The sequence below is a fragment of the Dunckerocampus dactyliophorus genome, chromosome 8, assembly GCF_027744805.1.
Source record: "Dunckerocampus dactyliophorus isolate RoL2022-P2 chromosome 8, RoL_Ddac_1.1, whole genome shotgun sequence".
Lineage (NCBI taxonomy): Eukaryota > Metazoa > Chordata > Actinopteri > Syngnathiformes > Syngnathidae > Dunckerocampus > Dunckerocampus dactyliophorus.
Window position 1 is genome coordinate 7,433,482 of NC_072826.1, and position 225,694 is coordinate 7,659,175.

Sequence of the window (225,694 nt, forward strand, 5' to 3'; positions counted from 1 at the left end):
ACTGACTTTGAGCTTATTGCTGCATGGGAGCTTATTGAGTGAATTCTGACTTGTTTTTTTTTTACCTATCATGACTGACCTTGCAAGTACGGTGTGAGGAGGGTTGCTTCACCCTGCAATCCGCAAGACAATCCTCTGAAAATAACAACACAAACCAAACATTATTGTGTAAACAGCTGGCAACCCAAGTGAATACACCTCATAGTGAACATATCATACATAGTGAACATGTCTAAAGTGTGCCCAATATTTAGTGTGAACACTAGGGGTGTCACAAGATCTCGCGAGACGAGAGGCGGGGTACACCCTGGACTGGTCGCCAGCCAATCGCAGGGCACATATAGACAAACGACCATTCACACTCACATTCATACCTATGGACAATTCAGAGTCACCAATGAACCTAACATGCATGTTTTTGGAATGTGGGAGAAAACCCACGCACATTCATTCATCTGTGGAATTGTCCTTTGAGTATATATTGTTTTAAACATGGTTGCTAAAATGTGAGGGAAGTACTCATATGCCATCTGTCTCATATGCCTGATTGTGCTTCTTGACTTCTGTCAGGTTTTCAAAGAAGTGCCATAGGCCATCTCAATATTGTATTTTTAGTATTTCTCTGTTTACATCTACTGTCAAGTGACCTGTATCGACATCATTGCTTCCATTTACTAAACACCCGAAACAAATGTGTGCATGTAACCCGTCTGGTTCAGCCAGCACAGCGTTCCGCCCTGGGCTTGAACCAAGGTCCGCTGAAAGAGAGTGGAGAGCGGTGGCCATCAAGCTAAAAGCCCGGACTGTCAGCACGACTCTTAAGGTTCGGGGAGTGAGCTTTACCAACGTACATTTGGCTGGCATCCAATACATACACACCCAAAGCAAAGTCAAACAAGCCGGGGCAGAAACAGCAATGACCACACTGATCAGAGGCTACACAGAAGTAAACAAACATTATATTCAACATTACATGATTTCGTTATGCCTGGATCGCCAGTGTTGGCAGTTCAAATCCCGCTTCCTCCATCCAAGCGCTGTCACTCTGTCACTGCTGTTGTGTCCTTGAGCAACACACTTCACCCACTTTGCCCCCTCTGATAAGAGGCAAAGCTTATTTTTGCAATTTGTTTTGCAATCTTATTGGATAAGGTGGGGCACATCTATAAATGCCAGTGATTTACATATAAAATAATTGGTATTTATCAATATAACAGCTACTGCATATGAACTTCTATCCCTGGTGGTGTCGTAGTACACGCTTTTGCTTTTCATGGCAGAGGGCATGGGTTCAATTCCCAGCCAGGGTTGCGTCAAGAAGGGCATCCAGCATAAAAGCGAAAACCAAAACAATTCATGCGACTGACTTGCTGTGGCGACCCCTGACAGGGAAAAGGTGAAAGTGAAAAATATGAACTTCTTTCCTGTGGGATGTGAACGCTTTTCCTGCCACATGCGTCACGATGATGTTCTTGTGGAATATGTTGTGATAATAGGCCAGGGAGGACAATGAATCGTTATCATTAGCTATTATTCACTGCAGACTGTGTGAATCACATCAGCCCTTTGTCTCATTTCACAAATAATGTGAACTAATTCTTTCTTGTCTCTCTAAGTCTTGTCTGTGCAATTACACCGAATGATGTTTTAACAATGGCAGTTAGATAGAAAAGGTAAAATTGAGCTTCAAGTTGTTGATGTATTTTTTTTTAGAAACGTGAACCTGTGCAGATAATGCAGCAGAAGTCTCTCAAATTTGTGCTTTCTCTGTACGCTCTGTGCAACTAAAATACAAAAAATTGGGCTTTTCGAAGGCAAATGCATGCGCGAGCTTCTCAATGCCAGACGGGTAAAACTGTAATCACATTTGGGCCCCAATTAAGCTGACCTCTGCATCTGGCAAATTTATTAAAATAATGTCAACGTTTGTCCACTATCCTGTTGATCGTGCTTTTGGTGGCGTTGTTAAAAAAACATACACCGTCATATTAGTTAGTTTTTATTTTTTACCTTTATGAAATTTCTATAATGACACGTTAATTTCCTTACTGCAGGGGTGTCTAAACTTTTGCCATCAAGGGGCCCATACTGAAAAACTAAAGGATGGATGGGCTGCTTTGATATTTTATATTTCGTAAAGCCACGTAGATGCTGTATGCTAAGAAGTTAGCCTGCATCTCAGCTTTTTATTAGTATAAACTCTGTCTCCTTAATTACACTTTTTTTTGCATGTTTTTCCATTTCAGTTGTTGTTTTTTAATTTTTTTATTAATTTTTATTTTCCAAATATTTCAGCATTTCATTTTTTTTAAATCCTGATAATTTAATGACTTTATTCTCATCATATTTTCAATTTATTCTCGTAATATTATAACTTTTTGGCAACCTAGTTTTCCAAAAATTGAAACTTTATTTATTTATTTATTTTAATTTTGTGGTGTTTTGTTTCTCATAATATGATGACAGTAGAAAATAGCGTCTTTTTAAAAAAAAAGATTTTAACTATTATTATAATTCATTTTATTTTTAGTTTATTTAGTTTATTTAGTTTATTTTTTATTTTAATGGCATGTTTTTTCCTCATGATATTACAACTTTATTCTTGTAAAATTACAACTTTATTCTTGTAAAATTACACCTTTTTTGTGGTAATATTATGACTTTATTGTCCTACCATTTCAACGTTATTCTCGTGAAATTACTGCTGCTTTTTCCCATTTTTGCTGGGGTTTTTTGGGGTCATTTTCTTGTTTGTATTTTTACAACGTGCCGTGGGCCATTAAAAAACAGCCACGGTGCACAAATGGCACCCCTGCCTTACTTGTGTGCACAGTGATGGAGACATACTTTATTCACCGAAATGATTCTCTTGTGTGTATTACACACTGTTGGGGCTACTGCATGTCTTGTGGGGCTTAGCAGGCGTTCCCCTAATACACCTCCACTGAGTGCAAGTCTTTCAACCCTGCTTTTGTCAAGCTGGAGGCTGCAGAAACGGAATAATCTCTCCCTGTTTTATGTTGGGCTGTGAAATGAGGTAAACAGATGCTGTTTTTCATGTTGTCTTGATTGTCTGCGAAGCCTCACAGACAAGTCAGCAATGCCAAGCGTTTTTCCTGGTGGACCTCCGTTGTGACGCCGCGGGCCAACAATAACAGACGATGGGGATAGCAAAAGAACTTAATTCTCATGTTGGGACGTGGCCAGAAGATCCAACATCACAACTGTTGTGCTCCATTTGGGCACTGATTGTTCTTATTGATGCTCTAATCAGAAAGCTGATTAGACTGAAGCTGATGCTGCCTGCATGTGGGCAATTATAACGGAGAATATATCAATGCTTCTTGCTAATGGCAGCTGGGGAGATATTACTGTTACATCAGCTCTAAGCACAAGAGTCAAGCAGCATGTGCATATAAGAGGAATCTGGTGAATCCAATCAGGAAACAGTACACTGAAATAGATTTTTTGTTGTTGTTTTTCTTTTAGAATCTAAGGGTTTCTAAGGGTAGAAATTGTTCTCAAATGTATACCGACTTCAGCCATGTATCAGTTGCAGGTAGAAGGGACGCCGCTCCACTGCCTTCTAGCCCGAGGAGTCAGGTTGCAAGCAGTGTCAGCGGACATTCATGCATGTGTGGGTGTGACCCTGCCGAATAATGGCACGTGTGTATGTGTGTGTGTGTGTGTGTGTGTGTGTGTGTGTGTGTGCAGGGCTACCCCTGGCCAAACCAGCCATAATTTTATTTTGAGCCCACCCCCCCATTACAAAATGACTGTATCACTACTACTGTATCACATCTCTTCGACCTAACCGACCCATTAAAAGCTCAACACCAGCAAGACAAAGGAGATGATCATTAACTTCCAGAGGAAAACATCTCACTTCACACCGGTGAACATCCAGGGAGCGGACATAGAGTTGGTAGACAGCTACAAATTCCTGGGTGTTCACCTTAACAACAAGCTGGACTGGTCCGTCAACACCCACGCCCTCTACAAGAAGGGCCAGAGTCGCCTCCACCTGCTGAGGAGACTGAGGTCCTTTGGTGTGTGCAGGACTCTTTTACGGACCTTTTATGACTCTGTGGTGGCCTCAGCCATCTTCTATGCTGTGGGCTGCTGGAGAGGGGGCAGCACGGACAGGGACAGGAGCAGGATCAATAGGCTGATCAGGAGAGCGAGCTCTGTCCTGGACGGTCCTCTGGACTCCGTGGAGGAAGTGGGGGAGAGAAGGATGTTGGCTAAGCTGACATCCATCATGGACAACACCTCTCACCCGCTACATGACACTGTGGGTTCCCTTAGCAGCTCCTTCAGCAGCAGACTGTTACACCCACGGTGTAAGAAGGAGAGGTTCCGCAGGTCCTTCATACCGACCGCTATCAGGCTCTACAACACCTGCACCACCTGAACCATGTTGTAGTGCTTTACTTTACTTTACTTTACTGTTCTCTTTACTTGTCTTGCTTGCTTGCTGCTGTAACAAGTAAATTTCCCCGCTGTGGGATCAATAAAGTACATACAATACAATACAATATTTTTATACTGATATTTCTTTTGGAGTAATACCAATACATGGGAAACAGTTTTCTTGTGCAAAACAACAAGTCAACAGAATAAAAAAAAAATGTGTGGAGCAGGGGGAGAACCCAAAAGGGAACAGCCATACCATCACAGCAGCAGGGTCTCACAAGTAAGCGCTGTAGGTGCTTTTTATTATCTTTTTCTCCCCCCGCCTCGGGCTGACTCAGTCCTCTATGCTCCATGGCAGCGATGCACGTCCGTTTCACATTTGCACAGAATGCGCTCCCTTGTGCAAAATGCAGCATGTGCTCTGCTGTAATATTTTTGGACATTTCTGTCTCTAACTTTGAACTCTTTTAACCCAGCATGCTATGGGAACTAGCTTCAAGTGTCTGCTGATATACTGTATGGCCGAAAAATGGCCGTGCAACACAAACAAAAGTACAAATTGTTGGTCGACATGTATTTCATGTTATTTTTTTCTTGTTTGCGTCTCACATTAAACTTATAATAAGAAGATTCATGTGAAAATGATCCCTGATGCAGTTGCTTTTTTGGTTTTTGTGCAGCACAGTGGTTTGGCGGTTTGCACGTCTGCCTCACCGTCCGTATGTTCTCCCTGTGCGTGCGGGAGTTGTCTCCGGGCACTCCGACTTCCTCCCACATCCCCAAAAAGATGCATGTTAGGCTAAATAGAGTCATGGGTGTCCAAAAAAGTTTGGATCTGCTCCAAATTGTCCATAAGTGTGATTGTGAGTGTGAATGGTCGTCCGTCTGTATGTGCCCGGTAATTGGCTGGTGACCACCTGATGTCAGCTGGGATAGACTCCAGCTCACCTGTGGCTCTAAAGTGGCGGAATAGAACACGAATGGAGGTTTGGAAGTTTTGCTTTCCTCGTGTAACTTCCTGAGTTAGTGAGTGGACAAATTCACAAAAAGCTATGCATCATGTGACTGAGGTGAGGAACCAAGACAAAACTCCAACTCAATTTCTTAATAAAAAAAAAATTGAATTTGAAATTAATATAAGACTGAACTGCTGATGACAATGGCATGGGGTGCACCTGTCAGAGGCAATGCAACAGTTTGTTGTGTTTGAGCGATACTCAGTGCCAAATCTGATAGCCGAAAATGACAATGATTGGCCAAAATGTGAGAGGAAGTTGTAGGCATTGGGCCAAATTACTTTGCAGAGATTGGTTGAATTGGTTGAATGTGTGAATTTGTGTGATTGAAATATTGCAAAATCCTGAGGTGTCTGGTCTTTTTGTGCCCTGAGGTTGGCTGGCGGCAAGTCCAGGCTGTACCCCGACTCTCGCCCAAAATCTGGTATAGGCTCCAGCTCACCCGTAACCCTAATGAGGACAAGCGGTATAGAGAATGCATGGACAGGTTACAGAGCTCCAGAGAGGACTGAAGTCATGTGTTTGGTTTTTCTTCGAGATGACCAAGTGGCCCACAAACTAATTTGGAAAATACTTGCCAAGAGCCGGCCTCATCATATCTCACAGTCCCTCTGCTCCCCATATGCAGAAAGTGATCTTCTCGGGAAGCAATAATAGCCTTAGTGCATCTATCGATCTTTAAGTTGTTTTGATCAGATATGTTTCCTCTCCGGATTATTCAGTTTCAATTTCTTCAAACACTTCTCACATTTAAATCTGGACTGCCATCACGTTGTAATTACTTTTACTTTGTATTTCATTTGTCAGTTTTTTTCCCCACCTTCTCACGTGTTTGCATTTGGTGTTTTTTTGCACTAAAGCAACATTGGAGCCACGAGTCGCAGAGCGGTTTTCACATCTCATCAATCAGGGCAAATGTCTAAAGTGGATGGGTCACCTCCTGGTCATTTCTGGCACCGGGACCAAATGATCTACTCAATCGAAATGCAATTTCCAGTCGTTACCTGAGTTTGGAATCCTCACTGATAGGCCCCACCCGCCACCTTTCCTCTGGGAATCTTTTGCTATCCTTTTTTCAAGGGCAATTTTCTGCTGGCGCAGCTGCAGGGGTTAGCGCTCTGTTACTCCGTCATATAAAAGTACACGGGTTCTTCTTCCTCTTCTTCATGTGTCGTGCCTGTTCCAGGCTTGAGCTGCCATGAAGTACCAGTCATTCCAGGTCTCTCTGCCTTTGCCCCCTTGCTCTACCTGTATTGTGTTTTTCCCAATGTTGGGAATGCCCAATGTCCCAACTTGTTCAAATTTCTCCTTTCTCATGACACGTCCTGCTGCACCAGTACACATACATATAGGACTTTGGGAGGGTCCATGGTCGGGCGTGGTGGGGGCATAGGGCTGCCTTGCATTGGCTCCTCTGCCCCTGGTAGGCCTCAGACTCAGTTGCCCCTCAATTTTAACCGCACGGTAGACACTTAGGGTTTGTGGAAGCTAGGCAATGTTCAAGTACTTTTTGCACAGCTTGCTGCTCTCTAACAATGAGCTGAATGACAAAATTCATTTCCACAGATGGGCATAGCACAGTGGGTGGGTTAAATATGGGTCACAGGTGAGCTGGAGCCTATCCCAACTGGCTGGGTGAGAGGCGGTCACCAGTCAAGCACAGAGCACATACAGAACAGATAAACAATCATTTACACTCACATTGACAACAGTCTAACATCAAACTAGCATGCGTGTTTTTGGACTGTGGGAGGAAACTGGAGTCAAGTGATCTGATTGATCTTTTATTCAAGTGGTTTTGTTCTTTTGATGCCTTGGCTGTCTCTTTACCAGTGAGACCTCTTGAGGATCGTGTTCACCGAAAAGCTGCTTTGTGACTTTGTGTTTTTCTCGCTTGACACGATCCCGTTTGTCTCCTTTTCATGTCAACATTTGCAGTTTCAACATTGATCCTCTTCTCTTGTTTCTTCATGTCTTTGTTGTTGTTTTGTTTTGTTTTTTTATCTCTGTACCTAAAATTCTATTTTTTCTGGACTCCTGCACAATTTCTGAAGGTTTAGCGGAGAGCCAATGGGAAGGTCTCTTTGGGGTCTGGTGTGTAACAGTGTGTCAGTGAGCCCATTTCGACAGGCCTACTATATAAAGAGTAATTAAAGAAACTAACACCCTCCAGAGGAAACCCCCGGAGGCACAATCACCTATCATGATACCGCCCTCTTGTGACTTGTGTGTGTGCTTTGTGTGTAGGTTTTAAAGGGACTGCCAGCCGCCTAGAGGGCGCCAACATGAATAGCATTATTCATGTTGCCTTGAGTACGGAAGACGTATCACACGCATGTGCATTAGTTATGTTTGCTAATAATAGCGAAGTGATCATAACCAGACAGTGACTTCGAATTATTGGTCGCTTCTTTGAGACTGCTCTTTTTTACGTGCAAGCGCCACGGACATGTACGCGAGTACCAACAGCTGCGAGTGCATGGCACCCATAAACACCAATCTCTTTATTCGGGACAAACAAAAGTTTGCCAAAATTTTTTGTTTAATTTGTAGGGATGTCCCGATCCACATTTTTGGGCTTCCGATCTGATTTGTGGAAATAAACATGGTTATGATAGCAAAGCATTAAATAATGCAACCAAAGTATTGATGAATTTCCTTTTTTTGTTAAACAGCATAACCAACATTATTATTTGTTTTTTGTAAATAAGGGAGTCAGGTGCACGGCCACCCCTGGCCACCCCGTAGATCTGCCACTGGCTGCGCTCACAATGCCTCAGGCCACGAACAAAAAAGGTAACGCTACATGTTGGAGCTGCTGCTACTGCGGCTGTTTTTGTTTTTGAGTTTGGAAAAGTTAACGCTAAGTGTCGGCATTCGTTTCTATGTTGTTATGTGAAATCAATGCGCCCAGTAAGGAAGTTCCGGTAATGCTTAAAAGGACCAAAATATGGCAAAATACTGTAAGTATTACATGTTATCATGAATGTGCCTGTTACTGCATGGTTACAGCATGTATATGATGTGCATTTAGGCCTTCCATCTTCCCAAACTAGAAGATGGTGATGTTGGGATGATGAAGCAAATGTTGGAGGATTTGGGAGGTGTTTTAATAGCGGTTGTACGATAATATTGTTTTATTAACTTGTTAGCTGATAGAATAGATTTCAGAATATCTGTTTGCATTGGTGTTTATGGATTGAATTTTTAAATGAGTGCCTTGAAATAAGTACAATATAGCTATGACTGTTTAATCAATTAATCTAAAAACTCGGTGAATGATTACAAGTAGTTTATAGAAGTGATGCTTTAGGAAATAATTAGATGAGTAGATGAACAGCTGTTTAAGTGTGTCAAAGATTAAACAGAAATAACATAGCGAAGGCCAGCCGGGACCAGCAGCCAGATATGGAAACATAAGCAAGTCAGTAAGCCTTGAGATAGACGGGGAAGAATGTGATGTTATACTACACAAGTGTCAACAACTCAGCGACTATCACATGCTGGCGTCACACATGGTCTGAGGATAACAATTATAAAAAGGTGGAATAGGGGAGAGTTGGGGACCCTCTCTCATGCAGCTGCCGTGGAGGACCAGGGGACCGGTGGATGAGACAGGGCACGGATTTTCTGTCTGATTTATTCTCAATACAATTCTTAAACTTAATTTGGTGTGTGAGTCTTCTTTCCTTCGCATAACTGGAGATTAATGAACATGTGAGGGGGCGCTGCCTCTTTTTACCTGTTTTTAAATTGGTAGAACGCACAGAAAAGAGAAAGACGTGTGTTCATGTCTCACATAAGGATTGTGGATGATGGGTAAAATTCCCCAAAAAGTGCAGTTTTCCTTTAACAGGTCCTGCAGCCGGTAATGAGAGGAAGAAGCCTGAGCCAGGTGGTGCTTACAACAACACAAATGCGTGAGGCTGACAAGAGGAGCGTACGTCTCTGAAGAAATATGTGGTCAAAACCAAAAACATGTTTGTTATTTTGTTCCTTGTGCAGTTAAGTGACAAACCAACACAACCAACGTGTGTCAAATTTCTTGTTCTCCCCGTGCGTGCGTGGGTTGTCTCCGGGTACTCGGGTTTCCTCCCACATTCCAAAAAGATGCAAGTTAGGTTCATTGGCAACTCTAAATTGTCCGTAGGTATGAATGTGAGTTTGAATGGCTGTTTTGGTTGTTTGCGATTGGCTGGCAACTGGTCCAGGGTGTAGCCCGCCTCTCACCCAAAGTCAGCTGGGATAGGCTCCGGCATACCCACGACTCGAGTGAGGATAAGTGGCATAGAAGATGGTTGGAAGGATGGAAATTCCTTGTACACTTCGCAAGCCCTTGCCAGCTGGCACACCTCAAGTCGCCGATTCCTCATTAAAAAAAATGAAAAACGAGGACGTTAAGAGACGTTGGCGTTTGAATGTTTGGCAGAGTCACTCCTTGTTCAATTTGAAAATCACAATTTCCCATAGTTGCATAATAACTGGATTTTTCTGTCCTTGTCTTCAGATTGAATGGAGCACCAAAGTCAAAGCACTAAAATACCTTCAGTTACGGTTAAGTGCCGCTACTGCTGTTGGAAAGGGGGTATTACAAGATTTGTTGTACTGTAGAAGGACTTAGAGGTGGGTAGATGGGCACTAAAAGTTATTAATGGTTTCCCTTCCACTGTGTTTCATGGAAACAGGTTGAGTAGTTTATTAAAAATGATTACTATTGGTTTCCTTGAGAGCTCAAAAAGGCACCTATGAATATAATGTATAGCAGATGGAGTTGTAGAGGAAAAAACAGTTGGTGTGTTTGGAAGGTGTCCACTAACTGGAGGGTTCCTGGTTCAAATCCCGCTTCCTCCATTGCCCCCAGGGTTGCCTTCACATATATGCAGACAAATTTTGCATTACGTTGTACACGTGCCAAAACAAAGATCTTTCTTCTGTAATGTACCTTATTACTACCTACGGGACTGGAATGGAACGGTATTGCATTGTGCAATATGACTCATTCATCAAACGAGTCACATACAGTTTAGGATGGTATTATAGTTGCAAATTGCATCCTGTGATACCTGCAGAAGTGTAAACTCAGCATTCAGTTTGCTCAGCTTTGTCAGCATTCAAATGTGCTGCTTTATGCGCATTAAGAGAAGCTGACAGATGATTCCACAGAAGAATACTAGCTCATTGGTAACGCCTTTAAAAAATACTAATGCTTAGATTAGTAGTGGAAAGCCTTATAAAACTACATTGATTTTTGTGGCGATTAAGGAGACTACATTATTGACACAATTTCCATAAACAGTACACCATTCTTATCAGAATGGAGAGGTTTTATCAAGCTTTGCACTAATCTGCAGTAAGGCCTTCCTGCTCTTGGAGTCAATAGCGTCCTTTACTCTGGACATCTAAGGCCGTCGTCCTCCTTTTGTCCGGCTTGTGTGTGGAAGTGGAATTTCTTCTGTGAGTCACTTTGGAGTATAAGACGAAAAAACACGAGTCTTACCAGTTGAAATATTGAGATACTATTTAGGCTTTTCGGCAAGCAGTGCACAACCGTTTGCTTCTGGTTATGTGACGGTGATGGGGCGGTGGCGTCATCATTTTCAGAAAGTAACGGCTTACTTGTCCGTACGACAACAACAAGATAGCCTTTTCAGATTTTCCGACCCTTTTTCCCAGCCGTTTCCAAAAAATACCACATCAGAGCACTCAGATGATAGGCTGAAATGATAAAATACTTTACTGTGTCGACCTGACGGTGTGTGGACAGCCTTTAGTCAGCCCTCATTGTAAAGACGTGCTTATTTGTGTGTCTTTTAGGGGGTCTTACTGCCTTCAGTTTTGTCCTCTCTATCGGCTCGAAATCAGACCGCTGACTTGACAATTGACGATTATTCAATTTCTTCACCTTCAAAAAGTCATGGGTTGCTTCCACACTATTTAGGATCAGTATTTGTCTGCACTTTGCACGCATTTGTCTGACTGTAAACAGAAAGGATGCCAAAACTCCTACAGGATCAGGATTCGGGTGGAGTGTTCATATTGGGTTCTGAAAGTGCTTATTTTCTGTGACCTGAGTCCAGACGTGAGTGGGTATGTTTGGTTAAATACTTGCTGTGCTTTGTGTCACAGTTTCGGATTGCCACTTTTCTTGAGTGCCAGAGTCTCTGAGAATTTATCTGGTTTTGTGTTTCCAGAGGGAAGAGTGAACAAAGATGACTCTGTCCATTCTGGATTGAAAGCACTGTCCACTTTTCTCTTTGTACAGTAAAGCAGCATGTGTATTTATTTTTCTGTTGTCTCCCGTCTCCCCGTCTCAATTGTCTCCCCAATTGTCTCACTGCCCTCTCACTCCTCCAGTCCACTCAGTCGCAAGCTGGCAGGGGTGGGCATGTCTCTCTTCTTCCCACCGTAATTTTCACTCATCTTCCTGTCCTCTTTATCCATAGCTATCACTGGTTTCTGTCTCCTTTCCGTGTATGTCTCACTCGCTCTTCTGTGTCACTTGCATGGCTTCTCTCCTGTTTTATCTGTCGCTGTTGTATTTCGAGTTGCAATGTTTAGCGCCAATGTACAGATTTGATTGGCTGAGTAGCATCACGTAGGATGGTTTGATCAACACACATGCGGTTGGTCAGTGGATTTACAGAGTGGATCAACGACTACCGTAAATTCTAAAAAATGTCAAAATAGAGGTGCCCGGTCAAAACTTTATATAAATTATTGGCTCTAGGTCCAGGTTCGTATTGGACGGTGACCGGGCCCGGACTCGTACAGCCGTCCACCAGTTAGTGATCCCTGTTTTAGATCATGAGCTGTTTGTCTCTTTCTGGAAACTAATGCACAAATTTCTCTTAGAGATGAACAAAGTATCTATCTAGCTGATGCAAGTGGACCTTGGGTTCATTTGTCCAGAGAATCTGATTCCAAAACATGGAGGCTTTTTACATGTCTTTTGACAGTAATGTCACTAGTGGTTTGCACCTTGTTGTAAACCCTCCGTTTTGAAATTCATGAGCGTCTCTTGATTGTAGACGTTGGCAATGATACGCCAACCTTTGCCAAAGTATTGCTGACTTCTCTTGACGTTGTGAAGAGGCACAAATTCTGCCATTATCCACGTTTCTGTCGTCTTTAAAGCTTTCTTTTTATATGGCCTCACCAAAAGTTTTTGCTATCGCTAATATAGATTCATGTTGTTTTTTGGCCGAATGACGGTCTCTTTATGTTGCATTGACTTGGACTTGGACTCCTTGGACTTTATATTGGTCGCTGCAGCCAAACATTTGCCAAATGCCTATTCACTTTCCTCGCCTGCACCTGACATCAGACATCTTGGTACTTTTTTCACAAATCCATTGTGGTTCTGTACAATCAAGGAGTAAAACTCACTGTATAAATACCCTTATTTCCGATGTATAAGCCGCTACTTTAATTGTGGCTAATTTATGGTTGCGTTCTGGTCTCCCGACATCTCGTGTGCTTCGGAGCAGCCATTTTGTGCTTTGTGTGCGTGCCCTCATCATTTGCGATGTGCAATACCACAGATTTTTTCCCCCCGATTCGATACTTAGTAAAATTCAGGCTGTATCAGAGATACCGATCCGATACTTTGAACAAATACACCTAGCATATCAGGTAAATTTAAAAAAGAAGTGTACTTCAAATCATAGCATAGCTCATAAAATAAAGGATATAAGACATCAGAGTAAATTAGTTATTTATTGTAAATAACTGCATATCAATTAGACAAGGTCTCAATCATTTTTTTTTACTTTTCTTTTGTTACTGTTCCTGTTAATGATATATATTACCTCAAATGACTGAAGTATCAAAGTATCAATATTTTGATTTGAGAATCAATTTTAAAGCCTAAAGATCCGGTATCAGAGGTATCGATAGTTCAGTATCAAGCTGCACATCAATGCTCATCATGTGAGAGGTCCAGCTTTCAGGTTGAAGACGAAGACGGTGTTGGGAGGTCCACTGTCACCAGCGGCTTTCAGGGGGCTGTACTTCTGCGTGCTGGGGAGGACAGAGTTCGTGCTGTCCTCCCCAGGAGCGAGACCTACCTGTGTGCTGAGGGGATTGTGGAGCTGTTCAGTTCCAACACTTGAAGAGGACAACTTTAATGGTTTTAGTTCCCAAGAGGAGGAGGAGGATGGCGTTGAATGACTTCTGGTAGGCTGCTGTTTAACTAGCCGTATTACACGCACTGTTCGGCACTGTTCGGAAAAAAAATATCCCACTTTATGTGGACACCTGCAGCTTATAGACCGGTACTACAGCATGTACAAATCTTTTTTTCTCTTTAAATTTAGCAGCTTACAGTATATACTGGTGCGCTCTGTCGTTGGGAAATTACTGTACCTCTGAAACTGCTTATTACATGTCAAGGTAGCTATTTTCCACATCATGAAAAACAGAGCCTTTTGTTTTTGCTCTGTGTCTTCATTTGTGATGTAAATGATTTAACACCCTGTTTGCCATCTTTGAAAGCTTGTCTCTTGAAGAATTTGGGTACGCATGCCAGCATAGGAGTCGCGTTATTGTTCTATCGCACTGAAAGTAGGGCAAAGTTTAAAAGACACCCGCAAGACCCCGAGGACCGTCTACGGTCTACATTTCATCTTGGAATCCTGCAGTCTTACAGGGTTACCTTTAAACGGGCGGCACGGGGCTCTCAGCACAATGCAATTAATTTCCCAAATGTAAGCTGTGGCCTCCAATCTTGAGTAAGTAAGTTTGACCCATTTAGCAGAGCTGAAATGATAAGTGAACAATAGGTCTTATGGTGTGGTCTGCTGTTTGAGACGGTGAAGTAGACCGAAGGAGAACTCCCCCTGGCTCATAGCGGGGATCGATTCACTCACTTTGAAACAATCATCAGGAAGAGACAGGATTGATACTTTTACTCCAAAGGCCAGCCTGGACTTAAATCATCAGAGTGCTCATTGCTCTGCCACGGTAGGGAGAGCGTGACAGGAATGATTTATGACCGAAAGGCATTGAGTGTGTTGAAGATCTACACTCTATGGACTAACCCGTTGGGACACAAGTGTTACAACATAATCCTGTTGGACTTGACCCCTGAAAGCGGGGCTGTTCAAACTTTTTCCATCGAGAGCTGCATAGTGAAAAATCAAAGAATGCATGGGCCACTTTGATAACTGACATCTTGTAAAGCCATGTAGAGATGCTAAGACGTTAAATCTATTTAAAGAAAAAACAGCCTGCATCTCAACTTTGTGATGTAAGTGAAAAAGTGTATTATTAGTATAAACTTTTTCTCTTTAATTACCGGTGCACTTTTTGTCCCTTGTTTATTTTATGTTTATTTTCCAAATATTTCAACATTTACATTTTCCTTTTATTGTAATGTTATGACTTTATTCCTGTATATTGTTATTTATTCCTACAGTATATTATTATTATATTTAAACTTTATTTCATATTATTATATATTTTATTTTCTAATAGTTTTTGCAACCAACATTTTATTTTGTGTTTTTTCAGTTTTTCATAACGTAAAAATATAATGAATGTTTTCTTTAATATTTTAACTTAAATTTGAATTAATTTTATTTTTGATTTAATTTATGTTTGATTTATTTTAATAATTATATGGATTCTCCTCATAATATTACGACTTTATTGGCATAAAATTACAACTTTTTTCTTGTAATATTATGAAATTATTCTCCTAATATTTCAATTACTGCTCCAATACTCAAATTACTGCTGTTTTTTTTCAGTTTTTGCTGATTTTTTTTCATTTGCTTGTTTAATTAGATTTTTAGAATGTACCGTGGGCCAATAATTTAAAAAAAAGAGCCACAAATGGCATTTCTGGTTCTATGGAGATCATCACATTTTTCCTCCTTTCCTTCACTGCTACCCTTCCTCGTGATGATTAAATAACCAACTATAGTGTGCGAATTTAGAAATATCTTGGGTGAATGAACAGGGCAGGCCGGCAGTCGGCTGGTTGACACAGAAGCTAGTACAGGGCAGGCCGACAAGAAAGAAAATTGCCAATTTATACCAATCGGACCATGCAGGAAGTGGCCAAACACACATACATGGAAATGTCTTGTTGAAAACCAGCTGTTAAAAAAACAGACTCAAGCAGGTCTGGAGAAATATGACCTCCTCTACAGTACTTCTTGTCAAATGAAAAATTATTGCAGTAGATATTTGTCATAATCCAACCTGGATGTCCCACATGGGCTATGTTTTTGTTTTTATGCAAAATGATCATGTTTCATCAAGCTTGATTTATAATTAAACAGGGATGTAATCTGCAGACCAATGTCAATTTATGTTTGCTAATGTTACCTGAATTCAGTTCTGACGTCAAGGTACATGTGCTGTCAAATGTAGTAAACTTGACAATGTGTGTCTGTGTGTGTGTGTGTGTGTGTGTATGTGTGTGCAATGACACGCTGGCTTTTTACAACCACTTCAAGCAGCTCTTCATTGAGGGGGTGAGATCAAGTGAGGCACCTGAAGAGTGTGATAGCATATCAGTCGGGGGATGTCATTTGGCATGTCCACCACAATCCTGAGTTGCTTCTACAGATGCACTATGGAAAGTGTCCTTACGGCCTCCATCACTGTTTGGTACGGTAACTGTACAACACGTGATAGGAAGGCACTCCAGCGGGTGATCAAGACCTCACAGAACATTGTTGGGGCAGCCCTCCCCTCACTGCAAGACATTTATAAATCTAGAGTCCTACGCAGAACACACAACCTCATCAAGGACAGCACACATCTACAACACTCATTATTCACACTCCTACCGTCAGGCAGACGCTACAGGAGTTTGAAGTCCAGGACCACAAGGCTGGCAAACAGCTTTTACCCACAGGCCATCAGGCTTCTCAACGAAGCACTCGCACACGCCGCACGCAACACACGCACACACTCATAGCACTTTATTTATTTATTTATTTGTATTATTTACTTGTATTAATGTCTCTTCTGTTGTTGTTGCTTACTTTATTGGTATATATGTTTATGTGTTTATGTTTCTTATGTTCTTATTCTTTCATTTGTTTTCTTTCTTTTCTTGGGAGAATGAACAGAATAAGATTTTCATTGCATGGTATAACTGCTGTTTTACTATGCACATGACAATAAAACTCTCTTGATCTCTTGATCTTGATCTTGAACATTATACACAAATCAACCACAACCACCGCACTAACACACTGGATCAGACTGACATTTAAAAAACACGTGTACTAACTACTCCAGTGGGGGACTCAAGTAAGTCTCAAATCGTTGTCAAAAACAAGAAATAATTATTGTTTAATTTGGTCTTGTATGTAGACTTTACTTTGTCATGTCAATCTTGATGATTTTTTTTCCTAATTGTGACTGCAATATACTGTGGAACCTTGGTTATTGTACAGGTGGGCCCCTTTACAGGGCATTGCCCCCCAGATTCTGTTGTTCTAACGGGGGTCGGAATAAGGCTATAAGTCAGAAGTCAAGCTTAACTGTTTAATGTTAAAAAAGAGTAGACACAAGCGATTGTAATGCCAGCACTGGAGAGAATGGTCAGCCCACCAACCGAGATATTGGGAGGTCCAAACGGTCTCTGAAGTGAAACTCACTTCCTTTTCCTCATAAGCCTGCTTTGGAGGTGGTTCCAATACTCAGGAAACTTCCTGTCTACTGTTTGTTGGTGTATTGATCTGATTTCTGCCAATTCGTAGATAGAGGGCTGATTGTTCACATTGAGGTAAAATTTTGCCCATAAATTTTTGACATTAACAAAAAAACATTCTAACCAGGGCGTACACTAAACAAGGTTCCACTGTATTTGCACCTTGCGAAGGGATACAGATAGATAGTACTTGTGTGAAAAAAATGTTTTCTTATTCCAACTACACCCAAATTAAAAAGTCAAATGTACATAAATAATGCAAAAAGTACAAGTCAGCCCTTAGCAATGTAAAAAACACATGCCGAACAATGAAAATATGCCTCAGAGAGCACACATTTTAACAGTGTGAATTAATATTAGATGAGAGATTAGAGCGACAAATCTGAAATCAAACAAACAGGAGTATAGATCCCTGAGGAACATCACATTAGATTGAGGGATTAGAGTGGGAGAGAGGGATTTACCACAGTGAGTAAAGCTGAACCAAAATGTTTGAGCAGTTCAGCTGACAAGGTGATTCAAAAGGAGGTCATATCAAGCCCAGCAAATGTCGCTTCAGAAATAACAACAAATCAAACATAGTGAATTCTATTTAGCCAACAAAAGCAAGCAATTCACTAGGGCTTTTCCGATCGATCGGCCACAGATTAGTATCGGCCGATTTCCATGAAAAATCACGTGATCGGCATATGCCGATAAATGCCTTTCAACGCTGATCACAAAAGTCGATCACCTGTGGCTAGCACTATTGCAGCACATAGCGATCCCTGAGTGCAGTGTGGTGTCTCGCCCTAACTAAAGTCTTGGGCCGCGTCCTCCTGCCATTTTCCTTCACTTTGTGCAGGCGTGCCACAACAAAAACAATCATGTCTGCCGTGTGGAACTCAACTACCAACGCATGCCACGAAAACTGTCTTGTGGGGGTAGCGCGTTAAAAAGCTTTAATTTGACACGGCATTTGAAGAAGACTTGACGGAGTGTGGTGAGTTTTCGAGGCTCACGGTGTGATCATCAGTCGTACGGCAGCTAACGCAAACATGTGGACAACACTCGCCCGTATGTGCGTGAGAGTCAGAAGGCTAAGCAAATATACCGAAAAATAGATGAATTCATCGGACAAAAAAAACAGCGTTTCTCAGTGGTGGAAGACAATTGATTCGCGGAGTGTTCTCTAATATTCCTCAAAGTCATGCTCGAGCTCCACCAATGTACTCTCACATCCTGAAAGTCTCCTGAAAGAAGTCATCCCATCCTCTGTAGGTTTCACAAGTGATGTACTGTATGTTCTCTTGAAAAAGTATTTTTACTGTAAAAAGTATTTTACTGAAGCATTTTCTTATAGAGTTTTTATTTTGTGTTTACTTTGTGTTTATGTTCTGTTTTTATGCTGTGTTCTTATTGTAAAGCACTTTGGGAGCCTGTGGGCTATTGTAAAGCGCTATATAAATAAACTTTGATTGATTGATTGAAGTAAGTAAAATATGTTTTTGTGTAAATTCAGGTGATTTTATGGTTCTTTTTTTCATATCATATCGCCAGTAACAGGGGCGCAGCCAGGAATTCTGGGTCCCACGTTACCCCCTCACCTTTATTAGTTAATTACTAATTTTATTACTAATTACCTATTTTTTGGGCCCCCTGGTAATCAAGGCACCTCACTTTCCCCTCACTTTCCCCCTTTATACGGCACCCCTGGCCAATAGCACTCATCATAGACAAATTGAAAAATGTATAATGAATCCATGTGATTGGTATCGTTATTTCAGTCCTGGATGATCGGTATCGGAATCTTCAGCATAAAACCCTGATCGGAGCATCCCTACAATTCACCATTCACAGGCACTTACTGTTTTTCTTGCTGAAAATGAAAACCATCGGCAAAACAAAATGAACCATGAACTCCAAACTTCAGGGGCAAAATGGAACTAAATGACTAAATGATGATGACAGTGTGAAGTTATATTTTCAGGGATTGCACAATAAATTCAAATTATGTGAATCCATATTTTATGTTATCATCCACAATAGAAACAAATTGTTTTTGTTTAACTGAACAAAAATGAAATATAAAACTCTCAATGGTTTTAAGATGTCATATTCACTATGTTGTACACACACACACACACACACACACACACGCACACACACACACACACACACACAGAGACAGATGAGAAGGGTACTCTGCAATCAGTCATGCTGTGGTGATAAATCCAACCAGCAGTTCCAAACAGCGAGCTGCATGAGTCAGTACCTGAAAAATGAACGCACACCTCACCTGAGACAATAACCCCGCAACAAACTAAATTGTGAGAGTATAGAAAAGCAGCATTTGAGGGGAGTTTGTGCAACCCCTGTGTATTGTCAGCCCGGCACAATGACAATCAAAGCACTTCACAAACACTTGTGATGTTGTTCACTGAATTCCAGGTTGAAAGTGAGCTGGAAATCAGGTCAGCTTCTCTTGGATATACCTTTCAAATTGTTGCACCTGTGAAGGTGAAGTGCCCAGTGCCTACCTTGACAGTTATCTTTTGCAGCAGCACATTCTAACAATGAAACTGTGGGAGTCCTGATTTGCTCTGACACTCTGGATGGGGGTTTGTTGCACTGTATGTGTGACAATCCATGGTGACGCTCAGCGTGGTGGAATTCCCATTAATTATTAAAATGGGATTTTTAGCACTGCAGCTGATTTAATGGACATCTGGCTATTACAGTGAGTGGCAGAGGTGACAGGAACAATTGGCAGATGTCTTCTGTGAAGCCAAACAATGGCAAAACAAATGGGAGAAGCATGCAGACCATTTTCATAACTTCATGTAAATTGGTCTGTGTGTCTTTCCCGGTGCTGTAAACGGATGCTGAGTGGAAAGTTGCATTGCAAATGAGAGTGTCAAGTGTTGGGTCTTCACTTTGGAAGTGTATTATGTGCAGGGTCAAGACAGCTCACCAGCGCTCGGCTACAGGAATGTAACGGATAGCTGTGCACGAGAATGTTATGTAAAACCTCAGTCCCCGAAACCTCAAAAGCCACGCTGGTCAGTGGGTTGGGAGTCTGGGTTTTTGCCTGCTGGCTAGCGAGCTCACCTCTCAGTCAGAGAGACTGTGAGATCATGGGTTTGGACCGTGCGGGATGACCACAGTTGCAGGAACACCAGTTAAAAAACAAAAACAGTCCAAGAACAACAGATCTACAGCAAGAGACTCTGGAAGTACCTCACCAGAAAACTTACTGGACAGTTGCTTAAAGACTACAAAAGGCTTCTTTCTGCATTGTTACTTTGCACAGAGAGAATTGTTCCAGTGTGTGGCGCATTTGCTGTGAAAGTTATGCGTAGGTGTGTTTGTATATGTGAAGAAACATAAGCTGCTGTCTCCTGTTAGAGCACATTATTTACTTGCCAGAATTAACACAACACGTGGCCTAAAAATATCATGTGAAATGCGATAAAACAGGCAGGAAAAGAACTGTGCCTTTTAAACACCCGACTGCTCGTTAATTCCCTTTTAGATCACAGTGCAGCGGGACCTCTTGAGTTGAAAGCCCAAGGTTTGTGCACAATTCGGAATATGCCTCTAAAATCGAAACCACCGAAATGCATGACGTCACACAAGCTATAATATAAACGTTGTGTGGGACCTGAATTTGCAGCATCAAATGATTAAATCAGGCTATTTTTTGCCTTTTCTTTACATTCTTGTGTTTTACAGCAGTTATTTCAAAAAGGGGCAGCCTCAACAAGGGGTGTAAATCCAGGACGAAGGCGATGAGAAGAATATACAGTGGTACATTGGTTTTTGTTACTGATATGTTCCAAAGGGTTCGTCTAAAACCGAATGATAGGGGAAAAAAAAAACGAAAACAGAGACAATTTTTCCCATAGGAAACAATGTAAATCCAATTAATCCTTTGCAGACACCTAAAAATATTACGAAAAAAATACTTTTTTTCCTGTTTTTATAAAGGTGCCCTGCGATTGGCTGGCGACCAGTCCAGGGTGTACCCCGCCTGTCGCCCGAAGTCAGCTGGGATAGGCTCCAGCATGCCCCCGTGACCCTAATGAGGATGAAGCGGTATAGAAAATGGATGGATGGATGGATGTTTTTATAAAGAATAATTCTAGTTTTACATTAAAAAAAAACGAGGGACCGTCGTGAGGAGGCGATCCACACCAACAACAACTTCTCTAAATTATTATATTTAAGAATGCACAACGATTGTGCGCCCAAACAACTTTATTTACATCAACTGATGCAATCGCATACATACATTAGACCAGGAGTCGGCAACCCGGGGCTCTGGAGCCGCATGAGGCTCTCCGGCCTCCTTGTTGTGGCTCCCACGCCGAGCTCTGTGATTGCATCTGTGCGTTTTTGAAAAGAGTTTGGAATATCCGACTCACCGCAAGTTCATGAATGCAGCTACACTGCGTTCTGGCTGCTGACTGGATGAACAAGAGAAGGAGAAGAGTGGCCAGCAAATGTACGCAAATCAAGGCAAAATTGTGGTGTAAATTTCCAACATTAACCAAAAAACATGCTATTCAGGGCGGACACTAACCAAGGTTCCACTCCATTGCTAAAACAACATATGGAACTTTGCACAGGACTGTATATATTTTGTTTCCCCCTCTCACATTGAAATGACTTGTTTAAATGTCCTTGCAGGCCTGGGTGTATCTTCAGGCTGTTCTATTCTTCTCACCAAAAAAGAGCCCAGCAACCATTAATCCTGAACATCTGAATAACACAGAGAGGGACTTACTCCAAAAAAGAGTTTGCAACATTCTTTATATCTGAAAGGGGTTTAAAGTTTATTATATTTTGGGTTCTGTTACTTTTGGGGTTAATGCAAACAAACCAGTCACCCAAGCATTCATTTTTTGTTAATATTTTAAATTGCCAGTCTGCATTAGACAGACAGGTGGCTTTTAGGTATAACCCAGAAAACCATGGCCTAAATCCTTGCTTTATAATCTGTCAGAGCACACACACACACATCAAAAGTGCTCTATTTCGTACTTCTAGGGCAGTTTCCACCCCGTTTTTAACTGAAATCCGTCCTGTGAGTGTGAAAAAAAGGAAGTGATCTCTTTGTAGCATTTTGTGGAAACTGCAGTGCCCAGAATATTATGCACTGTGATCTTTTTTCTCTTACTTGTGCATCAACGTGACAGCTTGGACTGCTGCGGGCTAGTTTGTCTCTCTCCATTCGATGTGATACTTTGGCCTGGTGTGGTGGAAGAGAGCCTTTTTCATTATCTTCCACTGACGACTTGTTCTAAACACCTCACTTGATGCACGGGCAGCCAGAACACTCACCAGACGCAGACGTATCCAGTTATTGATCCAACAATACATTTAATATTGTGCTTGCAGTGGTGTAGAATTGCACTGAATCATGCTGAGATCTGTTTCCTAGCCATAATGTTCGATTATTACCCCTCAAAATGTTATTTATAATCATTTGGATTATTTTTATACAGCACACATTAGTGCAGGTGTATCCAATCATGCTATGCCTCTCACAGCAAATTAAATCATCCTCCAGAGATGCCACTCCGCTTCACTGTACACTCTTGTTGCATGTGTGAACTCCAGATTGGTCTTCCAAGGATTTATCACCCTCAAGCACTTCATTCTACACTCGTGCGTTGACACATTCTCATATGGGTTGTCATTTGGCACTGATCACCGTAAAAAAAAAAAAAATCTATTTAAAGCAGTTGTATCACATTTGAATATAGCAACACGAAGTAACGTTGAGGGTAATGGAAATACCAGACTCATAACACCAGGTTGGCCTGAATAGTTTTGTTCCAGCCAGCTCCCAAACAACAGAAGTACAATTTAAGTATCCCAAAAGAGTTATAACATAAAAGTGAAAAGCCTTGGATACCTGACTATGCTCAAGCCCGTTAACTGCACACTGCTTCCTGGAGTCTAATCTACACTCTGTTATTGCTGGAACACAATGGACGTCATTTGCAAGCTGACGTCCTGCTTTTCCTTTCAGTTGACAGCCAGCATCATAGCCCAAGAATACCTTAGATGAGAATGGTTGTCAAATTAGCATAGGTTTCATAAACAATGAAAACTCAATGGTTTGAAATGGGCAGGATGGTGAAGCATGTGGTTACTACTGCTACAGCAGCTCACAGCCAGGTGGGTCTAGTTTGCATGTTTTCCCAGTGTCTGTGTGGCTTCCGTCTGGGGGCTCACTGAGGGTGAGGCTGGACCGCATCAAGTATTCACTCCATTTCCACTCGTTTCAACCAGATGACTAACTTGTCAACAAGCATGACGGGAAGCTGACATTAGCACGTCGTCGTCCATCGCTACCTCGCGGTTCAAATTTCATAGCGTCACTCTATCACTGTTTCCAAATAAATGAATAAAATAATCTCTGTTTTGAGGTTGATATCGGCTTATTTAAGCAAATTTTACAGACTCTTGCCCTAAATTAATAATTTTCAAGCATAAAAATGATTAAATAAATGAAAATACAAATATAAGGCATAAGACGCATTTAAAAACATCATGTAGTATTCTACACTGGGCACTAGGTGTCAGTAATGTTAGTGTAGTGATGGGTGTATTGTGTTCTGAGCGATTGGCTGGTGACCAGTCCAGGTTGTACCCCACCTCTTGTCAGCTGGGATAGGCTCCAGCTCACCCTGAACATAATAAGTGGTCCAAAATAACAGACGTGCTGGTCTCAGACTGTTGAAACGGTTACATTTGCATTTAGGTTTAACGTTTGACATTCACACATTAAAACTCTTTATTCTTCTATTATGACCACGTCCTTCTCGAACAAAATGCAAGATAATGATAAATATATTAAATGTGGTGTTTTAATACCTTTTTAAGAAAACATTTTTACTTGTCTGTTACATGGCGAAAAAAAAAACATATTTTTGTGGGACGACAAAAATGAAAAATCAAGCAGCAAAGGCATTGAAGCACAAAATGTACAGTACTGTAGTTTTGGCCATGACTTTTATTACATTTTTCTCTGTTTTTCTTTTCAGCGTGTCCCTAAATGCTTCAATTCAATGAATACATCTCTGACAGTTCAATCATAACTGAGCATTATAAACTTTACAAAGGGAGATATTTTTTATGCCAGTGGTTCTCAAACCTTTTACAGTCGCGTACCCCGTCAGACATTGGACCGGAAGCCTACAAACAAACTTTTTGTCTTAATTAACAAGCAATATTGAACATAATTAATTGGTTAATTGATTTGATCATAATTCCGTGTCAAAAATGTGCATTTTGCATCATGTTTTGATGAAGTTTCACATGAGCACTGATAAATACATAATTAATCATCCTACATATCTTTTATTCCAGTCTGATTTTGGCATCCTTTCTGTATGAATGGCTTGAATTTGAGCTTCACTTGTTTTGTCCACTCACGATAGCTAAGGTTGATGTCTGCATATTCGTTTAATACCAGTGTCCGTATCCGAAAGCCTCATTTTCAGGGGGAATCCCCACTCAACGTAATCCCGTGCGGGGACTGGAACGCCAATATAAATTAAATCTTCAAGACGAAATGCTCTTAACGCACAAAATAGTAATGGAACTTGATTTGAGCAATGAAAAGCTTCACGCTCTGTCTCCTTTCTGCTCCTGTCTCAGTACGCCGTCAGGTGTTCAGGCGCACTCATAATTGTGATTATTAGGCGCTAATTGTTTTTCATTTTTATTTACGTACCTCCATGACAATTACTGTACACCTGGGGGTTCGCGTACACCACTTTGGGAACCTAAGATGGCACTCTTAGGTGCAGGTGTTTCGTCATGGCCAGTGTATTTACTGCCGTTATTATTATATTTGGTATTCTGTGCGTTTACTTTGGCAAGCAGGTCCTGTCGTTTGTTTCCACGGTTAGTAATTATTTTGTCACATGCTGCCAAAGCCTTCAGCTGCGCAATCACATCATGATCATCACCTGGTCGCCCCCCACCCCCAGCTCTCTCCCCCCAACCACCCCCCCCGCCCCGGTCCAACTCCTCACCTTCACATGCTCGTGTGTACCTCTGCCAAAAACCTCACTACTCTGTCCGTGTGACATTGCTCACACTTAATCTCCTCTTCCATCTTGACCTTCGCTTTTCGATTGCTGCCGTTGTTTGACCTGTTTTTTTTCATATCCTTGTACTTCTGCTGAGTACAGACCCATCTTTTCTTCATGCTTTTAGATAGTTGAGCAGACATGCCCCTTCGAATAGTTAAACAAGATGCATTTTCATTGTTGTTTAGACTAAAATGACAAGTAGTACTTTCTTTATTATACCACAGGCAAGCTACATAACCTTAATGTTGCATTTACTGCAGGGGCAGCATCAACAGATTGCCTCATTCTCGGCAGGAGAGTAAACATGAATAATTAAAGTGATTTGTTTTTTTTTCTGAAAATCTGTTTACCTCCCTCATTCCATCTCCCAACTTATCTATTCCTAGCGCCTGTTTGCCAACTGCCTCCAAGCACCCCAACAACAACATCCTCATATCGGAAAATTCTCTGTACCGGGGAAGCTACACAAAGAATGCTCTCTGCAGACTGAAACCTGAGTAAAAGTACAGCTCTCAAGTTGAACAGACATGCCTTGACGTACAGTAGATGGTTGAAGTCCTGCATATTTATGTTTACCCTGTTGGTCAAGTTGATGTACACCTGTTTCAAGGAAAGTATATAAGAGCTGTTTGCAAGTCAGAATCTTCATCATGCATTTTGTGCCCCATGTCTGTAGCAATGTGATGACCCGAGCTTGATATAAAGTTGTCCGGTACAGTTCTTATCTGGTAGTCTGTCCATTCATTGTGCCCCAGGTCCATTGCCATACTATCACCGACTTGAACATTTATCTCCTCCTGGACCTAGAGGATGTAATCAACCTCAAGTCACACTTGTTTAGATGGAAAAGTTTAAACACCTCCAAGCTCCGGTTTCCCTCAACTCCGTATACGGTGGTGTGAAAAAGTGTTTGCGCCCTTCGTGATTTCTTTTTTTGCATGTTCGTCACACTTAAATGTTTCAGATTATCAAACCAATTTAAATATACCAATACCAGTACCAACCCAAGGTGGTTTCAGCTTGGGATCACGAACAGATGGCCGGACATTCTCCTTCAGGTTGTTTTGGTAGACAGCAGAATTCATGGTTCCATTTATCATAGCAAATATTGAAGCAGCAAGACAGCCCCACACTACCACCACCATATTTTACTGTTGGTATGATGTTCTTTTTCCGAAATGCGGTGTTACTTTTACGCCAGATGTAAGGGGACACACACACCTTCCAAAAGGTTCGACTTTTGTCTCATCAGACAGTATTTTCAGTATTTTCACAAGGGTCTTTGGGATCATCAAGATGTTTTCTGGCTAAATTGAGACAAGCCTTAATGTTCTTTTTGTTCAGCAGTGGTTTTTGTCTTGGAATTCTGCCATGCAGGCCGTTTTTGCCCAGTGTCTTTCTTACGGTGGAGTCATGAACACTGATTTGAACGGAGACAAGTGAGGTTTGCAGTTCTTTGGATGTTGTTGTTGGGACTTTTGTGACCTAGTGGATGATTTTGGTTGGCCGGCCACTCCTGGGAAGGTTCACCACTGTTCCATGTTTTTGCCATGTATGGATAATGGCTCTCACTGTGGTTCGCTGGAGTCCCAAAGCTTTGGAAATGGCTTTATAACATTTTCCAGACTGATAGAGCTTGATTAATCTCAGTTAAATTATGCTTTAACAGGGGGGCAATCACTTTTTCACACAGGGCCATGTAGGTTTGGATTTTTTTCTCCCTTAATAATAAAAAAAAAATCATTTTAAAACTGCATTTTGTGTTTAGTTGTGTTGTCATTGACTAATATTAAATTTTTTGATGATCTGAAACCTTTAAGTGTGACAAACATGCAAAAAACAAAAGAAATCAGGAAGGGGCCAACACTTTCTCACACCACTGTAAGCTCAAGTGAAAAGCAGGGGGGCGAGCGTCAGAATGTGACAACCATTCTGCACCCACAACATCCACTTCTTCCTTGTGCAAGCGACTTCCAGTCTGCCTTAAATACTTTATTTATTGTCAAGTGCGGAAGACAATAGGGAACATCTGTTGCTTAAAGACTCCTCAAAAAGGCAATTGTCCGCTGCAAGGCAGCAATTAGGTGAAATGATTCAGTTAATTGACATGGCCATTATGCCTTGTCAACATACATATGAAATGTCGGAATTCGAATTAAATACACTTTTGTATTTTGAGTTATGATGAAATTAACCACCCCTGAAAGCAACAGTATTGAATTATTATTATTATTGAATAATTATTGAATTATCTTTGGTTTAGTGTTTTAGTGTTTTCAGGCAAATGATGACTTTGTCAATTCAGAAGTCCTGTTTACTCAAAAGTCGGCACATACTGTATCATATGACTGTCCGATTGTATATCATACGGATCATCACTTTTAAGCAGTTTCATATCTTCCATATCTTCCTAAGAATCTTCTTAGATTTTCTCTTAAGCTGTTCTTCAGAGGATTCTGAAGAAGACTCCACGTCAGATTCATCAACGTGTTATTAAACCGCGGAATTGTTTGCAGCTGCGTTCTTAAATGAATGAATCCCATCGCCTCGTAAACTCGTACACAACGCGTGCAGGTGAGCCAAATTAGCATGTGATTAGCATAGATAACAACACATCATTGCCCATAAAAGGGCAGGAGACCGCAGGGTCGTGAGCGGACGCAGATTTCAAAATGCTGAAAGCAAACCGTAAATTAATTGGAGCGCAGCAGGTGAAGAGAGAAAAAAACTTTGGTAGTACAGAGGTGGAGGCACTGCTGCAGGAAATCTGCCCCAGGAAAAAGATTCAATGCAGTAGCCTTAGCGCAGGTTACACACCAACAAAAAGCAAGCATGGGAGGATGTCACACTTGCAATAAACGCCGTATCACGAGGAGGACGCACAACAGAAGACGTGAAAAAGAAATGGTTTGACCTTAAATCCAATGCCGAAAAAAACGCAAAATTCCGATGGGAGATGCAACAGACAGGAGGGGAACGCAAACACTTAAAACCTGTCTGAGTTAGACCAGCGCATCAGGCCATCATCGAGGAGACGGCACTCTTAAATAGTCCGTATACACACCTGAGCCCCGAGGCAGCACTTCCATCACCTCCCTGTGCGGCTGCTACACCACAGGAATCAGAAGGTTTTTTTGGAACGCCTTTTTATTTAAAACGTGTGTCCTAAAGGCAGGAATTTCCCTGTGTGTGAGAGATTAAAATAAGTCCTTATATTGGACGGAGGGTCGCAAAAATGGCTTGATTTTTTGACAGATGAAGCCCCGCAGAGAACAGCCTGCGGCAGAAACCGAACCCTCCCGCAGCAGTGCCTCCAAGCATACTCAGCCCCGTGTCTCTCCACGCCTGATCTCCGAAGCAGTGTTGGACAATCAGGAGAGGACAGCTGACAAGCTCAACAACATTGCCTCAACACTCATAACCACATCCAATATGCTTCAAGAAATGAATGCTTCATTTGTGTAGGGATACACTTAGTTTAAGAAATCAGACTGTTGGATTCAAATTTCCATGCATCCATCCTTATGCTGGAGTATGCTGGAGCCTATTCCGGCTGACTACACCCTGGACTGGTCGCCAGCCAATCACAGGGCACATATAGACAAACAATCATTCACACTCACATTCATACCAATGGACAATTTAGAGTCGTCAGTTAACCTAAATTAACATGCATGTTTTTGGAATGTCGGACGTAACCGGAGAACCTGGCGAAAACCCACGCATGCACGGGGAGAACATGCAAAACAGAGATACCCAAGTGGAGATTTGAACCCACGTCTTCCCAATCTCCTGACTGTGTGGCCAACATGCTAACCACTCATCCACCATGCAGCCCTGGATTGAAATGTGTTAATTAGAATTTATTTTCAAATGAAAGATGCTCTGTAAATCACCAACTAAAATGAAAAAGAACCCAACAAATATGTCACATTACTGTAAAATCGTATTTTAATGAGCTGCACAAAAGCGGACTACACAACCAGAGTGCCAACATGTCGGTGCTGAAATGTGCATAAGAGTGTTTGCAGATAAGAAAATATTCATTTATTAATTAATTAATTTATTTATTACAATTTAGAAGAAGAATAAGTGGAAGTGGATAAATATTGCGATCGTCATTTCCGGTAAGTGTGCAACGACAGTCATCGTTTTGGGACAACACTACATTGTTGAAATTTGTGCCCCCTGGAACAAAGTAAGCAGTGGACATAGTGTACATATTTAACTGGAAGTGTGCCTGAGTGACAATATTGTATCGCTCTGCAAGCACCTTTCGGTTCCCTCTCCATTAATTCGCATATACAAATGCAGAAAGAGTACAGTACAATACAGACCAATTGAAAAGATAGAAGCACACAAGTGGAGGTGAAGCTCTGCATGTAGATATAAGGAGTATGAAAGAGACAAAATATTCATTCTCACAATTTCTTTAAAGATGTTATTGTGTTCATGATCATAACTTAATTCCATGGGGTAATTGCGCAAGAAAGTGCAGTAATGCTACCGTAATTATCTTTATTGTACAGAGAACATGAATTCCATTTCCTGCAGTTAAATTACACTTAATTGCAGGGACAATATAAGCAAAGATACATATCCTCCTGACAACCAAGTCCTCTTCAGTGGACATTTGCATGTTCTATTTCTTTTGTAAGAAAAAATAGCCTTGTTATGCAAAACACAGATGTCCACTGCAGAGGATGCCGGCTTTCAGGAGATTAAGATATATAGTAATCCCTTGTTTATCGGTGTTCATTGATTCCAGACTCGATCGTGATAAATGAATCTCCATGATATAGGAATCATTGTTAATAAATGGAATATTTTTGTATTTTGAGAATAGAAAACCTGTTTCAAAAATTGTAAATAAGTTTTTTAACATGATCTCTTTCACTGCCAAAGAAGTCTATTGACGTCTTTTCAAAAAATAACGGTGACTGCCAAAGACGTCTATTGACGTATTTTGCTTTTTTTTGCGGGAGCTACAGAACAAATTCTTATTCAATGCAATGTATTCCTGTCCCAGTAGGGGGCAAAAGTTTCTCTTTTCCTCCAACCGGCAGCGACAGATTGTCTATGGAGAAGACGGATTGTGGGTTGAGAGAGGAAAATGGCGAAACACATGCAGAAATCGAGCGGAGACAAAAAATACAGGCAGCTAACACTGTCACAGAGCTCGTCTGGCGGTGGATCTGCCTTTAGTAGTGACGCGATCGCGAAAGATAGAGGTGACATGGGTGATGTAGGTGACCTAGACACAGATGCAGTTGACAATGGCAGCCGAAACAACAAGCTAGTGGTTGGCGTTGCTGAGCCATGTGGCGCGACACCGGAGCCTGACACCGGAAGCAGTTCAGAGTCGGGTGACTCACAACCCGAATCTGATTCTCCTGACGAGTGGCTGCCGCCTGGATCGGTCAGCAGCAGGGATTCATCCCCACATCCAGCAGATGCCGTCACTCTGCTTGAATTTGCTTCTCTGCAGAAAAAGCTTGTTTTCCATGTTTTTTGGTCAAAATCAGGTGTTTTTACTGAAACTACCCTACGTTCTACCGCCAATATCTGAAAACCCAAAAAGGCTAGAAACAAACATTTTTTTCTACTGAAAGAAGAAAGTCTAAAGTTTCTTTAGATAGTTCCAATGTTTATGTCGTACTAAAACTCAATATTCTGTGGACCTTGAAAGTTCAGCAAAAATGCCCAAAAACTCAAAATTTGGCCCGTTTTATCCATTTATGTCTGGAACCAATTAACCACGATAAACAAGGGACAGAGGCCTGGGTCAAATTTGACATAATCTGAATTGCACTATTCACACTGACATGAAAAAATCAGACACAGTTCAAATATGAGCAAAAAAATCGGAAATTGACCTGCAGTGTGAACGTAGCCTACGTGTCTCCATTAAAACACTCCCTCTGCAAACTGTGTTAAACGTTCTTACCTTTACATTACAATCCTATTGTATCCTACCTTGCTACCTTCATACGTGGCCTACGAATTATTTCTTCAATTCAATAGTGTTTCTCACCACACTGAGAGTATATGTCAGTGTATTTGGTCTCTTAAAAATGTATCACGGTCACTCCCAGTGAAGAGGAGAGGTACAGTACTTCTCATTAAAGCTGCGCAGAGATCAGGAGCACAGAATTAACTTGGAGAATGTCCCCAAATAGGCAATTTATCCTGCAGTGCCGCATATAACGCTTTCCATCACCTTGCCATGCGCAAGGCGATGGACAACATTTAATACCGCTATGTTCCTGTGGCCATGATCTACAAAGGTGCTGGTAAGGTTAATGAGGGCTTTAGCAGCTGTAATAAATCTTTGCACCTCCACAACGCACATGGTGAAGCTGCAAATGAATTTGGACATGAAGCAATTGCGAAACACAGCAGTGCAGTGCGAGAACATGCGGCTGTTCAGAAAATGACAACTCCTCAGACAACTGAATCTGTCAATCAGTCTGTCAATCAGTCTGTCTGTCAATCTACCACTGGGACTATTTTAATTGCATTTGTCTCATGTCATTTCAGTTGAAACCTTGTAACATTGTCGAATCTGAACAGTATTTCTCACATTTAAAGGAGTTTCAAAAGGATCCAAGCTACAATGAGCAAAAGGTCTCCACCAAAAGTCAGCATCATCAGCATCAAGTATGATTAATGAGCTAGAAGTTGACTACAAATGTAACCTCCACTAGTAGTTCAGTGTTCATCTCCATGGTAGCCCCACAACGTCTTCTTTTCTCCTCACATGTCCCTCTCACATGTCAAGTTTAAACTTTCCAGGTTGGAGTGTATGAAAACCTAATGAAAGCACATGAATACTTGATAATGAAATTGCAGAAACATAAGAATTGAATCCGTCCTGCCATCAGTGTTGCCAACTTGGCGATTCCAAAACCTCTTGGCGACATATTTTCTCAAAAGCGACTGGCGACAAATCTAGCGACTTTTTCTGGCTTTGTTGGAGAGTTTTCTGGTATTTGGCGACTTGAAAGTGAAAGTATGTAACTGCACGATAAAAGGTGGCAGGCACTGGCCAAGATTAAATATTAAAATAATTTTACTTTGATGAAGTGATAGCCAATTTTAAATAAAGTTTAAATCAAGTTTATTTGTAGTTCATAATTAACATAATTAAGGGTTTTTACTCACTTTTTTGTCTCTCCTATAAGGTTATGCTTTTTTCCTACAGCATCTGTTACAATGTCATATGCAAATAATATGTAAATTAGATGATGATGTCATCTAGCAACTACTAGGACAGCCAATAGCTATTTTTTTGACTGAGGAGTTGGCAACAGCGCCTGCCAGCTTGTTTTCTTCCCTGTACCGCTGGTTGACAGATGTCAAGCTGTCAAACTCGGCTACTTTATAACAATTTGACACATTTTGGGATGAATATTGAGCTTGGAAGAAAATAGACACGGAGGGATGTTGGTGCCTGGTTCTGCATATACAGTCGTCCCTCACTACATTGCGGTTCGAATTTCACTCTATCACGGTTTCATTTAAAGTTTCATTTAAAAACTGCATTTTGTTTTCCCTTACTTCTTCTGAGTAGCGTACTTCAGGGTTTAAAATAAACCAATAAATGACTATGATGTCTTGTATGCTATAACTTTAAATACCGTACACTGCTTTTTAACATTTACCGGGCACATTAGGGGTATTTGCACAAAGTATTGGTGTCGTCAATACCAGCCTGAATTTTACCCAGTGTCAGATCGTGGAGGGAGAAAAGGTGGCAGAGACAGAGGAGGAGAGAGTAAGGTTTTACTGTGATCTTACTCCTTCATGGTCACCACAACTATCTTCTCCATGAACAAAAAAAAATTGGGGGAACGCCACAAGTTGCACGGCCAAAAGAACGCACATCCGGTTGTGACCTAGGCTTTAGGGGCTCTGTGGCAAATAAGGCTACTAGTAATGACAGTGATGGAACCGTAAGGTTTGCAAATATTTGTAAAAATCGGGCAAATAATTATGTTCAACATCATAGGCCAAGAACGGAGTGCGACGCATGTTGAGATAGAGTGAAAAGTGGCTGACATTTTGATAAGTTGCTGGCCAGTATATGATGTAAAGGTAGTATAAGTTGTGTACATTGTGTTCTTACTTCCCACCCTGAGCATGGTGTGAAAAAAAATCAGCCTCTTTTGTTAATGTGGTTCTAAAATGTACGATTATACCTACAACATCTGCTCAGTCCGAGGGAGACAAGTGCATGTAGGTCACAGCATGGGTCTGTTCTGCGCTCATCTCTTGAAAAAGTTTCAAATGACAGTGTGCCCAGTGCACCATCTGTATAGCGGCTGATTATGTCAAGCTACGAAACAGAAGGTTAATGTGGAAGTGGGCCACATTATTCCTGGCCGCTCCACAAATAGACTCGTGGGAAGTCCTTGCTCACTGACAATGCTCTTGTGTGCAAGCCCACTTTTGTCCAAAAGACAATATTTTTTTGAATAACCAATCAACAGCTGTAGCTTGAAAATGAACGACTAAAGGTAAAACTTCTTTTATAATTAAGAGCGCTCTATTTGTATGTGATGAACAGTACTGGCCTGCTTTAGCACCATCTGACTGGGGGGGTTCTCGCAGTAATTACACTGGATCAGCCCCTGTTTACACACTAAATCCCTGCAACATGTGACACTGCAATGTAATTATAGTATAAATTGTTTGTGAGGAGCACACCTTCTAGTATTTTAAAACTGATAGTTTTGGTGATGTATTATTTATTCCATTGCTTTCAAGAGTTGATTTTTCCCTGTGTCGGGGGTCGGGCGGGGGTTGGCCCGGGGCGGGCCGGGCTCCGCTCCCTGGGGGTGGGGGTGGCGGTGGGGGAGAATTGGCGCTTCCGGCGCGGGCGGGCTTCTTTCCAGCTGTGGAGGCGTCTCTGGGCCTGCCGGTTTGTGGCCCCCGGTACCCGTCTGCCTTTGTGGGGTGTGATCTCTCGCTGGTCTCGGGGGTTGGCAGTCCTCCGGCCCGCTGGCGCCCTGTCCTTGGCTGGGATTACCTCTCTTCGGCCCCTTACTGGTCTTCCCGGGGGGGGGGGGCTCTCTGGGCTGGCTCTTGGGGCACTGTTCTTTGTGCTGCCTGCCCCTATGGGCCTGGTGGCCTTCTGGCGGCCGGGGCCCGGCCTTGCTATTTGGGGCGGGGCTCTCTGGGAGGTGGAAGGCGGCCCCTTTCCTTTCATGCACTCTCAGTGACAATCACACGCCCACACATTCCTGCACCTTTATATATATATGAAGTCTTCCTTACATACAGAGATACCTGTACATATGCACACTCACAGTACATACGTACTTCCCCACATTACTCACTGAGTTATCCAGGGTGTTATTATGTTGTTGGTTTTATTACAGCGACGGTGATTTCAGCAGTATGACTATATATATATATGTGTGTATGTGCGGTATATATGTGTATATATATATATATATATATATATATATATGTATATATGTATTTATGTATGTGTATGTATGTATATATGTGTGTATATGTATTTTTTTTTTTTTTACAATGATGTGCATTACAGTAACTTTGATTCTATTCACTATCATGGATAATCATTTCATTACTACAGTTATGTGTGACTGTTTCAATGCGGTATTATCATGGTGATCACTATCATAATTCATCATTTCATGACTGCTATTGTGTGCGACTGTTTCAATGCAGTATTGTCATTGTGATCACTGTCATAGGTCATCATTTCATGACTGCTATTATGTCTGATTGTCATTGACAGCTTTGTCATTGTGGTTGTTGATATTGATTTGTCCTTTATCCTTGTTCGTCTTTATAGTTGTCACGGACATTTATTTGCTGATGTCGTTCGGTATGTTTCTGTTGTTCTGTCACAATTGTTGTTGTTGCTGCTGTTGTCCTTGTCTCTTGTCTCTCTTTTTTTTGTTTTTGTCCCCTCTCGCCCCCCCCCCCCCCCCCCCCCCCCCCCCCCCCCCCCCCCCCCCCCTTTCCTTTTCTCTTCTTCTCTGTCCCCTCCTGCTCCGGTCCGGGCGCTCCAAATTTGCTTTATAACAAGCATCAAGGTCGAATAAATTTTGTATGACAGGGGAAGTGTATATCACACTTCTCTCTGGCAGAGTAAATCTGTTGAGCACTTGACGGCATTTAGGTATACAATTCTATCTGCTTTAAAGGCTGGACAGGACAGGGGGGAAAAAAAAAAAAAAAAAAAAAAAAAAGAGTTGATTTTTCATTAACGTCTATCCTACACCTATTACTGCTTTGAAAAGGCTAGTTGGTGCAATATTACGGCCAAGGTCAAGCGTTAATACCTCACACACATCTGGCAGCGTGAAACCAGCCATCTCTGCTCTGAGGCCGTAGGTGTGCAAATGTGGCTTTGATGAGGGGAATAAACATGGATATTTGCCATGTGATGAGAGAATCATGGGGGGAACGAACAGTATGGTAATGTCTTAGCACCTTTAGTGGAACGCATGATGGACTCATTCACTTTAATTTTGATTGAGAGAATTTGGCAGCAATGTGAGCAGCAGATTTACTTAAATGTGTGTGTTAGCCCCCAGACCTCACAGTGGGTACCAATAAAAAAAAAATATCACATTTTTATAAAGCTAGAGAAAGATTCTGTAGAGAGAAAAACCTAAAGCAATAATCATTAAAAAATGATTACATTTTTATATGCTTTTTATTGTGGTTCACATGTCTGCCTCACAGCCAGATGGCTCCGGGTTCACATCTAGGTCTAATTGGGTTTCCTGAAAAACATCCATCCATCTATTCATTTTCTATGCTGCTTATCCTCATTAGGGTCACGGGGGCATGCTGGAGCCTATCCCAGCTGACTTCGGGCAAGAGGCAGGGTACACCCTGGACTGGTCGCCAGCTAATCGCAGGGCACATATAGACAAACAACAACTGTGTGGCCAACATGGTAACCGCTCATCCACCCTCCTGAAAAACAATGGAGCTCATATTGTATAATTATTCCTCATCAACATTACTTTTACAAGGTAGTAAATTGAATCATCTTGTCAAGCGACCAATGGGCCTCAGTGTAAATGGACATGTTTCATCCACCATTATCATGATTATGCAGCATTTCCTGTGTTTACACACAGTGTCGGTGTGCTAATTTATTTTAAATGTTAAATGCTACCAACACAAATGAAGCCTTTCAGTAATATTATGAAATTAGATACCTGTATGAGAGAGAGAGAATGGCCTTTAGTGCAAGTAGCCGCATTCCAATAGACTTGTGTAACCCATGCCGCGGTAGGCGTTAACCAGGATGTCACATGATCCGGTCAGCTGACGTGAAGTCCCCTCTTGGTTTGTTGTCGCCGCAGTGCGGCAACAATGAAATGCCAGCAGGTGTGAGCAATCACTGGCTTCTGCTGTGGCTGGCGGCTGACGACCACGACTCGAGCGGCACATTTACCACCTTTTTGATTCGGGTTATCTTTCACATCTTTCACACTCGCCACATATATCAACATATATCATATTTAAAGCCGCTGTGTGTGTAGGGTACGTGAAACAGTTATTTGTTGGCTAGCGCCGATCGCGCCATGAACTCCAACACGGAAATGTGTTTTTTTATTTACTTGTTTGTTAATTTATTACTGCATGACTAATCGAAAAAGTGTTGTCATTGGCTTATGTTGTTGTTGTGTTACCTTGATTTTATAACCGTCAGCATGTCACAGAACATGCAGTGTGCACAATGAATGCTACGTAATATGATCAAAATGCTCTTGAGTCTACTCTGTTTGTCCATTCGGGTCTTTCGATAGATCCATCCCAAAGTTTCTCCAAGATGTTTTCCTTGTTGTGATTCAAGTGTTGTGATTGCTTAACCCACCATATCAATCATGACGGGCAGCTGCTGGGCACGTTGGACAGTTGTCTTCCGAATTCTGCGGCACACCAGGGCGTTGCCTACTCCAATCAGCAACAAACCTATTATCATAGTTCTAAACAGGAAGATGTCTTCGATGTCCTCAACGGAAAGATGACCAGGCACATGACCCTCCACTTCTCCCAACTGGCCATAACGTAACCAGCAGTGAACGTTCCGTCGGGGCAGACAGGTTCCCCCGAGCACCAGTTTCTCGTCAAGAAGATTTTGTCAATTGCTTGGAGAGACGAATCAATTTCATGATTTCAATTTGGAGAGCCATGCGGAGAGAGAGGCTCTTAAAATTATGAGACGGGACTAAACGAGACGTGAGAAGCAAAGCAGGGAAGATAAGGGAGATGGAAAAGAGGCGACTACTTTCGTTGAGAAACCAGCAGAAGAAGACAAATGTTTATACTCTACATGGATACATGGAAATCTGCCCAATAACTGTTGGCGAGGCAAACAAATGTAATGATTTATGACGTGGAACCACTATGACATTATTTTGTCAAAGTAAGCCTGCATGATTTCCTCTCAAAGGAAAAAGAGAGATTCATTTTATGTAAAAATGAAATAGTAGTTTATAAGTGACTAAAATAAGATTCCTCTGCAGGACAGCTGGGCCTAAGAGATACGACACAAGCTCCTGTCTGACTATTATGACTCACTATTTACTGTTGACGATGTGTAAGCAACAGTATGCTCATCTTAAAAACGTTTGGAATACTGATTAAAAACTTCAAAATGAATTAGTCATAACCTAATTACTTAATAATATAACACATAGAGTCCACCATTGTAAATTATTCATCTACAGGTTGGCAGGGGGTGTAACCTGTGGGAAAGGTCAAAGCTGACATCTTGATCTATTCACATGGGCTGATGACAAGATGGGGATGACTTATACACTTCATACAAAGGCATTGTCTCGGGTGAACAAGTGCTATCTTATTCACACTGCATTAAGCTACAAAGTGAGCATCAGTGGTCAGATTGCAATGCATTTCTTATTATTAAGGAGTAAGGAGGTTATGTTTTTGTGTTTATCCATTTGTTTTGATGCAATTTTCTCGACGGTTTTTCCACCCAATCTAGATTGACATTACAGTCTTTGAAGGATGTCCCCATTCAAACAACGATAACGTCAAAAAGACTATCAAATGTACTGTTTAATGACAAAATGTAATGTAATGTCTCATGAGTTCAGGTTCTAATTTGTTGAGCTTTGGTAAAATCTGATTATATTTTTATATTCTCTTGGAAATGATAGATGTGGATGATTATTATTTGTTTTTCTAACAATGTCTTTTTTAAACGTCGAGTTTAGAAATGATGGGTCGCTCTTACAGCCCAAAAAACAAAACGATAGCTCTTGATTAGGCATGGGCTGGTTACTAGTTTCAAGGTATACAACAGTATGAAAAAAGTGGAGGTCCAGCGTAGCCACTAAGTGGAAATACTTTGTCATGTCCTGTGTCGGAACTGGGCTTCGATGTGCTGAAACCACGGGCATGGGCTGTGTTGCTGTGTGCAATAGCAATTCATTTAAGAACTTAAGTGATTTTGGTTGCTTGATATCAGCTCTTAAATGAAACTCTTCTGAGCTATATTTGTTGTCATCATTATATTTGTCCAAACAAACGTACCTTTACTTGTACCAGGCATTAAAATGGATCAATAAACTGAAGAAACAAGGGTGGTCTCATCATTTTTTCCATGACTGTAGATAGCACCGAACCAAATCACCAAGTCACCAGATGTGGAAATGTGATTGAGAACGAGACAGGCGTCGAGGATAAGTGGTATAAACCGTTTACTCTCCACTGAACAACAAGCAACAACAACCACTAAAGAGGATGTAGTGCAAAGCGCTCTTATTTTGACGGCCGGAAGGGTGTTGTGTGGGTTGGGAAGGTCTCTTGACGGTTTCTTCTTCGTTGGTGTTTGTGGTTATTTCTTTCTGTCGGCGGACTGGGCATCAAAACTAGGAATCGAAAATGAAACAATTAGAACGATCCCGGCAGAATCTGAATGTTAGTCCCGGTTCGCATCGATGGTCGTAACTCGATGCCCAGCCTTACTCTTGAACAAGACTCTGAGGTCCTTAAACTCCTCCACTTGGAGCAGGATCTCATCCCCGACCCGGAGATGGCACGCCACCCTTTTCCAGGCGAGAACCATGGACTTGGAGGTGCTGATTCTCATCCCAGCGAGACTTGTTGTCAAAAAATTCTTATATGTCCCAGTACTCTTGGGAGACTTGAGTTTAAGTTAATGTTCCAGTTAGCTTTCCTGCCTGTAACTTGTTAGCGCTGGCTGGTGAAGGTGCTGCTGGAACATTGAGCAGTTAAAATTATTTCCCGCAGGAGTGGCTGGACCAGCGCCGATCGTAATGGACGGTGAAATTGAACTAGATCCCTGAGTTGCACAAGAATGTGGCTCCAAATGAATCAAATGATAGTCTTGAAATCAAATCAATGCCTGCAGAGGTTGTAGACAAGCTGCAGAATAACCTCTAGCTGTATTCATGGGATCTCCAGCCTGAGTGACACAAGCAGGAAACACTATCCTGAAATCAGACAACATCAAAGTACAAAAACTGCACTTCCGTACATATCCCATGATAGCAATCATTTGTAACCAAATTTTTGTTGTTATAAATGTGATTGATTCCTCTCTGCCAATTAACTCCTCTCTCCGGTCTTGGACTAAACTCAATTTATCAGAGACTAACCTCACCTATGGTCATGATCTTTGGGTAGTGACTGAAAGGACAAGATGACGGGTAGCGTCGGCTGAAATGAGTTTTCTCCGTAGGGTGGCTAGGCTCTCCCTTAGAGATAAGGTAAGAAGCACCGTCAACCGGGAGAAACTCGGAATAGAACTTCTGCTCCTCCGCAGAGAATCCAGATGAGGTGGCTCGGGCATCTGGTCGGGATGCTTCCCGGACGCCTCCCTCGGGAGGTGTTCAGAGCATGTCCGACCGGTAGGAGGCCTCGGGGAAGACCCAGGACACGTTGGAGAGATTGTGTCTCTCAGCTGGCCTGGGAACGCCTCGGGATCTGCTGAGAAGAGGCGGACAAAGTGGCCGGGGAGAGCGAAGTCAGGGCTTCCCTGCTTAAGCTGATGCCCCCGTGACCAGACCTCAGATAAGTGGAAGAAGATGAATGTGTGTATGGATACCTCCAGAATTTGGAAGTAGAAAGAATGAAGGAAAATAAGTTCTCCTCCCATAGAGCATGGAAGTTGTACGTTTTTGGCTTCTTACTTTGTCCTTCGTCCCCTCTACACTTGAAACCCTTTCTTAAGTTTAGAACAAATAAATTGGAGCTTGCTATGTGCTATGAGCAGCAGTAGCAGTATTAATATCGAATCCTGCTTTGTGGAAATTCACTTATCGTGGTCCGAAACCAATTAACTGCGATAAATGAGGGGCGACTGCAGTTGGTTTCAAACCTGACTGTGATAAGTGAATGAATGAAGTAGGATTCCGTCTTTGTAAATTGAATATTTTCATAGTTAAGGGCATAGAAAACCTGTAGTATAGTAGATAATCAGAGAAAATAGGACATTTAAGACATAAATAAAACTTGTGCTCATGTGTGTTGAAATAAACGTGTTAGGGATTTGTGGAGGAAAGTAAGCGATATCAATGGTACAAAGATGAGTTTTCTGCTTGGCTTGGGTTACGGCCGCAACAGTAGCCCATGTTATTATTGTGATTTGGATTATTATGTTATTATTAATTCAAACCTGCAATAAAAGCCTGTTGTTCCGGGTTAGGGTTAGCGCTTGTATGTTTCACCGAACATTAAAGTAACATTACTTACTTTACCTAAATTTGCATATATATATATATATTTTTTTTTACAAATAGGCCGTATTCAACCATGAAACAGCATGATTTATTAATTAATATGTTTTTTAAAAAACGTGATAGAGTGAAGCCACGGAATTCGAACAGCAATGTGGAGAGGGATGGCTGTATTTTGCTATTATATTTCCTCCATATTTATGTTTTTTTTTTAATAAATTGATGACATTTTCCACAAGAACCTTTAACAAATAGACCAGATGATAAATGGGTAAAACAGGGCAGTCATTATTTCGTGCTAACAGTGTCGAACAACTAACTGCAAAGATGACACATGGATAACTGCAATTCTGCAATTCCAGCATCTGGCAGGTTAGGGGATGACACAGTGCAATATTATATTGTAGTGCACATAGTCACACCTGTGTCATACTGGGCTGTCACTCTATTGTGTGAAGATGTTAAGTACAGCTACTGTCCACCTGCTTCCCTCTGCTGCATACACACATAAAGCATTTGTCACTTTCTCTATTCGGCTCTGGCATTTTTATTTCATCCAGGAGAAAACGCTTTGATCCATTTGAAGCTTTAATTTAATAACATGTATGTGCATAAGTACATATGTACACAAAATCTAATTCATCCAGTCAATAACAACGGTCGCTGCCATCCATCACCTATGCTGGAAATGCAATAGTTTTATGTGGTGATGGATGGACCAGTTCATGAAATACGTAACATGAGATGAAGGCACTTAACTGAATTTGCCACAGCGCTACAATATGCTTGGGGAATGCATACTGCTCCCAACTCTCTGCAATGTATGTTGACCTAATGTTACTATGTTTCCCTGTACTTGTGCATCAATTGAAGAAATCTCACTATGACATCTCACAAAATGCAACTATTTATGGGGGCTACATACCTGTGATTATCTAATGACAGTGCCTGCACATTAGAGCTGCATAACAACAGTTCTTTTGAAAGACACTGATGCATTGTTGAAAGTGACTGTAGGGGCAGAGTGACTATAGTCACTCTGTGTGTGAATACTATAGTATTCATAGTGTGAATACTATACAAGCCCGCACACAAAGCCATGCACACAAAGCCTCAGGCAGCCCAATGTTGAACTGCGACTTTTTTGTCTTGCGACTTTACCCAGTTTCCCTGAGTCCTTAGTGGGCATCAAGCCACCCACTGCCTCACCTCAGTGTGTATCATGAATGTCATTAGGTCTATTTTAGGAAAGGGACTAGAGCCCCACTAAGAAGTTCTTAAAGTTCTTAACTGCACTGTATTTCGCGTATTTTGTTAATTACCGGAACTTTCTTTCTCACCGCATTGATTTCACATAGCAGCATACAGTAGAAACGAACACCTACAGCTAGCGTTAACTTAACAAACTCAAAAATAAAAACACAACAGCACCGTAGCCTTACCTTTTGGTAGTGATCTGAGGCGTTGCGAGCGCGGTGCTGACGCTGTGGAGAATCTGTGGAGAAGCTCTTCGCTAGTCGGCTAGTAGCTACTCGGTATGGTATGGCTAAGCGTCAATGCGCCAGTAACGTACAGTAGTTCTGTTGGATTAGCAATGTTAATAATAATAATAACAATGTCGCTGTAGCTTAGTTAATATGCACGTCACATTATATGTAAATACAAGCCGCACGGTGGCCCTAGTGGTGGCCACACAGTCAGGAGATCGAGAAGATCTGGGTTCGAATCTCCGTTGTATGGAGTTTGCATGGAGTTTGCATGTTCGCCCCGTGCGTGCGTTGAGTACTCCGGTTTCCTCCCACATTCCAAAAACATGCATGTTAGGTTAATTGGCGACTCCAAATTGTCCATAGGTATGAGAGTGAGTGGTTGGTTGTCTATATGTGCCCTGCGATTGGCTGGCAACCAGTCCAGGGTATACTCTGCCTCTTGCCCGCAGTCAGATGGGATAGGCTCCAGCATACCTGTGACCCTGGTGAGGATAAGTGGCATAGAAGATGGATGGATTATATGTAAATTGAGCGTTGCTGGCGCTTTTTGGAGACTTTTTCAGATGACTTTGTTGGCGGAATAAGTTAGTTTCAAACGTGATGAGCTGTCTCTTTTTATCTGTTTTTATGTCTTTCAAACGCACAGAAAAGAGAAAGACATATGTGTTCATGTCTCACATAAGGATTGTGGTTGATGGGCAAAATTCCAAAAAAGTGCCGTTTTCCTTTAAGCCCCATTGATTTGTGACCGAGGAGATGATAGTGGGCTTAAAGAAGGAGAGGACAATTCACTGGCCACTGTTTATCAGTGAGGCTTTCAGCTGGTAAAGAGGGCTCAACAGTGGTTGTACTTTCTGAGAAGGCTTAGGAAGTTTGGCATGTCACCTAAGATCATCAGCAACTTCTACAGCTGCACTGTGGTGAGCATCTTGAGCAGCTGCATCACCGTGTGGCACGGCAGCTCCACTGCGATGGAACACAACCGCCTGCAGGGAGTGGTGAAGACTGCTGAGAAGACCTGCACTTCATTGCTCTTTCTTCAAGCCGTCTGCCAGCACAGTCCACAGAAGACCTGCCTCCATCCACCCGCCCCCTACACGGACTGCTCTTTTTTTTACCCTCAGGCCGAAGGTACAGAAGTGTGAAATGCAGGACTGGGGAATAGGACTGAGATAAACCTGCACACAGAATTACTTGCTACCTCAGCTCTAACTGCCATATTTATTTAAGACTGTCATTTGCTTTAAGGCGTTTGCTTACTTTACAAGTACTGCCTCTCTTACTGTATATATATTTATCTTCTTTTTTACCTTTTTATATTACTTCCTGTGTTACTGGAATTCATTGTGGAAGCAAAGGAAGAATTTCATTGTACGGGGAAACATCTTTCCTTACCGTCCCTGTGACAATAAACGAGATCTTATGTTATTTTAACTTGTCACTCAGACATTACGGCTGAATCCCTTCCCGAAATGGGACACCACTTGATTCTCATTGCATCATCACCCTTCACCGCTTGTTGGCTGTGACACAGGCAGATGAGATCATTAAACTGTTCATAATAAGTGTTTCTTACCATAAAGTACGGTAAGGTGCATGCATGTAGCCATTATTTCAATGTTATATAGCCTAGCTCAGAACACGTTTAAATAAAAGAAACACATTTTTACAAACTGTGACATTTACTGCAAAACAACAAGCAACTTGAATAAATAGCAGCTTACAACCAGCACTGTAACAACATTTATACAAATAGAAAATGTGTCAAGTATACAAATGAAATAGAAAAAACAATATTTGAACATGAACAAATGGATACACCTTATCAACCATTATTTCTGGGTTTAAAAATCCCCAAAATGACACATCCACCACCGCTGCCGAGCCTGCTGCTGGCCAGCGTCCGCTCTCTCGAAGACAGGATGGACGAGCTGAGAGCAAGGATTGCAGCTACGGGAGATCGGAGAGTGCTGTGTGTTCGTGGAGGATTTACCGGACTCGGCGGTCTGGTTTGGGACATTTGCCGCTTGCCGGGGAGATCGGACTTCGGTGTCTTGTGGACACAGAGCCTCGGGACTGTTCTCCCCGAATGTTACCAGCATGTAGGCTTTCCCACGAGGGCAAATAGCATCCTGTACCAAGTCTACAGCAACATGAAAGGTGCTTTGAAGGCTCTTCCAAGTCCCCATTTTGAAAAAGCTAATGTCTCTTCTGTTGTTGTTGCTGAATTTATTGGTATTAATGTTTCTTCTGTTCTTATTCTTTTTCTTGTGTTTTTCTTTCTTTCTTTCTGCTGGGAGAATGAACAGAACAAGAATCTCATTGCATAGCAGAACCACCTGTTCTACTGTGCATATGACAATAAAACTCTTGAATCTTGAATCTTGAATCTTGAACATATGCATGATTGATGGGCTACAACTATTAACTCATGTTAAATACAATAATAATAGTAATAGTAGATAGTAATAGTGTGCTGAAAACAAATATAGACTAATGATTACAAAAAAAAGATTCCAAAAGCTGAAAAAAAGTTTGATAATGTGGTGTGCGGTCCACACATGGCCATGTTGTTTACATCTTTGATTTAGCTCGCTTCCTGACCATCCGTACTGCATGCTGAATACAATAAGCATATCTCACCATGAGAATTGTTGGTGGGCCAGGGTGGACTATGATTGACAGCAGACATGCTTCTCTACGATGCGCTGTGTTACATGAGTGATTAGATAGCGAATAAAAAAACGCCAACGTCACTGTACAGTTCGGTAATGTAGAGTCCCCTCGCTAGCGAGAGATTTTACAATACAACTTACAATTAGCAGGCTAATACAGTCGCTATCTAATCATTGTCTAATCATTTATGAAATGTCGTAGATTGCAGCGAAGTTAGATGTCGGTGTTAGCCGGCTACTTCTAACCAGCGACAACCAACAATTCAAAACATGGCGAATATTTACGTGGAGTATTAAATGATTGAATATCTAATAATACGTGAGTGACGTTACGTGAAAATCAATAATTTTGCTTAATTACTTACGTTTACCTTATATGCTCTGCCGCTGGAGTGTTGTATCAGAGTCGACTCCGCTTCCCCTTCATTTAACGTCTGGTCACGACCACACTTGGTTTCTAGGGCTGTGCACCCCTTAGCATGTACGCCTTGATTTCAGGAGAATTGGGACACCGCTTGATTCTCCTGAACGTGCAAAACCTGTGGGTAAGAGGTAAGGTAAGGGGTAAGGGGTAGAACTGGGATTCAGCCCAAATTACACTCTAGCTCTTCTTAATGCGCAGCTATCTGACTGCACAGCCTGATTGCGAGCGAACACAAATGGAAATCAGATGTTGCAATGTATTGCAATTGGCCGATAGGATGGAGAGATCTTCCCTCAAAAAATGTTCTCTTTAAAAGACAAATTACATGTTTAGTTATTTGAAAGCGGTGCTTTCGCGTGGAAAGGATTAATTGATGTGTTTTTTTTTTTACATAGAGTAAACTTTAACATGATTAAAAATATGAGATGTGTGGTTTATCACCATGAGTCTGCACGAATGTAGTGTTTGAGATGTTCTCCCTGTGTACGCGTGGGCTCTTTCCAGTATTCCTTCCACAGTCCAAAAACATGTATGGTTTGGTATTGTAGGTTCACTCTACTCACACTAGGCCACAACTGTCATCTAAAGTCCAGCACTTTTGGCTGGAGTGTGTGCTCTGAGCCGTGCTTAAGTGTAGCACACTTCCCCTCTTGCACAATTGGAATAGGTCGGCAGGGCACGGCACAATTCCATGCACACGTGCAGCGTATAGCAGAGCCATAGAATGACTGCAATGCAATCTCTCATTGCAGGTTCTTAATGATAACTGACACATTTTACGAAAGAAATACATGCACAATAATCCAGAAGTCAAACCATGCTCACCCCAGCTACGTTCACATGCATAATAAAGTCATTTAATGTCATTTAACTAACGCAGTCGCTCCTCTGGCAAGTAAATAATGACAGGGGCCACCTCGCACAAAATAATCATAACTCAATGTAAGATGGAAATAATCCACAAAATCAGGGAAACTGCCCACACTAAATCAACTGGAATAGAGCCCAGCCCCCCATGTATGAAGACGGGTAATTAACACAATCACGGTTTCATTCTTCTTCTGTGCACACTATTTGCTACATATTACTGTATATTAGGTCATTGCCTATCGGAACGTCCAAGCACATTCCATACGTAGCTTCCAGGCTAATGATGCAAATTTGCTCCCACTTTTTTCTAACTATGTTTTTTTTTCTCACATAGAATACCGCATTACACCTTGGTCTCTTGCTGCTGGCACAACAATCACACCGATAGCATCTCTTTTTAAAAAGGCTGTTAAAATGTTTGATTAAAAAAAAAAAAAGATCTCATCACTGCACTATTTTGGATAACCTTTGGATCGCATAACTCGTGGAGACTGTGAAGTACCACACACACATATCACTTTTGGACAAACAGTGCTGTCAGTAAAAGCAACAACATATTGGAATAGCCTACCACCAACAATAAGAGATTGTCAGACATGAACAATCTTCAAAACCAATCTCACAGTGAGAGGAACCAGCTGAGGTGGCTCGGGTATTTAGTCCGGATGCCTCCCGGACGCCTACCTGGTGAGGAATTCCGGGCATGGCCAGCCGGGGGAAGGCCCCGGAGCAGCCCTACGACACGCCGGAGGGATGACTTGGGAACGACTTGGTGTCCTCCCTGTGGAACTGGAAGTCTGGACTTCCCTACTGAGACTGCTGCCTCGGTGACCCAGAAAAGCGGAAGAAAATGGATGGATGGTTGCAGATGTCCATTAATATGCATCGTCATATGCGTTTCACGCTAGGATGGTGTAGCTTTCATCACAGGCCTTGTTGACTCCTCTCCATATCTTTAATATCCACACTCCTGATCAAAATCTTAAAACCAGTTGCTAGAATTAGCATTTTGCACAATTGGGTCTTAATGAGGTTTTAAGTAGAGCTACAATATGCAAAAACAAGAAGGGAGAGTGAGACAAAAAAAAATTGGAGGTTGTAATTTAAACAAAACCAAACAAAAAAAAAGACCATCACTCCAAAAATAACAAAAAACTCTCCAAACCAGAACAAAAAATGTTCTCAGTAGGACTCAGTAATGAGTAGCTCCACCGTTCTTGTTAATCACTTCAAAAATGGCTTTGCTTGATACTTCAGTCATTTGAGGTGATGTTTGTCTGAAACGTTTGTGACGGATGACGGATTGCAAACGGAGCCATGTGTGAATTGTCAATAAGGTTTTCATTTATAGTTCTTAATATAAACAATAAATAATGATAAATTATTTTACTTATTTTCTTTGTTTGTCGTTTAAAACACCAGTTTCACATATTTTACATGTTGTTGTCCTGTTTTTTTTTCTGTTCTTGTATATTAGCTTGGCTATATTGTCAATCACCCAACTACCTCAATATAATTAATAAATTACATAAATTAATGATAAAATGATTGATGCATTACAATTCAGTATTTCTTAAACAAATCAATATGTTATGATTTGAAATACACTACTTTTCTAAATTTCCCAGAAGCATTAGGTGAATTTGCACGAAGTATTGGTACCAGATCGGTATTGCAATACCTGCCTGAATTTTACTCAGTATCGGATCAGACACAAAATCAGTGGTATCGCACATCACGTTTGGCATATTGTAAGCTTGCTGCTTTGCGGCATTGCCGTAGTACTGCCGTTCTTCTGGGGACTCGACCATGCGGCCCATTTGTCTTCAAGTGCCTCCTTGTTTTGTGTCTTGAAAAAGCCACACCGCTTTCTTTTAGAGTCCTGCCATCTACCATCTTAACTTATATGTGCACTTTTCTTTGCATGAGCAATTTTCCTGGCAGTCGTGGCTGCGTTTTGTGTTGGTCTATCTAACTGTGGCTTCGTTTCAGCAGAATCCCTCATTTTCCACTTCTTAATTAGAGAGTTTGAACACTGCTGATCGGCAATCTCGGGTCTTTGGATATCTTTTAATATCATTTTCCTGTTTTACAGCTCAACTTCCTTCTCCTGCAGATCATTGGGCTCTTTCCAGCTCCATGTCTTGTTGGTGACTATATTTCTTTGTCTTGGCCCAGCTTGCTTGCAACAAGATATTTAGACACCAATACAAGTTTAGAGTCGTGTTTGTTTTGTCAGCTGAAGTATAAATAAGACTTATCACTTATGATACACTTTCAATTCAGATCCAAGACAAGATCTCTGTTAAAAATGACCTTAATCTGTAAAAAGACAAAGATGCAACTATTCATTTTTAAATAAATGTCTATCCCCCGCAAAATGGATGGATGGATGGATGGATGGATGGATGGATGGATGGATGGATGGATGGATGGAGGTTAATGCTTAAAATGATCAAGTTACTTTTGTTGTTGCTTGTTTGTCTGTTTATGTATGAAGATGTTTACATTCAAATGTACACTGCTGAACCAATTTCCATGAAACCTTGTGGAGGAGTCATGGCGTGGACCAAAAAAGAACCAATTAAATTGGTGCACATTTGATCTTTTCACTTTTTCTCAGTGAGTGATGGATGAATTTTAATGACAAAATTCAGGCGTAAGGACGAGGTGGCCAGTTGTGCTCATGTGTTTACATACCCTGGCACAATTCTTGAGTTCTTGGGCATTTTTTAGAGGATATAAATGATATTACGGAAATTGTTCTGTAGTGGTTAGTGGTTGGGTCGAGCCATTTATCATAAAACAATTACGTTTGTTGTTTTTAAAAATCATACCATAAACTGCTCAAATGACCTCGATCACAAGTTTACATACACTTGAGGGTTTCGCTTGATAACATGCAAGTTGACACACACTGGTTTAAACGGACACTAAAAGTAACCATCCTCATGTTTGCTTGTAATCAATGTGTGTGTGTAAAATAGTCTTCGTGGGTTCTTGACAGACCCGTACATGTTTAATCCGCTGATGGCACTGATGTTGCTGGATTTCGAGTCGTGAGGAAAGCAAAGGTGTGTGGTGAGTTTTCGTGGCTCACGATGTGATTTTTGGTCGGGCGGCGGCTAATTAGTCAAAACGCGGGACACGCGCCCGTGATAGCCCGAACAGTGGTTGGATTCGTCGGTGGGCGACGGTGGAGGAAACTGGGTTTCCGACTGCCTGGGGTCCTCCTTAAAGAAGGCACCTGTTCCTCTAAGTTTCACCAGTGATTTTCAAAAAGTACGTCAAAGATGGTTTTGTCTACATTTTGTGGTTGCCTTTTCATATCATATAGTCCAGCGGTCGCCAACATGGTGCCCTCGGAGCCCTCCACGATCACGAGGCGCCTGCAAGCTTACTTTTCATTCAGGTTTTCAGTTAATAATGTGAGAACACTAGAAAGAAATGCATTCTGAAATACACAATGTGAGTTGTAAAACAACTTGTAAAACAAGCGTATTCGCTTTGTTTGGGTTGAAATAAGCTATGAAAAGAGGTTTTTTTAAATGTTTTTTTATTAAAAAATTTACACTTCATCTATGTGCTTGGTATCGGCCGATTTCACTCGAGGATGATCGGTATCGGCAGCATAAAACCCTGATGAGAGCATCCCTACCTTCAAGTCTTCTGAGTTTTTGAATCGCTTCAGCTGTTAGTTATTGCAGCAATGCAGTCAACCCGCAGCAACATGCCCTCCAGCTTTGAGTGACTCATTAGCGTCAGATTGCAGTGGTGAGAGGTGGCACATGAATGACCTCTCTCAAACCCTCAGAGGTCAGTCTGGTTTCTGAAGCTGCAAATTTCGCCTCAAGTTGAAGAAGTGTTGCTTTGGTTACTCTGAGCTGCACTGAGCTGGCGCAGATTCACTCACATCATTGACGTCTACATTCAGTCATGTAATATGTGTTTGCTGCTATGAACGCCTTTATTGTTCACTAAAGGACTGCCCTGGTAGAGGCAGAGTCAGGCATTCCGTATCCTGCCTCCATCTATCTGCAGACTTGTGATGTTGAAAGGTTCTGTCATTGAATGTAAATGTAACAAATGAATCAGAGGGGAAAAGTCATGGAAGCAAGTCTGCTCTCTTCCTCGTCCCGCCGTCTCTTACACTCTGTTATTTAGCTGTGTACAAACACACATAGCAGCAGAAGTCCCAGACACATTTTCTGACTCAAACTGTACCTGAGGGTGTCTAAAGTACTCACTTGTGGTGAACTAGCACTGCAGACAGAACAAGAGTGCAACTACTTCGGGGGCCAAGCTGCCTTTTAAGTAGAAAAGTCCTTCAGCCAAACCACTTGACTCTTTATTAAGTATAGTAAAGTAAGTAAAAATCCAACTTACCACAAAATAATTCCAATATTAAATAGAGCCAGTAAAACGTATTTAAAATGTACATTTTTAACCGTATCAAAGTCTAAAAATGTAATGGACTATGTCCCGCATAAAACTTAACTGTTTTGGACTTGTTCGTTTAAACACTAGGTGGCGCAACTGTCCTGAACAAGGCAGTGTCTCCACATAGAAAGCGATCACAGAAGAAAAATGGTTCCAGGTAACCAGAAATGGCGACACCAAAGAGACGCACGATTGCAAGCGAGTATGCGTAGGCCCTACGACTTTCTGCATTAACGGAATCACGGAATTGGACAATAAAAACGGTATCAACCCGGAAATTGACGTGAATGAAATGCTGTCATCGTAAAGAGAAGGCACATTTGTGTGGGGAACCAGCGGACTGCTTATTCATGGCGTATTTCCTCACAAACCCCTCCCTGAAGCGGCCACCTGAAACACTGGCAAAATAACACGGGAAGTCATCTCGTCCGCGAGCTCGTCGGCTATTGTGAGTAGAACTTGCCCGGTTTTGCAAAGCATGCTAGTGCAACTCGGGCTGTATGAGTGTGTTTACAACATGCTGTGTTTGCCGCTTGTTAATAAAGCGATTGGAATTGCATCGTGACTACGTCTTCCTTAAAGGGATAGTTCGGATTTTTTGACATGAAGTTTGCATCTACTTCCACATACCACAGAGCATTTTCCCAAGGGTCTTTGGGGTCATCAAGATGTGTTCTTTGGATGTTGTTGTGGGGTCTTTTGTGACCTCTTGGATGAGTCGTCGCTGCGCTCTTGGGGTAATTTTGATTGGTTGACCACTCCTGGGAAGGTTCACCACTGTTCCATTTTTTCGCAATTTGTGGATAATGGCTCCCACAGTGGTTTGCTGGAGTCCTAAAGCTTTAGAAATGGCTTTATAACCTTTTCCAGACTGATATCAATTACTTTCATTCTGGAGGGCCAATCACTTTTTCACACAGGGCCATTATCCCTTAATAATAAAAAAAAGTTTAATTTAAAAGCTGCATTTTGTGTTCAGTTGTGTTTTCATTGAACAATATTTTAATTTGTTTTTCACACCACTGTATCAAAAAGTCAATTTTGCATCATATTGGTATCAGGGATTTGAAAGACGTGTTTTTTGTCATCATGATTGGCATACATGGTATAAAATACATTTAACAGTTAAATGGAAAAATAATATTCATTTTATTAGTTTTTTAGATCTGTTTTAATGAGGCTCTTCCTCACTGGCCTCCCCTGACCACACGTCACGGTTTCAAACATACTTTAACAAGATTACCTTAAAGAACCTCACTTTTACACTTGCACAATTCAACATGTCTGAAAAGCAGTAGGAAGGAGCAGCACTTATTTTGTGACGATATGTGCAGTTTGGACCCCAGAAGCAGAGGGAGAGGGCAAAGAAGTATTTTATTCCAAGGGTGATGCTGAAAGACAGGATAACAGAAAACACAGTGGATAAAGTTCTTTAATCGCAAATAACAAAAATGAACAGCAAGCCAGATAAGGCCGCTGAGAGAGGACAACGAGGCGAGGCAGGAAGACTCACCAAAAGATTCTAACAAAAAATGATGACAATACCGTGGAAGGTAGTGGCAAAAGGTTAGCAAAAGGTGAAATGGCCAAGATCATGAAAAATTGCACCTTTCCGACTTGTCACTTTCATGCTCGCACATATTCATCTGTGTTAAATGATCAGGAAATAAACTCACAAGTCAAGACAGGTACTGAAAATCAATTTATTTTGGTAAAAGAATAAAAATATTAGTTATGGCGGGGAAAACAAAATAATCCAAAACAAATCATGATCACATTTGAAGCAAACAAGAAACACAACAAAGATACAAAATCTACAGTTCAAATTGATGAGCTAAGTACACCACCTGGGTGGAAGACATTGGCTGATGAGTAGGGAGCAGCGCACGCTCACAGACAGGGTAAAACCAATGACATGGAGAAAATAAACAACAAATGAGATATACAGTAATCCCTCATTTATCGCTGTTAATTGGTTCCAGACCCGGCCGTGATGAGTGAATTTTCACCAAGTAGGATTCCTTATTTAGAAAAGGAAAATTTTCATAGTCAAGAGCATAGAAAACTTGTTTACTGCCTTCTAAATACGGTTTTTAACATTATTAGAGCTCTCTCGACATGAACTAACACCCCTATAGTCACCTTTACACTTGTATTATCCAGTATAGCAGACATAAGAGTAAATTATTAGTCATTTAAGACATAAATATGACTCATGCTCGTGTGTGTTGCTATAAATGTGATCCCTAGGGAGGCAGAGTGAGTGTCAGACAGGAAGTGGCGTCGGGGGCTCAGAGTTGAGTTTTAACTTGCCGTGGGTTACAGGCTGCAAGAGGGCCTGTGTTTTTACAAGGCATTTTTATTCGGGATTATTGTGCCTTTTGGAGATAATTCAAACCTGCGATAAAAGCCTGTTGTTCCTTGTGTGTCTTACCGTGACATTACTGACCAGTGCAGAATATTACATATAAATGTCTTTGAATGCGTCTTTTGAATGCCCTTATATTTGTATTTTAGTTCATCTCGCCATTTTTATGCTTAAAAATGCATCATTTAGACAAAAAATGCATAACATTTACTTAAATATGCATATGTTTTAACTAATAATAGACGGTATTAAAACAAGCAACAGCATGATTTACTTTTTAATACATTTTTGAAAAACCCCGTGACAGAGTAAAGCGCAAAGTGGCGAGGGATGACTGTCCTGTAAACGTATTTCTCTTCGGAAGACCCTCTTAAAACATTTGTTAATGCAGTGAGACACAAGGCTTTGTTTTGTGTGTTGTAAGCCTCGAGTCAGTCAGTTTAGAACTGAGGAAGACACCCTAATGTGGAGCAAACTGTATTGTCCGCCCAATTCCACGCTCGTCTGCCTCTGTCCACATCACTTCCTCCATCGGCTTCGCACCATCTGGTGGGAAGTAGCCACATCTCCTTTTAGATTTGGAGAGGCACCACAACTGTCCCTGTCAGATTTACTGTTTTTTTTTTTTTTTACTATCGCCACTCCACACTTTTTCAGCTGCATCCAGCAGCTTTGCTCTGTGAAAAATCCCATAAAATCCCCAGAACTGTAGTTACCTCAGCATCACACGCCAGATGGATATTTCCCTCAAGGGTTGTTGCAACAAAACAAGGAGAAAACACAAAACTGTGTGATTTACATGCAAATCAGAAATCACGCTCTCAAGTTATCGTGTTGCCCTGACACGGCTTCAATGTGCAAAGAGCAAAAAATATTGCTAAAAAAAGCTTGATGAAAAATTAAGTATTTACAAAATACACATTTAATATTAGTATGAAACACTTTGCTGCAGTGGCGAGACGTTCGTAAAACAATAAAAAAAACAACATTATTTTATTTCTCAACACTGCTTCTTCACCAAAGTTAAAAAGAACTTTCCCTCTTAAAGTGATTTTGATCTTTTACGTTCTTATCCGACGCTACACGCAGGACCAGCTTCATTTCATGGCTCGGGGGGGAGACAGGGACTTTGTTGATCTTGGCAAAACTGTGGCTTATGTCCATGAATGTTTTATTTTTGGTTTCAGGGAGGATGACACAGAGGTAGATTGATGCTATGACACAGACCCCCACGAACACCAGAAAGGAAAATGTCCCCAGGGTCTCCTACACAAAAAAAAACAACAACAAAGTATTAGACGACAAATCCAGTCAGTGTGTCACAATCTCTGATGTTAAATCTGTTATTCACGAGTAAGGAATACATTCAACCAAAGGTGTCCAAAATGCGACCCGGAGGCCATTTATGGTTCATGGCTGTTTTTTATTGAAACTTGCCACATTCTTAAAAGTACAATTAAACAAGAAAACTAAAAAAACAACAGCAAAAATGAAAAAAATGAGTTATTTAATGAGAATACAGACAAAATATTAGGGAAATAAGTCATAATATCAACAGAAAAAAAAGCAGGAAACTGAAATATTACAGATGAAGATATGTATTTTTTAAAAATGTCGTAGTGTTATGAGAAACAAACAAAGCTAAGAATAAAATTGCAATTTTAGGAAAATTCGGATGCGTAAGTTACAATATTAGAAGAATACCATAAAAATATTATGAGAATAAAGACATATTACAAGAAAAAAGGTACGAGAAGAAAATATGGCTGGGGTTGACGCAGGCCCTCCTCGGGCCTTCGTCCCCTCAAATACAGACAGCTGCTGGAAAGGTACGCAAAGAAAGTTTAAGTATTTGTAAAAATAAAAATAAGGAAATAAGGAATACTAGGAGTACGCTGTTTTTCGCTATGCTTGTTTGCAAGGATGTTTTTTCTTTAAATATAAAAAAACACCTTTGCAAATCTGCATGGGTTGGTTTAGAAAATGCAAAAGTGTTTGATCATTTGATTTTTCCGTATGCAGCCGTAGGTGGCAAAGTTTGGACTCCCCTGCATTAAACACTGGTTGTAAATGCATACAGAACACTGCATCGTGTGTGAGAAAGGCGGTACAAAACACTGCATTCAATTCTGATAAGTAACAATAGCACTGACTGGTCGCACAACATTAAGTGGTGTCTGGGCTGGTCTGCCGATGTCATAGAACACTAAGACAACGTGATCTGAGTTCATACATGTCACTTACTGAACGAAATCCTGCTTCTCTCCCCATTTATCTAAACTATTTGCCCTACGGAAAGATGTCTAAAAAGCTATGGTGAGGACACTTGCACACTGAAACATCCTGCAGGCTTGTGACAAACATACTTTCAAGCATGAAAGCGAACCTTGTCCAATGAGTGATGCCAATAATGGAGATTAGACAGATATAGAACTGTGCAGTGATTACCCACAGGGAGAATTTGCGATGAAAAGGCAGTTTGTGTGTGTCAGACAAATACACTTGACTGACCCTCAGCTGTGTGTATTTCCTTGCGGACAAAGGAAATGGGCAGGATAATTGTGGCCACTCTGCACGCACCTGCTAGTGGGAATGTGGAGTCCAAATAACTACAACCTCGTTGAAGAACTACTTAGTGTTTGCGCTGTTATATCACACATGCCGTTAGCCTCTGACACAGTTTTCCTATGTTGAGTGTATTTCATAATAGCACTAAAAAAACCCCCAACAACATCGTGCAAAGGGCTTGACCCACTTTTCATGTGGTCTCTCAGTGATGTAACGCTCATCTGCAAAGTTAAGTCTAAAAAAGGCTGCCTTTCTCTCTCCGTTGTTCAACGCAACGCATCCTCAAACAGGACAGCGTCACGAGCCTTGAGGATTGGAGCAAATTTGACAGCGAGGTCTCTGATAAAGCGATTGACTGAGGTGTTGACCCAGCTGGGTTTGCTTAGACATGCACACAAACAAGTAGACAAACACACAAACCCATCTGTGGGTGAAAGGAAGGAGACACTCGAGGGGGCACAGCGGACACAGGTAGCAGAAGATGACAGGCTGTAGCTGGGGTGTCAAACTCAATCGCACATTGGGCCAAAAATCAAAGCCTACTTTAGGTTTTGGGCCGAACTGGACATTACCCCCAACCTCACACCCCCAACTTTGTATCTTTCTTACTATTTATCCGGAAATTTTCAACATTTGTATATTTCTGCATGTTGAAAGTATTAAAAACCTTAAAACCTTCTTGTTTTGTTTAACCAACATAATTGGTGAATGTAGAATATGCATCATCCGTGCACACACACAGATGCTTGTTTGAAGTTGCGAACATGACAGGACATGCCCCAATAATCCAGGCTGAGAAAATAGCAGCTAGTATGGTCGGATTTTGAGAAAATGTCTCATTAGCACTGTAAGCAACCTATCGTATACACCTTTTTTCCCGGTTTATCCCGGTGCAGTGCCGGGATTGGATCATACCAATATGATGCACCCCTGTGGTTGCGTTTTCTGGTTGGGGACAAAATGCGCATGACAGCTAGTCCATTTGTCTTATGTGGGGACATACATTTTTTTTTAAACTTCACCCGTGTGGATGGACTTTTTTTTGTTTTTTTGGGGGTTTTTTTCCCCCCCAGAGTGGGGGAAATGTGCATTTTCCGTGTCTGTTCATTCCATCTTGAAATTTCTACCCTCCGAAAGTCTATGGATATACAGTACGACTAAGGTTGTGTTGGCGTGGTTGTTTCAATAAATTGATTGTTGATCGACCACCTCTTCGTCATTCTCTCAATGTCCGGGCCAAGAGCTACAGAATTTTATATCGTCACAGAAACATCACAATCCGGGAGATGTGTAACCCCAAAGACTTTGCAGCTGTGGAAGGGGCAAATAACGCATTTCCCAGCATGCTTTGCTGGAGTTAAAATGATCACTTTTTTGGTCTTATGCCTCTATAAGGTTATTTTGTACAGTACAGACAGGGTGTGATAGTTAAAGTGCTGTGTACTGTTAAATTATTTTTGACTTTTGGTCTGAATCTGGCACCCTTATAAAGAACGGTTGTGAATTTTGTGCTATGTACAATATTTTTTTTCACTTTTAAAATTAATATTCCACAGTAGTAGTTTATACTAGAGGAATCGTTTAATTACACAGATGGCTGTAAGCACTTTGTTTGATAAGGTCTGTGAGGCGGACGGTTCCGCAGGCAGGATGAAATTGCAGCAATGGCCAGATTCGGCCCCCGGGTCTGAATTTGACACATATGGGCTATAGGATTGGAACCTGGCTGTCTAGGATGGGATGTACAATGTGGGACAGCACAAGAAGAAACCTGACAGAGATGGGTCAGAGGGGGTGGGGTGTTCGTTTTAATACCTGTGGGACAATTAGGGAAATATATTCTCCTCCCATTGTGGGCACAGTTAAACAATCCAGTTTCTGGGACAGCACTTAGTCCTAATCTGTGGTGGAGGTGTGCGTAGTCACTGCAGGGGATTATTTGCATGTGTGAGGGCTTTTATAGATTTGCCGAATCCCAATGGAAGCCAACTGAAGGACAGTGCCTGTGGTGCATGAATGACTAAACTGCACACAAGATTACAGGAGCATCGCTGCAAATATCCACACTGTGCTCCTTTAGAGGTTTCATGGAATACTGCATTTCTTTCACATCCGTAGAGCCTGACAACGGGGAGACACTGAGAAGCACAGTTAGCTCATATAATCCTACCATAGGGGCACGTACACAAATAAATACCTATACTGTCAGACTTAATAAGGATGACGGCTTATTATGCTTTATTCTTGTCATACCAAATACTAATCATACATTTAACTGTGCCAGTAATGAGATGGTGAAACCATTTCCTAATTTAACCGACTTAAGCGCATGATCTGCAATTAATTGCAAACTGCGCTTGCACATATCATCTATTTAACATATGCCATGTGGAAAATGCTCTAAGATGTCGTTACACATGTTGACACATTAATGACAAAAAATAGGAATGCGTGCTTATAAACAACCACAATGGATGTTAAATTGAGAAAGCCAAATCTGATTTCAATAATAAAATCATTCATTTACATTTATACAAACAAAAAAAAAACCTTGCTGCTGTTAACCTTGCTGCTGAGTGACTTTAAATATTAACATTGCATTATCATGAGAAAGGAGTTGTTGACATCAATTTGACACACAGTGATGTTAATTACCTCTCAGTTTGAATAGTGTTAAGATACCCTGTCACTTTTTATATTATTGATTGATGATGATGATTATGATAAACCATATTGGTACCTAAGTTGAGTCTGTTGTGTCAAACGTGTGTTTACTTCTTAAATAAAAAGACCAATTAATCAGACAGCCTCTGGATTCTCTCATGTATTCCTGTGCACAGTGGATGAAAGCACAGTTTGTGTGTACAGTAGTTGCTTCACCTAGTGGGGAAGTTGGAGAACTACACTTTAGTAAACCCATTCTTTGGCAGAAAATGTCACAATTGTTTAAACTGTTGAAAAAAGAAACAGTTGGTCCATGTGAGGTCAAATGGCATTTGGTACTGTTACAAGCATGTTAAGTGTGAATATGGTCCAAATAAAACTGTGACCTGTGTCCTGCACATATAAATCTCTGCAATCAATGAGCGGCGACAACTATAAATTCAACCTATCCTGGTGGGATTCAATCACATTAGCGTATTTCCAAGACAATTAATTGTCTGGCAAAAACAAATCATATCGCACACTGCAAGCTGCCGACACTCACAGCTGGCACCTTTTTCTATGATAGTAATGTTTCTGGCTAGTCCCATGTGGGACATGTTGTTTTTGTAGCAGTAGGACATGAGCATTGGGAAATTATGTTATTATTTATCCGCTGTAGCAGTGGAATACTGAGTGCAGAAAAGAGGAAATGTTCTCTCTGAAGAGACTGCACATTGTTTATTTTTCAACAGAAATAAAAATGACTCGTGTTAAATTGACAGCCATTGTCAGTAAATCATTGGTGTACCACCTGCAATTTCCAGAATTTATGGAGTAATTATTGCAACACTACGCTTAATAATATACTGTAAATATGTTTTACTTATAGTATAGTTGGATAACTACAGGGATCTACCTGGTCCATCTACCTTATTTGAATCGTTAAGGTCTGCATTGTCATTGTCAAGACTGTTCCAGGTTTTGGCAGCATGAAACTGAAACACATCCTCACCGTGTTTAGTCCTGACTGTGGGCACCCGCAGGAGACCACTACATGAGCTTCTCAGAGCCCAGAGCACACAAGCAGAGCGGTTTTAAAGTATTTTATCTGAGCAACAGGAGGCCAATGCAGAGACCTGAGGACTAGACTAATATGGTCATATTTACTGGTTCTAGCCAGGACTCGAGCAGCAGCATTCCAGATGGACTGCAGCTGTTTTATACAAGTAGTTCGTTTAGAGAGCCCGGTGAGAAGGCCCTTACAGTAGCCTAGCCTGCTGGATGGATACAGTCTGCTGATGGATTTGTCTCTCTAAATCTGGCATAGACACTCTTCACTTGTTTTGGGCAATTTTTCAAAGGTGGTGAAAAGCCATAGTCAGAAAATCCTTGGTATGTCACCTACAAATTTTAAAAAGCTTTAAGGCAATTCCTTATTATGACGATTATCATGTTATTATTATTGTGCCTGTTATGCAATAATTCAACCCTGCAAACCTGCAATAAAAGCCTGTTGCTCGTCCTTCTCACCGCTACACCGGTGATCATGTCTGGCACGTGCATGTTTCACCTACTGACACCTAGTGACCAGTGTAAAACACTGCATACTGAATGCGATTTCTTAATAGCTTATATTTGCATTTTAGTTCATTTAGCTATTTTATGCCTTCATTTAGCCATTTTATTCAACCACGAAACAGCATGATTTATTAATTAATATATTTTTGAAAACCGGGATGGAATGAAGCTGCAAATCATGGAAGCTGTGAAGCTGGAATTGTGACGTGCCAAGGGACAACTGTATCTGATTAGAGTTTACGTGAAAAAAACGATCTTTTCGTTATTTGAATATACATTTATAGCAATTAACTGGTTCCGTGATATAGGCTTCAATGTTAATAAATGGAATATTTTCATAGTTAGAGCACAGAAAACCTTATGTCTTTCTTAATACGGTTAACATTAGAGCCCTGTAGCCGTAAAATAACACCCCTATAAGTCACCTTCATTGTTTACACCACATTGCAACTCTTATGCTGCAGGGACTCAAGACCACCGCTAGTGAGCTAATAAGCTAGTGAGCTAACCAGATAGCCTCGAATTTATTTATTCTAAACTTATGAAGCCAAAAATTACCACTTGCACACAGGATGGGAGGAGAACTTTTTTTTTCGCTCTATCATGACGGACATGACTGACTTCATGCAGTGTTAAGGTAATGTAATGTAAGGTAATGTCTAAATGTTTTGTGTCATTACTGCCACCTAGTGACCAGAATACTACGCATTACTTGTATTTCAATGTTTTGATTAATAATAGGCCGTAGGTTACCATGAAACTGTGATCATTTATTAATTAAGCAATTTCTGAAAAAGCGCAATACGAACCATGATATTGCGAGGGACGACCCTAAAGCTAAATTAAACCAAAGAAAATTTGACATAATTTGAGTAGTTAATGGCTGGCAGCTCCTTATTACTGTTTGAGCAGCGGAAATCAATCAAAACAAAAGTTAAAAAGAATAAAAAAAAGCAAGGGTTTGTGTGAATGTGAGGTGAATGGTTGTTGGTCTGTACATTCTCTGGGATTGACTGGTGACCAGTCCAGGGTGTACTCCACCGATCAACCAAAGCCCGCTAAAATAGGACAGAACAGGATAAGCAGTAGAAAATAGAAGGATGTATAAAAGAGGGATGGCATGGTCTTTTTAGAGGAGGTTGCAGTGACACTGCCTGTGCATAACACAGATACAAAGAAAGAAATGACGGCAGCAATGTTCTTTTCCTCCAGATAAAAACTGATAATGACAGAATTGTGGTAGTTTAAATTCACCTTTGCTAGATAATAGGGTTATCTAAATTAATCTTTGGTCATTCTCAGTCTCATTATGAACCCACAGCATAATTATGGCCCAGACTGCGAAGGATTCTAACATAATGGGAGACATTGAATATTAGTCATGAATAAATCCCTTTATCCGTTTCTCTCAAAAGGAGCACCAAAAGTTCGCAGGGCTGAACTTTGTTGGAGGTGAAGGAATGTGTTGATGCAGCAAGGTGCAGGTGTCACATGACGGGTCAGATGTGGTTTCAGGTGTGATGTGAATAGCTGACAATGCAATATTTGAGGAACTGGCTGGCTAAAAATAACATCCTGCTACTCCATCACACCACACCTTCACCTTGGTCGTCTTCACAACTCACCGGCTAATGCAATTGCACATGGCATCGCTTGATCTTTGCTACACGTCTCTATTATCTGTCTAATTGCACATTCCTCTCCACAGAATCTTCCCACTGGGTGACGTCAGCAGTCGCCACCCCGCAGCGCATCCATCAAATTGAAGCGTCCATCATTGTTATCGTCACATTACATCGCTCCCCTCTGTCTTCCTTCAATCAGTGACTAACACAGACATGTAGGCGTGTGTCGATTGCGAGCTTGTGATGCAAAAATGAAACACGTGGCCTGTCATCCATGGAGCCCTTGAGACATTTGCACCATGTGCACATGTGTCTGGTGTACTGCTGATAAAATTATGCAAGAAGAACTCTGAAAGGTAAAGCTACCACTACCTGCTTACAGCAAAACGCTGGATGGAAGTGTTCACCGAGCTACAAATGTACAGATGGATTATAATCCAAAGCATTCAGTTAAAAAGGAGCTCAAGGATTTATTGAGGCAAGTAAATTCAACATTATCCAAAAGCCCGAAGTTGCCAAAATGAGGACAACTGGTGTGGAAATCCATTCTAGTTTCTAGCAAATGTGTGGGGAAAAAAATGACTGCAGGATATTTGAGATTGACAGCCCTCATGATCAACATTTACAGCCAGTGATAGACTGCAAGGTGGCTCAGATCTTAATTTCTATGTGCAGGCTTATTTAACATTTCATATGTAATACGTTGCCAGCATGCACAAAGCGACATCAACTTAACATAATGGCCCCTTGTTATGGAAATAGCTTGGAAGGCCTTTTTCTGTTCCAGCATGAAAACAAACTAAGTCCATAAAGGCATGCTTGGTGGAGATGGTGTGAAAGAATTAGAGAGCGCTGACCTGAACCCCATCAAACACTTTTAAGATGAACTACCACAGACCTAAAAAATGCGTCATTGCATGAACACACACGCTAAAATCTTGTAGAAAGTCTTAACCGAAGGGTGGAAACTGTTATAGCTGCATAGGAGCCTTAAACACTTCAATGACTAAACTTTAAATGAGAGGTGACGAAGCCTTTTCTATCCATCTTCCCTAGTTCTGCACTGACATTAGCACACATTAAATCCCTGTTCAATTCCATTGGTTTTTAACACAAACTGACTGCTTTTAGGGCATTACTGAGTTTGATGTAGTCATCTGTTCTGGCTATTGGTTCACACGTCAGCAGATGACACACTGGTGCGACTGACTCCGTGGCTAAATTTAGGTTTCTCCACAGGCACAACAAATAAAAAAAGCAAAAAACATTTGACAAAAGGTCAACCCGACGTCACAACAATTTCATGGCCACGGGCAGACTTGTGCTCCCATCATGACAATTACAATGGATACATTCATCCTTAACTTTCCATTGTTTGCGTTGGTTCTGCTGCTGAGGCAAAAGACATGTGAGGTTTTGCCAGAAATATGTTGGCATATTGTGTTTACACTGAACAGAGCTTGGACAAGCTCTGGTGAGCGCTTGATGATAAATGCCTTCATCCGACTACAGTATATTGACTCGAGATCAAACCAATTACAATGCTTGCAATGTGCAACATGAACAACGAGTGTCCAAGACAAGACTAAGAGCACACAGAATGGTGAAATCCCCCCAAGCATAAAATAAAACATTAACATAAAGGAACAAGAGTTGAAAAATAACATTTAATTGCATAACCACAGGTTAAAGGGTCACTGACATGATTTATCAACTTTGCTGAAATATGTTCTATATTGTTTGTAATTATGGTCTACGTTTCTATTTTAGGGGGGGTTTAGGGTTTGTTTGTTTTTTAGCTATGGTCTTAAAACTTTTGATCAGCTGATGAACAGCCTATTTCAATTTCATGGTTGTTTGCAATAAGTTGCTTACTCAAAAATATTATTGTCGCACTCCCAATTTCATCTTTTTGCATTTTGAAGCTTGACTTAGAAGCTCTTAAAGAGCCAACAGTGCAAAATGTAAGTTCTTGCAATTGTTTAACTGGAGTGCATAATAATCTCTTTTTACAACCTTCTTTATCTTTTACTCTTTTCAAGACAATGTTGAACAACGGCACGTAATTATGTGGAATAATATACAATCAATGTGCAAACCATATGACATTCTGTAGTTTAAACGTGGCACATTGTTCCTTTTTTTTTCTTAATGATTGATGTGACAACTAATGCCATTCTTCTCTTGTGCATCAACACAAAACGGCCAACCTTACAAAAGAGCAAGGGGCCAAAACTCAAAGCTGACTTGAAGTTGCAAGCCGAACAAGACTCCCCCACTCACCCCCTTTTTGTATCGTTATTATTTATCCAGATATTTTCAACACTTGGATATTTCTTCACATCGTAACTATTAAAAACCTTCTTAAAAACCTTCTAGTCTTTTTATCCAACATAATTGGTTGCACACATACTTAATGGAGTACACGCCTGTGCATCATCAGTGAACACACAGAAGATCGTTTGAAGTTGCAAACATGACAGGACATGTCCCAATTATCCACGCTCAAAAAATGGTATGGTCAGCTCTTTAGTAACAATGGCTGTGCTATATATACAATAATACTGTGGGCCATTTTAAATTAGCTCCGCTACAGGAATAGTTGCAACTGACAGTTGCACAGATTACCGTAAGCACGTTGTTTGATGAGGCACTCAATACGGTCTTAGCTAATGCTATTTTCCAAACATTTCCGCAGGCTAAATGCTTTGAGTTTGACGTGCAATAGAACAGCAATCCATCTGTCCAGCACGTCCCCACAAGATCACTTCACCCGTCTGTTACTCATAAGAAATGTATTGAAACACATGACCCACGTCATTTGGTCAAGAGAGAAGGTGAAATGCACCACCAAGGCCCTTCAATATCAAACATTTATTCGACCTATTCTGCTCGGCTGTGTGAGCTTTAAGGAGTGGGTGAGTGGACACGTGTCACTTTTCTCAACCTCAGACAAAAGCCAAAGCTCGTCGCAAAAGCCATGCCTATCTTGGACCTTCAGGATATTGAAGGGTTCACAGGTCAAATGACTTGGAATTCGACTATAACACAAAACAACAATTCAGAATACAAACCACAGGAAGAGACAAGACAAACTAGCTCGGCATTAAGGGATCCCCTTTAAGTTTTACGCTTTAAAAAATGTTTTTGCACCAAAGGAGACTCGAAAGGTCAATCTCCTGCCTGTGATGACATGCTAATCACGAGGCCACCATGCAGCCACATATTATCCCTATTCCTGTTGTTTCTTATGGCAAATATGTATTGAAAAATCTAAAATTCCAATGTATTGTGTACCTCAGGGTGCACTATGTCGAAAATACTGTGCCAATTTTGGTTTTAGGGTTTGTTGTAAGTTCTTTGACTGTATTGTTATGGCACTCTTGTTAATGTACTTTTTATATTTGCGTATTCGGTTGGTGGGGGTTCAGTGACTTCCTCAGGGGAACCTTTACGGTAGTCAGGAAGCCAGCAAGCATCTCTTCAACAATGTGTTGCAATTTAGTTTTGTCAGCAGCAGCACTTAAACTGGGACTCTGTTTCTGGTTTCAAAGCCCACATCCTTACAGACTGAGCTACTGCTACCCCAGTATGATACCTATGCTCTGTGTATGACATAATACCTACACTGTGTTGCCTAATTGTATTACCTTGTTTCTTATGTTTCTGAGTATCATTTGCAAGTGTGCATGTATATTCAGTTTGTCTTAAAGGTGTTTCCGTAGTCAGGAAGTAGCCGCTTGCTATTGAGGCGTACAATATGCCAGTTCTCTTGTGAAGCCTGAGGAAGTGTTTGCCTGTAAGTGTGTTTTACATTATGTGTTTCATACATCAACTAAATGCTAAAATGGGACGTACATTATATTGGAGGAGTTTAAATTTGCCCTAAAAATCGCTAATGATAATCGCTAGCATGTATATGGGCGATCAATACAAGTTAGCATTGAGCTAGCGCATTTGTTTGGAATGCATTTCTTTTATGTTTCATGTCCTAATTTTATCATTTGATATCACATTTTTTTATATCAAATCACATTTTGACATTTGATTTATGTTTAGTTTTACAGTGCTTCATGTAAAGGCTCTAAAATGGAACTGCAAAGAAGTCTATTTTGAAACTGGTATCTGTCTGCTGAGCTAGCAGTGTTAGCGGGAGCAGAAATATCGTTTGTTTTAAGTCTGAAGTTCCAATATTATGAGAAAAAAAGTTGTATACATGTTGTAAAGAAAGAAGAAGCTCATGCCAACATTCCCACATGAACAGAAATGCAGTCAGAGACCAGTAGACCCCACAAAAGAGGCACTTTTAAGAGTATGTAGTTCTCTCTCAGGAACAGAAACACACGTTTACAAAGTCATATGAAACTCTTCATACAGATTATGGTGTTGATGTGCCAAAATCTTTTATGTTATTGTTTGTCACTCTTTCACTATAAAGGTCACAGTCCTCCCTTTAATCTCATAAAATTAGTACATTTAAAAAAAATAAATATTATCGCTATACTTTTTTTTTCATTTTCATTTATTTTTTTCCTAATATTCATTTGTATCATGCAGTTGCAGAACCTGCACGTATGCTTTACAATGTTTACTAGTACTGACCTTAGATCAGACAGGTGTGCTATCAGTCATAACATAATTGATGAAAGTAAACCTGTATGGGAAGTATGGGAGATTGATGTTTGGACAGAGTGGATAGGGCACTACCGCAGGGAGGAGACACAGAAAGGCATACGTCAAATTTATTGTTGCCTTTTGATTTCAACAGGGCCGCAGCAGCGGATGAAGTTACAGCTCAGTGAATTATTTAGCTAAAGACCTTGGCTGAGAGGTGTGAGGATACTACTGAGGACAAGCATACACGAGGATGTTAAAGAGAGAGTTCATTTTTTTTGACATGTGTTCCACAGCAGATGAAGATACGAGCGTTGCAGCCATCTTCATCACATCCACAACAATGGACAGGCGATTGGCAGCAGGAGGAAAAAGAAGAGAGAAAGTAACGCTTGTAACAAAAGTAAGAACTTGACTTTCTTTTGGGCAGCTCTTTTGTGATGCAAATGTATTATTACTCTTTTGAACACATATTGTTTTGCGAAGCCAAACTCTACTCTCCTAAATCTTATGACTGTAGTTGGTCAAAAATGAAGGGGATGGTTATGAATTTCATTGTGTCAAAATGATAGAAGCTTCAACAACGGTGGTCCTCAAACAGATTAGTTTTGTCACAAGTCATTTCATCCAGCACAGAAAATGCGGCACTGACGTTTTCCCGAAGGAAAGGGTGTTTTAGGCCTTCTGAGCTCAGCAGTGTTAAGTTTTGAATTTGACAGCAATGCACATATACACAGGCCTGTTCATTTGACTGGACCGCAGTGAACGTGAATGTGCCAACAACCATTCAAAAGCAAGAAAGAGCAAGAGAAAAGTCCCCATTGGCTCTTCCCCCCCAACAGACCAACATTTTTTCAAGCCAAGCGTCTGTCATATTCAGTTACATTGTACCACAAACAAGCAAAAAAGTCATTACTGCTGTATTTTTGGAACATGTGCATTAGTGCCATATGTGCACGCTCATTAAAATATGCACAATATGCAAATTAGATCTGATCGGAACTGTCTGTAAAGACTAATATTGTGCAAATCGTGGAAACCCAAAAGTTGAACGAAATTAGTTGTTGGGACGTGGGTATTTTTCCAAATTTCGATAAAATGTTTCCCGTAATAGATATAACCTGCAGCCATAGTTTGGAACTTTATGGCTGTGTGACCCATGTTAACTATGAGGCACAGCCTGCCACTAATGCACACCGTTAAGGTCTTACATGAACATATGCAAGTATAAATGTTGGCTGTATTAGGAGTCTTCATATTTGCTTGTGGGTGGGTTTTCAATAATGTTAATGGACAGGAACCCATTAACAGCTTTCAGTGCAATAAATTAAAACCATATCCATTAAGGCGGCGAATTAATGTAGGAAAGAACACAGCCTAACAGCAATTGATGCTCCTCTGTGAAGGCCATATATGTTACCTGTAGTACTGTACCTCCATTTTCATACTTGTCACAACAACCAACTGGGACTTTATTCTCAGGTTTCCTAGCAGCAGCAGTTGGCTTTTTCATCTAATCAGAAGTTTTTGTTTGTTTTCTCCCAGGGTGCCCCTGCACGAACAAATCTCATCTGTTATATCATCTTCTAAAACAAATATATAGTATGATCATCATAGCGTTGGAAAGTTTGAACAAGCACTGCACAAAACTCTGAACAGTTGCTCACCCACACACAACATGGGAGGTGTTGTGCACCAGAGGTCACCAACCCTACTTGAAGCATATAAAGGGCTAGTTGTTTGTCCTAACCATGCAAAACAATCATAATATACATAACTGTAAAAAACATGAGCTTTGGGCATTATTTCAGGCAAATTGTCAGTCGTCATTAATAACTAGCAGGAGGAACAATGGAATTGATTTCATAACGTGTCCAGTTTTGGCACCTGTATATGTGGTTGTGCATGGGAAAGTGCACTGTGTACTTGGGTCCAGTTGTATCCTAACCATCGTTGTTTGACACCACTAAAGAGCAAATCATTCCCGTCTGGACCTGCCTCCTCCTTTAGAGGATAAACAGATTGGATTTTGCACCACGCTGTCAAACTAGCTGTCCTATCTAGTCTGACTGGTGTGTGTCCCACCAAGCCTTTGAGAATGAACTAGACTAGAGCCGTCCTATGTAGTCTGACTGGTGTGTGTCCCACCAAGTCTTTGAGAATGAATTAGACTGGAGCTGTCCTATCTAGTCTGACTGGTGTGTGTCCCACCAAGCCTTTGAGAAAGAACTAGACTAGAGCTGTCCTATCTAGTCTGACTGGAGTGTGTCCCACCAAGCCTTTGAGAAAGAACTAGACTAGAGCTGTCCTATCTAGTCTGACTGGAGTGTGTCCCACCAAGCCTTTGAGAATGAACTAGACTAGAGCTGTCCTATCTAGTCTGACTGGTGTGTGTCCCACCAAGTCTTCTAGCATGATCTGATGAAGCCTGCTCGGATGAGAGGCGAAACGTCTAAGACAACCTGAACAGACCAGTTGCGATTGATGGAATGCCCTGAGAATACAATGAACGGGATGAATGAGAACATTTCCTTTTTTTTCCCTCTCTCTCTTTTTTCCCCTTTTTTTTCTTTATTCATTCATTCATTGATTCATTGTATGAATGAGAAAATTCACAGGCAGACCTACTCTTTACCTTCAACCTGTAGTAAACTGTCTAATAAGAAGTCTTATTGGATTAAATGTGATGGGCTATGCTTGTCTTGTTTCATGAAGTCGCCAAGCCTGTCGCCAAGTAACCATGACAGCAGGTTGTCCATTGTTCCGCAGTGTAAGACTCTCTCAGCCAGTATAAAAAACTGCATGGAAAAAGTCTCAATGCTTAAAAAAAAAAAAAAAAAAGAAAAAATGTGATTGTCTCTGTATCTCTTCTGGTGTGTTTCAGTCATGTGTTAAAAGGATTTACAATGCGGGGGCCTTGACAAACTAGTTGAAAAAACAATTTAGTTTCATTTAAAAATAACTTTTTATTTACAAGTGCACCAATAAATTCAAGTGGTACTTTTTCTGTTATGGATGTATGAGAGCTAAAGCAGAACTCGATGCGTCTTATTAAACCATGAAAACACTGACACACCTGCCTGTAGCATTGGTGTATGAGCGAGTGTTTGACCCAACAGTATGTGTATGAGCAGGCCATTATACGCTCATTGTTTTACATCAAAAACACCTGATGATATTTCTGTGTGTATCCTTAACGGGTCCATTAAGTTGGATGAAGCAAAACTTGCAGGTAGACGAGGTCCTTTAAAACAACAATATGTATTAATTGCATCTTATAACAACATAACACATCAGAATCATCATCAGGGTCATTCCTTTGGGGACCAACAAGCACACCTGCCATGCTGTGTTACTGCAGGTATAAGCTGTTTTTTCTAAGACCCTTGTTTAACTGTAAGTGTAATTAATTAATGTAATTGATTGTTTAATTGTGCTACAATAATTTAATTAATGGTCAAAGTGGACAGATTTTTGGACCTACAAAAAGTGTCTTGCCACAATTGCCACACACGATTTGTTGGATTTTCAGTCAGTATTTTTTCAATTATTGAGCGGTGTAAACAATTACTATAACATCAATGCCAACTGGAGAAAGTAGTTATGGAAACACCACTTGAAAAATCGATGTTGTCACTGCAGATTTAAAGCGTTGTAATCTATGGGACAAATGGTCTTGAGTAAAGCTGGGTACAGACAAAAATAATCAGGATGATTTTGAGTCCAACTTCCCCTTAATGCAACCAAGGTTGGTTGGCTCCTAAAGATTATCCTGACTGATCATCCTGCGGTGTGGGATGTGCTACAAGTAGGACTATCAAAAATAAAGCGTTATTGGTGGTAACTAATTTATTTCATTACTTACGTTATCATTTTCATCGTAATTAAAGCGTGTGCATCATGGCAAGCCACATTCCTCTCTGTTATGTAGGCGGACAGGGGCACAGTGTAACGTCCCCACAGAGTCGCACAGTGTCTGAAGCTCTCTTAGAACTTTAATCCGACCTAAATACATCAACAGCAGTGCAATTCCAACACTATATACTGTATGTACAGTCGTCCCTCACTACTTTGCGGTTTGAATTTCACAGCTTCAAAAATATATACCGTAAATTGTGCCGTACAAGCCGCACTGGCGTATTAGCCGCATCCACAAAATTTAGAGGAAAAAACAGATTTGTTCTTATATAAGCCGCACCCGTGTATAAGTCGCAGGTGTGCACGTCATAAAATGGGATATTTAGTGCACAGAAAGACGTTACACAGAAAGATTTTTTAAACTTTTAATAAAATAAATGCTTTTTCCCCAAACAGTGCATGCCAGACAGTGGTGCAACACTGCTAAGTAACAGTGCAGGACACTACACTGCTAGAAAAAACAGCGCCAAATAGTGCATGTACCATACAGTAGATAACAATAGCCTACCCTCTTCAGTGTTAGAATTGAACATGTGTGGTCTCACATTTTATTCTGTTAAGCTTTTAAAAATAGTTACGTGTGTACCGGGCTAAAGCTTGCTAAACATGAAAAATGTAAGATATTATGCAGGTTTGAGGCAATACATTTCTACAGGTGTACATGTATTTTTTAATCCTGTTTTAGGGCCAAAAACCAAAAGTAATGATTAATATTTTTGCCAAAAAGGCATATTCTGGATTTATCATTTTGGCTTCTTTTCAGAAATGTGTCGAGAAGTATTTCTCAGTGTTTGATTCCCCAGGATATGACAGGAATGTTCCTGATTATTGACCTTGAGTAGTTTGACTTTTGTGTATCTGATTATTTTGCCTCTAAGGCAGCGCTGCCTCTTTTGCTTAGTGCTCCCCTGCCACCATTGCCAAGTGAGCAATAAACCTTGTTAATCCCATGCAGTCTTCTTACCTTGTGCTGCTCACTTTGTTCAAGTTTGTTCTGCTCCATTTAGAAGGCTAATAAAGTCATTCAATCTCGTCCACACACATCAACAAGGCCGCTGGTAAATTTCTATTATCCATTCTAGTGTTAATAGAGGTTTAATTACACTGATCACATTGTGGGATGAGGGGGGATGAACTCCTTTTCAGCACGCCTCTCATTGGTATGCAAAGAAACGTTCTTAAATGCCATTATGTCGATATAAGTTTAGTCTGTTAAGCATGCTGCCTCATTACAAGGCTTTTACACAATGCCAAGAGACGTTTTAGTCCCAATATTAACTCAAAACTAAGATCTTCTATTGATTCTTTTTGCTTTTTTTGTTTTTTCAAGAAACTGAAGGATTATTTTCATCTGCAAAAAAATTAAAATAATAGAATGTGAAAGATAAAGCTCAAAAAGTAGGACGAGGGACGACTGTACTACAATGAGCTCCTACATGAATCGTTTTTGTTTTTGCCTTTTTTGTCTTTTTTGTCTTGTAACCATGTCTTTAAAAGAAATGACTGCACGTTTACCACTGTCCATTGGATTTAACACAATGGCTTTAGAATAAGTGGCATTTCATTCCTGTAAGGTGGAGCCCTGGGGCCCCCAAAAAAACAACACAATTTTAACTGCAGCATTTAACAGGTCCCCATAGTTTAAAAGCCCAACAGTTTAACAGAACACAAATTGCAACCTCAAAATCAACCATTAAAATAAAGGAGAAAACATCTCTTGCAGAATTGACGACCTACAGTGCGTTAGTTTTACTGATGCCGACCTAAGAAATTCAGGGAACTGAGCGTAACATAAATTTAATAATGCTCAGGTTTGATTTACAGAGTCAAAGAAGTATTAATTTAACACGATTTATCTGCTTTGTGCTTAGTTTATACTGTAGTGGTGTATAACTGCACTGTATCATACTGAGAGCTGTTTGTAACATAGACGTTTCCAGGTAGTTAAATGAGGTAACAAACAACATAAGTCAAGGATTTCTCTTAAAGTACTTAAGAGGCTATGTTGCCTGCGTGTTGCAAATCAACCTTGTGAAACTTCAGAGCCTCAGTAAGTCTATGTTTGACAAACTGACTGACACAATTGCCAATGGTTTGGGAAAAAACGTTGAAGAAAAAGGGTTTAAAAAGGTGCACTGCAATGAAGCGCCATTATGAAGCACAACAATGGCAAAAATAACTGGATGACGCAAGGATGATGTCAGGAAGCAAGCACTCTATCTGAGCACTTTCAATATATATTTTATATTTTCATATTCATTTTCAATATGAAACTGGCTTGAAGTTAGATGGCTGCAATCAGAAATCACTGCTGTAGATTCAGTAGACTGATTCTGCAATGGTGTATGTAAAACGAAGCAGAGGGGGGCATTCATTGCACATTCATTATCAATTGGAAAATTTTCACAGAAAGTATGAAATTACAAAAAATGTGTGAATATTTAGAAAAGTCTGAATTGCTAGCACACTTGTCCCGAGTGATCTGAACATTTTGATGTTGGATTAGTTTGATTAAGAAATGGAGGAGTTAGCGGACAAAAAATTGGCGGAATAAGAAGAACTAGAAAGAAGAAGAAGGAGAAGAAGAGAAGGAATAAATAGATGAAAAATGGTGCACAATTTTATATGTGTGATGCTTTCACCACCGAAGATTCGATTCAGAGTCAACCTTGCAGTCGAATCATATGAAAATGTCATGTCCCGTGTCATGTGGATGGAAATTGTACCATTCTGACTGATCGTTCAATTTTTAACATTTAGATTCTTTGTTTCATGTCCAGTCCGCCAACCGGAGGAAATGTGTGAAAGCAAGTGATTAATCCAAATTAATCCACAGCAGCAGAATTTGGGCTAAAGATAATGTATCAGTGTTCATTAGATTGTGCTGGTGGTCGTAATTCTGTGGTCAGTTGGTATTCTGCTGTATGCTATGAAGTATTAGGAAAACCTTGCAGTGCATGAGTTTGTTTTATTACGTTTTTCCACCAACTTGTCCAGTACTGTACAGTGTTGTAACTCACCTGTATGAATGGAAACAAGAGACCCACTGCAAAGTTGGACAGCCAGTTCACAGTGCCTGCGATCATAAAGGCAGCAGGCCTATAGGCTTGCTCAAACAGTTCACCGGTCAGGACAAAGGGGATTCCTCCTAGCAAAGGGGAGAAACACACCAATTATTAATGGAGCTACATCACTGCTTTGACTTGCTCATGTTTGCATTTGTGAGGAAATATCTAGCCACCTGTCTCTGACTTACCTACCTTCAGTCAGTGAAACACTGACACATCTAGTAGTGTCTTAGAATAATCGACTACAGTGTTCCCTCTCTACATCGCGGTTCACATTTCGCGGATTCCCTGTTGATTTTTTTACGTGCAATCTTGCTTCTTTTTTTTTTTTTTAACTGCGCATAAACTCGCATTGTGTTCTGCGTCCTTGTGGTGTTTTAGAGCGATCACTCTCAAAAAAGTTCAAACCTTCATTAAAATTTTAATGATCCACCTACAGGTCGGTATTTCACTCCTGTGACTGTGCCTTTTTGTCCTGGCGCCGTTCCCCTGTACTTTAGCGTTTTTGTATCCTTGTTAAAACATATTGCTGCAGTACTCCTCCTGTTGCATTCCTCCTCCTTCGAACAGAAGATTGATTTCCAAGCTAGCAGGCTAGCGATGACACAGGAAACAGGACAGGGCGGAGATGGAAGAAGGGGAGGAGATGGACTGACAATGGTTTACAGCCAATGAAGACGCAGAAAACAATGGGCGGTGCAGACAGACGAGAGAGGGAAGAGAGAGACACTCAACTTCCCACAATGCGATTCTTAGAGCGAGGGAACACTGTATATTCAAGTTTGGAAGAATTGTTGAGTCATTTTCTAAATGACATGTACTTCCTAGGACACCACACAGCATATGTGCTGTACACACTGAATTTATCATGCGAAATATCCCTTTTTTTTTTAATCACCTGAGGTTGTCGGTCATCACATAATATGAGATGACAGCCAGTAAGCTGCAAACCACAGGGGTATTGTGCATGCGGTTTAAGACCCCACCCACCCCCCGCCACTGATTTGATTGCATGTGATGCCACACTATGCCGCTATTCAAATAAGGAGAACTATACATCCCCATTATTTTTAAGTTATTCATGGCTGTTATCACCGTTTCACACTGACACTTGCCACATTTTCAAATGGAATTGACTGCACAACAGGCAGCAACACATACCGCTACACTACCAGTGCCACTGTTTGACGTAGTATGGTATCAAGAGATTTGAAACCTCGCACTATCCTGTAGAATCAGAATGGCACTTTATGCTAATGTAAACTATAAAGCAGTACATGCACTAATGTGAGTTTTGGTGCAGATCAGGTTTATCCAGATCCTCAGCAAAATTACATAGGCCGCCCAACCTCCACAAGTTTCCAAGGAAATTGAATGTGGGTTAAATTCCTGTGTAGTTTTTGTTTAATCCTGCTAAGTAACCATCCATCTAGCTAACTAACCCAAGGCAATTGAAACAATACATCTTGCCTTTTCACAAACACCTCTCGGGAGACCATTTGTGGCTGAGGTTCAGTAGGAGTAGAATGGAAAGTAATACCCTATATCTTGCCTAGAGTTGTTTTTTAAGGGTAGCTGTAACATCAAATTCTGTCTTAAAGAAACCCTATCAACTCTCATTTGTCGAGCAAGTTTGGCTCCAAGAAAACAGATTCATTCTCCAGGGAATATAATAAGGATGAGGCCAATTCTCCACCTGACTCCATCATTCCAGAGCCTTGTGTCAACTGTGGATACTCACATGGGATATGGAAAATAAGGTAAAAAAAAAAAAGGTTTAGTTTTTCTTCCCGAAAGCTCTTCTAATGAATGTTTTCCCCGAGTCGGTATGGGGTCCGACTACGCTGGGTGTCAGTGCAACCCCCCAGAGTGAAATTAATCTTCATAGCTTTTCATTGCAGCTGTAGCCACCAAATGCTGCGGTGCCTGAAAGTACCACAAACAAATTAAGTTGGATAGAGTACAAGCTTGTGGAGTTCCAGAGGGAACAGCATGGTTTGAATCATGAGCAATAAATGTACACTATTTGTTTCCCCACTAGCCAAATACAGTCATGTATAAATGGTTGTTTGTACTTACTTGATATCATTGAAATGCATTTATGTATAAAACATGCAGAGAGGTACAGTATTAGTGAGCACCTTCGGCAAAATTAAATGTACCTCGCATGGATTTTCATGTCATCCACTCCATTACTGCTAATGTAAAACTGATTTTTAAGAGATTTGTGACGGAGTTTTAAATTATCTCCTTTTTGATCTGCAAAGATGCTAAATTTTGCCTGACTGGTAATCTTCTTTGCCAATAAATGTGACCTTATACTATGATATTATCTTAAAAATACAATAAATATACTGTAAACTAATCATGGATTAGCTGATATTATTATAATTGTTATTATTATTATTATTATGCTATTACTATTGTGCCTGTTGTGAAGTATTTTAAACCTGGTATAAAAGCCTGATGCTTGTGTGCTTGACCGAACATTACAGTAGCATTACTGACACCTAGTGACCAGTGTCAAATACTGCAGAGCATCCATCACGTCTTTGAATGCATCTTCTGAATACCTGATATTTATATTTTAGTCCATTTAGCCATTATTATGCCTGAAAATGCTTAATCTAGGCAAATAATTTGCATAAATTGGCACATATTCTTAAATATGCAGGCCATATTCAACCACGAAACGGCATGATTTATTAATTTATATATTTTTGGAAACTGTGATAGCGTGAAACCGCAAAATTTGAACCGCGATGTGGCGAGAGATGACTGTGTTGTCTTAACTCAGCAGCACTGGTTTTAATTGTTTTTTTGTTATATTGCAAGGAAGATTCCACAGTTTATTCCTGAGACTGACAGCTGCATTTGTCAAACTACACTCTCCCGATACACATCAGACAGCAAGTGTAGAGGTTTGGTATCGGCTGACATGCTGATAGGCAGTTGGGCGATTGAATAAAAAGAGCAGCCTTGGATGTCCAGGCAGCAAGTAACACATTGTTGTTGAATACAGTTAAATGTCTTGGTTAAAATCTTGAGACAACAAGCCCAAGGAGAGGTACAGTGCACACTTTAGAGTAGAGTGTTGCTGCTGTGGAGAACACATAGAGCCTGAAGTCACTGTGGAATTATGTGCCACCGCAGAATTGACCTTCGCTAGAAATGCCTCGAGACGGTCGGGGGATTCAACATGTATTAAAGACAACAGAGCGATTAATCTTTTGTAATACCTGTTCAGAGCTAATGTGATTGTAGACAAATACCAGAGGAGCTGTAAATACAATAAAAAATACTGCAAACATTTTCAAGAGATGCTATGTACTTAGCATCGTTTATGCTGTTTTTTTTTGTTGTTTTTTTTTTACCAAGAATAAAACACATGGAAGCTTTCCTGTGAGTAAGAGCACTTAGACAATGAATACTTAAACTTTGTCCTGTGCAAAATGAATCAGTGAACATCTTTGACTTGAGCGTTGACGTTTCTAGTAGTTCTTTTGGAAAAAAAAATACAAATCAGAATTAATTGGTAGCTCAACTCAGATACAAACATCCTGTTAAAAAGGACTTTCCATGTTACCTAATGTTGAACTTGGATCACATCCAAATTAAACTTGGTTTGACAATTGTGACCCTGTGTACACATTGCTACACATTTGCATAAACAAACACATGTCTACTAATTGGGATAAGACTGGATAAATATGGCATGGGTTTTAAGTTTAACCCATGATAACAATGTATTATGGAATCAGTTTTTACTAGAACATGTTTCTTCATTCTTCATTTCGACCAGGGGTGTTCAAAGGCCATTAGCGGCCTGCCACTCGTCTCTTATTGGCCAACGGCACATAGCATAATTAAACAAACCCCGCAAAAATGGAGAAAATTCAGCTAAAGGTAAAAGGTTGTTTTTTTTTATCTGATTAATCGAACAAAGCCTAGTGGGGAGCCAATGTAATATAATAATGTTGTTAATATTGTTAAATTGTTCACAAATAAATGTGTATCAGTTTCAGTATTGATACTGACCCTGTATTTAGTTGGTAACAGATCGGTAAGACAATTTCTAGTATCACCCACTACTCGGAAACAGTGGTATTGGTGTCGGTAGTAGGTACTGTAAATACTGTGTATACCAGGGATGTCCAATGTTGGCTTTTTTGCCGATAACCAATATGCCGATATTGTCCAAGTCTCAATTTATGTGTAACATTACATATCCTTTTCTTGAGCAAAATTCTATCCTGTAAAATTATATACAATACTTTTAAATGAGTACAGTTTTTTGTTGGCTACTCCACCCATCTGTATTAATGTATTACATATTTAATATACTGTAAGAATACATGGCGGCGACGTTGACGTATGACTCAGTGATGCGGCATCTACGTATATGGTTTTGACAACAGCACTTCCTGTTTCCCAGAGAGCTTTGCTGTACCGCTGCTGTAAATGCGCTGCTAAGTTACATGTTTAGAGCTGACATAGTTGTTGGTTATTCTGCATTATTCGTTGGTAGTGTCTTGTCTGTTGTTATATTCATACAGCAAGTTCAGCAAATTTGTTGCAAATTTGTGACATTGACGTTAAAAGCTCTTTATCGGCTTTCATTGTAGGGAAAAATAACGATATCACATTTTTATTCCAGCATTGGCCCGATAATTATTGGTGGCCGATAATATCGGACATCGCTAGTATATACAGTACTAAATACAAACACAGCTTGTCTTTTCCCCATACAGAAAGGCACATTCTAAATCTATGATGAAGATAATGAGGTGAATTCTAAAGAGGGAGCTTCTTCATGCACTTCCACAACTAATGTAAAGGAGTTGTAAAGTAGAATACGTCCTTCTCTGTTGAAGACAAGTTGGCAACAGAAAAACAATGCAGCAGTTGTACAACCCACTCCGCTACTATGGGATATGATTTACATCGAGGTAATATTAAATTCCATGTCAACCCCATGGGCAAAGCTCGTTTGTACAGGAGGGGTGTCTACAGGAATATTTGTAGGAATGACAACAATCACAGCTCTGCCACATTCAAAATTCTATCAGTCCAGGGCATGCTGGAAATTATTATGGAGCTCTGCAGATGTATGATGCTGTTGGAGTTTGGCAAGAAGCACAATGAAACGGCAGAACTGCAACACAGGGATAAATGATGAAAAGAGCATCTGTACTGTATGTAATGATGAGTAAAATAAGACTGGTGTGAACGGATTCCTCAACTTTCTATACTTCTGTCTTTCACTTCCTTCATTTATTCATATAGTTCTTCTAATTACACCTTGTAATAATGGCCACCACACATCATTAAGTTTCACCTTGGCTTGGATTCACTCCACAGACGCCTCTCAGCACTTCAGTCACTAAATATTTTGCCTGTGGTCTAAAAAAGTAGCAAATGTCACAGCCGTCAAGGTGATTCACATACAATCAGACGGTTGTTTTAATCGGTTGCATATCGAGAAGGGCACAACTCTCAAGCAGCTGTCCTTCGTTCATTCTTAGTTTGCAGATACCCACTGGGTGTCATTATGGTAATCAATATGATGAGATGCAATTTCCATTTATTGTTTGTTTTTGTAGACTATGATAGTACATAATGAAAAAGCTCTTTCTTTCGCAAAACCTCATGAATTTAGAAGACTTCTAGTATCCCACTGGATAAATACTGCATGGGTGATAATGTTTCAGCTGGCAACAAGCTATTTGAGTTGGCAACTGATGCGATGATTAGCTTCACATTTGTTAAACAACCATGTCGAAAGACACATCCTGCGGTTGTGGAAAAGATGCTAATCTGTTTCAGAGGGGTGAAAATGTTGGCAAGCATCGATAATGAGAAAACATCTAAGAAGAATGCAGAAACTACTAAAATCGGGTTAAGAACTGTCCAACACATTATTCAAAAGTGAAAGGATAGTTGGGAGACTTTGAGCAGTGGTCCAAATCTTGAGGGAAAAAAATAATGCAGCTCCGGACAGACATAAATGTTGTGACATTGCAGAGGCAATGGATGCCAGCCAGTGTGGCTGTGTGAGTTTGTTGGTAAACCTCACTTCCTGAACCTTAAGAGTCGCTCTGGACATCGAGTTGACAGTCTGGGCTTTTATCTCGATGCCTGGCACTCCCAACTCACTTGGTTCCAGCCACTTACCGCAGTCGTGTCTATTCACCACGATAAGCGAGGGACGACAGTACAGGTATAACGATTGTATAACGGCTGTCAGCCAGTGTGAACATTAAGAGTTGCGCTGGAGTTCAGGTTGACAGTCTGTGCTTTTAGCTCGACGTCTAGTGCTCTTCACTCTCATTATGAAGGACATTCGTTTGAGCCCACGGCGAAGCGAGGGGCTCACTGAACCGGGAAGGTTACACAGAAGCTTGCGTAGCCTTAGTAGCATGTTTTGCACATACAATCTTGGTTTGGTTTGGTTTGGTTTAGTTTATTTGAACATGAATGTTACAATGGAATACATCTCATGACTCATTGTTTGACAGTTCCACATGTCCAAAAGGAGTAGGAAGAAGCAAAGCTTATTTAATCCTACCCCCCATCTATTCCACATCTATTACAACACTTGTTATTCACTTCCTGCGTTCCATGTCATGTTTTCTGTGGTAATCAGGATAATACATAATAGATGACAGTAAGACAAAAAATATATATAAGTTAAATATGAATAAAGAAAAAATGTTTTCCTTTCTTCTTCTTTTCCCTTCCCCCTTTTTTCTCTTTTCTTTTTCTATTCCCCTTTCCTTAAAAAAACAAAAGCAAAATATATATATACATATATATATATATATATATACATATATACATATATATATATATATATATATATATATATATATATATATATATATATATATATGCACATGTAACGAACCTGACAGAACATCATTGTGATGATCAGGACTCTTCTGCCTTGTATTTAACAAACATCAACTGCTTGTATTGCTTTTTGAATTTGCTCAATTCTGTACATTGTTTGAGTTCCTTACTCAATCCATTCCATAATTTCATTCCACACACTGAAATGCTGTGGGTTTTCAGCATAGTTCTCGCGTATAAATGTGTTAAGTTCAACTTTCCTCTAAGATCATATTTCTCCTGTCTGATTGAGAAATACTGTTTGAGGTTTTTTGGTAACGAGTTATTATTAACTTTATGCATTATTCTGGCGGTTTGAAAGTTTACTAAATCTGCAAATTTTAATATATGTGATTTTAAAAATAAAGGGTTTGTGTGTTCTCTATACTTGGCATTATGAATGATCCTCACAGATCTTTTTTGCAGTACAGTGAGTGAGTGAAGATTGCTTTTGTAATTATTTCCCCATATACACAATACGTTAAATATGGTAATACAAGTACTAAGGAACAGTACAGGATGTGGAGTGATTTTTGATCAAGAACATATTTTGCTTTATTCAATATAGATATATTTCTCGCCACCTTTTGTTGTATATATTTAATATGAGATTTCCAACTCATTTTTGCTGTGTAAATGTCTTTGCTGTGTAAATGTTGAATTTAGTGGAGTTATCAAATACATTTAATCTCCATTAGTATTTAAATAACTATCATTTGTTTAACAATGAAAAGTAAATGTAATGTATTCAAATCAGCCCTTTAGGGTGATATTGCCGATGTGCAGTTTGTGGCTGGAAAGAGCTCCTATTTTAATGTCTTGCAGTTTCATTCTTGAGTCACTGCCACCTGTCAATTAATCACCCATCAATGACAGCCGGGATGAACTTCCTATGCCTGATTTTCGCTATCTCGTTATCTCTTTGAAAACAACCACTGATGCAAGAATTTCATAGTGATTACTTTTCCAGCCATGTTTATTGAATATTTGTGACACAAAAGCTGTGACTCTCTCACCCGAGAGCTCCAGTGAAATTCTCCTAATAGCATGATTAGAATACAAAACTGAGCACACAGATCTCCACAGATGAGGCGATGATATGTAGCCTCTATTAAAGGATTATAACACTGCTATACTGCATCCTGGCAGATTGTGGGAAGTTGCACAATGAAAAGCTTTAAGAGGGAGGACTGTTGCGATGGAAATCACATGAATCATAGTGGATGATGACGACGTGTGGCCTTCAAACTCAGTAATTAACTTTAAACTGTGAGGCGATAACTATCACTGTTCTGGTGCAAATACAGCAATTAATCAGTTTATATAGTCTGTACATCTGAACACATAAACCTGTCACGATAATGGATAAATCGATTTATCGAACGCTAAAAAAAAAAAAAACAGGTCGATAAGTATGAGCCCTCGATAAACCGACATGTACGTATATGCACGTCTGTTAGTCTCTCTGTAGTACACAGGCTGGATAAAAAGACGGTTCACTCTGCATGTGTCTGTGCGCACTGGCTCTATATGAAATGAACACAGAAGAGAGTAAGCATCTTCTCAGCTATTAAGCCTCTTTGTCCCAGTAGTGGAGGCGGGAGCTTTGTGCTCTGACTGCTTCCAATGGCAATAAAGGCACAAAAGCGATAGTTTCTAAGTCCAATGTCACAGTTCCAGTGTGGATGTGCATCAGAGCCTTTCTCCCGACAGTCAACGCTTACTGAGGCGTTTGATCGGCGGAGTAAATATTAAGCGAAACAGCGCAAAATGGTGCGCGTTCACAGCGTCGCTCGCTGCATTGCAAAAGAAATGTAACCTTTCAATACGGTTGAAAAGCCAACATTTAGGGAAATGTGAGACAGACAGTAGGAATTACATGTCGCAAACCGCAGTATAAGTGAGTGAAATAATACGCATTGAAGAACATATCAGCAACATTGCATTTTAGCCCACTCACCTGTGGTACAGCTTGTAATGTATTGTGTGTGTAAGAAGCGGTGATGTCTTTAGCGTCCCTCCTGAGCTGCCATAGCTTGTACAGTTGCGCAGTGTTGCGTAAATGGCTACCATCTAAATTCATGCAAGTCGTGCAGTCTGTCATATCCATTATTTTACTCAAATAGGACTCCCACAATAGTTTAACAATGCACTACATAACTGCGTGTGCGTAGGTTTTATTAAAGTGGGTTTTTTTTCTGAACAAAGACGGTCGAAATAGTGTAGCGTCGCTGGGCGCACTTCCTCTTTCCCAGCATGCTTTGCTGTACAGTTTTTGTAAATGGCTGGAAAGTACATGCTGAGAGCTCACATAGTAGTTGGTTAATATTCTGCATTATACGTTGGTAGTGTCGTGTCTGTTTTTATCCACCTATTGCGTTGCTGTGTGTAGTTCTTTTGACACCTTGAGTAGGATTGGTATGTGAATTGGTGACCTCCCTCGATTAGTCAAGGTTAAAGTTGGCGATTTCTGGGCCTCACACAGGTACACTCAGCTTTAGCGCCATTTAGTGGTTCAAATGTGACATGACACAATGATATTTGAATGTTAATGATAATATGGCTTAAAAAAAGGTTGAAATGATCGATTATCGTCGATAATTTCAATTTCACACTACTGGCTGTGACTGTGTTCTGGGTTGGTTAGCAGTGTAAAGTATACAAATGGTGACTATTGATGTTTGACTGAGTGGTAGCTAGGACAGATCCTCTCTCTGATCTGGCGGGCTTAAAACCAAAAGAAGACGAGTCGCTGTTTAAAAAACTGCCGCAGCCTTTGGCAAAGAGAAGAAAAACAAAGTCATTTCTTATAAACAGCAGGTGTCTTGCCTGCCTGAGGCTGCACAGCAAAGAATCAGTAAATTTGTTTTATTCAGAAACAGGCTTAAATTTGTCAAATTGTCGTATCACTTATCAAGGCACAGTTTATATGTGATAGAGAAGATAAGTGTGGTGTCACTTTATTCGCACTGTTAATACAGCAAAATATGACCAAACCCCAATTCACACAGCCCACATAATGTGTGACCCAAATAAGATAGCTACATGTCCTAGGAAATATAAAAGAACCCTTGCAGCAAAACTATTTAAATCAAAGTGCTTCATGCTATAATCAGCCACGACAACAGAACTGCGAAAACTAGCTGCTGTGTTACAGCGAATGAGACTCAAGTTAATAATTCCCACACTCATCACAATCAATTTTCAAGAGTAGAAGCCATTGAATCGGAAGAGCACTCTTTTACTTGGTCTATTACTAGTACAAGTATTACTGTCTATTCTAAATATACTGTATTATCTATTCTTTATCTTATCAGCACAGCGCCATCTCCTTGCGGCAGCTCCAGTGGAGGACAAGGTACAGCCCCTCTCGAGGAGTTTGGTTCCATAACCCAAACTGTGGGTCGAGGTGAGTCCGACTATATCTAGTCGGAATGTCTCAACCTCTTGCACAAGCTCAGACCCTTTCCCCACCAGAGAAGTGACGTTCCATGTCCAAAGAGCCAGATTTGGCTCCCAAAGACCAGTTTGCCCTCGACAATCTTACCCCCGCAGGTGGTAAGTCTATATTGATATCTGAAGTTTGTGTATTTATACTATACCATGAGCAATAATGATGGAATATATAACAATATAAACATACTGTCCAACCACTAGTTTGTATACAAAAGAAGACTGGCTAGATTTTTGACCGTGGTGGACGTCTCGGTCACCCGAGAGGTCAGAAAAGAATTACAATAAATCTGCATACATTTCAACACACTGTAAACACTGTAGTACTTCCACACATGTTGTCAATATTGCCGCATGAATTCGAAACACCACAATTGGGCAATAATGATCACGAATTATGGAAATACAATACTGCAGTTATTGCATACGGCAGAAAAGAGCCCAATCCTCAAGATAATTGGAATAAGGGGGAAAAAAACCTTCCTAAAAAGGGGGCAAATATAATTAACATATGGAAGGAGCCCATGCTGTAGGCGTATGACAAAAATCTCAATCTGCTCAAATCGGATGCTCTTAACACTTATTGACATTTATTGGGAGTGAACAGAGAAGCCCCTGTGGGCTGTGTTTCTTTTGTCCTCACAGCTCACGGTTCTGCATATGTACTGCTATAAAATGTGTTAAATTGACAAGTGTGGTGAGGGGAATGCTGCACGGGGGCTATTAAAAGTACTCTTATTAGTCGTGTAGGTGTGCTTGTTTCCATATACATTAGACACAAGAGAAGAGAAGAGAAAAGCTACATTTTCTCCGGTTTGACAAGGTGCAGAAGTTAAAAAGTATTTGTTCAACAGAATTCCTTTCAATTTAATGACATGATTGCCTCCGCTCAGCAGGAAGGACCGTGATGATGTATAAAAAACAAAAGGCATGTGTATGTCAAAAATAAAATGTGTCACCTTTAAAATAACACATAGACTTCTGTGTATAGACCACAGCCAAAAAAACGGGAGGTAAAGACACAGCACTATTTTGCAGTCAGTACAACACCAATGTCCTAAAATTTCAAAATATGACCTCTAAACCATTTTTTCCAGATGTCACCAGTGTCAGCTGAACAAATGACTGCCTCCGAGGACCTAACACTGAGTCGAAGTTAAAGCCTCCAGCTGTGGGAGGACCCAATTAACTAGCCATCCTCAAACGCAACCCTCATATCCAGTCACCAGGGGAACACTGAAAGCTGAAGCGAGCACCCTTCATCACGATGCAGGTTATACCGTAAATACACGAACCAAGCAGAACAAACTATCAAGAGGAAAATCATAAAACATACTCCCAAACATTTTAACAGCATTTCTTTTTTCATTTTTGACGTTTGTAGTAGTGTTTAAAATGTTTGGTTCCTGCTGAACCTCCAAGGTCACATACCAGTGAGGTAGTACAATTTGGAATTACCCCAAAATTGAGAGGAAAATGATACTTATAAAGTTGTACAAGTCGTCAGCGTGTCTCATGAGACAGCTGTATTCACGTTGGACGATTTGAATCAGCTTGTGCCCACTGAACGCCTTAAATTCGTTATGTTTAGCTAGTGTGAGCGTTCCAATCCATGCTCATGTCTGTTACACTTCCCCTTCTATGGCATGATTGTGAGAGGTTGGCCAAGGCTCAGCATGACTGGCACCACCTTTCTTAATAAAAAAAAGTATTCAAATCCACAAAGTCACAGCTTACAGCTCACTCGAGTGCATTCTTTTTTGCAATAAAATGTAAAGTATTTAATTATGGTGATTGCTTCTCCCGCAAGTTGTAAATGACAGCTGCCACCTTGCACAATAGAAATAAAAGTGCTTTATATTTTGTAAATGTGTTTTGCTTTTGGTAACTTTGATTATACTTCTCAGCAACCGTAGATACACGGCCAAACAGGCAACCATAAAACCAAGCGTTAACATCCTTAAAAACCATCCATCCCTTTTCTATGCCGCTTCTCCTCATTAGGGTCGCGGAGCCTATCCCAGCTGACTTCGGGCAACAGACGGGGTACACCCTGGACTGATCGCCAGCCAATCACAGGGCACATATAGACAAACAACTATTCACACTCACATTCATACCTATGGACAATTTAGAGTCGCCAATTAACATGTATCTTTTTGGAATGTGGGAGGAAAACATGCAAACTCCACACAGAAATGCCCAACAGAGATTCGAACCCAGGTCTTCCTGATCTCCTGACTGTGACTGACAGCAGTTTTAATTGTCACACAAGGATGAAAAGAAAGAAACTAGCATAAATAGTAAAATGTGCAACACCCATTCTTTTGGAATAAGTATTGCAAGAAAAATTGAACGAACCAAAGAAAAAGCACACACAGCTAATCCAGCTAATGCTCTGAAGTGAGGTCTTGCAAGATTTTCTTCGGTCTAACACTGCATGTTGTTGCTGATATCATGCAGGGTAGCTGCTCCAAATTGGACAACCAAAGGGGCATTCGACATTAGAAGTTCCACTGTCGGCGGTACCATTACCACAATCAATATAGTATTGGCTACTTGCTACATGTTGTGTGGAAGCGATTAGTGCTATATCAGTTGCAGACAAACTTGCACTCACAACTCTGCTATGCACTGTTATGTCGGTGGTTATACGGTAAAGGCCGCTTGCTAGATTATTATTTTGAATGATCTGAATGTCTGCGCTTGTCCTGCTTTAATTAAAAAAAAAAACCCAAACAACTCATCTCATTTCTGTGGCAAACTATGTGACCAAGAACATCACCTGAATGGATGTCCTTCAACAACTTCATCATATTGTCACTTTGCAATGTGGAAATAAATTCAAAACTGTGAAACCAGTGAAAAAGCTACAGTATAAAACTGGTTGTAGACAGAGTCTTACTTACTAAAGTAGCTAGAGATACTGCTAAATAGGGAGGATGGTGCAGCAGCAAGTATACCTACTTATAAGTATACTTATTCAGTCATGTCTCTCACCACGTCACGCTTCGAATTTCACCGCTTCACTCTATCACGGTTTTTCACAATATAAAATAATAAATCATGCTGTTTTGTGCACCAATACGGCCTATCTGTAAAAAAAAAATGCGTGTTTAAGCACATGTTACGTATTTGTGGCCTAAATTAAGCATTTTGAAGCATTAAAATGAATAAATGAGCTGAAATACAAATATATGACATTTAGAAAACACTCCACACTGGTCACTAGGTGTCAGTAATGTAAGGTGTTGGTGTTGTGCTGTGTTGTAGGAACTCTTCCGATGCTAATACTATACCGATAAATACACTAAGATTACAAAAAAGCTCAGATAACCGATAAAAAAAAGCTCCAATGTAGAGAGATTATCCGTGCCATGGTGTAGGTGGGTTACCATGAGCAAATCAAGTGCTCCTTTTCTGTGACGTGCTGCAAGCGTAACTTCCCCTAACTTCCCCTTCTCCCACATCGATCCCAGGTTATATGCAATTAACACAAACAAAAAGAAAAAAGTTAATACAAAACAAAAAGAGTCGCATCTCACCCGTGAGGATTGTTACGTAAAAAACAAGTTGCAAATGTGCTGCAACACTGAAATTAGATCATGGAGGGTTCAAGCGAAATGATTGGCAATTGTTCTTTCTTTTTACAGCATTGTGGCGGACACCAGGAGGTATGCCGCTGTAGGTTTGGGGACGTGGGTTGACAAGTGGCTTTTGGCACCAGATGTGACTTCCTGCTTCAGTCTGTGTGTTTCTTCAAACAGCCACAGCATGATTTATCTTTGGGTTATCTGTTAATTGGTGGAATAGCTCAGCTAGTACTTCCACTGGGAAATGACTTCCAAGTAATTGTGCAATGGTGTAATAGTGATACGCTCTAAAGCTCCAAGCCTGGCGTCACATTATCACCTGTGCCTAATTCACTGCACGCATAAGCTTTAGTGGGATTAATTTCTTCCAATGAGCGATGAATATCTGCCATGAAGTTGAACTAAGACGCGGTTTCTCTATCCTCGCTCAAGTGTACTATGCAAGGCGTAAAATTGTTACAATGTCAAGTGGGGATGTCATTTGCTGAAAGATCTGTGCAGTCTGCAGGTGTGAGAATGTGCAGGATGTGTGTGATGAAAACAGAGCCGCCCTATATAGTCCACGGGAGACCCCACTTTGCACGCAGAATGCACATCGCTGCCATGAGCTCCCAATAAAATTCTTGCTTCGAGCCCCAATTTGGCCAGGGGATCAGATGACCTGGAGTGGTGCTCATTTTCCCTTTGTCCCTTTGTCAAAGAGGACTTATCCAGACTTGGAGGCAACTCATGCTGATTATACCATACATAACAAAAGAAGCCATAGTGCAATCTGCACAACTTTCTAAGTCATTCAAAAGTCAGGAGACGCAGGATTATAACACAAAAGTATTACCTGGCCCAGAGCAGAAGGAGGCAATTACAGCCAGTATGCAGGCGTAACTGAGGTAAGGCATCCATGACACACTGTCCTGGAAGGAGAGAAGGAAGAAAGTGATGTCGCAGTGAACTCCTCAGCTGAAAACCCCTCTGCAGCTACTTATTCATGTTTTGTATTACTGTGTATTTATCACCTCCTCTACTGCTTAAACGGGACGTATTTTCTCTCTTTGAATGTAACCACTGTATGCAACTGCCTTCACCATTGTTTTTATCGCCTTCATTTATCTGATTAATCTCCTTAGGCGGCACGCGAACACTACTGCTCTGTCAAGCTCAGCACAATGTGGCTAACTGAAGTCGACAACAATAACAAAAGAAGACTAGGACGTACACTGCAAAGGGAGCTGTGCTTACAGTACAGAGGGCTTCATTCAAAGAATGCTCTGCCTCATATGGGTGGGTGCACATTTTGTTTCAATTTCTTTTTATTGAAAGATCTCTACTGTTTGGAACGGTTTTATTATGCTGATGGTCTGATAGTCGAAGAGCTTCCCTAAGGGACTGATTGTTTCCAAATTAGAATTTCAATTGAATTTGAATTGGATATGTATTTAATGGTGGCCTAGTGGTTAGCATGTTGGCCACACAGTCAGGAGATGGGGAAGATCTGGGTTCGAATCTCCGTTGGGCATCTCTGTGTGGAGTTTGCATGTTCTCCCCGTGCGTGTGTGGTACTCCGGTTTCCTCCCACATTCCAAAAACATGCATGTTAGGTTAATTGGCGACACTAAATTGTCCATAGGTATGAATGTGAGTGTGAATGATTGTTTGTATGTGCCCTGCCATTGGCTGGCAATCAGTCCAGGGTGTACGCTGCCTCTCGCCCGAAGTCAGCTGGGATAGGCTCCAGCGTACCTGGGACCCTAGTGAGGATAAGCGGCATAGAAGATGGACGGATGTTTTTAATGGCTCATATGACATTTACTCAGCTAAGGTACTGTATCTCTCTGTTGCATTAGCATTTGAATGATGTGCAAGTTCCAATCTCCCAAGTACAAATGACAGGCGATGAGAGGATTGCATTTTAACTCCTGTTTCTTTGAAATTCCTTGAGAATGTCACTGAACCAGAATAAAGTGTCCTGGGACAACACTTCACTTGGAGAAGGTCAGTAAGAGGCTCTTACCTGAAAATTGAGGAACACTGTAAGTAGGCTGAAGAACACCGCCATGGCGGTAAAGCCAAATATGAGAAGAGGTTTTCTCCCGATTCGTTCAATCACTAAACCCTGTAGAGAGGACAAAGAGAGCATTGTATCAAAGGCATTTCTAAGACCAGAAAGCTGAGTCCCTACGATCTTTGCTCTGTTCAAAGAATTCAACCATTTTGTTTTTTCCCCATGGGTGTTTTTAATAAATATTCTAAATATATGATGGCAGATCCCTACCAACATGTACAAAATATTATCGTCATGCTAGCCTCTCTGTACTGTCCTACAGAAGATAAAATCCCAAATGCAGTAGTGGCTTCACTACTGAATCAATTGGAGGCTAGGCAATGTACATTCAGTTAATTGATTTCAGGAGTTCAATTCAGACTAGCAATTAAGGCAATTAAAGGCTCGGGACATTTTTGCAGTTAATTTGCTGGTTAACGCACAAACCAGGAGTTTACAGTATTGAACTTTTTGACATTTGTTCAAAAACATGCTGAATTTGGGGTTGTTATTATCTGTAAGCTGTAATCATCAAAATTAAGAAAAGAAGTACATGTTTGAAAGATTTCATTCTGTGTGTATTGAATCTATAGAATATGAAAGTTTTGAATTGCTCTACTAAGTGGTTTAGTGTGAGATCTCAAAGGTTTGCAGGAAAGAATCCCAAGAGGTTCTACAATAATTGGATGCATTGTACATGAGATAGTGGCTACATGTGGTTAAAGCTCCGTAGGGAGGAAAACAAGGTCATAGTTGCATGCATTTTCTCCTCTGGTAGCGTCAGAGGCAAGTGGAGGCGGCATTATTCTGGATGCTGGTCTCACCTCGCTCGTCGGATGAGGTTGCGGAAAAGGTCACTGCTATTTGTACAGTATATGTCCCAATGGCTCAGCAGAAACAAGGAGGAAAGAGAACAGGAAGTATTTTGCTGTGTTTTGTGTGTGTGTGTCTGGAATGGAAGGGGGAATGTGGGTTACCGTACACATTAAAATTCACCGCATGTGTGCATTGGCCCTGAAGGCTAGGGACATCTCTATAGCAGACACCTCTGCAGCCATCACACAGAACAGCATCACCAGCAGAGCTGCAGCTCATTAGGAACTCTTAGGGTGTGACTGTCTGTGTGTGTGCCTGCAAGTTAACAAGTGTTGAACTTCTAACAAGTTGTATGTTACGTGGGCAGAAAACATGTCCACTTCTCCTTGGGTGTCCACTGTCTAGAACTAGACTTATGCACAGCTTACATATCAGTAACATATACTCTGAGCCAGTAATAGAAATTGATAGTTCAGTGGATACATTGTTTGAACTGTGCCTACAGTAGAGGAGAAGCACTCCATATTTCATTGTGCCTCGACAATAAAGCTTTCTATTTTAAATAAATGAAACAACAGATTTATGTTGACACAAATGTCATCATAAAATAGTGTTTCATAAAGTATCCACTGCACCTCATACACTTTAAAACGTTGGTGTTTTTTTAATGCTTGCATCTCGCCATGCATTCACATGTCATGTATTTATTGTGTTTTGCTCCTGCGTCTGGATTTTTGGCTCATATTCAGGCATTCTTTTATATAAAAACTCGTATTATGGGGCAAAGCATCACTGATAATGGTAAATGAAATCAACCTTCTCCAACGCTATGAATAATCCACACTTCTTGGCAGAGTCAACAGAGGTCAAAGCCATGACTTTAGCACTCACGGTTGACAGGCCTAAAACGTCCCGTCATTATTCATCACATCAAGAAGCAGACGAGCTATTAAAGACAAGTGTACGTAGCTTGAGGCACCACTGGCCCTTCACATGAGCTGCTGTTTTGGCACCATCCACAGACAAACCCTTGGGAGAGGCGGTGAGCGCGAAAATGTGCTTTATTTGCTTTCACACCGGCGACAATTAAACGACAAAGACACTAAAAGGACAATACGAGCGCACAGTGTGTGTACTGACTTCTGCTGTGCTATAAACTTTTGCTTTGATACTTTGACTTTGATATTTTGATGAGTAACAACGTATTCTGCTTCTCTCCAGAGAAAGTCATTTTCAGCATAATAGAAAAAAAAAAAAAACGTCAACACTGATTGAACTTTTGAACCCTAATAAGCGGAGGTGTGGACCTGAGTCACAATTTCGATGACTTCAGATGCGACTTGACAATATCATCAAAGACTTGCATCAAATTGAACTTGGACTTCACCGACTCAGGAATTGACTCGGGCTTTAGTCTGATGACTTGAAAATACTTCAGCTTTTCAGTGAGTGTGTTGAGTAAAATGTGTCCCCGTTCAAAGTATTCAACTAAGGTGACGGTTATGTCATTTCCAGCGAGACAACTAATTTTCACGCAGAATCTGCCTCATTGAATGCATGTATTAACGTCCAATCAGATTTAAGAACAAACTTCTTAAAAGATACTGAGGGTTATGAAACAAAGAAGTCAAGTGGTAAACCTAAAAAAATGTCAGCGGCCCAGAGCCGGATGATCCAATTGGCTGTGCATCCTCGACCCAAATAGAGGTTGTTACTGGTTCCGAGCACTTTTCTCAGGCAATACATTTCAGTATGCATAGATAAATAAGACAATACAAAACTGCAAATCAGCAAAGCACTGTGTTGACCTGTAATTGCACTCTACCCATAATGGAACAGTCTCGGTTTTGTTGCAACACCTCAAAGACGACTTTTAGGCGAGGAAAACACCAATTTATTAGGCTTTTGTGTGTTTTATTGTACTGCACTGATGGACGACACATAATTTTGTTGTTAACAATGACAATAACAAGGATTCTATTCTATTGTATTCTATCCTAAACTGGCCAAAATACTAAGACAAGATGATTGTGCCCTAATCGGTTTAAACACACAAGCGAGCCAAAGTAGCTGAGATCAAAAAACAGATCAATGCAGTATATGGTGGCAGCGCCTCTGATTTTAAATATTTGGCCCACAATGCATCAGGAAGTTATGGTCAAAGGACTAACGTTTCTGCCTTACAAGGCAGCAGCTGTACCATTACACCACCAGGGACTGACATTGCTCAACTGTCAGTGAATCCTGACATTTTATTCTCTTATTCCGATGCCAATCAGTGTGGCAACGAGCACCATGTCAGATTACTTCTCCTTTTTTCTCTCCTGCCTCGGGCTGGCTTGGTGTTTTATGCCTCACGGCAGCAATGCACTTCCTTTGCACATTTGCAAAGAATGCGCAAATGAGGTCCCCTATCGTGGGGCCCTATGTGTTTTGCATGCAGGGAGGGGCGGACCTGATCTGCCATCACAATAAGCCCCTGTAATATTCGATTAAACTGTAAATGAAACCATATTGAGTAATACTCCTGCAATAGTGCTGAAAAATGGCTATATACCTCATCCAATTTCCTCAATGTGAAAAAAACAACTGGCAGTTTCTAGCTATGTCTTCGAAGAACAATTGCAAACACACTTGAACTTCTACTTCACTTTATGTTCATTTTTTTAAATGAGTTTTACTTCAATGCTACCAGTCTCTTAATGAAAAGTAGAACTGACTGAAGTGATGCCAATTGTTCCAAAAATATCACATACACGTTTCCATTGCATGCACTGAACGATTACCAGGTTTTGGTCTATTATCCGAAAATCTTAATTATGTTTTAAATTGATCAGAAAAAAAGAATGCCCTTCATGGCTGGGAAATGGGGCCGGGGGCGGGGGGGTGCATTGTATTGCTGTAGTGCCAGGCTTTGAGGGTTATACCGCAACCATGTGGTGGCTAAATTAAAATGTTGCTTTTGCAAGGCAGGTGTAGTTTTACTTTTGATTATCTTATCTGGAAGAGCAGTTTAATCCAGGGGTGCTCACACTTTTTCAGCCTGTGAGCTACCTCCTACGATAAATATAGAAAATATATATATTTACTATATTTATTTAAAAATATGAGTATGTATTTATGTACATTATACATGTATATCAGGTGTGCACGCAGTTTTTCAGCATGCAAGTTACGAGTCAAACTATATATCAAATCTAGCCAATAAACTTTGAAATACTATTATAAATATTAATGATTAGTATTTCACATTCACATTTATAGGTAATCAAAGTAGTTGAATAATCAACATAATTGCACATAATTCCTCAGAGTACTGGTAATATGTCAAAATAGCTCCGTAAAGTTCATAAGGAGACGCACTTCATGTATTCATCCAGGTAGCATTTGCTATTAAACATTAATGAAACGATGGAAACGATTATGCAAGACAATGCAGCCGAAGTCAAGGCACCATATTAAAAAGGTTTCAGCAATGGGAACATTTTCCATTTCATCATGAAAGAATAGTTTAGGAAGCGGACGTGTAGAAAACACTGATTTCCATAGTGGAGTTCATGACGCGTAGCAAAGCCATCAAATAATACACTTTCTTTTCTACATAAAGCCGCTACCAGTGAACAGATAACTTTAGTTATACTGTAGATATAAGCATCTTACCGCCGAGTTAGTTTATCCGCAATCAGAATAATGAAGATGAAAGTTGCATCTCCGTGTGTAGCTTGAAACGCCGCGGGGGAGCAAGAGTGAATCAGGAGGAGAGCTTCATGTCAGCTGACTGATGTCATAGGACATTCACAAAGTTTATGCGATCGACCCACACTACCTTGGCGATCTACCGGTAGCTCGCGATCGACGTAATGGGCACCCCTGTATTAATCCTATTTGATACTGAAAAGTAGATGGGTGATGAGTAAGGGGCTGACATCTCTGCCAGTGGCTGAATTTGTTCTTCGTTCTGGAGTTAAAACAGTTGGGGGTCACTGCTGCACCTGATGAGAGAATGTTCTTATGCCAGCAGGATGCTGGGGCTTGAAAATGATTTTGTTTGATTTCAGATATCAAAACACTAAAATGTCCACGTAGTGGTTAGCAGATCTTCCTTCAGTCAGGAGATTGAATCGGGTTTGAATCTCCATTGGAACATCTCTGTGATGCATGTTCTCCCAGTGCTTGAGTGGGTTTTCTCCCACATCCCAATAACATGCTTGTTGGGTTACCTGGAGACTCTAAATAGGTCTGAATGGTTGTTTGTCTATGTGTTCTGTGATTGACTGAAAGTTCACATAGGACTGTTTCTAGATTGATTTATTTAGTGCTCATCGAGTGCAGTAACAATGACCCGTCGATAGCGAGGGACTGATACCAGAGGATGGTTTGAAAGGAGACACACAATGCTCTTGAAGGACATGGTTGAAGTCTTTTTTTAACCTCTTTATCTCTCTGCAATAGACCCTGTTCTTTGACAGAACTGCAGCGTATCGTAATTGTGTTGTGAAATGCATCTGGACATAAAAGACGCCGAGTGTGTATCTGAAAAGTCTTTATGGGTGAAAACTTGCTATATTATGCACATTTGGAGTCTCTTGTTGTTTACAAGTGCAACGTTTCTCTTGGGGATATTTATGTAGCTCGGCCTAACCGCAAATGCAATAAATAACAAAGTGGCCATGAAATGAATCTATGAATGCAGTGTTGGCATCCAGAGGCCTAGTTACTCAACTATACTTTAAAGTTACTCAATTATTCAGGATCATTGGTGAGGTACCTTACTGTTACCTGAGTTTAAAGCATGCCATGTAGTATGTTCAAACATATGTTCTATGAGGTTGAAATATTTGATTATGCAGGATGTATGAAGAATGTTATTTGGAAAGGTGCTTTCAAGGTAAGTATGTTGGGGAATCAAACAAAAAGAAGCAGCAGACATGTTTGCCTGATTTAAAGTGGCAATACTCACCGAGACGATGGCAGCCAAAGTCTCTATCGCGCCTGTACTGAGGGTTATATATGGAATAAGCGTCTCATCAAAGCCTGCTGCCTGTAAAATCCCATTGGTGTAGTACCAGATCTGTAAAAACACAAATCAAACGGCACAATTCCTTCAGGGATTCAATGGATTCATCCTGTTGTATTTTTTTTGATACCCCGACGTTTCAATTCTTTTATTCGCTAGATAAATAGACAGAAAGAGAGATAAAGGGCTAATACTGAAAGACATGTTCCAGGATTGTTTAAAAGAAAAAGCGATTGAACCAAGCTGGAATGTATTGACGGTATGACACGGTACGCGGTGTGCAGTGCAGCTTACAGCATTGAGGCCGCAGAGCTGATAGCAGGCCATGGTGACCATGGCGGTGATGAGCTGCCAGCGAACAGCTCGATTCTTCAGCAGCTGTAACATGGAGACCGTGAGGAGATTTTCCTGAGCTCGCGCCTCTGCATGGACCTCTTCCAACTCAACAGAAACATCCTTTTTTCCAAGGAACCTCTGAAAGGCTGGCATATACATACATAGCAAATTAATTCAGGACAAAAAATCTGTATTTTTACCATTTAGGAAAAAAATATGTACAGTGTTCCCTTGCTTTATCGTGGCTCACCTTTCGCGGATTCGCTATTTTTTTTATTAAGCTTATGAAAGATGTTACAGGCCGAGCATGGCGCTTTAAGAAGAATTGCATTGTGGGAAGTTGAGTGTCTCTCTCTCTCTCTCTCTCTCTCTCTCTCTCTCTTCCCTCTCTCGTCTGTCTGCACTGCCCATTGTTTTCTGCATCCTGATTGGCTGTAGACCATTGTCAATCAATCGCCTTTGTGCCGCCCTGTCGCCTGTGTCATTGCTCGCTTGCTTGCTAGCTTGTCAATCAATCTTCAGTTCAAAGGGGGTGAACTGCAACAGGAGGAGTAGTGCAGCAATATGTTTTAACAAGGATACAAAAATGCTACAGGACAGCGGAACAGTGCCAGCTCGAAAAGGCACAGTCACAGGAGTGAAATAGGCGTGAGTGACTTAATAATTTCTTGTGTTGATCATTAAAACTCAAACAAAAGTTTGAACTTTTAAAATGTTATTGCCTGTCTGAGAAAAGTGTATAAAATGTATGGTGATACACTTTATATATGGTTTTACAGCCTTAAAACATATATAATATGTAAATTGTAAAAAAAAAAAAAAACAAAGCTGGCTACTTCGCAGATTTCACATATTGCGGGCTATTTTGGGAACCTACGCCCACGATAAACGAGGGAACACTGTATCAAAATGTTGAAAAATGAAACATGTAGTTTTCTAACTTCCAACCTTGTGAAGCTGACACTGGTGATGTATAATATACTGTAGTATGAATACTCACGTATTTGTTTTATGATACACTCATAATGTATTTATTCTTTGTTTCGTTTTCGCCATTTGATTATTTCAAAAACATGAGTTTGTTATCCCGTGGCACCTTGATTAACGTACACCCCGGTTAGCGTGTTTTTCAGTTTACATTTTAGAAAATGTACGCAAACATTTTGCTTCTGTTCATGTACATTTCCTGGTAAATGTACTATAATGCACGTGTCTTGTAGTGTTATTAATATACCGCATCAATCCAACTGCGTCCGTAACGTATATAAAGCGTTAGCTTGGAAATCGGAACTGGAAGTCATTGTCCCCCAGATTTCTCGCTATCATCACCAGTTGACTCTGTTGTCCTTTGCCAACTAACAGTTAAGTCACAAGACTCTGCTTTTCTTTTTAATCGTAGTTGCAAAATAAACCACAATGGAGCCAAACAACAGGATGTTCATGAGGAAGGTGAGAAACATTGAATTCAAGAAATAACTCAACTATGAAGGTGTCATCTGTGTCGATATCTCTTCTCCTCCCTCTCTGCTCGCAATCTTTGCCAACAATCAAGTCTTCAGTTAAGGTAAAAGTGAAGTTACATGTTCATTTACCCCTTTTGTTCGACTTCTATATGTATTCATCTGCATTTCAAATGATGCTTTGCATGTAAAACTATATTGTTTTCTACTGTATATGTTGTGTGTTAACATTTGTGGGTGTTCAGAACAAATTGGATTTGCATTATTTGTTATGGGGAAAGTGTATTCAGCTTTTAAATACGCTGACCGAGGTGCACTGTATTCATATTTCCCTCAGCACGTTGTCATCGCTTCAGTATAAAGTTTTCTTCTCCTCATAAACCAACCAAGTGTGGACAGTTGCAAATACAAAAAAGCTATGAAACATTGAGTGTTTCAGATGTTTAACACTAGAACTACCATGGCCCCTAAGATGGCCCCTTCTTGGTAGTTCTAGAGTTAAGTTCTGTTTGAAAACAAATGTTTCCCTTATCTTTTTGCAGCTCAGCCCAATCACTACATTTACACACACACTAAAACAAATCAGATTCCCGAAATAAATCGGTCTGTGTTTTTCACACCTTTATGTGAATTCCCAGAGCCAGTGCCTTTTTTAACTTGAGCTCCTTGTACACAAAAGTACAGGAGGGAATTTGTTGGTGTTGATACAAGGATTTCTTCACTTAAATGTTCAAAAAGTCTAAACCCTGCAGTGAGACCGGATGTCTTCACACAGAGAGGGGGCGAATACATCAAAAAGTATTTGGGATGAACGCCGCACGCTGATCAAAATACACACAAGACAGAAGAAAGCGGGCGGCATGGCTCAGGTGGTAGAGTTGTTGTCTCCCAACCTGAAGGTTGCGGGTTTGATCCTCCGTTCTCCTGTGATCATGTCGAAGTATCCTTGGCAAGATACTGAACCCCCAGTTGCTCCTGATGCTGCGTCATTAGTAGGTAAATGTGCTAACAGGGTCAAAGCGCTTTGAGTGCCTTCGAGGCGGAAAAGCGCTATACAAGTGAAAGACCATTTACCAAGAAAGCCCTTCAATCCACAGCCCTTTAAAGGGCAAGGAACCCTACGAGTATGTGGTAACTTTAGTTGAAATGGACTGCCAATCAGCAAAGTTATTTCCATAAGTGTCTTATAATACCAATATTATACACAGTATGTGAGAATTACTCATGTGTAATTTGCTTTTTCGTCACTGTTGTAAATATAATTTGATTGCAAAGCAATGCTTGCTTGTTGACAAGGTGACGGAAGTAAAGGCAAATACTGAAGTTTGCACCGCAAAGTATCAACGATAGTGCTAAGTAACATATGGTGGATCTTATACCAGATGATATTCTCACCCTTATAAGTCTGTGTGCAGTCAACGTTATTTTACTTTGCTTTTAGGGTCAACGTATGTCACATACAGTAGATGCCTTGAGCTTTTCACAGCCGCCTGGAGCAGTGTCAGACTTTTTCCTATTTCCGCGAACTTCTAAACACATGAGAATCAAACAGAAACATCAGACACTATTCCCTAAACACTGTGCAACTTCAAATGAAGTCAAATTCACCTTTTCAGAAGGCTTTGGAAGAATTAATAACGCAGGCACAGTTGGCTCCTACATTCATTTTGTATCGTTTTATCTCAGCTAATTGGGAACGACCCAATCCCAACACTAATACCGTATTCCCCACAGGTCTTAAATAGAAAACCCTGGGTGTTTATTCCGCTCATAAACCAATAAATCAGTGACATGCAGGGCAATATATTAATAGCAGTCTGGCCTAGTTACCTCTGTTACCTGAGCCAAGTCCCTCGGCAGGAGGCCTTAATTAAAAACAATTGAAATGGGAAATGGAACTGCATCTCCCTGCAGATAAAAATGTGCACATTTGTAATATTGAGGATCTTTCCAGGAAATTCTGCATGACTAGTCACACCATGTGATGATGGTGTGATGTGCAACAATGTGTGAATACTCTGTTTTATTTATTTTTTTTACAAATATGCAATAATCATATTAAGAAAACAGCAGTACATGGAAACATATACCGGTACCTGAAGCAGCACATGTGCAGCTCTGTTTTAATGTTCAATGGGAGTTGGCAAGAAAATTTCAGAGGCAACTCCAAGTCAAGATGACGACATAAAAACGACCCACACTCCTTGTCAGGGGGAGACACACTCGTCATGCTCTGTTTAAAGAGGAATGGACATTAGGCCGTTCTGTCCATGTATATTTCTATAAAAGAACAACCATCGGGGACGCGTCATTGCTGCAGCCTCATGATGAAAGAAGGTAGCAACACAAAGCCTTTAAAAGGACCACGTGTCTGCCGTCGTGGTCACTTTGAATCCCAACAGAAAAATGGCATCACATTCAGCTAGTCACACTAAGAGATAAAATGTTGCTGTTTTCCTGACTGTCAGACATTTTTCCTTCAATTCTGTCTGGCGTCAGTGTGTTGAGAATGGTTTGCATTAATGCTCAATTTTCCCCATGTGTGTAAGCGGGATAAGCCCTCTACTTAAGTCTGTCACCACGCACTTTCATTCAAGATATGCACGTTGGGTGGAGCAACCCTAAAATGTGGGTGTTCCCTGTCAAATATGACCTTGGGAGTATTCCCCCCTCGATTTGTCCCTGCTTGCTTCTGAAGCTGCAATAAGTCCAGCGCCTTACACTTGAGGTTCGGGACATATTAATTAGTGATATCCGATAATATTGACCTACCGATATTGGCATAGAAATGTAATATCGGTCAATATTTTTTCCCCGATAATGAAAGCCGATATAGCCCTTTAAGCGCCAAAGAACAGCAGGCAACAAGCAACATTGCCAAATTTGCTGCTAATGTGGTGCCTGATGTAGTTAGGCGATGTAGGACATCTGTCACTTCAATCTGAGCAACGTTTCTGGGCGTTTCCATGCAAAGTTTAGGATTTTACCGACTTTGAAGCCACGTGTGCCCGCAGCAGCGAGTCTCGCCATAACAGTCCACACGCAACACATACAGGTACCCGTACTTGAGCCGATGCTTTGTTGAACCGTGTTCAGGGTAGCAGGACGTGATCGGTTGTCAGATAGAATGGGAGTTGGACAATATCGGCAAAAAAGCCAATATCGGACATCCCTAATATTAATCAATATCCATTCAAACTGCCACTGTCACCAAGTTGTTCTCATTTTCTTTTCTTTCTTTCTTTCTTCCTTATGTTTTGAAGAATATTATCAATGTACAATATTTTTCTTGTCACTCCAATGCACCGTTCATCTAAAATGAACAAATTGTTCAGTGATGATTGTCAATCGGTTATCTGATCACTTCAGTTGTGAGTTAAGGTGTGTGTGTGTATCGGCAGAGCCTGCCTTCCTGATGTATACAACAAACGTCTGTGTTCCATTTGTTCAAGGGAGCGGGGAAGCTATTTTCAACCATTGTTATTATTATTAACAGTGACAGTTTGAATTATTTGCGTCTGTATAATAGAAAATACTATAGCGTCTGTGAGGCGCTATAAAAAGGATCAGGAGGTGGTCCAGTTGATCACTTTTCTCTTAATTGAACAAAACGGGTTGCTGTCAGCCACAACCATAAGGATCAGCAAGAACATAGCAAGCAAATAAAAAATGTAGCCAACTGTCCAATTGTGGTTTACTCTCCCTGATCGCGCACAACGAAAGCCCCTCCTGACACGGTCCGTTAATGTCAGTGTGCAACACTTGGACTCAACAGAACTCTAACATCACACATATAGTACGTTCAGGGTCACGTGAGCCATACTTATCTACAGAGTTACTACAGTATTTGGAAGAGGACGCTCTGGGTGTTGTGTACACGCACTCACATCACCATGACGAAACACACACTCAAAAGCACAGGTAAGGAGGCAACGCAGCAGAGTATGTAGCTAGTATGTAGCTAGTCAAATGCACATATCAATTAAACCTAATACATTCTCCTTCAAAGGATAAGGCATTTTCAAATTAAAAGTGTGCTTTTCCATGGATTTCATTGACATTCACAAGTGTTGATTTAGCCCAGATGGCCCAAAAGAATTCCGTCATGGCAAAGTCCGCCTCCTTTGTCAATGAATCACTTAAGCCCGCCTTCATTCACAACTCCAGCGCATCGGTCTGTGCTATGCGTGGTGGCCGTGTCAGGAGTCTGGATGGGAGAATACGAATAAGAATACGAATAACGGGAGAATGCGCCCCTAATAGAGCAAAAATTATATTTAATGCAGCCGTGTCTAATAAATGCAGCGGAGTAGCAGGGTTTTAGCTATTTAATTGCTGTTGGAAAAGAAACAGACGGGAGTAGAAGAAAGAATATTGTAGGTTTCCTTGTAATTAGACTCCCACAGTGGTTGGGGCTCCACAAAGCACAAAAATCTTATCGGCTTTTGTGACCTTTAAATGGAGGTCAGGGTCACAGCAGAACTGACAAGCAGCAAGACAGGGTGCAGGGAAATATGCTGTTCCTGTCGTACGGTGGGTTGTTAATGGGGCCTTACAGGGCCACCTCTCAAGATTTGCGCATGTTGACAACGGTTCCCGCTAATGCAGAGCTACCATACGAGCCAACAACATGCATCTGCAGTGGTGCTCAGGCCCCTGGCAGCAAATTTTGGCTCATAAAAGTATAAAAGATATGAAGGGAGCTTGGCCAGGATATCATTGCCAACCACTCATCTTTTCCTCAAGGACATACCCCAGCAACCACAGATTGGCACTGGCTGTCGAAACAGCCACTGATGCATGATCATTCCACTTGTAATTAAATATTACAGCGGCACAAATATGGATCACAGCATGACTGTTTCATGAATGGCATTATCTCCCAGCATGTCAAGCAAATTAAACTGTAAGACTCTATACACACCAACTTGCTGGTGTCTTTTTGTTTGTTAAAATGATGAACCACATTTGAGTTTGACATGGACTGACACATCGTGGCGAGCATAAACAAAGACAGATGGCAGAGAGTAAATAAGAATGAACGTGGCCCGTTGGAAAAAAAAGCAAAAAAAAAGCAACATCCTCTGGTGCACACAGACATTGCACAAAGTTTGTAATAGTTTGTTTTTTTTAGAGAGAATTTATCATATTTATTAGGGGTGCAACGATCCGTTTTAATAACGATTTGATTCGTATCACAATTTGTGGTTGCCGATACGATTCAAGGACAATATTGGTTCATTTAGAACGATGCAATCCGAAAAGATTCAGTAACTTTAAATCGATTCAGTAACTTTTTAGCCAAAAATTCAACCAGTGTGAGTGTGAAATAAATACCTGGATACTGGACAGTGCAGGTGAAGTTTCCTAGATTCCCACTGTTTTTGGTAAGGGAATCAAGTATAAATTATTAATAATGCTGACATACTTAAGAATAAATGATCAATGAGTACAAGAAATGAGTTGTAAATGCAATACAAAATCAGGATGAACAGAGGGCGGTATAGCTTGCCATGCGTAATTATTTACTTTAAATAGTGCAATCCAAACCCAATAGCTTTTTGTGATCGGCTTTCAAAAGGCTTTTATCTGCAAATGCCTATCACATGTTTTTTTTACTGAAATCGTCCGATATTGATCGGTGGCCGATCGATCGGACCATCCCCATTTGTAATTCGTCGTCCCCACAGAAGAACACAGTGATGTTCTTTTTAAACTTTTTAAACTTTAAGCCAACATGAGTGCTCATTTGCAACATGACTCTCCGTCGCTATCCAGACCAACAACAGTACAACACTTCCTCATTATTCACCAAAAGCAAGCGAGGTGCATTCACAAACACCGGATGTCTGAACATCAACATTACAACAACAGCAGTCGCCAGAATGGGGTTTCAATTAAGTTATTTTCGAATTGTGTGGAACGTATGCACCAAAGTACTGTAGCAAAACGTTTTCTAAGACAACCTGAACATTCCAGTTGGGATTGGGATTCAACGCCTGAGAGTTCAATGATCTGAATGAATGGCAACGTTCATATTAGATGTGATATATCATTGACTTCTGATGTCATTCTTTCTTCATCATTTCGCCTACATTCAAACTGAATTTTTAAAAAAAGTTGTCCAAGAGATCCATTTAATAACATCAGTGGATAACGTATTAAAGCGGGAGTGTATGTGTCTGTTAAAAGAGTGTTGGGAAGTTAAGTAGAAGCTATAGCCTGACTTCACTATGATATATGGGCGCAGTCCAACTTCTGTAAACTACTGACAGTTCGAGAGCACTTTATTTTTTGTAAGACGTCAATATTGATTTTTCTTTACCCTGTTTTCATTTCACTTAGTTTGTTAGTCACAACTATATTTCGTGATATGATTTGCTTGAAGAGAAGAATGATATTTGAGTGATGGACAGATTACCTTACCAATGTCTACTTGTTGTACGTTGTGTTTGTTTTTTATACAGGGACGTCCATTTTGTGTTGAGCTGCTTATAAAAACAGAATGTTTAATAAACAAACATTTGCATAAAGCACACGTATTATTCAGTCTCATGTTGACAGGTGTATTAAAAACTTTAAAATGATCTTTCAAAAGGTACACCTATTATAGATAAAAGGTTCTTTCTATGATTAATTGTGATTAATTGTGAGTTAACTACTGACAACATGCGTTTAATCGCGATTAAATATTTTAATCGATTGACAGCCCTATCCCTGTGATTGACTGATGTCTGTGATCAGTCCAGGGTGTACCCGGCCTCTCACCCACCGTCAACTGGGATAGACTCAAGCTCACCCATGACCCTAATGAAGACTAGTAGTATAGAAAATGGATGGATTAATATTATACATATTATAGATTAATGCTATCACTTCGTAATGATGTTAGATCATCTAAACAAAATACTTTTCCACAAAACATGAGATCCAATATCAACAGTGATCTTACCATCATTAAATTTCTTATCAATTAGTGCTAGACATATGTGTACCTGTGTGTACAATCAATAAGGGGTGAACAGGTGCCACCAGGGTACAAACGTTTTTTTTAAATATCAAAAGTTTAACTTTAGTTCTGTAACGCTGAGACCAGCTTTGAAAATCTCAAGAAAGTCAGCCTCGAGAGAATTATCTTCAGCATCAAAGCACTATAAGCACCCTTGAGGCAATCTAATCAAAGTCTTATGTGACATAACAGTTGTGCACGCTGGGCTAATGAATGCAGGTGTGCTCCAGTATGCCGACATCCAATGCTGTATCGACTTACATGACGTAGTTTGAACATGTAACTTGTTCTCCCTATTGATACATATTGTTTCAACTCGGTTCTTTCCATTGACCACAAACCTTCCCTCCCAGCGGGAAGGGGACATACTGTACATCTGTCCCTCAAGGTACAACTTGCACTATTGCACCCTGAAGGGAGAAACACAAGGGTGATCCTGGAAGGCCCAGAATCTCCCTTCTCAACATGTTTATGTCGAACCAAAACTCACCAACTCACCTTAGAGTTTTTCAAAGTGTGACTGACTGAAGCAAAAATATATATCTCCAAAAATATATATCTCGAGCGGTCTCTTCGAGAAGGGTGAACATCTTGGTGCATCTCATGCTCAAAAAGGGTCTTCCCCACTTTTGCTTCTACTGACAGATATAGTCCTGTACCATTCAGATCAAGAGGGGAGGTCGCCGTTGACCTTCCAATTAGATCTCCTCATTGGAAACGTATCCTGTCCTGGTTTCTGTTTGGACCTTGACTATAGAATGTAGCATTTTCTTGTTAAAAAGCTTCGCGCAGTAACCTGACACCCCCAACTCTTACCTTAGGATGAATAAACTAACGTTCTGGTATCTGTACCTTTAAGCCATAGGAGATCCCTGACGTATATGACCGATGGAATACTATATAATAATTACAAAGCAGAAACATGGTGAAATCAGTATTCATTTTATAACGTGTATTATATATTACCATGAAAATACAGTATATAACTGAAGTATTTCTTCAACCCCCCCTGAGGCAAATTATTGGAATCCAAGGTAACCGTTTGTACTTTTCAATGCCAAAATGCAAATCCAAAGGAATCCCTGGTGTGTTTGTGCATGGCTCTCCATGTAATTGCATCTTCAACATCCACCAAGTTAATACCCTTGTACATGCACTAATTGAACCACAGAGAACCGATGATATAAATGGAATATACTTATTATGCCATATTCTCTAGAACAGCGGCACCCATTACGTCAATCGCATGTGTCACCCACGTCATAAACGTCACTTTGTAGATGTCATATGACATCAGTCAGCTGACATTAAGCTCCCCTCCTGATTTGCTGTTGCGCCTCCTTTTTCCGATTACAGATCAACTAACTCAGCGGTAAGATGCCTATATCTATAACAAAAGTTATCCGTTCATGATGGTTCTGCTTTGCGTCCTGAGCTCCACTATAGAAATGTGTGTTTTCTACACTTTCCTTTGTGAAACTGTTATTTCATGACTAACTGGAAAATATGTCCATAGCTGAAACATTTTTAACATGTTGCCTTGACCTCGGGTGCATAGTCTTTTGCATAATACTTTTAATTGATTGTATATCTGTAAAGTTTGACAGTAAACTGTACGTATAGTGAATTGTATGTACCTATGTTGACGGACATACAACTCAGTATGTCAATACACTACTACTGTATTGTGTACAACAGTTATGTACACTATTGAGGAATTATGCGTAATTATCTTTATTGCCATATTGAATTGAATTGTGAATTACTGAATGATATCAAATACTTTGACGACGTGTAAACTCTGAAAGTGTGATTGTGAAATACTAATCATTAGTATTTAGTATAGTAATTTCAAAGTTTACTGGTTAGATTTTATATATGTGTTTTATATGAAGAGGTAGATCATTTTGACCTGTAACTTGCATGCTCAAAAAGTGTGTGCAGCCCTGTACATGTACAATGTACATATACTACTTATATTGATAAATATGTATATCCTCTATGTTTATAAGGACGAGGGAGATGTTTGGGACTTTTCATTTTAAAAGTAGCTCAGAGACTGAAAAAATTTGAGCACCCCTGCTCTAGAACCTAAACATCTCTAAAAACAAAAAGTTACCAGAGAAACAGAACAGCCAACACAACCGTTTGTATGTGTTGTGGGGCTAAACCTGAGCAAGAGTGGTGTCATTACTTGTCTCTGTTGGTGTAAAGTCAACATTACCTCTCTCTGCTGCCGCTTCATCCCTCCTGTCGATCAGCAGGAAGCGAGGACTCTCTGGGAGGAAAGGCATAACACAGAGTTGCAGCATTGCAGGCAATGCCAGGAAAGAAAATAAGTAGTTCCACCTGGACTCCTGCAGTCAAAAATTAGACAAAAAAAACACAGTCGTCATTACAAAAAAGGATGTATGCTAATTTTTACAAGTGTTTGATATTTCTTGTTGACGGGTATACTTGGTGCACACATCCACCAACAGCTCTTTTGAATAGATTTCTCTTATCCTGGTCTTTTGTTGTTTCCATCAGAGAGAGTGTAGCGTTCACAAATGTTTCCTATCTGGAAATGATCACTCAACAGCATACTTATTCCTCTTGAGTGCCAACACAGCTGAGCAAAGAAAGTGGTTATGTTTTCTTGAATTTAAATTTGAACTGGTGGGAAAAAAAGTCCAAACCTACATGGCCTTGTGTGGAAAAAGTGTTTGCCCCCTAAACCTAATAACTGGTTGGGCCACCCTTAGCAGAAACAACTGCAATCAAGCATTTGCGATAACTTTGCAGAATTGTTGTAATTCAGCCACATTGGGGAGCTTTCAAGCATGAAGCGCCTTTTTAAGGTCATTCCACAGCATCTCAATAGGATTCAGGTCAGGACTTTGACAAGGCCACTCCAAAGTCTTCATTTTGTTTGTCTTCAGCCATTCAGAGGTGGACTTGCTGGTGTGTTTTGGATCATTGTCCTGCTGCAGAACCCAAGTTGTTTTCAGCTTGATGTCACGGACAGATGGCCGGACATTGTTCTTCAGGATTTTTTGGTAGACAAGAGAATTCATGGTTCCATTTATCACAGCAAGTCTTCCAAGTCCTGAAGCAGCAACACAGCCCCAGACCATCACACTACCGCCACCATATTTTACTGTTGGTATGATGTTGTTTTTCTGAAATGCGGAGTTACTTTTATGGCAGATGTAATAGGACACACACCTTTCAAAAAGTTCATTTTTTGTCTTTTTTGTTTGACTACAGAGTATTTTCCCAAAGGTCTTGGGTATCATCAAGATGTTTTCTGGCAAAACTGAAATGTTATTTTTGTTCAGCAGTGGTTTTCGTCTTGGAACTGTTTTGGTTCTTAAGTGATAAAAAGATTGACAACCACTACTCTAGATTATGATATGAGTAACGAGGATCCTTCAGAATGTTGTCAAAGAAAAACTATCCAGGGTTGTGGGGACGCAGATGGCTAAAACCACTTGATACTTAATACATGTAAATTGAAGCGAGATGGAGAATTATTATTATTTTATGCTGAACATGTTCACAAACAACAAAAATGCAATACCCAGCAAAAACACCAAATGCAAAATGTCTGTAATAGGGCATCTGCCTAAGCCAAAGTACTGCAGATGCTTGTTTATTCCCATAACAGGCTCAGCCTGTCCTTGTATGCACCACAGGGAGACATTTACAGTCATCCCTCGCTACATCGTGGTTCGAACATCGTGCCTTGACTCTATCGCGGTTTTTCACATAAATGATCGCCATTTCGTGGTTGAATATGGCCCATTATTAGCACAAAAAAAATGCATATTTAAGGAAATTGTACTTATTCTTGGCTTAAGTTAAGCATTTTCAAGCATATAAATGACAAAAATGAACTAACTACATGAACTAAAATACAAATACAAGGTTCTAATTGTAGTATTCCACATTGTCCACTAGGTGTCCGTGTTCGGTGAGACAAGGGCTAGACGTGATTGCATTTATTGCAATTTAATTTAGCGCACAACAGGCACAATAATAATAATATAACAATCATAATAGTTACACAGGCTACTGTTGGGGCCATAACACACAATAAGCTAAAAGGCAACTATGCAGCTCCGACGTCACTCCCTGCCCACCCGCCACTAAGGTCCGCTAGGAACACATACTCTATACTGTGACACACACAAGCAGGAGTTTTACTTACGCGTTAAATGGCTTACTTACTCTCCTTAGGTGTACTATAATGGGTAATACGAGTTTAAAGCCATTCAAAGCCGACATTACAATACATTGATGAGACAATAGCCACCACGGGGAGTACACTATCCAGAAAAAAACAAAAAGGAACTGCCAACGTGTGAGTCTATTTCTTATTTATGTCTAATATGTCTTTTTTTCTCTGATTATATCTCCTTTACAGGGTAAGACAAATGCAAAAGGTGACTATATGTGTTTTATTTCATGTCTACAGGGCTCTAATAATACTTCAAAACCGTATTTAGAAGATCATAAACAGGTTTTCTTTGCCATAACCACGAAAATATTCCATTTATTAATATTGAATCCTATTTTGCGTAATTTCACTTCAATGGAACCAACTAACCGCGATAAACGAGGGCCAACAGTACAACCTTTCAGTGAAATGTAAGTCCTCTAAGTAAAATGCATAGAGAGCGCTGCTTATGATTGACAATGATCATATGATTCTTCATGAATGAAGTGTTTATCATTCAATGAATGCGCAAATACAAACACACACATCAATTCACTGGCCTGTTACCACAGCAAATTAGAGCTTTGATTCTACACATCAGCCTGCTCCCTAAATCCAAATAAGCTGTTCATGAATTTGAATCAGTGAGTGTGAGCTGTGTGGCACATTGCTGCCTCACTCGTTCCGTCTCTCCCCTGAAAATACTGTAAATGGGCAGTACTCGTGTAGCGTGATAAATGTGCTGTGTGATATTTTATGGTGCATTTTCCAGTAAAACCTGTGTGTTCTATTTTCACAAACTCCAAATTACTCAATGGTCTTGTCTATTTTGAGAGGTTATTGTCTACCACATATTCAAAACTGGAAGCTGAGACGCCCGTGTGGTGATGTGCTTTATGTATGTGAGTTCTGATTATGATTGATCGGTACTTTAAAGCTCTGATAGATTGTGTGCTAAATATATTGTGCATGAAAGTGATTGAAAAGTGAAAGTAATTAAAGTAGAAATAGCCACAGCTCCCATAGTTTCTTCTCATTAAATAACTTTTGGTTTACAGTAAACTGGTCAGTGCAAACAAAGTTTGACCTCTTGTTTGTTTGTGTCCAGGGGAGTACAAGTGGGAATATTGTACCAGGCCCCCAAGCACGTTTTGAATTTTTTTTTTCTTTTATTTAAGTATGTCAGTTGGGGAAAAAAAATGAATAATAAATGTTACGTTAAAATAAATGTTGCGGTGCAGGTTCAATAATGAGGTTGCTTTAATCAAATTATGACTACCTATAGCCACCTTGCAAAAAGGCATAGTGGTTCATTTCACCTACCTGGGCTCTCATCTATAAAAATGTGCGTGGAATTCTGACTAAAAGTCTCTGTACGCCAGAAACCCAAAATATCCGTACGGACAAAAGTGGCATACGCACACATGCGCTGCAATTTGTGGTTTATAGATTAAACAAAAAAGTAAGCATATGCGACTCCGCCTCAAGTTACACCCTTTCCATGCCTCCGGTCCATGCAAAGTGACTCACGAATGCGGCGTCCCTATTTAAAGAGCCTCGATTGGCTGCTGTCATTCCGAATCACGGCTTGTGGGAGGACTATGAGGACGAAGACTCTCGTACTCTCACGGAAATGGAGGTGGAAATACTGGAAAAAGTAGAATATTTGGAGGACACAGTAGTGGCATAACGAATAAAACAAAGACTAAGTGACAGCACGTCCGCTGTCATCGGTGTGAATGGAGCAGGGCAGCCCTTAAAAAAATAAAAATAAAATAAAAAATACGGGGTGGGGGGGGTCGAATATCAAAATGTGAAAAACAGTCGTACGCAATTTTTCGGCCCTGTTTTGTGCGTGCAGAAGCTTTATAGATGAGGCCCCTGGTAGGGGCAAATGAGCCGGCAAACACAGCGAGCACTCAAAAGCCTACCTTTATGCATTCACATACGGTACCAGCATTCGGGAACATGGACTAGGTGATAAAAGAAAAGGAAAATACATACGAGTACATATACAATGTAATATATATACATGTAAAAAAGCTGCTGGTTTCAACCAAATTCATGGAATTACTCTGTTTTTTCTAGGTTCATGTAAACATACTGAACGCGTGTGCGTTTTTGGGGGAGTGCCTTCAGGAGGCTTTTGTACAGGGGCCCAGAATTTGGTGCGACGCTCCTGAGTGTGTCCCATGACGTTGTTTTTCCTCTCAGTCATCTAATGCTAGGTTGCTGGGATTGGAGGGTGTATGCTGTCATGCTGTGAATGAACAGGGCTGAAATCAAAGAAAAGTCCACCCTGCAGTCCGCAGCCGAGAGGACGGGCGGCAGAAAGCACATTTAATGGCAGCTTCGTTCAAATAAATCCAGGAGGCAGAGATGGGTTTGTGTGGTAGGGAACATGTAATGGAAATGTCAGGTGGACCACATTGTTGACTTCTCCAATTATACTCTCAATGTTAGGTCAGTCTTGATTACTTCACCTAACCAAACAAATTCTCGAGCCAGAAAACAACAACTTAGCTTGTTACAGACAGCAACAGTTAATTGAAAATCTTTATTTCAACAGCTGGTTGAGAGATTTAATTGCCTGTCGCTCACTTAAGGCTGTTTACAATCTAATGCATGATGGATTACGAGGCGCACTCCAGCGATTATCAGACACGGACAGGCATACACAACGTTGGCCAGATGAACTGATTCGATGCAATGGACTTTTGATTCCTTCACATGTTCACAACTCTTTTTGCCATTCGCCAATATTTGTCCTTACAGAACAAAAGGGTTAGACCACCACTAGCCTTGTTTTTTTAATTAGCTTTTTCATAGCAGTCATTCTGACACACAGTAAAACGGAATGGGAAACAGGAACTTAAAGTCATTATCCCCCAGCCCGTCGCCTGTCTAGACCTTGGCCTTACTAACGCAGTTACGCCACAAGTCTCCACTTTTCTTATTGCTCACGGCTGTAAAATAACCCACAATAGAGCCAAAGAAAGTTGCAAGTCCCAGCACTTTGATAAAGAAGATGAGTAACGCTATCAAATTCAAGAGATACTGTAACTCGTAGCAAAACACGAATATGGCGTCCGAGTAGATGTTGTTGCCGTATTTGTCAACAATCACATCTTTAATCAAGGTAAAAGTGATGTTAAATGTTCATTTATCCCTTTCATTTGTCATTTATATGTATTTAAATGCATTCCCAAAGGTTTTCTGCATGTAAAACTATATTTCTAAACCTATAAAAAAAAAAGTGTGTAGTGTATTAAACACTCATCACATACTTCAGGACACTTCAGCTCCCACATGTAGACATCCATTACAGTATGCAAGCCATGAGTGGTTTGTTTGTCTACAAGATCAATGTTATGTTTTCTTTGCTGCAGAGGCCTATTTGCAACATCTATATAATCAAATCCAATTAAAGCGCACGTTACGGAACAACCTGAGGACCGCTTCTTTCTTCACCAAGATGTGTGGAGCAATAGTTGCTCTGAAAGCAAAGCCTTGCTGCTGAAAACCTTACAGTATGTCACTCCTTTCTGCTATCACACAATGGGTATATGGCTGAAGGGTCGGGGGTTGAAAAGCACATCATCCCCTCGGCCTGGGACTGTTGGCAATAAATTTCACATCCTCTAATCCGGTTTTCCTGACGCTGGTGGAAGGCAGGCACGTTGGCAGCCTTAACGGGCGTGTGCAGTCAGGGAATGATACCACATTTAGTAATATGTATGTATGAGGGAACAGTCATTCCAGTGACAACCACACATAACATTCGAATTTACACCACATATTATTTAATGGTACAGTATGTTTCAATTAAGACGGCAGCTTGTCACCCAACTCATGCCCAACAAATGTTCTAAGACCACACACTTTGATGGAGATTATGATGATTATCATGAAGAAAAGTAGCCAATACCAGCCCATCCCCAAATAAATAAGGCTCAGAATTCGCACCTCAGTAATGCAGTATTGATACTTCAACAGTCAGGTGTGACTCAGTCTGTATCAGTACCTTCGTTAGACGTGACACCTCGATATGCATGCAAACCAACACAGGTGGCTGCATGTGTATGGTTCAATGTGACTTGTGGATCCCTGGTCTAATTCTACGTATGACCTCTGTGACTGAGCCCTTTGCATGTAAATGAGGAGGGAATGCTCAGTGGGATGAGAAAGTCAAGACTTTTTCATGGCAAATAGCTGGAATATTCTCAAGCGCAGAGAGAGCACGTTTCACCCAAAAAAAACATAAGAGAAGGCAGCAAGACACACAACGAAGCAGCAAGTGAAGGATAAGAGATGGGAAATGGACAATTTGTAGAATCATTACAGCGCATGGAGATTCTGAACGCATTTAAGACCGAATCAATAAAACACCGTTAACCCTCGCATCGATATAAACTGTACAGAGACAGAATGGTATAGCAATATGTGTTTCAGAAATCCACCGATATCGTTTTCAACATTGCACAAGCTGACATTGCCTGCAGGCAGATGTCAAAGTAATTTATAGTCCATGTTAGTGTGACATTAGTGTTTTGCATGGCAACCATGTTACTTGGAATTGATTGCATTTAAATGACAATCTACATATACAGAATTGATTTTTCGGGCAACGGGAACAAAAGCCCTCAAAAGACCAAGAGAGTTGTGATGGATCTGGAAGATAGGGTATAGATGAGGATTCATTATAGTCAATGAATCTCAGCCTATCACACATGGTGATGGATTCAATGCCGCAGAGCTCAGTGATAGATCCCTACCCCTGCTGCAATATTAGAATAACCGTGTTTCCGGCCAAAGAGTAGGTCAGCGGCTAAGCATGAAGGTTAGAGTAATTAGCATTTGTCAAAGCTTATCACCATTTCACACCCTACACCGGTGACATCTCTCATTCCTATTAATAGAAGCCTCCACTGAGACAAAAAGCGTCTTGAGTCTCATAACCAAAGGCCAGCAAATTCAAATACCAGGTGGCATTATCTGGAGATATGTCACATGCTATACATCGGGGACGTTCCCATCAACTTACTGGGCAAACAAACTGCCCTAACGCATAGCACAGAGGTCACGTTAATACATTGGTACTCAAATCAATTTCATTTTATCAACATTGCGTAAAGTCGTGTATGTTGACACCCCAATGTTTATGAATTAAAAATGAGTCGGTGTCTTGACTCATGTGATGTAAAGGTAATGTAAATGTAAAAGTGGAGGAAAACAGGCAAAGGGAAGTGTCCTGCACCGTTGGGGCTAAAACAAGAAGGGCTTTTACTGCTGTGCCTATACCAAATATGGACGAGTAGGCACTCTTGTCAATGGATACGTAATCTTTGGAGATAAAAAGAATACATCAATTCTGTATTTAGCCAGCATTTAACATTGTGCAAGATTTCATTTCCCCGCCGCGTACTTTTGCACAGCTCTGGGACTTGCATTTCTCTTTCTCTTTCATTTCTCTTCCCACCAGTCAGTCAAGGTGACAGCCCCTTTTTTTTTTATCACGAGAAAGCACGGTGTAGGAAATAACACGTCTGTTCACTTCTCTGTCTCTCTGAGACACTTCGGAGAGACAGAGAGAAAATGTACTCCTTTGTTACGTCAGTAATGAGTCTATAAGATGTCTGAGTGTTGCATCCAAAATTAGATATTTACTGCCAAACAAATGCCTTCAAATGGTACATTTTGTGTTCAAACAAAACCTCAGACATAGCAGGCTGGGAATGGAAATTGTGCAATACGAGCATGGATACACATCCTGATGCAGAAACAGATCAGTAATTGGTATTAAAAAAAAAAATCTAAACAAATAGTTTTGTTGTGTATGTTTTGGCTAAATCCTTTGACAGCTTTGCACATGTAAATACTGATTTATTCTTATTATTTTATGCAGAAACCAAAGTCCCAGCCCTCAATTTTCTGTACACCTTATCGTGTTCAGGGGTGCGGGGAGCTGGAGTCTATCCCAGCTAGGCTTGTCACTATAATCGATAAATCATACAATTAAAAAAAAGTGGTCTGTTATGTTACCGTATATTATAACGCCCTCAATAAAATGACATGTATGCGTGTGTTTCATCTGCTAGGCTCTCTGTGCCACACAGGCTGGATGACAAGAGGGTTCACTCTGCATCTGTCTGTGTGCATTGGTTCTTTCTCTTGAAACGAACAGAGAGTGGGCCCTCATCTCATTCAGCCTCTTTGTGGAGGCAGGGCTACGAGTGAGTGGATACAGAGGGATTATGGGCGCCACACACGGGAGGCGACTTGGCCCCTAGTCCGTTGATTTTCCAATGGAACCTGCGCGATAGGGCAATTGTCGCGTCCAGCCAAGTGACATGCGAAATTCGTGCGTGTGAAAGTTTGTGTCCGTGCGTGTCACCGTGCACACACTGGCTTGCGATGCAATCCCAGAAAGTTTTCATCGCTGTCGCCCAGACGAGGACCAAACAGCGGGAGTCGATCGACGGACATGTGGATCGACCAATGAGTGGACAGGATGCTAATCAGTAGCTATACTTGCCGTGTCAGATTTCCCCTCGCTAGCTGCCATTTCTAAAAAAGAATACAGAGATATAACAAAAAAAGCGGCATGGGAACTCGTTTACATGCATTTCACACTGACATTTATGGAAGCTTACCTTCAATACGAATACTATCCGGTACTAGCAAGAGTACTCTATCAACACCGGCCGCTTTTCCTTCTTTGAACTACTTTGATACCCCCAAATTCCCTCCACATCTGACAGCCAATCAAAACCACGGAAGACTTGTACAATTCGCTCTGGATGTGAACACGTCGCTCACAGGTGTCGCTGGTCACAGACGCTCGTTGCTTCCCGTATGCATGGTTTTCTACGCGTTGGCGATGATTTTCGTTTGTCGCCTCTCGTGTGTGGCGCCCATAACGCTTACTGAGGCGTTTGGTCGGCAAATATAAACAAAACAGTGCGAAATGGTGCACATTGTCGCTGGCTACATTGCAAAATCATACGCACAGGGAACTTCTGTGTCAAGTTAATGTCTCACACAGGTACACCGTACACTACACTTGAGTACCATCTAGTGGTTCAAATGTGCAGCACACCTCTCATGACAATTATTGAAAAATTGTCGAAAAAATGTTTTCCGATAAAATCGATTATCAACGATAATTTGTAGCACAATTATTGACCAGCAAAATTTGTTATCGTGACAGGCCTAATCCCAGCTAACCCCAGGTCACATATAGAGACAGACAACCATTCACACACACATTCACACCGTCACTGAAGGGGAATTCAACCCATTCTGGCCCCATAGAATCAATGTTTATCTATTTAGATCATGTTCAAATATTTACCAGAACCACATCTCAAGAAGAAGACAGCCGAGTGAACCACTACACTATCAGAGAACAGAAACGAAGGTCCCTTGAACAATAAATCAAGACAAAGGATGTCCTGTCAGCTGTCAGTCTTTATGCTGTGTCCTCAACATTGCCATTTTTGTGACTCGACCAAGCGTGTTGAACACAACTGGTAGAGACATATCAGCTTGTGCAAATCAGTGCACAAAAAGAGAAACAAAAGTGCAGCGCAAAGCGTCTTCCGCTGTGCTTCATCAAGGGGACAAGCATGAAAGAAGGCTTCACCTTATCTGATCAATGCAAAACCATTTGCAGAAGCAAGTGAACCTCCAGAAAAAAACAAGCTTGGCAATGTCATGAATAAGAATAGCATACCAAATGGTAGGCATGGGAGCCGGTAAGTTGTCAATAACGCCATAACAACTTTAATTGGACAAAAGATGGATTTTTTTTAATGGTTTGGTCAACGAACTTCAGTCTGGTTTCAATCCGACGCTGAACTTCGGGGCTCATTGAAAAACTTATTTGTGTTTTGATAATCATTAGGTGCAAGTTGTGGAATTTTTTTTTCTCCGGACCCTCTGAGACGAGCTGAAGCTTGAATGTCAAGTCGAAATGAAACCACCTGCTGGAACCGAGATGCACAGCTGAAGACGTGACACTGAGGCACATCCATCCAGTCTCCTGACAGAAGGAAAGTCTTTTCCATTTAAGTCTAATTCCCACCTTCAATCTTCCAGATTGTTCACGTCACTTGACAGATCGGAGTGACAACAATCTATGTAAGAATTGATGCGTGGTGTGATTTTTTCTGACAATGAGTTGCTTTGTCAATAGAAACAGCTACATTTTGAATAAGAGAAGAGGAATTAAAGCTAGCATGTCGTGCTGGATGAAGGATTTCAATAACGGGACATGTTTTATTGTAATATTTATTGAACCTACCACTGTCTATTTGGCAGCCTTTTAAACACACACCATATTGACCTGGATATACGGTATTTTTTTTCTTATATTCGGGGTCTAGCGATTTATATATGGAGCCCCAAACACTTCTTCCCAGGTGAGTCAGAGCTTTTCCTCCAAGTCTGTCACTCACATACACTAATGACCAGGCTGGAGAGATGCAGCTGCGACAGAGAACCACTGGTGCCGTTAAGGGTTGGGCAAGTTAGTAAACAGAGGAGGCGTTACGATGCCAATTGCGTGATAATGGTTAAGCAGAGGCACCAAATAACTGTTGAGCAGCTCAGAAATATCCTCTTGTCTTTGAAAATGATTACAAAAGAATTCAGAACTCTCTTATTATAAGAGAGTTCTGAATTCTGAGTTCTGAGTTCACAACCCTACGTTTATCGTTGTCAACGATAAACCGATGCGGCCAATTTGACAAGCGAGAGGCTGCGTCGGTAGCAGCCTCCTGGATTGATAAGAATCAGTCATGAACCGTCGGGTTAATTGACTGTAGAGGCACGCACTGGGTATCACGAGACAAGCAATTGGATGACGGTGCTCACATTGGTTGCAGCTGCTCGCCTCCTCACTAATGGTCCAAAACACGCCCCTATCACTCCAGTTCTCCTTCCTCTCCGTTGGCTCCCGATACATTTTAGAATAAAGTCCTCTTGTTTGTGTTCAAGGCCATTAGTGGTCTTACTCCAGCATACTTGGCTCAACTTTTAACTGCCCGTCTTTTGCTGCCTTTGCCCGCAAGCTGTGGAAGTTCCTTCTGCCAGCGCTACGATCAATCAGTTTTTAAATCTCATTTAAAAACTCAATTGTTCAGTTTTAGTTGTTATTGTATTTCCTTTCGATCATACCCTGTTCTTATTTGCTTCAATCTTCTTTTTATTCTTGTGAAGCAACTTGGGCTCCACTGGGATGTTGTAAGCCGCTATACAAACACACTTGGATTTGATTTGATTTGAAGTACACTGGTAGCACAACAAATCTTACCCAGTGACACCAGCAGACCGACAGAGACAAGTATGGTAGCCTTTTTACCAGGGATGGTGCTTACGTTTTTGGTTTGTACCTTGTTTTCCTTTAAATGTTACACCCTTTCTTATCTACCTGGAGTGTTAAAAACACTACGCTCAGGCTGAAATGTTACACGGTTACTATTAGGTGTGTCACGAGTTACTCTGTTCACGAGACGAGACAATACAATACACAAGATGGGGTCTACGAGACAAGATTTTAACATTATTTTGAAGAAAAGTACAATGAAAAAAATATATTGTAATCGACTAATTTAATTTCTTGATGCCCTTCTGCACTGTGTGAATGCTGGTGGCCCCGCCTCCATCCACCGAGACAAAGAGGCTGTATGACTGTCAAAGGGCTCACTCCGTTCATGCCATTGTTCTATGAAACCAAATGTGCCAAGGTGCTGAAACCAATGCACAGAGTGAACCCTCTTCCTGCCTGTTCGGAGGCGGGATGCATGCACATGGTAATATATAAAAGCCGGTAGAATTATCAAGTTCAATTTAATTTATTGTGTGATTAATTCATTTATTATCGTCCCAGGTTTAGTCCCCACAAGATTTTTTTTTTTCTCTGAATGAGAAATCTTGTCACATTTTAATCCCAAACACCCCTAGTTCCTATTGTTGCGTTTTGCGTATGGGATTGTTTACTTTCCCACCCTAACACAGCATTTTCATTGCACCCATGTGGCAAACAGTGCTCCAGTATGTACGTGTCTTTGCTTGGACACATTTTGGCCACTTTTGAAGAAATGTGTCATTACTTGAGAGGCTTTGAACTATTGATTTATTTGTTATTATTGATTCAACTGAAGGCTAAGGCATCTGTTTTTTTATTGCTACATTTAATATTGATGCCATCAAAGAAAAAGATTTGACATGTGATTCTGCTGCTGTCTGTCTTTTGACTTTATTCCTGTCAGTGCCTCACAGCATGCTTGGGGAAATGATGTGGTCTTTTACACATTTGGAAATACTGTACGAACGTCCCTTGTATGGAATTGGCTGCTTTATTTTATAATGTAAAATTGATGTCTACATGAACCTGAACTGTGGAATCGCACCGTTCTGTTTTTAAACTATATTGGGGGTTTTTTAATGGTATCGTAACCCGTGGATCCAGAGGTGTATCGAATGGTCTATCACAAAGAGACTTACAACCCTAATATTTGGGTCAATACGGTATTTCAAGATGTTAAAAAGGGTATAAACTGAAACTTACCTGGCCCAGCAGCTCAGGTAGGCCCAGCACCTGACCAGTGAACACTCCCAGACAGATTAGAATGGAGTTGAACTGGCCAATGAAACCTCTGATATACCTTGGAGAAATTTCGCCAAGATACATGGGTAGGACACTGAGCGCTATACCTATTAAAAAAACAAAAATAGAGAGAGATTCAATTATTGATCTAAAAGCAGAAGATCATATTGAATGTAACACATGACAGGACTTAAACATTTCAAGCAACCCAAATAATAGAGAAAGGTGCAGGTTGAAAGTGCATTTTGAGGAATTAAAGCAGAATTATTCTTTATAGCCTCATTCATGTTATTATAGAATATTGTTTTCTGACAGTTGCTATGCAACCCTTTGAAAAACAAAGCCAGCAGCAACAAGCGTCATTTTCAAGTGACAGCTAAGACAGCTGGGTAGGGGAGCAACGTTTCCTCGAATAATTAGAGTACCTCGATTACAAAAAGTAATGTGTTGCATCATCTCCTCCCGAATGGAGCGGAAGATCCGAGACAAGGTAAAATTAACGTAGCGCTAATCAGCGAGATTAAGGTTAATGTACCTGACTAACATAATGTTAGCTGTGTGGAGGGATAGCTTTCCTTTAAGCATGTCTACTGTCAAATGTGTGAAAGTTTATTACTATGGTAACGTGACCAGAAGGGGTTTATTTCATCTGCAAAAACACAGCGCTGTGAGCGATACAATGAAAACATTTTAGCTCACTAATCAGTTTCTGCTCAGTTGTAGAACACAGTACTGTGTAGTTGAGCAAGGAAGTGCGTGTCTCACTCATTTAGTTGAGAGTAATGTGTTCCACTACAGGTGTCTTCATTTTACTTTGAGCACCGAAAAAAGTCAATATCTTCTAAAGAATATTTGTCTTATTTCCAGTCAGCCTGTCTACGTTTGGGATTTATAAATGCACAGCCATAAACATAATGTAGTACATCATTTAGTCTCAGTGAAGTAATTATTAGTTCTCTCCTTTTCCAGTAATAGTTACAGTCTGTGATGGATAAATGAATGTACAAAAGCACCATCATGTAGTCCCTCAGACCTATGAAAATACAGTTTGTTCCTACGCACAATGTGAATTTAAGAAATAAAACTGTTGATTATCGAAAAAATTAAACCAATTAGTCGTTCATTATTTGGTTTAATGTTTTCTTTTCGACAGTATATTTATAAATGCACTTTAACCAAGCAAAATTATGTTTTTTCCGATTACTTGCTTTATCAAAAACATTTTCAGTAGAATACTCGATTACTAAAATAGTCGATAGCTGCAGTCCTACAGCTGGGGTAGGCTCCAGCATACCCACAACCCTAGTGAGGACAAACGGTATAGAAAATGGATAGTCAATATTAAGGTTAGATACGTTTATCAACTACGTAAACTACTCTCAGACAGCCAATAGGGCTCCAGAGCAAACATTTCAACATCAATGACACTAATTGAAATAACTGAGGATATTACCAATGCCGGAGAGCGCTAACACTGTGCAGCTGGAGTACTTACGTACGTGACAAAAGCATCCAATACAATTAATCATAACATTTTAATGAACAAATTAGAACAATATGGCATCCCCAGGTGATTTTGAACTGTGTGAAAAGCTACTTCATGAACAGGAAACAATTTGTGAAGCTAAGAGAACACATCTTCATGTCTAGACGCAGTTTGCGGTGTACCTCAGGGGTCAACAGTGGGGAAAACAACCGTAATGGAAATGAATTATGGTGTTTATTTGTTTCAGACGGGAACGGATTCATTGGTTTTACACTATTTCTTAGGGGAAACAATTGATTCGGTTAGCATCCGTTTCAGTTAGAGTCAGACCTTCCAGAATGGATGAATGACGCTAACCAAGGTTCCACTGTAGTAAAAAAGACACTTCAACACAAATGCAAATAAATGGTGTTGACATTCAGGCATTAGCGGTCTTAAAAAGACTAAATTAGCTGGAAATCATAGCGTGGCAAGAAGCACTCGTGCACTTAAGAAGCACAATACTGTATAGCGCAAACATGTACTGGACCAAAAAAAAAAAAAAACCACTCCATATTCTCTAAAGTTCACTGGTGCCTTTATTTCTGTACTGTATGTTTTTAATTCTCAAACTATGGTTTTCATTTCAGACTCCTTTTTCCCCTCGGATAAGTGTTGAACAAGTGTTTTGCCACATAAAAAGCAAAAAATAACTGCAATATTTTCTCCAAAAGTAGGCCATTAATTCTCTAAATTGGTCATCATTTTGAACTATATGATAATACAGGTAAAATGGACAGCATGCAAAAAAAAAGCTCACAATTTTTGCGTTTCTGTATTTATGCTTCAATGATGTTGCGGTTTTGCACTTTGTTCGGTAGTCCTTGAACGCGCCATAGTTGTGTGTTGTGACTGGCTACACCGTGGCTTCGATTCCATCTGTTCATAAGTGTGCAGAGGCATTTTTAGGGCTTAAACCTGGATTGTGCATTTAGCTTGTAATCTTCATCATGACTTAACAGTGGCAAATGGAGCTGCATCGAATCTAATGATTCAAACACTTACTTTTATTGCAAATGTTGAACCAAAATCAGAGGAGAAAGTCAAGCAAGCAGGAGTGTTTAGAGGTGTAGGAGCGAGCCATTTTTATGGGCGCGGATTTTCACCATCTGCTGATCTCTCGAAGAGAAAACACTTACCAGAGTCCACTCCAATAATGAAGCGGCCAATGATGAGCATTTCAAAAGACCGTGCCCTTTCTCCGAAGGTCAGGAGCAATGCAGCTATCACAGCAAAGACATTGTTCACCAGCAACGTTCCCTTTCTGTTTGAAAAGAGAAACTGGTTAGTTTGAGCACATAAACTTGACATGGATACAACTGATAATACGGTAAATGTAAAACTTTTGTATGGCTAACGTAATAGAACGACATGTGCAGGTGTGTCAAAAAGTGTTTGCCCCCTTCCTGATTTATTTTTTGCATGTTAGTCACACTTAAATGTTTCAGATCAAACAAATTGAATATTAGTCAATGACAACACAACTCAACACAAAATGCTTGTTTTTAAATGAAACTTTGTATTATTGGGGGACAGAAAAAATCCAAACCTACATGGCCCCCCCTATAAAGGAGGTAATTGAGATCTATGAGTCTGGAAAAGGTTATAAAGCCATTTCTGAAGCTTTGGGATTCCAGCGAACCACAGTGGGAGCCATTATCCATAAATGGCGAAAACATGGAAGAGTGGTGAACCTTCCCAGGAGTGGCCGGCCATCTAAAATTACCTCAAGAGCGCAGCGACGACCCTCCAAGAGGTCACAAAAGACCCCACAACAACATCCAAAGAACTGCACAGCCTCACTTGCCTCAGTTAAGATCAGTGTTCATGACTCCACTATAAGAAAGACACTGGGCAAAAACGAGTTCCGACGAAAACCACTGCTGAACAAAAAGAACATTAAGGCTCATCTTAATTTTGCGAGAAAACATCTTGATGATCCCGAAGACCTTCGGAAAAATACTCTGTGGTCTGACGAGACAAAAGTTGAACTTTTTGAAGGGTGTGTCTCCCATTACATCTGGCGTAAAAGTAACACCGCATTTCAGCAAAGCAAAACATCATATCAACAGTAAAATATGGTGGTGGTAGTGTGATGGTCTAGGGCTGTTTTGCTGCTTCAGGGCCTAGAAGACTTGCTGTGATCAGTGGAACCAAAAATTCTTCTGTCTACCAAAAAATCCTGAAGGAGACAGTCCGGCCATCTGTTCGTGACCTTAAGCTGATTAGTTATGTTGCAATCGTTTTATTTTGGGCCGCACGGTGGCTTAGGGGTTAGCATGTTGGCCACACAGTCAGGAGACCGGGAAGATCTGGGTTCGAATCTCCGTCTCTGTGTGGAGTTTTCATGTGTGGGTTTTCTGCGGGTACTCTGGTTTCCGCCCACATTCCAAAAGCATGCATGTTAGGTTAATTGGTGACTCTAAATTGTCCATAGGTATGAATGTGAGTGTGAATGGTTGTTGTCTATATGTGCCAACTAGGCTCCAGCATATCCGCGACCCTAGTTGACCCTAGTGAGGAAAAGCGGCATAGAAGATGATGGATCTTTTTATTTTGCACCGTTTCAGTCACCATGCTGTTAATGCTACAGTCCACTGTAGAATCAGAATGACATCCTTCATCCAGTCGTAACATCTTACCTCATTGTGCTTAAACTAGCAAACAAACGGATGAAAAAAAATAAATTGGCACGCCACTATTTTTTTTTCCCCACTTTACTTTCAATTTCGGCTTCAGCAAAACTCATGAAGAGTGAATGTTTTAAATGTATTCGAATGTAAATACTAATGCAAATCAGACCCAGCAGGGGGTTCCCCATTTCAACATTCCCTCACCATACATTTTGACCATTTCTTTAAGATCTTGATCTTGAGCTTGACATTCTGTGTTGAATAATTCAGGAATGAGACGATATATGAAAAAAAAATACCACCCGGGAACTTTTAATGAGTCAGTCCGTCAGTCCGTCGCCTTCATCTCCTATTATACAATGAACTCTAACCTATGAACTTTAACTTTTCTGAAACAATCTTTAAAAAAAAAAAAAAAAAAAACACCAGCCGGTTCACTGATGTACGAAAAATTAATAATACATTTCAGATTGAATTTTTAAACACAATCTGTATGGATCACAAGAAAGCCAACGGAATCGTAAAGATAACTTCATTTTGTCAATTGTCTAAGAATAAAAACTTTATAAAAGCTTTACAAGTCTCACTCTGCTGTCCAAGTGACATTCTGTGGATAAATGAGGTTATTTTGTCCTTAGAGGAATCAACCCCTGACAAGAAGTACAGAATGGCATAAAAATGTGATATCGGTATCTAGTTTATTCCATATAATGAAAACCAATATAGCCCTTTAGTCCCCAAAGTCGCAAACAAGCAACATTGCCGAATTTGCTGCCAATATGATGCCTCCCGTAGTTAATACTTTACACCAGCAGATGGCGGACATCTGTAACTCCAATCTCAGCAACATTTGTGGGCGTGTTTCTATGCAACGTTTAGGAGTTTATCCCTGAGTGCGTACGGCAGTGAGTCCGCTCGCCATAACAGTCCACAGGCAGCACATACTTGAGCCGATGCTTTGCTTCACCGTGTTTCAGGGTGGCAGGACATGGTAGGTTGTCAAAACGGCACTAATGGTGAAAGGGGGAGTGGGAATGTAAACAAACGCAGAAATAGCGGCAGGCGGACAAGGTGACATCCGCGGGAGAAAATGCACTGCTGCCGGATTCACCAAACTTGCGGATTTCCTCGAGCCAAAATGACCAATTTCTCAGATATTTGCTTACACAAGTTGTAAAATGTTGTTTACAGCCACGCTAAGAAGCTAATTGCTGATGCTGTATCCATTAGCAGATATATGTTAATTCCACAACGGGAGATATATCGGCATATCGGTTATCGGCAAAAAATCCAATATCGGACATCCCTAGTATAGAGGATACTGTACCCAAGCACAGTTCCAGCCAGAAGTTTCCACTCATTTTGGAAATGAACCAAATACAGTACATTTTGGGCTCTTAAACATTTTGTTGAACGATGCTTTTTCTTTGGTGGAATGATTCTACAACGTACATCTTAAATTATATACAGTATAATTATTCAAATATATGCATATACCCCCATAAGTACTTAAGCAAGATTCACCTCAAGCAGACGTTTTTCGTAGCCATCAACACACTTCCAGCTTCAAGAGCTGGCTGGATATTTGACCACTCTTTACGAGAGTTTATTTAAATTGGTTGGTTTTCTTTTTAAACATAGTCCACACATGTTCTATAGATTTGAGGGCAGGGCTTTGGGAAAGCCATTCTAGAAGTTTAATATTAATCTGCTAATCTATTGTTGGAACACTTAATCGTGTGTGTACTCGGCATGTAAAGTTGGAACTGATGGAAAACTGTATACAACTCAGCATTTCTACACCACAACAAACCAGCTTGAAACTTCATCCATCTATCTAGCCATTTTCTACTGCTTATCCTGCTCAGGATTGTGCAGAGCTGGACCGAACCCAGCTCACTTGAGGCAAAAGGCGGAATACAACCTGGACATGTCGCCAGTAAATCACAAAGGACATAGACAGACAACCGTTCCCGATCACATTAAGACTGTCACTGAGTGGGCACTGAACCCGTGCTGCCTACAAGTGAAGTAAGGCGGGTCAACCATGAGGCCACCAGTGACCGCTGCCCTCCACATATTAATTGTAAGTCACTGTGAGGCAGCCCAAGTATGTCATACTCAAGCCCCATTACTGTTTGCACTCTTCAGGAGTAGCACATTACTCACAGAGCATCCCAGCAGGAAAAAGGTGAATCATCAATCTAACGCTTGTTCAGCTGAATCACAATTGATCCACAGCAGCTGCAACATAACCATAAATCATACTATTAAAAATAAATTGACCTCATGCATATCTCAACCAAGAGAAGTAAATAAACAAACTTCCATTTCTACATTTCTTAAAAGTTTCTCCATGAAAGATGTGCAATAATGTGGAGAATATAATATTTATGGGACATTAATTCAATGAGCTGCCTTCATACAGCCTGGGTCCACTTTCTAAAGGACATTAAGTACAGTGGCGTGTACATAGGCGAACACAATCCTTTCCATGATGCTGGTTGGATGGATAGATAGACACAGCAGCTGTGACCTTGACGTCCCTAGGCCCTTGTAGAGCTGTATGGCCGTGAGGACAAAGGAGTCTATTGGTGGAGCAGGAGAGAGACAGCAGCCTGATGCTGAACACCTTCCTCTGACTGATTGTGTTGTGCAGAGGGTGAAGGACATTTTCCAGGATGGACAGGAGTTTATTCAGTCCTTTTTTTTGCCACAGTCCTCAAGGATTCAGCTCTGTGCCCACCACAGAGCCAGCACGCCTCGCCAGTCTGTCCAGCCAAGTAGCGTCATTCTTCTTAGGACCACAGCCTTCTTAGGACATCCAGAAGACTATATCCCACGTCCTTATAAGTCCTGACCACTTCCACCTCCGTATTTGGTGGAGACAAGACGATGGTGGGGTTTGTTCCAACGGACGTCCACTACCATTTCCTTGATCTTGGAGGTGCTGAGCTGCAGGTGCAGGTGTATTTCCCCCACCTGTCCATGCATCCAACAATCTGTCGTCTCAGCATTCCTGCAGACTCAGGACATTGCCCTGAAGTGCGCTCGTGCTGCTGACCTCAGTGTCAGATGTGCAACCGCCCAGCCTCAAATCCATAATGCAGAAGACCAGATGTGGATCCACTCATGTCCCTCAGCTTATCTCTCAGTAGGAGGGCCTGGATGATAATGAAGGCCCTGGACAGGTTGAAAAACATAATCCTCACAGTGCCGCTCCATTGGTTCAGGTGAAAGAGAGTTTTGTGCAGCAGGTACCGGATGGCGTCGTGCAATCGCACCTTCGTCTGGTTGGCAAATTGCAGGGTGTCCTGTTCATGTTGAACGTAGTGGCTGAGGCCGTGGGGCATAAGCCGTTCCAGGGTCATCACGTGCAACGTTATGGTCACCAGTCTGAAGTCATCTGCTTGATTGGATGCGGCCTCTTGGGAACAGGGATGAGAAACCGTCTTCCACAGGGTTGGTCCCCTCATCTTGAAGATCCCTGAAATTGAATAGAGTCTTCTCTGGTCCTCGTGCCACCCTTCTACACCTTTTGTAAATCGTTTATTCTATTTTTTTTGTGTAATGTTGGGTCTGTCCAAATATATACTAGTTTACTGTGTCAAAATGGTTTCAGTGAAAAAGGTAATTAACACTAGTTTTGTACGGCTCTGCACCTCTGCAGTTGCTGATTCCCGGCCAGCAAGAGAAAAATATGCTCATCTGTCAACGGCACTTCACACGGGACTGTTTTGTGAACATGGGCCAACACGGAGGTGGACTATCCGCCAAACTGTTGCTGAAGTCCGACGCCTTCCCAACGTTATTTGGTTGTGTTGAAGAGTCAGAAGAGCAAGATGTAAGCAACAATTTATCAGTGTCCTAACTGTGTTTATTTTGCGCAAGTAATCGGACAAAAGCGGTTGGTTGTCTGTGAGCGAGCGGAGGGAGTGTGACCAATCACAGCGAGGTGGGCTCTGCGGTAGGCGTACCTGGAGGAGGGCTGGGGGCAGAGTATATTACATAAACCGTTGCAGAGGTGCAGAGTCTGGAAGATCTTGAAAGCTTTCTGTGCGGGTTATCGTGTGTAGCTGCTCTATAGGAGTCCAGAACTCAATACAAAGGCCTGAAAATGAGTACAATAGGTCCCCTTTAACAAAATAACTTGTAAATCTGGACTGTACACTGGCTTGAAGTAAGGCTAGTATCTCAGCCATTAGCACCAATGTTACTACTCAGTACTTCTAAAACTTTGGTGCACACTGAAATAATCACAATTTATGACTACTAAAGACTACTGCATACACTAAAGTGTAATACTTATTGTGTTGTCTATAGGTTGTGTCTTTACACATGTCAGAAATTAAAGGGTTTTTTATTTTTTCTAGCTAACTAATTTCAACTTGGGTGAAATATAATTCACAGGTGTTAGATGGTCAAATGGATGGCGGGAGAGTATTAAAACAACCTTAGTAGGCTAGCGCACCCACATTGCCTCTGTCTGTGCTCCATAATAGCATGTAATGGCATGTAATGGCATGTAATGGCACGTAACGACCCGTATGTCTTGATGCTGTTTCATCATTTTCTGAGGTAAAAGTCTGTATTTTCAAGACACTTGGACAGAAGGAAAGTACATTTAAAAACAGACTGTGCAGAGAACCAGCTATGACACCCTTGGCATTCACTTCAGAAAGGCTTTCACCCCTCCAGAGACAGCTACAGTGGCGTTGTAATGGAGCAGCAAAAATGTAAATTATGCAGTTAAGTGTGCAGGGCAAAAGAAGCATATTTTCCCATAGTTTTTATATAGGCTTGTTAATGACAGTCCATTCATCGCGGGGGTATGCTAGAGCCTATCCCAGCTGACTTTGTGCGAGAAGCAGGGTACAGCCTGGAACTGGTCGCCAGCCAATGTAATGACGGACATACATAATGAAAAATAATAAACTTACATGCTGCTTGTACTTTAAAATTACATCCATTTTCTGCAACTACCTTGTGTTCAGTCGAATTTAACCTTGAATATCTTAATAATAATAATAATAAATAATGGATTCAATTTTATATAGCGCTTTTCGAGGTACCCAAAACACTTGACGGTGAAGTGAACCCATTATTTATTCACTCGCTGCCCAGAGGGTGAGCTGACGAAAACGTAGCTGCCAGATCGCGCCTGCAGCCTCTCCGACCACCACATTCATACACCAGTGTGGGCAGCAGTGGAGGCAAGGTGAGTGAAGTGTCTTGCCCAGGGACACAACAACAGTGACTGGGTGGGGGGAGTGAAGATCTAACCACAAACCTTCCGGTTTCTGGACGGCCTGCTCGACAACCTGTGCCACTGCCGCCCTAATAGTCTTACCAGACTGATAAATTAGGAACCATAATCAAAAGCCAAAATTAGAAGAAGGAAAAGGAGCTTTGAACCTTGGTTAGCATTATTCATCTGTTCCAGACAGTCCGACTTAAACCAAAATTTACTCAAATTTTACATCAAATTTTCCCGCAAGAAATCCATTCCAGAAAGCCAAAAATGTTAACACCAAATGCATTTTTAAAGTTTTACAATTAGTTTTACATGGAGAAAACTCCCCAAGATGCATACACTGTAAATGCATATAAATGATCATATGAACGAAAGGCATGAATCAACGTTTAACACTACTTTTACCTTTGAATGAAGACGTGATTGTTGACAAAGACGGCGATGTGGCAGCGAGATCCACTCGGACACCACCTTTGTGTTTTGCTATGAGATATTTGGTTTGGTTTGGTTTAATTTTATTTGAACATGCATGAAGGTTACAATGGAATACATCTCATGAATCATCGTTTCACAGTTCCACATGTCCAAAAGGAGTAGGAAGAAGCAAAGCTTATTTAATCCTACCCCACATCCGTTCCACATCTTGTACACTACATATCATTCACTTCCTGCATTCCATGTAATGTTATTGATATTATAATCAGTGTAATAACAAATATATATTTGTATATTTGTATTTAGCAAACATCAACTGCTTGTATTGTATTTTGAATTTGCTCATCTCGGTACATTGTTTGAGTTACTCAATCCTTTCCAAAATGTAATTCCGCCTACAGAAATGCTGTGGGTTTTCAGCGTTGTTCTCGCATACAAGTGTTTTAAGTTTAATTTTCCTTTGATATTATTTTTGTTCTTATCTAGTACATTACTATAATATTATTACATAATATTTAACAAAATGACAACGGCAGATGTGAGAGCAACTCTATGAGATTCTCAGTTTCTGACCATTCATGTCCAGATGAAATCTTCATTCTAAGATCTGACGTAGCCACGGAGGCTCTTCAGTAACGCATGAAAGACAGAGAAGAGTGTCATTAAAATACTGAAGCCTGCTCACCTTCCCAGTATTTTTATAAGCCAGGACACATTAAGCGCTCCAGAAAGGCCCCCAATAGAAAATATGGACACTGTGATGGACCAAATAAGCGTGGTTGTTTCTGCTCCAACAGGCTTGCCGTATCTCTCCATCCATGTCTTGTTGTAGAATTCTTTAATATACTGCAGCAGAAAACACACATGGAAGGAGGCAACTGTCACGATGCTGTCATGAAGGCCAAAAGGACATTCTTTTTGTTTTTAACAGTTTCCTGTTATGCAATATATCAATATAATTCATGAAAATTAATGAAAATAACAGTTCTTATAAATGAAACCCTTTACATGAAGCCCTATTCAGTTACAAGCTATAGTGCAGGGGTCACCAACGTGGTGCCAGGTAGCCCCCCCCACGACCACACGAGGCGCCCGCAAGCCAGCTTTTCATTCAGGTTTTCAGTTAATAATGTGAGAACACTAGAAAGAAAAATATTCCGAAACGTAAAATGTGAGTTGTGGATACCAGCATTTTGTGAATGTTTTGGTAAAACAAGCATATTTGATCTGTTTGGCTTGAAATAAGGTATGAAAATCATTTCTACAAAAGTGAGTAGCTCGTGGCCATTTTCATTTTCTAAAAGTAGCTCTCGCAAGAAAAAAACGTTGGTGACCCCTGCTGTAGTGGAACTTCCAAGATCGAACACAATCCGTGGCACGGTTTGACTTACATGTTTTAATTTTATTCGGATATTTAAAAAAATAGAGAAATTGTAAAATAAAACTAAAATAAAGTGAAATTGCTCACCATTTGCAGAGGCCTGTGTGTGATGTGCATGTGATTGGTATTCAGTTAATTGTATTGCTTATGTTGTACTGAGCAGCCAGACCCTTCCCTAGTTTGATTTGGGGTTCTATGGTTATAACAATGGTGTGCAGTCAGGGGCAGCAAAGCCTTCTCTTCCTGCCTAACCACAATTGGAAGCACTGACCTACGCTTACAACTTAAAGTCTAGTTATTTGTTCCATGAAATTATATGAATTTATTCCAACATTCAATTATTTTTGTCTCTTTGTCTTGATCAGGAGTGTATTAAACACATTTAACAGATGTGGAGTTAAACCTTCAGATCAAAGGCCTGTACTACGAAGCAGTATTTCTTCTTATCCAGAGTAAGTTTGAGAATTTACTCTGGATATGTCATATTACAAAGCTGGTTAACTTCTGAGCCAATCTGGTCGGAAGCAGGTTATAATCTGGGATAAGAGATCAGGGCTGAGCACAACACCACATACTGACGAATAAGAGATCAGAGACTATAAAAGCCACGCCCACTGATCTATCAGTTGTCTCTGCAAAATGACGTCATTGTTCATTGAAAATCCTGCGGAGATCGACGCAGAAAGTAAGAGTTAAGAGAAAGGATTTTTGCGGGATCGGGCAAAACACTTTGGATTTTCCCCATGATTTTTGTGAGGACAGATTGTCTAGATTGTCATCAGATGGACATATCGCTGCCAGCTTCTTGGGTTGCGTTTACAATGACACACAGTGAAAGCACTGTGCCCATAAAATGGACAGTAATATTTTATTTTATTTAACATCACTATTATCTGTTCTGTTGTTATTGTAAATAAAAGTGAAATTAGTCACCCCCTGGCATTTGTCATTACTGTCAGCCATAGTGAAATTCTGCTGATTTATTGTGTTTATTCTTTATTTTATTATTTATTCTATTATTTGAGGAGATAGCGACAGAGTGGACAAAAGTTCCATATTTTCTAGAGGTTTATACTTGCAGACTTTGACATGTGCCAGGCTAGCTCAACAACAGTTTCCGCGAAACAGAATTTAATTCACAAAGCGTGGCGACCGCGGACAAATTATATTGGGTCTGCTCCTGTCTTTGACAACCAACATTAATCAAATGAAAAAAGACTCAAATAGATACAACTTCAAAGCCTTGAATAGATTCATTATTTTAAAAGTCACACAAGAAGCCACTGGACTAAAAGAAACTAAGACCTCGTTGTTGCCCCCTGCAGAGTGGAAGAGGTACTGCATGAACCTACACTTCTCAGGTTAGACTGAATGGTTTATATTATCTAGGTGATGTTTGGCAGGCAAAATGAAAAGCTTTTGTGGGCCTGATGTGGACCAAGAGCCGCCTATCGAGGACCAGTTCTCGAGATGCTCGGGTGTTTTTAGGTATTTTACTTTGGAGGTTCCTGTATAGAGTACACATTGAAACTAAATTAAAGTAACCCCCAGAAACGTCCTATTAAATTCTCATGAGCAGTGTGTCCATGTGTTGAGCGGGATATGGAATTGCATGAACCACTGACATTTGCTCGTCACTGCCAGCATCCTTTGCAGTCACATCATTTACAAAATGATGAGGATATTTCAAATCAGTTTGCTACCGAGACGATGACAGAATGTGGTCAATTGTAAATCCCAGCGCCTGCACTTCAGTAAAAATGTTTTAATTTCCAGATACATCATCAGCATGACTTGTGACATAAGATAAATTTACCAGAACTTTGAGGGGTAGTGGAAATAGTGAGTATACCTGTAAGTTCTCTGTAATAAAAGTTCCTGGGAATGTTGGTGGACGAGCAGCTAATAAACAGCATACTATGTCAGCTTATCTAGAAAGCCTCGTACGTACAGCATGACGTCTCCATTTGGATTGACTATTAAATGAAAACTTAAACAAAGTGGACATTAGGTGGTTAAACAACATTAAACAAGTGACATGCAGTCACGGGAGGCAGTCATGATCCATCCATCCATTTTCTACGCCGCTTATCCTCATTAGGGTCGCAGGAGTATGCTGGAGCCTATCCCAGCTGACTTTGGCCGAGAGGCGGGGTACACCCTGGTTGCCAGCCAATCGCAGGGCACATATAGACAAACAGGTGGACAATTTAGAGTCGCCCGTTAACCGAACATGCATGTTTTTGGACCTGAAGAAAACTTACGCACGGGGGAGAACATGCAAACTCCACACAGAGATGCCCAAGGAGAGAGATTTGGACCCAGGTCTTCCGAATCTCCCGACTGTGTGCCCTACATGCTAACCACTCTGCCACCGTGCAGCCACAGTAATGATGTAACATTTTAAAAAACAAATAACATATAACATATAAATATTAACATTTGTCCATTGAACTGTATTCAATATATTTTCTGTGATTCCAATCGTTTAACATTTTCTTAAGTAAAATTTGCTGAATTTGCTCATTTCTTGATCCCGAGGCTGCTGCGAGCATGCCTGCCTACCGTCACACCGAGCCCTGAGCCGTGGCTCATGGTGCCTGCCGGTTTGTGTTTGTCAGTTTCAGTTTGTCAGAATGTTGCAGAAACATTTATTATACAGTATGCCTTTCGACAGCAGCCGTAATGTCTTTAATGTAAGCGTGACATCACGATTCTTGCTGATCGGACAATAAAATACAATAGAAATGTGATAGGGAGGCACTTGCATTGCCGCTGCATTGTGCTTGTCACTGCTGTTCTTCCATAGAGGAGAAAACCCAGCATTTGTTTTGACAGCAGCACTAGCTAGCAGAAAGTCTAATGCATTCAATATATTTTTATGCTGCTGAATGACTGAAGAAATTTAATGGAAGATTACATACCCAAGCTCACCAGCACGTGATCAGACTTTTGCAACAAAGTATCAGAACTTTTGGAGAAGGAAAGGCTGCATGTACTTCATATACAGTAAATATATAAAAAGGTAAGAACACAAATGTGTGTCGATTGATAAAAAGTAAATAAATGGGTCTAAGGACGAAGGAGTATTGGAAAACAATGTTTTTTAAGATTTTTTTTTTTTATTATTCTCTTCATTTTCTTGTTATCCTCATAATGACGAACCTGTATTAACATTCTTAAAAACTCCAAAAGAGTCAGTGCCTCACCAGCCATGAACCTCACCGCACGGCACTGCATCATCACTTGTGCTGTCTTGCCAAGCCGCTACCTCAAGCTCAAGCAATTAAGGATGTCACTTCACCCTGCCTGAGCAGAGGGGGACGTCAAAGTCAAGAGAGAAGCGATCCACATGGCTAAGGTCCCCAGAGAGGAATGATGTTAAATTCTTTAATTCCGTTATTGTACTTCAGTATCTCCCTGAGGAGATATTCTGAGGTGGTCCAGGGGGCACCTTGATAGTTCAGTGAGAAACTGGCCTCTCAGCATCTAATTCTAATTTATTTGCATTTTTTATTCATGACAGGTCTTGAACCCGTCACACCCGACTCAAGAACTGAGTGACTTGTTCACACACTTATTGACAGATGTGGCTGCTGCCAAAACCAAGCATACCAACTGCCGTGCTCCTATTCTTCCCTCCCCCTAAGGTCCATCACCATCACTTTCTATAGACGAGTATGAAATATTTATCTCAGTTATGACTCCCGCCACCTCTGCTCACTGCATCACAATCAGCCTCTGTATTTCCAGAGTGTGATATAATCACAGCATGTTCACTTAGCAAGACTAATTGCACACAAAACATTAATTTATATCTGCTTAGTTCAGTCTATCAGACAAAAGACACCCATAATCAGTGCGGCGAGGTTCATGGCTGGTGAAGCACCGAGTCCTTTGTTTTTTTTGTTGGTTTTTAATGTTAATGTTGGTTGCTTATCATTAAGATAACAAGAAAAAGAAGAGAATGACTAACTTTTGTTAAAAATGCTAAAAAACAGGGTCGGGTTGTGAGTCGCCAGACTCTGAACTGCTTCTGGTGTCAGGCTCCGGTGTCGCGCCAAATGGCTCAGCAACGCTAACCACTAGCTCGTTGTTTCGGCTGCCATTGTCAACTGCATCCGTGTCTACGTCAGCTACATCACCCATGTCACCTCTATCTTTCGCGATCGCGTCACTACTAAGGGCAGATCCACCGGCAGACAAGCTCTGTGACAGTGTTAGCTGCCTGTATTTTTTGTCTCCGCTCGATTTCGCCATTTTCCTCTCTCAACTCACAATCCGTCTTCTTCATAGACGATCTGTCGCTGCCGGTTGGAGGAAAAGAGAACTGTTGGCCGCTACTGGGACAGAAATAAATTGCCTACAATTCAGAAATTCACACACAAGATGAATAAGACTTTGATCTGTCGCTCCCGTGAAAAAAAGCCAAAGATGTCAATAGACATCTTTGGCAGTCAACGTTACTTTTTGAAAAGACGTCAATAGACGTCCTTGGCAGTGAAAGAGTGTGAAGAAACCGATGTGTATAGCTTCTAAATGGTATTTAGAAAGGCAGTAAATTCAATAGAACTTTGTTGTCATTGTATAGAGAGCGGTTTGACTCACCAGTGCTGGAGCGTTGACTACAGAGAGGTTGTACCCGTAAAGGAAAGACGAGCCAAGGGCACCAAAGAAGGCTGCACTCAACAGACAGGGTGTGATCGACTTCTGTTGACAGATATACAAAAAAAATGCCATGAGAACTGAGGTGTTGCCCAACAAATCAAAAGATTTTGCTGAAACTAATTAATCTTTATTAAGCCGTCATGGTAACATGATGACTTTATGGCTTGTGATGGTTCATACCATAAATGTAATGGGGGATCAGAGAGAATAAACCCTGTTTACAAAGAAGGGAAAACATGAGGAGAGCAAAGCGAACAGGCAGGGGTGCCAGGTGCAGTTTCTTGTTATCTGATGGACACATAATTGATCTTGAAGACCACCATGGGTTGTCTATGCGTTTCAAATGGCAGAATGATTAAGATACAGCAACTGGACCACGAGATAGCATGAATCATAATACTGGGATGATGTAAATGAAGGTAGAGATACGGGAATTCATTGTCACAATATTTTTTAAATGGAACCATCCGCCTAACCCAAAAAAAAAAAAAAATAAATCACCTTTCTTCTGTTTATCATCCTCCTACGCAACAGCCAAATAATAAAACAGCCATGGACCGCAAACTCTCCCCAAGACTCACCTTGAATACCCTTGTCGTAAAAAGTAATATTAACAGCTAGTTTATTAATTTCTTTTTGGGTACTTAGTTCACTTGTACAGCTCTCTGGTCATCATTTTTTCAGCTAGTCTTAAGATTTTGATCAGGAGTGTATACATATACATATATATACACATATATACATACATATATATATACACATATACATATACATACACATACACATACATACACATGTGCACACATATATACACATATATATACATACTGTACATACATATACATATACAGTACACACACACGCGCACACACACACACACACATATATACATACATACATATACATATACACATACTGTACATACATATACAGTACACACACGCGCACACACACACACACATATATACATACATACATATACATATACACACACACATATATATATATATACATACATACATATACACACATACGCACACACACACACACACACACACACACACACACACACACACATAAATATATTTTTAAAAAACGAGAGTTTCATTTGAATGACTTTGACACTTGAGACTTAATGGAAGTGCTTAAAATCCATGGTACTGTGCTCATTAGATTGAGACATTTTGCCCGCAAAGCTGACATTTAGGCCAAAATATGGTGCAGTGTTAAAAAAAAAAATAGAAGGGGGTACATTACTGTGTAGACGTGAATAAGTCACAATGTCAGACTTCTCTCAGCATGTTGTCTTTACTTTTACAAAGTTGGAATACATTCTTCGAATTTTTCCTGTTATTGTAGCTGACATGTTGTTCTGTATGAGTTTGAACACTTCCAGATTTACTTCATAACTTAAATAATTTACTTTAACTTGCACTATTTCTACTCTAAATATACAGTGGTGTAAAGTTTTTGCCCCCTTCCTGATTTCTTTTTTGTTTTTTTGCACGTTTCTCACACTTAAATGTTTCAGATCATCAAACAAATTTAAATATTAGTCAATGACAACACAACTGAACACAAAATGCAGTTTTTTAAATGAAACTATTTAAGGGAGAAAAACAAATCCAAACCGACATGGCCTTGTGTGAAAAAGTGATTGCCCCCTAAACCTAACAACTGGTTGGGCCACCTTTAGCAGCAACAACTGCAATCAAGCGCGATAACTTGCATTGAGTCTCTTACAACACATTTTGGCCCACTCTTTGCAGAATTGTTGTAATTCAGCCTCATTGGGGGGTTTTTGAGCATGAACCGCCTTTTTAAGGTCATGCCACAGCATCCCAATAGGATTCAGGTCAGGACTTTGACGAGGCCACGCCAAAGCCTTCTTTTTGTTTTTCTTCAGTGTAGGCAAAAAAAAAATGTTTTATTGATTGAGTTTTTATTAACTGAGTGACTCATTACAAGCAGACTACTGTTTTACTGATTAATCTATTAACTGAGAGAGTTATTACAAGTCGCTTATAAAAATAATGTTTCATTAAATTGTTAGCTAATTAGATGAACGCTTATTTAAGTAGGTTATAGAAACACATAAATATAAAGAACATTCACATAATCAGCAGTCTGATAAGGGCAACAGAATCAAGGTCTGCCACGTCAGCAAAAGATGTACTTCTCAGCCCTTGTCATCACACACATCACCAAAGAATGCGAAGGATGAGATATCTGGGATATCTTGGCGCTGATGGTCTGAGAAGTAAACTACAAAATGCAGGAAGAACTATGGGTTGGGAGCTTTCTCTCTTCTGCTGGTCAGAAGGCTGCAGGCGATTATTAGAAGAGACATTGCCGCAGAGCTCCAGAAAGACTGCTATCCTATTCTGTCTGACATATTTTCAAAACATTCTGTGAACCTTGTCAGTTGGAGTGCGAGTCTTATTCCTTCTCATAATTGGAGATTAAAGAACAGGTGAAATTTTATTTAACGTTTAGATTGCAGATGTATTTAGCTTTAATTTATTTAAGTGGTCCCTGTGGACTTTAGTGGGTTGCGGAGAATTTCATTTCCAACATCAGCCATTCAGAGGTGGACTTGCTGGTGTGTTTTGAATCATTGTCCCGCTGCAGAACCCAAGTTGGTTTCAGCTTGAGAACAGATGGCCGGACATTCTCCTTCAGAATTTTTTGGTAGACAGCAGAATTCATGGTTCTATCCAGGTCTTAAAGCAGCAAAACAGCTGCAGGCCATCACACTACCACCACCATATTTTACTGTTGATATGATGTACTCTTACTTTTACGCCAGATGTAATGGGACACTCCTTGTGAGGCCTGCAGTTCTTCGGATATGGTTGTGAGGTCTTTTGTGACATCTTGGATGAGTCGCCGCTGCGCTCTTGGGGTAATTTTAGTTGGCCAGGCACTCCTGGGAAGGTTCTCCACTGTTCCATATTTTCACCATTTGTGGATAATAGCTTGCACTGTGGATTGCTGCAGTCCCAAAGTTTTAGAAATGGCTTTATAACCTTTTCCAGACTGATAGATCTCAATTACTTTCTTTCTGGGAGGGGGCAATAACTTTTTCCATACAGGGCCATGTAGGTTTGGATTTTTTTTCCTCCTTTAATAATAAGTTTCATTTGAAAAATGTATTCTGTTTTAAGTTGCGTTGTCACTGACTAATATTTAAGTTTGCTTGGTGATCTGTAACAGTTAAGTGTGACAAACATGCAAAAAATGAGAAATCAGGAAGGAGGCAAACACTTTCACATCGCTGTATTTGCACAGAAAAGATTGTATCAAATGAATTTAACCTCTTCCCTCATTTGTTTTGCACAGTTCACTGAAGCAGATTATTTGCTGTTGTACAGGTCGTAGCCCACAAAGATGGCCTACAGCTTGGTTTACATTTGCAAGTATGGCATAATTTTGTTCTTTGTCCGAAATGTCAGACGTGTTTGCCCAATATTGCGTTAGACTGAAAGGGCACTGTGCATGCAATAACCAGACTGGTACAGTATTACTAAGGCAAATAAAATAGAAGCAAACTTGTATGAAGACCAGTTGATCAAATTAGGTGAAGATATTATTCAAATGATTTGGTGTTGTTGTGGCAGCAAAAGTGGAACATGTCAGGTGGTTAGCACATCTGCTTCACAGCAAGGGTTTTAATCGTGGCTCTGACCTGTCTCTGCGGAGTGTGTATGTTGTGCAGTTGTGAATGCGAGTGTGAGTGTGAATATGCCTTGTGCTGGATCCAGTCAATGGTGTACGTCGCCTCTCACGTACAGTCAGCTGGGATAGGCTTCAGCTCAACGGCGATAAGTGGTAAAAAATGAATGAATGAATGAATGCACTGAATAGCATTTATATTTATACGCCTGTCAAGACACCCAAAGTGCTTTACAATGAGAAACCATTATTCAGTCACTCCACTGTCACACACTGGTGATGGTAAACCACAGCTGCCCTGAGGTAGACTGCTGGAAACGTGGCTGCCAATTCTTGCCAAAGGCCTCTCCGACCCTCAAATACTCATTCACATTTATACACCAGTGTTGGCAGCACAGACAAGGTTGCCCAAGGAGAACTCCCTTTGTCATCAGAACGACACTTCCTCATTGTCGCTACACAACCGTGAGATGAATTCACATACACTACGAACATCAGAACGTCTTTATAATGCGTGTATGTGTGGTGTAAATAAACTGAAATACAAAAAAAAACAAGTGGATATTCTTATCCCCAAGGGGAAGAGTTCAAGTACCTCAAGTACTTGTTCACGAGTGAGGGAAGTATGGCATGCGAGATCGGTAGGCGAATCGGTGTGGTGTCTGCAGTGATGCGGGCTCTGCATCGGTCCGTGTGGTGAAGAGGGAGCTGAGCCAAAAAGCAATGCTCTCTATTTACCGGTTGACCTACGTTCCTACCCTCAACTATGGTCATGAGCTTTGGGTTGTGACAAAAAGGACAAGATCGTGGGTACAAGCGGCCGAAATGAGTTTTCTATGTAGGGTGGCTGGGCGCTGTCATCCGGAGAGAATGTCTCTCAACTGGCCTGGGAACACCTCGGGATCTGCCGGGAGGAGCTGGATGAAGTGGCCGGAGAGAGGGAAGTTTAGGCTTCCCTGCTTCGGCTGCTGCCTACTGTAAATCCTGGTCCACAATTAGAAATAAGGTCAGAGAAGATTTGAAAGTTATATTGCGCCTTGAAGGAGAAAATAAAAGTGCAGGAATCTGTAGCTCAAATAAGGCAAGATCTAAGAGGCCTACAAACCCAGATTGGAAATGTACAATCACAGATTAGCCTGAAGAAGAGCTTCTCTGAGATCCATGATGAGGTCATAAACCTTGCAAAAGAAAATACACCACTGCGCAATGATACCAAGGCACTACGGGATGATATCAAGGTACTGCAAGACGATAATGCTGCTTTGCATGCTGCTCTTAAGGAGGTTATAACCCATATGGAGAAAAACAGAGCACTACGCAATGATATCAAGGCACTACGGGATGATATCAAGGTACTACTGGATAATGCTGCCTTGCGCACCACTCTTGAAAAGCAAAAGAAGATATAATTGAGCAAATGAAAAATACAATTGATGAGATGGATCAGAATGCACGAATGAATGATGTGATCCTTACGGGGACCTGAATTATACTCAGGTCAAATGATAGAGCAGTGCAGAACAAAAGAGCCAGATGAAATGAATGTTGCTTCAATAAAGCAACAAATTGACAATTTTCTACAATCAAAAGGAGATGGATGTAGATATTGACACCATCGATACCTGCATCTCACTATATGGCAGAAACAAAGCCACGCCAGTAAAGTTCACCAACCGGTGAATTCAAAACCGCTCTGCTGAAACCGGAAAAGAAGCTGAAAGGTACAAACGTCTACGTAAATGAGCATCTGACAAAACGCAATGGAGGCCCAGAAGAGGCAAGGGTAGGGTACTTGTTTTGAAAGATATCAAGGATCTGGATAAACATTAAAGATCACATCACCATGACAACAAGGAAAATTGAGGCTACAACCCACAAACAAAGCACGATGCAGTTGGAAGGACTACATTCAATAACATTTGACATTGACATCATTGCCACATTGCAAGGGCCTACTCAAGAAGAAGTACTGGAATTAGAAAGCCATGTATCTACATTCAATGTCACTCACAGTACAAAACAAAAGACAGAAATAAACTAAACCATAATCTTAACCATTCAAATGTTCTGCTATATTAAAAAAAACTAAGAGTAAATATATTTTCAGACTTGTGTGCTATCTTTTAGCTTGATATAAATTTTCAGTTCATTTGAAAGTGCTCACATGTACAAATAAATACTATCCTGTCCCGTTATTTATCTTTCAATACAGTAAAAATTGGCATAGTTGAGGCATAGTTGCAAATGATGAATCATGATTAATTTATTTGAAAACCATGATTAATCTGATGAAAAATTTTAATAATTTGACACGTTACAAATCGCATGCTTTTCCAAACACTGCTTTTGTAGCATAACATATTGTTACTGATCTATATGATGACTAAACAATGCCGTCGTGGATTCCACAAATTCGTCTTTGCTGTTGCTACGGTAGGCTATACATTCAATGATAGCTAACATTAGATCAACATAACTTTTGTGTCATTTTGTTACAATCCCAAAGCAGTTATTTAGATTCCTGCATACCTCATCCATAATTTGACTTGTCTGATTCACATTCTTTATTCTTTTTACCCTCTCAGCCACTGCATCATTACACATTATTTCACCTGCCTCTGTCAGTCCCGTCTTTGAACTGTTTCTTTCTCATCTTGTGCAAAACCGCTAGTAATGCAAGTAAACACTTATGAAAAGAAAAAAGTCTGCGATCTTTGAGTTCAGCTCATGAAAGATGGGAGCTAAAATAAAAAGTGTTGTTTATTCTAAAGATAACCTCTCCAAGCAAAGTGAAAAGCAGCATGACTTGCAAAATGTCTGCGATTTTTCATTGCACAACAGTACATTGCATTATCTCTTCAATGTTGACATAGAGGCTTATTTATGCCGACCCATTTAACAGATGGGCAAATATACTGACTAACCAATCAATGTGCGGTGACGTTCATGGTCGTGGTGGCTGGAACAATCCAAATATTAATACCTATGGTAGTTAGCATCAGGTCGGTAATAGCAGGTCAGTATCAGTTCAATAGTAGCATGATGAGATCGATATTTTTCAGTTCTCGTCTGTTTATTGTCACAAATAGGTGGTTTTTGTTGTGTTATTCAAATCGTTACATTGGTGACATTGTTATATTGTTTACAAACCCGGGAGAGAATAAGTTGTCAGACGTAGGAGAAACAGACAAAATATTTGAAAGAGTTATGGTATATCATAAATGTTTCTGCCAAAATGATGCTGGCGACATGCTGAGAAACAGAAACAGTCAACCCAATTTGAGAGGTAAGAGCTCGCCGCTGCCTCACCCCTGATTTCTGCTTCGTATTTGATTGGGAAATGTGCAAATTCCGCAATAAAGTCTTTAAAATGATAGTAATCATACAGACAGTACATTTATAACAGGTCAGTGGACAAGTTTTAATATATATTTGATTTTGTCATGATTTTTTTAATGTATTTTTCATGATGACAGGTGAGGCTCTGCACCTCAATGCTAACAATATACTGTACTAACAATATATATCAGTGAACCATCCTTTCATCTATTTTCTATACCGCTTGTCTTCATTAGGGTCACGTGTAAGCTGGAGCCTAAAAAACAATGGACCCCAATCAACAAATTGTTTGGTGATTATAGTACTGCTAAAAAAAACAACAAATCAAATTGTGGCTTATGCAACAGAAGCACGATGTCTTTAGCTTCAAGAATACTGACTACGTTAACATCAGATTCAGTGATAAGACAGGCGTAAAGTCCTAGTAGATCAGCACTAAGATAATTATCCAGTCTATTGGTGATTCTCCTGGGTGCCGCCACTTCGAGGGGCATGATGCACAGACCACAGTGATTTGAAGCTATAACCATACATAAATATACTTCAAACACGCACGGCGGTTGCTACCCTAGCGTATCCAACATTAAGCCACCTTACCTGGCTACGGCGGGCGGCTCTTCCCGCTGTACACACTGGTCCTCCCGGTCACGATCGGCGTAGGTGCCGTAGGAAGCCAGTACGCCCATCTTACAATCGAAGTGAGTGGGCTGCACGGGCCTAGTACGATGCCCACACACGTACGACAGCCTTACATGAAGCACCCAGCACGCAGGAGTCGCACGCCGCACTCACAATATAAAAGCTACCAACGGAGGGCGAGCGACAAGCACGTGGGTGTCACGAATCACTTGCTCCGTAAGTGTGACGCACTTGCAACCCCTCTGATACCCTACTTCCTCTACGTGCTAGCCAAGGCCAACAAACTTCCCAAAAATTGCAGAGCCCGTGCATGTGGTAACACGTACCTCGGGATGTAAGCCCTGCCTAAATGTTGCAGTTGTTACGGTGGCCTAGTGGTTAGCATGTTGGCCACACAGTCAGGAGATTTTTAATATGCAAATTGGTTAGCAAATAACTGTCACTATTGAGTTATGTTTGCTTTGAGTGCTCACAATATTAGATTTGTGATCAAATCACAGCCTCATGTGCAGACAGAGGTAGACAATAAGGTAGAAAATAAGATTTTAAGAATGAAGCCGTGGAGCCTTTTTGAGCGGATGAGTTGGGCCTTACAGAGTTAAGGCAGATTCTTAGCTCTGTAAATGTATCCAAGTCTAAAAAGAATCAGCTAGGCAAAGTCAAGTGAGTCCATACATGCACTAACCTGTAGTGGATTTTTCTCAGAGCTGCTCCTTTCAGCCAGGTCAGCCTTCTGTTGTGTACCCATTTTAGTAGTTCAGGAACCTTAAAGGTGTAGGACATAAATGCATAGATCATACATACAGCTTGCACAGAAGACATCTGAGCAGAAAAAAGAACATTTCACAACCAATATGAGGAAGTATAAATATGAGCATGGAAGGAAATGACTTTACCATATTACAGCGCCAGCCACAAATTCGGGATGGATTTAAGACAAAGGTTTTGATGTAGGCCAAGAACCTTTGACTACTAAACATTTATAGCCACGTGTTCCAAAACAAGCTTGATCAAGCTTATTGCAACTAGTGAAATTGTCCCATATAAAGTGAAAGAGTGATTCTGCCACCGAGTGGTCATAAAAATATCAACACTTAGACTTTCTACCCAGTAGAATTTCCTTACACAGGGGTGTCCAAAGCACACATACAATGAATCACAATGAAATGAAAGGATGGAAGGGCCACTTTGATATTCTGGAAACCAACACGCGCAGATATTCCAAGAAGTTACATGTATTTTACGAAAAAACTGCATCTCAGCTTGTGATATACAACGCCTGCCAAAAATCAGAATCACCGGTCTCTGGGGGTGTTCATTCAGTTGTTTAACTTTGTAGAAAAAAAAGCACATCACAGACATGGCACAAAACTCGTCATTTCAAATGGCCACTTTCTGGCTTTAAGAAACACTAAAAAACTGGTAGTCAGTAAGTTCATTTTTTAGACCAAGCAGAGGGAAAAAAATGTGGAATCCCTCAATTCTGGTGATAAAAATTGTGTAATCATGCAAAACAAACAAAAGAAGATTTCAACACAACACTAGTACTTTGTTGCACCACCTCTGGCTTTTATAACAGCTCGCAGTCTCTGAGGCACGGACTTAAATGAGTGACATACAGTACTCCTCATCAATCTGGCTCCATCTTCCTCTGATCGCTGTTGCCACATCAGCCTTCTCACGGACCATTTTCTTCAACTTCAACCACAGATTTTCAAACTGGATTGAGACCCGGACTATTTGCAGGCCATTACTTTGACATTATATGTCTTTTTTTGCTGATGCTGTAAGATGATAATGCATCTTACCATAGATGATAGATCGTTTCAACTGATGCGATATGAAAAGTGTCTTCAGGCAGTCGTCTTCATAAATCTCATTGGAACGGCACCAAACAGAAGTTCCAGCATCAACATCACCTTGCCCAATGCAGATTCGCAATTCATCACTGAATAGGACTTTCATCCAGTCATCCACAGTCCACCACTGCCTTTCCTTAGCACATTTTAACCTTTGTTCTTTCTGTTAGCTTTTCTGTATGTACAAGTAAATCCCATTTCCTTTAGGCGCTTTCTTGCAGTTCGGTCACAGACGTGGACTGCAGTTTCCTCCAATTTGTTTTGCTGTGCATTTTCTGTTAAAGACATACTGCTTGAAGTTTTCTGTCTTGACGCTTTGATGTCTTCCTTGGTCTACCAGTGTGCTTGCCTTAATAACAACCTTCCCATGTTGTTTGTGCTTGGTCCAGATTTTAGACACAGCTGACTGTGAACCACCAACGTCTTTTGCAACATTGCGTGATGATTTACCTTCTTTAACAAGTTTGATAATCCTCTCCTTTGTTTCAAGTGACATCTCTGGTGTTGGAGCCATGATTGATGTCAGTCCACTTGTTGCAACAGCTCTCCAAGGCGTGATCACTCCTTTTTAACTGCAGACTAACCAGCAGATCTTATCTGATGCAGGTGTTAGTTATGGAAATGAAAATTCCTCATAACATTACGAGTAAAATTGTGACTTTTTCTCGTTAGATTCTGACATTTTTTTCGACTTTGTTGTAAAATGCAAGCTGTTTGTGACATTTATGCTGTTTTTTTTCCCCCGCTATTTCAACTTTCTTCTTGTAAATTTTCTTCTCGTAATTGTTTCCATAATGTTTGGACTTTATTCTCGTAACGTAACGTGTTCCACAACCTCGTTCATTGTTTTGTTTGTTTCTCACAACAGGACTTGGATTACAACTTTTGTGTGCGCGTGTTGGTTGTTGTAGGTATGGTAATTGGTGGAAATCAGTTTCCAATTAAATAGTTTCCTTTTCACTTTGCCCAGCTCGCTCTGAGCCTTTTTGCCAGCAGAGCGGGAATCTGAGGTCGTGAGGAGAAGGGAGGAGAATTACTCATCAAAAACTTGCACTCAACTGAGGAAAACTGTTTGATTCAAGCTATCCTGTTTGGATCAGTCCACGTAGCATTGCAAATTTCGTCTCCAACTAACCTAACATGTTTTTGGGAGCCTAACAAGTGAGAAAAACACACACAAATACACAGGGAGGTCTCTTCAGGGCAGTCCCAGCTATTAAGAGGCTAATTAGCTCCAAAACACCAATCAGACATAGTGGAGAAAAAAAACTGAGCTTGTAAACTGATTTTACTTGGTGATGAGGAGCTGCCGCTGGCATGACCCCAATGTTTTTCAAAAGATAACCTCTCCACAAAGCGGAAGGCGGAGTGACTTAGCATGACTTACATAATGTGTGCACTGTGGTTTTGTCCTGCAGTCTTTTTCAGTGCATTGGGTTATGTCCACAAGGTATTGATATCTGATGGAGCTGGGTTTTTTTCTTTTTGTTTGTTGTCTGGCCCTGACATGTCAGAGGAGACTGTTTGCTCAAGCTCAGTCAGGTCCAGTTTTGAGGGGAAAACACCCTTTCAAAACTTCAGCAGAGCGTGTGTCAACCGGGTTACTGGCTGGTCATTTGTCCAGGGCGTCGCCTCTCGCCCTAAGAGAGCTGGGATAAGCTCCAAACAGCCCGCTATTACTTCTCCAAAAAGTAGCCTCTCCACGACCTTCAATCCTCCATAATCTTACCTCACTTAACTAAAGATGCTCGAGAATACTGCAGTATGCAGTGTACATTTCAGGGAAAAAAACATATTTTAAACATTTCAAACAAAATTCTTTAAAAAAAAATCAAGACCAGTCAACAAAAATAATGTTCTACTCTCAACAAGTAAGACAGGTTAGTCTTAATTTCATGTAGGTGTATTCTATACTTTATGCTCATTTTGAAATAACTCAACACTCAAGGCCAAAATGTACCCACCCCTGATGTAAAACATTCACTGGTATAATTTTCAAATATTTTACCCTCTCTTGTGTGGTTGTTCAGCCACAACCACACAAGAGAGTGCCACACTACACAACTGCAAACTACACCCTCAATAATAAAAGCATTGTTTACTTCATATCTATTTTACAGAGTCAATCAAAATGGATACTGATGTCTTTGTAAAGGCCGAATAATTTAATTGTACAGTCCTCCCTCGCTATATCACGGTTTGAATATCACTCCCTCACTATATTGCATGTTTTTCCAAAAATAATTAATAAAATGATTGCTGTTTCGTGCTTGACTATGGCTATCAATCAAAAAATATTGAAAGACAAGTTATATGTAGTATTGTGGTCACTAGGCATCAGTAACGTCATGAGACATGTTAGATTACATTACCTTTCACACTGCACGGAGACGACATGCCATGGCTGAGATCGAATGGGGAAAAAAAAGGTTCTCCTCTCATTCCGTGTGGAAGTGGTACGTTTTTGGCTTTTTTTTGTCCTTCTTCCCCACTCCTTTTAAAACACGTTCTTAGGTTTAGAATAAGTAAATTGGAGAGAGTTAGCTCTCCAACTAGTTAGCTTGCTATGCTAGTAACAACTGTCTTTTGTACCTGCAGTGATTCCTTTGCCTGTGCAATGTGACATGAAAGAATAATAGGAGTGCAAAAGTGACTATAGGATTTTATTTCATGTCTACAACGTTCTAATAATGTTAAAACTTGTATTTAGAAAGTCAGAAACAGGTTTTCTATGCTCCAACTACAAAAATATTCCGTTTATTAATATCGAATCCTACTTAGCGGAAATTCACTTATCGCGGTCGGGTCTGGGACCAATTAAGCGCAATAAATGAGGGACGACTTCTCTCTTGAGCTTGACTGGTGTACCTATTGAAGTGTCTTGCGCCAATTGGCCTTGGTGATGAAATGCAGGACTACTTATGCTGATGTTAAAAGTAGTGGATTTTTTTTTTTATCATCGACTGTTAACATGAAAAGTTATAAGTTATAAAAATGGCATTCACATTTATGAACCTATAAACTGACGATTGGAGGCGGCATGGCTCAGGTGGTAGAGTGGTCGTCTCCCAACTTGAAGGTTGCGGGTTTGATCCTTGACCCAGTGCAGTTGTATAACAAGAATATATTGTTCAAGGACGTCCAAAAAAAATTATGAAATCTCAACGCTTGACAAAAAACTATCAGTGAAAATATAAAGATAAGCATGTAAGAATTGTGGACTGGTACATTTTACCAGTATTATCACAAATTAATGAATTGTTACCAACTTAGGGTGAATGAGATGTCTTTTCTGTGGAAAAAAAGACAATTTGATTTTTAAAAATTAAGCAATTTTGGACCAAAAATCATCAAGTTTGCGGGGTCGCTAGGATCCACTGTATTATTAGTATCAACAACTTTTTCTCATTGCCTTTTTACCCCCCATTTTGCTGTTTTTTTAAGGTTTCTTGTTTAATTGTATTTTTAGCACATGCCGCGGACCAATAAAAAACAAGCTGTGGGCCACAAATGGCTCCAGGACTGCAATTTGGACACCCCAGTATTCTGCTGAGAAAAGTTCAGATATTTCAAAATAAATGCAGAATTAGACTTCTTCAGTTGAGTCACAAAAACAGTAATATTCATAACAATACGTTTGACATTATCATTGAAACTAAACCAATTCAACTCATGTAAATATTTGGTGTGACCTCCCCCAGCACTTTTTCCAGACACATACAGTACATACAGTATACAGTACTGTATGTATGTTTTAGTTTTCAGTAGAATATACCTCAGAACCATTCCAAAGTTATTGAAGATAAAGGTAAAGACAAACCCATTTTAAAATGTAAAATTGCAGGAACTTGAATGCAATAGGACACTTAGAGTATTTATGTCATTGTTTATTAGTCCAACTATATGTCCAAAGGCTACAAAAAGGTAAATAGATTAAGTGAGTTCGTGGAGCACAGTACTACAGGATATGTGTTAATAATTGGCAAGATAACTGTATCTGATTAAGTACAAAGACTGATGGGTAAATAAATATTAAATAGAAACCCTACCTGTATTTACATTTATTCTAGACTGAGGGCGTACTCACCCACGTGCGTCTCCAATGCTTGTAGAAGTTCTACTAACTACCCTCTCCCTGTAGCTGTGATTCCATCAATGTTCCATCAATTATTAACTTCCGCTGTTATCTCTTGTATCTCTGACAACCCCAGATCAGCCATAAAGCAAAAAAGCAAGCTTTTCCCTCCCATTCATTCAACTCTGTGGACAGGATAATTATTTTGCAGCAAATCAAGCCAAAACTGAGCTGTAATTGTATGTTGCATAAGCAAGAGAGGCATAATGGATTCATATTACTCAGGGTCATCACTATAAGTTAATACAAGTAGTGAACATAATACAAACGAGTGCATTTGTTCCAAATATTGTGAGCAAAGCTCATGAGGAATAAAAGGGGGGGGGAAAAAAGTTTTCAAAGAAATAGCAGTGAATGCCGTCCATCTGTGGGCCACATGCTGGAAACATGCCTGAGGCTGCTTTGCTGCAAAAACACTGAGGAAAGATCACCGTTTCTCGGGTTAACTCTTTTTCAAATCACAGCCAAGAAGAAACATAAGCAAAGAGGATAACGTTCACATAAACAAGGCAGTAAAACAACTGGTGAGGCATCACTTTGCTCCCCAGTGAGTGCACTGATCATATTCTGTTCTTCATTTACAGGGTTTGTATAATCAAAGGTGCACTATACAACAAAGCTTATAATTCAATGCTCCTCCTCCTACCATTAGATACTGAAGCATTCCCTCCCTGCTCGTCCATGTTCCAATGTCGTGTTTGTTGTCTGTCAGCATGTGCCTTGCCCACAAAATTCAGCCCAATGAAAAGATGTGTTCACCGGTTGATGGGAGTTTAAAGAGCAGAGCTTCGCATAAGAGGTCTTCAAATGTTCAGACATGCAGCATCTGGTCTTCAGCGAATGAAAAGTAAAACATACCAGGTACTACAGTGGGTGTTTCTGCTGCCGGTGCACACCAGCTGAGCTATCTCCCGGGGCTGTTTTTCCTCTCATCAATGATTGCTTTATCCTCAGTTTGCTTTATTTTAGTGTGCTTAAATGACGTGCAACGTTAAAGGCAATCCCATACAACGGGTGCAAATACCACATAAAGTTATCCTACACTTCCAAACACATGTGGCTGAAAATAACAAGCCTGCTTCTTTGAGCTGATATAAAAGCCAAGTAATGAAACTAAGCCTGCTAGGGTCACAACCCCTGAGAGACAGCCTTTCCCAAGCTTGGAGCCTAGGTAACACAAGTATTACATTTCCCACTGTGTGCAAAGGCAGCAGGAAAGCAGCTGGATTCCACCACTTACTGTATTTAACATTCTGCATGTGAATACTAGTTTCCATACGGTACTTTCACCTTATAGAACACATGTCACATCTTCATCTACTGCCAAAAAATCCAGTCCTGAAGGTGTGCATTCCAGATGTTAGCACTGTTCATGGACGATGCCATCAGTTGCATTTTAAATCAAATTTAGTAAATTTCCAGGCACAATAACAATGTAAATTTGCAGCAACCTGCCTTTCTAAATAGAATTTACCTGTGTATTAATGTCGTTGTTGGCACCTGTATCCGTAGCACTATTTATCTGTACTATTGTATTACTAGTTATCCATGTTATCCACTATTTTTTGTGTATTATGTCAAAATGGCAAAGGAAGTTCAGTATCTTACTCACGGACGCTGGACATGGTGACAGGGGCACTGAGGATCAAATCCACTGAGGTTGGGAGATGACTACTCTACCCGCTAAGCCTGGGGTGTCCAAAGTGCGGCCCATGGCACAGTCCAAGAATGGATTCAACAAGAAAACTAAAAAAAAAAAAAGACCAGCAGCAAAAATGGGAAAGTCAAATATTTGGGAAGAGTTGTAATCTATCAAAGAAAAAAAGCCATCGTTTCACAAGAATAAAGTAATAGTATGAGAATGTCAAGAAATGTCATTGTAGTAGCATGAAAGAAATATTAAAGAAAGGTTTTTTGTTTTTTTTAAGTCAAAAGCAGTGAATAAAGTTGTAATTTTTGGAAACTTAGGTTGGGGAAAAATGTATAACGTGGGAATAAAGTCAAAATATTAGAAGGGAAAATTTTGGGAAAAAAATCAAACAGCAGAAATGGAAAACAGCAGAAATTTTACTCGAGTAAAGTGAAAATATTAAGAGAAAAAAAATACTTTTCAGACGAGAAAAAAGTTGCAACTTTATGAGAATAAACTTGAGAATAAAATGAGAAAAAATATTTTACTAACAATGCTGAAATAAAGAAAAAAAAAATTTTAAGATATAAAGTTATAACACAAAATTCCAACCTATTTTAAACCCGTAAATACCCTGAGACAAAAATTAGTGCATCCTAAAGACAAGGCTCCAAACCAAAAACAGAGCAATGTGGTCTATTCCATCCACTGTAAATGGATGGAATAGACCACATGGAATGCAAAGAGCACTACATTGGGGAAACTAAGCAAATGCTCCAAAAAAGGCTTTATCAGCATCGCAGGGACAATTCTAGTGGGCCTCAATCAGCAGTACATCTACACCTTAAAGCAACCAATCACTGTTTTCAGGACAGCGAGGTAAAGATTTTGGCCAAAGAAAACATATGGTTTGAAAGAGGAGTAAAGGAAGCTATTTTTGTCAAACAACAGAACCCATCATTGAATCAGAATGGTGGTTTGAGGTTTAATTTGGACCCTGTGTTCAGCAGGTTACTGAGACCAAAACCCACAGCTCTTAGTCTTGCAAATGAGGTGAAGCCAGGGCCGAGCCAGAACAATAGATGCTAACGAGCCAGTATCAGAGTCGTTCATACCCAACTCAGGCAGCGACACTTCCCTTTGATCGGAGGTGCTAATGGCAGGAGAGGATTAGACCACAATTCCTCCCAGTCTTAGTGTAAGGAACCAATAGGAGGAGGGTGTTGGCACACCAATTCCGCCCACTCTTACTGTATTTAAGGCCTAGGCTACCAGCACTTGTTAGTTCGCTGACGAAGCTCTTTGGATGAGGAGCGAAACGTCCGACACCTTCTTCACAGAAGTACAGATGACGTCTCAAGAAGCCTTTCGCTCATATAAAGTTATAATTACGTGAAAAAAATTTACAAGAGGGAAGCTGAAATTAAATAGTTGGGAAAGTTTTATTTTTTTTTAAAAACAGCAGAAATGGAAACAACAGCTGCAATTTTACAGGAATAAAGTCAAAATATTAACAACAAAAAGTCAGAATCAAATGAAGAACAAAAGTCGCAATTTTACACGAATAAACTCATTATAGAAAAAAAAATCATTTTTAGCATTTCCCCTTTATTACAAAGCTGAAATGCTGTTTTTTTCTGGAGCTACGTATTAGCTTTTTAGCACATGTGTTGGTTTACAAAATATCAAAGTGGCCCTTGGATCCTTTCATTTTTCAAGAATGTGGCCCTAGGTGGAAAAGATTTGGACACCCATGCCCACAGAGAACCTTTTGTATTGCAGGGATAGTAGTCATTTACTAGCCTTATTAAAATGGTAGATACGGGAAACTCACCAGAGTCCTTGCAGATTCCTCAGCGAGTAACTGCAGGCGTGCCCCGGGGAATGCGATAATCACATGAGAACCAGCTGGCTAATTCAATTTACCTACAAAATAAAGGAGGGCTCAGAATTGAAGACGCAGCCATAATATAATCATGCTGCCAGCGTTTAAATATTTACATGTAAACTGCAAGAGTTTTTCCAACATAGTGAGATATTTTTTAAAAACTACAGGTTTCTGTGAGGATCTTGTGCGGGGCTGTCGGATGCTACACCCCGGGTATGCAGAGACAGAGGCTGCGTGCAAATACAAGTAATTTATTTAGCAATGTTACAAAAACCCGTATTTTATCGATTAAAAAAATCTGACACTGAGCGTGCGCGCTCTGTGAGGAAAGTCCAGGCGGTCGAATCAGGTGTATTTGTTCGTCTTCAACTTCCTATGGGAGTGTTTGACCACATCAAATTAGTGCTTGGAAAATTAAGTACAACTTTAACCCTTTCAAACTCATGGACCGGAGCTATAGGACATGTCATTTTATCTTCAAATACCAGCTAGCACTATCCGGTACTGGCAAGACAGCCAATCAAAACCGTGGGGGACTCACAATTCGCTCTGAATGGGAACACCTCGCTCACCCTTATAGCTGGTCACAGCTGCGCCTCGACTCCCCACGCGCATGGGAGCAAGCAGTGCAAGCCAGCGTGAGCACGATGACACGCACGAACACAAACTTTCACACGCAAGAATTTCGCTTGTCGCTTGGCTGGAAGGTGACACGCGATACACGCCCTATCGCGCAGGTGCAATTGAAATGAATGCAGTAGAGATGTCGCCTCCCGTGTGTGGCGCCCAACCCTTACACGGCGTGCTGCTGCACTGCAGTGTACATGACAAATATGACACTTGACTTTCGATTATCAAAAAATAATCAAATGGCTACTCTGTTTTTTAAAACAGATTTTCACAATTTAAGTTATTATATATTTTGTAGTACAGTTGTACTTGCCATGGTCCGTGGGTCTAATCACAGCTTTTGTCTTGACTCGGTGTTAAAGCAATGGGGACCGAAGGCACTATTTTCCGGTATAAAATCCGCTCCAACTTCTTTAATATTTAGGGGTAGAGAAGTGAATGAAGTATCAAATTACAATTCAAGTCGTGCTTTATTCGATAGAATTAATCACTTGACTAGACCGTACAAATTTAAAAATGTTGTAACATCGCTAATTCATCAAGCACGAGCAGTCACAGTTATGCACCGCAAAAAGCGACAGAGAAGAAGACAAGAGAAGTGCAAAAGAATTTACAAAAAGTCTGGGTTAGTAACACAACGATATCAGAAATAATGAACCGGCAAAGCCACAACCGACTTGTGGCTTCGCTGGGCTTACGAACCCCAAAGATCACTAAATGTAGCCAGCTGTGATTCAATGCCAAACCGGCGTCAAGCTCATGTACATTACACCCAACAGGAACCACATAATACAAAATAAAAGCACAAACAGGAAGCAACACTTCCTGTCCTGTAGAGCGTGACGGCATCAACTATTTTGCTTTTTTTCTGTCATAAAAGCTATCTATTTCAAATGTAAAAAAAGAATGTACTGTAATGAAATATGGTCAATCTGTTGGTTGAAGATTTCTCATTACATAACACATTTTTCAATAGAAAATACCTGAAAGGAAAATAATTCTTTCCAAAACGTTTATTAAGTGTACAGGAAATGTTTTAAATATCATTTTAACAATTGAAATTACATGTGTCAAACGCAGCTCCGGGGCCAAACGCAGCCCGCGATGCAATTTCATCTGGCCCGTGGAACTGTTTGGAAAGAAGCTGAGTTGGCCGGCCTCAAGGACCTTATCAGGCCAAGTGCTTACAGCGATCTTCAGAATGAAACAGTTCCTTCAGTATAAACTACTCCTCTGGCATTTTAATTCTAAAAGTGGAAACAATATTGTATATAGCATGAAGTGACAATTTGAACTACCCCAAAGCATGCTGGAAAATGCATAATCTGCACATTCCACAGATGCAAACTCTTCCAGGTTACACATCTCACGGATTGTGATCTTTTTGTGTTCATATAAAATACTGTAGCTTTTGCCCGCACATTGAGAGAATGACGAAGAGGTGGTCCATCAACAATCACTTTATTGACAGGAACAACCACACCAAAACAACCGGAGTCGTCTGTATATTCGCAGACTATCGGAAAGTAGACGTTTCAAGCAGGAATGAATGGACACAAAACATGTATGTCCACACAAAAACACATTCACCAGCTGTCACGTGCAACCTGAAAACGCAACCGCAGGGGTGCATTATATTGGTATGTTCCAATCCCGGCACTGCACGCGCAGGGAACCGAGATAAAAGGTGTCTAGGCCGCTTGCTTATCTAGTCGTAAGTGCTAATGAGACATTTTCTCAAAATCTGATCATACTAACTACTATTTTTTCTGCCTGAATGATTGGGGCATGTCCTGTCATGTTTGCAACTCCAAACGAGCATCTCTGTGTGTGCACTGATGATGCATGTGAATGTGCTACATTCACAAATTATGTTGGTTAAATGTCAAACGTCTCATAAAAACTGATTATTGATTTTTTTTTTCTTCGATTTAAAGTAGCTATTACTCGTTTAGTCTTAATTTACGTGATTGAAACCACATCAGAATGCGTTATCTATCATAATCCTTTCGAGCACTGTCCTTCCCTTCTCATGCAATGAACAATTTCATGCTACTGGAAACGGGAAATAAACTTGGTGGCGCGGTTTGGAGAAAAATTAAACAGTTACACCAGTGGAGCGGAGAAGAGGAGAAGGCCAGAGGAAAATAAACAGCTTTTATCAAAACTTGCGAAGGTGTCAACCTTTATCTCAGTCACAACAAACGCAAACACACCAGGACGACAGCGCCGCTACTGTCAGTGTCAGCTGAGGAGAATGCATAGAGATAAGGCTGAGAGTGACGCCTTTCATCACAAAGATGTGTGTATTAAAGTGGTAAACTATGTTAAATGTTGCTTGATGTTCTTATCAATTACATTAAAAGCATTGAGATGGTTCACTTGTTAGGTAATAAGAATTCCCCAGGAGGATTTGAAGAACTTTATCTGGTTCAGGCATTAGGACAATTTTCTCATATTCTTGTCAGTCGATGATAAACAGTAATATTTAAAATCGTTTTTTTGGGGGGGGGGTACATAAACATGGCTATGTAATGAGCAACTTAAGATGACAGCTAACTGCGAAGGATTTCAAAAGCAGGAAAAAAGTTACAAACTCACATTTTGTAAAAAATTCAAATTAAACAAAAGAAGGATGTGGAGGGCCCCAATGACGAGATTTGCCTTGGGGCCCTCAAATGATTAAATACGCCCTGTTGCTGTCGTCTTGTTTTTATCATGATGTCCTCTGTTGAGTTTGACCCAATAACCTCTGTGGTCTTCTGGGTTGAACAGTCATTCACTTTGCTGCCGCTTACCCTGCTCAGAGTCACAGGCAGGAGTGGATCAGCCATCGGGAGTACTGGGAGTTTTCCCCATAGGACGATCAGTAATGGGCTGATTGATGGCCGTTTTTGTAGTTTTTGGTTAATTTTTTGTTGCACCTCGCCTTTAGTTGGGCGATTAGTTTGCATAGTCAGCCACTCTCTACACACAAAACATGGGCTGGGCCTAGGGGCCCGAGATCCATGGAGGAGCCCATTGTGCGCAAGAGAACGCATTCTTTGCAAATGCGCAAAGGATGGACATCACTGTCGTGACATGCTTATGGAGCATCAAGTCAGCCTAAGGCTCTGTCACCAATTAGAGAACGAAATCACATAATCCACCTGAGTACCTGTTGGTGTAACGACACATGCTGCTCCCTTTCAAGGCAGAGGGTGTGGGTCTAATCCCATCTGTGGACAGCTGTTTTTTTAAACAAGAGGAGGCTCGTTGTTAGGGGTCAGACTGAACCAAAAAGTCAGAATTTTTAGCCCAGTCTCAGTCCCATTATTGCATGTTTTCAAACATGAATTAACAAATGATCGCTGTTGTGGTTGACTAGGACCTATTATTTGTCAGAAAATATGCACATTAAGCATTTTCAAGCCAAAAATGAACTAAAATCCAAATACCGTATTGGCCATTAAGACCACCAACTTGTGAATGTGGTAATTCTACATTGGTCACCAAGTGTAATTGTTTGGTGAGATCACCACCGCAACACTAGACTTGAACAACCAGCTTTTATTGCAGGCTTGAATGATCTCATAACAGGCACAATAATAATAACATAACAATAAGAATCATAATAATAAATGTTGCGGCCATAGCGCACAACAAGCTAAAACTCAACTCTGAACCCCCGGCAACACTTCCATCGATTCTGCTCCCCTCATAAATGGCTGCTTTTCTCTGATTATATCTACTGTATTGGGTAGTACGAATGTAAAGGTGACTATGCGGGTGTTACTTCATGTCTAGATGGCTCTAATAATGTTCAAAAACGTCTTTAGAAGATTGTAAACAGGTTTTTTATGTCATAACTATGAAAATATTCAATTTGGGAATGCTATTCACTTTTCCCGGCCAGGCCTGGAACCAATTAACCGCGATAAACGAGGGATTACTGTAGTATAAAAAAACAAACACACGAGGGATAAAGGAATATATTAGTTATATATTTGCATGTATAATTGCAATGATAACATTAATACATTGCAATGAATACAATGCAGTTATTACATAATACTCTTGTAGGAAACAATAGCGTAGTCATAAATTGTGGTGCAGCTTCGCCTGCGTGAGCAATAGTTAACCCATAGGTCATACACGGTAAGTGAGGGATACCAAAAGGCATCCGCACTAACCAGAAAGACAGTTTATTCATTTGAATATAAAAGTTGGAGGAAGTTAAATGACTAGAGGAAAAGGTATTTACAAGCAGGCATCACCAGATCTGACGACAAACCAGGACAGGACACGTTGCTACGGGAACCCAAGTCATGCAGAGACATCAAAGGAGATCCCACCCCCCTTCTTTATCTGCGCTAAGATAAGAAGCAAAAAGGGGGCAAACGTTCTTGAGCGTAGCCATGACGCAGCAAGATATTCTCCCTTCTCAAGAAGGCCGCTCAAGGGTGTACATTTTCAATCAGTCATACTGGTAAATGAATCATAAATTTACAGCGGTTCCCTGAGTACTGGACATAAACACGCCGAGAAGGGAGATCCTGGGCCTTCCAGGGTCACCCTCATGTTTTCCCTTCAGGGAGAACATGCAAGCACACAGAGGTGCAAATACAGAACGAGCTGGGCGTTTTTTTTGTTTACCGGTAACCATTCCCTTAACTGCCACACCGTGACTAAACATTGGGAGAGAAACAGGAAACATTTTGTTTGTTTACAATTCATCCAATACAAGCGTCACCCACCGCTATGATCCCAGGAATGTAAGCCTGTCTTAGAACACAATGCGTATCGTCTACCACAAAATATTAACTTAAATAATTTTTATGACTAAATAACTTTATCCATGTATGAGATTCCACTCCTTAGCTTGGTCCTCAAGACTGCTTGTAGAGAAATTGTTTACTGTTAAAAGCGTTTCAATTGATCCGTTTTAGGGTTTGTTAAAGGCAAATCAGGCTATTTTGAATGTGTCAAGATGTTTTACTTAGAAGAGAGTCTTTGTTGTTTCCATCTTCTGGTTGCAGCCCAACTGATGTGAGCCATATAGAGGTTTGTCCCTGATTGACCTCCCAGCCCTGCTTTCACAAGGAGTTAATACATTTTTAACATAATTCCTCTGAGTCTTTCAGTGAAAACAGGAACAATGTCAGTAGTCTGGCACAAATACTCATGAACTCATTCTCATTAAGGGATGTTTTTACTCGAAAGTGGGTGAATGAGTTGTTTTGGCTTGTACTTTCGTAACACTCAAGTCTCTTTTAATATGCAACCTACATTACAATGAAATGTGTGAGTATGTTGTTTGGGACAAGGTACAAGAGTCCACACTGGAGCTGAATGCACAGGAAGAGGCAGTGTGTCGTTATGGAGATTCCTAGACAAGCAGAGCAACACATCATGAGTCCAAACAATGCATACAAATTGTTTTATTTTCAGCATTATTATTAACGAATGCATAAACACATGAAAATAGTGAGACATTTACTGTGGGCCCAAAAAAATACAATATAGGATAATCAAATGAGCAGACAAGATACTGTTTGTATACTTGTTTTCAGTTCCCAGTCCGAGAGGAAGTGCTATGAATGGTGCGGTGACCCTAGAAAGCAAAAAGCTGCACCCCCAACCCTTTCAAAAGGAAAACATGGCAGGCAACCATGCTGAGGACTTTGCATATCAGGAATGTAACCAAAAGATGAAATGTCTATTATGTTAAAACAACACTTTCGGTTTATCCCTCAAGTTAGGGTGCAGTGAACCCAAACCCAGACAAGTGCTATCACTTTTGGAATGTTGAGCCGGGTCCATAACGCTCAAGGAGATGTAAAATTCACTCTCTGCATTTTGCGCTTATTTCCAGATAGACAATTCTTTGATTGTTTTCATTTACAATTTTTTTTTTCCTTTTTACCACAACCGTTTACAATTCAGATGTTTACAGACACCAAAAAACACCATTTCGATTTAGTGACAAAAAAAAAGGTTGAAGTATACAGTAGTCCTTGTCCCTGGAGATGTTTGTCCGCCTGCTGCTTAGTACGTAATAGTCCACTGCTTGATGCTGGCATCATGGGAGGTGGTGACCAGAGTATTCTCGTCGGTCCAGGCCAGGCCGCTAACATGGTGCAACCTGTGACAGTCTGCAGACAACACATAAAACGAGCATGTCACAAAAAAATTTAAATCAACCTGGACCGGGCATCCAGTTCTATCTTTTTCTACTCATATGAACCTTTTTACACCTTTTACCGCGTTACAAGATGATGTGGCTATGTTTGCCATTGGTGGAACCTGTTAAATGAGTGTGTATACTGTACTTTACGGACTACATAAGCCGCAACCACTAAAAAAAAAGATTTGTACATATATAAAGGCCACACCCGTCTATAAGCCACAGGTGTCCACATCGTAACATGGGATATTTGGTCCAAAGATTTTTTTTTTTTTGAATATTTAATTAAATAAATGCTTTTCCCCCCAAAACAGTGCCTGTAAGACAACTAGTTTAACAGAAGTCTCAGAAAAGTAATTCATCGCTGTCCTTGTTCTCCAAGGAACTAAAACCACTGAAGTCGTCCTCTTCAAGTGTTGGAGCCGAACAGCCACACAATTCCCTCGCCACACACGCGGCCAGTCTCTCTCCCTCTTTCGTTGTCACTACCAGCGCCACCCCCGCCCCCGAGGCAAATCATCCCCCAAACCTGTGCTGACCTTCTTGTCGAAATGATTGGCAATTGTTTAAAATAAATGAATACATTTCTCTGATGCCTTATAGCCTTTATTTTATGAGCAATGCCATTGGATCAGTATCGCCAATACCAACTTGAATTTGACTCAGTATCAAATTGGAAACGAAATCAGTGGTATCACACATCACTAATGATGAGGGTGCGCGCAGGAAGCGCAAAACGGCTGCTCCGAAGCATACCAGATGTCACTAGACTGGAACGTCAGCACAATTTAGCCACATCACTGTATTAGTCGCAGGATTCAGACCGTGAGAAAAAAGCAGCAGCTTATAGACAGAAAATGAAGGTGCATACTGTATACATCAGCCTCTATGGCCTACCTGATAGCTTCATCCGCTGGTCTGCATCACTAACAGTCCAGATATAAACCATCATGTCCATCCCACCAGTTGCAAAGTGCTCATTATCGGGGGACCACGCCAAGGTCACTGGTTTTGCATGGTGTCCATAAAACTCATTTTTGACCTTCAGGGGAAACAAACAAAAAAAATGTTAAATTATAATTTTAAAAATGATGAAGGCAAGACCAGATGGGGATTTACCGAGTAGCCATCCGCCACACTAAAGGCTGTGGCCACTTTCTTGTCATCGATGACAGCCAAATAGGCTCCGTCATTAGAGTAAGCCATGTCTGTGACTGCCCCTTTAACCTGCATGGTTTGACCCTCATCCTTCAGAGTGTTGCTCTGGACCGAGTACAGACGAATTGTACCATCCTGAGGAGAGAGCAAGACAGAGGAAAGGAGCAATGAAGTATGTGATGGCTTGTGCATGCAATGCATTATAATATCGTTTTAAGTTTCTTAAACTGATCTTGCTCACCGCAAACACAGAAAAAAAAAATAACTGTGACAGAGCAGCACTGATGGGGCGTTTTACTACCAAGGATTAGCTACACTACCAGCTGTTGACGATGTCACAAATGGTCACTGTTGTAATTTTGCCGTCTATGTGATTCCCTTTGCATCACTTTATGTTCCATTTACCGTCTGTAGTTACTGGGTTGATGGTTACAGGGAAAAATATTGCTGATGGTGTATTTTTGTGAATTTCAACATATTAACGCTAAATGAGGAGGATTTTGCTCATGTTGCCTGTTATGTTGTGCTTGATCTTTTTGTTTGGTTTTTGCAGGAAGAAGCTGATTGGCCCCACCCTTTTTGGAGCCTATAAATGAGTACAGATGTGACCTGCTGGTTCTCTCCACGCTCTGCGGCAGGCTCGATCCCATCTTGTCATGCTCCAGGGCCACTCAGCTGCTTTGTTCTGGCATAACGCTGAGCAGAAGGCTGGGTTTTGTGTTTTGTATTAGATGTTTTCAGTTTTGTTCAAGGGTTTAGTTGTGTCTTCTTTCTTGTTTAGGGGTAGCAGTGAGGTGACAGGATGACGGCCCTGTATAGGGTTGGCCTTTTCACCTCATTGTCCTTTCGTTTCTTTGGGCCGGAACATCAGGACTATTTCTTTGGGCACGTGAGGGTGTTTATTTCTTTTCTTTAGTTTATGTATCAATAAACTTTGGTGACTTGCTTTTCCCGCCTCCTGTGTCCTCCTTAAATAAATGATGTCCCCATGGGTCGTAACATTGCCAAAACAATCTCTATTCTTAGGTGTCCACTTACTGCTCCTCCAACGGCAGCAGTGCTGCCTGTAGGGTTGAGAGCTCCAACTTCAGGTTCATAGCCAAGGTTATCTAGTGTGAAGACTTTTCGTTTATCCTTCATTAAGACGACCTGCAAAAACAAAAAAAGAGGCCAAAGAAATTAGCACCAAATTAAAAGATTAACATAGAGCCTTGCATTATATTCTGATGTAACATACGAATGCTTTATGTGTGAAAGGAGAAATCCTAATGTGTCTACACAACCGATTATTAAAGCAAAAAGGATTACCTGCCCAATGCAGACAACCAGTGACAGGCCTCCTGCTGCTGCCGAGATGCTTTTAGGCTGGAAATCCATTTTCACGACATCAGAGACGCTGAAAACCAATACTTCTGGTTATTTACAGTACATATATTGTAGACATATTTTACACTTTGAAAGTAGATACTGGACTCCTCTGAATAGCTAGAATTATAATAGGAAAAAAACCTACAAATGCATGGTTGTAGACACTTTATAGCCCAACAGGCACACTCAATTTTTTACGATACTGTGCAGTCTTCTTTCGTTTGCGCAAAGTATGATTCAATATTCATAGATGTAATATTTTTGTAGTTAGAGAATAGAAAACCTGTTTAGGACTTTCTAAATACAATTTTTACCATTATTAGAGCCCTCTATACATGAAATATCACCCCATAGTCATCTTTACATACTTATTATTGTTTGTTTACACTACATTGTGCAACTGTAATGGCCTGGCTACGGGATCACCTCAGGGACACAAGAGACCGCTGCCACTTTAAACATAGCATGCTACCAAGCTAACTAGTTCGCCTCCTATGTATTTGTTCTAAAAGGGTTTCAAACGGAGTGGGGAAGAAGGACAAAAAACATACCACTTCCACATGGAATTGGAGAACTTTTTTCCACTGTCATGTAATGTAATCTAATGTCATGTCTCATCAGTGTAATACTTGTATTACTGACACCTACTGACCAGAATACTGCACAAAACTTGTCTTTCAATATTTTTGACTTATAATAATATTGCACAGTCAACCACGAAACAGCAATCATGTATTAATTCATTTTTGAAAAAAAAAAAGCAATAGAGTGAGGGAGCAATGTTTAAACCGCAATGTAGCGAGGGACAACTGTACACAGTGACCATGGAGTGTCATAATTATTTGACTACTGTATGTACAATACAGTACGTGTATTTTGTCCCATAACAAATTTACACAACAGATATTAAACTCATTTTCACTATATACACATTAACTGATGACAACTTTATGACCACCTGCACAATGTAACAATATGCATCGAGAATATTGTCTGCACAAAGATAACAATCCTGAGCTTTGATTGGCACTATTTATCTGATTAAGCAAAAACAAACTAGAATATGCATCTAAAATCGGTTTATTCAAAAATGAGTGGACTTACACACTATACAAGCCTTAGGGTTGGGTTTGGTTAAACTTTGGTTGTTTAATTTTAAATGAATGCCATAGAGACCAAGTATACTATATATAAAGCAGCGTGAAAAATAATTAACACACATTGATTTGTGTCATTTAATGTGTAGCTAAAGCAGTGGCTTGACTTCACTATGCATATAAATGTACTGACTGCCTCGACTGACATTCCAAAAGTAATTGCAGAAATGAAAGTGAAAAAAAATCTCACGTGTCAAACACCATACAAATGGACCATACCTGTAATCTTTCTTGTTGACGTTTGTGTAGCGCGCAGTGTCATCCATGCTGCACGTCGCCAGCTCTTCAGCGTCATTGACCACCATTTGGCTCACCTGGTTGCTGTGGCCCTTCCCTGAGAAACAATCGTTCTCACCAGTTTCTGCATCCCAGTAATGTGATGAAAATGTTAAGGGAAAGTGAGGACATACTGTAGATGCAATGTTGCTGGGAAACGACAGGCGCTTGGGTACTCAAGCCCCAAAATGCCAAACATATTGACCTTTCCTCCAATTTTGTGATGCTACTCTCCTGCACTTTCAGTGTCCTAAAGAAACACACCAACCGTAGTATTTCATTGAGTGTGTAACGTACATTCTGAAATAAAAAAATTGTAACCTTTTGAAACAGGTCAAGAAGGATATTGATGTGTCCATCATGACTCCCAGAGTAGATGTATGGTCGTCCACCACATCTGTGAACTGTAACACACTGGATGGATTTGCTGTGGCCCTGTAAAGTAAAAGGACAAGGGATTTTCTTGCCATGTGAGAACAATACCCAAGACAGACATTTCTTTACCTCCACCAAAGAGGTTCTGTTTCCATTGGTCTGTTTATTGTTACGCTCAGCTCTGTCTTCCGTTTTTGGGAACGCAATCCACCCATTGGCAATGTGTGATATAGATATACACAGAATACTAGGGGTGTCACGACACACTCAGTTCACGAGACAGCAAAAGGCGGCATTTTTTTTAATGCAAATGCATTACTCCTTAGAATGCATATTGTTTTGAGAAGCAAAACTCTTAAGTGACACCAGCAGCTAACCGGATCTATGTTCCTCATCACCAAAATCTGACCACAACTGGGCTCACGGGACCAAGTGGGGGGTAAGTCACCGATGATGCATGACACTGCTGATGGGGACGTCATATAAACTTCATGTTGAAAAATCCAAACTATCCCTAAGAAAAGTAATGCCCTCTGTGTGTATGCTACCGGCCAAAACAAACCAAACAAAAATAACAAACAAAAAACATATCCTATAAATGAAAAATGATATATAATAAAAGAAAAAACATATCCTGTAAACAAAAAAAAAAGTCAACTTCTACTACACGGATTTCACTTAACACTGGTATTTTCTGGAACTTAATCCCCCGTTAAACACGGGAACACTGTATTTGTAAAAAAATATATAAAAAAATAGTGCAGGCAACACAGTAAGGGTGCATGATTCTGCAAATTTTGACTCTTTAGTGTGCAGCAGTTCAGTAGTAGTCTTACACAGACAAATATTCATGTGAAAAAATTAGGACTCCCCATGGAGTATCCACGTGTGACCCATTTTAAATGTTTCCATCCATAATCAAGTTTACACATTTGAAGCAAAGTGTGAAGAGCACAGTTTCAGTTGTTCTGACCTTGATGGTGCGTATGGGCCGATTAGGGTTGTTCTTGTCCAAGTAGTTAATGTAGCCTGACAGGGAGATGCTGAGGAGGTGTTCGTTCTGCCACAGACAGCCCAGCTGCTGGTCCATTACATCCGTGCCCATGTTGAAGGTGGTGACCGCAGTACCTGCACCAACGTCCCAGAGCTTGACAGTTTTGTCCCCTGAGGCAGAAATCAGCTGGGAGCTGTCCGGGCTCCAGCTTAGCTAGGTAACCAAAAAAAAAAAAAAAAGAAAGGTGATAAGGTGACATCTTACAACTTATAATTCCCTATAGGTAACTTTTCAACCATTGCCAGTGGCGTACCATGTGTTGACCTTCAAAGTAGGTCTCTTCCACCAGTCCAATACTGAAATGATTTATTGAATCCTTTCAGACCACCTTACTTCAGGCTCATGTGAGCATGTTTAACAAGCCACATCCCATTTGTGGCATTGACTGTCACTCTGTTCATGTAATGCACATGTACTGCAATCATTAAGCCAAAGAAAAAAGGACATAAAAAAGTTCTGTTTTCACTATGCTATCGCATTATAATTACTAAATATTCAACAACATAAAAACAAACAAAACAGGCATTGTATAAGTGAGATGGGCCCAACTTACAGCATAGACTCCTCCTTTGTGAGCCTTTTCCTCTCCAAGGGAGCTGACACGCTCACCATTGCCTCCATCATAGACAAAAATCTGAGGAAATGAAATTCATTTAGAAGAATTCCTTTAAAAAAGGTATACATTTCTGAAGACATTTGTTCATTATCACCAAAGTATGTGATTTCTAAATCAGTCAAGGATTTGTTGGGACAATGGAAAATATCCCATCAATCTGCTTACCTGGCCGTCAGCCCCAGCCGTGGCAAAGCGACTTCCATCAGGAGAGAAACGAACACAGTTGACAAACTGGCGGTGATCCTGTCAGCAGGAGATATCAAACACAAAATATTCATTTGTATTAATTTGTATCACCTTTTTGCTTTTATTTTTTTACAAATACATTATTTAGCTATACTTAAAAGGGCAAAATATTAGAAACACCTCTCGGTATGCTGTAGTGCACCAGACAGTAACCACACATACACTGCTATGACAGCCCCAATCAAAACTGAACACTGATTGCAAAAGCAGAAGTTTTAGACAGCTCCCGTATTGTATCCGATTTTGGATTATGATTTATAAAAAACCCTGCATTAAAAGATAATGCAGGGTATGCAATGTGTAATTAAAAACATGGAATAGTAAAAGTAAGACAGATTTTGAAACAGATCTTAACTCACACGTAGTGTGAACTTAAACCTGAAGGGAGGCCCCTCATAGAAAGAACCAGTGGTGTCATCGCTGCCAGTGGCCAGCCGGTAGGGCCGTTTCGGGCGAATATCTACGCTGTTGATAAATTTGGAGTGGCCAGATACGTCTCCCACTGAAGCTCCAGTGTCCCACAGGAACACTGCCCCATACCTTCAGAAAGAAATAAACACAACACTTGTTTGTGTGTTATAATGTATGTGCAAAAAAGGAACATTTATACAGTGCAACCTCTGTTAGCACGCACTCCGGTTATCATGTTTTTTTGGTTAACGTGAAAAATTTACACCAAAATTTTGCCTCAGATAGCGTACAATATGACGCATGTCTTGATGTGTTATTAATATACAGAATAATCTTGTTTATCGCGGTTAATTGGTTCCAGACCCGGCCGTAATAAGTGAATTTTTGCAAAGTAGGATTCCTTATTTAGAAATTTAACATTGTCATCGAGCATAGAAAACCTGTTTACGACCTTCATAATACAGTTTTTAACATTATTAGAGCCCTCGAGACATAAAATAACACTCCTACCGTCACCTTTACACTCGTATTACCCAATATATATATATATATATAATAGAAAATAAGCTATTTAAGACATAAATAAGACTATATCTTGTGTGTGTTGCTGTAAAATGTGTTCCGGTGCTAGGGAGACAGGAAGTGACGTCGGGGGGTTCAGAGTTGAGATTTAGGTTGCTGTGGGTTACTGCTACAACAGTAGCCTGCGTTAGGCATTATTCTGCCTGTTGTGAGATAATTCAAAGCGGCAATAAAAGTCTGTTGTTCCCGCGACAAAGTCTGGTCCTTGGGTGTCTCACTGAAAATGAGACAAGTGAAATGAAAATGAAACTATAAATTACTGACATCTAGTGGCCAGTGTAGAGTACTACATCTCATCGCAACATCTTTGAATGAGTGTCCTGTATGCCTTATACAGTATTTACAGGTATATTTCAGTTAATATATGCTTAAAAATGTGTAATTTTGGTAATATTTGCTTAAATATGCATGTGCCTGTGGATATTCTCATTCATCCATTGTATGCGCTGAGAATAAAATTAAATGTGCGTACTTTTGACTAATATGCTGTATGCAACAACAAAACATGATATATTAATGAATATATTGTTGAAAATAGTGATATAGTGAGGTGCAAATTTGGTGAGGGATTACTGTACACTGTGAGTTCAACAGTGTTCTTAATCACAAAACATCCTTGTTAGCAGCCTATTGGCTTGCTAATACATACAGTAGAAACAGGAAACTTTAAATTAAAATAAAATAACCTAAAAATGTATCCGTTTCTTTCATTATGTATATGCATTTCAAAGTGTTTAATGCATGTAATTGTAAAATTATTAAAATGTGTTTTGTGTTAACATTTTTGGCTTTCTGGAACAAATTGGATTTACATTATTTCTTATGGAAAATGTATTCGGTTAGAGTATGTTTTGGTTAGAGTCAGACATTCTGGAATGGATTAATGATGCTAACCAAGGTTCCACTATATTGTTTGCTGAATAAAAAAGGCAATTTGCTCTGGAATGAAACTAAAAATCGACCTATATTTATGCACTTTCAAAAATTGCTCTAATTTGACCTCATTTCTTATCCATGAAATTATTGATAATCGTAAGAACATCAACAACAAAATAAATTACTCTATGAACCTACATTTATACATTTAAAAAGAAAAGCCTCACTTTTCTCGTCCGTCTCCAACAACAGCCATCCTCTTGCTGTCCTCTGTCCAAGCAATGTCTTTAACCATGCCCGAGATTGGAGTGTATTCATACTTGAGTAGATGCTCTTTCTGGGTGGTGTCCCAGATACGAATCTTTCCTGATACATCTACAAACAAATAATTGAAGTATGTAGATGCAGTAGGGGACATGTTTCCATATATGGATTGGTTACCTCCAGATGCAATGTAGAATCCACTGGGAGCATACTTGGCAACGGTAACCGCATGGGCGTGTTCGGTGTAAATATCTGCTATGGCAGGGTTCTTTAAAAGAAGTAAAAAAAAGTGTCTTCAGATTACACAAGCATATTATTTGCGTCAGAGCACCATAGTTATGTGGTCCCAGGTAAAGCTAACTGGCTTGGTTCTAAATGGGTACATTCATGTCGATCTATTTTCTTTCAAGGTTAACTGATAAATCTTTTTGAAATAATTACATTGATGTTCCTGATGATGACACACTTTCCGTTGGTATAGAGGAAGTTGTTGCCTTTGGGATCGCCACCAATCACTTTGGAAACTCCCCTTTCCATTTGGGGGAGACTGGCAAACACATATTCTGAAAATAAACATGAGGAGAAATTCATTATGGTGCAGTTATGGTTACAGGTGCTGTTTGCCTTGGTTAGGTACAGCATTTGGGGGGGGGCACCAACTTTAAAACGTGTACATTCCGCACTCTGCTATTATTGTGTATAAGCAGTTACTTTTTTCTTTAACTTAGAACCCTGTGGCTCATACAGCGGTGCGGCTCTAATCTTTTGACATCTCCTTTACTTCAGAACTGCTACTAATTGTTTTAATACTGTGCCGCCTACGAATCAGTGAGGAAACAATAGCTCTTTCTTTGGCAGGAGCCCATCACAAGTTATCAGTGCACACAAGACGAGCTTGTCAACCCATTGGAAGTCAGTGGAGGTCAGTATATATGACAGCATAACAATGTAAGTCTGACTCACGGTGCCATCTTTCTAAGAACACTTGACAAACAGCACTAAATTCATCACACAGCAACTTATCACTCAAACTGTGTATATACAAATATACAAACACGCCCCAATATAAGTTAAAAAAACACATTTTAAAGTTTTCTCAAGGGCATTGCATCTGAGCAACGCATTCATTGGGGTGCTGCAATGACATCAGCTTTCCTCTGGGCTTTGGGCTCTGGGTCCTCTGGCTCCCTCTGGTAGACAGAAGCAGCACTCCAGCACCATTTTCTGTGCTTTCTATGCACTTCCAAGGAAATGGTTCTCTCAAATGAAATGCATTATGGGAACACTTTAAAATGTTGGGCTTTTTTCCATATTAAACTCGTATTGATACATGTTTCTATATTTGTGAGGTATAACGTAAGTGTTAGTTGCTGTGTGATGAGTTTGTTTGTAAGATGAAACCATGAGTCAGACTGTTATTTTGAGTAATGACCTCCTGCAATTTCCAATGTGTCAACAAGCTCCTTGTGAGTTTTTTTCCACAGCTAATGATTGGCTCCTGTCAAATAAAGAGCTTCCTGATCCTCACAGTGTGCCCCTACACTGGTGCTGCATTAGTGGGTGTGGCTTATACACCGGAATTTACAGTAGTATAACCTAGCCAGGCCCCACATAAATGTTTCCTGACTGCTGATTGGATGAGCCAGGAAAAGGGATGGGGAGACGGCGTGGATATATGACTATGGTTGTTTCGTCGTGGTTGTTTGTTTCAATAAAGTGACTGTTGATCGACCAACTCGTTATCCAAACAATGTCCCAGCATGCTTTGTTGTAGTTCAAATGATGTAATTGTTAAAGTGGCTGTTTCTCCTTGTGTATGGTTGATTTATTATTACTTTTAGTCTGACTCTGGCACCCTTAGTCACAATGGTTGTGTAGTTATCGCTATATATATTAAATACTGTGGCCTGTTGGGCGATAAGTGATACAAAGTGAAATGACTACATGATTGTGCAGATCTTTACAAATGCTAGTTAGTTGACGATTCCCTGCGGGAACACATGACACATTTGGACTAGATGCTAACTGCATGTCATAACAAGCACCGTTTTTTGCAGGAGGCCATCCTACCATTTTCTACGGTGTGTTCTTGTTTTAAAAAATTGTGCCCGGACACTTGCAATGCGCAAAGCATAGTTCAGATGTCTTGTTAAAAATCCAAATTTATCACATTCCGGAGGCACATGGCTACAGCAACATAAACTATAGCAGCGAAGGTAGAGGTCATTATTGCGCGGAATGTACGCTACAACTTCCGCATCCGTAAAAGCAGTGCCCACTTTTTAGGATTTGCGCACAAACTAGTTATATATGGAATCATTACATAATGTGTTGCTGTTAAGACGGAGGCCACGAGGCACCCAAAAGGTGGGGTTTCCTGGAGGAAGTTCCTCTGTGGGAGATCAGGTCTGTCAGCCAGACTGTCTGAGCATGTCATAACAACGCGTGAGCACATTAACACGCCATACCGCGACATAAGCTAGCTCATTAAACAGCGAGCTAACCACCCAAGTAAAAAAAAAAAAAAAAAACACAAGCCGCGTCTATTTCAACAATCCTATCCTTTCAATAGCCTGATAATGCATAAAAAACCTGATAAATACACCGAAGATGTGTGGGTTTTGTCATTTTCGAGTGAGGGACGAAATGTCAAAATCATCAATTCGGCTGTGGGCGAGGCTAGCTAGCAAGCTTCGTGCTAACCGGCTGACTGGCTTGGGCTGATGAATAATATCGTCCGAGATTTTGATTGCATTTTCTCTCAGTCGACACAACTAACATACTCACTCAGCTCATGCGGCATTGTTGCAGTTGGTCAGTTGCTTAGCGTTTCACGTAGAATTGAACGAAATTGTTGAGACAGCGGCTCCCCAGCTGAGCGCTCCCGGGTCGTGCAAACACGGAAGCAGGTAGAGCTGCCACTCGGCTTGGCTTTGTCCATATATGGTAAACTCCCATACTACGCCTTCACTGTCATCCACCCGACAGGCAGCAGAGTAGACATCATTTTGTCCCGAAACTGGTCTCACAGGCGCCATACCCTGATCCCCACCCCACTCAATTTGACCTAAATAGCACAATACTGTATTTGACAGTGCTCCAGATAGAGCGATCAACTGCATCACTGTCATATTATTAATCAGTAGTCAATATTTTACAATAAATGTTCAACTGATATTAATTGAGTCACCAATGGAAATATAATATATTGTAATTTTGTTTAATTTATATTTTACAGTATAACTATATTTAATTATATATATACTTTTACTTATTAATATACGTCAATCATATATAGTCTATTCAAATTATTATATTGTAATATACAGTATATGTTAACATTTTCCATGGTTATAACAAAGTCTAATTTTATTGTGTGCACCTTTATACGGTATTCTTAGGTTTGTACACAATTGTTTGTCTATTACAAAAATGTATGCAGATTTGAAAACAAATTGATATGCATGACCTACTTGCACTGCGCTGTGATCACATGAAATGACAAAACATGAAAAACTTATCTTCCCAGTGTTCCTTTGACATAAATTTTATTTTACTGTACTACTTTTGACCACTGAGGGGAAATAAACATTTTCACTCTATTATACGTTTGGTTACGCATGCATTTTACCACACAAAGAACCAATTCACACACATGCCAGCATGCAGGCAGGGGAGTGATGTCAGAGTGAAGGGGCGGCACTGGGCTCAGTGATTGGTGCCAGCACCTACAGTGCTCAGGAAGCAGACTAGCATCTCTCCTACGGTGTCACCATAGTATGGCGATACTCTAGCTGTATTTTGGTTTTGGCCCTCTCGTCTAATGTTCAGTCCTTGCAGTTAGTCCAAAACTAAACAAGGTACAAGGGACTTTCAGTTCTTCACTCTAACGCTCTTTTAACAGACTTATTTCAGCACACTGAAGTGAGATGTAATTAGAAAATAAGGCAAATAATGCAAATTATGATTAGTTCTAATTTCTCCCAGAAAAACAGCACAACATTGTTCATGTACAGTATATCTGACCAATTACATACTCAGGAAGACCTTCCTATTAGACTGATCTGCCCTTCCATATGACAGTGAAATCAACCTGTGTTCCAATACACTGTGTCATTAGCCTGGAATAGAACTGGGAATCCCTTGGCCCCTGATTTAGGCTGGGCCTGTGTCAAGGGATGAGCCACTGCCACGCAAATACTGTATAATGTTACAAAGATACAATGAAACATTGGTGCGGTCTTCAGAGCCCAAGTGAATAACAACTCAGAACAGCAATGTGTAACCAAGGGTACACCCATGGTTACCATACACCAGTGGTTCCCAAACTTTTTACAGCCGCATACTCCTTCAGACATTTGACCTGAAGCCATGTACCCCGTACTCCTGCACACTTAAACAATTTACACCTTTTTAAAATCTTTATTAACTTGAAATATTGAACATAATTAATTGGTTAATTAATTTTATAGTAATTCCGGGTCAAAAATGTGTATTTTGCATGGTGACATTTTAATAAAGTTTCACATGAGCACTGATAAATAGAATCATCGTACATACATACTGTATCTTTTATCCCAGTCTGATGTTGGCATCCTTCCGTTTGAATGGGTTGAACTTGAGCATCACTTTTTTTGTCCACTCACGATGGCTAAGGTTTAAGTCTGCATATTAATTTAATACCAAATTGAAGGGGAAAGTTTAATAATCATGATAAAACAGTATCTGAAGTACAAAAATACTACAACCAACATAAAGCCTCATTTTAGTGGGGAATCCCCACTCACAGGTTTTCAGGGATTGGAACACTAATATAAATCTTCAAGATTAAACACTCTTAATGTACAAATAATCGTCAGATTTAGTTATTTCTTCATATGATGCACACAGAGCAATTGCCAACTTCGTGCTGTGTCTCCTTTCTGCTCCGTTCTCCTTGCGCCGTTCAGGCGCACTCGTAATTGCGAGATGTAATTGCTAATTGTTTTTCATTTTTATTCACGTATCCCCTATTACAACCCCACTTTGGGAACATAGGCTATAACAGAAGGAAATCTGTAGATGTTAAAGCTAACCCTCTTTGCCATAAAATGCAAAAGAAAACAAAAACATCTTAATTTACGTCCAATTTCTACCTGAGAAAACCACCTTGGGAAGCCAATTTTCATAGTAACAAAGAGTACCTGAAGGAGGCTACTAAACTGTAAGCGGGAGCCACATTGTTCGTTGCAAAGTGATTGTAAAGTAAATTGGGACCTTGCAAAAAAAAGAACAAAAATCAATTTTGTGATAATATACTGTTTCGTTTCGGCAAATCAGAGCGCTCAGTGGCAACTCTGTACTGTACTTTCCATCCTGTAACATATTTTGTCCACTTGGTGACGCTCCTGTTGCTAAATCACAGTAGCAGTCTGCGAAGAAGAGACTGCCTCTCTGCGACAATGGCGGCTGTCACGAGAGGGCGGTTGGTAACATTGATCAAGGTGAGTGCATACAGGATGTTTTCAAGCTGATTTCGACAGAGTAAATTTAAATGTTTCAGGGCTGTTGTCGAAAGATCTTCTGAAGAATCTACTTTTTGTTGTCGGTGTCCCAGAAGAGTGTGGCTCCCACTAACAGTTTAGTAAGCCTCCTTCAGGTGCTCTGTTATTGTGACAATTGACTTCCTAAGGTGGTTTTCTCAGGTAGAAATTGGACGAATGTCAAGGTTGTCAACAGATAATTGTAGCAGCAAGTCTAGTTCATGTAAGGTTTTACCCTAAAGGGGCCAGTTAACCTATGCCAACCTTTATACCCGTTTTACTGCATTGTAACTTATCTACAGTATGTTAACCACAAGCTAACGGCCTAGAACTTGGCAAAAACAGATTAGCTCTCAGACAGAGGGGTGTAGAAGGATGCGCTCTTACTTGTTGATTTATCAACCAGTGAAATATTCCCACTGTTTACCTTAATAAGCACATAACAAACACTCTAATACACATTTGTGGTTCTGTTCAACATAATAGTATTGAAATCTGAGGCCACTGATTTTACATTGCATGCTGTCATAATTAATCAAAACCTCTCATCATCTAATCCTAAATGAGTTCTTATTCTAATCCTAAATGAGTTCTTATGTCTGTTTTTAGGGTCTGAGCGGCCCTCAGTGGCAGCAGCTTGCCTCTCGACCTCTGAGCGTTTCTGCAGGTCGTTTCGGGTCAGAATCTCCACCCGCTCGTGCAGATGCAACCTTTAAGGTCACAATGGTTCCAGGGGATGGAGTTGGACCTGAGTTAATGTCTGCGGTCAAGGATGTGTTCAAAGTATGTTCCAGCAAGCTTTGTGGTACAACATGTAACCTGTATGTATATTATCGTCTCCGTTATTTTCCGTATTAGGGCCATATAAAAATGAAAAAATCTGAGATTTCGAGATTAAAACGTAAATTTACAAGAATCGAGTCGTAAATTTATTTTTTGTAGGAAAAAAAGTGTTAAATGAACATACTAGACATGCTAATCTGTTTGTGCTCAACTGCTCTGTTTTGCTGCCACGTTATAAATAAAAGCTAGCTTGACGCAAGAGGAAAGTTTCTTTCTTTCCCTATGACACGATGACATGTAACATTACGACGCTATTCTCATAATATTACGGCTTTTAAATTTACGACTTTATTGTTGTACATTTATGACTTTATTCTTGTAAATTTCTGACTTTATTCTTGTAAATTTATGACTTTTTTTTGTAAATGTACAACTTTATTCTCATTAAATGTACAACTTTGTTCTCCTAAATTTACAATTTTATTCTGAAAACATTGACAATTTTTTTTGTAAATTTACAACTTTTTTCTTGTAAATTTATGACTTTTTTTTGGTAAATGTACAATCTTTTGCCTCGTAAATTTATGACTTCATTCTCGAAATCTCAGATTATTCTTTTTTTTTTTCCAATGTAGCCCAAATACACTTATTGCCTTCACACTCACCTGATTTTGAGCAAGGCAATTAATTCCCCTTTTTAGTCGCTCACATGGCTCATGCTAGCTGCAGTCACAGTACTCAGTTAAATACAGAGCTCAAATTGCATACAATGCATGTAGAAATGCATGAATCCAAATTTAAACTTGTATAAAATTGTCATTGTGCCTTTGAATGAATCTTAATTGTATTCTCTTTTCCTTATCTGACGCTTTTACACTGTATTCTCTTTTTGCCCCATCCATAGGCGGGAGACGTTCCTGTGGAATTTGAGGAGTTCCATTTGAGTGAAGTGCAGAACATGGCCAGCGAGGAAAAGCTGGAGCAAGTGTTGACCTCTATGAAGAACAACAAAGTAGCAATGAAAGGTAGGTAACCAAGCTCTTGAAATGAAGTCTGGTCTTTTAAAAGGAAATGAAGTCATTTTACATGTTATTAAATGAAGAAAAAGTACACAAGTGAAAGTGTGATTGTAAAAGATGTGTTTTTATTATTTAGGAAAGATCCACACACCCATGGAGTTCAAGGGGGAGTTGGCTTCTTATGAGATGAGACTAAGGTGCAACCTAATATCCATGTCTTTGCATATTTTTATTGTTTCTATTTCATTATTTTAAAACATGTTCCGCTGTGTTCTTTCTCTAGGCGAAAACTGGACCTGTTTGCCAATGTGGTTCACGTGAATAGCTTGCCAGGCTACAGCACACGTCACAACAACCTGGACCTGGTTATTATCCGGGAACAGACAGAGGGGGAGTATAGCTCTCTGGAGCATGAGGTAAACAACATTTTAATATCTGACACAGAAAGTAAACTGTGTGAGGTGAAATACAACCTTGCGTGTCCTTCCTGATGGCCAGTATTTTGTCTGGAAAGTACTGCATTAAACATCTTAGGTAGTTCTGGACTTCAAACTCACACCACTTAGACGCTGACACAAATGACTTTGTTTGTTCTTACTTTGCAGAGTGTGACCGGTGTGATTGAATGTCTGAAGATCATCACCAGAGAGAAGTCAAGGCGCATTGCCAAGTTTGCCTTCGATTATGCCACTAAGAAGGGGCGAAACAAGGTCACAGCTGTTCATAAAGCCAATATCATGTGAGAAAGCTTATAAGCTGCCTTTCTGCCATGTACTTCTATATTTTGAGGCATACTCTTCTCCTCATACTTAAAGGTGCTGTCCGTCATAGTTAGGTACTGCAATGGGGGCGCTAGCTTTCAAACGTACTATATCCCACCCCTTTCCTGTTCAGAGCATGCATTGAGGGTGATGTGAGCCTCTCTGAGACCGCGTGCATGTGTATGTGCACCTACACTACGGGCATGTGCCACATCACGAGATGTGAGTGAGTGACAGCCAGTAATGCCACTTCCCCTTTTTGGGCTGAAAGACAAATCTCATTCAGTTTAACTCCGAATTGTGAAGAATAAAGCCCTTCTTTTGAAACAATCTGTTCTCTGCAACAGTACCATATGCTAGCCAGCCTGTGGGGGTGGTCTTACAGGTTTTGGGTGAAAAAGTGTAATTTGAATGCAATGAGGGACAGCCCCTTTTTAAAATGACTTTTATTTAGATCAGAATAAGCCTTTGCCCTGATCTCATATTTGTCTAATTACAGGAAATTAGGTGATGGCCTTTTTCTGCAGAGCTGTGCAGAGGTGGCACAACTGTACCCAAAAATCAAATACGAGAACATAATCATTGATAACTGTTGCATGCAGGTAAATACACACCTTTTAAACTGACTTTATTATAACAGACTTGCTTTTAGTCAGGGATCCCATTGGAAATGGACTTGGACTTGGAAATGTTTGAATGTTTAAACTATGGTTTGAAGCTTTCCAGAGTACAGTAATCTCTCGCTTATCGCAGTTACTTGGTTCCAGACCTGACCGTGATAAGTGAATTTTTTTTTAAGTAGGGTTCCTTATTTATAAATGTAATTTTTGTAGTAAAGCATAGAAAACCTGTTTACGGCCTTCTAAATATTTTTTTAAAATGTTATTAAAGTTCTCTGGATTTGAAATAACACCCCTACAGTCACGTTTACGCTTGTATTATCCAATATCATATGATAACAGAAAATAAGCCATGTGAGACATAAATAAGACTCATACTTGTGGTAGGGGAGCTGAGCAGGGGCAGGATAGGAAGTGATGTCTTTGGTTCAGAGTTGAGTTTGAGCATGACGTGTTTACGGTTGCAACAGTAGCTTGTGTTAAGGATTATTGTGCCTGTTGTGAGATCATTCAAACCTGCAATAAAAGCCTGTTGGTCCGGCGATCATTCCTGGTGCTTGTGTGTCTCACCCAACATTACAGTAACATTGCTGACACCTCGTGACCAGTGTGGAACATTACAAATGCAGACCTGCCGACATGTACTCATTTTTTGTACTCTGCACTCATTTTGACCCTGAATTACACCTGTACGTTTTAACGCTGTACGCATTTGTGCTTATTTGGAGTTGCATTGACAATGCGCCTAGGTGGCATGACAAGCTCTCTGCGAATCAGAGCGCTCCCTTTTATACCTGTGTCCTGCAGCTTGTGCTCTCGAGCACTACAATATAGTGAGGGACTCAAATCAAGACGATGGCTTGAAAGGATAAGCCATCTTCAAACATGAAGCAGCGTGATTTATTCGTACATTTTTGAAAAGCCGTGATACTAAAGCTGTGAAATTCCAAGTGCATTCAAAATGGCGAGGGATCACTGTACTTACAGTACATTTTATGCCTGAAATTGTTTTTTCAAAAAAAAAAAAGTTTGATTCCTCGGTGCAAAAATAGGGTCAAACACGTGCATAACCATACACCATACACAACCAATACATTTTCTTAATCGATAGTGTAATAGCATCTCATTCAATGTGATAAAGTTAAATAATACTACATACTATTCATTAATTTGTTGGTGGTTTAGAATAAGCACAATCTATCACGCTTTCACAATAGGTTTATCAATTGAATGTATTCAAATTGACTATTTATTTCACTTTGTTCAGTTATCCGTTTTTCTGTCTTTGTATGCCTTCCCCTGCTGCAGTTGGTCCAGAATCCATACCAATTTGATGTGCTGGTAATGCCCAACCTGTACGGCAACATTATTGATAATCTGGCAGCAGGGCTTGTGGGAGGGGCAGGTGTTGTTCCCGGGGAGAGTTACAGCGCAGAATATGCAGTCTTTGAGACGGTAACTGTCCATTTTACCCTTCTTGCTGTTTGTTTCAAATTTGGCTTCTCATTCATTCACTGTTGTTACTGGTCCCTTGTTGTGTGTGTCAGTGTAATATTACTGTTGACCACTGCTGTGAAAAGCATCTTTATTCATTTACATGTTCGTCTTCATGCTCTCTTTTAGGGTGCTCGCCATCCTTTTGCACAAGCAGTAGGCAGGAACATTGCTAACCCCACAGCCATGCTGCTGAGTGCTGCTAACATGCTCCGGCACCTCAAGTAAGTCGACCTGTGATCACGTTGGAGTAAGAAGTACACCACAGTATAGCCCAATCAGATCTCATCAAACTGCACTGTTCGCGGTCTGGAATTACTGCCAAGTGTCGCTAAGATCGTTAATATGCAGTTTGCAATGACTGTAAAGTGTGTTTTGCTCTCCGCCTGTAATGCGGCTCCACCGAAACAGTAGCGCTGACAACTAATTACAAACAGGTACCGCTGCACGCGCTTTCCAGCGACCACAAAGCAGCTGCACATCTCACCAAACAGGAAACACAAAACGGGAAACAACATGAAAATTAAGGAGAAGCAAAATGAAAGTCCCACTTCCAATGTGGAACATGACAAAGTTCTGGTGTTATATTTGAAAAGAAATTATTTTGGTGTAAAACAACCCTTTTTTGTGTTGTTTATGTTGTGGTTTAGTTGTTTAGATGTTTGAGCTGTCACAAAAGTAAAAGAAAAATTGTCAAAGTGAAAGTTATGCTTGAAACGTATCTTTTCACAAAAAGCTGTTTTTCTCCCTTTTCTTGTTGGGAACTGAAAACTTCCTGAAAGTTTCCAATGTTGGTAGAAACAAACTTTTGTTTTTCCTGATGAAAGACGAGAGTCTAATCTTTCTTCTGGTAGGTTCCATGTTTATATAGCCTAGAACACAATATTCTGTGTGCCATGAAAAATCAGTCAAAATCGTCTAAAATGGCCCTTACTGAAGGGGTTGTCTTTGAAAAATGGCTGGGATTTAATGAGTTAAAAGAAAAAGAAAAGACCTCTGCCCCTGATCCTCATTCTCTGCCCAATGCACCACTCAAACCGCGGAGAGCATCCTCAAGTGTCTGCCTGTCTTATGCAAAAGACACTTATGAACATGTTGTCATTGTCACCTCTTTGTGCTGCAGTCTGGACTATCACTCCCAAATGGTGTCTGATGCTGTCAAGAGGGTCATCAAACAGGGCAAGGTAAGTGTACATCATCTACGTTCTGCTGCATGTACGCCCACCGCTGTCTTCAGCCTCACAATGTGGAAACACAAGATGCATGACATTGACAGATAACACTAATACCAATTCCATTAACAAAACGCTAGACATGCAAGCCTTAATCCTGTCAAAACAGAAGCTGGCACTGTCCTCAGTGGGTCCTGTGGCTCATCATCTTGGCAAACTTTTCGTCATTCGTTCTGTCTACATTAGGACTTTTGAGATCTTCTCGCATTTCTTTCAAAGTTTTCTATTTTTGTCTCTTGTTCTTCTTGAAGTGGCTGTGTGCCAGGCTGCTCTAACAGTCACTAATGGTCCAAACTTTGCTTGCCAGATGGCACCTCAGAAATGTTCAGACTTTCAAGCTTGTTGCTGGGGCAGAAGTTGTGTGTTTTTGAGGCTGCCGTGTCTCAGAGAGACAGCGTGGCAACGGTGTGAATGTAATCCTCAGCTCCTCAGAAGTGCTGGTCAGTTGAAAGTGCCACTTTGTGGTCAAGTGGTCTCTCTTTTCCACTGTATGGTACCTAATCAGCTACCCATGGCTGTACTTACTTTATCGTTGGCAAAAGCCAGTACTACCAGATCATAAGGTGTACTATTTCTTGCATTAGGTCAACGCATTAGGCTCCAAGAGTGTCTAGTTAATGCCATATGGGTCGCTCATTTGTGACAACATTAGAGGATACGTGGATGGAAATGACAAAAATAAACCCCACATGCTAAGCTTGCCTTGTTGCTTTGCATTCATTGTGGACACTGCTGTATTATGCACCACAGTCTCCATTGTGCTGTAGCTCCATATTTTCTTGCTACCCTCGATCTACTTTTGAATAAAAAGCCATGTCACAAGAATTAAATTGCTGTTTGTTAGTGACTGGTGTGTTCATTGCAGCATAGTTTTCATAGTTTCTTGTTGAATTGGAAAACGTCTGCCCAAGGTGGGCGGGTATACAGTAATCCCTCGTTTGTTGTAGTTAATTGGTTCCAGACCTGACCGTGATCAATGAATTTCTGCGAAGTAGGGTTCTTTATTTATAATGTAACATTTTTTGTAGTTAGAGCATAGAAAACCTGTTTATGACCTTGTAAATAGGTTTTTAATATTACTGGGGCCTTATAGACATGACATTAACATCCCTCTAGTCACCTTTACACTTGTATTACCCAGTATAGTAGACATAATCATAGAAAATAAGGCATAATATACGTAGACTCACATGTTCGCATTGGCTGAGTTCCTTCTTGTCCCTTTTTTAGTGCTGTTTTTTTTCCCAGTACTTGTTGGTGGCTATTGTCTCATCAATGTAACATATTGGAACATTACTGACACCCAGTGACCAGTGTAGAATACTACATCTTAAAAGTGGTCTTTCGATGCAATTTCTGAATGCCTTATATTTGTATTTTAGTTCAGTAGCTATTATGTTCCAAAATGTCCAATTTATGCCAAAAAATGTGCAAAAATGTTTTAAATATGCATATATTTAGGCCATATTCAACCACAACAGCATGATTTATTAATGAATATGTTTTTGGAAAAACCGTGAGAGTGAAGCCGTGAAATTTGAAGCATGATGGGGCGAGGGACAACTGTAGCCGCATAGAGCTGAGCCTTGTTGGTACTGTGCAGTGGAAAAGGGCCTTTCCTCTCCCCCCTTCCCCTGTTACCCTCTATGTATGCGTATGTGAGTGTAAATGTGTGTGTCTGTGCACGTCCCAGGTACGGACACGAGACCTTGGCGGTTACTCGACCACGGGCGACTTTGTGCGTGCTGTTGTGGATAACCTGCGACACCGACCCTTTTACTAAGATGTGTGTCTAGAAGTGGTCTCCTCCCTGATGTTTTCTTTAATATGATCATTTGTTACTTGTCTCTGTTGAATGACGATACAGTTGGACCAGTGGGATGGTTTTTATACTGGGTTTACTAAAACTATACATTTTTCAATCAGTCGTGCTCATGAAAGTACACGTTAACAGACTCCTGTATAAAGAAAAAGCTGGACCTCCACTTGTTCTCGCCATGAACAGCATTTATCACCCTAACCGTGAATGTTCTGTGACTTGTGTGAAAGTCAGTTTACACTTCGATTGTCTTGTTCACACTAAACCTTTTTAAAAATCCTCCTTAGAGCTTCATCATGACATAGTGATACGGTTGGTGCCTTGTTTTGACAGTCTAACCCTGCTCTACTTGGAACTTCACTCAAAGAGCTTTCAACCAGTTGTTGATATGAGACACTGTATGGCAATGTCCACATTTAATAAAATGTGTAACATGAACAACGCTGATGAATGAAATAAAGAGAACCAAATCTGATCCACTCCAATTGTTGTATATGCGTATTTGAAGGCCCATTAAACATATAGTAGAGCAGATTTCCTCTGCTGTATGCATGCATGCTAAATGAATGCAACTGAATGGAATTATTACACAGACTGTGAATTTTTATTTTCATCCAAACAGGTTTTAGTTAAAAACTCTATTATATCTTAAAGCTCACATGTGATTTGGTATTTATATTTTGTTTGTATAGTGTTGATTTTGTAATACTTGCATTGCTAAACAGTACATACACTAACCAGCCACAACATTAAGGTACACTTGTACAATCAAATGAGATCCAAATTCAAACGCTGTTTAAAAAAAAATACTGCCTTAGTAAAGTAAATTGAAGAAGAACTCTCAGAACCAACTGGTAGTCTCTAGCATGTTGGCCATGACATGTACTGTATTCAGACATTTGCTGCTGCAGCTGTGCATGTAGTAACACACTGTCTGGCCTTATGTTTGCAACAGGTGCGCACTGGAGACCTTGGGGGCTACGCTACGAGTGACGAGTTCACCCGGGCTGTCATTGCTAACCTGGCAGCCTAATCATTGTCTGGAACTCTCCGTCAGCTGCAAAGACACACACAGGCTTATTCGTTTGCTTCCTGTTTACCTCATCACACCACTGGACACATGCACAAAGCAGCCACGTCAACACCATTGTCACTGATAAAACATTAAAAACACGCAACTGTCATATCTAAAAAAGCATAACGTACATCAGGCTTTGCTATTTGATCGACTTGAATGTTTTACTTGTGGACAGCAGTGGTAATATGAGGTCTTAAACATTTGATATTATTTATTATCTCAATGGTTTAGTTCTATAGCCTCTTTATTTATAATAAGAAATGAGTAATAAAGAGGAGATATGACATCGTGTGTGAGAATTCTTGCATGGCTCTAAATAGATGACTGATGCAGTTCAGTACTGAGTGTCATTCGAAGCACACGCCCCATTCACAACATTAGGAATGTAATATCCACCCTATCCAACAGATAGTAGTAGTACATCAGATAGCTTGGGAACGAGTCAGAAATAAGTACAGAAGAGGAAACTGGACCAAGAGTTATGGTCCATAATAGACTTGTGATTACACTCTGTTCAACATGTTACAGCAACCCGTCACTGTTGTGCTGCGGTGCTGTAGTGGCTACAAAATGTATGTTCTGCAGTCTCCATTTTTGGGGAAATCTTTGTTGTCAAATTTGCTAATCTTTTATATGATATTTCATTTAGTTGAAATGCATACAAATGTGTTAGGCCAAGCCAGATCAACCTCAAATTGACCTTAAGTTAATTTATATTCCTGTTATAAACTTTATTAGGAATTTGCCTAAAGTGAACATTGCTATTTTTGATAAGGCGGTCTTTGTCATTAGTGGAACGTGCCTGGTTGACGAGTGTACAGTTTTTGCATGTAAAGTGTGATTATTATTGCAAAATATATTTCTCTGTAGGCAAGTACTGTGGAGTAGTGGTTAGCACGACTACGCAACCTCCATTGGAACATCTGCGCGTTTAGTTTGCATGGTTGTTAATGAGGACAAGCAATAATGAAAATGAACTGAGACGCAAAGCAGATGGTTCACTATTTGGAAAATGTATCTGCCTTTTTTCAAAGTGGGGAAAAGCAACACAATAGAGGTGTGTAAATTGATGGGTTCAGATCCCATACAGTACTTGGGTCATGGACAGATGAACGGTGGCTGTTGCTGAGGTGCTGCAATGACTGAAAGCGCCAGGGAGCGTCGCTGTTCGCATGCAGGCCAGCATTGAAGAGACGGGGCCTGACTGGAGCTCGCTGATCCCTTTCCATTCTTCCTTACACACAGACACACAACATGGCGGTCTAGAATGGTCGGCCGACGCGCCCGGACTTAGCCGACTAACCGAGGGATTCAACCCCCAGATGTGCCCGGAAGCTAGTCTTTGAGGACACATGAGGGCGAATTAATCATTTTTATCTGGAGTGCGCTACGTTTTCTTGGATTCACCGCGTAAACTTGACAGCGAAGTGTTGTTGGTGGTGTGTCCCAAATCGAGCCTCCCTCTGCTATCACCAGGTTCCCCCCCACCCCGCTCTCACTCTCGGATTCAGGGGTGTGGAGAGACGGAGACGGGGGCCGGGGTCGACAGCGTGGACGAGAAAGCGGACTCACATTCCGACTTTCCTTGGCCTTTGCCCCTCCTGGGCTTCCTCTGGGCGTTACTGGCGTCTCGGTGAGTTTAGTTGTTAGTGAAGCACACTTGTTCCAATGTCGATTAGCATCATGTTTCGTTTGGCTGCCTTTGCATTGTGTCCTCCTGTCAAATACGTACTTTTTACCCCGCTCTATGTCTCACAGGCACCGTTACTTTGTAGCCATACCACACTTCCCATAGGATTGTGCTTGGGTGAAAATGAGGAGACTTCTAGCTTGTACAAGCTCTTTGTTAATACTTCATGGACACTGTAGCTCGGAGGCAGGGAGGGAAATTTTGGTGAAAGGGGAGAGGGGGTAGGAGGTATCATGTGAAAAGTAGGCTTTAGAGATGATTTTAGGACCAGAGGTGGTTTGTCGAGCTGGTATCCCAACAAAGAGCGGATCCAGATCTCGGTCTGGCTGGAAAGTCCACTGTATTGATCAGCACCCTGTTTATTTGCACGTTTGGAAAGGATGGGGGTGTGTGTTGGTTCAGTGGGAGTTGGGGAATGAGGTCGCCCCAACATTAGCACATTAGCTCTGTCTGTTTTTTCATAAATAAATCCTGAATTCCCCCTTAGAGCCTCTTCCAAAGATTTTCCCTCCCTGTTTTTTAGTACGATTCCTCTCTCTTGTCTCTTAACATTGGGTGTAACTGAGCACACCATTTACAGGCGTTTGGATTTTAGTTTGTTGACACCATTAGAGTCCTTTCATTTTTTTGCCACCATTACTTGCTTGTTGATTATACGCACTGACATACTTTGTCTGGGGCAAGTATAAGTATAGGAATAAGACTTTAGAAAAGTTTTAGAAAAACAAATGCATGATTCCGGCTGAGGATGCATGGGAGAGCCTGGGCTGTCACATCTGACAAAAATGCTTTGCTATGTCTACTGAGAGCTTGACTCACCACATCTGGACATATTCAGTGAGGAACAGCACATATCCACCACACCTCAGCCAAGGTCACATGTGATTTTAGCACCATCCAAGACTCTGACAGAAGGGGACACATTGTAGGAGTCCATTTCTGCCCCTTATTGTACTTTTCCAGAGCCAGTGAGCCACAGGTGTGATTTCAAGTTGTAGGACTGGAGTTTGAAAACCCGTTTTTGAGTGTATAACCCCAGTGACAAATCACTGCAGGCCTGAAGTTTGTATTTTATGTAATATTTGTGTGCAACACCTGAGCATTGTTACTCCTCTGTCGATGGCCTACATTGACCTCTAATTTGTCAGGCCTGGGCATGTTCCCCTTCATAGCCCCATGCTGCATGTAGAACCATCTGTGTGCATGGAGCTTTATTGTACGAACAGCTGACTGTGCCAGCGTCATCTACCCTTTTCTGTCCATAACTTTTTTTTCAAGCTATTTTTAGAAAGTATGTTATTTCTGTCTTCTGTAGTTTATCTCCAGTGACTCTCACACCACACTTTTAACGATCGGCCTAGTTTGTGGAGATTAAATGGTCAAGTTTGGCCCTGACTGTGAAGTTTGAACATGTACAGTATATCTTGGCAAAGTGTCATTAGTTGACTTTGGGTGGGACAAGAGCTATATTTTTGTTTCCACCTGGAGGCGTACACATTTTACCGTGGAGGGGGACTGTGACTCTGCCCTGGAAAGGATAAATACAGCAACAGCCAGATGATTCTGAAGCTTTGTGTAACCAGATTTCAGCTGCATCTAATACACTCGTGATCACTCCTGTTGGATCTTAAATTCTAAATAAAGCTTCAAAATGCAAAAAGAGGAAATGGGAGTGAGACAAAAAAAATGTTGTAAACGATTTATTGCAAACAACCATTAAACTGAAATAGGTTGTTCCAAATAAACCTCCCTAAAATAGAAATTAAAAAAAAATAATAAAAAGGACTCAGTAATTAGTTATCTGTGCCATTCTTGTTAATCACCTCAAAAATTGGTTTTGGGCATGCATGATGCCAGTGTTTCCAGGAGGCAAGTGAGATTATTGCTCCAGGTGGTGAAGATGGCTTCACGGAGGGTATCCACTGTCTGGAACTAATTTCAATTTTTGTAAACTTAGCCATCTATCTCCAGATGTAATTGGAACATTGGAATTAAATCAGGGGAACACGCAGGATGGTCCAAAAGAATGTTGTTCTTTCTCTGGAAGAAGTCCTTTTGTCAGCCGGTCATTGTGAACTGCCGTGTTGTCCTGTTGAAAAACCCAGTCGTTACCACACAGACGAGGGCCTTCAGTCATGAGGGATGCCTCCTGCAACATCGCCACATAGCCAGCTGCCGTTTGACGCCCCTGCTCAACCTGAAGCTCTATTGTTCCATTGAAGGAAAAAGCACCCCAGATCATGATGGTGTCCCCTCCACTGCGCCATGCGGGAAAACATCTCAGGTGGGATCTCCCTGTCATGTCAGTAATGTTGGAAGCCATCAGGACCGTCAAGGTTACCTTTTTTCTCATTAGAGAATAAAACTTGCTTCCACCTTTCAATGTCCCATGTTTGGTGCTCTCATGGAAATTCCAAACAGGCAATTCTATGGCTTTGAAGAAGATGTTTTTTGTTCTTAAAGCCTTTCTCTCACAAATGCCGTCTGATGGTTATTGGACTGCACTCGGCATCAGTAACAACCTTCATTTGGGCCAAGGATCGTCCCATGTCTTGATACACAGCCAGTCGGATCCTCCAGCTCAGGGCCGGTGACATTTTTGTGGATCTTCCACTTGAGTTTTTCTTTTTTTTCCATAACCCCTAAGGATCTTTTAAGAAGTTTAAACTGACTTTCGTACTGCGTCTAACCTCAGTTGCAGTGGCTCTCTGCCAGAGCGACTGGGTTCATAGAGAGAAAGCTTTTTTTGCCTTTGCCATCGAGAGATCATGGCAGTGTGAATACCTGACATTGAATCCACATTTTTGCCAAGATTTTGGCTTTTAAAGAGGGTGGTCGTGAACTTTTGATCAGCTGATGAATAGCCTATTTCCTACTTTAATGGTTGTTTGGAATAAATTGCTTACTCAAAACATTTTTTTGTCTCACTCCCATTTTTTATTTTTGCATTTCGAAGCTCTACCAAGAACCTCCGTAAGCTCCAATGTAAATTTTTGCAATTTTTCAACTGGTTTTAAAATTTTGATCATGAGTGTACATCTTTCCATCCTGATGATGCATATTAAATACTGTTGTTCACCTTTTATGTATTTTAGCGAGACAGGTTTCTTATGACGTATTCCACATCATTTTGTAATATCCCCTAAACACATAATAATGATACTGCAATTAATGCATTACGGCAAACAGCTATAGAAGATTATTGTATGCGTGTAATGCCACGTTAAACAAAAATTATTACGTCAGTGCATCTCCTCGTGTGCATTAAAATGGTGTTTCCGTTTTGACTTGTAAGCAAATCACATAATGGATTTCCCAGCAGAGGTCAAACTAAGGTGGTATTTAAGACCAGTTAGGGGCAGGAGTTGCAAATATTTGTGTTTGGCAGCAGCCCATAGGCTTTCTTGGCTGCTGTGAAAAATGTCTGAAGCGCATGTCAGTGGGAAGACATTCTGTGCACCACCCAAAAAACGAGAAAGGATTAAGTAGATTTGGAAAGCACTGTCATCACACTGCCTTGTTGTTAGGTTTCAGATGTCTCTTCATCTTGCATAGGCCTTCTTATCTTTCAGAGGAAGAGGAGGATACGAGTGTAGCAGGATGTACTGATACTGTATGTCCATGAATATGAATATGGGAACAGTCTGTTTCGGTCCCTGTTGTCATAGAAGTGAAATGACCACGGCAAGTAAATTTTCTTGAATTTAAAGGTTTAGTATTCAAATGACTGCGCTTGCAACGGATTGTATCTTTAGTTTGTCTTTCCCTCCCATTTGTGGAGTAGATTTTCTGTGTGGGACTGAGCTGTTTAAAATTGTTGTACTCTATTTTTTATTAAATATCTTCCATTCAAAACCAAAGTGATATTGATGCTAATATTACTCCATTTTCTATTTGTCTTTATGTGCACTCTTTTTATAGACATTAACATATAAAGAAAGTGTAACATTAGACTGAAATACCGTAGTATGTGGCGATAGGCCTGCAACTAATGATCATTTCCTTAGTGGATTAATCTGAAGCTTGTTTTTTCGATTAATCGAGGAAGGGGTTAGGCCGTAGACGGACCAAATCGATATGAACTCAATACAAACAGTTAGTGGTTTGGCCCGCAACATATCAGAAAAGAGGCATAAATGTCCGTCAGTCTTTCCCAAATGGCTCCGTCTCTTCTAGCTTCTATATTCGAAAACATTTATTACATGATATTGCAATATGGAGAAGGATGAATTATTGAAATACAGACGTAAAGTCAGTGGTGTTGTCACTGCCCTTCATATAGTCATTTGGTCCCACATCACATTTTAAGGTCTTCGTGGCTTCTGCGGCAAGGCCATACTTTGCGCTTTCACATCCTCTGTGTTCTATGTGGGTATGCTTGAGAGGCCCTTGGCATGCGCCCTGAGGAACCCCACAATGAAGTAAACATCAAGCAGAAACTCAATCACTCGTTATTTGCATGAATTTTATGATCCCCCAAGCCCAATAGAACCTAGTCATCAAGTTGGAACAGAAAAGAAGGCCACCCATGTTGGTGAAATTAGCCCAAATAGTAATCCTGTGCTTCTCCTTGTCTGTCCAACAAGCCACCAGCTGATTAATGAAGCCAGCAAGAACACAAACCACACCAGCATGGAGTCCTCTCCCTCAGCCAGGGAAGTCCAGAGGATTGCGGCTGTTGTATGTGGCAACGAGGACGTATAATCTGTGGTCTGTTTCAAAGCCTAGCGGCACTGGGTTAGGCTTACTTCAGCCTGCCGTGAAGAGAAGCATTCACAGTATTCCTGTTGGCCCAGACACCCCTCCCTGCTCCCTTCAAGACATAGAAACTGTATTAATATGCAATGAATGGAGACAGACCACCATTATCTTGGTCTGCGACCACTAGTTGAGGGGAATTGTCTTGCGAAAAGCCAGAAGGAACTATTTTGTTGCGTTGAGGCTAAGGTACACTTAACCACTGTCTTGTCAGCAAGCCTTGGTAACTATTGGGTCTCCAGCTGGCTGCGGCAGACCCTTTAACAAATGATGCATGAGCTGTGTTGTGACAATGTTGATTCGGGTAGTGCTGGTACACTTTCCACAGTGTTATCACAGTTAATAACAAATCGAAAACAATTTGACAAAACCACTGAGACACCACTACACCTACAAGACCAAATTATTTAATAAAATATTGGATGTTTTACATTATACTAGAGGTGTCCCGATCCGATATTGATATCGGTCGGATATCAGCCAAAAAAAACAATTTCAGGTTACATTGGCCTGCGTCTAAAATTTCCGATATTGACACTCCGATACAAGTAGTCCATTCCAGACGCCGCGCCAGCACTTCTCTCCAGTAGCAGCCCTTCTAATTATCATGCAGAACCCACGTGATCACAACAGCATGTGCTAGCATGTTTAGCAAGGAGTAGAAGTGATGTTGTCGCTGTGTTTTTTTTGTTAAAGTCCGAAAAAGCCGTTGCAGCTGAGTGCAAGACTTGTCATGCATAATTTTCCCGAGGTGGCACAGAACTAAGGAAGTTTAATACGACCAATCTCATCACGCATTTGAAGAAGGATTTTTTGCAACACCACTGCTTCCTGAAACATCTACCGCTGTTTGAAGCATTTACATAAAATGCCACAGGATGGCTAAAGCTGTAAGAGAAAAGCGCCAACCCCTGTCAGTGGTGAATAATGGTTTGGTTTAAATGTTTCATAGAGCACGTGGAGCCATGTCGATACATTATGCCTATTGTCAATAAGGCTGTACGCCAGATGCATCAAGAAGCCAGCGGGTCCGTTTTTCTCATACCTACTGTTGCTGACTTTTATTGTCTGTGTGAGTAATGTAACTTGATCAACATTCCACTCTACTAAACAAGTAAAAAGTCATTGTGATCTGTGCTGATATCGGTTTTGGACGATATTCAAAGCTACAATATCCGAATCGGACTGGAAATGATAAATGTTGGGGACACCGCTATGTAATACTGAATACATTTTTGTAGTGATGGGAAGTTCGACTTTTTGACTCGGCTCCCTATTTAAAAAAAAAAAATAAAATTTAAAAGCTGTCTCTTTAGGCTCCCAAAAGATTTCTGAAAATAGAATAAAATAAATGTCTAATGTAAATGTAGAATTATATTAAATGTTTATTGTTTGTATGGCTTTAATAATATGCTCAACACGAAACAGATTGGAACAAAAAATAATTATAAAGCACACAAAAAAGGCCCATTGTCAATTAGACAAAAAGGTCATGATTGTGGGTATTATTTGTACATTTCCAACTATTTACAGTGAAACAACACAACGTCAACATAACATAACATAACATCAATATCCAAATACAAATTAAAATGTGCAAAACAAAAAGAAAAAGCAGCATCCAGTAAAGTTTTCTGAAGACGTCTCGTTCACTCCCAAAACGATACCCAGGACGATACCCAAAACTACACTGAATGCCTTGATCGCTGCAGGCTGCAATAATACAAGCCACAGGATTTCGTGATTGGTGTTGAAAGGCATATGCCGATCACGGAATTTTTCATAGAAATTGGCCGATACAGATTGATTGCCAATCGATCGGAGCATCCCTACTGATCATTGAAGCGGGAGTGCCTGGCTCTGGTTCAAACCAAAGGTCTTGTGCTGGGGTTGAGGTCAGGGTGCTCAAGTTTGTCCACACCACACTCATTTAAGCATGCTTTTATGGACCTTACTTTATGCACTGAGACACAGTCCAAGTGTTAAAATTGTCCAACATGCCTTGGTAAGAAAAATAATTAACATTTTAACACGTTTAACTTATTCATGGAGGTATCTCCCCAGACCTTTGGTGTACTAAACACCTAACTTCTGTTTTACATACTACTGTGTATTACTTTATTCATAAGATCATGTATAAATCCAAAAGCCCACAGAAATTCAAACACTTGAGTTGAGGCCCATTTTAAAGTGACTACAGTGACTTGATATTGCGTTTTAGGTTCTGGTTGTCATGGTGCTTTAATTGAACTTCTTTTATATTGCACCTATAAGTGTTCTTTTCACTGCGTGAATGAAATGGCATGGGAACAGTCCAGCCCTTTCACTGCTGTGTGATTGCACTCCTATGAGGTCTGCACTTGGCCACAGGCAGAGAAGCAGCTGTCTTCATTAGTTGGTCGTGGGCGGACTCGCCACTCGCATGGATATTAGGTATCGAGTTCTGCAGAGCGGTGTAGACTGTAACACAGGAAACAAAGATTGTCAACAGGTTACATGATTAATATTAAGACTACGATGACATTTTTGCCAAGAATGTGTTTTTACGACTTATGTGAATGGATAATATTAAAAACATTTTCTCCTGCACACTCAACTTTCCAAAAACGCAAAAGAAACCGCAAACCACAGGGTTTTGCTACATTGAGCTTGTGTAAACAGGTCCTTATTTTGTGACAGGACATCAATAACAAAATCAACATTGTTAATTAGTCAGTTGTTAACAGTACACACAGTGCTGCCATTCTCACACCACATTACCAAACAACTTAAAAAATATTACAACAAAAAAAGACAAGCTGCTGCAAATGCATTCTTGTCATACACATATTTTAGTTGTATTGAATTAAGATCAATATTTCAGCCAGTTAAGTGAATGCAGACATTTTATTATTTAGGCTCAGGTCAAAACAATGTTCTCAGTATCCATTCTTTAGTTAAAGTGGCAAGTTGTCTTAAGCATTTCTCTGTTCAAATGTCGCTACCTTTGCAGTGTCTAAGACAAACTCTGTGAATTAAGCTTAGTTTCTTTCTAGTGTTTGTCTTCACAGCTTCATTTTACTGTTTGTTTATATCGATTTATAGGGCCATTTTAATTTAGTCAATAAAGGTCTTGTTGGGACAGCTACAGTGTGTTACAATCCAGATGGGCCATAGCCTGTCCTTATTGACTTTAAAGAACGATTTGGGTGAGTGTAAACAAAAGTGACCCATATGCCGAAATCGGACTTTTTTTTTTTTTTTTTTTTTAAGCCAAAAACATGGAAACTCCATTATTGTTGTATTCCGACCTGTGGGAGGAGTTCACCTTTCACACCCATCGTCTTGTTTTTGCAACATCAGACACATATAAGTGATTCATCAATCATCATATTGGAATCGTCATCCTATCTTAAAGGAGTTGTATGAAACGGGTTCTCCGCCTGCCTGCAGGGTGCCAACATTCGAATGTGCTGCAAGCATTGTATGTCACCCTCTTCCTGCTTTCAGTACGTAAAGTACGCCCCTGCTGTTTGTCAGCTGATTTGACAAAGTTTAGCTACTCACGTTAGCTATCATTGAATATACAGTATACTGTAGTTATTTTATTTGAGCCGAACGAAAATTTATGACAATTTTTTGGTATCCCAGCTGGTCCCTGGACTGGTCACCACATATAGACAAACAGCCATTCACACTCACATTCATACCTGTGGACAATTTAGAGTTGCCAATTGACCTAACATGCATGTTTTTGGAATGTGGGAGGAAACGGGAGTACCCGGGGAAAAAACAACACACACACGGGGAGAACATGCAAACCCAGGTCTTCCCAATCCCCTGACTGTGTGGCCAACATGCTAACCACAGTTTAACTTGTCTGTTCTTTTAAATCACTATTCGTAACATGAGCTAGCTGTTGATGGTGTTCTTAATTTTTGTTCAACCAAAAAATAAAACTTGAGTTAGTTTAGTCACTTGAAGCAGTGCTTGCATAAATATCTCTCATGCATACTCCTATTACCCTTTTCTTCACTATTATTTCTCTCTATTCATGATGTTCCCATACACTTGACTAAACTGATGCTGATGAATTTTAGATGTCTTATTATGAGCTGTCCTTGACACGTCATTCTAGCCTGTTGAGAATGTCTTCGGTTCATTTTGAGTTGCTCATTTCACTCGGCCATTTGCTTGTTGTGTTGTGTGGACAAAAAGTTGTGGCAGTTTTCTTGACTGACTGAGTAGCTCCTTTCGGGGGTCAGCAGTAAAGAACACTTAGTTCTCTTTTTTTTTCTGAAAAAATATTCACATGCTTACACAACACAAGGCCAATGTCGATGTCAGGAAGGTGAGAGTTGCACAACAACCTTTGGTGTGTATTTTATCACTAATAGATGGGCATGTACAGGTTTCCCCAGCAGCAAATAGTCTTATTTGGGAAGCTATTAACTCTTCTTTTACCATATGGCAGAAGCAGAAGATAAACAGATTACAGTCGTCCATCGCCACATTGCAGTTCAAAGATCGCTCCCACAGTTTATTGCATTTTTTCAAAAATTAATTAGTAAATGATTGCTGTTGCATGGTTGACTATGGCCCATTATTAGTAAAAATAAAAATAAAAATTGAAATATAAGTCATATGTGGTATTCTGGTCACTATGCGTCAGTAATGACGCAAATCATTGAGACATGATATGACATGAAAGGACATTACATTACAGTACATTACCTTAACTAGGGATGTCACGATCCCATTTTTTTTAGTCTTGCCGATCCGATCCGGTACAGATCGTTTTTTTTTTGTTTGTTTGTTTGTTTTAATAATAATAATAAGCTTTTGTTACAAACATGACTTTGTGGAATTTAATATGGTTATGAAAATAGCTCTTCAAAGCATTTTTTTTTATTACACAGCATGACCAACAATATGGTTTGGCTTTTGTAACTGTGAGTTTTAATTTTTTAGAATTCAGTTGTTTACCTTTTCCACTTATTTTACCAGCATAGAGTGTGTGCTATTTGGTTTGTGAATAAAATGCAAAAATCCTTACATTTAATGATGCAGTACATCATTGGCCCATTTTGCCCAGTAACTGAGAAATGGATGTAGCTTAGCTAACTTTTCTAATGGGATGTCAGCCTCAGCACATATTGCTACAAAATCTTCAACAAAGTGTGATGCCCGTGCTTGGGATTAAGAAAGACATAGTCACAGATTCCAATTGCGTGATTAATGTAAGACATTTTAATGACACCCTTACTTTGTTTACACAATTACAACAATGAAAAATGTGACAAATATTTATTTTGAAAGTGGTGTGTGTGTTGAGAGTGCCAATTGACGGTTGATGCACGCCGGGTGCAAGATAAACCTGCCTCTCGTCTTTTTTCACTCAGAACCTGCACGTCGTCAGCGGGCATTGTAAAATGGTCCTTACATTAAAGCAGCAAAACACAACACCGTGAAAATATACTCCGTAACATAAGTTTCCAAGGTTTTTAGTCGCCGTTTGGACATGGTTCATAGTGTTTGTAAGGTCCCTATCATCAACCGGCGGTTAGAGCGGCACTTCCTGTGCGAGCTCCCTTCACTATGACGCAGCAGTCCGGGCACAGTGAGAGGGGACGAGCGCTGTCGCTACGGAGCTGAATATCTAACGTCCAACGTGAAACTAACTTCACCACAGTACACTGCGGACATGTCTACATGTTGGTGTTGCGTTTTCTTCTTCCGATCTTCACAAATACAGCGGATCAGCAGTCAATCTTGATCCTGACATCCCTAACCTTAGCACTGCATGTAGTCAGCCATCACATGTCCGACATGATAGAGCGAAAAAAGTTCTCCTTCCATTCCGTGTGGAAGTGGTAAGTATTTGGCCCTTTACTTTGTCGTCCTTCCCCGCCCCATTTGAAACCCTTTAAGTTTAGAATAAATAAATCGGAGGCTAACTAGTTATGCTTAAAGTCGTGGCCATCTCTTTTGTCCCTGCAGCGATTCCGCAGCCTGCAGTGTGGTGTAAAGAAAGAATAATAGGAGTGTAAAGGTGACTATAGGGGTGTTATTTCATGTCTACAGCGCTATAATATTGGTAAAAATATATTTAGAAGTCATAAATTGGTTTTCTATGCTCTAACTGTGAAAGTATTCTATTTATTAATATTGAATCCTACTTTGTGGAAATTCACTTATCGTGGTCGGGTCTGGAACCAATTTACGGCGATAAACGAGGGCAAACTCATCCAATGGGATACTTGTGGTCTGTAGAAACAAAGCAACACACATTTTTTTAAAATTGCATTTGGTACCGAGTGATAAAATATAAAAGAGAACAAGGAGAGCATTTAAACAATTAGCATCTGTCTGTTACGTAGTTTTCATATGAATGTTGTACTTTGTGGGAACCTGGTTTGTTTTGATTACTGGATAACAAAATTTGTGGATTATTAGCCTCCTCACTGACAACATAGGTCCTAACCATTTCAACTACAGTGCAGTCAGTAGCACACAGCAATATCCCAAAATCCAAATGTGTTTATTCAATGTACAGCACTAAACTGGCAGCATTTGTGTTTTTAGCACCCAATTTCTCTTATTCCCTATAATCGACCATTTAAAGAATCAGCTTAGTGTGGTAATATCGTGCAGTCTTTGGCTCGCTCACTACTCAAGTATGCTGTAAACGGACAGATGTGCTGGATTATACCAGGCTCAAAATCATGAGATTAGGCACACAGATTATGACAGTTTGGTCAGGGAGACAACAGTCCCGGGTGAGATCCGGGATTACACGGTTAGTTTGCCCTTCCATTCAGCGTCCGTCATGCTTTCTCCAGATGTGTGTTTTTAAATGCCTTTTGAACCACAGTTCCTCGACTGAAATTTGAATGTGATGATTAATGTAATTTTGCTTGTTCTTTGGCAGATAAATAGTCCACATTTGTTTGCTTGCAAATGTAAACACCCCAAAATCAAGCACGTCTGTCCTGTTTTCTGTCTCTGCCGAGTCACATTTTTGCTTTGATGACATTGTGATATTATGTATTTATGAGCATACCAACATGACTTGCATGTGATTACCCCTTCTGATCTTGAGTCTGATCTTGGAGCATGTTCATGAGAAAAAATTGGGTATGAAAGGTAAATTTGATGACATCCTCTGTGTGATGCTCACCGTCCTCTCTTGTGTCCTAGAAACCTGCTGTGCGAATGAGTGATTGAACCCATCTTCGTGTCTTCAGGTAAACACATCCCAGCAAACGGTGTTTTAATTATAAAAAGATATACCTATAAGAATATACTGGGAGTTAAACAGTAAACCAAGTATCTCTTTAAGTGCAGAATTATTTGTATAGTAATTTTTGTATTAGACATTGTATTAATAGTTTTGTCCCCTGTCCCTCATTTGTCCACTTGATGTAGGGCAGAATGGGTGCGTGTCCCTTGGTCCTGCTGCTCAGTCTAGCCCTCGGGGCCTCAGCCCAGGATCATGTCCCTGTCACAAGTAAGATCCGTAACCACTTAAAGCAGATATATTCAGTGTTTCTCACAAGAGTGTAACTGGGGACAGCAGAGCACACAACCTGAAACCTATCCCAAGTGTGCTTGAAATGATTAAACTTGTTTTTACGGTAAAGGTGGACAAGTCTATGCTTGTGAAAATACAAAATATGTCCCTAACTGCAATGTGTTGGTAAAACGTTTATCTTTTAAGGTGCTTTTGTTGAACTTTGAAGCGTGCGTGTGTGTGTGTGTGTGTGTGTGTGTGTGTGTGTGTATGTGTATGTGTGCATGTGTGTGACCTATTTTTTTAAATTATTGAATACCTTTTTGATATGGTGTGACAAAAAGTAGCAATATTATAGTTGTATTTATGTTTGTATTGTTTATGCTTTGTTTTATAACATTAGCTGGTGTTTTTTGTAATACTAATGTAGTAAATAGTAATTGGGCGAGAACTTCAATGGGAGAAAAATCACAAAGAGTAAGAAGGAGCATTATAGATTTTCTAGTAACCAACACTTAAGTAGTTGGTGCTTCGCCAATTTGTAGCACAAACATATCACTGTGCTGTTTTTTGCTCATAAGTTCTCACTGCCAGTACATTTGCACTGTAATCATCCAGTCAGTAAAGGACAACTACGTTACATAGTAGAGAAGGTCTTCAAGGAAAACTGCACTTTTTGTGGAATTTTGCCCATCAGCCACAATCCTTACGTGAGGCGTGAACACATACGGTACAGGCCAAAAGCTTGGACACACACAACACAAGTGATGGTCCCAGCACCATTAATAAGGCAAGAAATTCCACTTATTAACCCTGACAAGGCACACCTGTTAAGTGAAAACCACTTCCTCATGAAGCTCATTGAGAAAACACCAAGCGTCAAAAAAGTAAAGGGTGGCTACTTTGAGGAATCTAAGATATAAGACATATTTAGAGTTATTTAAAACTTTCTTGTTCAGTACATAATTCCACATGTGTTCAGTCATAGTTTTGAGAATCTACAATGTAAATAGTCATAAAAATAAAGAAGACTCATTGAATGAGAAGGTGTGTCCAAAGTTTTGGCCTGTACTGTATGTCTTTCTCTCTTCTGTGCGTTCTAAATATATAAAAATGGCTAAAAAGCCGCTGCTAAGAATGCACTTAATGGGAAACACATATTCCACCGATAGTCTTCTGAAAAAAACTCAGAAAAGCGCCAGCAATACTCTATTTACATATAATGTGACGTGTATATTAACCAAGCTACAGTGACGTTATTATTATTATTATTAACATTGTTACGCGATCAAACTAGTTACTGGCGTATTGACACCTTGCCATACCACACAGGCTAGCTACGAGCTGGCTAGCGAAGAGCTTCACCACACACTCGCTTACAAGCCTCAGCCCACCACCAAAGAGGTAAGGCTGTACATTGGAGCTGCTGCCACTGCTGCTGTGTTTTTATTTTTTAATTTAGAAAATGTAAAGCTAGGTGTAGGCGTTTCTATGTTGCTATGTGATATCAATGCACCGTTTCGGTCATGCTTAAAAGGACCAAAATACTTTTAAGTATCACATGTTACGTGTCACTGCATGGTCATAGCATGTTTATAAAACCATAAAACCGTGTTGGAGGTGTTTTAATAGCAGTCTTTGTAGGCGGCATAGGTGCGTCCTATTATGTGCAGTAATGACCTGTCTCTTTTTATCCGTTTTTATATATTTAGAACGCACAGAAGACAAAAACGTGTGTTCATGTCTCACATAAGGATTGTGGACGATGGGCAAAATTCCAAAAAAGTGCAGTTTTCCTTAAGGCCAGCTGGCCACACGCCTTAAGTAAATTGAATGTATCATGGTATTAACGTCTTAGTAGAAAAAAATACCACTTCGTTGTGCTTGACTTAATCTCCCCTCTTTTCTTTAGGCGCTCCAAATATCTCCGAAAAATCAACAGAACTCCCCACCGCACATGTCAACATCACAGTTGGACCCAAGCAAACCGCAACAGGGCCACCGACTACACCGGCCCATGGAGTCATCCCAGAGACGGCGACAACACAGACGATGACAACAATCGCAATCCCAGCTGTTGCTGAGGATGTGCAAGCGGAAGGTGCTGATGCCACTGTGAGTCTGGAACCGATCCCTCCTCCCCCGTCACAAGCTCCATCTGATGGCTCTCAGCCGACGCAAATCCCAGAGGCTCCCTCTACCACCTCAGTGGGCAGTGAGAATGGGACCTCGGGTTTCATACCAGACACGCCTACTCCCGAAACGTACATTGAAGACGATGACACTTCCTTGGAGACAGAGTCCACTACAGAACCGGACATGTATTTCACCTCGGATGGTAACCCTCATGGTGAGTGTATAGGGGAAAAAAAAAATCTACCTTTTTACTAGACACAGTTTTTTCAGTGAGCTCAGGGAAGGTGGTGGAAAAAAACGAGGTGGCTGTCGTGCCGCCAATGTGACATCTTTTTGTGAGACACTTATTACATACCGCAAAGTTTTTATCCAGCTTTGTCGCGTCCACACTATAAAAGCCAAAGTGAGTCCACACTTTTGATATAAATTATGCTGGTGCATTGTTTAACTTTAACTTTCAGTTTAACTTTAACCGCTCAAGTGCACAATGCTGCTGCGTTTTCTTCCTCTGTGACTTTCTGCCACAGGAAAGAGGACCACCATTAAAATGGTGACTTGACTCATTGAGGAGGAGCGGCGAAAGAAGTTAATAGTGGCTGTATTTTAATAATTCTTTTTAAAATGACAATGCGGCGAGAGCGTATCGATAATCCATTTTAAAGTTAAATATCGCCACAGCTCTGTATATCAATATTTCGCCAGACAATATTGTGTTAGCAGCGAGGAACAACAACCAGTAGATCACTGACAAAAATGTGTATCGATGCGACCCTTGACCCCAGTCACCTCAGGCATCGTGGATCAGATATCCTTTAAAATCTATAATCTCCATGCTTCGGATGTACTGATTTGATCTTTGACCTTGGCTACGTTAAACAACTTGTATCGGATACCATTTAAAAATAAATAAATAAATAAAATAAAAATCAATGAGATCTTTGCTTTTGTATGGACATAATCTCTAAAGGTAAATCGGAGCTGAAAAAATTGCAGCTACTCATCTGACCTTTTCACCTTAGCTATCTGTTTCGGATATCCTTTAAAATCTATTGTAGTCCTTGTAATAGAACCATGATGGAAGAAGGGAGGTCTAAAATTGTGATTAATGCACCCAAAAAGGTGACCTTTGCCCTCGGCTAAAGAATTTGATCTGCAATACAGTCTGTCCTTCAGAATCTAACCAGCAAGAGTATCCCTCAATAGACCAGAGTTCCATGAAGAAGCACTTCTCATGTGATCATAAAAGAAGTGACTCATTTTTTTCCAGTGGTTCAACTTGGGCTGTGGACATTGCCAGTGACACGCATGAGACTCTTCGATGAATTGGACAAGTTGCCATACTTGCATTCAATGCCATTGTTCCGAGTGATTCAGACATCATGCGTGTCACGCTCTGCATCTCTGTCAAATAGCTGCTCATTGTGTCGAAGACTATTTAAGGGCTTTTGCTTGTCTGGCTTCCATTCAATTTGATCTTAAGTGAAGGCAGCATGTTTGTCACCTATTGCTCAGAATAATACATGCGGCTAGTTTGACTCTGCCAGAAAGTACACTGCCATTAAACAGCTGCTTAGTCCTTGCTAAATATATTGCAGCCTGTTTGGCGGGTCATGTATCTGCAGCATGGTTTTCCGAGTGTCTTTATGAAGGCTGTTAGAAAAGCAGCAAGAGAAGCAGTGGAAGCTCTCTAGTCAAGAGACGACCTTTAATATTTTAGATAGTTATCCACTTTTCTGCTTTTAGACTCCATTGTAACAGGTCTGGAAATATCCTGTCGTGACAGTTCTCCATTTGGCCAGTCATCCGCAAGAATCAGAGTGGACTACCCAACCGAACGATGCCCAGCTTGCCAAAAGGCTGTTGTCGAAGAGATGATTCCTTCCTCACATGAGAATTGCTAATACATGCTGACTCTAAACCATAGCAACAGAACTAATTGCTTGGTTTGCAGCATACACTATATGGAATGTCTACTATGTGATAGTCACTTTGGCTTTAGAGGTGTTTCCTAACTGCTTCATTGTCACCATCTGGCTCTCTGAGAGCCTTTTGTTGAAACCCTTATAGATCCCATTAAATGCCTGAAGGCTGTGTCAGGTCCGCATGATGTTTGCAGCCTGCTGTGCTCCTATTTTACTCAGTGTGCACATTGTCTGAGGGTGAACACTGAAAAGAGCAGCGAACTATGCGTGAAAATGCTACATAGCTGGATGACTTTCCAAACCACTCCCTGTCGAAAGCACACATGAAGTCAAATGGTCCATGCTATGTGGTGCATCAAGTCCGCAGAGCTTTCTTGATTATTGAGTTGACAATTTTTGTCCGTGCAATGTCAGCACTACCATACATTTGTCTAGAGAATTCTCCTCTTTTGTTGTGGTTTAATGTGTCTTGCACAGCGGTCAGCAGACAAACAGCGGCCAGTGTTTTCTTTTGCACAAACTCCTATTGTTATTCAGGCAAAACTCATGTCCTTTGTGTTTTAAGTGTTGCGGTGAAAGGTCACAGGGAAGTTATGGATTGGGGTAACTCATGCATCTGATGGAAACATTACAAATAGGTCACCCATTGTAAGTTGAGAAGAAAAAAATAACTTTGTCTACAAAATTAACTGGTTTGGTCTAATCCTCAAACCGCCTTCACTAGACGGACTCATCATCATACAGAGGAATATGATTCACAACAGCCTCTCCTGTGCTCATATTTCTGACATGCAGAGATAATGTAACATTTATGCTCAGAATAATTCATACAGAATTCACAGCAAATGGCCTAAATGTTTCATCAGTTGTCTTCTGTCTGCCATCACTTGGCGTATGACTAGTCACAGAGGCAGAGAGTTGACCCTTGGTTAAAGTGCAATTTATCTGCTCTAAGAGACACCACTGTTGCACTTGTGTTTTTCTTTAGAAACCTAATTAAATATTAACATGGATAACCATTATGGAAGGAAAGATGTAGAAATCCCTGTACGTCTCTCTTGTTTCCTTTTAACTGCAGACTGAAGCTAATTGATATGAATAAAACGTACAAAGTAAGATTTAAAACTGTGATAATAAAACATGTATTTCACTGTGGTTGACTGGTAACCAGGCCAGGGTGTAATCTGGCTATGCCTGAGTTAGGCTCCCAGTGATCCTGAACTAAGTGGTAGCAGTAGGATGGATAGTAATAAAGCAGTCATTTCAACATGAAATTGTAAGTTTCATCGGCCCAATAAATTAAATGTCTTTTGTGGATTCATTTCAAAAACTTAAAGTTATATGATAACATCAGCAGCTGCTATTGGTTGGATAAGCATTGCCCAATCTTTGGAGATAAATTTGCTTAATCTTGTTAAAATCTGGAGTTAATTAAGATGAATGGCAGAGGACGCCCTGTAACTTCTACAAATGGCCATTGCTTTTGATTTGGACGCTTACTTGCAGGTTGATTTTTATTACCTTTTAGGAAATCAAATTTTTATTTTTACCCGTTTTAGATAAATGACATGACATTTAACATATCAAATACAGCATTGTGCAGATACTTCAGGGTTTCCTCTACATGTAATGGATCATAGCGCACCGCCACGGTAAAATAAAAGCCGCTATACCTTGGAAATCAGCTTTTTTTAACGCATAAACAATGTTAAGTAATACAGTGTATGAATGGACATATATTCTGTACCGGGGTGCCCCTTCCGGCAATCGCAAAGGTAGTGTGGGTCGCGCGTCAGCCACATCATAAGCGTTACTTTTTAATTGTCATATGACATCAGTCAGCTGACATTAAGCCCCCTCCTGATATGCTTTTGTGCCAGGGCGACAAAAAAAAGTCGACATCCACACACGGATAATGTTACTTTCATCTTTACGGATGAACTGAGTGATAAGATGCCTATAACAAAAGTTATGCATTCACTTGTAGCGGCTAGTTATGTAGCAAAAAAAAGTCAACTGTTTCATGGCTGCGCTTCACGTCATGAACTCCACTATAGAAATGTGTGTTTTCCAAAAGTTCCTTTCGTTAAACTATTTCACTATCAATTGGAAAATGTGCCCATTTGCTGAAAGATTTTAATATGTTTCCTTGACTTTGGCTGCACTGTCTTTTGCATGAGCCTTTTAATTTCTTGTATATCGGTAATGTTTGATAGCAAATGCTAACTGGACATAATACATGAAGTGTATGTATAATGAGCGCTGCGTAGCTATTTTGACTGACATTACTAAGATTATGTACACAACTATTGAGGAATTATGTGTAATTATCTTCATTGCCATATTGATTGGAATTCTGAATTCCTGTGTGATACAAGCTATTTTGATGACCTGTAAAGTTTGAAAGTGTAAATGTGAAATGCTAATCATTAGTATTTAGTTTAGTAGTTTCAAAGTTGACCAGTTATGCTATTTTTATTGTACACATTTTGATTGTGTGCACTCCGGAGTATTTATGTCCAATGTACGTAATGTACATGTAAAACATGATAAAGTCATAGATTTATATTTTATTGTCCAACTATTATACTGGCTGTCTTAACCTCTTTCTGTCCCTCACCAAGACGACAGTCCTTCTGATGACATGCCAATCATAGCAGTGATGGTGGCCCTGTCTTTCCTGTTGGTCATCATCTTCATCATTATCATCCTCTACATGCTCAGGTTGGTGAAAGGCAAAAGGATTCACTAGTTGAAGACTTCCAGTGAAGGTCTAAGATGCTGATGTTACCATGGCAATGACTGATGGTCAAAGGCCTGTTGCTGTTCGACCAAATCTGGAGGTGTCACAGATGGTGTGTGAATCATTGCTCCATTGTTTTTGTTAATTGGCAGGTTTAAGAAATACAAGCAAGCTGGAAGCCACTCCAACTCGTTCAGACTGGCCAATGGTAGATCAGATGATACAGGTAAAGCAATATCGTGTGCGCTTGCATAAAATCCGTGTCTGACATACTGTATGTCAGATGTGACGGCATATTCGCCAATCAAGCTTTTGTGTGTTTGGCTTTCCCAGCAGCCGATATGTAATGCTGGCTTGACCAAACTTGTTAGCCTGCTTTGTTTCTGATAAGCTGTGATTGATCTGCCTCCCTGAACTGATAACATTTCATAGACTGTTGGCTGACTGCTTTTGTTCTCTGTCATTCCTGAAGCAGTGTTGACTCACATCGCCCTCTGGTGGTCATGCTAAGAAAAGACAGTGAATGCTAGAAGTTGGCCATGAATGCATTCTTGCCCTGTCTTGTGTGTCTCTGTCAACCTGTATCACCCCTCCCATTCCTTCCCTCATCTCCTCACTCCTACCTCTTTCCTTCCTTGTCGCCGGTGCAGAACTCCAGAGTGTGCCGCTATTGGCCCGTTCACCGAGCACAAACAGGAAGTACCCACCCCTTCCTGTCGACAAGCTGGAGGAAGAAATGAATCGTCGCATGGCTGATGACAACAAGCTATTCAGGGAGGAGTTTAATGTATGGCACACTCCCAAAACATGTTATGTTTAACATTATATTACATTTATGTCTTACAAATTATGCTTAGCTCTGCGTCCAGTGATTTTCAACGTAGTGTGATTAGTTTTAAGTAACACTTAAAGAAACTGCCAGTACTTCCGTTTTATTTAAAACTATGCCCATATATTTGATGTTGATATTTTGGACGTTTTTAAGCCACAATATAATTGATAATAGGACAAAGTGGTGTTTTGAATCAAATTGTATTTGAAATTCATAAAGGTTTGCAAAACAACCACACTTGTTTACTAAAATAAAAATGCTTTAACTGGCTTCAAGCCGTGCAATGTCACTTCATAATATCTTATTGTTCCTTTTCAATTCATGTCTGCATCTGACAGCCATCAGACTAAAATTGCCTCAAACTGCACTGAAATATTGGAGATACCAGTCCTTCCGCTCTCTTATCTGCATCTGTGTTTCTGTGTTCAGGCTCTGCCAGTCTGCCCTATCCAGGCAACGTGTGACGCTGCCTCCAAGGAAGAGAATAAAGAAAAAAACAGATATGTCAACATCCTGCCATGTGAGTGACCTCAGCGTCACTGCTGTGGCATCATTTGAAAATGTTGCAATGAGTAATTTTTTATTTTTTTTTGTCTTAGATGATCACTCAAGGGTGCATCTCTCATCTCTGGAAGGAGTCCCTGACTCTGACTTCATCAATGCCTCCTTTATAAATGTTTGTTCAACAATAGCATTTGCTTCACTTAACAAAAAGTTGGTTTTACACATAATTGACTCTTATGTTGTCTCTTTACCTTTTTACAGGGTTACCAGGAGAAGAATAAGTTTATTGCAGCCCAAGGTAACATTTATAGCTATCACTTAAACACAGCTCAAGGTAACATTTGTAACGATCACTTAAACACAAGCTAACGAGTTAATCATTCGGTCATTACCCTCAGGGCCAAAGGAGGAAACGGTAAATGACTACTGGCGAATGATCTGGGAACAGAACACAGCCACCATAGTCATGGTGACCAATCTGAAGGAGAGGAAAGAGGTGAGAGCAGCTGACAGTCCTCAAGTCCCAAACCCCTGCAGTAGTAGTAGTAGTAGTAGTAGTAGTAGTAGTAGTAGTAGTAGTAGTAGTAGTAGTAGTGACCTAATTCTTACCTGCAATAAAAGCCGGTTGTTCCGACCATCAAGTCTGGTTATTATGTCTGATCGAACATGTACAGCCTAGGTTCCCAAAGTGGGGTACGTTTACCTCCAGGGGTACGTCAATTGTCATTGGGGGTATGTGAATAAAAATGAAAAACAATTAGCGCATAACACTCACAATTACGAGCGCACCTGAACGCCTCATAGCACAGAGCGCACCATCAGAAAGAGAGGAGGAGACACGGCATGAAGTTCTTCATTGCTCCGAGTGAGTTATATGAATAATTGAGTAAGTTTGATGATTATGTTGTGTAATAAGAGTGTTTAATCTTGAAGGTTTAATTTATATTGGTGTTCCAATCCCCTTACCATGAAAACCTGTCAATGTACAGTATATGCGTGTCAGGATGAGAGAGTGGAGATTCCCTTGAAAAATGAGGCTTTATCGCTGCTTGTAGGTATTTTTGGACTTTGGATCCTGCTTTATCATGTCTGTTCAACTTTCCCTTTCAATTTGGTATCAAATTAATATGCAGATTTAAATAATCAATCATCATTGCAAGTGGACAAACGTGAAGGCCAAGTTCAATCCGTTCAAAGTGAAAGGATCCCAACATCCGGCTGAAATAAAAACATATGTAGGACGAGTACTTAGATACTTCATTCATCTCCAAGAGAAATTCACATCTTTTCTGTGTATCAGTGCTCATGTAAAACTTTTATCAAAATTTGACTATGCACAATAAAACTTTTTTTTAACCAGAATTACTTGCAATAAAATTAATTAATCAATTAATCATGTTTAATATTTCAATTTAATGAAATGTCAAAATGGTTTGTTTTTTAAGTGTATAGCAGTAGGGGGTACATGGCTTCAAGTCAAATGTCTAAAGGGGTATGCGACTGTAAAAAGTTGATTACAGTGACCCCTAGTGACCACTGTAGAATACTACATGTTGTGTTTGAATGCATCTTTTGAGTACCGGTAACTTAAATTTGTATTTTATTTCATGTAGCCATTTTATGCTTAAATGCTTAATTTAGGCATAAAAAGTAACATTTGCTATAAAAGGCTTTTTTTTTTTTGAATGATCGACTGTGTTTGAGAAATTAAAAAAAGATTCTACAACTCAATGTGCATTCTCAAGAGGAAATGCAATAATTTCTATGCACCAGACTTTGCAATTGCGTCATTTTAGCTAATGAATGAATGTCACTCGCATCACAGTAAGTCTGGAGGGGATTCAAGTTTCTGCATGTTAACCTAAATGTTGTCATGTTCACTTGTAAACTCACCGAGTGGTTGGTGTGTTCCGTGGAACTTTATATGCACTTTAAAGTGAAATTTACAAACACGCTCCTTCATGCCTGTTTCGGCGTCCCAAAGTGGGTGTGTCTTAAAGGGATTATTGCTGGATTGGATAGTCATCTAAATTTCAACGTTTCAACACTTGCACAAAGGGTGACACACCCTTACACACATCAGCCGTAGTCAAACAAGAAACAGCATGATTTATTAATATATTTTAAAAAAAACATAATGGAGTGAAGCCACGAAATCCGAAGCGTGAAGTGGCAAGGGACGACTATACATTCTTTATATTCAGGCTACTGAGCATGGGGTCCATTTTTTACTGTTTAATTGTAAATGTTTTTTAAAAAAACTGCCACAAATTTTAGCCTGTTCATTTGTTTTTTTTTACAATTAATTCTCTAGTAAAAGCTGCTTTTGTCAATTATCTCTCTGTTTCAGTGTAAGTGTGCACAGTACTGGCCGGACCAGGGCTGTTGGACATATGGGAACATCCGTGTTTCTGTGGAAGACACAATGGTTCTCGTAGATTACACCATCCGCAAGTTTTGCATCCAGCAGGTATTAGTGTGCAGAACAAAACTAAGCATGTTGAATGAGGCTGGATGTATTGATTATAAATTGACAGTGATACTGACCGTTACTTTGTCTCAGGTTGGGGATGTGTCTGGAAAAAAGCCTCAAAGACTAGTCACTCAGTTCCACTTCACCAGCTGGCCAGATTTCGGTGTCCCCTTCACCCCCATTGGCATGCTGAAGTTTCTCAAGAAAGTGAAAACATGCAACCCTCAATATGCTGGGCCCATTGTGGTCCACTGCAGGTAAATAACAATTTGAGATGTGTTTGTTTATTGATGTGCTGCCCAGCTGTCAAGAGCTGACATTTCTTTGTATCACGTGCAGTGCGGGAGTAGGGAGAACAGGTACATTCATCGTGATAGATGCCATGTTAGACATGATGAATGCTGAGAGGAAAGTGGACGTGTTCGGCTTCGTCACCAGGATTAGAGCCCAGCGCTGTCAGATGGTCCAAACTGATGTACAGTAAAATATAATGGCAAACAAGTAAAGCACATGTTGAGTGAAGTCATTTTTCCTCACTATGTTCTTTCCCTCTCAACAGATGCAGTATGTGTTCATCTTCCAAGCGTTGTTAGAGCACTATCTGTATGGAGACACAGAGCTGGAGGTGACCTCTCTGGAGTCCCACCTGGCCAAACTGTACGCCCCTGCACCTGGAGCTGGCTGCAGTGGTCTGGAGGCTGAATTCAAGGTCGGTTTATTTGTTGATTTTCCATTTAAAGACCATAACACATTTCTGTTGATCTGCCTGAACTCAAATTTGATTGGTGTTGTCTGTAGATCGTCAATAGCTTAATAAAAGTAATCTCATACGTCTAGAAACTGACATCCATCAAGATCCAGAATGACAAGATGAGGACAGGCAATCTGCCAGCCAACATGAAGAAGAACAGAGTTCTACAGATCATTCCATGTGCGTTAGGCTTTATTGGAGCAATTGTGATTGCTATGCAGTGTTAACAAAACATTGTGTGATCCCCTTTACAGACGAGTTCAACAGAGTGATCATTCCAGTTAAAAGAGGAGAGGAGAACACTGACTACGTCAATGCATCTTTCATTGATGTGAGTGTAAAAGCTCCTTCATCCTGTTTTAATTTTCTTTCATTTATCGGCTCTCTCCACCTAGACATCACTCACTCTTAACTGTGTGCAGGGTTATCGTCAGAAAGACTCTTACATGGCAAGCCAGGGCCCCCTGCAACACACCATTGAGGACTTCTGGAGGATGATCTGGGAGTGGAGAAGCTGCTCAATAGTGATGCTCACTGAGCTGGAGGAGAGAGGGCAGGTGTGTGGATGTCTGCTAAAGGTTGTTAGTGTATTTATGTGAGAGAAAATAAGACACCTTCAGGAGGTTCTGATGGCAGGAATGGATTGTCCTTGAAATTTAGGAATCTGTTTTACACCTGCAGGAAAAGTGTGCTCAGTATTGGCCCAGTGATGGAGTGGTTGTCTATGGGGACATCTCCATTGAACTTAAAAGGGAGGAAGAGAGTGAAAGCTATACAGTGCGTGACCTCCTGGTCACCAACAACAGGGTAAATAAAATTATTAAAGTAAATAAAACAATTGCAGGTTGCTCATGACCTAGAGTTGCACTTCAAATCATTCAACTCCTGGTGTAATTTACATTTATTTTCAAAATGTACACATTTTCAGTAGATGGCCAATTTATTTTAAAACAAATTGTGACCATTTGAAATATAGGCTTTTTTTGAGCTACGTATTTAAATCTTTTTTTGTTTTCTTACAAACTACGGTAAATTTGCAAATACAGTAAATAGAATTTACAATGTGGGTTGCCACTGTACATCAATCCCAAACAAGCTTCCACCATGTGTCAACAGCATTCCATTTATTATGCCGATCATCTTATCGCAGGCTCCTCTTATTTTTCGTCCTTTTTCCATCCTTCCAGGAGAACAAGGCTCGAGCGGTGCGTCAGTTTCATTTCCATGGCTGGCCAGAAGTGGGCATCCCCACTGACGGTAAAGGCATGATCAATATAATAGCTGCAGTGCAGAAACAGCAACAGCAGTCTGGCAACCATCCAATCACAGTACATTGCAGGTAAGAGGCATATGAGCTACACGCCACAGAGGTTATGCTTTTGCCAGAGAATTTAATCGTTGGTCATTCCTGCTGACCTCTATTACTGGGCCATTCCACCAAATTGGTACCATTTGCTTGTTGTAATACATTTTTGACTTTTTGCACCTCTGAATCTGATAATGTACATATTAAATTAATCAGAATGTAACAGGACTGGGATGACATTTTAACATCCTCTTGTTACTTTTGGTCCTCCCATAGGCTGCAGGGGACCATGTGACTTGTAGAATAGTACCAATTTTTCATAGTGGGTAATGTGTCAAGGAAACAGGACTGAGTGGAAACCCAGGGAGACAACTAAAGAGTGAATTTTAACTAAATTGTTTGTTGTTTTTTCATAAACTACTGTAAACATAGTGAAATAAGGAGTAAAACAAATATGACTAAAATAAAATAAACATTTCTGATGGATGTAATTTAATTTCATGGTAAAGTTCAATTTTAAGAAGCAGGGACAGGTAATAAATGCTATTTTGTCCAGAGTTCAAGGTAGTTTCAATGAATCTTTTTAAATTCAATGTATTAAATAGACAGTCAGATCAAAGTGTAGGACACTTTGCTGGTCCTCACAGACTCGTGTGCGCCACAATATGCCATTTTATGACGTGGACATGTGCGGCTTATAGTCCTGTGCGGCTTATGTGTACAAATCTGTTTTTCTGTCTACATTTAGTGGGTGCGGCTTAAACATTGGTGCATCTTATACATTGGTAATTACTCGATAAGTGAATTTCGATGATGTAGGATTCAATATTAATAAACGGAATATTTTCATAGTTAGAGCACAGAAAACCTGTTAGACTTTTACACTCCTGTTATTCTTTGTTTACATCACATTGCACAGGCTACGGTATCACTGCAGGGACATAAGAGATGCCCGCCGCCAACACAGTAGGCTACCGAGCTAAACTAGTTAGCCTAATTTACTCATTCCAAAGTTAAGAAAGTGTTTCAATCGGAGTGGAGAAGAAGGACAAATAAGCCAAAAACTTACCACTTCCACATGGAATGAGAGGAGGACCTTTTTTTCCCCCCCCACTTGATCTCAGCCATGGCATGTCTGCTCGGCTCTGCTGGCCCAATAGCCAGTCTCCATACAGTGTGAAAAGGTAAATGTAAGGTAATGTAATCTAATATCATGACTCATAACATTCCTGATGCATTGCGACCAGAATACTACATATAACTTGTCTTTCAATATTTTTTGACTAATAATAGGCCATAGGCAACCATGAAACAGCGATCTTATATTAGTTCATTCTTTTTGGAAAAAATGCGATATTGCAAGGGACGACTGTATTTATTCCATGCATTTAGACATTTTATTTCCTGGGAACACAAATGGCACCGATTTGGTGAAGTGGCCCTACCGTACTATGACAATTTGTGGTAATTGCAGAGTAATAGCGCCACGTGGTGGTTAACACGTGAGCCACACAGTGTGGAGATCCAGGCTGAAACACCAGTGCTTGATGCCAAACTTGGGTGCTTTGATAGCATTAGCTTACAGGTGCATCCCATCAAGTCACTCCCTGTGCCATAAACTCCTACTTCTTCACAACATAGCAGCGCACGGTGTGTTTCATACAAAGCGGTCAATCAAAAAAGAAAAAGAAAAAATAAGGACAGTCAAAAAAACCTGGTCTATTCTGGGAAACATGAGGTGCCTTCTTCTACCAGGAAGCACTTTGCATTCCAGTTGGTTTCTTGCGTGATGTCTGTGTATGTGATATTTATAAACCTGCTTCCTGAGGTGTATTTAAAAATAAGTCCATATTTTTCACTGTGTGTGCAGTGCTGGTGCAGGCAGGACAGGGACATTCTGTGCATTGAGTACAGTCCTGGAGAGGGTGAAGGCAGAAGGCATCCTGGATGTTTTCCAGACAGTCAAGAGCCTCAGACTGCAGAGACCCCACATGGTGCAGACACTGGTGAGCAGCACACAGCATTTATTTTTTTTAAAGATTCCTTGGTCTCCAAATGTGTTTTGATATCATGCTAGATATACACAGCCTTTATATTATACACTTTATTATCATCACTTTATTACCCACAATGTTAGAGAACTCAAAAATGCTGTGAAGGCAGCATATTTGATACAGCTCTCATTGCTTGTATTGGACCTCATCAGATTGTGCATCCCCAATGAAGTTGCTATCTGGTGTCAGTGTAGAGAGACATTAATCAGTGAAAGTAGGGAATTTACTGGTAAATGAGGCACAAAAGAGACATAAAAGCATTACAGTTACGTATTATCTTTGAGTGTAATATTGAAGTGCTTTTTTTTTTTTTTACACCCCCTTGCAGGAGCAATATGAGTTCTGCTACAAAGTGGTTCAGGAGTATATCGATGCCTTTTCCGACTACGCCAATTTCAAGTAGAGATCCATCCTGGATAATGTCACTCTACATGTCATACTAACACCACATGCATTCACCAGAACACACATGGACATGACCGTGCAGAAAGCTGCGTACTTCCATCTGCAGGACTTTATTTTCTTTTTCTAAAAGACTTGTTTCTATGGATGGGACAAAGTGACCACAGGAAAAGGGAACAAGAATTCAGTCCAGAGGACAGGACAGCACAGATGGAAGGAGACGAGATAAAGGAGATGCCTTCTTGAGTATTTTGTAACAAGTCTTGTTGATACAGCCCCTGATGTGCTTACATATACATACTTACTGTGTTGCATCTTATTACTTTAGTTTCAGACACAGTTTTGAGTTTGGCTGCATTTCTGGGTGGCCCCTGTAAAGTATTTTATTGCTATATATATATATATAAAAATCTATATGAATATAAAACAAATACTTTGGAGGCTTATGTAAAATAATGTTTTTTTTATTTTTACTTTTTACAGACAGAGAATTTAACAGCTTTTGGCTTTGCCAGATCCACAGTGTAGCAACATGAGCAGTGGCGAAGGCTGTGATAAATTACACATACACGCACAGATCAGTTTTGTCTTCACACAGACTAAGTAGTTATATATTTCAAGCCACTTCTGAACTCCACCCCTCATCAAATATACACATGGCCAGCAGTCTGGTTAAGTGTTCAGAGTATTTGTTGGCCTTTAAAACACAGCGTACGCTGATGGAGAGGTCACATGTCTTCTGTCTTGACAGAGATGAAGTTACTTGGTTTTGCAACTCTTAACGATTATGTTTAGACGTGTGGAAAAGCAAGAATCTGTGGTCAATGGCAATTTGAATTAGTATGAATATATATATATATATATATATATATTTTTTTTTTTAACCCACTAGAATTTTCACTATATTGACAAAAGTATTTAGGCACACCTCAGAGTAACAACCCATTGTTGCAATCCCAATAACTCATCCTACCAAGACATTTTGATCAGTCTTTCAAATATTGGCACTTTTCTGTTCTTGTGGAAGTAAATGAGAGCCCTGACCTCAAGCCCATCAAACACATTTGGGATGAAATACAAAAGCGTTTGCGAGCCAGGCGCTCTCGTTAAGCACTGATGACGTCTGACCCCCACAAAAAAAAAAATCCACCCCCCTAAGACCATATTGAAAGTTGGAGGGACCAACTCCCATGTTTTATTCCCTTCTCTGTAATTATGGCTGTCCCAATACTTTTGTCCATATTGTGTAAGCTAAAAAAAAAAAAAAAACGCTACACGCACACACCAGTATTTCCTCAAATATTGTGTTGAGCCTTTCTTGCTTTTCCTTTGAGCCTCTTGTTGATATCAGACGGACATCGCAACGCTGTATTGTCACTATTCCCACCATGAACACTGATGTCGAATGTCGCTTTTTATTCAAATGCTGTTTAACAAAAATGGGTATTTGCCTTTTTTACTTTGCGTGCCATGCAGTGTTTACTCATTTCTTTTTTGTTTTAATTGCTGTATACCCTGAGGAAAACTCACCTTAAAAACAGTAGTTCAAGTGAGTTGATGCCATTTCCCCCTTTATGATTGTAATGAATGATATGAATGATGCCAGTCCAGTGCAGGGCGGCAGGTCAGCTGGGATGTTTACTGGGGCAACCTAGGAAATGACAGTCACCGGAATATTTACATTTACACAGAACTCCACACAGCAGGATAATTCATCTGGAATCCAACACATTTCAGGCACATGACAAAGGTTGAAATCGGCAGTGAAAGTGTTTGCATGATAGATTGTAAGTGACACATTTTGATTGAAAACAAGAATGACACTCGAGTGCCTTGAAGAGTGCAATACCTCCTACAAGGACCAACAATCCAAACCCACTCCTGCATGTGTCTGAATTGTGGCATTAAGATTCCATCATTTTTCAGAGTTTCTTTAAAATGTGGACACATACAGTACCTATATCTCGCAAAAAATCCTGGATCCTCGCCAGAATTTACTCATTTTCACGCATTTTCATAGGAACCACAAACAAATGAGAAATGCTAAACATAACCTCCACGACTGCGGTCAAATCTTCCTCCAAGTTTACCAAGCTGTTTAATAATAATTCATTGTAAAAAAAAAAAAAAAATCCACACTTGAACATAATTTACATCACACTGATGTGATACTTGTTTGCATTGTACAAAACGTCATCAGTGTTGATGTGTCTCTGCACTATTTGCACCAAAAGCAAAAAAAAGCCCTTACTAAATATACAGAAATGTGCAGAACCACATGGATGATTGATACTGGATTTGGGGAATTCAAGTTTGTTCTCTGTAGAGGTTTAAAGTAGCACATTTTGACCAGAAATTTCAGGTCTCCCCCCACACATCCCCAACCCCACCCCCAAAGCATCCTTCACAAGTGCCCACAGTCTGTTAGAAGACAATTCTTTCCTCCAGTTGGACAGTTGTTGTTTTTTTTGAGTCTTCAGTCACTGTCGTGGTCACTTCTTTCTCGCTGCAGTGGAACAGCAAAGTATGACACTGTGCCAACTTGCAAGAACCACAATTGTATTTCTTCAACTGAAAAAAAAGTGCCTCACTAATATATTCAGTGTTCATTGTAAAACTTGAGCCATCGTATGTGGCGGGATATTTAAAAGCTGAGCTTTGTATTACTAGAATTAAAATGTGGGTGATTTCTGTTTTTGATTTCAGTTTTAAAGCTGGAACCAAGACTAGATTAGTCATCTTTTCATTTACAGTGAATTTCTTCCATTCTCATAAAAGTGTAATAGATAGCTTTTTGGTTTAAACAAAAAACAACAGCAAAAACTTCCCATACTTTGTCAGGAGTATGTGAAAGAAGTAGCCAACAACTGAGAAAAGAAGTTGTACATGAGTTCTACAATGACTACATTGGAAGCTGTTAAAAGTGTTGAAGATATGAGGAAGTCTACTTCCTACCTTCTTCTCTCCAGCTAAATGTGTTCTTTATGTCTCCTACTGCGCTCATCCCTTTTCCTCTCGGACACTTTTCCTTCGACCGTCTTCTTCGTTTTGGTCCTATACTGCCCTAGTCCTTTTGTACATAATGTAAGGTTATTTATATTTCATTCCTGCCTGCAGCTGTGCTTATTTTATTACCCATCTCCCCCCTTTTTTCCCCTTTGGGGGAAAAAAATGTATATTAAATTGTAACGGGACCATTTTGAAATGTATTGGATGTTTTGTTTCAGCTCTTCTTAATTTGGTCTAATTGTCTTAAGATAATCCTATTTTTTAATTTGCCTATTTTTGGTTTCTAATGTTTTGTTATTCAACATTTGAATATATGTGTATATAATTATATATAAGATAAAATTATATATAATTATATAATGCCTGACGGCCTTTCTAAGCTGTTCAAAACTAATAAAGTGCTTGAGATTTTTTTTCCTGTTTGATTCTTTTATTTTGCCGTAATGTACATTAGAATGTGATTGGCTTTGGGCGGTAACTAATTTATTCCATTAATTATTTTGAGTAATTAACACATAAGCATCATGGCAAGCCACGCCTCTTATATGACGTCAGACGGTAGCACAGTTTAGCTCCCCACAGAGTCACACAGAGTCTACCGCTCTTTTAGAACTTTATTCTGACCTGAACACATCAACAGCCGTGCACAGCCAGCACAATATATGTACAGTATCTCCCACTCACAAACACGTCTCTGGTCCGTTCGGCCTCAGAACAACACTTCCTCAATCGTCACTCGACTACCGGGAGATGCATTCATGGACACGCCGAAAATCACAACAAAGTCGTGTTATGCGTGTAAGTATAGTCTAAATAAACAGAAAGACAAAGAAAAACAATAAGTGGCTATTCTTATCACTCACTCTGTAACTCTTAATGCGGAAGTACAAATTGCTGCATTTAAGTACGCTCGGAAATCCCAGAAAATAACCTCAAAACGTGAATTCAACTTAAGTAACGTGGTGTCTTTGAATGCAACAGCGATATTCCGCTACTATTAAAGAAGCTTGTGTTAGGTAAATAGATTTTCAGAAATGTGTGCTACCTTTAAGCTCAATTTTAATTTTCAGTTATTTTGAAGCTGTTAATACATATAAACATATTGTATTCCTGTCTTTTCAATAAAATATAGTAAAAATGGGCATACTTCAGACATATTTGCAAATGGTGATTAATTAATTTGAAAACTGATAAATTTGATTAAAATTTGTAATCATTTGACAGCCTAACAAAGTAAAACAAACTCAGTATAAGTACTAGTTAGTGGCATAGCTGTCAAATCGTCTTAAGGTCTCATTCAATCTCATACTGTTCTGTTCTTTTAAAACTCCAACACAAATAACATCATCATCAGAATGACCATTTCCACCTCGTCAACTTTGTACAGGAAATACTACAATCTGACCTGAGAAATTGAGACGGGAAATTCTCTGAGGCCTGGCCAAGGGTCCTCCATGTTTGTTCCTCTCTCATCAGTCGTTCTCATGCTGGCCTGACAGACGAGGGTCAGTGTGACATTGCAAGATGAGTCATCAAAAGGATACCAACTGAAATGTTATATGAACTAAAACGTTCTATATAAAAGCCGAATGTTGACATATGACAAGGCGTTCAAAATTAGAGTGATAGACGTCTGTACTGATCACACCCTCCACTTTTGAGATTTTCTACAGACACAAATGCATACAGTTTCCTGCATCACTAAATGATATAGAAGTGTAAAGGTGTGACTCATGTAATAAGATGACTGCCCTGTGGGCGTCAGTGCTGTTTGCACGTGGTAATTGGAATTGGCCAGGCCCTCCTCACCTTCTGTCCCCAAAGAGTGGTAATTTCTCCACTGGGTAAGGCAAGAGCAATGGGGTCAGAGATGGGCGGGACACGTGGGGAACACCAATGGAAATAGGAGGGGGCCCAAACAGAATATAGGCTACAAATATCGCACTTGAAGACAATCCGTCCAATAAAACTCTGTCTCCGTCTGAAGCCTGAAGGAGACGACTTCATATACGATCAAGTCATCTGATTTGATACCAAGGTAAGGTTTACATTTCTACATTATTATACATCTCTTGAAAAAAAAATGGCTGAACCAAATAAAACACCTTGTTTCAAATAATTTGAAGATGATTAATTTAAAATAAGTTGACTTCTTTATTTTACCGGGAGACATAAACTTATCACAAGGTACCTCTACAGATGCAGCACACTGCCCAAATCACTTTTCGTCCATTGCCTAGCCAGGCAATAATCAAGCAGACGACCGAAGATAGGGTATAATTACAAAGTAGTCTACTTTAAAGGAAACACATGGAAATTCAACATTTTAACGCCAGGAAATTGTTGGTGTACATTCCAAATGTGTATGCATTATCATTAATATAATATAATGTAATGTAGTGTATGTATGTAATGTATAATGTAATATTAATGGATAATATAATGTTTTGATAATAACTCTTTTGTCATTATTATTGTTCCCTTCCTTCACTGATGGGCAAGTTGATTTTAACGTAAGTTGCCAGATATTGTTGCGTGCTCAAGGGGCTTCTTTGCACCAAATAGAAATTTTTGTCACTGGAAAAATGAACAATCAATGTTTATATTATTTATTTTATATTAATTATTATTTGATGTCTTTAAGCAGAATAATGCTTCACAGAAGAGTCTGCTTGGCTCAAACCAGGGGTGAACTGGGAGAAAAATTTGTCTCCGGACCTTTTGGTTCAGAGTGAAATCATTTATGGGTGGCCTCACTGGGCTGCTGGGGTCGTATAGAAGAGGTCGTACACTGGGCTGCCACCTATCAAAAATCTTGACGTGAAAAGTAGAGGAATAGTGTGGAAAAGGTTTGAACAAGATTACACCCAAAAATAAATCTGTCTGCATGCAATCAGAAATGTGACTAGTCTGCTAAAGTATGGAAAACAATATAAACATCTGAAAAATTGAGAAACACAAGTGGATTTTAGAACAGACAGTACAGCTCCACGTAATGTACGGACAGTAAGGGTATTATTATTGCCGGCAGGGGTGATATTAAAATCCCTCTATTTAACGTGTCCCAGGCAGAACAAACAGAGAACATGTTAACAACTTTAAGTGGCAGATAAACACAAACTCCGGCCAACGAATAAAACACTGGTGTGCAAGTCCAGTCGCTCATGGAGTGACAGCAGGGATGGCTAATCACACGTTAGCAAGATTTGGCAGAGCCAACTGATTTCCGCTTGGTCCTAGGACTTAGCTTGTCTCTGTTTCCATTTACTATAGCATAACATACATTCTAAGGCGCAGCAATAAATAAATAAATAAACTGCCGTCCATGTGCCCAATTATGGTCGGCCACCGATGGCCAATCCACCCCTGGAGTTACAGTAACTCAACTTCCCATAGCAGGTTGTTTGCTAGTCGAGACTGATTCAATTGCACCTCTGCTGGTTGCAGCCAAGTCGTGTGCTGCAATTGAATCAATTGCAAAAAAAGATGCCACTAACCAACACATTTGATAGAACCATATTATCACACATGTCAATCTTTTTTTTCTAGGTAAAGAAGAAATATCATGAGCGTATCTCGAATGGCTTTACTCCTCGGGTTGCTTCTATGTATTGAAGCTCAGCTGTCCAATGCCCAGCACTGGTCCCATGGTTGGTATCCTGGAGGCAAGAGGGACCTGGACTCTTTTGGCATGTCAGAGGTCAGGGGGAGTGTCAGTGTGTGCAAGACTGAATTTTATTTGCTGATTTCCCAGAAGAATGGACACTCTGTTCTGTATATATTTTTAAATGTGATTTAATATCTATTTTTCAGATTTCAGAGGAGATCAAACTATGTGAGCTGGGGGAATGCAGCTACTTGAGACCCCAGAGGAGGAATATTCTAAAAGCCATTCTTGTAAGTGGAAATATCCTATTCTCTCAAGCCAATGGTCACAACCGAATGTGCGATTTTTTTGGCCGTGTGATTTTTGGCGTTCCCCAAATTGCTGCATTTTTTTTGTTAGTGGAGAGCGTAGTTGTGGCGACCATAATGGAGTAAGATCTCGACACGCATGGAGGATGTAAAAAATATCTATATGCGAACGTGCGTTGGCCACACTAATTATAATTAGTTTGTAAGCACCTAATAGGTATACCTAATAGGTATACCTATTAGGTATACCTATGTGCACTTTTTTGCACATAGACCGGCCGTAGGAACCTGCACGACCGGGTGTGACCTAGGCTTTAGTTGTGATTAGTAGTGATTTAATTCTAAAAATTACACGGCATCAAGGCTCACAATTATGAGCATAGTGTGCAATGACCCATACCAAATATCTCTCTTTACAGTTGGATATCTTAGCCAGAGAACTCCAGAAGAGAAAATAATGTTTTTTTTTCTACAACCTGACTCCCCTTTTCAGTATATTTATTTTAAATTATTTTCTGACTTCAAATGTGTTTTTATTGTTGTTTAAGTGTGGGCTGTTGTGTTTATTTATTATTTTGTGGCATCTATGGTCAGTTACTGTGTGTTTAAAATATGTCCCTAAATAAAAGATTTATTTTGATATTATTTTTTTGTCTTCATTGTGTTTCTCCAAAGTTGGTTCAACTTGAAAGGAAAAAATGTGTAGTTTGCATAAGTATATATATATACATATATATATATATATATATATATATATATATATATATATAAATAAGCATTAGTGTATATTTCAACTAATTATTGAACCAATACAGTACACGTCATGCGCAAACAAGCTCGCCACGCATGCGCACAGTTGGGGCCGACATGGACGAGCTGAACGTCTGCACTCCGCCCAATGTGGAGTCAGACGCTCAAAATTACATTAATAGTAGCACCTTACCGGCTTCTGCCACAGCACCTGACAAAGTAATAAACATTAAAACTGATTGTGCCCAGTTTGGAGGTGAGTTTTATCTAAGACGGGACAAGTCAGTCATTCGACCTAACGAGCGACGTTAGCCGTCTTGCTAACTAAGCAGTAGCCAGAAATGCTAACGTGACTGGACCATAGCAAAACAATGGAAGCTTAAAACACCCTATCAGAACAAATAATTGTAACGACCATTCAGAGAAGGAAGTAAATGTATAAAATCTCTTGTTTTCTTCGATATCTCGCAGTGTTGAAATAGCTGCTGTCTTGTGTCGTATTTTCCAGCCCAACAAGCTTAAAGTGGTAGTGTGACACAGGCAGCAGGCCCACTGTAACCCAGCTGGGGGAGCTGCTAGCAGGCCAAGAAAGAGGCTACCAAATAACACCACTTTATGGGTGACAGGTTTAAAAGTTTGTCATGGTGTGGCGACAAATTTATATGTATTGAGTGAATTTAAGACATTATATTGCATACTAAGGGGTTCTTCGATTTATGAGTAAAGTTTAGATACCAGCTGTACCAGCTCTGCCTTTGGTAAAAAAAAAAAAAAAAAAAGAGTATTGGGAGAAAAAGCAACACTTTTACCAGTCCATGTTACTGTATAACTTCTCAAAGCATGTGGTAAGTACAATATTAGTGAGGTATCAGAAAACACTCAAGATGTATTATTTCCGGTAATGCAGAGCTTTATTTGACTTATAGGTATTTTTTATTTTTTACAGACAGGGAGTTTGTATTTCACAATACCGCAGAACCAACTAGTACAAGTTAAATGAACACCTAAATCAAGTATGCAGTCTGCATTTTTTTGTTTTGTTCAAAACTTCGGAGACTTTTGTTGTTAACGTTGGTGACAGTTAAGTTTTTGTCAGATTAATGGGGTGCTGTAAATAATTGAAATGTTTAATAAATATTTCTTATTAATCATGTTCCATAGTCACCTCAGCAGAAATTTAAAATCATACCTTAAAAAAAAATTCATTGCAAAAATGTTTGTGTAATTAAATCATATTTCATTGTTTTTATTTGTGGATTTCAAGGTATGGAAATGAACCACACTAGTTTTTTAAAAGACTCTGATGATTAAACAATGTGCATGCGCAGTTAGGTTGCAATTGGCTTTGGAATGCAAGAAAGCCTGAAACAGTATCTTCAAATAATTAATGTTTAGTCCAGCATCATTTCCATAGTAGTGAAGCTACCATAGTTAAAAATCTGGGTCAAGACACAGGTCAAAAGTAAATATACTTATTTTAAGTACCGTGTACTACATTGTTTATGTTCAGGAGCCAGTTTTGCCTCCTTTCATGCTTAATTTCAGGTACTGTGATATTTAGTGAGATACTGACTTTAGCTGTCATAGCTCATCTTTCCATATAGTGTTAAATAATTTAACTCATGTAATGCTGCCATATGTCAATACAAGTACAAGCAAATTATCAGTAGGTGGTGGTTGGAGGTATGTGATGGTGGTAATTAGCAGTTATTTGACTTTTCTCATCTGCGTTAATGCAGATAATCCACCTAAAATAGTCAATGCGCACAAGTTAAATTAAGTGTTGAAGTGTCAGTTAGATGGCTTGTCCTGTGTCCTACTTGAAGGAGTGTGTTTTGCCATGCAGGGAGTGTACATGTAAGTGATGAGGAACTCCTGAAAGGTCTGCTGACCGACCAACGCTGCCATGTGTGTGAAGCTGTGCTGCTGTTTGAGTCACAGCGACTGTCCCACTATGAGGTTTGCAAAGTTGCACTAGACAATCTTATGGTCTTTGAGACGTCGTTATACTATCTCTGTCAAACTCTTGTTTCCTCTCAATTGCAGGGAAAGAAACACGGCCAGAAGGTAAAGATGTACCTGCAGACCAAGAAATCCGAAATGAATAATACAGAGTCCACTGGACCACAGGTTAGTTTTTGGAGAAGATATTCGATTTTAATGCTCTTGATAATATTCTCAGTACATACAACCTGATCATGAGACATGAGTTATACATAAATGTAAGTCAAGGTCAAGATCAGTTTTATTTACATAGCACAATTTATCAACTCATCAACAAGCATAACAGTGGGAGGCATGCAGCACACTGTTAGATGAAAAGGTGCAGAAAAACAATTGACGCACTGGAGCCATTCAAAGGACTTGATGTGGTTCCATGGGTTGTTTGGGCTAGGGGTGTAAAGTTGTCCTTTGTCACTTTGCGGTTCGAATTTGGTGCTTCACAAATCACGAATTTCCCAAAATATATTAATACAGTAAATCATGCTGTTTTGCTGTTGAATAAGGCCGATTATTAGTAAAAGAATATGCATATTGAAGAAAATTTGTTGTATTTTTTTGTATACTTAAGCATTTTCATGACATAAAATACTGTACACATATAAGGCATTCAGAAGATGCATTCAAAGACGCTGTGAATGATATGTAGTATTCTACACTGGTCACTAGATGTCAGTAATGGTACTGCAATGTCTGGCAAGACACACACACACCAGACTTGATCGCCAGAGCAACAGGCTTTTATTGCAGGTTTGAATTATCTCACAACATGCATAGAAATCCATAATAAAGGTCCTTATTAAAAACACGGCCTACGGTTGCGGCCGTAACTCACGCATAGCTAAAACTCAACCCTCAACCCTTAACCCACGACATCACTTTCTGTCTGCCCGCCGCTAACCTCCCCGAGGGAACACATTTATAGCAACACACACGAGCACAAGTCTTATTGATGTCTTAAATTGCTTATTAACGCTTATTATGTCTACTATATTTGGTAATACGAATGTAAAGGGGTGTTATTTCATGTCTTGTGGGCTCTAATAATGTAAAAAATTGTATTTATAAGGTCGTAAACAGTTTTCTGTGCTCTAACGACAAAAATATTAAATTTATAAATAAGAAATCAGACTCCGTGGAAATTCACTTATCACAGTCAGGTCCCAAAGCAATTAACCGCAATTAAACAATGTACACATTAATGAGAGACAGGAAGTGTACATTTGGCATGGCTTTGCACCTCCACAAACCCAGGGAGTGTGCCTCAGAGTGGACGAAAAGACGAGGCATGTGCTGCAGAAGCGGAGATCAATGCATGCAGAGCACCTCCAGTGGCCTGGGGGTGTGTGCCTGAAATTGGACAAAAACAGTGCAGCCTAGGCTTTGGCTAGTGGGAGTCATGGCTACTAGCAGTACCAAGGAGAAGCCAGAGCCTGGAGACCCTCTTCCGTTGTTAAAGTCTCCTGTTTTCTCCTGTCAACACTCGGTCATTCCTGTGAAATACACAAACAAAGTGCATAAGATGAAAGCAGTGTGCCGGCATTGTTCAGTCGATATGGGAATGGGGCTACAAACTTCAACTATTAACACCGCACTTCATGCAATAAGGAACTTTAACTTAGTAAACATAAAATAAGAATTCAGACTGTCCATGCTGGAGCACTTATCTGCATTGTTGCACTTCTTAAAAAGAAATGCTGTGAACCAGTATTGTCCAAAGCGCGTCTCGCGGGACATTTTCATCCCGCAGCTGTTTTTTTGTTGGCCCTCGGCATATTTTAAAAATGAAATTGAATTCCTCATTAATTAAATATATTATTGAATATTGCACTGATGTGATTTTTCACCAATAATAAAAACTGTATATAGCAGATAATACAGCATGTTGACCTACACTACATTGGTTTTAGAATAGAAAGCATCTTTAATGCAAAAAATGCAATACAGCCTTCAAAATTTGCATTAGAAAGCAATAATTGTCTTATGCATTGCATTGTCTTATGATTTTTGCAGCGGAGCATGCCGACTGACAAGGACCGTTTCTGTGAGCTTTGTAACATGGTGTTTTCTTCTGCTGTGGTGGCAAAGTCACATTACAACGGCAAAGTCCACACCAAGAATGTTCGTAAACATTGTCTTCAGCAGCCAGGCAAGTGTGCGTCAGAGGAAAGCATTAATAATGTGAGTTGTAATACAGTGGAACCCCGTTTTCAGTTTTCTTTGAACATTTTTGCCAAAATTTGCCTCAGTTGGTTTCGTTTATGATACAATTGCGCATAACAATAACAATAGCATTTTACCCTTTGGCTCGTTGATTCTCGTGGTATTAATAAAGTTGTGGACGGACTACTCCCAGCAGTGCTTGTTTATTCAGCCGCCTTGGATCACACACCCAACACCAAATCTTGCAATACATAGTCCGATACTGTGGCATCCTGTAAGGTTCATTCATTTGGGAAACTTAAATGAGAATGTTACACAATCTAGTCCCAAACAAAGAATCCCTCGTGCTCCAAAAACGTGAGACACTACTGAGTTCAAGTAATAACTCATAGCAAAGTACAAAGTTGTTGTCCGTGTGGCTTTCTCCGCTCTTCCCCTCCTCCGTCACCACTGCCTCATTGCCGTCTTTGTCAACAGGAATTTCCAATCAAGGTAAATCTGACGTTAAATGTTGATATATCCCTTTCATTCATCATTGGTTCATGCCTTTCAAATAGTTTTCAGCATGTGAAACTATAATGGTTTAATATAAGAAGTGTTTTGTGTTTATGCGTGTCTGGAACAAATTAATTGGATTTACATTGTTCCCGTTGACAAAATTAGTTTCAGTTTCCGTCGATTCATTTAGATGTACCCTTTGGAACGTATTAATCACGAAAACCGAGGTTCCACTGACTACTCTAAACAACAGCATAATCTAATGCTGCACTGATGTACTACTATACTTGAAAAGCCCAACTACAGTAAGTTGACTTACTGCTTTATTTTTAAACTTTACAGACAGGAACACAGAGGTCAGTACTGTGCCTAGCCCTCCAACAGTCTCTGCTAACGATGACCACGTGTCAGGATTGGGGGACGGCACAGACCCCACATCTGCTGCAACTGCAGCCAGTTCAGACCCAAACAAGTACTGTGTCCTGTGTGCGGCCTCCTTCAATAATCACCAAATGGCGTTGCAACACTACAATGGACGAAAGCATCAGAGGAAGAAGGCCAGACATGAGCTGCTTAAAGAGCTTGAAGATGATGAAGGTAACCTGATGGACCTCCTTTCAGCAAAAGCAAAGGCATTGCACAAAAATCAAAATCAATTTGGAGGTGTATTTCTCAAGTGGTGGAATTAAAGCAGTGCATCTAATTTTCATGTTACATTTTTTTCCTCCCCTCCCTCATAATGCCTACCTACCTACCTACCTACCTACCTACCTACCTCATACACCATTTTTTTGTCCACAGCTAACCCTCTGACATGTCGGATATGTAGTTTGCAGTTTAACTCCGTGGAGATGTACCAAGCCCATATGCAGGGGAACAAGCACCACACTAGGTAAGCGTACTACACAATGAATGGTAAATAGCTCAACACAGTGATCTTGTGCAGTTGTATACCACTGCAAACTTCAAGCACAAACATTTTGTTCAACGAATTCCTCACAGACAGTGTCAATCAAAACAAATGATTCTCTTTGTAAAGGTTGTATTTTTGATACAGCTCTCTTGAGTCTCATTTGACTGTGTTAGTGTACCTAAACAAGTGCCAGATAAGCTTAAGATAAGTAAATGCTGTGGCATCATAGCATTTATTAGAAAGAGAACACAAAAAATATGAATTCAGTTTTTTTTTCTTTGTTTGTTCACCAGGCAGAGGAAGGTCTTTAAACTGCACAAATCCCAACAGAAATCCTATAGCACGTTCGCAGATGAACTTTCAGATTACATCGAGGTCCAGAAAGCTCGTGGACTCACACCCAAGATTGGCCAGGTTCTTCCTAAGGTTGTACCACCAATGGAAGGTGATCAACATCAACAAGTAGAAGATTTACATATGGCACCTATGACGCAACAAAACCAGCCTATGGCCAGCTTCTATGGCCAATATTACCCTCCTTATCCCACCCAACCTTGTTATCCATGCCGTCCTTGGCCATCCCAGGTTTGGAACTGCAATAGTCCTCCATCTTTCCTGTCCTCAAAGGCCTCATTGGAATACACAGCCCAACCTCTAAAAAGACACAGAAAGTGCTCAGGCTCATCATATACTACCTCATCATCTTCATCCTCCTCTTCATATTGCTCTTCCTCCAGCAGTGGAGCTAGTGACAATGACCTGAGTGGACATAGGCAAAGAGAGAGGAGGAGGGCCAGAAGATCCAAGAGGGACAGAGGCAGACTATCAAGAGATTCAGACAAGGCAAAGCGGAAGCCACAAAAGAGAGTGAGTGACTCAGAGGAGAGGAGTAGAGATGATAATGGAGAATCAGGGGAAGAGAGGAGACGAAAACGCAAATATCACAGAGGACATGCAAGGAGGCGACTGGAGGAAGAACGTGGGGTGAAGGATAATGAAGAACCGGAAGACGTGATGGAAAATACAAACAAGACAGAAGGGAATGTTGAACAGTTGAATCACAGACATGATGAGTATGTCAAGGCCAAGTCCAGAAAAGAGAAGAAAAAGACAAAAGATACAAAGGATAATAGGACGGAGGAGGAGAAATTGTGGGATGATTCCATTCTTGGCTGTTAAAACCAGGAAGCATCAGCTATTTTCAGTGTGCTAGCGGGCTAGCCATGTTTTGGACTCTCACATATTTCTAAGCTTCACTCTTACCCTAAATTATATTTAATTTACTTGCACTTCCATTCATTATTATTCACAATTATTTTAAGACAGTTGAAATTCATTTAAAAAAAAGTGGGGAGTGGCTTGTAATCCCTTTAGCAGCCTGTGGTGGACGCTGTGGAGCTTTTTAAGTTAATGTGCAATACATTTTGAGTGCCCTGGTACCTTCATAGGCAAACTGCTGCTGGAGGAAATGTTTTAATTAAGTAACTCATCTAAACTATGTTACATGATGACATTTTCTTTCACCTCCGGCTTTTGCCTCACGCGTTGTCGTAACATAGTTGTTATACATTACTAAGACGACACAGCTGCATGGATGTGTGTACGTGTGTGTGTTGTGTTTTAACTTAAGTGAAAAATACGAAATCAGAAGTTAATAAACTCCATTTGTTTTTCTGTTTTCTTTTTTCTCTCATGTCTTTGAGGCTGCATTGTTTCGTCTTGTTAAGGCATGCTTGTGTAAAAAAAAAAAAAACAACAACAACTGCTGCTCACATACGGATGTCTTTAAAATGTCTATATCCGTTTTTAAAAATCCTATTACCTCTTAGTTAAAACATTACAACCTACAAGTCTTGCCAGCAGTATGGTGAACATCAGAGCATATAATGTAGTAAATAAAATGAGATAGAAGCAACATCTCAGCAGATGTCGACTAAACAACAAAAACGCCTTAATAGCTGAGTGATGTCTAACCAACCAACTCTGAAGCACTTTTAAGATCTCCTGTTTTCATAGAATCCTGTGGTTTCATTCCATGTCTCACTCGAGTCGTCGACCCACTCAGTACTTTTGGGGGCCCACATCCTCTCACTTACAGACCACCACACAACACACCTTAGATGAGCTTCACATTACAGTATTATGAACTCTGTTCCTCATTTGAGCTAATTCTTGGCTGT

General features: G+C 40.3%; 6 protein-coding genes across 13 annotated transcripts; 4 read left to right on the top strand and 2 right to left on the bottom strand.

The window, feature by feature from the left end:
- Positions 1-52,521: 52,521 nt before the first annotated feature.
- Positions 52,522-153,067, bottom strand: slc2a9l2 (solute carrier family 2 member 9, like 2). 6 transcript variants are annotated; one of them, XM_054784127.1, is made up of 15 exons: positions 151,809-153,033; positions 151,642-151,733; positions 149,790-149,923; positions 142,869-142,948; positions 134,471-134,572; positions 129,167-129,327; positions 121,299-121,423; positions 118,596-118,741; positions 106,046-106,178; positions 95,311-95,498; positions 94,960-95,070; positions 89,154-89,255; positions 87,981-88,056; positions 73,161-73,288; positions 52,522-54,457 (listed from the first exon to the last, which is right to left on the bottom strand). In XM_054784127.1, exons 4-15 carry the CDS (start codon positions 142,929-142,931, stop codon positions 54,215-54,217), a joined length of 1,578 nt encoding a protein of 525 aa, XP_054640102.1. In that variant the 5' UTR covers positions 142,932-142,948; positions 149,790-149,923; positions 151,642-151,733; positions 151,809-153,033; the 3' UTR covers positions 52,522-54,214. The 6 variants fall into 6 exon arrangements, with proteins under 6 accessions (XP_054640102.1, XP_054640100.1, XP_054640101.1 ...); XM_054784125.1 differs by lacking the exon at positions 149,790-149,923 and having other exon boundaries at positions 153,028-153,067; XM_054784126.1 differs by lacking the exon at positions 149,790-149,923.
- Positions 153,068-157,704: 4,637 nt separating this feature from the next.
- wdr1 (WD repeat domain 1) lies at positions 157,705-169,826 on the bottom strand. Its single transcript, XM_054785795.1, has 15 exons — positions 169,662-169,826; positions 167,316-167,437; positions 167,052-167,142; positions 166,838-166,985; positions 165,101-165,281; positions 164,661-164,738; positions 164,433-164,513; positions 163,799-164,032; positions 162,796-162,885; positions 162,394-162,548; positions 160,958-161,045; positions 160,688-160,798; positions 159,611-159,784; positions 159,389-159,533; positions 157,705-158,459 (listed from the first exon to the last, which is right to left on the bottom strand). The coding sequence occupies exons 1-15, from the start codon at positions 169,675-169,677 to the stop codon at positions 158,353-158,355; spliced, it is 1,821 nt and encodes a 606-aa protein (XP_054641770.1). The 5' UTR covers positions 169,678-169,826; the 3' UTR covers positions 157,705-158,352.
- A 2,365-nt stretch (positions 169,827-172,191) lies between these two features.
- On the top strand, positions 172,192-181,488 carry idh3b (isocitrate dehydrogenase (NAD(+)) 3 non-catalytic subunit beta). 2 transcript variants are annotated; one of them, XM_054785746.1, is made up of 11 exons: positions 172,192-172,357; positions 173,006-173,179; positions 174,084-174,204; positions 174,335-174,395; positions 174,482-174,614; positions 174,804-174,937; positions 175,459-175,561; positions 176,888-177,034; positions 177,203-177,297; positions 178,197-178,257; positions 181,080-181,488. In XM_054785746.1, exons 1-11 carry the CDS (start codon positions 172,316-172,318, stop codon positions 181,155-181,157), a joined length of 1,149 nt encoding a protein of 382 aa, XP_054641721.1. In that variant the 5' UTR covers positions 172,192-172,315; the 3' UTR covers positions 181,158-181,488. The 2 variants fall into 2 exon arrangements, with proteins under 2 accessions (XP_054641721.1, XP_054641720.1); XM_054785745.1 differs by lacking the exon at positions 181,080-181,488 and adding an exon at positions 179,999-180,599.
- A 928-nt stretch (positions 181,489-182,416) lies between these two features.
- Positions 182,417-213,687, top strand: ptpra (protein tyrosine phosphatase receptor type A). Its single transcript, XM_054784821.1, has 22 exons — positions 182,417-182,835; positions 194,830-194,876; positions 195,058-195,139; positions 197,055-197,492; positions 201,825-201,924; positions 202,096-202,169; positions 202,594-202,730; positions 203,205-203,295; positions 203,375-203,451; positions 203,541-203,577; positions 203,678-203,775; positions 205,630-205,749; positions 205,843-206,009; positions 206,092-206,227; positions 206,312-206,461; positions 206,590-206,683; positions 206,758-206,834; positions 206,926-207,060; positions 207,185-207,310; positions 207,691-207,842; positions 209,680-209,815; positions 210,192-213,687. The coding sequence occupies exons 3-22, from the start codon at positions 195,064-195,066 to the stop codon at positions 210,264-210,266; spliced, it is 2,496 nt and encodes an 831-aa protein (XP_054640796.1). The 5' UTR covers positions 182,417-182,835; positions 194,830-194,876; positions 195,058-195,063; the 3' UTR covers positions 210,267-213,687.
- Positions 213,688-215,237: 1,550 nt separating this feature from the next.
- Positions 215,238-217,785, top strand: gnrh2 (gonadotropin-releasing hormone 2). 2 transcript variants are annotated; one of them, XM_054784541.1, is made up of 4 exons: positions 215,238-215,312; positions 216,824-216,986; positions 217,088-217,171; positions 217,609-217,785. In XM_054784541.1, the coding sequence occupies exons 2-4, from the start codon at positions 216,840-216,842 to the stop codon at positions 217,645-217,647; spliced, it is 270 nt and encodes an 89-aa protein (XP_054640516.1). In that variant the 5' UTR covers positions 215,238-215,312; positions 216,824-216,839; the 3' UTR covers positions 217,648-217,785. The 2 variants fall into 2 exon arrangements, with proteins under 2 accessions (XP_054640516.1, XP_054640517.1); XM_054784542.1 differs by having other exon boundaries at positions 216,824-216,974.
- A 267-nt stretch (positions 217,786-218,052) lies between these two features.
- On the top strand, positions 218,053-225,156 carry zmat1 (zinc finger matrin-type 1). Its single transcript, XM_054784624.1, has 7 exons — positions 218,053-218,195; positions 219,786-219,898; positions 219,986-220,069; positions 221,954-222,093; positions 222,948-223,198; positions 223,403-223,493; positions 223,808-225,156. The coding sequence occupies exons 1-7, from the start codon at positions 218,057-218,059 to the stop codon at positions 224,691-224,693; spliced, it is 1,704 nt and encodes a 567-aa protein (XP_054640599.1). The 5' UTR covers positions 218,053-218,056; the 3' UTR covers positions 224,694-225,156.
- The last annotated feature ends 538 nt before the right edge of the window (positions 225,157-225,694 follow it).

Bases quoted from the DNA above. Each gene is read 5' to 3' on its own strand.
- ptpra (XM_054784821.1), top strand. From the start codon at position 195,064: ATGGGTGCGTGTCCCTTGGTCCTGCTGCTCAGTCTAGCCCTCGGGGCC. The intron at 206,228-206,311 runs GTACAGTAAAAT...CCCTCTCAACAG, and splicing joins GTCAGATGGTCCAAACTGAT to ATGCAGTATGTGTTCATCTT. The intron at 209,816-210,191 runs GTGAGCAGCACA...ACCCCCTTGCAG, and splicing joins CCCACATGGTGCAGACACTG to GAGCAATATGAGTTCTGCTA.
- slc2a9l2 (XM_054784125.1), bottom strand. From the start codon at position 142,931: ATGGGTACACAACAGAAGGCTGACCTGGCTGAAAGGAGCAGCTCTGAG. The intron at 129,328-134,470 runs GTGAGTCAAACC...TTTCTGCTGCAG, and splicing joins TAGTCAACGCTCCAGCACTG to TATATTAAAGAATTCTACAA. The intron at 121,424-129,166 runs GTGAGCAGGCTT...CTTTTCAAACAG, and splicing joins CTTATAAAAATACTGGGAAG to AAAGGGAACGTTGCTGGTGA.
- idh3b (XM_054785745.1), top strand. From the start codon at position 172,316: ATGGCGGCTGTCACGAGAGGGCGGTTGGTAACATTGATCAAG. The intron at 173,180-174,083 runs GTATGTTCCAGC...CCCCATCCATAG, and splicing joins CGGTCAAGGATGTGTTCAAA to GCGGGAGACGTTCCTGTGGA. The intron at 174,205-174,334 runs GTAGGTAACCAA...TTTATTATTTAG, and splicing joins CAACAAAGTAGCAATGAAAG to GAAAGATCCACACACCCATG.
- zmat1 (XM_054784624.1), top strand. From the start codon at position 218,057: ATGGACGAGCTGAACGTCTGCACTCCGCCCAATGTGGAGTCAGACGCT. The intron at 219,899-219,985 runs GTTTGCAAAGTT...TCTCAATTGCAG, and splicing joins AGCGACTGTCCCACTATGAG to GGAAAGAAACACGGCCAGAA. The intron at 220,070-221,953 runs GTTAGTTTTTGG...TGATTTTTGCAG, and splicing joins CAGAGTCCACTGGACCACAG to CGGAGCATGCCGACTGACAA.
- wdr1 (XM_054785795.1), bottom strand. The intron at 164,514-164,660 runs GTAAGCAGATTG...TCATTTCCTCAG, and splicing joins CGGCTGGGGCTGACGGCCAG to ATTTTTGTCTATGATGGAGG. The intron at 164,033-164,432 runs GTAAGTTGGGCC...TTGGTTACCTAG, and splicing joins ACAAAGGAGGAGTCTATGCT to CTAAGCTGGAGCCCGGACAG.
- gnrh2 (XM_054784541.1), top strand. From the start codon at position 216,840: ATGAGCGTATCTCGAATGGCTTTACTCCTCGGGTTGCTTCTATGTATT. The intron at 216,987-217,087 runs GTCAGTGTGTGC...TCTATTTTTCAG, and splicing joins TGTCAGAGGTCAGGGGGAGT to ATTTCAGAGGAGATCAAACT. The intron at 217,172-217,608 runs GTAAGTGGAAAT...CTCTCTTTACAG, and splicing joins ATATTCTAAAAGCCATTCTT to TTGGATATCTTAGCCAGAGA.